The sequence below is a fragment of the Rhamphochromis sp. 'chilingali' genome, assembly GCF_963969265.1.
Source record: "Rhamphochromis sp. 'chilingali' genome assembly, chromosome: 17".
NCBI classification, from domain to species: Eukaryota; Metazoa; Chordata; class Actinopteri; order Cichliformes; family Cichlidae; genus Rhamphochromis; species Rhamphochromis sp. 'chilingali'.
The window spans coordinates 28852058-29135038 of NC_137944.1; the positions used below are offsets into that span (position 1 = coordinate 28852058).

Genomic DNA, 282981 nt, shown 5'->3' on the forward strand with positions numbered 1-282981 from the left:
CTGAGGAACGTCTGAGTGCAGGTTCAGTGGTTAGACACACACTGGCCTGCAATCAGCAACTAAACCATAACTGGCACAAAGCAAGTTTAAAGATTATACAGATCTAACTTGCTACAATATAATAAAATAACAATGTCCAGATATGAACAGTAAGAAAAGACAAATGTATATATCTGCAGTATAGCAGCATTAGGAATATGAATATATGGTATGTTATATATGAGTTGGATTGTAGGATTTTTGTGGTAGTTTAATGTACTTATGAGACAAACATCGAGGAAAAAAAACCTTCTTTGTATTCTTCTTCTACAGAGAAAAACTTAAAGTGGGTAACTTACACAGGAAATCTTATATGTATGTAGTCATGCAACGTAAGACAATAAGGGACAAAAACATTAACCTAAGTGTACTTCTTTTGTCCTTACGTCTATGAGAGAGAATGCAGATATGTGTGCAGGTTTTATTAGGTTTTAAAGTAAGTATGAGTGAAGGACAGAAAAGCAGCGTGAGAAGAGAGGAAAGAAAACACTGCACACACAAAGCCCATGATTATGAAATAATACGAATAATATAAATAACCAAAACAGTGAGGGAGAGCATTGGCAGACCGGGTGTTTAATTTAGTTTTAGTTAAAGAATGATGTGCTATTCTTCATATTTAGAAACACCTCGGCACATTGCAATTTAGGCTGCAGAGGCTCCGCATGTGATGCCAGACCGCATAAAGTTTACTTCTGTAGATGAAAGATGAGAGATGAAAGCGAGGCAATATTTCAAATCAAATCAATTGATCAAAGTTCCCTTTAATCCTGTTAATGAAAGCTATTAAAACTGAGCAAATCCATGACTTGAAGTGGAAGCTTGTAACTATGAAGTAGCCCCAGAAATTGTGCCGCTGCCTGCGGGCCGACCTCCAGAAATCTGCAGCTGACTGACGAGTTTATCAAGGCTCGATGAGTGAGCGACCTCAAGTAAACCTGCTTTATTAGACGAATGCACGCGTGGTGGGAGGTCCGTCTGACTTGGTGTTAATGCTCATAAAGGCTGACCTCTCTCATGCCATGTGCCTCCCAAATCCAGATATGAACAGTGGCTTACAGATGAAACCAGGCTTTCATCACAGCATGCACACAGAGAGAGGCTGATTTACAGGAGCTGGACGGCAGGAACTTAGAGCATCAAAGAAAAACAGACAAAAAGGCAAAAAACTTAATTAAATAATTGGATTTTGTGATTAAATCTAGTGTTGGATAATAATTATACTGGCGTGAACAAAATTAATAGTCTGTTTGACATTTGAAAAATGTACAAAGAAGGAAATTTGTGCTTATAATGTAACTAGCAGATTAGCGTAACAAGAATTTAAATCAACTTTTTATTATTGCTAAAGCTTATTAAAGTACATTCAAATGAATGGTCGACCGTGACTGTATATGTTTACAAATGGTCTGAATTTATTTCCCCAAAACTATAATAAAATACTAAAAATAAAAACATAAATTAAAACTTTCAGTATTTGTTTTTGTCAGCAAAAAACAAACAAACTGGAGAGAAAACATAAAGTACTCACAACTTTGGAAGAAAATTAAAAGAAAAAAATAGATACCTTATTTTTTAAAACGTAATTATTATTAATATATAAACAGAGCTTATTTCTAGCTTTAAATCTTATTGTATTACCAGTCAATAACATTTGTTTTAGAAAAAAAATCTTTATTTTTCAGTTTTGAAAATAGATGCTAAGCTCAAACGCTAATCTGAAACATATTTTTTCTAAACTTCGTGAGCAGCTTAATTTTTTTTTACTTATGAAAATCAACTGACTTTAAATATAATAATACAATTTAAATGTTGTAAGTTTTCACTGCAAAATGTGTAAAATAAAAGATTTAATTTAAATGATTAGTTATGTTTTATGAAGACTTTTGTTAGATTTTATTAGTTTTCTCACATTTGTCCAATTTATGAAGGTCAAATAAACGCATCTTCTACACTTCTGCATTTAAGATGAAGCGACACTCAAAACTAAAAATTCTTTTACACAGATGCTCTTTAACTTTTACTACCATCCATCAAATCTGCAGTTTATAGAGAATAAGCCACAAACTCCAGGTGATGATTCCAGTGTTTCAACCAATAAAATGCACATGTAACAGTCTGGAAGTGAAACCAGGAGTTACTTTTTTCTGATAAAGTACGGCTCGGTGCGTCTGAACAAAATGATGGTTATCGCCCTCACCGACACGGGATCAGAGCGCTCCGGTGGCAGTGACCCCGGCTCCCCTCTTTCACCTTTAGGTGTTGATTGCTTTGAGAGCCCTCCGTCTAGATCGAGGGCTTTTCCCATGGAGATTAGACGATCTGGTTTAAAGCTGTTTCAACAGGTCGCTTGTGAGGGGTCAGAGGTCAATTACAAAGTAGTGCCTAATGGTAGAAAATAACGTCAATCACCTTAAACGGACGGGTGGCGAGGCTTGTGCCTGACTTTGGGTTGGAATGTGGGGAATCCAGGGGTTAAGCCTGTGGCACGCACACACACACACACACACACACACACACACACACACATATTTGAAGCTTCTACTTGAAGCTGGTCCAGCTCGCTCACCATCACCTACCATGCCATGCTATCAATCTTAGATTGAACAAAAGAAGAAAAATTAAGAATGAGCAGAAAGAAATACTTTACAACGCCTTCTGCTGGTTTTTATCACATATAACTACAAATTAAGTATTTTATGGTGAAAAAAATGCTTTGTAAGTGCAAACAAATTGGCAAATTGACAAATTCGTGACAGTGTCGGAAAGAAACAGGTATATTTTATCATTCTACCTCCTTCCATATGCCTGCACTTAATCTACCTCCTCACACAAATCTTAGAAGTTCAAGTTCACCTAAAATTCATTTTTACTGTTATTGCATTTTCATGTATTATATTTTAGACACTGCCACATGATTGGTTGATTTAATATTTACATTAAAAAGCAGATACCCAGTGAGTGTAAATCCGTCCTCCTTGAGAAACAGTAAAAGCCACCATAATTAACATAATAAAACATTATCATAAGAGCAGCTAACGTTATTCAAGACAGAGAGTGAACTTTCTGAGTTCACACCTTAAAAGTGACATTTTTAAAGAAACAGAAATAAAGGAGACATTTTTCAAATTAAAATATTTCAGTCACTGTACAGTTAAAAATAAACGCTCTGCTTCCATCCACTTCCTTCTCTTCATTCTTCTCTTGTTTTTCCCTTCGTTGCAGCTGAGGTGAAACATTCATCCTCTGCATTAAGTCCTCTGAATGAAAGCTTTGTTGGCACCAAAGTCTGCAATTCACATTGACCCACATGATTTGTTGAGGCCATCCCAAAATGGCTCTGTAATTAACGACCTGGCCAGGGGCAGACAAACAAATGACGATGCTGTGTAACCGTGACAACGGAGATGACTCATACCCACAGCGAGCCCTCACCTGGCCTGATGTGCTGGTTTTCCTCTGCATTCATTTAGGAAACAGTGCCAGGAAGACACAGGTCTGTGAGCTCATAGTGTTTGATTTTATACAGTCTGCATTATAATGTCATTTCCTGTTGTGGTCACACACTCATCGTGGAAGTCACTGTTGTGGTCATTTTGGCCTTTTAATTATTTTTTAAACTGTTGTTTTCCAGCTTGAGCAAACACCTTTATGAATTTGAAGGAAATATTTGAATTGTAATCTTGAGTTTTCATTTCAGCATTTTTCTCTAAATACGTTTTCAACTTTAAATTAAGATTAAAGTCATAACTTGAAATTATCTTAAAATTTCAACTATATACTCAAAATGAACAATGATAATAAAAAAACGTCCTTCTGTTATCTCTTTGTTTTCTTAATGTGTTGTATTAATTAATATGGGACCTCTTGATGGAGGTAGATGCGAAGCTTGAGAAAATTATTCAGGCTACACTGAAGTAAACAAACAGTGGTGTTAGGACTGCTGAGTACGATGCGGCTCAACTTTTAACTCTGAAATTTGCAAAAATGTTTTTGTTTTGCTGTTCTGCACTAAGAATCAGTTTTAATGTGATGTTTTGCGAGTGTTTTGGTATTATTAATATTTCATGCATCTCTAAAGTGTGCATCAAAGCAAGAGACAACAGACCTCCACATCCAAGCCAACAATTTCCTCGTGAAATAAACGAGGAAATAAACCTCAAAGTTCAGCCGTCCTTATTCCAATCTTTGATGTTATTTCTTCAAAATAACATATATTTGTACAAGAATGTATTTTCAGTTTACATTCAAAGTTAGAAAATACTTGTATTACAATTGATCCACCACACCACATCCTCTGAGCAAGGGCATCACAGGGAGATGCTCCCACCTCCCCCCTGGCTCAAATCTGGCAGGTCTTAGAAAATAAACTGAAACCAAACCAGGTGTGCCTCCCAACTTTATTCGTGTTATCAGATGCAGCTGCTCCAAATGTCGATAAATGTGCCAGTTTCCAGCTCAAATTACCCAAATTAATGTAGCCAAATCTGGCAGCCAGTACAGGCTAGAAAATACCCCAGTCTTCCAAAAGTCACTGGACCCACGACTGGTTCAATTCAGCCTGCTTCCAAAGAATAAAGATTAAAAAAACAGAATGAAGGAGTGCAAAATAAGTAGAGGTGTACATGTGCAAGACTGATATCAAAAGATAACACAAAGAAAAGTCTAGAAAATCTTCCCCTTGTAGCGCAATACAAGAAAACAAACACTGAGATCAGAGTATCACGATTACCAAAACTCACCTGCCAGGACACTTGATCCTCTCACAACACACAAATATTCAGATTAGTCTATCCAGGACTCTCCAGTCAGTGCTAATGTTATGAAGCACAGCAGGTTGGTACATTTACAGCACAAGGCTGCTGCAAAAGTAAAAACACGTATTACTTCTCAGCTGAGCAACAATCTGAAGTTTAAACAGCTGCTTTACGTCCACTTGATCTGACATTTTCCTGATCCAGCCGTAACGCTGGAGGGATTTTGACTTTAGCCATGATTTCATCCTGTAACAAATGACATCAGCTCATTGTTTCTGAGCAATGTATCAAACTGCTTTGTTAAAACTTTTTACTCACCTTGTTAATTAGCGAGTGGTGATGTGAAGTACAACCTGCAAAGCCTCAGTGAGAGCCCAGCCTAAACTCTGCGTTTGGAGAGCAGAGTTGCAATTCTTGTTTGGTGTGTTTTTAACCTTTCTGGGAGCCACACGGGGGAATCCTTTTAATCGTGAACGGCTATTAATCTTTGTCAACATCCAGGACAAACTCTTTGCAAAGTTTCCGAAAATTGTAACCATGTCAATGTTTTCTTTCTCTCTGAAACGCAGTGAACGGCGAGTCCTTTATTAATGCATTTCTATGTTTACCAATCACATCAAAAACACTACAATCAGCCTATAAAGTATTTACCAGGTGTTTGTTTTGAATTCAGCTTCTAAAATCCCCTAAAAAACTACAAAGGACATGACCTCAGTGTCCTCTGAGAGTACTTCAAGTGTGCTTAATGTTTCTGTTTTCTCTCATTATTCTCTAATTTTATCCATCTGTGAACTTTCTGAGAACGTTTTGTTTCGTAATGCATCCCAAATTATTACGGGGACGTTTTGATTGACAGGAATAATAAATAGAGGAATCACTTCTGGCGAAAGCGCATACAGTATGCCATCTTAGGACGTGGCACAGTGCACAGGTCCCACACACGTTGTTTGTATCTGCAGGGTTTTGTTTCCATTCCTCCCTTGGACTGAAAACTCTTCCGCTGGGAACAGCACACTGCAATCAGGCCCTGTTTATGGCAGCCAGTCTGCCATTCACTGAAGACCAAAGATTGATGACGCCTGTCCTGACTGACTGGTAATCAGAGCACGAGTTTCACTGTCTGACATGCACCGCACGCTCATAAAACTCGGTCCATCTGGATGGAGACAAACATGGAAATGTGTCCATAAATTCTCTGTTGCTTGAGAAATTTGCTGTTTGACAAATAAAGAGGAGAGGAATCAGTCTGATGAAGCTGGCCGGGTTCCTCCCAGCCAGCTGTAAACTACTGCGCCTCCTCATTTTCTTTAGTCACGTTGCCCTTTTGACCCACTGACCAGACTACTTACATTAACTAGACACAATGTATTCCCCAATGAATGCAACGTTAACCGTCACAGGCTCCCACTGACACTCAAGCGGAAGTATTTTTACAGCCTCTAAGCTCCACTGAACAAGTTTAAAGCAGCTTAATTGCAGCGTTGACCTGACTGGCAGCTATACGAATGTGTTTTGTGGGGAAGAGGCTGCCGCGAGGTGCTGGGAAGAAAAAAGGGTTAATGAGTGAAACGCTGCACCGCCAGGCCGGCTTTCAAGTTGGGATTCATTTCTGGATACAGACCCATAAATATGTCTCATGAGAAGGATACGGTGGCTGCGAGGCGCAAAGTCCATCATCTGAAGCACAAAGAGAAAACAAAAAACAATAAAAGTGTCTTGGGTTTTTAAACATTAAGTCCAATTTCAGGTCTTAGTTACAGGTTTCAAAATAGCAATTTCCCATCCTGGGTGCACCACGATGTAAGAAAGTTTACAGAAAATAAACACAGTGGCCTAGTGAGTAAATTGAGTCAAAGCAAACATCTATGGTGCTCTCCAATCAAGAATGATCAACCAAAAGCATTACAACCTGTCATAACCTCTTTAAAAAAGTCATGTGGTGCCTTTATGGTGGAAATCCACACAAATCGCCAGAAAGCAGTGAAGCAGCCAGTCCAAATAATAATTAGTTCACTGACGTTTCCCTGTCTTTAATTAAGAACGAAATTGAACGATTTAGCTGTTCAAAAACAGGATTTTCCATGGTTTATTGTGGTTGGACTCCCAGCTGTCCCAGTGGGATTTCAATGCCTTATTTGTGACAAAGTGGAGACGCAGTTGTAATTCTCTCCATTTGTCCCATAGGTGTTTACCTTTTTTTTTGCACATTGTACACATTATTCTGTTTCTATGTATTTGCTATGATTTGCTATTTGTCAAGTAACATTGCTTCACTCACTATCCCGGGTTTGTTTGTGTAAGCGTTTTGTTGCCGGCAAATCAAACATTCTGCAAATTAAGACAAATACTAAGTTATGTTTCTTTATACTTTATTATGTTACAGATTAAGTTCATTTGTTCATACTTACTCTGTTTGTCTTTTCAGTCATCATGAGTGTCAGGTGTGGGGAAACGCCCGCTTGGCATTTCCTCATTTTAAAGTCCTGATCATGTCACACATGACATCATCAGGTCAAACCATGTGGAGGGGTTTCTTTTTCCAGAGAGATGCTTCCTTTTGTTTGTGTTAATGTTTAAAGGGATTTGTTGAATGTTTTTCCTTTTGTTAACACTGCCATTTAGTTGTGTAAATGTGCATATTAGAAGTGTGTAGAGGTTTTGTGTTTTTAGATAACCTGAGTAGAGTTTTAGATCCCTCAGTTGAGTGAGTGGTACTGGCTGGGCAATTGGAGGGAAATTGATGGCCCTATTTAAAGCCAGTCTCTACCAGATGCAGGAGAGAGGAGAGGTGAGCTGTGTCACCAGAGCCATGTTATGTTGAGTTTTGTTAAATGAATTGATTTGGGGAAAGTTTTGTTAAGTTATACATTAAATTAAGTTCACTGCAAATAAATTGCTCACCTTGGAAACCCAAAATGTCTGCATAGTCTGCTTCCCTACCACCTTCCTTGACGTTCGAGTGTGACTACTTCACATTATTAAGTCATTTTTTTTCACTCAAATGAAATATTTTAACTTACTCTAATTTTTCCTCTATTCGTGCCACCCAGTGCAGCACATCGATTCTCCTCATTGCATAGACTTTGAATTTGAGTGTTTGCGTTTGAACACGCCATTAAAGTGCAAAATATATAATCAATCAGGGGGCAATAATAATCATAATTATCTGTAACACACCAAGCCTACCTTTTTTTTTCTAAATAATCATTTTTCTTCCTTTCTATCATGAGGGTTAGATCTCAAAGAGATGAATATGTTGTGATATCTTTGTGAGATGAAGTCTTTGAGTGTATTTTCCACATCTGCAAGTCTGTTGAGGTCTTCTTTGGTCTGAGTGGCATAAATTTCATCATGACACAGTGAGCATGAGGGTCCATGTGAAAGTCCACTGGCCTGCCTGTTTTTTGTGATTGCGTGGCTTTGTCCACTACACTTGCGCCCCAGGCGGCGGCCTTCAAAGAGATATAAGAGGAATGACTAATCGGCTGCCATGTCTCTAGATGTCCGTGTTCGTGTCCGCTGCAGAGTCTAATCAAGGCTTTAAAGATTTGCACGATTATTAAACAGCATCAGTTTCACTGCAGATGTTGTCGGTCTGCTTCCATGTAAAATCAGTTTCATCACAGCTTTACTAGCAAACCTGCATGGGCGGGTCCACAGTGGGTAGCTGCAGGTGAACTGTGGGGCTGTATAGGCAAAGCAAACCCACAAGGGCCCTAAGTGGGTGTGCTCACAAAGGGCCACAGCAGTAATTCCCTTAGAGTACCCCATATGTTCCCAAACATCCACTAAAAGGGCCATTTTAATTAAACTATCTTAAGTAAAGACGCGATTTACTACATAGTAACTGTGTACCTCCACACAAGCGTATCTACATCCATATGTGTCCAGACTTGACCTTTGACCTTCTGGATATAAAACTTTGTCGTTTTTTTTTATGCCATTGGGTGTTTCTGTAAAATCCTGTCATAATTACCTCATTGATTATTGAGTTATGGACAAAATATGAGTCATGAGGTCACAGTGACTCTCACCTTTGTCCATGAAAATGTATCCACACGTTGTATTTGTTCTTTGAGACGTTCCTGAGCAGGTTGCTGAGTAGTTTGCATTTTGAGAATCAAAATAAAATAGTTTATGACAGCTGGGATAGGCTCCAGCGCCCCCCGCGACCCTGAAAAGGATAAGCGGAAGCGAATGGATGGATGGATGGATGATGAAGTGACAGTTTCAGAAAATGGAATTCAGGACTTCAGCTGTTCTGTTTTAAAAACATTTGCTGACCAGTTTCATTAGCTTAATGCTGATGTCTGACGACGCTGTTGGGTACTTCACAGGATTTGTTTAGTTTTATATTAACAATTTAGTTCAATTTAATTTTAACAACACATTATATTAAGGTAAAGGTATCAAAGAAAAAAAACAATGTTCAGACGATCCCCTATGAGCAACACTTAGTGACAGTGGAGAGAAAGAGCTCCTTTTTAACAGGAAGAAACCTCCAACAGGGCCAGAATCATGGAGCAGCAGTTTTATTCTGCTGCACTGGTTTTGTATTATTATTAGTAGTAGTAGTAGTAGTAGTAGTATTATCACTGTTCTCTCACACCAAGAAGGTCCTGAGTTTGAATCCTGCTTAGGGTCTTTCTTTGTGTTCTCCTCATATCTGTGTGGATCCTCTCCGGTTACTTTGACGCTTCCTCCCTTAGTCCAATGACATGCATGGGGTGAGGTTAATTGATTATTGTGAATAGACTGTGTGAATCTGGGTGATTTTCTGTCTCTCTCCAGGATGTAGCTTTCCTCATGCCTTATGACAGCTGGGAAAGGCTCCAGCCCAATGTGACCCTAAACTGGGTAAGTGGAAGGAGATGATGGATTTATTATTATTATGAAAAGAGGTGAGTGGGGAAGAAATGCTCATTGCATCATGGGAAGTCCGCCAGCAGCCTGAACCCATTCCAGCATAACTACAGGACAGTTCAGGACCACCTGACCTAGTCCTAACTATGTGCTTCACCAAAAAGGAGACTTTTAAGTCTAATCTTAAAACCAGAGAGGATGTTTGTCTCCTGACCCCAAACTGGGTGCTGGTTCCACAGGAGAGGCGCACAATAGCCTAAGGTTCTTCCCATTTTACTTTTAGAAAATTTAGGAACCATAAGTATGCCTGCAATGTGAGAGCAAAGAGCTCTGTAAAGGTAATATGGTACTGTGAGGTCTTTAAGTTATGATGGGCCCTGAAAACTTCATGACTTTGTATGTGTGAAGGATTTCTGAGTTCTCTTGCATGTGAAATATAATTATGACAAACATCTGGTTACTCGTGTGCCATTGTTTGCCAGTCATCAACAAAAATACATAAAATATTTTTAATAAACCCCAGTTATGAAGTTTTTTTTTTCAGTTTGAAATGCACTCTCTTGCACCACAGGGCCACCACAGACACACGCAGTCTGATTCTCACATTTGTCCTTCAACAAAGTCATAAATTCAACAAGTTTTTTCATTTAAACTTTTAATAGACCCTCAGTCACAAACAAACTTTACACAACCGAAGCAGGACACTCAGATGTTTGCCTGGTACAGTGGTAACAGGAAATGAGGTAATGAGGGCCTCTCTCTGAGAGTGCACACCATGGAGAGCGATGCACTGACCCGTGGCAACCCAGACAGCTCCACTGAACTTTAAAGGTGAATTGGATCAGGGCTCCTGCTCAGCTTCTCAGCCAAAAACCTCCTGATGAGGGCTTAGCGGCGGCAGTGAAAGCAACCTAATGAGTGACGAGTAATCAACACTATTACCCGGCCTCTCCAGCGCACCCAAGCTTCAGCCCAGCAGGCTGTAATGCCGTTTACTAAAGGCTTCATTCGCTGTGAGGGGCACTAATCAAGAGAGGGGAATATTGGTGAATTTAATGGCTTAAGTATAAATCTCTCCCATTGCTCGGCCAAAGGAAAAACAGGCTTTGATTAATGAGCTGAAGTGGATTTTTAGCCCAGGTCTCTAACCATCTGGGGCTCTATCTAAACGAATGACCTCACTGCATTTCACTGGCTGCAGTCCATCCTGCAACATATCCCTGGCAAACAAAGAGCAGTGCCAACACAAAGGCCAAGGCAAGAACAAAATCCACAAGGTCACAGTGAAGTAAGACACTGCCTGATGTGTTAGAGTTCGTGTTTTTATTATTGTTCCAGTGGAACATGAAACGGTGCCGAGGAATGTTCCAGGGATTGAAAATGTAGTGACCCTTCAGTTATTCGTGAATGCGTTGCTTTTAAAGTCCAGGGAGAAAACAAAAATACAAGCTGCTCCGTCTCACTGTTTATATTGTGTCTGTGGCTGGAAATTGTCATTTTTGTACTGGTATCTATTGTTTTCACCCAGTGTTGAGGTCATATTTCTTGACTTTTTTAGGGTGTTGAGTTAGTGTTATGAAGTTTGAGAAAGCTGTGACGGCTAAAGCAGAACAGCTGAGATTTAAGAGGTAAACTCTACTGTTATATATACATGCTATGACATGAAAACTTGCTGTTTATTTGTAATGCTTGCAGGCAAAAACAAAAGGGGCCACCACTGGTCCACAGGCCAACCTTGAGAACCCGTCAGCTGGATGCTCCACTTTATTCATCAGCTTTTCATTAAATTAGTTTCACAAGTTTTTCCTGAAAACAGCTGTCTGCTAAAATTAAAGCTCATAAGACTCACCACCGTTAAATATAACATATGAAGTTAAGAGAAGATGAGCTCTATAGAGTTAGAGGTACTGCACATTTGATATGAAATTATTCAAAATCTAAGGTTTGGTTGAGCGGCGGGGTAAGGTCGTACTGCTTTCTTGAGTGTTTGGGCAGCTAGCTTATTCCTTACACGCCCCACGCTGTCAAACAGACAATGATTTCTTCAAGTGCTCCTGAGCCCATGTTGTGATTTCCATGACAGAATCGTCACTGGTTTTTAATGCAGTGCCATTTGACAGCTCGTACACAGACATTCAACCTTCTACCTGAAAATTTCTCCAGACTCCCTGAATCTTTTGACATTATACACTGTAAATGACGAGGAATTCAAAGACTTCAGAATTTGTTTGTTGAGGAACATTATTCTAGAATTGTTGACATGGTTACCCACTCCTGTTACTGACCTCCTGCTGATTAACCCAGCTGAAAATTGTCTCTCCAGCTGTTTGTTTTTAGTGTCACTAACTTTTCCAGCTTCGAGAAGTGTCGGTACCATCAAATTCAAAATAAGCGATTAAAAAAAATACTAATAATAATATGTAGTAAACCACATGTAGTTTCCTCATACTGCTTCTGAAAATCATGTTTCATCCTTTCAGATGACCTCCTATGACTGAGCTGACACATGGAGACAGAGCTCCCCTGGGTTCAAAGTGTTAATGACTTGAGTGCCAATTTAAGGGGTCAACATGACTTTGAGGGGCCTCAAAGGAGAAAAATCCATCATGTAGAAAAACTTCTGGCTGGTGCAAATAGTCTCTTTACTTGATGTTGGTGGTTTGTCGTTATCATTTTTGTGGTTTATAGTCTTTAAAGTGGTAGTGAAGAAAAACAGCTGTTTTTGTTCAAACTGGGAAAGTTTAGTCTCGTAGTCTCGTTCTCCACTGCTGTGCCTGAACATAACATACCTCAACACACTGAAGGGAGGTAAAATGTTACCAGGGGCTACCGCTGGCCCGCAGGCCCCACTTTGAGAACCCTGGCTGTCCTGTAAACGAAGGACATCACTGCAAGACTTTAGCAGCTTCACTAACAGGCTTCTGAGTTCGCTGTGATGATACTGAAAGTTACATTTAGCCACAGCTTCATAATTTGTGTGTGAGGTATTTACTTACATATTTTATGTTACAGAATGTATGACTAAAGCTATTTTTAAGTACAGTACTTATTTGAAGCATCTAATCAAAAACCCATTTAAAACACTAAACTAACTGAAACTGGAAGTACAAAATGCTAATTTCTGGGTCTTAGGATTCACTCCTTTAGCACTCTATGACTGAAAGCCACGGCTAATCTGAAAAACTACTTAAATATTAATAGGATTGCTAATAGCTTTAAGTGTCATTTCCCCCATTTAAAAGCCCCTAAAATCTCCTGAGCCAGGCTTTTTTTTATTCTTCTAATCTTCGTATAAAATTTTACTGGAGGACAACAAACATTCAAAACCACCTCAAACACAAGCTGCAGCGGTAATTTCATGCATGCTCTCGATATCGTTTGCAGCCAGGTACTGTCTCAGGTCGTCTGCAGGCCTGAAGCACCAACCAGAGTTCAAAAGTTTAAACTCGGGCAGGATCTGCAGTCGGGACACTTTAAGCAACTTAGAGACGTATGGAGCCGTAATCCTTTGTGTGTAACTGATTTAATGAACAAAGTAAAAACAGAGGGTTGATCTTCTAATCCCTGCAAATGCTACAAGCTACTTGAAATACTAGTGAACTACTTTTCTTTCCCTTGATGTTAATCAGGACTGTAAATCCTCAGATTTTCAGATTCTGGCTTATCAATCTTTCAGAGCTGAATAAAACAAAAGCAAAGCGCTTAAGGAGGATCTGTGATATATCAGGCTGCATAGTTTTACATGGAATCCGTGTTGAGTGGTGTGTGGGTTGGTGTGTGCGCTCAATTCTCTGGCATGTGAAACAGATTGAGTTTCATAAGGAGATCTGGTCGTTAATTCGCCTGCTTATCTCCACGCGAGGCTCTGGACTAAATTTGAGTGCAATATATGATTCTTCCAGACACTTTTTATCTTTGCCGACTTCTCCGTCCACCTCCTCCTTTTCTCCTCATCATCCCTCCTCCCCACACCCTAATACACACACGCACACACACACAAGCTCGCCCTCCTCCTATTTGCCAAATACCTTCCAGTTGAAAAACACCCCATTTCTGCTGTTATCAGTCGAATGCATCACACCTCCCACTTCTCACGTTAGCCGATCCATGTTTATCCCTGTATTCAACACCGTCACCCCCCTATTAAAACTTTACTGTGCTGTGAGGCAGTTTGTCATATTAACGTTCTTCAAAACAAGACATAACTTTGATTCAGGGCATCACAGGAAGCGTTGATGCTCTGCAGCTGCAGCAGTTATAATCAACCACAACCCCCAAAAAACAAGCCTTCCAGGTCTGGTTTCAAATCACGCTGATAGTTTACGTTGGCCCCATCAGGAGCCAGAGTTCCCCCTATCTCCCTCAAAGAGCACCAATAGATGTTTGTCAGGTTTTTGTCACAAAGAGCAGCAGCCTGGACGTTTTTGATTTAGAAAACATTTTATACTTTAATACGTTTTTTAAGTAATTTACAGGACAAGACATTAATTAAACAAGTTACTTACAAGCCTGTAGTGCCACCTTGTGGTTGATCTTAATATTGAATACACTGTTTACATAGAAGATGAGTGGCAAACAATAGCACGTGAGTAGCCAAAAGTATGTGGACAGACAAAAGCTTGTGACCCTTTAATGTAAGAAATTGTACTGCAGCTTTGTGGGAGTTCAGTTAAGCTTTTTCCTGTTTCAGAGTGATTCATGTTTTCAGTTAGATGTGGAATAGCTTATCTAGCTGTAACCCCTAACCCTCACACACCGGGATAAACAGAATTAGTGCCACATAAATATTATTTCCTTGCTTTATGGCCCAGCTTTAGTGGCTAACCTACTGAGATTGCTTTGGTTGAAACAAGCTGCCATACTTCTTCTGATTGGCTGCCTCCAGCAAACAGAAGCGTCAAACTGCTGGACCTGTTCGCCTGAATTGACCATATCAGTAATATCCATTGTCACTGACATTGTGCAGATCCAAGAAGAGGAAAAACTGAAAATAAGCATTTTGTTCTAAAGGCTCACTTGTGCATAGAGTATTTAACTATATTTAATATCCTCCTCCACCTTGTATCAGTGTATATAGCACAAAATAAGGAAACCCATGATAGGTCCACATTAAGGTCTGTGGTCTAAGGAGCTTGGAAAGAAAAGCGTCTGGACTTCTTTAAGTTGCTTGAAGACGTTTCACCTCTCATCCGAGAAGCTTCTTCAAGTCCAGACGCTTTTCTTTCCAAGCTCCTTAGACTACGATGAACTGGATGACTGAGAACCTTCACAGACATTAAGGTTTGTGGTTTTTTTACAAGAAAATTATTTGGGTAATGTTTGGATGTCCACATATTTTTGGCTATGTTGTGCTCATAACAGTTGTTGAAATTATGCTGGTGCTCAGAAGATTTTCGTGTCTACATCCAAAGAAATAAATGTGCCAAACATGTATTAACTTAATACATTGTAATATTACAAATCTTTTAATAAACAACACAAAACAGACACAGACAGGTGACAATTTCAAAGAAAACCCAGAGTAAAGTGTCTCAGTGTGGTGTTGTGCTGCTGTAGGAGGGCTTTATTTTATTTTATTTTTTAAATCTAATATGGCTTTTTAATTATTTTAAAGGCAATGTCTAACATGTCAAACCATAATCTGCCATAGGAGTTCAACAGGGATGAGATCATGCTCATAGGTCACAGGGAGAGACCATTACAACTGGTATGGATATGGTTAACTGTAGGATAAGTGTGCCGCGTCATCTGTTTCTATATTACAGTTCCTTCTGCTACATTCACAGAACACATGTTCATTTTGTGCCTTCCAGACTTCCAGCCTTTGCTTTGCATTTGTGTACAAAAATAAAACTCGCTTTAAAAAGCTAATCAATCACATTGAACATCCCAGCATTGATCGCTGTAAGCGTCTTACATTTTCTTGATCTTACAGGATGTCTTTCCTTTACGAAAACGACTTCTTCTTCTCACACTTTCCCACACCCTCAGTTTGCTGTGCAGTCATCCTCAGACACAGAGTTTCAGTCGGGGCTCACAGGCGAGTAGAGTTCGTCGTCATCTGATCATCAAACATTCAGAGAGATTAGTAAATGTTTTACATTTTATTCCTCCACAGCTGCACGTCTGTTTATTGAGATTTACCTGAATTCTGCATGTTTGAGGTTTGTCCAGAGTGAAGAGGACCATATGAGAATTTTGAAGCATCAGAAGGACCAACAAACGACTCCAATGGTAGAGGATCTGAAACGGCAAAAGCTTTTCAGTTTTAATTGAATAAAAAAGTATTTCAGACAGTCTGAGATGGACTTACATCTTTTATTTATTTACCCTCGACAAACTGAAACGTGACTATCAGCCTTTCTTCTTCTTTCTTGAATTTTATATCACACAACAATATTTTTTTTATTTTTTTTAAAGCTAGAATAATCCCAGGACTTTTTTTTATTTTTATAACATGTAAACTACAACACTTTCCCTAAGTATCTCAAAAACTGAATTAAAAAAAACATGGAGTCTATCTGGAAGAGGGAAGGAGAAAAGTTGAGAAAATAAGCTGACCTACAGGCATGACCACGTTCATCCTCATCCAGCACCCAACAAGGAAACAAATAAGCATATTCCACAATATTTATTTGGTAGAAAAAAGGACTGAGGGGAGTGAAGCGAACTCACCAGGCGTCACGTTGACGTAATCTTTGGGCAAGTTTTCATAGCATTCCCCGGAGGAGGTGCTGGACGACTCAAAGGAGTCCACTGAGATCTTTGACACTCTGGCGTACTGAGGATATGTCGAGGCACCGTTACAGCTTGGAAAGGCTCCTGTCATTGTATTTGAGGGCTGCGGACCTTAAAAAATAAAACACAAAATGGAGAAATTTTGTAGCACAGCTGGGACACAAACAAGAATTGTCTGTACGTGTGATTTCTTATTGGGGTTTTTTCTAAGGAACACATAAAAAAAGATGTCCTGCATTTACATCCATTTAGAAACAAGATATTTAATTTAGTCCTAACAGAGTTATATGTGGATGACCTCGTGCTGTTATGATTTGCTCGCTTTAAACTGTGAAATAATAACCTCCTCTGTAATTGGGTCAAATATCTTGCGCAACTTATGACAGAACAAATGATGGTGATGATATTTATAGATAATGCACGCTGATCTATGCACAAGCAAACATCCTGTTACGCATGACTGTACAGTTTGCATCTTTAGGGTACACTGTTCATCCGCTGTATACGGCACACTGGATGAACTACAGAAAAGCAGAAACTTCACGTAACTTTTAATGACCCTACAAGGTTATCACTGAAGAAACCAGGTTGTCTCAGGGTAAATGTGATGTTTGTAGCCTCTAATGTCAATACAGGTCAATTTTTAGAAAGAAATCTTGTGTATAGATTTCTTTGGATAATTGCATCGTTGTGGACCTTTAAGTTTTCAGGACACTTGTATAACTGTCATGTGGGAATCTGATTTGTGGGAATGTGTATTTTATCTTTTTATTTTGTTTCTTGTGTTTTATGTGATTTGATTTTTTTATAGACCATGAGTCTGAAATAAAGATTTATCATGATGATGATTATTTTGTACCTATTGTTTGTTCTTTATGTTTTCTGTGTCTTGTTTTTGGTTAAAAGTGAAAGTCAGTGTTCCTCTTCCATTTACAGATTGTTGTCACAGCAGTAGTTTCTAATGGGAATGATGCAGTTTGCTTGAGTTTTGCAAAGTGTTACAACTTTGCAAACGAACTGTGACTCACCTTCTTCACAAAGGCTCTCAAGACCTGAAGGCCTCATCAAAGGATTAACGTCTGTTCTGTATCGCTGAGAATCTGGATTTTAAAAAAAAGTGACACGATGCACACAATGCAATATTTTACAGAGCATCCTGCAAACATTCAGTGCAAAACAGCATGATCTGCTCACACACACACACACACAAACATGCAGATAGACAGAGCAGCTTCAACCGCAAAATGCAGAAACAGTGTGAGACAAAGAAGCAACGGCTGAGAAACGACACATAAATGCAGAGGAAAAATAAAAGAACGTGGCTCACTCCGAAAGGTGGATAAACTGACAGACGGGTCAATGCTTGGGTCATACTGCTCATAGTCTGTATCTACTGACGTGCTGTCAGCACTACTAAGCTGGGTCCAAAGAAGCCTGGGATTGGAGGGGACTTTTTGAGACAAACACACAAAAAAGATTAAACGATTTGATGAGATGAAATCTGCAACTTCCTCACTACCGTGCATGTCTATTAAATAGATAAATCGACAGATAGATATGCCTGCGGGGTTAAAGAAAGAAAAAAGCTGTGTTAGTGTTCGACATGTTGAATTGTTCGACCACTGACCATCAGTCTCCGCCGGGTTGGCGGTGACTTTGATGAGATTAACAGCCTCGTGATAGTTGTTGCTTTGACCAGATGGAGCTCGTGGGCTGCTGCGCGTCTGCTGGAGTAAGAAAGCTGTGCACATGTAAAACAAGACGTGGGTCATTAGCGTATGACATTTAGAGGCCCCGCAACGCAACTTAATAAAACAGATTAAATAGTTCAAACTTTAATGTATTGAAATATTTAGATTTTCTTTAACATTTTGCTGTATAATGTCAGAGTACTAATTTCTGTATTCTGCACTTTTATAACGCAGCATCTTAAAATTATAAAAATTTCAGATTTTAGGAAGCCCATGAATGTTTCTTATCTTAAGGCCTTACTTTTTGAGCGATTTACAGTGAGTGTATGGCTTTAAAGTGCCTTGGATTTGCAGTAGAAAATGGTTAGAAATGTTGATAATGAAATCCAAAATAATATATGCTACCTTCTTAGTGTTCTACTAATGTCATCTCCTCGTGTTAGGAAGAAGCTGGGTAAAACATATTTTTAAATGTGTGCTTTCTTCATCCTACTAACTTCAGATTAATTTCTTTCAAAGTCAAGGTAAGCCTGCAGCTCTTTCACAATCTAGTACATTAAATTAATTTGTACCTCTTTTAGGAATTTGACCTCTCCCATTACTTCCTAAATGTTGTGGACAAGCTGGGTGTCATGAAAATATTCTAGATGTTGTTGTTTTTTTGAACATATCTTATTATGGGGGTTTAATTTTAAATTAAGGTTATTTTTTGGCAGTATAATGCGTCATCTTTTATCTGTTTATATCCACCTGTTTCCTGTCTGTACTAAAACAGATTCTAACTAAAAAAAACATTACACTGTTAGAATAAATAGGAGCTGTGCAGCATGTTTCACCCTTATTGATTTCATAAAGTGAAATATAAAATGTTAAACATCTACCTATGAAAATAAAAACATTTCTATAAAGTAATATGATTTGTTTGGGAAAATAAGCATATTTTTAAAAACTGATGGAAGAGATTTTTAATGAAAACTGTCAAAATAAACTGAATGTTAGTATTTCCATCATTACAGACAATATAACCTAAAATAATCACTAAAATTACTTAAAATAAAAAAAGGACAATAAAATATAATCTATTTATCTAATAAAATCTGAACAAACCGTGTTTTCTCCTGTAATGGCAGCAGAGCACCGTGTTTGTGATGACAATCACGAGGAGCAGGATGGACAGAGAGATGGTGGAGAGAAGCGGCAGAGACGCAAAAGGCAAATCTGCAGCAGCAACAGCGGCTGTGGTTCCATTGGCTGGATGCACAGAGAAGAAACAAATACTTCACTTTCTGATTATTGATCAAGACTAACCGCGACGTTTAAGAAACTGGTACTGAGAATAATACTTCAAAGAATAATTTAAGTACTTTTTCATAAAATAAAACTGTAAATATTTACCAGTTGTCCATTGAGGTGTTACAGTTGGATTAACCGTGGTAGCGTTAGGAAACCCCAGAGAACCTGCAGAACAAAAATATAATCTGTTCAACAAAACGGAGAAATCTGGTCACCTGGTTTCACCTGGATGTGAATTTTATTTATGCTACGACGACATTTTATGTGATTCCGTAACTATTGAACAGAAACTCCTCAGAGGACGACTCACTGCAATCAACAACTGTTAAATGAATAAATAAATGTGTAGGCACACGAATAAAAGCACTTCAAACACGTAATTATTTAAGTCACAGACAGAAATACGTTGGTTAATTACAATAAAATTTCAATTCAATTTTATTTATATAGCGCCAAATCATAGCAACTGTCAGGTCAAAGTGCATTATATTGTTTGATAAAGACCCAACAGAGAAAATTCTGACAATCACCCCTGAAGTTTCTTTCCTGACAGTGGGAAGGAAACTTCTGACAGAACCAGGCTCAAAAGGCGGCAGCCATCTGCTGCAACCAGGTGGGGTGGGGAAATGTATTTTTAAAAAATTTGAGTGTCTTAACAAAATTCCACCTTAAAATGTATTAAACATTTAATCCAGATGTTTGTTTTTATCCTGAATATCTGATCCCTTTAATATGTGCAAAGAAGTCCTTTTCAAAGAGTTGCTAATGAATAAATAAATTAATAAAATTCGCACTCATTGATTCCTCCTGTTTTGTTTGAGTGTTGTTTGTTTAACAAGTATATAACAAATAAAAACACCAAACTGTTTCCCTTACCTTCACAAATGACACCAGAAGCTTTTGAGTCTTTACACAGGAACCGATGATTTATGTATTCCTTGCACTCCCACAGACTCTGATCTTGTGATTTGCATTCATAGTAAAACAGCGTGCCGTTGTTGTGGGTGAGAGGAGGATTAAACTGGGTGTACTTTTCCACCTTATCGCCACAGCCCAGCATGGAGCACACAATGGAAGCCATCATCTCATTCCAGCAGTTATTACACACGAACCACCAGCTGCCGTTACGATGCACCTCCAGTTTACCAGAGCAGCGGTCCATACCTCCAGTCAGTCTGAGGCCTCGCATCTCTGCAGAGACACAGATGTCACAAGGAGTAAAACTACTGGAGCAAAATGGCATAAAACATTCCCCAAAAAATAATGCAAGTAAATCAGCTGGTGATAAACCAGCGCTAAGGATAATGACTTTGATTTTTTTTTTAACATATGACATACATAATTAACCTCATTCTCAAAAATGCATGAACAGAGATGTTTCTCCTGAGTTATGTTTGTTTGCTACACATCACTCATTCAATATTTCTGTATTTTTGCTGATCATTTTTTTAGTAGTGAAGATCACATTTCATGGAAACATAAATTTGAAGTTTAGTTATATGTAACTTTTAGAAGAAACAACGAAAATCTTTAAGATGTTTTTTTAACCAGTGCAGAAAGCAAGTTAAGCCCCAAGAATAAATGTTCACATTCAGAGTTGTTTTGTTAATAACATTAAAATTTACATTTTCTGATTTCTGCATGTATAAATAAACTTTTTTGAACTAGACCTGAACACATGACACCAGCGTCTTCTTTGTGTCCACAGTCTTGATCCTCCTCCTGTGTAGCCGGGCAGCTCCACAGGTTCTCCTCGTTGCCCGTACAGTTCAGATCGTCCAGGTAGATGGGTCCTTTCCCCGGGGGAAATAAGCCGGCCTGGCCCGTCACATTGAGAGCGTAACCGCAGCCGAGCTGGGCACACACCACATGAGCATCATTCAGGTCCCAGTGGTCGTCACACACGGTGCCCCACTGCCCATTTTTCCATACTTCCACTCGTCCACCACAGCGGTCTGTCCCTCCTGCCAGTCGCACAAGCTGGTGTGCTGAGGATGACACCCTGTCATTATTATTGTGCATTACTCATCATTAATACTCGTGCAAATAATTAACCTAACAGCACAGTCTGGTGATCAAGATGTAAATCTTGTGACCTGATAGTGTTAACTGAAATTATTACAGTCAGATCTGACAGTCACCAATCAAATACTTAGAAATCTCTTCCACTATGAATTCTCATTGCTTAAAAATCACAGCTCTTTATGATTTTTTTGTTTCTTAAATCCTTACATCTAAAGGTTAGTGCTCAGTTATTTTTGCCTGAGGCTAATTCAGAGTCACTGTCAGGGAAACACACAAGGTTGCATATTTTTGCTTCTTAAATTTTGGATAATAAACAAGCAGGCAATCACTTAACCAATTAACATGAGGTTAATTAGTTAAACCCACTGAGTGACTGTGGGTCAGTAACAGGGGTATGATAAGGATCAATTTCTGTCCTTTTGATTCAGTTATAGACAGTCTAAGGGACTGAAAGACATCCTGGAAGTGTGTTAAACCTGCATTATTTTTAACATCCAGCAGGGGGCAAATCTCCTGGGTTGCCTTCCTCTGTGACCTCAGTTAACCCTTTTCAGATTGCTTTACAGGCTCAATGACTTGTTTTGTGTTGGAGTCATTTTTTAACTTATAATTAGAAGGGAGGAATAACCAGGGTGTAGAGATTTCACAGTGAGGTCGCTCATCACATTCAGTCTGAAAACATGATACTTGAGGCTTCATAGCAGGATTTCACTAAGCAACAGGTCACTTCATGTTTGCTAAAAACATTTTTTATTTTTTTGTTTTTCAATAAAACACTCTGCTGTTCCAAGTTAGATGGAGACTGAGAGTTAAAATATATTTCTAGATCTCAGCTATATGTTATAAATTATAAAAGTAAAATATTGTAGTTGCTCAGTTCCAAAAACTCTACATGTAAAGGTTTAGTACTTTGGTAGAGCCACTGTGATCTGTAATATTAACACATAATGTTTCCCTACCAGCTTCCACACCTCAAACATGATTAACCAGTGTTTGCTTAAAGACGATGACGGACAGAGCAGATAAAAACTTAGGCCTGCTGCTGCATATTGGGAAAGGTTTCAGTGAGAATTAGTGATGGCTTCACGACTTCTGTACAGACAAGAGGAGGTGAGAATAAACCAGCGCGTAGGGCAGGAAGTCATTTATAGACAGGAAAGGGCATGTATGACATGCGGTCACACTCCTCAAATTCAGATAAACACAACAATAGTCCTCAGTTATTTTTAAGATATCTCAGACTGTTCATCGCCTGTTTTTGAATTGATGGTCCATAAAATGTGTGTGTGTGTGTGTGTGTGTGTGTGTGTGTGTGTGTGTGTGTGTGTGTGTGTGTGTGTGTGTGTGTGTGTGTGTGTGTGTGTGTGTATTATATTAAAATACATGACAATTCCCTTTCTTTTAAAAAAAATATTGATAAAAAAATTGATAAAATATTCCTTCCATTTTTAGATTTTGAGGTTTTCCTGTTTATGTGTTTAGGTTAAATGAAAAGCATTTCATACGTTCCGAGGAGTTTCGTTCTATGTCGGTTTTGGAAATTTGGCGTGTGAGAAAAAAACCTTCTGGTTTCAAACCTCACCTAATCTTTGTTTTTCTTCAGGTGCTCTAGTTTCCTCCCACAGATCTGTTAGGGTACAATGGCAGGTTACTGCCCCAGGGACAGGTCATGGTGCCCCCAGAAATCATGAATGTAAATATTTTTCCGAGAATGACAGTTTTGTTCGTCGGTAGTGTTCAACATCAAAGTCAGAGTTATGACAAAGAAGTTCAGTTCTTTCTAAACGCTCAGATTTATATCTGACATGATGCTCAGAATTCTTGATGTTATCTCAAAAACAACCAAACTGATATCTCACAGCAGCAAGAGCAAATTCCTCAACAAATGCAAAAAGTCCTGCTTGTCTGAAATATTTAACAGCAAAATATCTTTAATCCTCCTACTGCAAATCCAGCCTTGCAGTAACACAGTACACTTCTATGCAATTCCAGTTATCAAGCTTCTTGCTATGTAGACCGCATTGTCTACATAGTAATATTTGTTGCTAATAATAATAATAACTGTGTCTCAGTGTTTGTATTAGTTAGTATTTATTCAGTGGCATAACAAGATAATATTTCAGTAAGTAGAAGAAAAGTAGAAAAAATGACTGGAGAGCTCCGTTTGTCTCCTCATGCTCCGAAGAAACATGTGCCTCCACGTGAAATCAACCAAAAAAAATCCAGTTTTCTTCTTATAGTTACTGTGATAGTCTAATATACACAGTTGTGGTCAGACTCTCACATGCATCCATCATGAATATGAATTTTATGGTAATTTGAGTCTTTTAATGATTATTTTGAACTGTTCTTTATGACTTTAAAAAACAAGTTTGAGTTTATTTTGGATTTTCTTTAATCCACACAAAAACTTCAGATTCCAAGATCATCAGTTCAAACAATTGTAGGTCTGTCCAAGTTATTTGTTTATGTCACCGTTTTGCCACAATCTGGAAGAAGAACCAAACTCTTACCCTCAGAGGCTAATTAGTTCAGGTTCAGGATTAAATTTGTAGATAATCCTAAACACACAACTGGTTTTTATAAATAGATTAAGCAGGCTAACATGAAGCTTCTCCAGCAGCCTTGCAAAAGCCCTGACCTCAACCCTTTTAAAAATTATGGACTATGTTTGAAAGTATGCCCAGAAAACCAACCAATTTAAATTAACTCTACCATTTCTGCCGAGAAGAGTGGTCAAATATCCAGCCACAGTTATACCAGAGGCTTGCTAATGGCTACAAAGGCACCTATTTGAGGTGTCCATGGTAACAAACATCTGACCTCAACTGTATCTAGTTTCCTTGATATTTAGTTACATAAGTTTTAGTCTGAACACTCCGTTCGCTGTCAGATGAAACGAAAGTCCAGATGGTGTGTGAAATCTGTGTGAATATGTTAGCATCCTGATTGGCTACATCCATCTTGAATGCAGAACAATTTAATATTCGCTGATTGATGCTTTACAACTGTGAAGGTTGAGTCAATGAGGACAGAACCGGAAATTTCATGTAAACTAAAACAGCGTCTATATATATTAAAATTTATATAACTGATTAGATTTTTCTGATTGCTGACATTAAAGAAAAGTCTTACCACAAACCACTTCATGGATCACACTGCAGGAACTTCCAACACTCAGTGAACAGTTCTCCAAACGTCCGTGTTGGTATGAACAGTTTTGAAAGCAGGTGATGTTGCCTGGTGAGCTGGTTTTATTAATAGAATGGACGCTGCCGCATTTAAGATCCTGACAGATCTGTTCAGACAACCCATTCACAGAGTCATTTGTGAGCGCCATTATGTCACTGCTCCTGTTCCTAGGCAACCTGAGTGTCCACTTGCATTTTCTACCAAGAGAGTAGACATAAGGGTCATCTGAGGACACACAGAAATAAGAATTAGAGCAATTTTTTTGTAATTTCATTAAAACAACCATGATAGCACACTGCAAAAAAACACATTTTTTCTTCAGGTTGTCTGTGTCTGACAATTATTTAATTTGAGTTAACACAGATGAAAAGGGACAAAGATCACACAGATTACTCCACATCTGAAACAAGGTGTTTTAGCTTCAAGCCAAGTTTCTTCTTATTGGCTCTACCATTAGTAATAAAATGTTGGAACAGGGAGTGAGAGAGGCTGATGTATCTAAGTGATCATATTAACACTATTTGTTCTCTCTGACATCACATAGAAGACCTGGCCTTGTCTCGCATGTAAACCTGCTGACCTCATTATTCAAAACCCTGTTTAATATGACTATCCACCATTAACAGCATACATATAACAGAAAATAGCAAGAGGGACAACAGGTCCAATTTAGTCTACAGTACATTTAACCTGCCACAGAATCTGTTTAAAAAATAAATAAATAAAACAACATTACTTCAGTTTATGGCAAAGTATGAGACCAAAGGAAAAGACCTTCTAAAATATCAAAACAAAAACTCTATATTAGTTATTTTTCCACATTTTTTGGCTTTGCTGTTTTTAGTGCTCTTTGTCCTAGCTAAAGTGACCATGATATAACATGTTACTTATAACATCACAACAGACACATCTAACCACTCACTAATCGAGTGGTTACTTGAGCAAGAACTGAGGTTTTTTCTGGGACACGTTGGTGTGGTTGACACATGAACGCGATCATTTCGACAACATTAAAAGCCACTAAACTGAATCTTGCATCTCTTTAAAACTAACATCTCGCTTTTACTTTTTGTCTTTTTGAAATGTGACATCTCGTATGGTCTTCATCTAAATGTGTCCTTTGTGACAAACATTTTTAACAACCTTCACAATATCTGATCGACTTTGCCAGTTTTACACTATGACTTTACAGAGAATGCTTCCACTGGGGCTATTTTTCTTTAGCTGTCAATTTTTTTAATTGTAGATTTAAGTGCCACATTTCCCTTGAGAAAAGAACTCAAGCGTGTTCCTCCTTTTATCTCTGTGCAGGATTGTGGTTGTGCATACATCTTTGCAATCTTTACACGTTGGCGCCGCACACCAACTATCAAAGTGCTGAGATTAACCTCACAACCTTTAGCTATGCTAACACGCTGTATTTCTGGCCACCAGAGACCCTTCTTTTAAGATGCACCCTGGTGCATCTTGGAAGTCCCTGGCCACACATTTCCTGCGTGTATGTGTTCTGTCTACAGTACAAGCAATACGAAAATCCCTTAAAAATAGTCCTGTTTATATATTTTACCATTTTACTTTTAACATGGTTTATATGTTTATTAATTTTTAATCCCTATTTTTTCATCAGACATTCCAGTATTTTTTAGCACCATTACAGCTTCTACTTTTGTTTTGAATCCTTGTGAATGTAAATTGTATGCACTAAAGTATTTTTGGGGCAAAAATGTGTTTTTCAGGATGCAGCTGAACTAAAAGCCACACACAGACACAAAACAGCAAGAAACTGTGCTTGCAAGGCAAAGCCGAGTTAGCGTGGGAGTGTGTGTTCTCAGCTCACTGTTTGATTTGCACCTGCAAAATTCACCAAGATGGGTTTTACAAGCAGGTCACCCCCACTTCCTGTGCTGATGAAACATTTATACTGCCTCTGAGTAGAGTGCTTATCCTGATTCTGGACAAAAAATTCTGGTATAACGGTGTTTTTGTACAAAAGTGAACTATGCGGAAAACAGAAAGGGAAGATCCCACTTACTGCTGATTTTTGTGTTATTTCCCTTTCCACTCACACGGATATCAGACGGGTCGTTTTCAGTGGTTGCATTTTTCAAAGCTGAAATCAAGAAAGGAAAAAAACTCTTTAGGAATCAGAAACAGAGTGAGCATCTAGTTGGAAAGCTAATCAAACTATGCTTTTAAACCACATGTACTGCAAAGAGTAACAGCTAAACGATGTGTCACCGTTTTCTGAGCAATCATACTGAAGTGTTTGATAGGAAACTACAACTAATCTCTCCTCCACATTTTTCACTTACTTTTCTAAGAGACTTCAGTTCTGATTTTCATTTAATGTTTCCTGCCCAAGCACCTAAATTGAAGGTTTAAAATAGCGTGGCGTGCTCGTTGCACTAAAGTACATGTGGAAAGTTTAAATAAAGGCTAAATAATACGGTACAAAAATTGGAAATATGTACAAAAAACGAAAATATACATGAAATATCGAGATTTGCTTTTCATCTTCATACCGATCATGTTATTTTCAGTCTATTTTTCCAAGGAAAGGTTCTCTACAAAGACAAATTTAGGATCTGACATGTTCTGACATAAATAAGCTAAAGTATTTATCAATAAACTGTCAAGTTAACAACAGTTTTATAACAACAGCAACAAAATAGCAAACAGGGTCTATATCGTTTTACTTTACCAACAGCACTGACTTCATGTCTTTTACGTAACATTTGAGATAACAGTGTGTATGTACATGAGACCAGTTAATATATATTTTAAATAACACAAGGATAGATAATAGTATCATTTCATTTTACGCTGATTTCACAAAAGTTCTACTCTGTTTGTGAGAACAAAGCATTAAATAAATAAAAAGCTGTAAACAGTACCTTGACAAAAAAAGTTCACGTGGATGATTAAGATGAATTTCAGCAGCTTCATTCTGTTGAGAGAGAGAGAGAGAAATACCTTCTACACTGTACAGCTCAAAGTCGAACCCCGGAGCTACTCAGACGTCTAGCTCAAATAGAGTAAGTCTGTCAATGTGGTTTCCTCTGTTGATCCCGTGGTGGTACCCTGCAAAACTTCCTAGTTGCTGCTTCGCAGAGGGAAGTGAAGCCTTTGTGGTACTTCAGCTTTTGTACAAACAGCTGTACAAACTTTTGTCAGATTATATATATGTGTATATATATGTATATCTAATATTTATTTTTAAAATATTTTTATTGTTATTTTACATTTTTAATTGTTTGAATAGATGGATGGACTCTAATTGGGTTTTTTTCTTTTTTATTGTAGGTATTGAGGAAATTCGTGGGTTCGTTTCCTATAATAACGGTAATTAATTTAACAGTTTAATGCAGAGATTGCAGTTCTGTGCGTTTTACAAGGCTTAAGAGCAGGAAGAGAGCTGGACCTTTCTGTGTTAAACATGTAAACATGTCAGTGATTTCTTAGTAATACGTCTATGATGTATGAATTTTCTCTCGACAGAAAATAAATATATTTATATTTGCATGTTTCTGCAGTTAAGTTTAGTTTTATATGTTGGATGAAAACAACATAATTCAGTTCAATGTAGTACGGTTGGTGTAATGGTGTGGTGGATTTTTTTTCATGGCAGACTTGGACCCCAAATGATGTGTTTAACACAGCCTACCCAAATCTCTGTGAAATGTTTCCAGCACCTTGTAAAATCGAAGTCTTGAAAACTTAAGGCGAACAAATAAACTCTACCTAATGAATAGAATAGAATAGAATAGAATAGAATAGAATAGAATAGAATTCAACTTTATTGTCATTGCACATGCACAGGTACAGGGCAACGAAATGCAGCCTCCCGTAAGTGCATGTGATACTTTCTAGCAGTGTTGTTTTTTTTTTTGTTGTTGTTGTTGGTGGGGGTTTTTTGCCTGTCCCATTTGGTTCTTTAGCCGTCAGAATTGTTGTCTGAAGACCAACAAGGATACCCAGTGGATTTACTTTGCTAAATTAATCATCATGGCCTTGCCGTATCTGCGAATTTGATCCTTTGTTGTTATTATTTATTTTATTATATTTTCAGTTGTTACAGACGGGACAGACATGACTGAGGGATAGGAAAGGGAGAAAGAAAGATGAAGGAAAAGAAAAACAGAAGGGAAGAGGGACCGTGAGAAAGGGTACTTAAAAAGAGAAAGAAGAGGAAAAAAGAAAAAAAATCTCCTGGATCACCTGTTGAGAGAAAAAGAAGAGAAAACAAGCAACAAAAAAAACAGAGCAACATACTAAACACAACACCATCACATTAATCTAGCTAAGTGTAAACAGCAGTAAATACGAAATGTTGAATGTTGTTGTGTAGCAAGCAGGACCGACAGCGCACGTTGTGCTTGGAAATAGCAGCCAATAAAGGTATAGTTTATGTCTATGAACAGTGGACACCCGTGTGCACACCTGTGCGGATCAGCGCGCTTGTATTCAAAAGGTTTCCCCATGTAATGGTCTGCTAGAGGATGTAGAGAGCCATAGCCCCCTCCCCCAAGGCATGAAGCAGGCATGGAGGAGATCCAGGCTCCAGACATCCAGAGGCCCCAGAGTGCGAGAGCCCAAGGAGGACCACCGGAGGGGCATCCGTGCCACCCTCCTGGGAAGAGCTGAGGAGAGCCCCAGATGAGGGGTCACCCAGTAGCCACGGAACAGAAGCCAGAGGGGGCTGCAGTGGCGTGCCCGCCGGCTCTGCTGGCAGCCAGCTGTGCCAGAGTGAACCAAGGCGCAGGCCGAGAGGCCGGAGGCCCGAGGGCCCCCTTTGCCCCGGAAGAGGCCTGACCGAGCAACAGGCACCAGGCCCCGCCAAGTAGTCACCGGGAGTGAGCTGGTACATACCTGAGCGCCCAGCCCCGGACACCAAGAACCACCAACGCACTGACCCCTGAGGGCATCAGTTACCGGCAGGGAGTGTGGTGAGGGGAGATAGGCCTTTGGAGGGCCTGGGAGTTCCCAGAGAGGTGGAGTGTAAGACCCGACCTGACATATAAACACAAACATGCATTCCCACCCTCATGCACACATATACAAATACTCAGCACTCACCCAACGTAGGGATAGACATACACTGTACACACAATCACACTCCCCAAACAAACTCTATACCCCAGGTCCAGGTTCCCTCGCCCCTGGAGGGAGAAGCGGCACCTAGACCCAGGAGATGTTACCCTTTCCCCCGGGGTGGAGGCAAGCGGTCGTCCAAGGCTCCGCAGCAGCAAGGAGGCCCCTCATCCCAGATCCCAATCAGACGGCCAACACCGCTATTGTTGAATGTATTAATGTAATGTTTTCTGACTTACTTGACCCCCTTTTAGTTAACTTTTACTTACCATATACTTAATGCTGTGGCGTTAATAAAGTTTTGAAGAAAAAAAAATGTTTACATCCCCCCTACAGGAGCACGCGCTCAACTCAACTCTTTCTCCTATTGGCTGTTCTGATATGTAGCTCCACCCACCGCCATACATACATTTAACTCATAAAAAAAGAGAAAAGAAACCAGTTTGATGCTGGCGGGGTTTTTTTTCACGTTTTTCTGAAACAGTAAAGTCTGAACTGTGTTTAACTGTAATGCAGAAAAATTCTCACTTATATCGTAATGCTTTATATATTTTATTTTATTATTTTATTCAGTAGTTTATTCTCCTTCCAGTGGTTAGGCGTTTGACGCTAAAGCAGTGTGAATTTAAACGTAAGGTAAACAGTTGCAAGTAGTCAACTTTGTTTTAAATGTTTTAATTAAAAAACATGATTGCTCCGATTGGGAGTATTTATAGGCATGCGCAACATGCACGTGTCGTAAACGTACGCGCAATGGCATCAGAGGCAAGTGACGAGACGACGGTAAGTTTGCAGCTGTCACTTTAAAGGGTAAAAGTAGTTCCGCTCTCTGCGGTTCACTTACACCGCTCACTCGTTTCTGTAGGCTTCGCACGCCGCGGTAGAGCCAAAGGACATACTTAAAGTAACTCGTTATTGTTATTTTTATTTAACTTTTTTTTAAGCAGGTGATTTGGCTATTCTCACCCTTGCTTGTCGACCCACAAAGCTCACTTTGGTTGAGTGACGTTTAAAAACAAGTGAGCAAAGTTTGCATCCTTGAATTTTAAATGGCAGCTTTCGATGAAGTGCACACTGATTAGATTAATGTCATGAAGCACAACAGATAAATTAACACCTGTACATGGGATAGTGTGGTTTAGGGTTCAATTCAAAGCACCTGGTCAATTATCCTGTGTAAAACCCTTAAGCCCCCCTCATTTCTTTATATTTTTTAACAATGTTTTGCAAATATGCATGGTAATACAGTGTATGCACAAGGAAAACACTTCTGGCCAGTTTGAAAGTTAATACTTGGAAGTCTTCATTCTTCAAGACAGCCTGAATTCACTTGAGCAAGTTTTATTTTAAGTTCTTCAAGTAGTCTTCAGGGATAGTTCTGCAGGCTTCCTGAAGAACATTCAAAGCGCTTCTTTGGATGCCAGCTTCTTTTTGTTCTCTTCTCTATCAAGATGTTTTCCGATCACTGTCATGCTGAAAAGTCATTCGACTTGCATATGATATTGAACGGTGGATAAAAATCTGATTCCTTTAATTTTGCCAAGATCCCAAAAACCAAAGTCTGAAATTCAGCCCCAAGCCATGATGGAGTTTTAAGGATGGCTGTAGATGCACTGTTGCCACTGATGTTAACTCTATGGATCAGCTAAAAGTAAAGCTGCATCTGTCAGGTTTTTGCTGGATTTTTTTTTTTTTTTTTTTTTTTTTTTCCCCCACCTCATTTTATTTAGGCCTGCCGCTTTATTTGTCCTCCACTTGGACACACTTGCTGTATGGGAAGCTGTGGTTTAATAGGCATTCCACTGAAAATGGTCAGGAACTAGAATGAAAATGAGAAATGCCCAGTTTCCAAGGAAAACCCTCGAACTATTGCTCAAGACAAGTTGAGCAAGACAGAAAATCAGAAGACTGAGTCATTGGAAGCATAATGCAAAGAAAAGGCTGGCTCGAGGCTTTTAAACCGTGCTCTGTTATAGATACAATGTTACTGCTGAGGCTTTCTGTTGCTGCATGATAGTACATTTCTGGATGTTTCCTTTGTTCAACATCCTGTGGTCAGAAATGAAACAACCTATAAGCTGCAAGTCTGGAGCCTGCTGGAGTATGGTCCATGATTTAATGCTGATGATATATGTATTTAACTTCAAAAAATAAAAGCATTGTTCTGTAGTGTAAGGCAGGTGCAGCCTCTTGTTGACAATATCTGCCATTTTACCTCTGTAAGGTCAACTACCTTTGTTTGCCATTGACACTGACATTTTTTTAATCTCTTCTTCAGATGACACTGGAAGAATCCATGGCACGACGGTATGACTACTTTTGAGGATTTGCGTTATTATTGTATTTTGAGGTGTGATTGGACTGTCGGACTGTACGGAGTTCAGTTTTGTGTCTTTGCAGTCGTCGCCTAAAGAGAAGAGAGAGGGAGACTTCATGGCTGGGACGAAAAGTAAGAGACAAATCATTTGAAAGCATGGTTGTGACTTTAAGTCGCATAAAACGGTTCTCTACAGCCACTTCTGTACAGTTTATAACTTTGTTTTTTAATCCTGCAGTACAGAAAAAGTGAGAACACACTGCATCAAAGGGTATGTCACCTTCTTGAAGTACGAGTCAACAAATGGCAGATCATTGATAAAATGTGAGTGGATTTTCTTTTTAATTTCAGCTCAGAAAGCTTATTACGATCACTCCGAGGTCACCTCTCCAGGATGCAGTCCAGCCAGCATCGATTCCCTTAGTTGCCTCAAGCCGGCTGTTCTCGCTGCACCCTTACCTTGGGTATTTTCTTTTTTTTCTTATCCTGACATCTTCTGCTGTTGATGCTTTTCTGTTAGACTGATTAGTTATTTTTAAACATGACAAAATAATCCATGGAAACTTTTATTATTCAGATAATTCCATTGAAACCAGTGATGAGTCGTTGGCAGAAGACAGGCAGCTCAAAGTGCCTGTCTAAGCACACATCAAAGCTAACTCCATTATCAAGTTGATAAAACTACACTGTAAAGATTTTGTTTGTTTTTTATATTCTGTAAAATATAACCTTTTAACAAAATTGCAGTTTTATTACCCCTCAGCTATAAAAGGCTGATGGTGTGCTTTGGTCACTAGGGATGGTAATTGGAAAATTCCAAGGACTTGGAGTACTGGGAACTTGATGGATACATTGCTTGCATCACCTTGCCAGGCGGGTAGTTTGTGAATGCAATAACTAGAACAGGGTTTTGGCATAGGATTTTCAAACGGATACCTTAGGTGTATCTACTAGTGGGCTGATGGGTAGCACTGGCAGCCTCCAGAGGTTGCTGCTTGACCGTGCGAGGTAACGTTAAAGAACTTCAAAAGCAGCAAAGTCTCGCATCAACTTTATGCTTTTTTTTTTTTTTTTTTTTTTTTTTTTTTTTTTTTCCCCCCATTAACCTTTAAAGGATTTACATTTTCTCTTCACTTACTGCTGTAACTTTAATTGACTGTATATTACAGATGTGAGTCTTCCGATGAGGAGTGGGTGAAGATGATCGGCACGCCGAGGAACATCAGACGCAGCAGCGTGAGCTTCAGGGAGAGGCAGCCCCTGTTAACACCCAGAATGAGATCGATCATCCTCTACTGGTTAATGAAGGTTGTTGTTGTTGTTGTTGTTGTTGTTGTTGTTTTGAAATTAGAATTTTCAGTAATATCAAAGCAGCATTGAATGTTATTTTTAGTGTTTGTAGCTAAAAATGATTTACTTGGAATACAGTCGTGAGTAGTGCAAATCAATCCAAATTAGAATGTGTAGATTAGCTGTCTCATCTAAATGACACATTAATAGGACTTTCATGATTGTTCCTGCAGGTGTGTGAGGCATACGCTGTTCACAGGGAGACTTTCTACCTGGCACAGGACTACTTTGACCGTTTTCTGTTGGTTGAGAGAAATCTTAAGTTGGGTGTGCTGCAGCTCATTGTGCTCACATGTCTTCTTATAGCATCAAAGATGGAGGTAAAATTACTGTTTAGTAGTTTCTTTTCTTTTTTTCTTTTTGTGTTAAATCTAAAATACAAATTCTTATTACTTATTCCAATGTTTTTATTTGCACTGTGGGTTTCTTGATGGTGCGAACAGGGATTAAAGTGTCACAAAGTGCATTTAAGTGGGAACCAGTGGTGACTCTCTTGCTTGTGCGTGGCAGACCTGAACTGTTGTTGTAATTCGGCTTTACTGCGCTTCGACTGCATTCTTCATACGTATGTGGCTTCTTTCCACCCATTAGCCATAGCCTGCTGTCAAATACAGCAGAGTGAAAGGAAAGGGTAACATCAGATTAAAAATTTTAAATGTAGGATTGAAATTTGACTTTCTTGACTTTGTGTGAAACTACTAACTGGGTTGATTTAAAGGTACTAGAAAGGTGTTCCTGCCCACTTTAACCCCTGGTTGATTAAAGGTGTTTTATTTATTTTATAGGAATCTAAACCTTTAAAGATCTTGCATCTGTCACGTGTGGCTCATGGGATCTACCATGTAGAAGAATTCCGTCATATGGAGTTGGTCATTTTGAGGGTAATACTTTTAACTCACTATTCATCATATGCACCTGTTCCATTGTGCATTTTATAAATCCATATGCTTTTGTATGCTCTGCAGACATTGCGCTGGTACACTCGTCCGGAAACGGCTTTGACCTGGCTGAAGTTCCTCCTGCAGGTGATCTTCAGGAAAGAAAAAGCAAACCTGCTTGAGCAGCCGTTTCCAAAAGATACTTACATGAGAAGTGCAAATGTAGGTGTTTGAGTTCACTTATATTTAAGTCAACAGTTCTATAATACATCTACAAATAAGACTGTACTGCAAGAGAAGTGAAATATCCTTGCTAACCTTGTGTGTAGTTGCTCAAGGTGTTTTTGTTTTAGCTTTTAGATCTGTGCATCCTTGACGTGAACTCGATGGACATACCTTATCACGGATTGGCTGCCTCAGTCCTGTGTTATTTCGTGGACCAGGGACTGGTAGAAAAAGTTGCATGTAAGAGTTGGAGACTTAAAAAACAGAAGTAAAATAACTAAAAAATGTGGGAAAACGTGTTACACCTGACACACAGGAAGAACGAAGTTAATGTTTAAAATGAGAAGGCTCAACTCTTGAACATGTCAGGTTATTCAGTCTGTATGTTTGGTTTCTCTGTTTAGGTCTGCCCAGAGAACACCTCCAGCCATGTGTTGACTGGCTGGCCCCCTTTATGGATGCACTGGAAGACTTTGGCACAGTCACACAGAAAGTGTTTCCCACAGTAAGAAGAGAAGACCAATACAACATCCAGGCAAACTTGGACTACATGTCCATTTTGGTTAGTCTTTTTTTTTTTTTTTCTTTTTTTTTTTTCTCTCTTCCCCCTCTGGTCTTCCTTATAATTTAAGGTTGAAGTCAGACTAGAAAATGCAGTCGGGAAAATGATTGTTTACCCATACAAAAGCAAACTCCTAAGACTTGAAATGTTTGTAGAAGCTATATAGAGCTTACAGATGGAAGCTGGTTTAATGCAGTTTGTGATGGCGGCAACCTGTGTTGCATCTGGCATACTAAGAGCTATAAATAAAGGGACTGGCATTGGATAACTCCTCTTCTGACACATGATCTATATTCGCTGACCACTTCAGTAGGTACATCTGCTCGACTGGTGGTCAACCTTGTACAATTGGTCAATCACATGGCAGAAACTCTGTGCATTTAGACATGGTCAAGAGGACCTACTGAAGTTGGAACTGAGCATCAGAATAAGGAAGAAGCTTTATTTTAAGTGACTTTGATCATGACGTGTTTGATGCCAGGTGGGCTGGTCTGAGTATTTCGAAAACCTTGATCTGCAGTATGACATTCATACTGCTTTGCCTTCTTGTTTGACACGCTGTCAGTTTTTTACAACCGTTCCAGAAACAAGAATGCAAAGTCAAAGCTAAGAGCAGTGGTATGAGACACCATACCTCTGCCAATGCTGAGGAATTTGAAATGATGAGGTTGACTTGAATCTGTGTGAGTAGTGTTGCCTATCATTCTATTTGGTTGCCCACTTCTGTGGACGGAAATTCAAATGGATCACTCGTTTACAGTACTGTGCTAGTATGAACCCATAATTCTGCAGCCTTTTAGTTATTGAATGATGTCGTCACTCCTTTGCCATTCTTAAACTTCATTGGGGGAGATGGCAGAGCTTTTGACATTAGCCATAAAAAAAAAAAAACAACAAACAAACCCTGGACCATGTTTCTGTATTGCAGAATGAAACCCTGAATGCACAATTTCACGTAAAAGCATTTCTTTGATTTTAAGAAAATATATTTAGTTTTGGTATAAAGTGAACATTTGAACAACTTATTTTTCCCAGCTGACACACGTGAAACTGCTCATTTGTAGAAGTCTTATTTTGCAGAAGGGAATGAAACTCTAAAGGTTTCTTTCCCCCCCCCCCCCCCCCCCCCGGCATATTTATTCTGTTTAAAATGAAATGTTTTTTTAATTTAAAAAAAAAAAAAGACTAAAAATGAAAGACTTGAATTCCAAGTTGTTACCCTTACAGTGTCGATAAATTGCTTCCGTTAATTTTTAGGATGTTGCTCACAAGGCAATAAAAGGCAATTCTCCTACAAATGATGTGGAACCGCTCGATGCCACCTCGTACAGAGGGAGGATCTACGTACCTGGGCAAGGACTTACGTCTTCAGAAGATGAAGTTTAACAGAGTCTGAAGGTGCTGATTGCAGTTCTATCTGAAACTTTCCTCAGATTTCCTGCAGAGATGGCTGCAAATGTCCAACTCAGACTGATCTGACAGAGTTGAATGCTGAATCAAAATAAATTGTGTCGTAGTCTTAGTATGCCATAGTGTGAGAATAGTTATTGTTAGTTTAGAGTTGAATAGTTGTCACCCCCACCCACCCCCGCATCTTCCCCTCACCACAAATAGTAGTTCTTGACGTATTCAATCCATTAAAAGACGATGTAGGAGATCTAAACTGTTAACTGATATTTGAAGGCCACTCTTCTTCTAGCCACTTTTTGTTTTCCCTCATTGTTGGCTTTTAAGGTTTTATGTCAGAAAAATGCAAAGTTCAAAAGTTTGTAACCTGAAGGTGAATTTTTAGAAAATTGTGGGATGCATTTTTTTTTTTCCCTCTTTTTAAATGAAGAAATGTTGTGTGCTGCTGTCCAGCAGCCAAAGTATAGTAAAATGAATGCTGTACTAGTGTGAATTTTTAAAAACCCCAAACAAAGCATTAACTGAACCAGGTCCTGATGTGATTAACTCAGGGCATTTTGATTTTATAAGTTTATTGCAAAAGATGAAAATAATACAAATTACCATGTACTTGTTACCACAAAATAAAATATTCATCCCCACCCTGTGAAATCTGACAGTGGTTCGTGTGTTTACTAAAAGTACAGTTTGGCCATCGCCTGCAGGAATCTCTTCTTCCTCTTCTGCGCAGCCAGCTGCAGCACTTCCTCTGGATTACTGGTGTTCAGTTCTGTCTGTCCAATCGCTTTTATCTGAAGGGTTGGGAGAAGACATCGGTTATGTTTTTGTTATGAGAATTCTTATGGAAATATACAAAATCCTACAGGTTCTACACTTCCAAACATTTTATATAAATTCTTTATTGCAGTCCATACACCTGAACGTTTAAGGTTACTCAGTGTGTTTAAGTCTCTCTCCCACAGCCTAATAAAAGCATGTGGAAATCTCTTTAGTTTATATAAATTTGAATATTAATTGATGAACCTCCTTGAAACGTTACAGATCAACTTTCTAATCTGTTTCATTTGGCTGCAGTTCCAACAGTGTAAAATAGACGTGGCAGCAGATTAGGACTCTAAAAACCTCTGTACACCTTTCACCAGCTGAATGCAAAGTCCACTGAGGATGTGACTGAGCTGCACTGCTCTAATTGCAGATAATTATATTTCACTTGTATACTGTGAAATTGATGCTTCCAGATTTCAAAACCATAACTCTGAATATAACCTGCTACAGACTAGGTGGCACATTCAGCTTAAGTTACCATAGAGATCTGGGCAGGTAAAGAGTTGAGCTCTAACTTTAAGCTCAACATTGCTCAGTAACTCTTGTTTCACAATGCATGTCAGATTAAATTTGACCTTTTATGCCTCACAAGTATTTTATTTTTATTAGACATTAACCAGTCTGCTTATGTGGGTGGTCATTGACAAGCGTTAGCTGGTCGTCACTTTGTTGCCGGTCTCTTCCTGCATTATTCTTCTATGATTTTATTGCATAAAAGAGAAGTCATAAATCTATACGTATGAGATGCTTTTCAGGTCGCAGCCTTTCGTGGTATAAGCTGTAGGGTTATAAAGACTTACCGCTATTTGTCTCTTCTCAGTCTCTCCTCGTTTGTGGTGAATATCTGAGCAAAAAAAATCAGGAAGCTAAACAGACACTGGAGAGAATGTATTCCTTGAAAAGAAAAAGTAAGTTTTAGCCAACAGTGATTATTGTTACATGAAGGATACGTGTGAGATATTCCAGGATGGTGACGTCCCAGATGTAGTCGTAGAATGAGTCCATGGCGTCGTGACTGTAATGTGAGAGGATACTAGCTGTTATTAAGAATGGCTCTGTGGGTAATGTAATGTGTCCTCCAGGGCCGTACCTGTTCTGCTCCTGAAGCGCTTTGAACGCTGTCATGTAGTCGACTTCTCTCAGAAACTGGCACAGAACAGCAACCTGACGAGAATCAGAGATGTCACATTACTTCCAACTCGCTACATCTGTAAGACACCAGTCAGCACTGAGACACTTACAGTCGGCTTTATACTTTAGCAGAGGTGCACGGAATAATGAGGCAAACAATGGTATTGGTTGATTTGCCTTATTGACTCTCATCAGCAAATAAAGCTGATATATTTTCTCTCATCAGGGTCTATCATTATTATACTGTTATATTGATTTTGTTCTGCTAAATGTTCAAAGAAGGGACGAGGAGCTTTCTAGCTTTTATTCATGAAATTATACTGGGGAAAACAAAGTGGGCACTTGCATCAATCCAACAATATGTTCATTAATTCCTCAGCAGCTAACATTAGTTCACTTTCTCAAATAGGCAGTTTGACCTCTGACCTGTGTGTGGCAGTTCAGCATTGAACAGCATTTAATCATCCTCTTCAGAACCTAAAATAAAAACAGGTGTGTTACTGTTAGGCGAGTCAGTCGGCTCTCATATCTCTCAAACTGCAGAGGCTCACTATGTAGTGCACTCTGGTATTAGTCGGTGTTTTACCTGGTCAGTGTAGATGTCGGGGGGGACGGCTTTGGTGAAGAAGTCCGAGCACACAGCTCCAGCCTGCAGGTAAAGGTTCAGAGCTGCAGAGTACTGATTGGTCACTACATAGGGAGAAATGAAAGTTGTTATTCAAGCTGCAGGTGGCTGTGTCTGAAAATGCTTTCTTAAGGGAATGTTTCGCAATTGCTGTGAAATTTCTTTTAAGTCACTTCAATCTTATTTTTCCTTTCTGTCCAAACGTCAAGTACATTGGTGGAAAAACGTCAGCCTTTGTCTAAGGAATGACAACATTTCACTGATTCAGTGAAGAAAGTTCTCTGAGTTGATGAGATGTGGTGATTGTTCTTACCAAAGTAGATGTCGGCTTGTGTGATAAGCCATGATTGGTTATTGGGGTTTAGAGTGAGAGCATAGGAAACCAACTCCTTGACTGTCACAGCCACAGCTTCCACATCCACTGCCTGTATGCTGCTCAACACACAGATCGGAACATTTAGTTTTTCGTGCTGTGTACATGCTGTTAAAGGGGATGTTTTTCCTTATGTCCTCTCATATTAACAGTTACAGTCATAGTGCAGCTGCTTTTGATTGTTTATGATGTCAGAGAGAGATGATATCCCCTAATATCAAACTGTTTGTGAAGGCTAGCCAATCAGAAGAAAGTTGGCTTGACGACAAAGGAATGAAAACAGCTTGGTTCACACAGAGGATGAACTGAGGAGCATCAGTACAAGTCAAATAAGGATTATTCTGAACTGTGAGTCATGCAAAGCTGCTCTAGTAGAGTCTGAACTAAGAACGTAATAAACAGATCTGTAACTGCAGATAACCTGACAGCTTTTCATGCACAGTGTACTTCCTGTAACTTTTTCACAAGAAAAGTAACCTCTGCTTATAAGCTGTTAGTGTGAAGAGGCATCAACACAATGAATAAAGAGTAAAATGACAATGTACAAGCAGGGGTGCAGGAGTCAAACTAGTCCAAACCACACATATTCACTCAACTCAAAATTCTTATTTCTTATTTTTTCAGTAGCTCAAACAAGCTTTAAAAGATTTCTCTCAGCTTGTAGGAGTTGAGGACAGGAAAAGAGATCCCTGTGTGTCGGTCCTGTAACTAAGTCCGACCAGTGCAGTGTAGCAGAAACAGTTGGTGCAGCTAAAACAAACAGATGAGGTAAAATAGAAAAGTCGTTCCTACTTTGGAAGAGAAGATGGCCAGATGGAGAGATGTTCTGCAGTAACTTCATTTACAATGTCATCCTAAAGAAGAAGAAGAAAAAACAAGGGGCTGAAGATGCAGACAGAAACTACAGCACCACTGAAATCCCTCAATTTTTCCATTTTACTGTGTTCTATTTATGAATTCAGAGTCATACCCTGACTATACTGTGGAGTCTCACAAACAGTGAGATCAGAGTCGTCAGCACCAGTGGCTCCTGTAAGAATAAGACAAATCACAAGGTAAACAGCTAATTTATTCTTCCACAGTGTGTTTAAGTTGGTATGTGGTGATACTTACTCTAATTTTCTTGGTGAAAGTGATGAATTTGCTCCTGGAGGAGTCACATTAAGAAAACAGAATGAGTGTGACGCTACATGAATCTCAGACATGTTGTAATGTTTCTAAATCCTAAAATGACATCATACCTGTGCAAGATGCCCATGGAGGACTCTCTCTGTTTAATGAGGCCAATTCGGCCGTCGCTGTTCCTCTTGTGTTGGATGGAGATGCTGCAGATCTGAACCACCACATCCCAGAGCTCCTTGGCGGTGCGCCGACTTTCTTTAGGACCTGGAAGCTCCTTACACGTGGATGCCAGGAGCTGACCAAGCTATCGGGACAAAACAGGACAAATTTAATAAAGAAAAATGCAAAAATACTGGCGACCGCTAGACACACCTATGGTATCTGTTTCAAAATCCTACATCACCTTGTTCTCGAGACGTCGCATTGTAATTTATTGGAAATCCCACAGTACCTAAATATAACCAAATCAATCCTGAGAGAGAATACACTCTCTCAGACTTTCATGTGTCTTGGTGGAAAAATTTTAAGTGGATCTGGTACCACAACTTATTTTTAAATGAATTTAAACCAACTTATTAATTAGTTCATTATGTAATCACTCAAGATTTTTAGTTTTCTTATAGAGCTGTGACTTCTGAGTTGCAGAAGAGTGTCTCAGCTGCCTCAGCTGGGATTTAAATAGCCTTAAACCTTACAGACAGTCAGCTACTGTGTCGATAACTTTGCTATAATTTCATGTTGGTGAATATCAGAAATAGCATCACTGGAGCTGCTAGAAAGAGAAAATTTCATGAAAGTGTTAAAAAAAGAAGCACACAGACGTGTTACCTTGATGTACGGGTTGTTCATGACCAGAGACGGCGACACCTGCAGAGTCAGGTAGTCGTTCTCCCTCCAGTTCAACATGAAGGCGACACACTCCTCTCCCACCACCTGACGTAGAGGCAGATCTGGAAACAAAGACCAGGAAATCCTTCACTGCACCTCCAGAATTGGTGCTATATAACAAGGCCTAGAAGCTGTTTATTCTGCTTTATCGGTAACTGAAGTTTTTATGGATAGCAGACATACGTCTATTTTTACAGTGAGATACATGCTACTCTTGCAGAAGTATCCTAATAGTGCCTTTTTTTTTTTTTTAAACAAATGTTTCTAGCTGCAAGACCAGATCTGTAACTTCTTGTAAGTGACATTAGTTTAGAACATTTGTTTACTGGGGCCCTAGAAATAGATTTTATAGTAGTATATGAAGCCTGATCCACAATGATTTTCTCCCATCACAGACTTAACCTGAAGATGCTGACACTGGAGTGACTCCACTCGCTGCTGTTCACTCACCATGAATCCTCATCTCTAGGTAACCTCTGACCCTGCTGACCAAGTCAGGGGGCGGCCGCTCCTTGCTCCCCTCGGCCGCCATCGCCTCGTGTGCGCGGACCTCCAGCAGCAAGATCTCATTCAGCATCACCTGCCTCAGCTTTGGGGAAAACTCTGTGACGAGCTCCAGACAGGCTGAGAAAAGCTGCCGTGCATGGGCGAAGTCCTGAGGAAAACATGCTCCATGTATTAAGCAGTTAAAAGTGATGCTCTATGATTGGATAACAACGTTTAATTATTAAAATAACATTTATGCCCCACTGAGCGTTGATAATGGCTCAGACCTTTATTGAAATGCAGTGGAGTCCTTTGGCCATGAGGATATAAACCAGGTCCTTGGTCAGGTTGTCTTTAATGCCGAGGATCACATTAATGTAGTCTGGAGGAACCTCCCACTGTTCATATAAACAGGAAGTGGTAGGTTAATTCAGATCATCTTGGTTGGTTTCGTGTGTTAGAAGTAAGGATTGAAAATTATTCCAAATGTGTGTATATATGTGTATATGTGAGAAACTGTAGTCCAGCACAATCCAAGATATCTTAAATGCATTAATGTTGAGCTCATGTCTCTGACCTTGCTGTTGACCCTCCAGAAAGGTCGTTCAGCCAGGCCGTGGAGTTCAATGAGGATCTGTCTGATCCTGCGTGGCTCCAGTGAAAGGATGAGCTGCTGCTCCAGCTGGCCAATGTTCACACTCGCTGAAGCTGTGAAGAAGTGAACCAAACCTCAATATGTCTCATGGTTTTCATGTGGAGAAGCGGCAGTGTTATGTAGCAGAAGTGTACAAAAGGCCAGCCAGTTCGCAGAACTCACGAACGGAGCCACACCTGTGGAGTAAGATATCAGCATACTGTTGCTGTTTAGCCAATGAGCGGTGAGGCAACCCATTCTCTTCACCAATCAGAAGAGGGTTAGACTTCATCATTTCTTCACTACCAGACACACTGGACCCACTACAGTTCGCTTACCGTCCAAATCGTTCCACAGACAATGCCATCACTCACTCACTTGGACACTAGAAGGGGGAATTATGTTAAAATGCTCTTCATAGACTACAGCTCTGCATTTAATACCATAATTCCCTCCACACTCACCACCAAGCTGGAGCATCTGGGACTCAGCTCATCTATGTGTCAGTGGATCTCCAACTTCCTAACTGGCAGACCACAGGCAGTAAGGATGGGCGGACATGTCTCAGCCTCCACCACTCTCAGCACTGGAGCCCCCCAGGGGTGTGTTCTGAGCCCCCTGCTGTACTCTTTGTACACATATGACTGTGTGACCACTACCAGCTCCACCACCATCATCAAGTTTGCTGACGACACCGTCATGGTGGGCCTGATCTCTGATAACAACGAGACGGCCTACCTGAAGGAGATTAGGAATCTGGAGAACTGGTGCCAGAGGAACAACCTCCTTCTAAACGTCAGTAAGACAAAGGAGCTGATAGTGGACTTCAGCACTAAGCAGGAGAGGAACTACCAGACCCCTGTCATCAACGAGTGCCCAGTGGAGAGAGTGGACAGCTTCAAATGCCTCGGAGTTCACATCACGCAGGACCTGTCATGGTCCTGTCACATCAACACCGTGGTGAAAAAGGCCCGACAGCGTCTCTACCACCTCAGACGCTTGAGAGACTTCCAACTGCCCTCCAAGGTGCTCAGGAACTTTTACTCGTGCACCATAGTAGGGCTGCCACAATTAGTCGACTAGTCACGATTATGTCGACTATTAAAATCGTCGACGACTAATTTAATAGTCGACGCATCGTTTGAAGCTTTGTAAGATCACAAAGGACGCAGGAATGAGTAGTAGGATTTAAGAGTGTAATAACGGACTGAAACAGAAGATGGCAGCACTGCATGTCCAAGGATGCCAGCTGCCGTTAAACCCCGAAGAAGAAGAAGCTGTGTCCCAGAATTCATAGCGCAGCCCAGCGCAGTTGTCAACAATGGCGGCAGCTAGTTAGTTTTAACTTTACTCTTATTATTCTTTCTGGGTCACAAAATAAACGTTTAACATATTTTCAGGCGAGAATGTAGCTGTGTAAACCTCAAATATCTGCTCAGTTTATCAAGACACCACGTATTTTCAAAAGCGCTCCGACATTTTCGGAGACGTCTGTTACCCACTAGCTCGTTAGCTAGGCGGGGGCAAGGCTAACTAGAGCCGTGAGAACACCGGACTCCCGGCAAATCGTTTTCAAACCCACCGCCGTCTTTCGCTAGTCAGGTTAAACATATATATAAGTCACTTAGATAACTTAAAAATTTTATTGTTTGGCTTTCTTTAGTATTTTATTTGTTCCTGAGTAAATCGGTTTGGCTGAGATTAAAGTTATAGTTTTTGCACAGCTAAAACTGTCAAGCAGACAGCTGATTATCAGAAGTGTGAGATGCTGGAGAATATACTCCGGTGTCCTGTTATATTTTAGAAAGCAAGGAGTTTATTAAACTTCACCGAAACAATCTGCAAATTTCATTAAAAATTAATAAACTACCATCTTGTCTTTATTTTTAGTTAGCACAAACACTTCAAGCTGTAAGCTAATGATAGTTATATAAGAGCAGATGCTGCTGGTGCAATAAGCTGTACGCTGTACGTCCAATGGATGATGATCTGATTAGTCGACTAATCGCAAAAATAATCGGTGACTAGTCGACTATCAAAATAATCGTTTGTGGCAGCCCTACACCATAGAGAGCATCCTGACGGGAAACATCTTAACCTGGTTCGGGAACAGCACCATGCAGGACAGACAAGCTCTACAGAGGGTTGTGCGATCAGCTGAGCGCAATATTCGCTCTGAGCTCCCTGACCTGCACTCAATCTACAGCAGGCGGTGCTGGACCAAGGCCAGGAAGATCGTGAAGGACCTCAGCCATCCCAACAACAGACTGTTCTCTCTGTTGAGGTCAGGAAAGCGATTCCGCTCCCTGAAGACCAACACAGAGAGACTGAGGAGGAGCTTCTTCCCGCAGGCGATACGGTCTCTCAATCACACCACCACACAGTCCTGACCCACACATATAGTTCTTACACACACACTGGACATTCTGGACATTGTTTTCACTTCATCACTTAGATCACTTTGAGCATATTTGCACTGCACAAGACATAATGTGGATTGCACAACACTGGTCACTACATTCTTCATTTCCAGTTAATACTTCTACAGCTGCTGTTATTGTGTATATATTTATTTATTTATACTTCTTCATACATTCTTATATAGTTCTATACTGTGTATTGTGTATTTTGTTGTACAGTTATTTTATTTTCAACTTTAATTTATATTTTATTCCTTCCTAGTTAAATTTACCCTTTTTAATTTTTCATATTTATTTCCTATCTTATTCATAGCCTTTTCCTTTTTTTTTTTTTTTTTCCTTTAGGTCACGAGCAGTTGTCTAAGCATTTCACTGCATATCGTACTGTGTATGACTGTGTACGTGACAAATAAAAATTTAAATTTGAATTTTGAAGACACAATTCTACCTCATCATTACGCACACGTCGACGCACAGAGTTCGGTCGGAGCTGCAGGTGGGAAGAGTCAGCAGAGTTTTACTCACCATGTGGATTTTCGTTCCTTCTAATGCTGTTAGCGGTGTGCGTCCATGAGACTGTAAGTTTCTGTGTTCTATCGTGTTTGTTCTTTGCTGCGGCTATTATCCTCCCTAGTTTAATCCGTGGCGCACCCTTTGTTTACCGAATGTTACTGCAGTTTACTGCGAAGCAGCCTCTGCCGTGCGGTCATTAAGGGACCGTCACTAATTTCTCATGTTAGCTCTAATGTAAAGTGCCTAGTTAGGATTTATGTAAATAGTAAAATTAGCATTTGTTGACACTCCCTTATTTTGGTTGAATGTTCCACTATCCGTTATTGTTTGTATTGTTGTATTACACATTTAATTCACTCTGTTCACATAATTATGGAAGACTTATGTTCTTTCCAACAGAAACCACACCATCACTCACCACACGGCATATAGCATTTTACAGCCTGTTAAATCCCCTGACTCACATTATGGATGTGTGGTTCGGATTCTTGTTAAATAAATGAGTGAACGGCAGATACCTGAGTGGCAGTGGATTTTGTGGATACGCCATCTGTTCTTATCGGACAACCCTGTTGAGATTGTGGATTCATAGAGTCAGCACCTTATCATCTACATTATTCATAGTCAGGAGGTCAAGTCCATCCCTCTTAAAGTGACCTCCTCCATTACAAGAAGTCTCGGCCACGTACCTGGAATGTCGTAGAAGGAAGGCAGAGGTTTGGCACTGAGGTTGATTGTGGCCGACCGCTTCCTCATCTGCTCCACCAGGACCTTCCTCTCTTCCTCCTTCAGCAGCTCCATGAAGAGCTTATGGGATGACACCACAAACACCAGAGACAGGTCCTCCAAGCTTTCACACAGAGTCCTGCACCATAAGAGGTTTAGAAGGAAGACAAAGTCTTCATCATCATCATCAAGTATAGAATTTGAATAATGTATTGTTGCCCGACATCATCTCTGTAGCAGACCCTTGATAACCTCCTATATAATTGTCCAATGCATGGAAAACAGTGACTCTGACTCACTTCAGGAAATTAGCCATGTTTCTTCTGGACGCCTCAGATGGACGGTCTTTTTCCAGCGAGCGTGTGCACACCTGCAGGACAAACAAAGTCTGACTGTAATCTGCAGTGGCTTTAAACAACTTTTACTACATGAAAGAAAAACTGTTCTTAATATAATACTGAAGTAAAAACCACAGGTCACAATTTACTGAGGTACCTCTAAAATGAAGTCCACCACTTGTTTGCTAGGCTTAAGGAGCAGCTGCTGAAAACGCACGCTGAGGATCTCTCCTTCCAGAGTGTCGCGGACGGCGTTGCAGACACAGAGTTTGTGACACACCTCATCCAGGCCTGATTCCCTGCAGGGAGATGGGATGTTACACAAAAATATGAATGCATAAAATGCTTTTACAAGACTATTTTACAAAATTATTGACTATTTAATGGTATATATCAGCTTAATGTGTTAACCAATTCCAGCTGTTGGCTTAAAGGTGAAAATTTGTGGTCCACAAAGAAACCACAGAAACTGTATTTCCACAAGTAGAATGAGTGAAAGAACAGACCATAACAACTCTCTATGGATCAGTGACTGAAGTCTGTGCTAGCTGCAGTGCGTGCAGAGAGGTTTGATTTTGTTGTTTCCTCACCCTTGTTGGACTTTATACAAGAACTCCCGGAGAACAGACCGTCTGAAGTGGTTTGGCAAACTGCGCGATATGTTGTCTTTGATGAAGGCTTCAATGACGGCCTGCAGAGAATTAAAGTGGAGTTTACAAACCATTTTTTGCCCCCTATTTGTGATGTCAACCTACTTCTGCCTAAGCAACACAACACTCATAAGAATGCAGTACTCAAATCTCTCCAATGTGTTTGCTCTGACCGGGTAGTTGTGAGCCCGGATCAGGCTGTTAATCTGGTCGTAGGGTGTCGTCTGGGGGTCAGAGGGGTCACAGTCTCCGGTCAAAGCTCTACAGGCGTTCCAGTATCCAGCCAGGCGCTTCTCATCCAGGTGAACATGAACTGTTGAGTCTAGCTAAAAGGCGTAGAGAAAAAGGTAAACTGAACCACTGCTAAAGCTCCATGTCAGCAGCTTTTGTGAGAAAAGTTACATCTTGTGGCTCTCCTGAGAAAGTTAAATCATACTGTGTCACTGAAGCTGTGATAAAATATGATTACCTTCTTTAAAAGTTCCTTTGTCTGTCTGAAGTGATCCCGAGCCTTCTCATAGATTGGCAGGTCTGTGCAGCCTTGATGGAAGAAAATGCCTCCTAAATCATAATGCACCTGAAACACAAATCCTTCTATTACTCCAAAGAAAAATTCACTTTTTTTCCAGAAGGATTAGAGTTCTAGAAAGACAGCGCTGTGCACTCAGCCAACCTGGCAGTGCAGCTCATCGGCGCTGATGCGAAGCCCTGCGGTCGAAGACTCTGTCTCTCCGTTGGCAGCAGTGTCTGCGGCCAGCAGGTCCAGAGTCCTCATGGTGTGAACGTAGAAGTCTTTCTTCAGTCTCACAGCTCCTTCCAGCACACTGATGGAATCAGCCGCCTGCTCCTTTAGCTGAAGGAATGAAACATTTTAAAAATAGTATCAACTTCTGCTGTTAGTTTATCTGAAATTTAAATGACATGTCTAATAATATAATTAATAAGGTATAGTTTTATGTACTCACAGAGTATGTATGGATCATAAAAAAGGTGCTTACTCACCACAGTGAGGATGTTTTCAGTCATTTCTTTCTCCTGCTGTACAATATTCAACCTAAATCAGGGCACAACAGAAGCATTCAGTGGAATACATGATTTATTTTTCACTAAATTTGCAAAATTAAGCCTGGATGTTGGTATTTTTTACAAAGAATTAGATGAGCACAAGTACATTTTTTATTTATTGTGTATATTTACACAATAAAATATTTTAATTTTAAAATAAGATGAAAGTGATCTGTCTCAATGAGAATTTTAAATTAATATTTTGTGACTAATTAAAGCCAATCAGCAAATGAATGTGGGTAGAACAATGTCTCAATGTTTTCAGAAGTCTGAATGTCTGGCTGGCAACACAAAAACACAATCCCAGAGATTTAAAACTGAAACAGCGTCAGATGTGCTTCTAAAAGTCTTTGAGGGGCTAAAACTCCAGCACAGGAGCAGAGCGGTAGGCAGGTGGTAACATAGCATAACACAAATTTGAAAATAAAAACATGTAAGTGTGGATGCAATAAGTGATAAAGGGGAGGAAGAGGAAGGAGAAGGACTTACATGTTTATCTGGTGGGGTCCAGGTTTGGTTTGTTTCTCTGGAAAGCTGCTCAGCACAATTGTTCTGATGGCCCTTTAACAGACAAAATATAAATGAGACAAATGAGTGGTTAATTCTCTGCCACAATCTCTATTCATGCATCCTCTTTTAATCTACATTTACAGTCTTGGATACAAACATAAATAAACACTTCCATAGTCCATTTTACTAGTTTACCACTGAGCTCATGACAGCTGCTTTCGGAGAGAGTCATCTCACTCACCAGCGGTTGTAGATGATGACAGCCATGGCAGTGGTGGGAGGAAGAGTAGAGAGGTCCAGGTCCACATGTTTCACCCCTGGCGGCACTTTGCTCACACACAGGAGTTCATTCAGCAGCATGTTTAACACAGGAATGGTCAATCTGCCGAGCAGGTATTAGAGAATTGCATAATAGGAATTTTTGTTAAATTACACGCTGAGACATATTCCACTTGGCTTTTTCGTAAACACGCTCTGATAACAAAAGATGTCCATCTAAAACACTCTGACTCACCCTTTCTCAAGCACCTCAAGATCCCATTTCATGTGAGCAGCTACTTTCAGTGCAAGCAGCTTCAATGTGCGGTTCCGACGGTTGTCGGCTGGAGGCTGGACCTGATTCTGCTCATTCACTGATGGCTTCGACGCCTGCTCCAGGAACTGGATGATGAGCTGCACTGGTGCTGGGTCTGCAGAAAGAACAGTTATTAACAAGCCTTTACAAGTCCATGAGATGTCATTAAAAATAAACGATGGACTCACGAGTAAGGCTGAACAAACCTGGGTTTGATTTCTGCAGGTGTTTCTCCAGCAGGCTGTCGTCGAGGAGAAACTCAAACCAGGAAGTCTGAAGAGGCGTGCCAGGCCGACTGCTGGTCACAGCGGCCACACGGTCTGCTGCTTCTGCACTCATCCTCGTCTGCAGATATGCAGATATGAACATCAGCTTTATTTAGAATGGATCTTAAGGATAAATATAAAGTGTTTGGGGTTTTTAATGTAAGTTCTTTGTCAGTAAAAACCACATAATGTATTTATTTTTATTTCTATTATACTTATACACTAGATTAGTTCACTCATCTTAAGGAGAACTGGTGTATAAACAGGTGACTGTAAGGTTAACAGTACTACCTTCTCTTGGGAATTTTTGTCAGGAAAAATGAAATGATCATTTGTTCTTTTAACTTTAAACCAACCAGAACCAGGCAAAGATAATCTGCTCCACCAGGACCTTCCTCTCTTCCTCCTTCAGCAGCTCCATGAAGAGCATCAGAAAGTAATAAAAAAAAAAAATGGCATCAAGTTACTGCTGCTAAAGCTTCCAAACACTACTGAATCATATGTTGCACTTAGTTTTTCTTTCTTTTCCACATGACTGTATTTGTAATATTGAACAGTTAGGGCCTTTTGATGTACATTAAACCTTTGATACTTAATTAAAAACTCTGTAATTACGTTTCACTCTTTGAAATTAAGTATATTTACAATCATGTAATGTTACTTTCACTCGTTAAAAATCTTGGAGATGGTAAATATATATAAAATTTCATATTTTGTGAACAAAAATATTTATAGTTTCAAAATAATTGTAACTATTATTAGATATTTACTTCCATAATAGGTTAGATAGCTTCACCTGTCAGAGCAGCTAACACTAAAATTTTCAGTAGTTGTTTAGAGAGCTCTAATCATTTTCACGGGGCGTCCTAACTGGGCGGGGGCATCAGATTTACCCATTGAACCTACAAGAATGCACGCTTACAGATGATGTTTCGGGCTGCCACTGTAAACAAACCAAACGCACGCCACCTTCCTATTCTGTGTTATGTTTGGAGCCAGGAGTCTTTTGGCTAATATTCCGGCTAGCCGTCTAGATTTTGGCGGTTGTTCCGCGCATGTAGGGACCAACTGTCTTACCTTAACGGGGCACAGTGATCGTTCAGAAGACAGGAGGGCAAAATGTGCACCAAAATGTCAAAATTAGGAGCTGGACCAGCTACACTAACTGATTCTCTCATAATTCATTGTGCCCTGCGCCATATCTCCTTCGTAATTCCGGTTCCGCTTCGTCGCCAAGGACACACAAAAATGCGCCATGATTGCGCATACTTATGCCGCGTTCAGGTCCCATTGGTTCAATTCGTATAAAACTTTAGGGTCGGACGAGTTATTTGCACGGACGTTAAAACGTCTGACAGTGAATTTAGAAATGGAAAAGAAAAATAAGACCTATACTATAAACTTAACTCAATCATTTAAAATGTTTGTCGGGATTTACTTTCACTTGTAAACCAAACTATAAACACATAATGCGAAAATTTGCTCATTTAGGCAGTTTATAGTGAAACTATGAGATTGCGTAAGACGTTAACCATAGCCAACCTTAAGGTAACCTTAGATAAATGTGAAATAAAAAGCGAGCAAGAGCACAAAATAAAGCAGAATGCGCTCAATCGTCTTGTTTTCCATTCTACCGATAGGCCATGAATGCAGCATTATGCTTACTGCAATTTTGGCAGTTAATGACAATGAAAATAAAAGACTGAAATTACTACAAATTGCTTTTTATAATGTAAAAATTGCCTGCAGTTATTATCTTGCATTCATGAGTCTTCTCTGTGGTCTCCTGCTTGACAGCTCCATCTCCAAAATCCTTCATCTCATAAATCCACTATCCTTCATATGCACCAAACCATCTCGGGCTTGCCTCTAACTTTGTTTCCAAACCACTCAAGCTGAGCTGTTCCTCTGGAATACTCTCTTCTAATGTTCTCCATTCTAGTTGTTTTTATTAAATTTAATAACTGAATTGACGTTATTGACAGCTTATATATGCAATAATGTTTATTCAAGTTAAAAACGTACATTTTTGGAGCTGTAGTAGATTAAACATACAGTACACAGTTGTTGAGCCACCTTTCATGGTTTTATATTCCGTTTTATTAAATAATGCACAAACATACATTAAAAAGTTTATAAAGCAAAAACAGAGTTTGTAAAAATCTTAAAAGTCATTATTTGGTATGACCACCTTTACAGACATACCACCTTTACTCTTCTATGCATTCTGAACTCTTTTGGGAAAGCTTTCTTGTAATTTTTACAAATATTTCTAAGGAATAGTTCTTTAGGCTTCTTGAAGAACATTCAAAGCTCATCTTTGGATGTTGGCTGCCTTTTTTTCTGTTCTTTGTCAAGGTGATCCCTCACTCTGTCAGTAAGAGGTCTGGGCTCTGAGGAGGCCAATCCATGACTGATAGTGCTCTACAGTGTTTTTCTATGCAGGCTCTTGTGTAATTTGGCATGCCTCAGCCACATCATCTTTAAGAACAGCGTCTTGATACAAACTCTTGCACTAAGACCATTTCTGATGAGGCTAATGATAATGTTAAAAGAACCACACAAGAAGAGCTCAGTGTTATATTTATTCACCTCACACACTCACCACACGGCCACCTTGTTATCTGTATGACAGCACCAAGAGGAATTCATCACCAAAACCCTAAGGTAACAGCTCGGGGATAGGAAATTATCAGTCATGCCTGGAAGTGATGAATACAGACATGGCAGCCATGTCTTTACATAAGGCATCCAGGACCAGCCTCCACCACCTTAAAATGCCGAAAAAGCTCAGTTTAGAAGATTGCAGAAGGTTGTGCAAGTCCTGGATAGTTCAGTCAACCCTTTTTATATAGGCCATGAATACAACCATCTCATGTCAAAGAAATAAAAAAAAGCAGAGCACAATAGGAGCAACCAGTGAGTTCAGACATATAAATGTGTGTGTAAAGACATGCCTACTTCAGATAACAGTTATTTTCAGTAGATTTCAGGCAGCAGTAACAAATAAAAACTGATAACACTTTTCTGGACAGTCTTCTTCCACTTCCCTTTAACAGATCAGAGCACACAACAAGCAGCAAACAGTACAGAGAGACGCCTTTCCCACGAAAGCCGACCAAAGCAGCAACAACCCTTCAAAGAACAGCGCGTACACATGCACTGCATGAGTATTTCATGAGCAAACAAAGGCAGAGCGTGACAGAAAGCAAGAGCATGTATGCTTGTCACTATTTGGTTTTTTGGTAACCTTAAAATTACATAATCAAGCGAAAAACTATTCTGACTAATCTTACGTGTTATCCTGTTATAAAGCACTTTCATTTTGAAATTCTTGATTGCCGATTATGATTATTAGCTCAGTGTTTCAGTCTAATTATTTCCTTTAAATCAAGACAAAAATGATCCAACTATGCTAGTATAATACATGAAATTCATAATTTAGACAGAAGACACCCATTTCTCTTTAAGTAGACAACAGTAGCGTGATTATAACACATGAACAGAACAGAAAAGCAAAACATTTAAGACAAAAATCAAATTAAATGCATAAAGATTTATTCCCCCCCCCCAAAAAAAGGGTCAAGAGCCACACTGGAGTGTCTGTGGAGCTCTGGTTTGAGCTAAATGCTAATGCCATAATTTTTTAATCAGCACCCTAACTGATGTTGATTCAAAGGTCTATAGTTTTGCAGGTGTTTAAAAAAATAAACTTGATAAAAGTGATTGAAAATAAAGGAAAGGAACATAATTATGCATCCTATCCAATCACTGTCAGCACAAAAGGACCAATCAGTGAACAGGATTAAACCTCTGGCTGCTTCATTTCATGGCAAACACTTTCCCCTTCTCAGCCTACACTGATCTCTGCGACTCACACCTTCATTAAAACCATTCATAGTAACATTAACAGTAACACATGGCTTATAAAACTACAGTACAGTGATTAATAATATGGCCGTCCATACATGTTGTTTGGCCGGTGCAGTGTGCTCAGCTGAGCCTCACTGTTTGAATGTGCAGCTTCCCCACTGACACCATGATAATCAGAGTTTTTTCGCCCCGGTGTGCCGATCTGTGGATACGATCAGGAACACCTGAGGAGGGGCAGAGCCACGCTTGGCCGTCAGTACTGAAAGGAGATGACAGAGTTCACTTTGTAGACGTGGTACGAGCGGTTCCAGAAAACCCGTGTGAAGTAGTTTGTGTAGGGCGAGTAGTTCATCTTTATCTCGTGGCAGAATCGTCCATATTTGGAGAAGGAGTATATCTCACCTTTGTCATAGACGATCTGCAAGAGACAAACATACAGATCATGAGTGAAAGTATAAAAGACTCGAATTCTGTAGAGTTTGCAAAATATTCTGCAACTAATGTCTTGATTATAGCTAGATGATTGGATAAGTATTATTAATAACAAAGTAGTAGCAGAAAATGATTTATTCTTGGACTCCGCTAGAGTAGCTATGCGTGATTTAAAGTTAAAAATAATCTTCATTGATCATATTCTGGGTTCTTAGTGTAGCCACTGTCTGAAACATGCTATTTTAGCTCCTTTTCCTTTAAGGTCAACCATCTTCAAAAGATCTAATCAGAGGACCATATTATTGATATCCACTCAAAATTGTTCAATCTGTAAGAAATCTATAACGGAGGAAAGGGTTTAAACTCACATGTCCGTTGGAGATGTCGAGCAGGTCTTTGATCCTACAGCCCTTATTAATAGTGAGCTCACTACAAATCGACTCTTCGATGATCACGTAGTTCGTTTTTTGGGCGGTCAGGAGCTTGTAGATGTCCTCTGCAGATCTCATTGCGTACACCTGGTACGTCTGGGAAAGGAAAGATTACCTCCTTTTATTTTCTGTTAAACTTCAGTTAATTTAATTTCAATATTATTTGTGTTGCGCCAAATCACAAAAACAGCCAGTTTAAGGTGCTTTACATTTTAAAGACCCAACAATAAAACTAATAATTTACTTTGAAACATGTGGAACATCAGTCTCTGTTTGGACTAAAATTCACATTCAGCACTTTAACCAATATGACTAACAGGCATTTTTTATAGCTGATTATAAGACACAAGTATCTTCTTGACAGCAGCACTGTTAAGGTAACAGATATGTTGTCAATGAAAACTCACATCTTCAGTCCTCTTCAGCAGGTTGATGTCTGAATAAAGAGGTAAACTAGTTACAGCTGAACCCGAACACAACTTCACTGCTCCCAGCAGCTGTGGACTGCCTGCGAACACAGCTGCCACCGGAGCCTGTGACCTACATGAGGAGGAAAGACGATGGTTGATGCCATGATAAAATACTTTACAAATATCTTTATAAATACAGGAAGTTCTAAAGACCCACTTGATCCAGCTCATCAGCTCCACTGTGTCTCCATCGTAGAACCCCTGCAGTTCTGATAACTCTGCTAAGACGCGAGGGGAGAACTGCAGAATGGGAGAGAAAGAGCGTTACGCAGGAGATATAAAGTGTGTCTAACATAAAGAGCTCCCACGTAAAAGGGGCTGAACGCCTCACCTCTCTCCACAAACTGAAGCAAATGATTGTGGGAACAGCTGTGCTCAGAATCAAGGACTGGAGGGTAAAAAGAAAAGAAAACACGGTTAGCAACTGTGTCGATACTTACTCCTTTCTCTTCATGAGGGGAAAAACATTTTTTTAAATTTAGCTTTAATGTATTTATTGAACTGTTTTGTAATATATTCAGATTTTTGTAAACGTATTTTTACTTCTACTGCCTCCTTTTACTTACTGAATGTCTTTATGTTATCTTCTTTATTTAAGTGAACTTCTTTCTGTGTAATTTTTACTTTATTGAGAGATCTATTTTGTCATATTGTATTATAATACACTATTCCTCTTCATTTAAGCTGCTTATACCAAAACGATTATAATAAAGTTCATCTTTAACTTTGATGTTTCAGTATCTTCTTTTAGCTTCTTCTTTAAGTTCTTACTTCATGTTATAAGCTAAAAAAAAACGATTTAAAGATAATGATAAAGATAAGTAAAAAGTGAAAACAAATACAATACAGAATAATGAGGCTTTCAACAATAAGAAAACGCATGGTAAATGTGTTTTATTTTCTGGACTTATATAGCGCTTTTTACAACATGCCTCATTCACCTATTCACACAAACACCTTCTGAAGTGCTTTCTATCTAGCACTCACACACTTTCACACTCCAATGGATGCACTGGAGAGCAACTTGGGGTTATCATCTTGCCCAATGATAAGTGGCAAGAAGAGTGGAGCAGCTAGGGATCGAACCACCAACCTTCCAATCATTAGACTACTTGCTCTACCTATACTTCGTGTGCTACAGCCAGGAATACAAAATAAGGACAACAACCACCATAAGCTGGTTAAAAAAGGACAGAGTTTAGATGGGGATGGGGTATGAGCCTAGACTTAAAAAGAGAAATGTAGGGTGCTATTTTTATGTCAAGGTGTAACCGATTCCACAATTGTGGAGCAGTGACTGTAAAGGCTCTGTAACTTTGTTGTTTGAGGCGCAACCTTGGGACATGTAACATTTAGAGATCATGACTTGTAATATAAGCCAGGGCTTTCCCATTAAGGGCCTTAAAACAATCAGTAAAATCTTAAACTGAATTCTAAAATAAACAGGAAGCCAGTGCAGTGAGGCTACGACTGGGCTGATGGGCTCATATTTGGTAGTGCCAGTCAGCATTCTTACTGTGCAACCATCTGCAAAAAAACAGAGGGAGATCTAGGTATAGTGAGGTACAATAATCCAGATGTGAAATAATAAAAGCACGGATGACTTTTTCCAGAACACGCAAAGACAGGAAAGATTTGAGTTTGGCATTGACTCTTAACTTGCTTGTCAAAGCAAAACTTTGAGTCAAAAATAACATCCAGGTCTAATTTGATACAGTCTGTTGGCCAGAACCCTGAGTTACCCAGATGAATCAAATGGAGTTAGAGTCTGGGTGCAAAAATTAGACAATAGAATTAGGTATAGAAAAAAAATCACTTGTCTGAATGTGTGTAATTGGGGTAAGTGATGTTTGAAATAAAACGTGCTTTGAATGCTCAGTTAGAGGGAATAAGTACTCCACAGGTATCAGTCCATTTACCATAAATATGGGATGAGATTATCTAAAATATTGGCAAAAGAACTAGATTTGAATGGACCAAAGATTTGTCACTGTTTAGTCATCTAACCTTTAATTTCTTCAAGATAGTAAGAAATCCTGAGATTTTCTACTGTCTTCATCAGCATAGAAATGAAATGAAATAATATGGCTGCTAATACTACCAATAGAAGCTGATATGAACAGAAGAGGACTGGGCCCAGGATAGAGCCCTGAGGGACCCCACAAGACAAATGGGCAAGGAGTAATACACACAATAGGCATACAGAAAGTCCTATCCACAAGACAGCATCTGAACAAGTGAAGAGGTCCAACAAAATCAGTACTGCATTATCACCTGAATCTAATGGGAGTAACAGATCATCGGTCAGTTTCAACAAAGCTGTTTCAGTGCTGTGAACAGCTCTGAAGCCCAAATAAAACAGTTCAAATATCTCATTTGAGTTCAGGAATGACAAACTGTGACAGGATCCATTCATTCCTTTGGATATTACCGGCAATTTATAGATAATATACTATTTGTTTGGAAACTTAGCATAAAGGTAAGTTAAAGAGACGGTATATACCTAAACCTCCCCTTCTGTGCAGACTGTATTAAAAGAAACCTGTTTACTTTAAGACATTTGGTTTTGTTTCTCATCCACTATAAACAAACATCCATACCAATACTACAGGGTGGATGGACTTCAGTTTGAGCCACTTAAACACTGTCATCCAGAGGTCAGGAGAACAAACCCCAAATGCTGTAAACATGCAGACGTATGGTGTCCATAAATACTTCATCCTGCAAGACAGAAGAACATAGGCGATGAAAAGCTGTGCTGAATAACATATGGTGAACAAACCTCAATTATTAAAAAAAAAAAAAAAACCCAACGTACCCATCGAAGAGCAGAGCGAGACCCCCAAACAGCATGGTGTGGAAAACATGATAGACGACCTCTGGCTTCTCTCCTATTCCTCCATTTTCAAGGCTATAGGTTTTGCACAATGGCTGACCGCTGTGAGGGGAAATTACATTAAGATTTTAGCCAAAAGTATAAATATAATGACTGCTTAAAAACAACAACAACACAAGAGTCACCAGCATATGTCACTGTGTTATTGGGCAAACACATTTTGCTAACATAGTATCAACTACCAGTTAATTATTAATCTACTAGACACATGAAGACTGCATTTGTTATCAATTTGCATATTCAGTTCAATTCAATAGTTTGGTACAAACATTTAATTTCATTCAATTTCCCACAATATCAGCTCATCTGTTGGAAAGCTGGTTATCATTGTTGATCAACATCTGAACTTTGAATTTCATATCTCTAAGTTCATCCAGTCTTGTTTCCTTCATAAAAGAGAAACTGCAAAAATCCTGTACTGTCATTTATTCATTTTGAACTTTTAGTGCACACTTTAATTTTCACCTGCCTTGAGTATTGTAACTCTATTTTTATTTGCATCTCTCAAATCTTACTAATCCAACTTCAACTGGTCCAGAATGCAGGCTGCTAATGAGAACTAGCAGGCGTTTGCACATCATTTTCATCCTTGCTTCCCTTCACTGGCTTCCAATGAAATTCAGAATTCACTTCAAAATTCAGATACAACTCATCAAGTGCTACACGGCCAGGCTACTGCTAACACAGCAGAGCTACTGAAACCTTATAAGAGGAGTCTCAACAGCTTCTTAGATCATCCTCTCTCATTGAAAAATCAGAAGTAACCATGCTTTTGAGATTATAGGGTCTGAACGTTGGAACAGCCATCGGGAGAGTCTGTGCTTTCAACAACATCTGAAAAATTATTTTTAAACGTTAGCCTTTTATTAATACTTCTCCGATTAATTTTGGCCATACTCTCCATCTAATGAATGTATAGAAGTGTGCATGCTGGAATAAATGAATGACTGTATGTTGATTATGTGTTTGTATTAAACGTGTCACTTTTATTCAAACTGTGAAGCACTTTGTAACTGTGCTTTTTAAAAAGTGCTGCACAAATAAATGTATTATTATGAGTAACAACTATAAAGGAGCTTTTTACGACTTACGTAGTTAGCCTGTCCAAAGGTTTTGTTAAGTTAGTGGTTTGGTAACTTAGTGACAGGTGTGCCAATTCAGCTGCTGCAATTGGTCTAGCAACGTGGATCAGGTTCACCTTATCTCCACTTCTTTACCATGTTTATGCTGTTGGCAACTTGAGCAACTAGGCAACTTGAGGCTTTAAAACAAGACTTCAGAAACCAGCTGATGACAGCATGATGCTGTCTGTTGTTAGACCAGAAAGATTTTGCACCACGAGTGTTTCACCTGAGCCTTCTGTAGATTGCCTGTAAGGCTGAAAGCAGGCAGACGGCGAGCACGAGGAAGTAGAAGGGGAGGACCGAGGCCTGCGTCAGACGTAGAAATAAGTCCTGACCGGGCGTTTGGAAACTCTCCTGGCACAAGAGGAAGTTGGGGACAAAGTCGCTGAAGAGAAGAAAAAAGAAGATTATTATGTTAGATTACATCAGATTAGTTCTCACTAATAAGGTTACTGCTCTAAGTCAATAACAAAAAACACGACTCACGTTGTTGTGTTGAGTCCAAATTTTACTTCAAGGAACTTCAATATGAAGTCACTCTCATTTGCAGCAATTAGCTTCTGTAAATAAAAAAACAAAACACTGCATTCAACCCAAAAACTGAAACTGAGTATCAGCCACTGAATGCTACACAGATGCCCTGCTCCCATATGACTTACCTTGACCAAATAACTGTAGGTGATCCCAGAGGTGAAGACCAGGTAAAAATGTAGGAAGAGCTTCATCACTCTTGCCACAAGAGGACCCACCTTCATCCTTTGCTAGAAAAAAAGTGCAAATGTTAATGGAGCTACTCCCATTTGAAAAGCTCCAAGCTGAAAACAATTTTCACTTTAAAGAGTTTATCTAATGTCATGACTGAGCTGCGAGGGGGAAGCTAACTCTACCTGGAAGTACCTCGCAAGAACCGAGCCAATGAGGAGGCTGAGCAGAGGCGAGCTGAGCAGGGCTGTGTTCTGAAACTGGAACATGTAGGCCAGGAACAAGGAGCTGAGGTACACCTTGTGGATGTCAGCCATCTGTTCATCCCAGAAATGGAGAGATGAAGAAGAAAAAGACAGCCAATCAGAGAAGAGAAAATAAAACACAGTTTTATTTAAACAGTCGGCAGGATTTTCCCTGTTTTAAACCCACAAGTTGCATTAAAAAAACATCATAAATGCAAAATTGTTAGTTTAAAGTAATATAGAGTAAGAACCTGCTGCAATTTCTGAAGAAAACTGTATGAAATTTCAGAAGTTCAAGCTACGACTGTGTTACCTTACGTGGTGGCACCAGGTCAAAAGAATCAAGTAGAAAAAGACAGAAGCCTTGGATGAAGAGCACGTAGTGACTGTGTTCCCAGACCAGGAGGAAGGTGAAGGTGGTGGCACTCATGGTAAGATAGCAGAACATCTACAGAGGATGAGACTCAATCATTAGTGCAATGTTCTAGCTCACATTACTTCTTTTTTTGTGTGTGTTAATGAGGCTCATGAGGGGCTCACCTCAGTTGAAGAGCCGATTTTGTTTCTCAGGAATCCAGTCAAAGCTGTGACCTGCCAGGAGAAGTAAGGCAGAGCCCAGTTGTCCCGCAGAGGAATAGCATGATCCACTTTGGTTGTATCTGCTCTGTGGGAGAAAAGAAACAGAATTAAATACAACTTTATTAATCATTTTAATAGAGGAGGATGTTTGTAGCATTAGTCACCAGAAAGGTTTTACTGGAATGAGAAAACATGAACAGACAGGCAAAGAAACTTCATGCTTAAGGAAACGTTTGTTCACCTTACCTGTTGATCACATACCAGGCCACGGCCAACATGCCAGCCACCCAGGTGCCACTCATCACCCAGCTGCACACAAAGAGGGCAGTGACGTAGACCGCCTGCAGGCCCAAAACTGCTCCAATGTAGAAGTAAATCGGTTCCACGAAATCCTGTTTTATCAAGGGAAGCAGTGGAAAAAGACAAAGACGGTGATCCTTAAAAAGTGTCTGTGGTCAAACCTTAAAGTGGCAGAATGAAGCCACTTTTAATTGTGATTTTTCACTCCTAATCACTTCATTATAATAATGTCCATAGCTAGCAGTACTAATGCAGCAACATTTACTCCTGCAGAAGCCTAGAGGCAGATGCTTAATGCCAAAAACACTGATGAAAACAGCTCAGCTGACGTAGGTAAGCCGGGTTAATCAGCTGTGACAGTAAAACAGGGTCTGCTTTGTTTGGGCAGCCTTATTGCTCCAAGACTTATCAAAGCATAAATTATACTGAAGTTTGACCAGTTTGAGTTTTAGGACTTGTACTAACATATTCCCACACTCTCTTTGCTTTTTCCATGTACGGTGCGTTTAACACGGGTATGTACGGCCTCTGTACCACTAGTTTCTATTTGGATTTCCATTCTCTGCTGTAAGCCAGACTTTTGTTATGCAGTCAAACCATTTATGTTTTAAACCACTCCAAAGCAATTGTATTTTATGTGCAAAATTGCACACACTTTAAACGTAATACTTGATTCTCTTTGCTGCTGCACATGACACACAAATGCAAACTAAATATGGAAATGTTCTGCTCTCTCTCATATCCCTGCTCTAACATACTCAGGATACTTGCATTTGTACAGCTGTTATAGTTAGGACTTTAACGCCTTTCATTTTAAACTATTTTTATGTAATTTATACGTACAAAAAGGGAAAAATATCTATATCTATCAGTTTCAAATGAACAGAAATGGTGAGTTAAAGCATTGTCTTATGCACTCCTTTAATATTAAAAAGCGCAAACCACTAAAACAGTGCACTGAAGCACTAACATCAGAACTATATCTTAAATATCCCACCTTAAGTATTTTTGTTTGACAGATTAAAGCCAAAAAAGCCCAAATATCTGAATACGAGGAGCACAACCTGACAGAAACAGACTTATCTGAACTGGAAATGCATAGAAACATTGCCAACATTCAGACCTTGCAGCTGAATACCAAACATTATAGTTAGCTAAATGCTCCTACACCATTAAAGTCAAATAAATGGAAATAAAAAAGCAGCATTGCTCAGTTTGGCAAAGGAACTTTTGTCCCACTCTTCTCCCTTTTCTGCTGCCATTAACCCAACCCCCCAGTATTTCTAATGCCTCACGAAAATGACTACAAAAACAAACACTGGAGGTCACATTACATCTTCAGCTCTGCATTTTGAGTCAACTGAACTATTCTGGCTATTTCCAGACAAAAGTGAATGGAGAAAGCAAAGAGAACTAATGGGTTGTTTCCCCTGAAGATGAAAGAACCTTCTGTCCAGACAGAAGGTTCTTTTATGAATTTAAAGACTCAGTCCTTTTAAGGACCCAAATCAACATTTTACTATTTATGGACCCAGGGACAAACCTTGCTTATTGAAAGAGAAGGCACTCAGCCTCCAAGAATGAGAGTGGACGTCACAGTGGTTTTTATGCTTCATTTTGCTTTGAGATACACACACAAAGAAGACAACCCAGGAAATGTAAAATCTGATTAAATAAATCCTCACCTGGCTGCCTGTGACTCTGTATATGAAGCTTGTGATGAGCTCCGGATAAAGAGACAAACGCTCGACTGCGTTAATGGTCTGACCTGAAACGGTCCTGTTATCTACCACCAGCTCATAAAACCCTGTAAAACACAAAACAACAGAGCTGAGTCATAAGGAAAGCAGAACATTAAAGTCATTATCTGTGCCATCTGTGGACTATTTTAAACTCTGAATCATATAAATCTACTCTATAATAGAGTCCAAGAATAAAAATATGGAAAAAATATTGAAAATTCGCTAAGCCTTTCATGAAGCAGGCAGTGTGCTCGTACCTCGCTCAAAGGATGGTGCTGCGATCAAACGCTTGTAGTAGTAATAATAGACCCCACTGCCTCCCTGGAAAGTGATTTCACGTTCCAGCTCCTTAGAAATATACAAAGTAAATTTTAGAGCTCGTACGATTGGGCAGCAAAGTAAAGATAAAAAAGGAAAAGAAAAAAAAGTCACCCACCTGTCGAGTTGAAAACCAGAACTTCCTGTCATGATATGTGGACAGATACACTGCATACAGCATGCCACAGGCAACAGATGCCAGACATCCAAAGAACACCCGGACTAGCCGCTGTAAGAAAACAGCTGAGGAGAAGAAGCATTAACAGTAAAAAACAACATCATCAACAAAAAAAGCTTCTGTAGGTCTTAAATGTGAGAGGAAAGATTTTTGACTCACACACTTTAAATAACCATTTTCTACCACACACTATTTCTCTTTGTAGCTGCAAACTGAGCTGAACAGAGAGATCAATATCATATACTACTATGACAAAAATAACACACAAAAAATAACATTACACCTGCCACCAAAGTACAGCCAGAGACATTTTATATTTAGTCTCCTACACATTGCAACACGTGCAAAAAAAACAAAACTTCTTCAGAGATGTCTAAAAATCTTACAGTACATACAAATTTGGTGACGTATGTACAAAAACTCTGCGAGATGGAAAAATACACTTAACTGCAATTTCAGTGTTTACTGGAAGCCACAGATGCAATATTTCATGACTCATGAAGTCGAGACATATGTTTTAGTACATTTGATCCAACACCACTGCAGGACAGTCGACTTCTGTTACTTCACCGAGTCACCATGGCATGTGTTTCAGCACCTGGTTGTACTTTTGATACCTCTCTTATCTGTATTTGAAGCATTTTCAATTACTCTCCTACAGTGTCTAACATTTACTAAGCTTTCTAAGGGTGTGCTCACAGTAGGCTCGGTTGCCTTTTACCATGTTTGAGCACAGAGCCCCCTTCCTCCTCACACTTCCCTTAATGTTTCGGGCCCCAGCGCTTCAGTTTGTCTCAGCATCTCAACTGTTCACTCTTTCATTCTCTCACTATTTTTGAACGGCACAAGCATTCCTGAAAAGCTTGCTTGCAGAGCAAAATTAGGTTAAAGATTTTATGTATTTTGTGGATTCGTTATGTGGCGCTGTCTTCACTGATTTGTTATTTACCTAACCAGCTAACTTTCATAGCTGGAACTCGATTAGTGTACTTTGCCCAAAAAGAACTTGCTCAACCTTGCCCTGGCTACTTCCTTAACTCGCCCATGGCACATTTGCCGAACTGTGTCTCTGCACATCAAACAGCTCTATTAATGAGAAGGTCAGCACTCACAAGTATGTAAAGAATATTTTTAATTTTGCATGACAGTAAAAATTAAGAGATGTGTTTCATCCAATGGCTTTCTTCAGTGTTTCTGATATGCAATAAAAGCACATAAAGGATAATAATAATAATAATAATAATAATAATAATAATAATAATGGAGGTAGAAAAATTACAATCGGTCATTTCATGTCTTTAATCATACATACCAACATAATAACACATAAATAAGCTAAGGCATCGAGTCTTTACACTCAATGCTATTCCTTCTGAAATTGCAAACCACTACACTATGGAGCCACCAAAATATGACATACATAAACATGCATTTATGTAGCTTTTTTTTTTTTTTACTTAATTTGAAAGTACAACTACTAAACTACAAGGCTTTGCATGATTCACATTTTCTCCTCCCCCTGACTGGCTGAACCTTGCAAAGGGGGGGGTTTGAACAGCAGGTGGGTGGAGCTTCCACGCCTGAGATGTTCTTACTGACATCATTCAGAGCTACAAATGCAGAAAAACTGTCTGAAACAGAGCATCTACAGCAGACTAAAGCTTTTGTCTCACGGGGATCACTTCATGGAAGCATAATAGGTCCCCATTAATGTACAGCATGAACCTGACCATCAAATTGTTTGTTTTTTAAACGCCACTGAGCAGCGTATGAAGTGGGCTGGTATGTAAGAAATGGACTTACATGCAGATAAGCCCTTGGCTTTGACACATGACTGGGCTCTGCTTGATTCTTCCTGTTCATGCTGACCGCCTTTAACTTCACCTTCATCTTTCTGCTGCGAGCCATCAGCCGCTGCAGTGCTGGACCCATTCACCTGTTCAACATCTGGTGCTAGAGCAGAGAGAGACTGGCTGTCACAGCATCGACACAGAAATGTGCTCTGACAAACTGTTTCTCCACTGGAAGCTACACAGCTCATGTTCAGTTAGCAAACTGCTAAGTTAGCTCAACTTACGTTTGGTCTCCAGCTCCGACTCCTTTTGTTTCTCTTCCTCTTCATTATCTCCTTCCAAAGTTTCTGATTTCCGGCATCTTAATTCAGTCATGACTAAATCAAATTAAGCCAAGAGGATCTGTCTGGTGTGTTGAGGCAGCAGCATGCTAACTAAAAAGCAGTTAGCTAATCTAAGATCAAATCGATAAGATAAGCTCTTTAAGGTAAACTCAGCAGATGACAGGCTCCAAACGTTACTTTACTCAAGAGATTTTATCCTTCACGAACTTGTAGAACGACAGCGGCACAGCTGCAGAGTTTAGTTTAGTGGTGCCTGTGTGGAGGACTGAAGTTAGCGCTACTGCTGGGCGGAAGTTGCAGATGACAACAGAAAGCAGCGAAGAAGAATCCAGACCAAACTCAATGGAATATTTGTCTAATTTAAGACAAATAAACGCCAGCAAAACGCAAAATAAATAAATACAAATAAAAGAACTTTGATTATAAATAACATTTACCTTTCTAAAGTATTCAGACCACGTTTTAACACTGCCATTAACGTGTTCTTTTTCGCATTATTTCTTAAAGCAAATTTCCATTAAATTGATACCTGACATTTAAAAAAAATCTATTTATGTATTTTTAAAGTACTGTATTGGTATTTCTTTGCATTTTCATTACTTTTACTTTCTTAAAAATGTATATTAGAAGTGCTTCTTGTCAGTTATTATAATCTTATACAAGGACATGTTTATATTTAATAGTGTTTCCTTTGGCAAATACTCTGTACCTTGGATGTTGTTTTTGTTTTGTTTTGAGTAAACCTTTACTTAATGAAAACTGGGAAATTTAATACTTTTATTGAAAATAATATTTAAGCACAAAACGGACTAAACACATGAATAGTACAAAAAGAAAATATAATCATTTGCAAATACAGCCAAAACATTTTAACAAATCAGTTACAATATTTTAAAAACAAACAAACATATAAATAGAGCAATAGGCTTTTTCCGATAACCATAATTGTAAAATATGTATGTTTTTTACATATTCCCAAAATATTTAATTTTCATTTCCTTCATTATCAGATCAAATTTTACTTTCCTGATAACCTGAACACACTAATAAAATTAAAAAAGGTGAGCACATGTTTTAATATCTGAATCATAGAATAAGTTATTTTTTTATCTGTTGTCTTAAGAATTCGTTGCAAGGACAGATATAAATTTGAGATGCTTTTCTCAAACTACCTTCTTGAACAACTTTCAAGTTGCCATTTGTACAATCGATGAAAGTATGTAAACACATATTGTTTAAGTAAAAACTAGTGATTTTTTTTCTACAGATTTTCATATGACACCAGCGTAACATTAATTTTTTGTGTAATTTTCAAGTTTATTGACTAGTTAGCAACTCTTTATGGTACAGAAGTTATTTCCTTTATTATTTTGTTTATTTATGTGTATTACTTAAATGCTCCACTTTTCTTCAAAATGTTTTTTAACATGCCTTATTTATTTGTGTTTGGGTGTTTATTAATAAAGATTTTTACAATTTTTTTAAATAATATGCCATTTTAAATTTAAATGATAAATAAATAACAAAGGGAAAAGGTCGTGTAAAAAAATCAAACAAAAATATCACCTTTATAAGTTAGTCAAAAGAAATCAGACAATTATTTGGAGATTTTAAAAGTCTAATAGTAGTTTTTCATTGTGTTTTGTTTTGGGGTTTGTTTGGGGCTTTTTTCTTTTACAAATGGCAAGAAATGATCTAATTGCACCTTTTAAAATGTGAAGAAATTATGTACAAGCAATTTGACCATTTATTTATTATTTTAGGAAATTTTATAAAATCTTTTTCAGTGTTTATTATTCATTTTTTTGTTATAAAGACATTTTAAATTAATAATAAAGCTAACTAGTTGCAGACCCTATAACAGTCTTATGGAAAAAGAAAATTGTGTAACTGTAGTAACCCTTTTTTTTTTAAACCAGGTTTTCAAAAGTATTCAAAACACTGAAACAAACACTAAAAACAAAACACTAATTACTTAGTTGCAGCTCTACTTTTTGAAGGTAGCACATTCTAACAGGACAAGTTAGCCAAGAAAATACAATTAAAAAAGGTTAATGAATAATGCCAGCTCTATATGTAAGACCTATACAGAAAGCTGTATTGGGTGACCTCATTAGGACAAATTGAAATGTAGAATCACTAAGAAAAAAGTGGTGTTTTTGTAATTACCATGCATACAAATCAATGTCTGTGATGGACAAATCTAAAGGCGTCCTTTGTGATTTGGGTTATTAGCATGACAAACAATGACAAAAAAAGAATCACTGAAAGCTGAACAAATGTGACTTACTCTTATGTGAATTTCTTTGTGAAAGGACTTTAATTCCAACACAACGAATTTTATAGCTGCATGCTGAGGGTGTACTTAAAAAGCTAAAATGCCTGAAAGGTGAAATGTAACTTACAGCAATGAGAGCTACACTGTTTTCTTCTTTTTTAAATTAAACTCATAGGAATCAAAAATTGCAAACAATTGGCACGTAACATTAAAAAACAAAGCATCAAAGACAGTGCATAAAATCTTTAAGGAACCCACAAAATTTGGTCCCACACCTAAAATCTGGAGTAAAAATGTAATGGGCATAAATTAACAAATAGTGAGCTAAAGCACAGTGAAGAAGTTTACATGAACACTAACTGTGACCGTTATGTTTCACAACGCTTTGAGAAATTTGTTTCATTTACTTATTCTTCTTCTGAAGATTCTTCTGAACCGGCCGAATCCTCCTCCTCCTCTGGTTTTTCAGCAACATGTTTTTCTCCTTTCATGAATAAGAAAACTGTGTTATTTACTTTCATTTTACTGTAGCATTAGTAATGAGTTGGTATGCAGTTTATACCTTTGCTGGCTTTCTTTAGGCTTCCTGCTGCCCCAGCGTGTCCAGCATCACACCTCTCTAGTAGGATTGTCAGGGTTTTGGTCACTTGTGGATGCTTAGCTGCCTTCAATGGCTTGTCATCTGCACTGTTACCTGATGAATCAGAAGCAATATTAATTTAAAGTCAACATGAATACATGAGAGAAGCAGCATTCATAGACAAGTGTCATTTGAAGTTGTGTGAAAAACAAACATAATTAATTCAATTTCTGATGGGATTGTGCTCGCTGCTAAAACGCTGGTAGGTTGACGGGTTAACTAGAAAGCATTTCCTGTGAAAACACATCAGAATTATCCACCAATCAGAGGCACAGCAGAGAGGGAAGACATTAAAATACACCGAATGGCTAATGCTTACACTTGTGTCAGTTACCATGGCTAAGACTTTAGCACATTCCTAGGTGTGGTCTACTTGTGTAATTTATGTAGTAGACTCCAGACAGTCTCTAGACGGCTTTGAGAAAATTAATATTCAAAGTTGACAAATTGTCCTCCTTGTTTATTGATAAACTGATGCCTGTAGAGTGAAAAATGTGAGCTCAAAATCAAATATTCAGCCGATTAAGGAAGCCAATTAAACAATTGTGACAAATTGTTTAATATTTCAGAAGCTTGTAAGACATATGTTTGTTACTACACCAAACGGATCAACAAAGCCTTTTGTTGATCTACATATTTTATATATTTTTTTACATTATTTACATTTGATCTTTTACATTGTATATAATGTCTATTGATTTTATTGTTTATTTTAATATTTTAATATTTGTGCACAGCGCTTTGTGATTACCTGTCTGTGAAAAGCGCTTAATAAATAAAGTTTACTTACTTACTTACTTACAGTATGGAAGTTTGTTTCTACCGCTAAAAATATATTAAAAAAAACAATAAATTAATTTTGCATGGCAGAGTCTCTGAATGCACTGTCTCAGCTGAACTCTGGACACGCACACACATACATATACACTGATATGCACACACTCATCCCCCCTCCCTTTCCAAACGCCTTCGAGGCTTATTCCCTTCCGATGCTGACGGTGGATCAAGGAGACCAGCGCACGCAGGCCTGGATGTACTGTCTAAATCGGCTGTCTCTCACCCTTTACCCACCCCTGTTGCTTGTCATGTGTTTCTTTGGTGTATTAAGAGGTTTTTTTTTCATGTGCTATGTGCAGAGGTGTTTTTTTCTGTTCTCAAACTGATCTCCCTGTTGGAGCTCAGTCTGAGGGGAGTTATTTTTTTCTCCTTATCTTTCCTCATGTGGTGCATTTTCCATTGTTATACCTCTCTGACCGTCTTCCCCATGTGATGTTTTGCGTCATGTATGTATGGTCGGAGGGTAAGATGGCGCCGCCATTGCGGCAGCCTTATGAAATTTCCCCTTGTGGGACTAATAAAGGTACAGTATATCAAATCAAAAGCTGAAGATTTCAACGTAATGACTCAAACTTCTAAGTTATAAATGTGACATCTCAGAGTGGTGTGGTCAGTCTTTACCTGGCTTCTTTCTTGGACTCCTAGAAGGAGTGCTCTTCTTCTTCGGAGTGGGAGCCTTTGTTTTGGGTTTTTTGATAGCACGAGGTTTTTTCACAAGATTAATCAACGGTTCTTCATCTGAGCTATCATCACTGACTTCTGCTAAAACAAAGATTGAAAATGTTTTAAACTTTTCTTTGTTTTGTTCAAGTCATCAGTGCTGTGAGAGTACCTTTTCTCTTGTTTGATGCTCGCCCTCGTGTTACGGTGCTCTTCTTTGGGCTTTTCTTCACTGGCCTCCTTTTCTTGGCAACGAGGTCCACAAGGGGCACATCATCATCTGAGCTGCTGTCTGCAAAAGAAGCGCTGTTTTAAAATTTAAGAGGCTAAAAACGAAACTACCTATAGTTAAAACCTGCTTAAAATCAATCCTTGCGCTCAGCCTACTGAAGACTTTGCCTACCTCTATGTTTCGATGACTTCCTCTTTATCGCCGCCAGTGGCTCATCATCTGAGCTGTCAGTGGACGTCTCAGTATATTTAACTAAACGAAACAGCAACAAGTTATTTGAACTCAATAAAGGTCTTGTGGGATTTTTTCATTTTAGTTGAGCTCAAACTTTCAAACCAACCCTTTTTCTTTGCAGCATTTCTTTTGGATTTGGTAACCGGGTTTGCTTTTTCAGCAGCTGCTCTTCTCTCGTGCCGTGACCGAGGTTTCTCGGCAACTTGACTCAAAGGCTCATCATCGGAGCTGTCGTCCTTGCCCAGTGACTCTGTGTGAGAAAAGGAATCCCAAAGTAAGTATCTGATATAGCAGATGTCTGACGATACCCCAGTCCACTGGAGAGAAAGTCATCTCACCTTTCTTCTTTCTACCAGCAGCTTTTTTGGTTGGAACTGAGGGAGGTTTTTTCACAGCTTTCAAGGAAATTTTGGCAATTTTTATCAAAGGCTCATTGTCAGAGTCTTCGTCTGTATTTAAACACAGAAAGCAAAAATGTGAAGCCATTCACTCTATACACAAGTCAGAAGAACAAACAATGAAAAAAGCATGGGGTCACCTGTGTTCTTGTTATTTGTGCTGTTAGATTTGGGTGGTGTGTTTTCCTTTTTCTCTTGTTTCTTAGGTGGTGCAAGGCTTGTCTTCATCTTTACTAGCGGCTCATCATCCGAGGAGCCATCTGAACCTGTGAGAGAAGATATAAACATGCAAAATTTAATCAAATAATTGGTTGGAGAAATATTTAGTGTAAACACTTTTACTGATAAAACAGCTGGTATTATCATCACCTTTGTCCTTTTTTGATTTATTGTTGGAGTTGGAGGATAAGCTGCGGGTATTGTCGCATGACTCCTTCTCATCACTCTGTTGCCTCATCAGCAGCTTTGATAGAGGCACTAAGTCCTCATCACTGCTGGAGCTCCCATCTGATTAGTCAGACACACAGTCGGATAAATAACTGTAAATATCAGTATTTTTGATACAGCAAATGTAATAATGTAGTTAATGTTACTTTAGAAAAAAGGATAAGCTACTTAATATGAAATCTTTTCAAAAATCAAATCATATTTGTGATTTAATAAAAAAAACAGCATTCATATGATGATTTCTTATTGCATTCACCTTCATTTGACAGACTGATTATTATTACGATTAATTCCTTTATTTGAACAGGTCATCTCAGATCAAGATCTTTTTTTCAACAAAGACAAAAAAATACAAGACTTTAGACAGACAGAGAAGAACGCAATATACATGTTCATAAATAAAACAGGATGTTCAAAGATAGTTGCAAAAAACCCAGCGCACAATAATACCAAGGCTCAAGAGGCTTCAAATTGGATGCAGAATCATTCATATAAACAATGTCACAATAAAAATAAAATATAAATCTGCAGACTGCTACGATGCTACACCCAGTGGATGAGAAAAAGCGTTTCTTTCTATACAAAAATCCAATGTTGATCTTTAACTTTCTTGATTGGTGCCACAGTTGCACCATATCATACTGTATGTCATATGGTGCAGTATGATTGTGAAATGACAACTTATTTAGCAATATCCATTTATCATGCATTGGCTCAGTACATCCCTTTCTTATCATACGCTGAGTACATCATCATTTTCTTCTTCTAGCTGCTCCCTTTTGAGGGTCATCACAGCAGATCATCTACCTCAATCTCAACCTTTTCTTAGCAATCTCCTCTGTCATACCAACTCCTCCAATATATCCATCCACATATATCCCTCTGCACATGTCCAAACCATCTCAGCCTTGTCTCTCTAACGTTGCCTCCAAACAGCTCAACCTGAGCTGCCCCTCTGATGTACTCATTTCTAATCTTATCCATTCTGGTTAGTCCCCATTACAATCTTAATATTGTCAGCTCAGTCCCCAATGTAATCATACCTCCACCCATTACACTACTATCTCACTGTACTCACCATGACCATCATCATGTCCTGCACCTCCATCAAACCTTCTATATTCTTCTCCATCAACACTCTCAAAACATCACGTTTGTAGTATTATTTTTCAGAAAGAAATCGCACAGCTCCTCACAGATCGTCACCTCATAACTTCTCTTCTCAGCCTAGCTTCAACAATGACTCATCAACTCTATCCCTCTGTAGTTACTACAGCACTGAACATTTCCCTTATTCTTGAAAATCAGTACCAGTCTGTCTTTTCCATCCCTCAGGCATCCTCTTACTCTCCAAGTAGTCACGGGAGCACGTTCAGTGAGAGACTGAGATTACCAAAAAGCACCACTGAACAACACAGGAAATCATTCCTGTCGTGGCCATCTCCCTGTACAACTCCTCCACCTAATACACTGTAAACACTGCAATAATAGTTACCCTTTTTTGCACACGCTCTACAGTAAAATAGCAAATTACAAAATTCACAGATTCACAGAGTTAAATGTGAATCATATATATTCCACCTCTGTAAAATTCTTTGTCAATATTCTTGATGTTTATAATCACCTCTGTAAAATCGGTGATGTGTATGTGATGTGATGGGCGCAATTTGTATATATTAGCGCTACTTCATAAGTTCGTAAACTCTGTAACATATTGTATTATTTAAATAGTTTAGTCTGTTACTGTCTTGGAGCAACTGTAACCCACATAATTTCCTTGGGGATTAATAAAGTATACTGATTCCAAAGACATTCTCTCCTAGACTTCTCCATACTTCCATAGGTATGTCATGTCTTCATCTCTCCCCACCCTTCATTCTCTTCATAGATGCCCTCAGTTACTCCTTACTACTCACCCCGGCCTATTTTCTCCATCCGTAGTGTCGAGTTGCATACAAAACTCACTTTGAGCTTTCCCATGCCATCTTTTTCTGATGCCTAGCATCTCTAGTATTCTGTCCTTTCTTTCCCTTTGAATACATTCCTGATAATAACCTATGAATATACAGCCACTCAATGATGTATCTGGTCCACACTGAGCTAATCTTAGCTAGACTTATCATTGATCAAATATTGGGGATTTAATTATGTATTACTATAAAGGAACATATTTTCTTATATGAATTTAAAATCTCCAAAGTCAAAAGCAAAACGTACACGTGAATGTGGTCTAGTTACACGTGCAATAACTATAGTATGAGGAGAAGAGTGTAGTGTTTAGCTAAGTTTCCATTATCCATCACAGTTTTATCATTAATACCAGAAGTACGTCTTGTGTGCAAAAGTGATGTTTTGCAAAAATCTCTGATCAAACCATACACACCGTTAAAAACATAATTACTGAATTAAATCAGGTTAAACTTTTCCATGATTAACGCTTTTAAATCAAGCTATCAGCAGTGGCGTGGGTGCATTACCGCGAAGTTATAAGCTAAGTTAGCAGTTAGCTGCGCAGTTCAATAACATGTTTGCCTCTTCAGATAAAATTAAGAACAGCATCCGGCTACCTGCAGAGTCGTGTGCCACGTTAGCGTGCAGGTCAGCGGTGCTACAGTCCATTATGTTGGTCAGTGTAAGCAAATATTGCTCTTCATCCGCAGTAAAAACGCGCCAACTTGATTTTACTGTTACTCGATTTTCGCTGTGGGTTGAAGGTGGCGGTTCGTTTCAGCTGCCTCTAGGATGTATTTATGAGCCGATATTAACAGAACCGACCCGCAATCTAAAGCTACAGTTTAACAAGCAGATTTTGCAATAACGGGTGTAATACGGTCCCAGTTCATGTTTGATTTGTTTACTTCCGCTTTAGTTTTGGGAGGGAATGCACTTGGGCTCGCATTGATGACGCTTATTAACGTCATTGGTCTACTGGCTCCACGGTTTCCTCGCAACAAAACCTAGCAACTAATCTAAACCAGAGTCAGACATGGCGCAGAAGGAATTCTGGATTTGAAATAAAAAGAAAACATCTGTGAGAGAAATTCAGTCTTCATTCCGTCATTTTTTATTTTTTACTATTAATAAAATATTATTTATTTATTTAATATTACTTACTTTTTTGGGACATAGTCGACTAACCTTTTAAGGAGCAGTAAGACTACTCGATGTTTGCTCAAAATAAACGTAGTTATTTTTTATTAATGTAAAATTAATATGAAGAATAATTCATAATTGTTCAGATTATTTAGTGGTTCAATAAACAAAACATTCCTCTGAAAATGGACAAATATAGGGACTGAAAAAAGTGAAACAAGCAGCCAATGCCCAAAGAAAAAATTTTTAAAGCCTGGAGAACTACTACTCAACACCTTTAAAAGTTTGGAAGAAAGTCTGTCTCCTTGGAAGCAAAATATAAAGCAATGAGGAGGAACCCAAAACATTTGTGTAGTTTCTGTACGATTCTGATCTTAGTATGACTTAAGCAGGAAAAAAAATTATCCACGAGTAAACGTGATTACTGTGGCAGTTGGTAGCTCAGTTTATTACACACATACAAGATAAATACTAGAGCACTATAATGACAAACAGGACATGACCACATGCTGTAAATGTGCTGATCTAGACAATCATATGAACCTAATGACAAATCAGTCAATATTAATCAAAAAAAAGTGAGAAGAGTCTGTGCTGCTCAACAATCCTCAGGAAATTAACTGTTCAAGAATAAATACAAGAGCAGTGTGGAGTTTTAATACTTTGGTTAGTTGCGGTTTTTCTTCACAAAAACTGCCTTTAAAACTGTCAGTTCTTATAATTTTACTCTATGACTCATTAGGTTTAGTTTGATGGGTGAAAAGTGTCCTGAACGCATCCCTGAGAAAATATGGGGACAACCAGGTGATCAACCTTAGCTCAAAGGGTCATTCAATTTTTCACAGGTGATTTTTTTCATTTTGCTGCTGTTGATTTAAATAAAGAGCTACTGTAGAGGTACTTGTATTACATATATATATCCTTTCATCCATTCAACTTCACCATTTATAGCAACACGTGACTCACAAATAGAACGAGTCAAATCACTACAGTTGTAGAAAACATTGGTAATTCTCAAAGAAGACATGTTACATATATATCCTATAATCACTTAAAACCTGATGATTGGAGGTTAAATTATATTCGGTTAAGTTTATGATCAGATCACTCAGATTTTCCAATGTTTCATGCATTGCTAAAAACAAATATCATTAAAACAAAATACCATCCTCCTTTCCAGCACAGCAGAGTTAGGCAGAGCTACTTAGGGGCTATGGAGACTTCCTCATAATTTTGTTTTTCTTTTTTTGCATCTTGTCACCAACATGTTACCTGTTGGATTTTGATATAAATAAAAAGCACTTGTTAGATATGTCGAACCAGGCCCTGGCTAACCCCACTACTGAAAAATCATTCACGACACTTTGCTGATCAGATACATTACAGTACAGCAAAACAGTGTTTCAAGTGGAGCAAGTGAGACAACACAGTCCAACTTTATTAATGGTCTGTTGTTCGGTGCAACCCGTGAGTCCGTGCTGGTGTTTATGAGTGCTCTGGGAGTGACAGGTTACATAGCGGCCATCTTGCTGGCCTCTCTGACGCCACTGAGGTAGGCTCCCGTCACAGTCTGAGGAAAGTGTCTGTTGGTTGCCTGATATAAGGGACAAAATGCATTAAAAGCACATTTCACAGACACATAGAGCTAGTTTAAAAATACCCATATACACTCATGGCCACTTTGTTAGCTACATCTTCTTAATACTGTGTTGGACCTCCTTTTGGTCTTCAGAGAGGTTAGATAGGCTATAGAATATAAATAATAATCAGGAGGTCCAGGAAACACCCGTACCTTCTTATACCAGCAGCTTGTACCTGTGATACAAAGCAGAATGGATCCATGCTTTCATGTTATCGATCGCAAATTCTGACCCTTCCATCCAAGTGTCACAGCAGAAATAGAGACTTATCAGACCAGACAACACAATTCCAACTTTTTGTTGTCTAGTTTTGGTGAGCCTATGAGAATTGTAGCTTCAGTTTCCTGTTCCTGTGTGGTCTTCTGCTGCTGTAGCCCATCTGCTTCAAGGTTTTGCATGTTTTGCATTCAAAGATGCTCTTCTGCTTAGCTTCAGTACAATTGGGTGGTTATTTGAATTACTGTTACCTTAGTATCAGCTCAAAGCAGTCTGGCCATTTTCCTCTGACCTCAATACATGGTTGTGTGGGAAAATATCAGTAGCTATGAAAATACTCAGACCATCCTGTGACACCAACAACCATGCTACAGTCAAATTCTCTCAAATCTTCTTCTTTCCCATTCTGATCCTCAGCTCGAGCTTCAGCAGGTCATCTTGCCCATCTCTACTTTCCAAAACGCACTGAGCTGCTTCCATGTGTTTTGCCGATTAGATATTTGCATTAATAAGCATTTGAAAAGGTGTACCTAACACAGTGGCCTTAAGTGTATAGGGACCATTTCCACAGCAGGAGACATTTTAATTTGTCAGAGCAGGAAAACAACAGGAGAGAAGGATGCAAGGCCTGACTGCTGCTCCAGAATCATTCTTATTGAGCAGAGCAGCTTACTGGAAGACTTTGATAAAATTTGATAGACCTGTTACAGGGGAAAGACATCAAAGCACTGACCAAATGAATTTAGATTCTCTAAGTGACAAAACATAAGCAAATTCATCCTTATCCACTTAGGTCTGTTTTAGTGTTAAACAGCTCTAGAACATCAGAAAAGTTATCTTTGAATAGAAATCTTTGTTGGACATCATCTACAGAAGACTCGAATATCATTTAATTTTCGCCCCCTCAACCTGCTGGATTGAAAAAAAGATGCCAGAGATAGTGTGATTAAATGTAGAATGTCTGTGGCTCACATAACTTTTGCACTCTTGCCTTTGTAGAAGAGATTTAGGGAAACAAGCAGTAACTTGTTTCCCTAAATCTCGTTTCCCTAAATCTGAACGTTGACTTCTGTCAACGTTCAGTCAGACTCTAAAACGAATATTTAAAATGATTCCTGTAAAAATAACTGAAACATGAGGCGGCTCACTATTACAGGCCTTGTGCGACTCAATTTCTACAACAAAGATTAAGAATGCAAAGTTAGTGTGATACATACAGCCACAGCAGGATCGTGTTAATGCAAAACACATTTATGTAAAATAGAAATGAAATAAATGCCTCAGTAGCACTTCATAAAACCTGACGTTTCTGGACTCATTTGGTAAAAATTAGAAAAATATTACCTCGCCAGCAAAGAACACCTTTCCCTGCACGTCTTCAGCGAGAACGTCGTAGGCCTCTCCGCTGCCCCCTGTCTTCACAAAGCTGTAGGACATCTGGGACCAGATGTCTTTGCTCCAATGAGTGATGAAGAAATTCATTGGCTCAGGAACCTCCTAAATACATGCATATATAAATTTGAACTTAAATGAGAGCATTGGGAACTAAAAAAATAAATACAATAAAAAAATGAAAAAACAGGAATCCAGGGGAAAATAATACACCTCTGATTAGGAGATATACAAAATTTCAAGTCAGCATTGTCCAAAATATATTTTAATGGCTGTAGGTAGAGCCATTAAAATATATTTTTTTAAATTCCTGTATCTTAAAAAAAATAAAAAGAATAAATATCAAAAGGTAAGTTGTTCAGTTGTTTTGTGTAAATATCTGACACAATGAGTCTATGAATATTGATTGATGGATGTTTGGAGTCCTTAAATATTTTAATCTCTGACAGAGGATCTTACTTCAATGTGATATTTCCCCAGGTATAACACATTGAATCCAAATTAACTTTCTTGGAAGGTTTCTGGTAATATCATATAACAAATTTCAGACTGAGTTCTCTCTCATTTCAAAAATATGATTTTTGGTTGGTTTTTTTTGTTGTTGTTTTTTTAAATACTCCTATTATTTCTTTATTATTCTCAAACTTCTAAGTATAACTCCTGAAAGATTTTAGGAGAAGTAGGAGGATTACCTGCTCTTTGAAAAGTTCCCGCAGTACCCTCATGCACTCATCGACCACCTCTTTGTCCTCCATGTCCCGCACAGAAGAAACGGCGTCACCACTGATAATAGACATCAGCACAGCCTGCTTCCTCTACACAAACACACATTTAAACCATTAGATTCTGTATTAATCTCCTCCATCTTTTTCTACAACATTTGCCAATTTAAATATAAATACAATTTTGCAGCCTAACACCAGCGGCTCTAACTTTGGGCCACGTGGATAAACTTCTTATTCGTTTGGCTGTTTCTCTGATTTGTCGATCATCTGCCACCATCTTACCCCATTTCTAGCATCCTCTTCTATTGCGCCTACGCTTTGCATGTCCTCCTTCACTGCATACACGAACCATTTCTTTACTCTTCATCCTTTTCTCCTGCCTGTCATCTCCATCTTCACCATCTTTATCCAATACATTCACTCTCCTTCATCTGCACATGTCCAAACCACCTTAGCTTTGCCTCTCTAACCTTGTCTCCAAACCGCTCAACACAAGAACAAAAACACACCTGTGGATCCAGGTCATAGAAGACACTGAACATGCCTCTCTTTTCAAGACCTGGTGGGATGTGACCGAAGTAGTCTGCTCCTTGGATTTTTTTGTCCCAGAATCTGTACGGGAACTGAAGCGAGATCTGCACACAGAACAAAGAGTAAATATGAGCAACTACCGGGAAGCAACTTCATCATCCTTTTTATTCTACTGCAGCACAGGTTAGTTGAACTTTAATGACCTTTTCTATTATACCCGCCCCCAGACTGTGGATCGCCTTCAATTTCCTTTCAGGAAGTGGAGGGTTGAATTGAATCAGGTTCCTCTGAAGCAAAGTCAAAGGAACTGTAACAAGGACCTGAAAGATGACATTAGGCTGTTAGAGTAACTAAAAGATTAACTGAGATCATAAGATTCTGTATTTAGATAACAGAAACTGTACAGTATCACAGCAAAGATGTTTTTACCTTCTGTGCTGTCCACTGCGACCCATCAGAGGAGGTAACTTTGACAACGTCACCTGAGTAATCAATGGCCTGAACCTACAATTTTTAAAAAGTAAACTTTTATCTAATAAGCATAAGACTTCAAGAATGTAATACAGGTGGATTCAAGGTAAACTATAGAGTTTAAAAAACTGGAATACAGACCGGACACTTTGTGTGGATGTCGAGGCCCTCGGCCAGTTTGTAGAGTAAAACAGAGTAGCCCTTGGTAAGTAAAGTGTGGTCTCCTGAGAATTGGGCAAAAAATTCATTGTGGTCCCAGGATCTTGCCGATACCTACAGAAACAGCCAGAAAAAAATTCACTTTCAGTCCCAGTGCTATAATCTAATACAATTTACATAAATCCTCACAAATAAAAAACACAATATGTTTGACTACATTCACCTTAAAATGTCTTTCTTAAGGGATCAGAAACACTGAAAGACTTTCCACTAAAAATAAAAAACAAACCTCACACCTCAAACAGACTAATTCGTATTAGTCATCTCAGAGCGTGAATAATTTCCGATGCGGGAAGTTACAGTTTTCATCATAATAAACCCCCAGCCTGACCTTTCTGTTAAACTCATAAAAAATTACAACAAAATAAATCTGAAAAGCTCTTTTTAAGTTTAGTTTCCAGACCTGGTCTAATGTGCTTCCACAGGCAAACTCCAGGTTGCTGAGGTGAAACTGAAGCACCTTCTCCTCCAGCTCACTGAATTGCATCCCAGACTCCTGGAGAAAGTTCTTCTTAACTTCTTGGACTTTTTCTGTAACGAGAAAATGCCACAGACACAAATATTTCCTGTTTCTGTACAGGAGCTTTGCTGAGGAGCACTCCTCCAGAATATGAAAGATCATCTGAAACATGAACTCTGTATATTTTATATATATTTTTTTATTATTATTATTATTATTATTATTATTATTTTATTTTTTTACTATTTAATTTGTAAAAATGTGTATACACACACACACACACACACACACACACACACACACACACACACACACACACACGTAGGAAAATATTTAGTATACACATCCAGAAATGCATACACTATTATATATTGTACATATATTTATTAGTTTCAGGTTGGCCATTCTTGTATTTTGCTCGTTTGTGTTGTTGTGTTTGCACATCTCTGTTGCTTGTGGGGCTCGCACACAAGAATTTCACTCGCATGTGCTGTGCCAGTGTGCCTGCACATGTGATGTGACAATAAAAAGTGATTTGATTTGATTTGATTTGATTTGAAGCCAATGTGAAAGTTAACCATGCATTGTATTGGCCAGCAGGGGGCGACTCATTTAGTTTAAAAAAAGGACTTGCACAGAAGAAGTCTTAGGAAATATGATCCTACAAGTCAGTTGATCTGTGATCTTAGCAAACACTTCTCTGATGATTTTCTGATCTTATTTGCTAGTTTCTAGGCTTATTTAACACAATATTCATTTAATAAATTATGGTTCCTATTAAAATCAAACTGACAAAAAAAAGCAGGGTGTGTTTTAGGGTGAGCAGCTGGACCTCACTCACAAGTGTCATAGTGGTTATGGCCATCTTTTATAAACAGTCTATGATTTTAGAACTACTTCTTAATAAAACAGCCATGACATCAGTATTTTATACACAGAGTTCAAAGTCCTGACTGCAGCGTAATTATTGGCTGATAAGTGCAAACACTAAGAAATATTTTCTAAGATTATGACCCAAACGTGATGAGGGAAGAGTAGCTTTGTGAGACTTTTCTTCTCTCATTGGGAATTCTCATCAAAAAGAATTAAGCAAAAGGAGCTTCAGTGAAACACATGATGACAGCACCTCCCAGTGCTGTGTCCTGGTTCTGCGACTTGTCCTTCCTCCATTCTGACACCACATCCAGGATGGCATTAAAGTGGAAGTCCATGCGCTTGTCAATGGCAGGGTCAGTGACCTGCCCTCCCTCCTGAAAGAGGTCACATCGCTCTCCGAGCTTGTGCATCTTGATGCCCAACTACAGGAGAGAAGTCACAAAAGGGTACCTAATAGTAGTGTTTTTTTATTTATCAAATTTAATATGCATTTAAAAAAAAATAAAAACAATGCATGTCTATGTACTGTGAGCATGGACAAGTCTGTAAAAAGGACTTCCAGGTAAACTTAAATATATACAACAAAACAAACAAAACTATGATCAGCATATCTCAACCCTAGGTTCACCATGGCAGGTAAAGAAGACTGAACACAGGTGGCACAGTCTCAAAATATTAACTTCTAAGAGTATGAACTTGGAGAGTCCCAAAGTGTCCTGTAACCTGTCCTTTCAACAATGCAACACTGAAGCTGCATTTCTGTATTCATTACAAAAAGGAATAGGGGTTTAAAAATATTTTGGCATTAAAACTGAAACTTTTGCAAAGCTCTGACTTAAGATTTATCAGAAATAGGTGAATTTCAGCACATTCATTCTTACCTGTTCACACATCAGGGCAATGGGGTTGTTTACACAGCCATTAACGATTTGAGCTCCTCGACCCGCAGTGACACCCAGAGAGGCATCATCCCACACCCGACCACCTATTCTGTCTCTCGCCTCGAGCACCACCACCTGTAAGCCCAAACAAACGAAGAGTATGTAAAACTCATCAGGGTGAAATACGCTCACAGAACAATTCATTAGGTACACCTGTTCAACTGCTTATTGATGCAAATATCTACTCAGCCAATCACATGGTAAAACCCAATGCAATTAAGCATGTAGACATGATCAAGACGACCTGCTGAAGTTTAAACCAAGGATCAGAATGGATAAGAAAGGTGATTTAAGGGACTTTGAACGTGGCATGGCTGTTGGTGTCTGATGGGCTAGTCTGTGTTTTTCAGTCTACTGGGATTTTCCCCACACAACCGGGCCCGAAAAAGAAAATATGCAGTGAGCAGGATTTCTCTGAGCAGAGGACATTTTCTTGGCACACTACGCCAAGTGTGCATAATACCCTCAGTTAGTAAGAACTGAGCATTTGTAAACAGTAAAACACCCCATATCTCATTCCCCATACGTTGTGAATACAAACAATGGTAGTAAACATAGTTTTAGATAGCTCTATATAACTTGTTTATCACTTTGACGTTCAGATCTATTGACTGACATTGAAGGAGAGGTCAAAGGTCAGATGTGACATGATATTTTAAATCTTTATATGGTACTTTCTATGTTGACAATACGCACCACGCTTACAAAAACCATCATTTGTAAGTTACAAGGCTTTGGTGAAAGTAGGTTGAATTTTAATGGATTGCTAACATAACTCCACTCTACGCCCTTATAAAGAATTCATTAAAAACTTTTAGAGCTATCATGTTTACAGAGTGAATGATGTGCACAGAAATACTACCAAAAACACAACCTTCTTGGCCGACAGCAGAGAAATGAAATGTTTTCATGGTCCTCATACAAACAGGAAACTTCCTATGCAAAATTAACTATTTGATCACAATCAGGGGAGATGGAACGAGACTCCAGGCGAGATGAGGATCTTTACCTGAGTGCCAAAGTTTTGCAGCTGGCGTGCAGCAGCCAGTCCTGAAGCCCCGGCACCAATGATGATAACATTTTTCTGCATAAAATCATAAAATGTACAAGGTGCTAAAAAACATAAGAAAATAAGTAGTAGCAAAAACAATAAAAACTTCACATGACATTACAGATGTGTAATAATCTTGTGTAGATGAGGACGCTCACAGAGCAGTATGTTTCTGGGAGCAGAGGCTGTTTTGCTGCCAGCACACCGGTGTTGATGAGACCCTTCCTGGTCATGAAATGGAGCACTCGGTCCAACTCCTGCACGCAGCGCACACGCACCAACCCACGAACAATGATGTGCTGGGCACATTTCTCTGAAGTCAGCACCTCCTTCAAAAACAGGAAGGAAAACAGGAAGAAAATCTAATTGTTTTATTTGTTTGTTGTTCTTTTGGAGATTTCTGTTCCTTTTTTGTAGGAAAAGGTGAAAAGAACGCATGCGCATTATATATTGCCTAGTTTAAACATATTAAACTGGTTGAGTTTTATTATTTGTACAAAGACAAATCCCATGACACCTCTGAATTTAAAATATTTTTCTACACTAAAATAAAATTTAATTAAAAAAAACATTGGTGATTCTGAGTGATCTTTTTCACCCTTATTTGAGATTTTAAATGACCCCAGTGGTCACTTTTGGCTTTGTTGTACCTTACAGTTCTTGTGCCAGGAGGCCAGGATAAGGTTACGCAGAGCCAGATACATGGTGGGATCGCGGGAAAACTCTGGAAACTCATAAAGCTCATCTAGCTCCATCATATCAGGCCGCACACACAGAGCCTTTCCGCACTCATTTGGCTGGTAGAAGGGCTGGAAGTATGGACACAAGCCTGGAACTGAGGGACATAATAATGATCAGGATCTCCAATGGGGACACAAAACAGTAATTATGTGTAAAAAAAAAAATAGCATGGTGAATAGTAGGTGCTTAAATATGGCATTTCTTCTGAACTCAGACTTACTTTGAGGCTGAGCAGCTCTGCAGTGATCCGCCCTCAGCTCGCCCAGAGACATGTTGCTAGAAGAACCTGATGGACTCATCCCCACACAGTCGGGGTAGTACGCAGTGAGGAAAGGGCTGGCTGGGCTGTCTTTAAACAGTGGCGGCAAAATGAGCATTGAATGCCACCAGCTGTCCGTCACCTCTGCCACTCTCTTCAGGAATAAAACAGCTCAGCATTAAACAAATGCAGTAACTTGTAAAGTTTACACACTGTCCTCAAACAGATTCTAGCAAACACAACTAGCTTACCAAGTCCTCTGGTTGGGAGCACTGGTCGGGTTCCTCGCTCTGTAGGCAAATGAGCAAGATTTTTATCAGAAAAATAGATTTTTGTCTTGATGGGGATCGATGATTATATCTTTCCCTCTTTACCTTAATGTTGTTGAACTTCATCCCACAGCGGTATGCTGCTGCTAAGGAGGCAGTGAGCTGGATCTCCTTGGTCAGCTGGCGCCACTTCCTGCAGTCGGGTTTGGTGCATTGAACCTGAAAGAAATGAACATGAGAGTATTTATGACACGTAGCTACATGTGTGAACAGTTAATACATGTATCTAGAACCAGATACATGTATTAACTGTTCACACATGTAGCTACGTGTCATATGTGTGAACAGTTAATACATGTATCTAGAACCAGAAAAGCTTCTTATACATACCCAGTATGGCAGCTGCTGATCTGCCATGAAAGCTTTAAGACTGGGCTCACTTTTCCCATTACTAGTCCACACTTTCTTCCACAAAGCAAAGGTCTCAAAGCCGTCTTTGTGACTGAAGTGAAGGAGCAAAAAAAAAAAGTTATTCTAATTATTTTGACAAGTAACTCACAGCTTCACAGTTTGGTAGTGCAGAAACAATGTAAATAGGTCTGAGGAACATGTGACAAGATTATTTCAAAAGTAATGTCACTGAACCCACGGCTGTTTCAGGTTTGCGTGTATACAGCGATACATGCTTATAATTTAATGACTCAAAGCAAGTGGCAAAAATCAAACAGCACTGATATGGGGAAAGAAAAAAAAACTCAGATTAAATGTTATACACTGGTTTCCTCCCTTCTAGAAAGAACATTGAAGGGAAAAAAAGATAGAATAATATCAATCCATCCAATTATCCTTTCAGCAGCAGTTTCATTGACGTCTAGATTTCCCTCAACTAGGCCACCTCTTCTAGTTCTTCTGAGGGGACACAAAGGAATTCCCAAACCAGCCATAGGGCATACTTTTTCCAGCATGTCCTAAATTTTTCCTGGGATCTCCTCCCAGTCTGATAAGCGTGAAACAGATCCTAGATGTGCCAATCAGATGCTGAACCACATCATATGGCTCCTTTCAATGTGGAGGGGTTCCTGCTCTAGTCTTGACTTGCTCCTGAATGATTAAACTGCTCACCCTGTCTCTAAGGGAGAGCCCAGATACTCTTCAGAAGACACTCATTTCCATTGCTTGTATCCATATCGGTTTCTTCTCTTTGCTTGCATTAATTAGAGAGAGTAGGAATGTAGATCCACTGGTACATTAAGAGGTTTATTTTTTTCACTCAGCACTGCAGCCAATCAGTACAACATCTGTAACACATTACATGATGCATTAATCTGACTGTCAGTGGATTGATGTGAAATTCTGAGCTTTTTAAACCACGTGTCAGTCAGAACAGTTGTTTGTTGAGGGTTCTGCAGTTTCTTTTCTTTTACACCTTTTAAATATCGTTAGCTTCATAGCATAATTGCCTAAGTCATTTGACTAAGTCAATGACTTAGGCACTTATGCTATGAAGCTAACGATATGCTTCTTTTTGCAGGGAGCAGTTTGCTGTTATAAATGTTGTCTGTATGTAACTGTAATTGTGTGCCTTCCTGGTATGTTAACATTTATTTTTAAATAGATTGCTGCAAACGAGAGAGGGAAGCGTGCCACTAAATTTCTGAGATGATGGAAACCATAAAATATCCATCTTCTCAACTTAATGTAGCAGAAATCACTGTAAACAACTTAGAGGTGTTTTAAGCAGTGCTACAGAAACACTGTTGATATCTTTAGCCTGCATTTGTCTCACCTTCTGTAGTAGTGATCAAAACACTCATTGCAAAAATGCTCCCCACATGACAGATGATACCACCGTGACGTGTACCCATTTTTAGCACATCTGAAAAGAGACAAGAAGTGCTGTTTGAGAACTGTAAAAAGTGATATAAGTAACTATCTGATTTACCTGACATCTGATGTTACCTTTCAGATGCGCTTGCAAAACAAACAGGGTACATGGCAGAACACCCGGCCTTCTCACATTTTCTGTACTTCTTCTCAGACTGGTCATCTTCTTCCTCTGTGTCTGTGGCTTTTCTTTTGCTCTGTAATCCAAAGAGAAAAATGAAATATCATGAGACTCACATTCATTCCTATGTCCAATTCACAATCACAATTTAACGTAACATACACTCCAAGACAACCACATGCAGGCCAACATACAAACACTACATGGAAAAGCCGTAGCCTAGCTTCAACCCTAGGATCTTGTTGCTTTGACTGGACAGTTCTAACTAGCCTTGGTTTTTAAAGTAATTTCTTTGAGACAGACTTCAGGAACACATAATATATATAGAAATACATATTCTGACTATGGGCATAAATTGAATTTGAACAATGTGGTGCACATATTATATAGGGGGCTTAGGAATCTCCCTGTAAATTATGGGATTTGGTTAAAGTTAGCAGGAGAAGACTAGAAATAATGAAGGATTTCAAGTACCTTGGTCCTGTCATACTGTATCAAATGAAAGCTCAAAATCTAAGGTTTTGGCAAGGATAACACAGCTGTCATAGCAAGCGTTACGGGAATCTAGAGACAAAAACATCTCTCCGATCCAAAGTCTACCTGCTGTGCTCCGTTGTCTTTTGAGTATCAGTAGTGTCTTCTTACGGCAAAACCGTAAGAAGAATCGTAGCATAAATTGAGATGCTACAGGAAGATCTCATGCCCAAAACCTGTGACAGGTATAAAAGGTCTGCATAATTGCTTTGCAACTTGAGATGGTATAGAGAGTGTCTCTGGTTTTTCAGGCCTTGTGAAAATCATACTGCAAGGAGCAGTTAAGTGAATGCAGAGACAAAACAGACAGATTAAGATTATGGGTGGATAAGATCTGTGAACAGGTAGGCATGAACCCGACAGAGACCCAGAGAGTGGTGGCCCAACAACCTCAATAGAGGTCAAGGGGCAAATCCTCATAACTTCATGAGGTGTGTTGGTGGTATGTTGACTAAGACTTCTACGTCTACATCACTGCCAGTCAACTGGCTTTAAAAAGTGCTTTGTTGATGAATTGCTTAAACACTGCCCCCTGAAAAGTAACCTTCTAGTATAATAATAAAAGCAACATTTACCTAAAACTGCACACCTGGAAACATTAAAAACCAAACTGAAACCTTTGTGTGACCCTACTTTGCATGAATGCGAACTGAAACTTAACCGAGATATAGTCATTATATTAACTCATTGTGTACCTTACCTGACCAGGTGGAGGGTTGTTGGTGCGCTTCACCCGGACGTTGACCTGCCTTCCTGAGGAGCGCAGTATCTGTCCGTCCCCTGGTGACTCCCCGGAGCTCCTCTTCTTGGCTCTCCGTGCACCAGAAGCATTACCGGGATAGTCTTAACACCAATGACAACAATATAATAGTGACTGTGTAGTGCAGCTCGGGCCTGTATTAACGTCGACAAAATATTTATGACATAGAACACGTGTGCAAAAACATAGAATTCACTCAGGTTATAAATAGCTGAAAAAAGCGACCGAAACACGAGGCCAATTGGTATGTAAACATAGCAAAGACGCGCACATTAGCCAGCTCTTTAAATCTGCCCAACAACGTCAGCTGTCACTTTAGCACCTAGCAAGCAGCAGCGGCGCCTCTTTAGCACTGACCTGCGTCCGACAGCATGGCTGCCCGCGGGGTTTCTTTCAAGCCCTCGACGTCCAAGTGAAATTCTGAGACGCCTTTTTGCTTTTAATCGTTGTTTTGTCTCTATTTTATTGTTGTGGGGACGAAAATCAATGCGCTGTCGTTTCCAGAATACCACTTCCGGTTTTGAAGAGGAAATGGGCGTGTCGCTCTGATTTTTGAACTCTGCCGCTCTCCGTACTGCCAGGGTAACCATAGCAACGGCAGTACGCTGTCAGACTGGCAACATAAACGGAGAGAAGAAGAGGAGAGGTGATTGTTAAAAAGCTACATAAGTTCAGGCTGAGCATCGTTAGCACGTTTGTTCGAAAACAAAAACAGCAGGTATTAAAAAAGGAGAATGTTTATTTTTTTAAAATTTTAGCCTTTAAAAACTGAAGCTAGAAAGCGGTTCTAAATTTACAAATGGATTCGGGAAAAGTTGTGCACAGAAGAAAGCCGGGGATCCCTGTAATTGGTTTGAAAGCATCCCAGAAGAGCCACCGCCATCAGGAGGTGAGCAGTTTGGAAATGTCTCCACCGGGAAAGTAAATGACATTGTTAGAGTGTGATAACGCCTGATTTACAGGTATTTAAAGCATCAACAGCTGAACACAATAGTGTTGCTGTTAAATTGTTTCTAACTTTTCTGAGCATTTCAGAAATTGCAAATTATATCCCAGCCTAAACTATAACCTAAATTCCTCTCCAGGTTAATGCTAAAAGTCTCGATCTCAGTAAGGTGATTTGTCTTCTTGAAGATCCTTTGACAGTAAGTTAAAAACCTGAATGCCAGTCCTCTTTTTTCTGCTATTGTATTACACATATAGTGCATTTAATCCCCCTATTTTTACTAAAGACTAACTTGAAGGAAAGGCACCTTTTTGTTCTGAAGAAACTACTGAAGAAAAGCCAAATTGGCTTTGTATCCTTTCGGTTTTTTTCTCATATTGTAGACTGTCTTTCTAAGAAATCCCTCTCATGCGTCACACAGCGCAGCAGATTGTCAAATTTTCCTCATTATGGTCCCCTGCTGCAGTGATGGAAATAGATCTGCTCTCATACCATGTAAACACAAAACCAAACATTGGTCCCAAGGCTCTAATTTATCACAGCATCACTCTTTCTGTCAGCATTTTCTGTGTTCAGAAATAGGCTCAGTTATCACAATGACCCATCACCTCCCCTCCCTTATCGGGATTTAGCTCTGCATGAGTGAACAATCTGCCAAAAACTTCTTTAACTGTCTGAAGCTTTTAAAAGAACTGACAGCCATCGCAAAAATACTCAACATCTGCGCAGAGAAGGTGACAGATCACCCCGAATATGTGTCCATTCTGTGTGAAGCTCTTACAATTTGTAGGTAAGAAACCCTTTCAAGCAAACAGCTCATATTTTATCTCACAAGATGATCTGATCATCAGAGTGCTGCTGTCTTTCGTCTCAGGCTTCCCTTTCTGAAGGAGAAGACATCTGACGAGCTGCACTACGCTCAGGATGTCACAGAGTTTCTCTCTCATATGGGTAATAAAGGGCTCGCAGATTGGCCAGTCACTGCTGCTTTAAATACATATATATACAGGTGCAAATTATGTTGTTGGGTTTTTTTTAAAACAAAAAGACAGAAAGTAACATTATTTGATCGTAGAGTGTTAAAAATTCAAAACAGGAACAAAATTGTGAAACATTTCATAATTGCAGCTTCTAATTTTGAAACATTTTTATTATTTTAGTTGGTTTTTAATGGTCTTGTTTGCAATACATGATCACATTTTTACAAACCTAATGATCGAAAGATTTCTGCTATGGCATGTTAACCTTACATGCTGCATGACATTCAAAACAAGCTAGCTCCCTCTAAAGATGTGAATTTTTAAAAACAACTCAGAAATATAGATTATTAAATTTTAAGAAATGTTTAATCATTTGAAGTTTTTGTTCTTCAGATGAGAATGACGACATGGAGCGCTTCTGAGTTGTGTTTCTCTTGGCAGGGTGTCTGATGAGAGTGTCTGATGCCGAAGTGAGGCAGCTCATATTTGAATGCGTGAAATCATTCTACAGCTCTGTGGCTCCCAAACAGATGCTCGATGGTACGGATGGTACCACACGAAAGCCTCGGACTTTCCCTTCTAACAACCGATTTTCTAGACTTTCACTAAGTGAGGCTCTGTCATGGCGTCTGTGGTGGCATGCTTGTGCTTTTCTTTGTCCTTTGTGTTTCTTCTCTTTTCTTTTCATTTGTTTTCTTCATGTTTTCTTTATTAGAATTGGTTAGATTTCATATAGATATGTACATGAGCTTACAGCCGTACCCAGTGTCCTATGAGGCTGTTCAGGATTAAGAGATAAAGTTTTTGAACACATTATAGCACAAGTTGAATAGATCATAAAATCTGTCAAATATGAGGCTGAAATAAGGATTGGTAAGTTATTTTTCTGATAATTTAAAAGAGTGTTTTGGGTAGACTTTCAAGAGGCATATCGCCAGTGTGAAGTAGGTGGCTGGTCAGTACAAGGGCTCATTTTTACTTATATATTTTGTTGTTAGTTTAGTCTTTATTAAAGTAATTGACCATCATTTGTTCCAGAAACTCATGTTTAGTGCGACTCTAATTTTTATTTTCATCTGAATCTAATTTGTGGGGGTTTTTTTCTGACCATGGCATGACTTTTTTAATGTTGATTCCTCTTTAGTTATTAGTGTAATTGTCTTGTTCCTTAAAGTGGACAATTTAATTTCTTAATTTCTGTTTTATGCACACTTTTAGAATTTTTAATGATTTTTTTTTTTTAATATTTTTTATTACTTTTGCAACAACATACAAAGGTAGTTTCCAATAATATGCTGTTGTAATAGAAACCCTTTTCCCCCACCCTCACCTCCCACTCTGCTCTCTTCCGAACAAAGAAAAAAGAACAAGCTCACATGAAATATATATACAATTGTACAATATGTGGCATTTATACATAATTCAAGGGGAAAAAAAGAAGAAAATATAATCAATAAGAATATTTAATGATTATTTTTAACATTTCAAAGTTTTGGGTAATGAGGAGATTGTATGAAAAATTAATCCATGTTTGACAAAAGCCTTTTTTTCATCTCCTGGCTCTGTAAAGGCTGATAACTCTAATATGTTCATCTAAGTTGCACAACTCTGCATATAAGCATAGAAGCACCACCTGCTTCTGTTTGTGAGGGTCAGCCAATCAGGATGAGGTTGGGGTAAGAGGAAAAGGGCTAAAATTACTTGTTTTAAACAGAAGCTGATGTGAGGGATTGCGCTATGGCTGAAATCACCTTAATAAATCCACTTTAAATGGCTTATAATGATCTCTTAGCTTGTTTCTTCCCTGATGTTGAACCTGGCATTTAAACATTTATAGTTGTATTTAATAATGTTTCTGCTCTGTTTCCTCAGGCCTCCAGCCGACCTCTCCAGGCTACAGGCTGCAGCTGCTGGAGCGCAGTGAGCTGGCTCAGACACTTCTCCTCTCCATGGCCACTCTCGAAAACCAGCCCACCATCAAACTGCAACTCCTTCACATCCTTCAGATCCTCTCCAGCTGCTCTGGTCAGTCATTTATTTCAATGCAGAGCCAGTGAGGGAGGGAAGGGGAGGAGCAGATGACCTCCTTCATTGGAGAACGTAGCCAGCTCTCAAGAACATAAATCAGACTTTCGGACAATGATGATTTTAAGTGTCCTTAAAATAACTGGGTTATTTACTGGGTTACACACGTCTATGTTTCACTTTACAACCACAGATATGAACTGTTCGTCAATACTCCACGCACGAGGAGCAGAGACGGTATGTCTCCACATGAACGACCACGATCCGTCCGGCCAGGTCCTGTTCCGTTCTTCCGAAATCCTCTGGAACCTGCTGGAGAGGGGCAACAAGGAGGTGGTCACCGCTCAGCTCGGCACCCTGGAGTGTGTCCTGTACGCGTGTCCTCCTCATTTAAGATGCTTTTAAATGTGCACGATGTGCCTGATGGATGTAGAATCTTTTAAATGAGGCAGCATAAGGGAAAATTCCTTGGAGTTTACTTCACAAAAATTTCAAGATTTTAAGTACAATGTTTTTCTAATCTATTAAATGCCTCGAACAATCAACACACCTTTAAAAGACTAGGGAAGAAATACAGAACTACAATGAAATAAACATAACAAATACATCATTCTTTTGTTGTGTGTAATGATTTTACATAATTGAAATGCCTGCAGCTCTGATTTTAGCCAAACCATCATTTTTAATGGAAAAGTTTAATTATTTGTAATTCATCTGATTTCTGTTGGTTGTGTGTTCCTTATGTGGCAGGCCTTTGTGCTGTCATTTATCCTTTGATAGCTGACTTTTGGCTTTATTTGTTCCTCAGCTCTCTGAAAGAAGCATTTTTTCACCTGCTGAACACCGGCTCTGGACATTCAGACCTCCAACTCAGAAACGATCTGCTCGTGATCACAACTCTCATTGCAGAAAGTCCAGGCTCACAGCTTATTGTGAGTACAGGACAGTTTAATGAATAGTAATTTGTTACTTTTTTTCACCCACCGGGTGTTTTTATGAATTTCTTTAATAATTTGAGGTGTTTCTAATTTTCAGGAGAGTTCATTTGCCAAACAGCTTGTGGTTTTCAGCACATTTCCAGAGCGTGAGGGCACTCGATCCTTTAAATGTTACACTTTTTTACAAATGACTTCATTATTCATGAATACAGTAGCATCTTTTATGAAAATAAAACTGCTTATTTTATTTATGTTTTAGTGAAAAGTCACAACCCTTTGATCCGCAACCTGAAGCTCAGCTATAGTAACGAAGACTTGAAAATGAAGAAGTTGCTGTTGAATCTGCTGGTTGTTATGTCGAGGGACTTGGCTGCCCTGCAGGTCAGTCACACGCTCACCCAGTTATTGTTTAAGTTTGGATAACCTGTGTGATGACTCAGTTTTCTTCTCTCAGCTTTATAAAGAAGAACGTGTTGTTCTGGCTCTGCTGGCGCTCATGAAGCCGCCTGTCGCCTCCTCGTCTGAGTGTCAGTCGGGGTCACGACACTGGTCCGCTGCGCAAAAGGAGGAGCTCCAGCTGCAGGCGCTGGCCACCCTCGCCACCATCGGGCCGCTCATGTTGGAGGAGTACATTTCCTGTGAGGGGAGTACCTGTCTGCTACTCCTGCTGGACTGGTGTGTTGGGCCAGGTTAGGAAACACAAGAAAAACAAGACCAAGCAGAATCTGTACTGTATCTGAAAGGTTAAAGGTCAAGGGAATTGCAGTGTCCTATCAGAGTGTATTTGAGCCAAACACAAAGTCACTTATACACTTACTTTTTGTCATGACCATGATTTGCTACGCAACAGACATTTAAACAGCTTTTATCTCTTACACTTTATCATACTCTTCTTTTGTCTCTTAAAGGTTATTTTTTAATGCAACTGATAGTTTAACTAGTTTCACAGCTTACAAAATACCTCATAATCACACCCCCAAATCTAACCAAAAATAGCTCTTAAATAATACACATTTCAACTCCTCTCACATGCTTTTGACTTTTAATGAAGTATGTAATCCATGTAATACACACCTCATTAAATAAAGTCCAATGAAACATTTTCATTTGAATTTTTAATCAGGTTTTCTTTATCTGTATTTAGGAAATGGGTAAAACACTTGTTATATTTTAGATAATATCTATGCAGAAATATTCAAAGGAGCTTGCAAAGAAAATATATGCAGAAATATACAAAATCTTAAAGGGTTCGCAAACTTTTTCACAAACTGAACAATCAGTCAGTAACTATATTCTCTCCTTTATTTCAGATTCTTACTTTGGCCAGGGTCACAGCTTCCACGCCACCGGAGGCAGAGGCGGTAAGAAGGCACAGACGCGGCACTGTATCAGAGTGCTGAGATCGGTGACTTCTCTGGGTGAAGAGTCTGTAAACCAGGACCTCTGTGATCAGGGAATCATCAACCAGCTTCTGGGTGACTGGACTGGACACATGACACATGCTCAATATCAACCTTTACTGTTGATGAATTCAGTAGAGTCAAAGCTGTCGTGTTTCCTCAGGGATTCTCATGCAGATAGACGCGGGTCCTGATGAAGATGATGTCGTCGCTCTGGAGATAAAGTCGGATATTCAGGTGATCCTTTCAACGCTGTGTGAGACCGACATGCACAGAAAGGTAAAGCTCATATTGCTAACTTAATAAAAGCGCTTAGAACTGGCTAGTTGGATATCTGGTGAGTCTGTGTTTGTTTGCTGCCTGTTCTGTTTCATAGGAACTGTTTGGCTCAGAGGGAGTTGAGATGGCGGTTCATTTTCTGAAAAAAGGCTCCGACAAGTTTTACAGCGGCCTCGGACACAACAAGCTCGTGCTCTCCACAGTGGACTGTGTGTGGTCAGTGAACTGCAGCACACTTTAATAGATTAACTGCTGTATTTATTCATACTTGTACAGTCATTTACATTTGCCAGATCCAGGCTAGAGTAATATGAGAAACCAGAAGTGTAACTCTGTTAGCCAGATGTATGATGATGTCTTTGTTAGGCATAATTTAATTGTATAATATAGTTTCTGTATTGGAGCAGATGAAAAACTCACTTCGATTTAATGGCATAACTGCCTTAGCGGACAAATGGGACTTGCTCAGTTTACATAATATGAATGCAGTTCAGCTCAGAGGCATTTAACCTCTTATATCTGGGGCCTTTTGCTGATAAGTATTTTATTTTCAATTTTATTTTCGTTTTTCTGAAGGTTTATGCAGTAAACTAGTCATAATGAACATTAATCAGTACGACTTACAGTGAGCTTGGGAGTAGAGCAGGGCGATATGGCCAAAAATATTTATCACGATATATATTTGAAAATTTGCGATAACGATATAACCAACGATATAATTGATGCGAGACAAAATACAACTCCACAACATTACTAGCGCAAAAAAACAATCTTCCATTTATTTTCACTTAAACAAGAAGCTGGTTTTTATGTACATTAAAGCTTTATAAAAATGTAACAGTGCAAATGCAAATTCCTTGCTGAAAGTTTAACCAAAAGGCATTTCCAGTAGAAATGGGCTGACACATCCTGAGCATAACCATGTATAATATCCACTGAAGTTAAAAAGAGGTGCTTTGCAACATTAAACTGCAGTGTGCAGTACGTATTTTTCGGACCATAAGGTGCACAGGATTATAAGGCACATTAAGCGAAACAAAGCAGTCAGATAAATCAAACTTTATTAAACTCATTCTTCTTGCTTCCTCCACTTCTGTACCATTGATTCATTAATGGTGAATTCTCTGGCAGCTGCTCTATTCCCATGTTGTTGCAGTATATTAATGACTAACCTCGTATTGTGGATGGATTATCTCAGTTGTTCTCCTGACTGAAGTTTGGTCCGTTTACAGCATCCTGCCATGCGATTGCATTTGTCTCTAACTATCAGGAACTTTAACGTTAACTTTTATAAGTGGAAAAGTGTTAGTGTTCGTCCTCCAGCTTCACTGTTTATGTTATGCTAACATAGCTGTGTCGCTAGCGATCACGTAGCACATCATTATATACCAGCTAGCCCAACTTCAGTAACCCTACAAACGTCACTGCTGTTTAGTTTCCTGTCTTCATTTATGTTGGAAGTGATAGCAGAGCTGTACGTTTGATTTTTTTCAGAAATCTCTCAGTCAGAACATGCAATATCATGCTTAGGTAACTAGCGAAACTAGCGAGCTAACTTCCGCTAGCTTCCTGCTAACTTCTAACTCCGTTAAATGTAATAACTTTTGTTTTCATGGATGCCTGGAAGTTAAACTTTATAGTTACACCTGGTAAAGCAGCAATGCTGATCGTTTTATTAAAGATGAAAGAATTTATACAGTTTTTAACTCTAAGTGATGCTGCAGTGTTGTTTGACCTGAAGCATACGGAGTTTAGGACCCAGATTACTCCCAGATTTAAGAGCATCTTAGTCCGACAAATATGACAATAACAACGGCCGCTTGCATGTTCTGCAAAAAAATGTGCTTTGTTGTGTATCTGACGGACAAACACCAAACCAGTTCCACATCACGGAAGTTGCACCATTTTTACAAACCAATTCTGGTTCATCTGTTTCACTCAACAATCGGCCATGTGCGTATGAAAACAAAGGCACTGCGCATGCGCGTTTTACTCCCATTCTATCGCGATATTTCATTTTCCTATCGTTGCCTAACATTATACCGGTATTACCGTGAACGGTATAATATGGCCCAGCCCTACTTGGGAGTGGCTGCAATCACGGCACTGTAAGAAGGTGACAGATGTACTATGGTTGTTCGCCTTCCTTGACTCCTCACTCTAACCAGTGTTGCTCCCTGCCCAGGATGTGCACTTCCTCATAAATGAAAGATTGGCCACTGGCCTGCAGGTTCAATAGACTGCAGAGTCCCACCCCAAGGAAGCATGTCTTCTGTGTGTTTAGCGAGAGGTTGTTTGGTTTCCCTGATGCATGATAAACAGCAGTCCTCCTGGCACTTAATGACGTACACTATATTATTCTGTTTACTCCGAGAGACCTGGGGTCCTTGGAGTGGACCATTTTTTGGCGAAAGTGACAGAGATGCTGTGTTTTTCAAAAAGCCTGTCTCAGCTGTTCACATAAGGCAGGGGTATCCAACTCCAGGCCTTAAGGGCCGGTGTCCTGCAGGTTTTAGATCTCACTCTGGGTTAACACACCTGAATCAAATGATTATTTCATTACCAGGCCTCTGGAGAACTTCAAGACATGTTGAGGAGGTAATTTTGTCATTTAAATCAGCTGTGTTGGATCAAACACATCTAAAACCTGCAGGACACCGGCCCTCGAGGCCTGGAGTTGGACACCCCTGACATGAGGGATCACCAACAGTTTTTATGCAGGCAGTGATTAACCTTCTGGATCCTGGAGGATCCTGGAGGGGGGGGACTGTGCTCTGAGGAGATGGTGCTGTAGCGTTCTAATAATACCCAATTTGTGCTCCAGAGACTGGTGAGAGTTATACCTTAAATACTGGGCTGTAAGCATTGGTTTATGGTACACATGAACTTTCAAAAGTCTCTCTATTACTCACAGTAATTTGTCGTTTTACTGTCCTATTTCATATCCTCCCTGGTGAACTCGATGTGTTTGTCCACAGAACGTGAGTGAATTGTGGTCCATATGAACAGAATCAACTTTCTGGGAAACATTATTTACTACTTTCTACAATATTACCTACATTTAATCATAGTTTTATCCATAGGCTATGGTGTAGTAACAGATATGACCATCAGCATGAAGAGGGTCAGTGAATTTTAACCTAATCTGGAGAAATATTTGATGTCTACCCCATTAGAAATAAAAGTACAGAATCTCGAGATCTGTTATAATGACCTCGAGTTCAGGTCATCATAACACTTGTTATACGGGTCTGATCTTGATTTTTCAGTTCTGTTATGGACCTGCGAGCAGCTCAACAAGCACATTTTTTGTTGCAATTACAAGCCAACTATCAGGGGTCTATTTTTTGTCTCCTACAGCTGAGAAAGTTTCTGTCTGTGCGCCTTTTCTCCCATCAGGTCGTGTGTCGTAGGCTGCTACACCACAGAAGATTACTTTCTGGTTAAAGACGGGGTGTTTCTTCTCCTCAACTTACTCAGTGTGAGTAAAAGTTTCCTGAATTTACTGTCGAGGCTATAAAAGTTTCCTTTTTTCTTCCTGTATTTTGTGATTAAAAATAGGATCTCAGCTGCTCTGTGTTAAAGCTAGTTCATACAAGGCAGCGTTCACAGGTAATATAAACGTCCTTTTCTCCTGCAGACAAGCCCCAGGTGTGTGCACGGTGTCGTCCTCGCCACCCTGTTAGAGTTATGTGACAACCCGAACACGGTGCCGTACATTCTGACGTGGAGGGACGGCAACGGACAGACGGCTCCGAGACTCCTGCTGCAGCTGTGGAGAGAGGAAGAGGAGGAGCTAGGAGTTCCTCGAAATCAACACGGAAGCATCGCAGGTCGGTCTGCGATGCTTCCATGTTGATTCAGATCATCGCACTGAGAACAGATTTCACCTTTTTCTTTCAATTAGATATCAAATCGAAATAAAGAACTTTATGTTTTTTAGATTTCTGCTGCACTAACAGGTAAATGTTTCTACTAAACTGCTGATGCAATTTTTTTTTTTTTTAAAGTATCCTGTTAGTCTGTAATGTTGTTTTGGGGTCTTTTACGGGCGCCTCTGCTTTGTCCTCCACTGTCTGTGTTGGACTTCGACACACACAGCATTATTTCTTTTCCCAACCTGGATTTTATAAACATCTGATTTTTATCTGACATTTTTATGTAACGATAACGTTCTGTACCACTGAGCCAACCAGATGCAGGGAATGGTTAAATATAACTGGAAACAATGTAAATGAAAATACTTTTTTGTATGTTTTTGCATAGCTGATGGATTTTGTTTTTTCATCTCTCCGTCTCAGACAGAAGGTTTTTAAAGTTTTACATTTTGCCAGCAGGTAAAAATCAGATTTTAGGTCCTTTTGGCTCTGTAATCTCATATAGTTCTCTTTGTTATTTCTTTTATCTTGAAGATCCTCAGAGGCCCATCCACAGTCTTTTCCAGCTGGATGAAGCTCAGCTTTCATTTCCTGCTAATGTGCCGAGTGCTGCAGTATTGGAGATGTCAGAGAACCTGCGATCGAAGATTTACTCCGTCTTCTGCAAAATTGGTAACCAAACAAATTATTCAGTTTCATACTAAATGTAAAGTATTTATTAAGAAGATTTTGTAATTAGATTATTTGATTAGCCCAATTTCTTTGTGGCTCCTCCTATAGACCAGTTATACATATTTATTTATTTAGTATTTATTTTTATTAATAAAAAAATACCATTAAAACAAAATCCAGAAGGTTGTAAAACAAAAGGCTATTTTTACATGTTTCTTTTTGTAGTCTTTCAAATCATATTCAGTCTCAATTTGGCTTTTTTAAATGAAATTTATCACTTATTGATTGAAGATATTTTGAAGTTTTGAAATATCAGAGTAATAAAATGATATCATGATGTTCTGTTCAAAACATTCAGTTGTTGGGCACAGCTAATATTGTTATATTAAAAAGCAAACGGGAGTATTTGTGACTTTTTCCTTTTTCAGGGTTTCAGGATCTTCCTGGATTGTTGGGAAAAGATTATGTGACTCTGACCATCATCAGGAGATATCTAGACTTTAAGGTAAAAGTGAAGAGGAAATACTGTTGATGCTTCATATAATAGTTGCTCAGACTTACAATCTGTTCAAAGTTTGTTCAAACCTGAAATTAATATGAAGCTTTAGCTGTGAGTAGAGTAGAGATATTCAAAGTGAAAGTACAAAAGTCCTCGTTCAACAAAATACAGAGAGCGAGAACTCTGAGGGACCAACTTATTTTGTCTTACTGTGGCTGAACCAGCAGCTTAAGTTTTGGATACTCAGGCAGTGAAAGTCTGTCAGGAAAACAATCTATAAATAACCGTTAGTCACAGGGAGTAAAGACTTAAAGGAGTCTGGAGCTCTCTTAAAGGTTTCAGATGCAGAGGACATAAACCGAGATAAACATCAACATGTCTGTCTCTTGTGGTGCTGCAGGTCGGTGAGGTGTGGGATGAGATCAGCCGGGAACTGAGTCTGGAAGGCGGTAGGCCGATCAGCCCCGACCAGGAGGCTCTGAGCACCATCTGCAAGATCGCAGAGGACACGGCGAAGAGGATCGTGGAGGAACAAAACAGCATCCTGGAGCACTATCAGAAGGAGGACATCAGAGAAGAGAAACTCACATACACAGAGGTACGGAGTAAAGGAGTGGAAATAGCTTACATGAAAGTCAGCTTAAAATGTTTTTCTTTAACAAAAAACCCCAAAAAGACAAATTATATTACACAGATTGTTTTTTTTTTTCTTCCTGAGCTACTATACAAATAATCAGATTTATTTTCACATGCATAATCAAACAAATTCACTCTTTTTTTTTCTTTCTTTTTTTGTATGTCTAGTAAAACGTTTTCATTGTATGTTTGACTAGAAGCAGAGATCCTCTGGGACAATTTGTTTTAGTTGGAGGAGATCAGGCTTTTGCTGTGACTGCTCCGAAACTGCCTTTACATATCAGGACCTCTCCAACACTGGATACATTTAAAACTCGTTTAAAGTCCCATTTTTACTCTTTGGCTTTTAATAATGCTTATTAAAAGCCAAAGAGTAAAAATGTCATTATTTTGTCATTATTTTATTATTAATGATAAAATTCTTATTTTATTCTTATTTTTTTCTTATCTTTTATTTTACGTTCCTTTTAAATTTTATCTGATTATTTTATTGTTATTTTCTGGTCAACAGTTGTTGTTTTTAAAAGTGCTATATAAATAAAATTGATTTGATAGTAAAATGAATTCTGACTTTTTTCTGTCTTTATCGCAGATGAAGTCTCGCTGGAAGCAAAAGGAGTTCATGGCGAAGTCATGGGAGGATTATGTTTCCAGAACTTCAAACTATGAAGCCCTGAAGGTTTAAAGATTTTTAACTATAAATTCTATCCTAATAATAATAATAATAACAATAATAATATCTAGATTCTCAGTATAAGTAGTAAGTGTATATTTTTGTTATGCGCTTTGTATACAGGAAGTAAAAGCACAGAGGGAGAAGTACGCCGAATCATCCAGACCTAAACCAAAGCACGAGGACGCTGCTATCCGCCCTGCTGAGGTCTTTACACTTAACCTTTCGTGACTTTTACAGGTCACCCACTTAATTGATTAAAATACTTAAATCTCATATCTTATTTTCACAAAATGGAGCAAAGAAAAAAGTCTGTTTCAGGTATAGCTCATTTTCTGGTTCTGAGAATGAGCATTTTTAATGCATGTAATGAATTTCAGCTTAATTTGGAGTTTGTGGCTTAGAAAGCATCTCTGAAATTAGTTTTAATAGTAGATAAATCCTGACATTCAGGGGCCCAATAACATAAATGAAGAAGATGAATGAAAATATATAAGATGAGATTAGACGTACTTTATGTTACGGTTTGGAGGAGGACTCAAGCGCAGGACTCCAGTTCTGATGCTCACAAGAAGGATTTATTTACAATTCACCAGGTGTATATACAAGAAGGTGCGGGGGGTGCTATATACAGCTGAGTGAGGGAAGAAGGGGTCTCCAGGGAAGTCCAGGGGGAAAGCACGCGTTCTTCAAATCATCCACACACACGATCACAGGCTTACACTCCGACACTGCCACACGGGAATCACACGGGGGAAAATCCAGGAAGCTCTGTAGACAGGGAGACAGGGTTAAGTACGACGCACAAAGGAAAATACTCTTAACTAGACTTGCTGTAGCTTGACTTCACTAATTAATAACTTCAGTAGATCTTAACTCTGCACTAATAATGCACAAAGCACAAAATGATCATGAAGTCAGCTTAAATACGCAGGGGGTAAGAACAAATGGTGGTGAGGAATTGGTGTACCGGTAGTTATTATGCAAACTTTTAATATTTTAAGGTGATAACCAAATATAAATCTGAAGTTTTGGTGAAATGTGATGCCCTTCAGAATATGCTCTGTAAAGAGTTGTTAGATACAAAAGAGTTTCTTTATCTTTAATTCAGTTCTTTTCCTGTTATTTGTGAACAATGATCAAAATTTTAAAAATTGAGGAGCAACTCGCTGTAGTCTTGACGTTCTGTTTCGGTGTGTTTCAGCATTTCATCGGACACGTCGTTGGAGTGGAGAGCACGGACGCTCAGGGTCCGGCAGGAGTGAAGGTGACGCTGGTAAGAACGCCGGTCAGAGCCCCAAGTCAGGACAAAGGAGAACCAACAACACCAAACCCAGACTACTTCAGCACAGCGTCTTCTGCAGACTGACGTTACCGAAGTCACTCTTAATACAAGGCATTCACATTGTCATGTCACAGCATTTATTGTGCTGTATGCTCATAAAATTAAACTGCATTAATGTAAAGACTGCATTAAGGTGTTTTACAGGAATTGTCAAGATACATGAGTAGAGCAGAGGGGTCAGAAAGTTCATTACAACTTAAAGTGAACTTTACTAGTTTAAAGCAGTCCAAAATAACTGAGTCCAATCGGCAAGAAGATACATACGGGGTTTTTTTTAAACGGGGGGAAAAAAGGGCAGTGAAGGAGTGACTCAGTGCAAACAACCCACACTAAAAAAATAATATTATAATACTCAAAAATGCAGACTTTAAGTAAGTTAATTATGCAAGGTTTTTTTTGTAATTTTGTTACAAAGTGAAATGTTAAACATTAAACTTAATGGTTAAATGAAATTTACTTAATTGGTGTGCATTCAGTTTATACCAAGCATGTTTACCTTATTGATTAATAATTTGAATAATTTGCATTTTACTCACAGTTATTGCTTCATATTTATGAGGACAAGTACTATTGTTTTGAGTGCAAGGTGTAATTCTAGACAGAGTGATGATTAGGGATTAGACACAGGTGGAGACTCAAAACTCCAGAGCAAAACAGAAGGAAAATGAAGAGAAAACAACCTAAAGGTATGGAAGTTTGTATCCACCATCTAAAAAACACAATTTGGGGTTGCTAACTTAAAAAGAAAATAGCTTAAAATTGTACCTTTGCTCTGCCTGGCAAAATGTTTTTTTCTTTTTCTGTTGCAGAAACAAGCTTGCATAAAAAAGACACGTACTAAACACAGAGACAAGAAAACTCACACTAAACATGAACCCAACAGCATTAACACAGAGACGAGAACAGATTGGGACAATCTAAACTCAAAATAGGAACCGAAGCAAAATACAGACCAAGATCTAAAAACTAAGGCTAGAACAAGAAAACCAACTTGTCAGGAAGAGAAAACAAGAAAGATAAAAGAAAAATAATTCAAGAAAGCTGCTTATAGTGTTTACATTTCTGGTTCCTGTGGCTCTCGAGGGATGCAGCAGATGCAGACGTGAGGTCACTCCATGTGTACAATCAACACCTTGTAGTCTAGCCCACCACCCCAGCCCTTTATACACACACAGTCTCTGTCCTTTCAGACAATGTTACACTGGCTTACTTTAATTTCCTGAAGACTTATCTGAGCCATAACCAGACTATTATATTTTTATTTATTTACATATTTTTCAAGTCCTCTCAGTGTGACTGTGAGAAGCAGTAACTTGGCTTTCCTTTGGAGCTAACATGACTTATTTCGGTGCACAGAGCATTCATGTACAATCTGTTTTAAATTCAAATTGTACTTTTTTTCCAAATAATTATGGTTTTTGCATCAAAACTAATAAAGTAATTAGATTTATTAACAATAATCTTTAAATCGTTAAAAATAAAATTCTAATGTTTTGGTATGTTTTCATCCTGCATTTATGTAACCACTCCTGCACCACGAACAAAGAGAGCCTGAACAATCAATGTGGCCTCATAGACTCCGCTGCATTATGTAACATCACTTTACCTTTAAACATAATAAGCCCACAGTGTAATTACATCCACTCGAGGTTAACGCTCTCATTAAATGCTGCAGTTTTTTTGGCTGTAAAAATTAAACTTTTTACTGCTGGGTTGTTAAAAAGTATTTTCTCTTTTATGGGTTACATAAGTGACTGCAGTGCATTAACACACATGTTCCTTCAAGCGTGCAACATGCTGCACAGAGCGACCTCTTCTTCTTCTCCTCCTCTCTCCGCTCTCACCCGTTTCACTGGCTGGATGGCCAAATCACCCCTGACAGGCCGGAGCTTTTCATGCGGCGCTGCGAGTGTTTGTGTGGCACACTGTACAAAAGAGCAGGGACACACAGGACCCTCTTCAGCACGTCAGGCTGCCCCCTGTTTGCTCAGACTGCCGAGGGGCTTCACGGGGCCGGAGGTCCGTCTGCCGTCGATGAAGGCACGTCTGGATCCCAACTGGATGCTCATCAACTCCACGAGGACCTCCTAACTTCAAACTGTGAGGCTGATATGTTTTACCTGAAGGCTGATGACGCTGTGGAGACACAACAATAAATGGCTTATAACACATTATAATGAAGCTGTTAAAGTGATAAAGTAAAAGTTTATATAATTACAGCTTTTACTGTCATCAGTTAGCTTCTGCTTAAGGCAAATACGTCCAAAAACATTTTAAAATGTGTTATAAACTGTTTATTAAAGGGTCACACAGTGTAAGCCTTAGAAATACTAAACAAGAAGACTTAAAATAAGGTATTGATATTAATAAAAAATTAATATCCTCAAACATTTCCTTGCTTTAGTGGCTTTGAAACTGAGATGTGACAAAACTTATGTCAGGCTGTGATATCAGTTTGAATTACCTCAATATGACTAAACTAGTTGGGTTAAAGACAGTTTTATGTTGTCTGCAACGTATTAGGTTTGTTACAATGAATAGCTCAAAATAAAATTTAAGTGTTCATTTCTCCACAGAGATTTACTTCTCTTGAGTATGGTTTAAATATGTATCTATTAAAAACATCCTCAAATAAACCAGGCAGTTCAAAGTGAGGCAGAAATCTGTTTTTAAAGTCACTGATTTCCATCAAGAAGATTAAGTTCTCCTTGAGATAAATTGGAGGGTGTCACAGCAGGATAAATGAGATGTGGAAGAAAAATGTGTCTTTTCCCTTTATTTTTCTGTGAAATGCATCTAATTATATCTTTTTGGGCTTTTCCCGTCAAACAGTGAAGGCGTCCAAAGCAACCATAATATATTCAGCCAGTTTGCCAGACACTGAGTGAGCCTAGTCCTAAATTAAAAGAAAATTTCACGGAAGATCACCTCTGAAAATTGTTTTAAATCTAAGTCCATGTCTGGGAAACTGAGCCATACTGTCTGCATAAATCTCATCTAACAATGCTCACTTAATGAAAACAGTAAGAGGGATGGGAGTTTTCCTCTCCTGCAGGAAGCTCCTCTCCCGTCGGAGAAACTGAGGCAGCAGGAATGATGATCAGACTGGGAAGACTGACACCGGGATACTTCCGCCTCCTCCAGGTTTGTGACTCTTAATTCCTGATTACATCCATGTTTCATCATTAAGTGGTTCTTCATCAGTAAACGTGTGTGCACAGAAAAGTCTTCTAGCTGTTGTTATCATAAAGCAAATCTGAGTCTGAATGAATAATTTATGGTTTCTATACATTTTTAATAGCGATACTTTAGACTATGACAAACAGCAGCAGTGGACAGGATGTTCAGAAAGCTCCATCTCTGGAGGGTTTATGTTATATAAGCTGTTCAGACTCCAGCAACAGAAAAATAACTGATGCTGTCGTCCTGCTCAGTTCTCAAAAGTACCAAAAATGGTGGTGAGGTAGGTGAGTAGATTTAATGTTTACCTTCATAAAAAATGAGTGACTTCTTCTTTAGCCTTTACTTTATATCAATTTGATCTTTAATCGCTCACAGATCAAAGACACATCAGTGGTTTTAGGAAAAGTTTTCCCTCCATTGGCCCATCGGGCGATTAAATCACACTTTTTGTGTCTAATTTAATTCCTTCATATACTGTTAATTTAAGCTATATTAAAGTAGTTGAAAAAAACTGCAGTGAAGCAGGTTGTGTCTGGTGGTAAGGAGGTAGGTCTGTCACGCCTAAAGGGTGGAGTTATGCGGACTCCTGGGCGTGTCCAACAGATGCACAGATGACAGGTTATGATGTTTGCTACTGTAGTGAAGTTGGAAAGGGTTTAAAACTTGTTACTTTAACAATGATTAGATTTTATTAATCCACTCTGAAAATAAAAAAATGGAAAACTAACTGAAGACATGCAGAAGAGACAGTGAGGCAAAGGACTGCGGGGTGAGACGGCGCTGTGTATACACAGAAATGCAATCGGGGATGTGAACACAGCAGTGAAAAACAAGAAGTAGGTGCAGACAATCAGCACAATCACAGGGGAGGACGTAAAATGTATTACGAGTCACGGAAGATGACTTATAAAGTAGAACAGGAAGTAAGCAATCATAACCAAATAGTGAAACACAAACGTAAACTTAATATGAGGAAAAAATCTGAGCAAACTAATAAACTCTGATATATACAGTAACTCGAAGAAAGACCTCAAGACTGAAAAGACTAAAGAAATACAGAATGACAATGTAAAGAAACAAACTAAGATCCAGTTAGAGGGTATTTATTAATAATAAACGAGAAATAGTGCTGGTCCACGGGGAGATGGAGTCGGTTATGGAGGGTGCGTGAGGACTGATTCGAGATCACGATTTGGTCATTTGTGTTGGTTATTTTTACATTAGTGAAATGTTACCAGGAAAATAAAGGGATCAGGATTCATTTGTGTTCTTTATGCCCACACATTTTTATTACCGTTATTAGTGCTGTTTTGTCAAAGCAAGCATTTGTGCCCTGACACACGTTGATGAGATGAATCTGTCACTTCCAACTCATCATCATCAGTGGTAAAAGGGTTAATTTTACCCCAAACCATGACCTTTCCTAAACCCAACCAAAGAAGTTATATATGATGTAAGCATCACATTTATCGTCCCGGTTATCAGTCTCATTTAAGGTGTGGAAATTAAAGCACCTTCTGGGGCCTTTCCTTTGTTTTATTGAATTTAACTTTATTGGACAACCTGAACATTTAAAGCTGTCATCAGCCAGATGAATTATTACCCAAGTGGAGCATTCACTGAAAGCTTTAGTGTCTCACTATAGCAGTCCCTAGGTGACTGAAAGGAAAACACTCAGTGAGGAGTAAGAATATTTTAACAGCCTTTCTTCACCTGTGTGTCCACCTCGTCCACAGAGGCAGATGTCGGGTGAGGTCCAGATTCAGCCGCAGAGCAGCCTCATCGATCCTATCGCCATGACGATGGCCGCGGTGGGGATGGGAGTGTCTCTGTACAGCGCCAGGCGGATGTCAGAGAGAGTCCAGCTGAAGCGGCCAAACGCCTGAGAGATCTCACCTGTTCACCGGTTCAGTTTCTGCGGTTCATGCGACATGTGTTTGTGAACGTCAGAGAAAGTCAGCGGAGGAGGAGTGTGTTTATGTGTGTGGGTGTGTCTGTGTGGTGCTAGAAGGAAAATCTAAGTGTCCCCGAAGGAAAATGTGAGTCGTCATCAGCATGTCGCATGTGTGAAGCTGTAGTTTGATAACCCTACGTGTTGTGTGCAGGATGTCTTTAAAAGGAGTGCGTATTAAATCAGAGATTTGTACTTTAATTCAGTTAATCATCAATTAACAAACAGCATTAGAGTTTAGTTTTAATTTAAAAATGTGTATAATACAGATGTAATTCAATTAAATTTTATTTATATAGAACCAAATCACAACAAGTCGCCTCAAGGTGCTTTTTATTGTCAGCTAAAAATCCTACAATAATACAAGGAAAACAGAGAAAAGCCCAACAATGATTAGACCCCCTATGTGCAAGTGCTTTGGTGACAGTGGGAAGGAAAAACTCCTTTTTAACAGGAAGAAACATCCAGCAAAACTAATGTAAGTTGAAAATCTTACAAAGTTATTTTATTCATTAATATTAGTCACAAACACACCCTTCCAGGCATTTCTGATAGTTTTTATATAAATTATTAAGCAGCATCACATCTGAGTATTTCTTCACTAATCACACTAAGCATCTTCGAAGCATCTTCGAACGACTTACTGAAGAAAATGTCTGTAAATGTAAGATGCTAACTCAGAGATATCTACACTTCTTTGTGCGTCTAATAAAAATGTTCACATTTTCTGAGCTCTGTGTGCAGACTAATGTTTTCAAACAGCAGACTGCAGTCCATTCAGGTGCTTCTCGGCTCAAGGACAACAAGCCTTTAAAGCTTAACAGGATCGCACCATTCTGTCCTGTAAAAGCAGACAGGACAGACACATCAGTCAGAATGTTTTCAAAGCGCTCTCTGGTTCTCAGGCTTCATCCATGTGGAAACGGTCTGAGGGGAAACGGATGCTGTCAGGCGACTGCACAGTCTGTATGGGGTGATTAATGTGACTGAAGCTCCAGCAGAGGAAGTGATTTTACTGCAAGGCGTGAATCGTGACATGAGTTTATTTTCAAATCGACTGATTCTTCGGTCTCACATGAGTTTGTCAAATGGTCCGGGATGTTGGGATGAACAGACTCCCTTTTCCGGTTCTCGCTTTGGGTGACGCTTTGAATCGGTTCTTTCCAATCAGGCCTGGGAGTGACTCAGAGCTGTAAAGGATGATACCCAGTAATAAATAGGGGAATTACAATATCACTGCTGATCTAGATGACCGAGCCCTCCTGTGGGTCACTGCATGGGACTTGTTTCTGTATCATATCAGCACATCTGCCTCCAGATGGACACCGAATAACACCCTGTCCTTTTCTGTGTCTCATTCCTGAACATAAAGACATACAAAACCATAAAATTGATGCTTCTAATATAGATCGAGATTATATTGAAAGAGCTTCTAGGAAATTTAGTTAGTGCCTGTTAACTGCATGGTGATCATGTTCATCTTAGAATTGACATTTCAACATCTCTGGTGTTCATAATTTTATTGTTTGACTTTCATTTGTGAGCACAGAGTGTAAATAAAAGTTGGATCTTTAGCCACCGAGGCTGTTTGTTTGTGAGGACAGAGTTGTGAACTGAGGAAGATAAAACACAACTCTTGTGGTGTGAATCACAGAGCAGCTGTGCCCTGTTGTTTCCTTCTGATTGACTCTAATGGGACGACAATTTACAGAATGAACCACATGCTGTACTCAATAAGATAACTGAAGAGCAAACTGAGACCATGATCTCTTTATATTAACTGTGGTCATAAATCTTATGTTTGTTTGTGAGCAGGGCAAACGTCTGAGTCTGCAGACCCGCAGAATCTAAAATAATTAGGATGATATGTGTAGCCTTCACTCAGATTAAAAGATTCCTGTTTATTTACCTGTTCCCTCACTGACTTTACCTCGCTCTTGTCCTCCTTTACTCATCGTTGATTCTCTCATCTTCTTATTTTGAGTTAGTTTAACTTTATTTAGTTTAACTTTATTGATCCTAAAATAAGTGGGAAATGTAATCACTTATATTAATAGTCATAATTAATAATCCAGGTCCTGAAAGGTGTACGTAAGATGTGCATACTAACAATTTCCCTGTGCTACATCTCTCTGAAACTACTCGCCTTGCAGTGCCAGTGCAAGTCTCTGGGTGTTGCCACAGCTTAATTGCCAATTGTTTACACCTGTTGTGGTGTGGAAAAAGGCATGCCTGAGGTCAGCCACCCCACCTGGATTGTTGGGAATGCATGATGATATTTTGCCTCACCTGTGTAAGAACTGCCTAAAACTGATACGTGAGTATGAGCAAATGTCACTGGAGATGGCAGACTACAGGAACTACCCGAGTTTCAGCTTCAGATGCAGACAAACAAACGCAATCGATGTGTTTAAATCTAAAGCAGAACGGATTCAATGATTCAATGCAGATTCTGATGAGGAAGGTTTTCAACAGGTGATTGAATTCACTGAGAAGGCTCATCCAGCACATCATGAAGTCATAGCCTCCAGGGAGAAGTTTGATGTACTTCAACATACTATAAACCAGGACCTCGGCTGCAGGCAGAGCAATGTATGCCAGACTCGCACTGAGGATGTGGATGAGTGGATGAAGAGTTTGTCTAATAACCAACTAAAACAGAGAAGAATAATTCTTGTGAAAGGTAGGTGTACAGTTTTATTAAACCCGACTGATGAGAAAATTATTCTGAAATAAGCCCTGAAAATAAGGTCCAGGTGGTGGCTGCAGGAAAAGGGTGGCACGATCTGAAGCAGATGGAGCAGGACGCTGCTACTGACTGGACCTCATGCAACAGATTATACCCAGGGAAGCTACAGCTATGGCTTACCACAAATCCACAAACTAGGGGTGACTTTAAATACCTTCTCCAGGAACAAAAGGCAGTACACAGCTGTTTCACACCTTAAGGTTCAAACTCCCTTGCTACCTACCAGAGTCCTCAAAGAGACAAAAGACTCTTCCTGTGGAGTTGCCTGCTTCCCCCAACTTCCTTACTAGACCCCCACCATTTGTCTTACTGTATGAGTGTGAGACATGTTAAAATCCAGTGGCACCAAGGTATCATACAATAAAATAATGTGATTAATACATAAGTAAAAGAAATTCCTATACATGCCCCTTCCTGATTTCTTATGTTTTAACATGTTTGTTACACTTACATGTTTACAATTTCAAACGTTAACACAGATGTTCAGAGTAAATACAGATTGTAGTTTTTTAAATGATGATTTCATTTAGTTTGGGGAAACAGCTCTCCAACTTTACCTCATGTAGAAAAAGTCATTTCCTTCTAAACCTAATAAGTGGTTTTGTCATCTAGCAAGAACTGCAATCAAGCATTTGCAATAACTAATAAAAAAAGCACTTGGGACAATTGTGTTGGTGACAGCTTTTGTTATAATATCAATATTTATATGAATATGGGATACTGTTACATGTTTGCACAGACTTTTGTGAAATATGGAGACACTCCTGGCATTATATGAGCAAAGTGAGACTCATTTTTTAGGGTTGGTGGAGATGAGTGTGAAGATCCAAACAATCCCTGTCAGTGATGGAAAAGCTTTGATGAAAATATTTGGTAAAAAGTTCACCAGCATGAAGGAAATGAAGTTTCACACTTTCCTTAGGAGGAGCCCAGCACGCCTGCTTAAAGAAAAGGAAGTGTGCCGATGTGGATGCTTGCAGCGACTGCTGTATAGAGGCCATCCTGCTACACATGAAACACATCAGAGTCACAATTGTTATTTTAGTCACGTGTTTGTTTATTATCCTTATTGTTTTATCTGGGACTGTTTGCAGACATCTCAGAGAGAGGAGACACCAGTATCTGAACAGAGACTCAAACCAGCAACCTGCAGCTCCCTGCTTGGCTGCTCCAGTTTTCTCCTCACTCATGTTGCCCACCAGTGATTTCTAGCTGCCCACCCACACAGCAGAAACTTTATTAATCCTTAAGGAAATTATGTGGGTTACAGTTGCGCCAGAGGGAGTGTTTGCCCATGGCGCCAAACAGGCTAGGACCACCACTGCTTGGCACTGTCTTCAATCTCCATATTTCATATCCAAAGACCAGCAATGCATGAAGAGAGGTTTGATCCTGGAGCAGCACCTGGCCAGTGGTTCAGGTATGTGGATGACACCTGGGAGAAAATGTTTACCTGGTCCAGATGAACAGAATAAACTTTCTAGCACATTAAGTCTTTTGCTTCCTTTTCAGAGTGGACAGCCTGTTAATTTGAACTGCATTCATTTAAAGTTGAACCTAAACATGGAAAGGGAGTGTTCATATTTGAATGTGGATTAATTCTTTAGCCTTCTGATCAAGTGCCCAAAACAAATCCTTTTCTCTGGAACCCGTACTTAATAAATCCATTTGTCTTCATCTCTCTGCAGCTAACAGCTCTGAGACTGATTAACAGCAAACAGCCTGCAGGCAGCTGCTTCCATCCGCCAGAAGAGGAAAGCTGGCACAGTGGGAACAGGCCGTGTTTGAAAATAAATGGTGTGTCTAATGAGTTTGGATGTTGGTTTTTACTCATTCTTCTGTGCTGGTGACAGATGGAGACACAGATGTGTGAGCCAGTTTAATTCTGATTTAATTTATGTTTAAATTAATAAACCTAAGAAGGTGTTTGAGCTCATTTGATTTCACAATCGCAGATCTCTGGATCCCCAGGAACGGTTTGAGCAAATAAAACCGCAAATGAGTCACGACTAAAGAGCAGATTGACTTCTTATTCTGGCTGCTGACTGATGCAGACGCATCCTCTGTGGTAACAGGAAGCTGTGATTTATCACACTGCTTTCTCCCTCAGTTTAAGCTGGCATTATGTGATACTGAGCCAGTGCTGTTTAAATCACATGAGAAGTGGGTACATAATCTCAGTGCAACACTGCGTAACTATCACATGTTAAAAATGTGAAATTATAATACAGAACTGTGCAAATGTTTTGAGCTGCCCCCTCGCCATTTTAATTTTTGTTGTACAAACTGTTTTCCCTTGTATACAGTGTTTACAGCCATTTCTTTGTTTTTCCTAGCAAGGTGCAAAGAAATGAGAGGTATGCCAAAACTTGTAGGCAGTACTGTGTTCCTCTGCTGATGGTAGAATACAAGTTTTAGCAACAAGGAACCACGTGGGATTCATTTTGATCCTATGCCTATGCAATGTTTAGTTTACAGGTTGTTAAATTTCTTCAAAGAATATAAATGAACACTGCTGACACACAAACTGAATCTCAAAAGGAACAAAGCCTTTACTTTCGTTTTGCAAGTAGGGAACAGCTAAAAGACCCTCTGATGGGCTGCTTCTGAGCCCTGTACTGCATGTGTAACACCCCTAATTTACCTATTATTAAAATTATATACCTTATTTAATTTGGAACCTAATCTAAGAAGTAAAACTACAGAACAAAAAGTCAGAAGTGCAATGTAATATTGTACTCTTCCTGGTGGCCGGTTTTGGTCTTCCACTCCAGCAGGTGGCACTTCGCTTCGAGCAGCCCGTGAAGGAAGAGAGGAGCGGGTGTGATCAAGATAGAAATCCATGTGATGAATTTAACTTCTTAGAGTTGCACTAAAAGGGGAGGAAAGAAAATCGAGATCAACTAAAGACTCAGGTGGGTTTAAACCACCTGTAAAACCTCCAGCTGATGGCAAGAAGACAGCGTTATGCGTGATTTTAACATGCCTGGAGAGTTTGTGCGTAAACGTGCGCGCTTCTCCGTGCCTCCCCAAGCTCTCTTCCCATCCTATCCTCACCCTCATCTTCCTCGGATCTGAGCAGCAGCAACAGCAGCCGCGGCGGTCCATCCTTCAGACCAGCTGAAAATGGATCCAATCCGGAGGAGCTCCACTCTGCGACTGACGGGGTTATTGTGCCTTTTATTTCTCGTTTTCTTCTCTCGTGGCTTCGCGAGTCATGATGTTGTTTCAGAAAAATCATCCGGAACGATACAAGAGGATTCCCGTAGCCAAGCAAACTCCACGGCTCATAAAAAGACTTTCCCCGTCCTCTCCTTCAACTATGAACATGTTAGGACGCCCTTTGAGATCTCTCTGTGGATCCTCCTGGCCCTGTTCATGAAACTTGGTGAGTGTCGCGCTAATGAAGCAACGCAACATGAATAAATACGTCCTTCTAAGCTGACTTCTCAGGCAGCTTTCAGAAATTATTTAAAGTCCAAGTTTATTTTGTTGTTTACTTATGCAAGTTCTATTGAAGATGCGATTATAAAGGTGCAGAATGCTCCGATACAAACAAGCTGACCGATTTCCAAAGCAAGAAGCCTCAGAGCTGCAGGTCTGCACCAATGAAGACGAGCATCACCTTTTATGGTTCCACTGTCTTCACATTCTTTAAAGTTTCAGTCATCTATTTACATTCTTTTTATCTGTTTATTTTCTTTATCTTTGTGTTGAAAGCGATTCAAGAAGTTTGTCCTTGATGATGTTGTGTGTCCTTTTCCTGACCCGAGTGCTGTAAATGTCCTGTAGTGGTGGGAGGGGTACTCAACAGATGAGTTGTGCTGGAGAGCCTTCCTGTCCTGAGTGGTGTCGTTTCCATACCACACTGCGATGGAGTTTGTCAGGATACTCTCCACTGTGCATATGTAAAACTTGCTGAGAAGTTTGGAGGTTAATCCAAATTTTCTCAGCCTCCTTAGGAAAAAGAGTCGTTGTTGAGCCTTCTTCATCATCTGCCATGTGTTATGGGTCCAGGTGAGATCCTCACTAATGTGGGTGCTGATGAATTTGATGGTCTTCACCCTCTCCACCTGAATCCCGTTGATGTATAGTGGGGCGTGCTGGTCTCTCCTCATCCTCAGGTCAATAGTAGGTCATATCTGGCCTTTTTGTAGCCCTCTGCGTCACCAGAGGTAAATGCAATGGAGCGTGCATGTAGCATGGAACGTACCTCACAGTTCAACCATGGCTTCTGATTTGGATATGTTTTATAGCACTTGGTGGGGACAATATTGTCAATGCATGTGCTGATGTAGCTGGTGACCACTGATGCTTATTCCTCTAAATCCACAGAACTGTCCTCTCTCATTGGAGCAGTCTTAAACACACCCCAGTTTGTAGCACCAAAGCAGTCCTGAAGCGCCGAATTAGTCTCTTCACTCCAAACTTTAGTAATTTTACTTACTCACGGGGCTCGTTTGAGGAGCTGCCTGTATGCTGGATAGAGAAACACAGAAATGTGGTCGGACTGTCCAAAATGTGGGCGAGGCACTGCCTTGTATGCGCCGCTTACATTGCTGTAGACGTGGTCCAGGATGTTGTTATTCCTTGTCGGAAAGCTCACGTATTGATGGAAAACACAGAAAACACGCAGTAAGCTCGTGTTAATCCATCATAAACAACTGCAAAGCGAAAAACTGTTTCAGTATAAATGACAGCTGCTTTCGTTAAAGAGGACATTCTACTCATCATCTTCTATATAATTTTATTATTGGACTCTATTAGAGTAGCTTTGCATGATTCACGGGTCAAAACAAGCCGTGTCTCCCTTCATGCTCAGTTTAAACCAGCTTCTTCTGATTTCTCTCTCTCTGAGGAAGGGTTTGGACACCAGGTGGGTTTGGCTGACCTCATCACTTGAACCTTAATATGAGCATCCACCACAGGGTCAGTGTATATATATGATGGAATAATGCAGAAAAACACAAGTCAGCTTTACTGTCTGGTAGTTGCACCAAATAAAGCTTAAAAATGCTTTGCATTTAACATTATTTTATTTAATCACTGAATCTTTTAATTATTTTTAATATTTAAATGCTAATTCTTTGCAAGTTAAACATAATAAAATGTTTGTTATTGTCTTTGTAACAGTGAAAATCTAAAAACTGTTGAGTTTGCTGTTACAGAAGCTTAAAAAAACTTAAAAATGCTCATATGTGAAGCTACTAACAAAGAATTTCCTCCCACCAAGAAAAGACTTAAATGACTCATTGCTTATCTAAACTGTTAGCAGCTGTGTATTTGTCTTTGGAGTTTTTGTTGTTTGTAGCCGGCACTTTGTAGCAAGCAGAGATTTCAGGAACCTGACAGTTGTTACTTTTGAAATTCATCGCCAGAAATAACAAAACAATCAAATGAGCTAAAAGAAGCTTTGACATTCAGTCTCCCCGACATGTGACCGCGGTCCAGGCTGCTGTAAAGAACGTTTATGCAGTCACTGGTTTTGCTTGAAGCCTCCCTCGCCCCCACATCCCCTCCCTGACTCTGCACACTGAGATCTTTGTTATCAAGCAGTGCATTAGGACAGGAAGACGGACAGGCCCTCGGTCACAACAGCTGGACAAACAGATAAGACGCTAAAGAACCTCGCTGTCCCCGCTCAGCCAATGGAAACCCACAGGAGAGACTGAGAAAGCCAATCAGAGTCGCCGCAAAACACCACATGTTTTAGACATTTAACACGGTGGATAATATAGCACCAAAAGAGTCAGAATGGATCTTTTTCTGTGTTGAAAATGTCCTAAGAAAGAGCTACAGTAGTTGTAGGGAGGCCTGCAGCTTCACCGAGCAGAAGAACAATTTGTACACTTACTGCTTGTGTTCAGCTTTGTTTTTTTGAAATTTTAAAGTAGAAAACTTACAGGTTTTATAAATCAAAAGCAGACACAAACAGAAACTGATACACATTTTATGGTATTAAATGGATTTATTTATTTATTTATGCTTTAAAAAGCCAACAAAATATACTAAAATGGTAACAACAGAGTCACTGGGTTGCCAGATTGTGAGAAAATCATCCACCGGGATTATTATTTTGTCTTGTTTTCTTCTTAGTTATCTGCGTCTGGACCATTAGCTGCAACAGCGCAACATCTGTCTTTAATAAATGTCTAAAATATCCCCATAATAATAATAATAATAATAATAATAATAATAATAATAATAATATTAAATAACTTAATTCTCCAATAAAATTCAACATAGTCTCCCGCATTAAAATTTGCAGCAATTTAGAGCTAAACTGACATGAATGATATAATTAGTAAAATAGGGAGTCCAAAGTAGGAGGGGTCCAGCTGTGTCAAACCTGAAGGCTATTTGAAGAGTTTGAGTACTACAAATCTCCACAGAGATCCCTTTCATAGGTCTGAATCCAGCGTTTGCTTTGGAAACAGGAAATAGATGTTCTGTCCAGCTTTGTCCTAAAATAACTGAAGCACTCTGTGTATAATTGTGTGCAGTGGGAATATCCTTTACTATCATGTTCTCACAGAGACATTTCTAAGCTCGACTGACTCTGAACTCTGACATCATGACGGCATTTTTAACCAGAGATCTGCCGCTCACTGGATATCTTCTCTTTTTCTGTCCGTTCTCTGTAAACCCTGGAGATCACAGCGTCACGTAAACCTCCTTTCCTCCCCTTTCCAGTGCTTCAGTGTATTTAGCCATCTCCACATGCATAAATACATTGAGTTGCTACCATGTGATTGGCTGAATGAATCAGTGGGCTGATTGTATTATTGAGAAGCTGAATCTAATAAACTGGCCAGTGAGTGCAGGTCCCATTTAATCCTAATGATACTTTCTTCCATGATCCTTCAGGGAGAAAGTCAAATTTTTAATTCAGATTGGTAATCGGTTCAGTTTGATCTCTCATGCTCTCCAAGGTGCTTTCTATCCAAGTTTCTTCTAAGCCAGCATTTATGAGCCATATATAATGTTTTGATAAATGGTTTATTCATATATTTGTCAACCATTATGAAACCCTATAAGTGGAGGCCGGTGCATGAAACTATAAATTTGTTCTTCGGGAAACTGTGCTTTCAAATGTGTTCACCTGACATGTTTAAAAGGTGCAACACTTGGAGACAAGTGCATGTCTGCTCTAAAGTTTTTAGCTAAAATGTGATTTACATGTTTTCATGCACAAAAAAATCTAAAAATTAAAAGGAGGGGGGTGAGTGCGTGTCTGTTTCAGTGTACATGAGATTTGCGTGTGTGTGTGTGTATCCTGTGTTCAACTTGAGAGAGAGAGTGTTCTTTCGCCCGGTTAATCAAAAGTCAACAGTCTTCCAGCTGATGCACGTGACCTTGAAGGATGGGAGCAGATAGTCAAAGCACAGTCCTCCTATCAAGGAGAATTCTCTGGCCAGTCTTGGCTTTGGGTAGCCGCATGAAGGAGATGGTTGTTTGGGTTCAAACGAACAACTGCATTACAATTTCGCAGTTGGTCTAAATGTCCGTCACTGGTCATCAGGTCTCTCAGTTCCCATTCTTATCAATATTGCATTCAATAAACAGTCTGAGTACTCACGGCTTGCCCGTCGTCAATCATGTCGGCCAGCCTTGTGGGGTTTTGAACAGCTGTAACCACTTTCTTTGTTCTTCGATAAGCCAGGTCCAAGCCAGGTCCAGTCAGCCAGAACTCTGTTATCATTGTTCCGAATAGGCAAATCTCGTTCAATGCCCTCCATCAACAGTTGCGAATGACCATCGAGTATCCGGCAGCAAACGTCTCTGCAGGACAATCGGGCTCTACTGAGCCCAGGCTTCTCATTTAGAATAGGGTGTCATGTTTTTTAGGGACCAGTTGATCAAATCCATAATTCTTTAGGTTTTAGAGAACAAGACTGAGAGACTTTCTGATGGTGAGAGTTAGATGATAGTTATCCACAGTGGATTTTAAATCAAACAATAAATGAAAAATTTCAACTTTAATTCAAGGTGTTTAACATACTCAGTCCTCTATTTCAAAGGCTCAGAATTTGCCTTGTGCCATGTGCCAAATTACACATGTGTACAAAAATGTTGGTACCCTTTGGTCAATGAAAGGAAAAACTCACAATGGTCACACAAATAACTTTAATCTGACAAAAGTAAAATTAAATAAAAATTCTATGAATGTTAACCGGTGAAAGTCAGACATTGCTTTTCAACCATGCTTTAACGGAATTATTTTAAAAAAAATAAACTCATGGCACAGGCCTAGACTAAAATGATGGTACCCCAAGAAAAGACTGAAAATAATGTGACCAAAGGGACATGTTAATCCAAGGTGTATTCACTATTTGGCTATTGTACATGGTAATAGCCCCATGCAGTCCACTTTGGCTCAAACAACTGTCCTGTGGACAGATGAGACAAAAACTGAACTTTTTGCCAAGGCACATCAGCTCTGTGTTCACAGACGGAAAAATGAAGCTTATCAAGAAAGGAACGCTGTCCCTGCTGTAAAACATGGAGGAGGCTCGGTCATGTTCTGGGGCTGCTTTGCTGCATCTGGCACAGGGTGTCTTAATTCTGTGCAGGGTACAATGAAATCTCAAGACTATCAAGCGATTATAGAGAGAAATGTGCTGGCCAGTGTCAGAAAGCAGGTCATGGGTCTTACGACAGGACAATGAGCCAAAACACACAGCTAACAACACCCAAGAATGGCTAAGAGGAAAACATTGGACTATTTTAAAGTGGCGTTCTATGAGCCCTGACCTCAATCCTATTGAGCATCTTTGGAAGGAAGCATGCAGTCTGGAAAAGGCGCCCTTCAAACCGGAAACAACTGGAGCAGTTTGCTCATGAGGAGTGGGCCATAAATCCTGCAGAAGTCTCATTAACAGGAATCGTTTGATTGCAGTGATTGCCTCAAAAGGTTGTGCAACAAAATATTAAGTTGTGGGTCCATCATTTTTGTCCAGGCCTGTTTCATGCATTTTTTTTTTTAAAATAATTCAGTTGAAGCATGGTTGAAAAGCAATGTCTGACTTTCACTGGTTAGCATTCATAGAATTTTTTGTTTATTGTTACTTTTGTCAGATTAAAGTTATTTCTGTGACCATTGTGTACCAACAGTTTTGTCCACGTGTGTAAGTAGATCAAAGTTCTGGAGTTGATCCCAAGTGTTAAATTTAAATTTGGATCTCTTAATGTGAGGATCTCTTAATGTGAGGTCCAGACAGATGTCAATGCAAGTGAAGAAAATAAAACCTATCAGAGAGATAGCAAACATCTTAGAAAAGGACATGTCAACATTGTGGTACATTGTTAAAATTAATGAATGCACTGACCAACTCAGGAAGTTGCTTTTGAGATGGCTTAAATACAAAACTGAAGACAGAAACAAGCCTTGATTGATTGATTGATAATACTTTATTTATCCCAAGGGAAAGCATCAACTGAAAGTGATGTCCATGGGCTCTAGACTTCATGCAGGCATTGACTGCTAATTATTTTCAGTATTAAGAACATTCGACATATTGAAAAGTAATTTATTAGTGTCAAAAATCATATTTTAACAACAAAACACAGAAGAGTGGACAACTCCACATTTCAAACGTTCAGTTCGAGGAGTTTTTGGCATTTTTTCTTAATGATTGTATTAAATTTGATTATGGTGTGTCTGCAGGATTTCACATCATCCCCACTGTGTCTCACATTGTGCCGGAGAGTTGTCTGCTAATCTTTGTTGGCCTGCTGGTTGGTGGCATCATCAAAGCGACTGGAGAACAACCCCCCATCCTTGACTCCAATCTGTTCTTCCTGTACCTGCTGCCTCCTATCATCCTGGATGCGGGCTACTTCCTGCCCATGCGCCCCTTCACCGAGAACATTGGCACCATCCTGATGTTTGCAATGGTGGGGACACTGTGGAACGTCTTTTTCATCGGTGGGATGATGTACGCTGTCTGTCAGATTGATGCGGCCAAGCTGGCTCACGTGGACCTGCTGTCCTGCCTGCTGTTTGGCTCCATCATCTCGGCCGTGGACCCCGTGTCCGTCCTGGCCGTGTTCGAGGAGATCCACATTAATGAGCTGCTGCACATCCTCGTGTTCGGGGAGTCGCTCCTCAATGATGCCGTCACTGTGGTGAGCAACGTTCGCATTCTCAAATAGTAAATATATTATAATTAAACTCATTCTTTTTAATGTGAATTAATTACTTTTCTATAAAATGTTAAAATATAGTAAAAAACAAATAAACTTTGAGGTGTTGTTATATCCAGTTAACACTAAAAATAGATACAGAAAAGTAGTGAAAGAAAAATAAAGACTAAGCAGGAAATCTCTCAATTTAGGAGGAAAGGAATTTTTTTCTCATGTATAAATTTTCACTTGAGAAAGTTTCTGAACTATAAATTTTCTGCTGATCAGGTAATCAACCCATTAAATAATGAAATTATCAAGATAAAATCAATTTTTTAGGTCCGTGAAACAATCATGAACAAAAGCAAAAGCAAACACAAACACCGCTGTTTCTGCTCCAGGTCCTGTATCACCTGTTTAAGGAATTTGCTCACGAGCAGGCGATTACCGTGACCGGCGCCGTCCTCGGTGTCATCTCTTTCTTCGTGGTTTCCCTGGGAGGTGTCATGGTGGGCGTCATCTACGGCATCGTGGGAGCTTTTACGTCCCGCTTCACCTCATACTCGCGCGTCATCGAGCCGCTGTTCGTCTTCCTCTACAGCTACATGGCTTACCTCTCAGCGGAGATCTTTCACCTGTCAGGGATCATGTCGTAAGTAGACGAGCGCTCGGTCTCTGAGCTTTATGATAAAAAGGTTTGAAGTCTCAAACTCACAAACACTCTGTATCAGATATAATACACTAGTGTTAATATTTCCTAATGAGAAAGTGAAAACATTTTTGCAAATTTATTAAAAATGTAACTAAATTAAATGTATCTTAATTAAAATCTCTCTCCTTTGTCATATTGTAAACTTGATAAAACATTAATTATCAAACTAATTTTTTATATTTATTTAACAAATATCAGTTAGCAGTTAGGTAAAAATGTCATTTTTATTCATTACAAAACATACCAGCCATTAACAGCATAGTCACATATTTGCACTAATAACTGTGAATTTACCCACAAACCAGGGGCTGCTGGGAAGTGGTGTTAACCTTAGACTGTGTATAAAGAAGGATAATATAACAGTTCCCCTGGATTTAAGTCGAATTATTTCATCTGTGGGTTACAGCCCTGTTGTTCTGCTGCTGCAGAAATCAAATTTGCCCACTGGTGGCACCGTGGGTGGATATTTGATACTGTCGCCTAAACTGTTCTTGACACTAAGCCAACAGAACCACCCAGCTATCTGTTTTCTTGACTACATGTGCAGCTTAAAGACGGTGGCCCTTTTACTCCTCTACGTCTGGTGGCTTTGATGCGAAAGGAAAAGAAGACGCTTTATCCTTCTTTATATACAGTTTGTGTCGATAAAACCACGACAGACTCTAGGTTTTTGTCTTGGTTACAGCTGAAATCATACATTAAATAATCCAATAACCCTAACTTTAGAGAAACTTCTATCAAACCTCATTACGTTGACTGCTTCTCCTCCTTCTTTTCCTTGCCAAACAGTTTGATTGCTTGTGGCGTGATTATGCGGCCATATGTTGAGGCCAACATCTCCCACAAGTCTTACACCACCGTCAAATACTTCCTGAAGATGTGGAGCAGTGTGAGCGACACACTCATCTTCATTTTCCTCGGGGTTTCCACAGTGGCTGGTCCTCACACCTGGAACTGGATCTTTGTCATCTTCACGGTGATCTTCTGTCTGGTCTCTAGAGTGCTGGGTCAGTACAATAAAACACAATAAACCAGGAAGTTCTCTGTTTCTTGCCTATTAGCAACACAATAAACATTGTATAGTAATATATGCTAATCTGAGAGTGCAGCGAAAGCGGAGCTAGGAGCAGCTTGTCTAGCACGCTGGACACAACCCAAAGGCTCCCATGTAATTGAAATGCAGTACAGATTACAGCGTGATCAAAACCAAGCAAGGTCAGTTCTGCTTCATGACAGAGCGCTGTTAGAGATGCAGGGAAAGAGGTCAAGCACTGCCTGCCTTGCTTACCCTGACCTGGTTTAATCAGGTCTACAGTCATGAGCAAAGGGTTTTGGCAGTGGTCCTAATGTTTATTTTTTATTTAAATTATATGTTTTTTATGATATAGTGGAGAACAATCACAAGCATTTCATAAGTTCCAAACTTTTTTATAGGCAAGTAAAGTTTAGTTTTGGCAGTGCTTCCACAGCCTTTGGCCATGACTGTAAAACTTCACCCTTTCATTCAAGTAGGGTCCCTTCTGGCTCGAAAGAAATAACATGAAGAGACCAAAACACTAACTTTGAGGCTTTAACACTCAAATCAGTGGGTGGTGGCTTTGATCGCTACTGTTTTTTAGCCATTGGCATTGCTGCCTGAGCAAAACAGAATCTTGCTCCTCTACTTGGGGACTCATGGGGAAAATCCAGTGGTGAAATTCAATAACCAGTTAAGTGTAGAGACCCAATAAAGGGAAACTGATGATCATATTGATAATGAATTAATCAATTCTTTTTTTTCTGTGTTTCAGGAGTCATCGGGCTTACAGCCTTCATCAATAAATTCCGTATTGTGAAGCTGACCAAAAAGGACCAGTTCATTATTGCCTACGGTGGCCTGCGAGGTGCCATAGCCTTCTCACTGGGGTTCCTGCTGAACAATAATGAAATCAAGAACTTGTTCCTCACTGCCATCATCACTGTCATCTTCTTCACTGTCTTCGTGCAGGTGGGAATAACACGAGTACTTGGGATTTAGGTGTATGACAAAAACAACATGGCAAAGGAAAAAGGCTTGCATGTGAGGCTGGACATAAAGAAAAGAGACGTGTATCAGTTGTCTCTTTTATGTTTAATGTTTTTCCCGCACACATTTTTTCCTCTTGACTGGCCTCTAGTTGTAAGTTGCTGTGGCTTCCACCCGTCTGTGTCAACATCAGTAATTATAGTAATCAGTATTTCTATTGGGTATTGTTATGTGAGTGTGTTTATATGTCTAAAATAAATGTGCAGTATGTTTTGTTAAAACTTAATTTCTCTTTTTTTCTTCAGGGGATGACGATCAGGCCCCTGGTGGAGCTCCTAGCTGTGAAGAAAAAGAAAGAGAGCAAAGAATCAATTAATGAGGAGATCCACACACAGGTGACAATTTCATTCACTTCATGTATAAGAAAACACATCAGTCCTTGTTAATATATGAGAGGGATGGGGCTACAGATCAAACAGTGTATAAGATGTATAAATAACACCCTCTGTAAACTAATTTTGCCATCAGTTCCTGGATCATCTCCTCACAGGAATTGAAGACATCTGTGGTCATTATGGGCATCATCACTGGAAGGACAAGTATGTATTTTCTTTCTTAATGTATCCTCTCTATCACCTCCATCTTTGTAGTTCAGAAGAAGCCCTCAAGTTGTTATGCAGCCATGTGAAAAAGAAAATTTTCACTGGTCTTTGTGCAGTCCTGTAAAAAACATGAAGATGACTCAGTAGATTGTAGATCAACAAGTAACTCTAACTGCCAAAACCTCTGCTTTGATAGAAGTGCTTAAACTTCAAGCACATCTGATTAACAGCACCTGGTTGCTACTTATCCTCTTAAGTCCTGGAAGCAGTAAGGGTGCACTCAGTTTTTCACAGGACTGCAAAGTCAGATTACTGTATCCCCCTTTTATAAAACAGAAAAAATAACTTTTTCTTCTGTATACAGGCTGAATCGCTTCAATAAGACCTATGTGAAGAGATGGCTGATCGCAGGAGAACGCTCCACCGAGCCTCAGCTCATCTCCTTCTACAATAAGATGGAGCTGAAACAGGCGATGATGATGGTGGAGAGCGGGAGCGCCGCCAAGCTGCCCACGATTGTGTCGACCGTCTCCATCCGGTAAATGTCAGAAGCAAGTCCTGCAAGAACTGCTTTCTGTGCATGAGATATTCCCCAAAAACAGTATTGAAGTGAATTACTGAGTAACCCGGACATACCTGTATTTTTTGGGTGAACTAACCCTTAATCCAAATTGATTTTGTGGAGGATGGAGGTCTTTTTGTTCCCCAGCATAAAGCTAAGGTTAAAAACACATCTCAGGAAGTTTTTTTATTATAAGTAAAGCCAGATGCCACCAAAAACACTGATGCTGCTGATCCTCTACATAACAAGTTATCAATTCTCCCCCTCAGCGGATACACTTTGTGCTTGTTTTCTGTGTTAGGCACATTAAAATCTAACTGAATGGCTTTAAAAAGTATAAGCTGTGAGTAATATCACACTAATGCAGGTTCTGGACTTTAAATTTGTTCACTGTTTCCAAACAGAAACGTTCAGGCCAAAGGGTCGCCCAAACCGAGCCGAGCCATCTCAAAGAGTCGTGAGGAGGAGATCAGAAGAGTCCTGCGAGCCAACCTGCAGAATACCCGACAAAGGGTGAGGAAGACATCGACGGCTTGTTCAAAATGGATTGGACTAATCTGAATGTTTGCATGCATGTTCATGAGTTGCAAACAAGGTCCATCCTTTTTAAAATAAATGTGCATTTAATACTTTCTTCCTCCTCTGCAGCTTCGCTCGTACAGCAGATATGAGCTGCTAAACGACGCGCTCGAGGACGATATAAGCGAGGCTCGCTTCAGGAAGCAGAAGGAGATGGAGAGAAGGGTGAGTTTAAACAACTCTAAACTCTAAAGCTGTCGACTTAAACAAATTAGAAACATTAGAACATTTCAGATCTGTCCAACTTTTTGTGCATCTAGTTTGAAGCTTTATTTTTTTGTTCCCTGACTACCACGTTTTTAATGTCAAAGAGTTAAAATCAGAGAACTCGCAGAGTTAAAAGGGTAATTTGGGCTAATAAAAAATGCAGATTCACAGAAATGTGTAAAGATTTTTGGCACTAAAAGTAAAATGAGGATACTTTCAGATACATTTATTTTTTATCAGATAGAGTACCAGATACAAGCTTTCCTTTAAAGATACTCGAAGGATGTCTTGATGCATTCTAAGTAATACAGATAATGAAATCTCAGGAAGCTGATTCTGTTCATCTGGACGCAGAGTTTTAGGAAGGAGAAATGTTTCAGACTGAAGTCCCTGATATGAGTGACAAATATGTCTTCCTCCTAGAACTCTGCATCCAGATGAACAGAATCAAGTACAAGATACAAGTTGTTACAAAGAAACAACATTAAATATGAAGGAGAAGTGTAAAAACTCCTCAGCAGGCAGAGCTGAAGGCAGAGAGGAGACACAGAGACAGCCAGTGGGGGAAAAACTATTTTTGTCAATGTCAGTTTTATTTTACAGCACATTTAAAACAATAAGGGGGGTTTTAACCAGCTACAAAGGAAAGCTCGGCAGTGACCAAACATTATCCAAATAGAATTTTTTATCTTTTCCAGCCAATTTTGTAAATTGTGGTTTTATTTAATCATAACTGGTACTTTTATTTTTTTTAAATCAAATGCTCAAATGCATAGCCAAACCCTGCAGAAAGGGATCTTTGCATTGAGAGAAACTTCAGAGAGCTTATTTAATATGTCCTGGTGCTGAGTTTAAAAGTGATTGAACCTCTTGAAAGTGTAACAAAGGGGTTTAACAGACGGTCAGAGGACTCTCCATCCAGCACCAGAATCATTTCAGGACCCATTAGATCCCTCCATCCTTGTGTTTTGCTGTGGATAAGAATCAATACTAAAGTGCTTTGTTCCGTTGTTGGGTGTGACTTCCTGCAAAGTCCTTCTTTAAACTCTGTTATGCTTCTCTTACAGATGAGCCACTACCTCACGGTCCCTGCAAACCGCCAGGAGACGCCCCCTGTGAGAAAAGTATTTTTTCAACAAGGTCAGTCTAAGAGCCAGTTTAAAGCACGATTTTATGAGAATGAAAATTATGTTCCGGCTTTAAAGTCACTCATTGTTTTGAGTTTTGTGCTGCTGGATTCTTTTGGAGCATTTGAGCAGCTGTGTCCTGCTGTCGGATGCAGACCTGGAAGTCTGTGCATCAATACAATACTTTTCTTTTCCACACGGGATATGTCCTGTACAATGATGCAAATATTTTGCATTAAACAGAATGAGTCTTATGGGGATCGATAAAAGGATACCTTTTGTCTTCCACTGTGTCTGCCCTGGATCTTTTCTAATCATATTATCCTGTGTTGGGTATCATATTTAGCTACAAGACTGGCTTAGGATTTTAAAATGGAATAACCAGATTATTATAAACATTTACACCCAGAGGAAAATTAGATTAAGTGGATGAGGTTGCACATTTTAATAACTGTACAAATGTGCGATATTTACCTGTGATTTCTGTTTAATTCTGTTTAATAATGAGGTTATTTTTCCAAAATTAATTTAAATAATATTTCCACCCACATCAGTAAAAGCCTAAAAATAAATAATATTTTAACATTTTCATTAATAGTAAAGATTAATAAGTGCTTATAAATAGAAGCAAAGGATGATATAAACTATTAAAAGTAAAAATCTGTTTAATTTATTTATTTTTTGGTTATTTTCACTGCAATAATTTTTCTTTTGAATCCTTTCCTATCCTAAAACAATAATTTCTATGTGTAAGTGAATATGCATGCTCTAAATTATTTTAAAATATAACTGGTGCTGGTGTTCCTAATTAACCAAATCTAAAGGTGTTTGTAAAAGGTGTTAAACTGTTAATGAGCCCCTGCCTTTATTCTCCAGAGCACAAAGTGTACACCTACGATGACAGCGAGAGTCCCCGAGGGCGGGCTTCTCCCAGCTGTGCTGATGATGTCAGCGAGCTGAAGGAGACCCCTGAGAAGCCCGATCAGAGCAGCACGCCGAGGGCCAACAGGGACGCCGAGCTGAAGCCAAAAGAGCAGGACGACCAGGGGGATCAGCTGAAAGTATCACGCTGCCTCAGTGACCCCGGTCCAAACCCGGAGGATGATGAGGACAGCACCTTCCTGCCATGAGTGAAGCACATTTTACAGGAGAGGCCTGAAGACAAGAGAGCTTTAGCAAAGCTTGATATTTATCATTTAAATTGTTGTAGGTTTGTGATGTAGGATTGTGCAATCTTCGTTCCATACGTTCATAACATGTTTTTTTATCATGCAACATGCAGAATTGCCAAAGCGTGCTGCAGGGGACATTTCTTATTTGAAGTTTTTATACCCGCCTGAAGTTTCAGCATTTTGAATTTTAACATGCGCCTCAAGCCAAAGCATTTGTTTCAATGAGCTTGAAGCACCAGACGGGTGGAGTCTCCTGCCCTGAAAGCACAGATAAGAAACATAATGAGGTAAAGCCCGGCTGATAAACGCCGTTGGCTGCCAGTGTTTGTCTGTCTGGGGTATTTATCACAGACTGAAACATCTAAACAACCTTTAGTTGGGTTGCCATGACGTTTTGTTCATCTATAGTGCCCAGAGGATGAATCCTCACAACTTAAAGCCGTCATGGATTACCATGAAGTAATGACAGGGGAACTAGAGCTCACATTTTTCCTATATCGACTTCCCTTCATGGGCTCCCTGTTGAATCCAGAACTGGATTTAAAATATTTCTCTTCACATACAGTTCCCAAAATAAGACCTCATAGTATCATATTATCTTGTCAGAGCTCATTGCTCTCAAACTGCAGGGTTACTTGTGGTTTCTAAAAGTAGAATCAGAAGCTTAGATTGGATTAGACTCAACTTTCCTGATAGAGCTTATAGTTTGGGCTGGATCAGGTGAGGCTGAACCATCTCTTAGATATGCTGCTATAGAGTCAGGCTGCTGGGGGTCTTCCCATGATGCACTGAGCACTTCTTTTTCACTCACCTCATGTCACTCCACATGTGTTTAGAAGCCATTGTTGCATGTCATTTTCTCTTCCACAGTTTGTGTTTTGTCCAGTCTCACCGTGCAGATAGCTGCTCCTCCCTGAACCTGGTTCACGTGGAGTTTCTCCTCCGGACTGCTGGTCAGTTGTGAGAGCAGCACTTATTATAAAAACAAGCTATATCCAAACATGAGACTGAAGTAAAACATCCAAAACTAATGTTTTCATGACTTACTCAGTATTTTCAGTGTACATTCAAACTCAGACATATAGACTGTTTTGATTTCAATCAAACAGGACGATTAAACATACTCCATAATAGTCTCTATAAAGACCCACATTCACCTCTCTTTAAGTCTAAAGGAAGTATTCTGAAAATGTTTAGCTGAGCTATAGCTTTGAGTTTTAATAAGCCTAAGCCAAAAGTCCAAAAAAAGATACCCCTCGTGATCACTTTGCTAAAACATAATTGCCAGGCTACAGAGGTTGAAAACTGCACAGTCAGCCAGATCTGTTCTGCTTTACATGCATCAACCTAAGCGCTATAATCAGGTTTATTATGTGGCACAGTGTGTGGCCTTAAAAGTTCCGCTTTGACATATCTTAGCCAAATTTCTCTAATTGAGAAAAACTGCTATCAAAACAGATTATTTTGCTTTAAAAAAACCAATCTGTATTGTTCCCGAGTCACACTCACATCAGCCTTTACAAAATTCCGGCATCAGATGCATAAATGTTGTATTGTAAATATGTTCGCGCTGCTTGAAGTTTCATGTTGGTAACGAAAAGACCGATCTGATGATCAGAGGCCATTGACGAGCTTAAAATTAAAAAACGAGCTGCAGATATTTGTGGACAAGCTTAGCACTGTGTTTATCTCCACAGCTGTCGCTGCATGTCTGATCAGTGTTTTCTCAGGGAATTCAACAGACGGTGTGTTTGTATGACTAATACGTGCTCCACAGTTTATAATGTGCCTGTTTTTGTACGCTAAAGTGTTTTCAGCTCTTGTCAAACCGAACAAGGTGTTGGTGATGTTTCCACGTTTTGTAAACAAAGCTCTTTTTGTGTGTGTGTGTGTGTGTTCCTGTTAACTGAGCATGCTCCAAGACCTGTCAGTGTTTAAGAGACTGGACTGCCTGAGCTTTTGCTGCCTGCACACATTTGCCTTATAAGTGTTTTTGCTTTTTATGCTTTTACCAGTTGTAATGTTCTTTATATTACATATTGTTATATGTTTATTTTGCAAAAATAAAAAAATTGTTGAAATCATAAGGGAAAGCTTTAATTCCTGTCTTAAAAAAAGTTTCTTACTGCTGATTTTGTTTGATTCAAACTGTGCAGGTAGTAGAAGGAGTCAAAAAAAGGTGGAGCAGACTCTACCTGTGTCGCTGCCTGGCTGCGAGAATACTTTAAAGATGTCAGGATTAAAAAGGACATACTGTTATAAGGACTAATGGATGAGTTCAGGCTACTGAGGCCCCTCAGTGGAAAGACAATTAAAGAAATAACAGGGAGTTTGAAATCCCCAGCGTGCCAACCAGCAGCGTGTGATGAGACTGTGACAACATCCTCTGCAGCAAACATGAACTTCAACGGCACCTGGAAAGTTTATTCTGAGGAAAACCTTGAGGAGTTTCTCAAATCCATAGGTAAGATATTTTAAAAACTAAAGGATTATTTATTTCCTGAATATATTAAATGTTTTTTTTGTATTTATACTTTCCAGGTGCACCTCAAATGATTATTAAAATGCGTAAGGAAGTGAAACCGGTGATCATCATAGAGCAGAACGGCAAAGACTTCACCTGCACCGTGAAGACTCCAGCCTGCACCAAAGTCCACTCGTTCAGCCTGGGAAAAGAGTCAGAAATAACAACTGTGGATGGAAGGAAGTTTAAGGTAGTTCAGGGACCTCATGCTCAACACATTTGAGTTTTTAGAGTTTTGTGAATTTTAAATTAATATTGGAAGGAGCAGTGCAGAAATGAATGATGTGATTTATGCAGGCACAGTAAGCAGGAGACGTATCTCTGCTATTTATTTACCTTTTAATATTTAATTGTTATTGACTACAACAATGATTTTGTTCCTGGTTAGTGCATTGTCAGAGAGGAGAACGGGAAGCTGATAGCTGAAAATGACAAGTTTACCTCAGTCAGAGAGATTCAAGGGGATGAAATGATTGAGGTGGGTGGCTCTAATTCTTCTTAAAACTGCTATGAATGTGAATCATCCACGTTCTCCTAATGTGTCTGCTTACTGTTTATATCTAGACTATCACTGCTGGCTCTATAACCTTCACCAGCAGGAGCAAACGTGTCTGACCGGCCAGCTCATGGATCCCTCTCAGAATTCCTCATCTGAAGATGAACGGAGTTAACTTATAACTAAATAAATAAAGCTGAAGTTAATAAAATAAAATGTGCAAACACTATAAAACTCGTATCGTTATTTACTGTAAGGCAGTATTCTGATTGTAGAGGGCGCTGTGGGGATTTTTAAGTGCACGCTTTCGTGTAAACGAAGAAGAAGCAGGAAGGCGCCTTTTGAGTGCGCATGCGTTGCTAATTTTCCCCCCTTCGCAGCCTTTCGTTTTCCCTCTAAAAGAAAACATCCTTCTGCTACGTGAGTGTAACTTTATGGCCAGATACATGAGGCCTCCAAACACGTCTTTGTTTGTCAGGAACATCTCTGATGAGTCCAGGTGAGTCCTCGTAAAGAAGCCGCTACGAGTTAACTCGTGTTAATTGTAGCTAGTTAAGTTAGCCTGATAGGCAAGGTAGGCCTCAACGTGCAAACTGAAAGGGTAACGCTGACCGGGAGCAGCGCCGCATTTCAAATCTACGTTACGTTATTTTGGCCATATATGTCTTTGTTGTGGTTTTATAAACATTATTAACGTCTGTGTTGCTCTTTAGACGCGAACTTTTTCATGTTTACAGTCAAGCTATCAAAGCTAACTGGCTAACGAAAGCTGGTAAACAGCTCCGTGAAACTTTGAAAGATTTTAAAGGAGGCAAGAAACCCTACAATGTGGATTTAATATGAAGGGGCAAAAATTAATGGCCTCGGCTAACGTTAACCTAATGTTTGTTGGCCGTTATCAATTTTAAACACGCGTGGTTAATTGATTAGTTACAATCTGAGGTCTGTTTGCTGATTTAAGTTTGTATATTTAAATGTGATTAGCACAGAAATTCTCATTTAAACTGGCAAAATACTGACCTCAGAATACACGATCGCAAATGAAAGCTCGTTTTAATTTTGTATGTGTAGCTTGTGAATTAATCTGTACCTGTAATGATTTCCTCATGTATTTGTTATTATCATATTTCATTGTTGTTGTTATATCTAGGTTTAGTCTCAGTGTTAATCTAATCTGACCACACAGGGTTGGTTTAACTTGGTTTTAAAAATACTAAACTTGCTAGATGTGTTAATAACTAGTTAAAGTTTTGCACTAGTATTTAAAAGCAGAGTGAAATGGGTAAATCGATCAGAAATCATCAACATTTTGTTCTCAATCATCTTAGAATTGCCCAAAAAATGTATGGTCCAAAGTTTGGGCATATGCAATGATTGCTGTGATGTTTTAACGCATATATTGAAAATTAAAGGTCAGTCCAACCACTTTCAGGCTTTTTAAACACATTGCAATCTGAGGCAATATTTAAACATGAACATCTCCAAAACTATTAACAACACAAACCAAAATAAGTATCACTGACCTCTTTCACAACTGATTAACTCTGTTTGACATGGATGTTGAAGCTGATTTTAATCTCACTGACACTGTGACCTGAACTTAATTTCCTTAATTTCTTCAATTTTACATTTGCATCTGTGGACGGCCTTGTAACTGTTTATAATGTGTCAGTGCTACACCAATGACATTAACATGAATTGCATGTTAATATTAAAAAGTGTGGATATTTTAAAGGGATAGTTCACCTGAAGAGTGTGGCAAACTGTGAGGAGCTTTTTTGCCCCTATTTTCTAAACATTTCCCAGATTATTTTACTAAAGAAAAAAACAATGGACTACTAGGCAATGAAACTTCTAAAAATTACAATACCCGTGAGCCTTGGTGGCTTTTGCCTTGGAGAAAAGACCAGTCGACTAAAAATGCTTTACATACAAGGACAAAATCTTATCTGGACACAAAATAAAAGATTGTTTCTTAACCAAATTAACATTTTTAAGCTTTATGTGCACAAGTTGAGTGTTTTTCATTTTTGCAATGACTGTGCACATATATAGGCCACAAGAAGAGAAAACCAGTTTCCTGTTAATTTAGGTCACTTGATAAAACAGAGGGTATTTTGTACTTGAGTAAATTACATCCACAACATGGTTCAAATGCTTTATATTTTAATGACAGTTTTGGTATATTTTTCTTTCTTTGAAGGTGAGAAGCTCTCTGAGTGACATTAAAAGCATTTGTATGAAGGGAAAACCCTGAAGTTGTATTTGATATATGATCAGGAAGTCTTATATTCAAAGGGGATGGATGGAAAATGGGCTGATTATGTGACCACAATTGAATCATGAGCAAAAAATACAGGCTGTTGATTTCACTGCTCTCTGATATCGGAACTTAATGTACTGTGGGGCAGGTTAGTTACCATCAGCTGGGTTAACGTGAGACACCTTCGTAATACGGAAGTTACCCAAATCCTGCTTTGTCATCCAGGCCTCTCGTTTCTTGGTTGATTAATAAATAAATAAATTTTAAAAATGCCCAAAAGAGCTCCTCAGTGTTTGCCACCTGCTCTGTTTAAAAACAGTCCTGCTGGGATACAAATTGTCTTTGAGCTCTTTTAACAGGTGGATCACCCTCCAGGTAAGAGGAAACAAAATGTACTCTGAGGTGAACTGTCCCTTTATTCAGCAGCTGCTCTTCCAGCTGTTGCCACTGGTTGATGATGTAGGTAGAGATGCCCGTGATGGTCAGTTGAGTTATACTTGTATTTACGGTGTTCAGGCCTGAGGATTTGCGGCGTGAGTTTGGCCGCTATGGGCCGATAGTAGATGTCTACATCCCACTTGACTTCTATACACGTCAGCCAAGAGGATTTGCATACATTCAATATCCTTTCCCAATGACTTTTAACTGTGTATGCTGCTGCTAACAAATTATTTAAATTTCCTTTCGGCAGAGAAGATTTTTATTAATTTATTTTTTGTGATGCATTTTCTTTTTGCACATAATCTGATTGAATATCTAACACGCATATTTCTCTGTTATTGCTTCAGAAAATGTAAACGCGTCCAGTTGTGGAAACCGGCCACAAAGAGTTACAAAGACCCATATAGAGTAGCTGTAAAGACACACAGACCTGCAGGATCAGAGGGAGGGAAAAGGTTGAAAAGAGAAAGTAAAGCATGAAGAGGAAAAAGGGAACGGAGACAAAGCTTGGATTTGGATATGGCGGCAAAGAATGGGGAAAAGAAAAAGAGGTTTAAGAGGAGAAAGCAAGCAGGAAACCCCCGAGTCTCTGTGGGAGTCGGTTAAAGAGTGTAAAGATCAAGATGAAGTTCAAAGTCAAGCATGGGCAAAGGTAACAAGTCTGAATTATTTTGTATCCTCCCATCCACAAATTTGACATGACACCAAAATCAGCTTTCCCTGTGACACTGATGAAACGATTTAATCCAGTCTTATTGTGTTTGATTTTTATTTTTTTATATATAGTCACTGTCGTGATCCCTCAGACAGTTAGATGATATGTTTGAAAAGAGCTTGCTTCATCTTTTATCCCTTAAAAAAAAAAAAAGCAGTCAGCTGAGCGTGTTTGTGTTGTTTTCTCACCTGTCTTACAGTAATGTAAACGGTGTCTTTTTATAAATGTTTTTACATGGTAAACTGGGCCTCACAAATTTAACTAAAGTAAACGTTTATGAAGTGCATGGTTCTTTTTCTTGAGAAGCCTTTTATTTGTTTAGGAGAAAAAAAAACATTTCTTTAAATTTGTGAGGCCTTAAAAAAAGAGAAAGAAACAGAAACCTTAACCACTCAGCATATTTGAGGACGTGCGTGATGCCGAAGATGCTCTTCACAGCCTGGACAGGAAGTGGGTCTGTGGTCGCCAGATTGAAATCCAGTTTGCACAGGGCGACAGGAAGAGTAAGTGTCTGGTTTTTGTGTCTGAATTAGATTCAAACACTTTGAAATATTTTTGCTGTTGGTTTAAATATTAATCTGTGACTTCCAATGATAGAAAAATGTGTGACCAGCTCGGTTTTATCTCTTTAAAAGGAACCCTGATTATTTATTATTTATTAATATTTAGCTGGTGGTCTCCTCCCCATGAAACATGGCGTTTAAAATTAGACCCATTTCCAACAACATGCCGGTACTCTGTTTTCAACATCTGCAGACACTGAATTTATCTGACACCAGTTTAGTATTAGGAAGCTTTCCTCAGTGTGAAGAACAACTGGAAATTATCCTTTTATTTATAAGGAGACATCAGAATCGACTCTAACATTGTCCTGTTAACTTTTCAAAATATAGAAAACAAGCAGATTTACTGAGTAAATTGGTGAGAATGCATAAGTGTTATTCATGCAATTTATCTGCACTGGTCTCATTTCAGCTCAGTTACGCTGCTTTGGTTGTTGCATGAGCCAACGGTTACATCAGCACACTGGCTTAAGCTGCTGAGGTGTGCTGCAGTCTCATCTGGAATGATACATGTCGCCACTCAGGCAAAAACAAATAACCTGCATCAGTTCTGTGGCTCCACACATTTATTTAACATGCAAAAGATTAACGGTTTGATGCCAGGAGGAGACAGAAATCCATTTGTGGTCGCATCAGGACAAACGGTATAAAATCTGCTGAATTAAATATGTGGAGCTACCCACTGTGGCGAGTCAGTGTAGTAAAAGCTTCCCAATGAGCCTTACATTAGTACACTCTTGTTCAAGCTGTTAGGCATCATTACCCAGACTGCACTGTGACATAAACAACAGTCACGAACTGAGACTGAAAGGATTCCCCCTTCCCCCTCAACGTTTTAACAACCAAGAAATCTGCAGTATGCGTCGTCATAGTCGGGGTTCCTTTTAAATCACGTTTTCAGATTTGTTAAGTGTTTAAAATTAAGCATCAACCATCATGGTTTTAATTGTTTTCTGCTTTAACCACTTCTTCCTCCTCTTCTTTTTCACCAGCACCAAATCAGATGAAATCAAAGGAGCGGCGTTCCCCAGGAAGATCCTCCCGGTATGACGACTACGATCGAGACAGCCGGCGCCGGCGGTCACGCAGCCGCAGTTACGAAAGATACAGGTCGCGCAGCCCGTCTTACGATCGCCGCCGCAGACGTTCGGAGAGTCCTCGAGAGTGAGTTAATCTCTCAGAAGAGAGTCGGTCGGTCCCAAGTGTTCTTTGTGAGAAGGAAAATAACGTTTTCATTTTTCCTTAGGTCTCGTGGACGGGTGTATGGAAGAGGAAGAAGCAGGAGCCGCGAGGATGACAGGTACAACTTCTCTTCTAGACTAAGACCACATTTACACAGATGTAGCCTGTCTGTTGTTTTGCTTCCTAAAATCCATCTTTGTAATGTGCTACTGCAACCAGAAGGTGGAAGTAATGTAGATTTTCTTTGCCAACAACCATTAAATGACAAATAGGATAACGTGAGACTAAATGCCCTGGAATACCCACGTCACAATACAATACAACACTTGTGTCCTCAGTTCAGCTGCAGCGGTACAACACACCAGGTTGGAAAAATCGAGAGGTGCAGAAACAGCAGCTTGTTAATTTGACGTCAGCTTTGTCATACAGCGGCAAAGGCGACTCCAGATGGTAGAAGGACTCGAAGGAAAGAAATGAAATGAGTTCAATGAAGAAAGTGTTTCTCTGCAGTTGACAGCTGCTCATTTCCATAATCGCAGTTAACACGAGTCCTTTATTTACTTATTTTTTCATCGACTGCCATTTGTTTTAGAGACAGCTACTGAATGAAGACTGTCGTGTCCAGATGAACTGAAAGATGCAGGTTGGGTGTAAAGCAAGGTGTGGCGCGTTTATTTATTTAAAATACAGAAGGAACCAGGTGGTCCAGCCATCGTGGCTCTATGTTGTGTGTGTCAGCATCAAATTGTTGGACAGTGTCAGTCTTAAACCATTTGGCGCACACAGCAGCACAGCTGGGTGAAAACTGGTAGCTTCATGAACTGGTTTTTAAGCTCTTTTGTACTGATGTGGTGATATTATTGAACCCCACAGTCTTTTCCTCCTTTACATACATTACTGTTCATGTTATCCATGTTCTACCAGTTATTGTTAGATCTAATATGCGTCATTTCATCTGTAACGGTGCCCACAAGTTAGAAATTCATGGGATATCATCAGATTTGACTCTTGGGGAGTAACCCTAATGATCCTTATGCTCCGAGGAGGAAATTCCACATTTAACACTCATCAGTTTTCAGTTTTAATGAGAGAAGAGGCGGAAAAAATAAGGACCAGACAGTCAATCACGTCACCCCACAGCCAGTTGAAAGTAAAATCTGATCTGCACTGCATCTAAAAGTGTGACGTATCACTCTTTTACTTTGTGTGCCTTCAGATACAAGCAGAGACCCCGGAGAGTCTCCAGAGAGCGATCCCGCTCCAGATCCGCATCTCCACGAGAGAACGTCAAACCGCCGTCCACCTCCCGCTACGTTGAGGAAGAAGTCCGACAGACGCATTCCCCGTCCCGCTCCAGGTCCCAGTCTGCGTCGAGATCACACTCTCGCTCACGTTCTCGGTCCCGGTCCTGGGCCGGGCGCAAGACAGGAGGACGCTAAAGCAGAACCCACTCCCCACCCCGTTCCCCCGGTTCTGTCAGACAGAGCAGAGCTGGTCGTTTTGTTAAGTAAAGGTGTTTGTTTGCCATGAATGTAACGTCCATTTGTAGAAAGCTCGTTTTCGCTATTCCATTTTAAGAACAGCGCTGCAGCTCCTCGGCTTGGTTTTATAAAGTTGTTCGGTGATATTTCTCTTTAGGAGCAAGATTCAGCGGTTTCTGCGCTCAGCCTGACGGGAAGAATATCCAGTCTTTTTTATATATACAACCAGTTACTGATGATTTTTGTTTTCTAAACCCTATGCACCCACTTTTGCTAAACAATCCCTGACATTCAGTATTCTAAGGAAGTATTGAGTCTGTTGGTGAACCAAATGCATCTTTGTGTGTTTTATAACTAATCATGTACTAGGTACTTTACTGTCAGCCAGTTTCACCGCTGTTTTTTAAATTTACATTTGTTCGACAGCGATAAACCATCACCATGAGATAAATGTGTTCAAGGTTTTTTTTAAAGATGTGTTTTATGGAAGAAACCGAGAACTTCTTGAAAGAAAAGGAATTAAAGCTGATGGTGTGCGTCTGCAGTTTAGTCAAGTACATGAGCACGGGTGCTAAAACGCACAGAGGTGATGCTGGGGTCCCTAAAGTGTTAAAGACGTCAACAGCAAGCTGACCTATACGGTCATTTGTTTTCTTTGTGGTGTTTTCTGTAAGAGTTAAACCCTTTTTTTTTTTTCTGTTTTCCCCCCAAGTTGTTGTTTCTTTGAGGAGAAGCAGGTTTACTTGACGGTGTTTTTCAGAACAACTCGTGTCGCTGCATGTTTTATTCTTATCTTCTATCTTTAGTAGGGGAAAAAACTGTTATTTTGATTAATAAATGGTTAACTTTCGGTTAAAGAAAACATTGCGTGGCTTGTTTTTGTACTTGCTTGACCAAAGTTCATTATTGAACACAATTCAGAGTTTTCTCCTCCTCGGAGACCTCGGTGTCCTGTGGATCCCCAGCGTCTGCCTGGAAAACGGAGCAGGACAGTCTGTGAGCACGGCCCCGTCCATCGATTTCCTTTTAATGGAACAACTGAAATTAGATTCTCAGCAAAGAGGCAGCCATGGATGAAATCGGACGTGTCTCATTGATCGCTGTACTGGAAAAATGCATCAGTCAGATGAATAAAGCTGCAGATGGTGGAAGTCCTTATCAACCATGCAGTCACCAGTATGAGCATAATCACAAAAACAAGAGGCTGCACCACGATGATGCTGTAATCAGACGGGTTTCTGGGTTTCTCTCAGTCCCTGCCACTCCTGGTTAGTTTAATCCAGCTGTACTCCACCCTGTAAAGATTGTAGTGTCACATCTATGATGTCAGTTATCCTTAAACCCCTAAAACTCCTGTTTGGACTTTTTGTACCTGCCACCTTCTAAAAAACACACACACAAAATGTACAGAGATGAGCTGTAACGGCTGAAGATCGAGCTTCATTTATAGTTTCTACTGCTTTTCTATCTGAGCAGAACTGAACAGCTACATCACCAGTATCATTTAAGGTGAACTATGAGGGGGGTTCAATACTCAAGATCAGGTTTATTTTCAGTATAAGGCTGAAGATTTGGTAAACAGACTGATTCCTATAACACATTTCTATTTGAATACTTTAAACATGTCTCAATCACACAAGCACTTTCTCTGTTTACACTGCAGTGAATAGGTTGGGAGCATAAACACATACTCGGGGTTCAGTGTCTTGCCCAAGGATACTTTGACATGCAGACTAGAGCAGCTGGGTTCAAACCACCAGCCTTCCGATTCAAAGATGACCTGAGCCACGGCCATCTATGTTTAATAATTAATGTGTTAAGAAATTAGTTGTGAGGCGGGGCTCCTGGAAGAGCTTAAAAAGTTCTGTGTGAATGTAGGGGAAAATATTCCAGCCTGCAGGGTTGGAACCGTAGATGATCATTACCAGGACATGACCCCAGGCTCACATTGTTGTGATTTACACCACCACCAACCTGCCTATTCAGTGTACTGTTTCACTGGTTAAATATAACAGCCTGATGTTTGAACACCCTTATTTTTATAAGAATTATTTGCTTGTTGTAGCAGAAATAGGAAACAAAGATAAACCAGACAAACACTGGTTGTACATTTTACTCTACATAAATCAAATAAATCTTTTTTTCTGGTTGATTGATAGATAAGCACCATAGACAGTTTATGATTGGCAGGTTGACAGATGAGGTCAGGCAGGAGTCTGTTCGCAGACGACGTTGTGATCTTCAGAGGTGTTAGAGAACCTGGAGAGTTGGAGGTATGAGCAGTCAGTAGAAGCAAGACTTGCCAGATGGCAGCAAGACCTGTTGTGAGGAGGAGGAGAAGATTCATGAGTGTGGTGGAGGAGGGTTGGAGTGACAGAGGACGATACTAGGGATAGGGTGAGAGGGAGGCAGGGACTGTGGGGTCCCATAAAGGGAGCAGATGAAATCCATTATGCAAGAAAAACTCTGCAAATTACAAAGTTCCTTCATGGAGGAAAACAAAATGAATAGATATGCATCTATGAAGGTGCATTAAGAAAAAAATAGGATTTTTCTTTGAATTCCTCATTAATTTGTGCAATTTTAAAAACATATTCTGGTAAATAGTCAAACAAATATTCATGAAAACAATTAGCCTGAAAAAACAAACATGGAGGCGCATGTAGTAAAGCTCTCTATTGTCTATTGTGACATCTGTTGTTGGAATAAAGTAGAATTGAGGTTCTGTAAAATTAATATCTCTAGTTTTGGGAGTACCGGTCTTCAATTCGTTTGTTTGTTTGTTTGTTTTGTCCTCGGATAAGATCCAAAAATATCCTACTGTTTAGAAAATGAGAGCGCCGTCTCAGAACCCATATTCCCACCAAGGCCCAGCCCAGTTCACCCAGTTCTGTGCTGCTTTCATCTAAATTTAGAGGATCAAACCAGTCCAGGATCCTCTGGGTTCAACCAGAAATAGGCGACAGACAACCAAATATTTTGGAGCACATTTCACCCCTGATGACTCGCAGGAACTGGCAGGTCGTCCATTCATACTGCTGCGAGGTAAATGGCAGCAGACCATTGCCACGGAATTGATTGATGGTGTTTCACACTCTATAAGTCGAGAAGAGTTAGTGCCAGCTCGCCTCATTTGTTTTTGCCCAGTTCGTGACCAACAACAGGGAGTTAAATGTCTACCAGTGGGAAGATTTTACCTTTGATAAGAGATGAAAAATAAAGAAAAAATGCTTTCATAGGTCAGAAATCGGCAGCGTTACATCAAAAAGGCTTTTATGGTTACATTTTTATATGGAAGATAAAAGGTGAGTTAATGCTAAGTTATTGATTTGTATTTAAAATGATCGGTTGTGTCTGGTTTTACTCATTTATCTGGAAGTTTTTATAATGATGACACAAAATAGTGGTGAATAGACTCCTGTCTCAAATGGTGTCTGCTGGGCTGTGGTTTAGTTGTAACTCAGTAAGCTGGGGCTTTTATTCTGCAGGAATGATGATTACATTTAAAAGCATCAGCAGTGAAATGTAACCTAACAGTGTTGTATTTTTTCTTAAATCACACTATAAAATAATTACTGCTGTATCAGCATGTAACAAGCATTTTAAAGCCATTTTTCTTATGTTTCAGCTCATTTTGAAAACTAGCTTTGCCGTGTAAATTTTGAATATTTAAAAAAATAAGCAATTGAAGCTCTTCTCTGGGATTAGGTTATTCTCAGATATTACCTGGTATATGCTCCTTTGCATCCTTTTTTTTTTAACTTGTTCGCTAATTAACAACTACACAAAAAAATGTAAATACATCACACATTAAAAAGATGATAAGTGAAATTTTTCTAACCTTAAAGAAAGTGACTTATTTTCATGCTCAAAATGAAAAGCAGCAGACAAATGTTCAGGTTCACACTGAAATAAAGATCTAACTGATGTGAATGAATTTTTATACCTTCTAAATTACACTGTGCTGTTCTGTTCCTTTGATATAATATAAAATATCAATAAACCATTTTAAAGATAGTCTTAGTCAGTAGTCTTCGTCTCTATCCATAAAAACATGCAAAACCTTTAAATACACCCGCGTTCCCCTTCACAGTTTTCTCCTTTTGTTCTATGAAAATCCTGTTCTGACCACTGGCACATGTGCATCTGTGATTTCACCACACGTGAAAAGCAAACATCAGCTTCTGTTTCCAATGGGCTACATGGACTTGTACTTTTCAGGATTGTAACGCTGCATCCTGTTGCATGTGAGGGCAATCTTCAAACTTGTTAATGGATTAGCTGCAGCTCAGGAGGTAAAGCAGGTCACCTACTGATCGGAAGGTTAGTGGTTCGATTAGTAGTAGTCCCTGGCTCCTCCAATCTGCATGTCAAGTATCCTTGGGCAAGATACTAACCCCAAATTGCTCTCCGATGCATCCGTCGGAGTGTGAATGTGTGTGAATGTAGTTATAAAGCACTCAGTTTAGAGGGAGTGCTTGTGAGAATGGGTGAATGTGGCATGTTGTATAGAGTGCTTTGAGTACTCCGGGAGAGTAGAAAAGCACTATATAAGAACCCATCCATTTACCATTTTTTCATATACAGCGCTTTCCTACTATACCTGAGTACCGGAGCTTTATACAACATGCCCTTCACTCATTCATTCATTCAGCTATTAATCCAAGCATGTTCGCACACATACAGACTCTGATATTTACTTGGGGTTCAGTATCTTGCCGAAGGATATTTGACCTCCATCTACCTCCTAAGCTGCAGCCGCCCCATATGTGGTGTGTGTCTCGTTTTAACTGTGGCTTACTACCCACCTTAAATGACAAGTAGCCAGACTTATTGCAATTATTTTAAAGTGGTCTTGGGCAGTAATTCTCCAGACTTTCTGAAGAGCTTTCAAAGTTTATCTTTGTCACTTATCAACAGAGAGCTACAACAGTGAAGATCTACTGGCATCTGTAAAATACGGTGGGGGCTGTCAATGCATGGGGCTTAATTTCAGCTGGTGTTGTTAAGGATCTGCTGAAAAGTACCTTCACATTTTGATCTATCATGCAACACCATCTGGGATGAATCTGATTGGCTTCCTTTTTTGTTTCACTGCCAATGCAGTAAAAGCATCCCTAGACAGTGGAACATTACTGAAGCAGTGTGGGATCATGTTTATGGAGTACATAAAAAAAGCAGCCAAGATCCAAAGAAGAGCTTTGAATGTCCTTTAGGAAGGTTGAAAGGTTCTCATTCTGACAGAGAGAAGGTGAGATCACAGGTGCACAGTGCAAGTGGTTAGAAGAAACACTGAACTCCTAGTATATAAATGAGTTTTTCTCTCTTTTTTTGTTACAGAGCTGCTAAAGTAGAAAATGGGAGACTGGAACTTCCTTGGTGGGATCTTGGAGGAGGTGCATATCCACTCCACCATGGTTGGCAAGATCTGGCTGACCATCCTGTTCATATTCCGAATGCTGGTCCTGGGCGTCGCCGCAGAAGACGTTTGGAATGACGAGCAGTCCGACTTCATCTGCAACACCGAGCAGCCGGGGTGCCGGAATGTATGCTATGACCAGGCCTTCCCTATTTCCCTCATCCGCTACTGGGTGCTCCAGGTGATATTTGTGTCCTCGCCCTCCCTGGTGTACATGGGTCATGCCATCTACCAGCTGCGGGCTCTGGAGAAGGAACGCCACTGCAAGAAAGTGGCTCTCCGGCGGGAGCTGGAGGCGGTGGATGCAGAGCTGACAGAGGTGAAGAAGAGGATTGAAAAGGAGATGAGGCAGCTGGAGCAGGGGAAGCTCAACAAAGCACCACTGAGGGGCTCTCTGCTGTGCACCTACGTGGCCCACATTGTTACGCGCTCAGTGGTGGAGGTCAGCTTTATGACGGTTCAATACATCCTGTATGGAAACCGCCTGAGCACCATTTACAAGTGCGAGAGGGAGCCGTGTCCTAACGTGGTGGACTGCTTCGTCTCGAGACCAACAGAGAAAACTGTTTTCATGATGTTCATGCAAGCTATCGCCTGCATCTCTCTCTTCCTCAGTCTGCTGGAGATCATGCACCTTGGCTTCAAGAGGATTAAGAAGGGCATTCTGGACTACTACCCACACCTGAAGGATGACCTGGACGATTATTATGTCAGCAAGTCGAAAAAGGACTCAGTGATGCATCAGGTTTGCATGGGAACAACTGTGGAACGCAAGAGTACGATTCCCACAGCACCAAGCGGGTACACGTTACTGCTGGAGAAACAGGGCAACGGACCCAACTACCCTCTCCTCAACGCCTCCTCCGCCTTCGTCCCAATTCAAGGGGACCCTGGTGGAAAGCCGGACAGTCAAAAGGAGGGCAAGGAAGGAGTCCCGAGTCCCACGGAGCACAACAACAACTCCAACAATACCAGCAGTGAGACGCGGTCCCCTCCTTCAGACAAACAGGAGCAACGAGAAGATCAATCCCCACCACATCACGAGGACCTGGAGCGTGCAAGATCTGAGTATCCCACCCTGCCTGTTTCAGATGCCTCCTGCAGCACAGCGCTGTCAGGCTTCACGAGGAAGACACGAAGGATCACCCCACCGTGGAACTGCTCCACAGTCGTGGAGGGAAATGGCTCAGACAGCGGAGACTCCTACAACGGGAACAACAGCATGAAGCTACGAAGCGGCGGCGGCCCCAGAGCAAGGATCCTCTCCAAGTCAGACATTAAGAGACAGAGCAGACCCCAGAGCCCGGACTCTGCAGGGGAGCTGAGCTCTATATCTCGACACAGCCGGGAGAGCAATAGTCCCGCCGCCTCCCCACCAAACCGGCGAGTGTCAGCTGCCAGCAGCGCCAGCAGCAGACGAGCCCCGACTGATTTACAGATATGAGGACTGCTTAGAAGAAGCCATTAAAACATGATTACTGCACCTTTTTCACAGTTTAGACTTCTTTAAAAGACAATCACAAAAAGCCTGCAGAGATTATGCTTGTGCCAGACATTCTCCAGTCTTAGAAAGAGCATATGACAAACAAGCAGTCTAACATCTACTCTTCCTTTTAGAGGGATTCATACTAGGATGCACAGCCTTGTTTTCTCAGATTTCCAGGTCAGTTTCAGGCTATCAGAATGAGCTTCAACCCTCAAACAATCAAGCTATAAAGCTATGTTAGCAGCTGACATGACTGAGTGGGGCCTCATGATGTTTGATGATAAGTCGATTTATGAGTTATTCTGAAATGTTTTAATGGTCAAATGAAGGCTGAAGGGTCACACACGCTGAACTGTTTAACTGAAACATGCACCTAGCACTGAATTATTGCTAAACTTAGCTATCACAGATAAGAATGGGTCCTTGTCTCAGAAACCAACTTAAGAAAATGCCGACTTTTATGTTTGTGTGGTGCACTGTGCGCTAAACACATCTGCTCAAATGCTTTATTAACCTTTCATTTTTTCATATTTACAATTAAAATAAAGGCTTGCAGGTAATTCACAGACAGTATAAAAGATGGGCAGGGAACTGTAGCATCCTCAGTGGCTAACAAGCTATCAAGTGGTAAGCCAATGAGCATTTCCTGGATAATCCTTCTTCCTTAGAATATCCATTTACTTCCTGTTTTTTGACTTAATGTTTTAATAATATGACCCAAACGGAGTGACTTAACCCATAAACTATTTGAGAAAGTGTTTGCAGAGCTCAGGGCAGAGGACTGCTTCCCCATTGACTTCTTTGAGACCCAGGTTGTTTTTGAAATCACAGGAATCACCCCCTGGTGGACATTAGTAAGAATGCAGGTTTAAAGCGTTTCTGCATTGGCTTCACTTTTCAGACCTCGAACCTGCGCCTATGTTTTATACTGTCTGAGAGTTCATAGCAAGTGTTGTTTTCTCTCTTTTGACCTCGACTTAAATAACAGTACTGACTAGGATCATTTACCTCATTAACATAATGCCTTTTATAGATTTCTTTCTTTTCTTTTGACAAGGGGGGATTTTAGTTTGCCTTTTAACTTGTCAGGGGTGAGACTGAGCGGGCCCACTGGCTGGTGGAGACTGATTTTGCACCTCTGCATCATAATTATGATTTCAATCATTTTTATGCAACAAAGGAGTCAACTTGAGTCATCTGTTTTCTTTGTTACGTTTGACATGAAATATCTTCAAGACTTTTCCAGCAGTAAATTTCACTTGCAGCAAAACATGAGTGGTTAGAAAATAACATGCATATAAGCCACAATGATGTTTCCATGACTGTTGCCACACAAGTGAGCCAATTCCTGCCAACAAGTGAGTAAATCTGTAGGATTTACAGAGAATGGTCTGAAAAACAGAAAATACCCAATGAGCAGCTGTTCTCTGGGTAATATTTGTTGACTGGGAGCAGCCAGACTTCCCTGAGATTAAATGACAACAGTAATTGAAATAACAAATCATTACAACAAAGAGCATCTCTGAACGCACCAAAGCTTGAAGCAAATGTGCTACAGCAGCAGAAGACTACATCGCGTGCCGCTCCTGTCCACGAAGAGCAGGAAACTGAAGGTACAGTTCACACTTACTCACCAAAATCAGACAACTGAATACGGGAACAAACCTGCCTGGTCTGATAAGTAAAAATTACTGCAATGCCATTTGGATGGTAGGGTTAGAATTTGGTGTAGAAAAACAGAAAAGGATGGATCCAACATGCCTCAAGTCATGGTTCAGACTGGGAGTGGTGGTGTAGATCACAGTGTGATTTTCTTGCCACACTTTAGGCCTGTTATTAGCAAGTATATGTACCTAAGAAATAACCAGAGTGCACACATGTTCTGGTAACTACTTCCTGCAGGATCCTTTGTAGCCAGACACTTCAGTCAGTCGCAGCATCTGAATTCATCCATGATGAAGCTTTAATAACAAATGAAGAATTTCCATCAGCAAAATCAAGGACCTTCAGGACAGAGAAAGGCTGATGCTGAAATGTCATTTTTAATTTAGAAAGCTTCTTGTTATACAACAAAAAAAATAAAATAAAATAACAGTGATTTTGCATTCACTGTACAGCCATTGTTTAATAAACATTTACATACAAACAAGGCTTTAGTAACATTTTTCTTTTTATTCCTCCACAAAAGCAAAGAAAACCTCTACTCTGCTGCTTCCCCATCAGGCGATGGTTCATACTGCATCAGCTGGAAGATGAGGAGGAAAACGAGAAGGTTAAAGGTCACAGAATCCAGACCAAATATAGACATGTGATTATCTGTAAACGCTCACCCTGCTCCTCAGCTCTTTGTTCTCCTCCATGAGCTCGCTGCACTTCTGTTGTAGGTCAGCCAGCTCCGTACGAAGAGCCTCTGTGTCTGCTGGCTCTGGACCAGCTGCCCCGAGATGAAGCTTTATGAAACTGTTGCCATGGTTAAGGTTAACGAGTGCATGGACATTTTACCCATCAATACTATCTAATTTTATTAGAGCAGAACAAGGTCCAACTCGGTTCTGCATGTTAATTCAGGAGAATGATGATCCAGTTTGTAGGTTGGAGAGACTGGTGCAGGAGAATGACTCCTTAGCTTAAGAACTGTTGGCCTGTGACAGACTCACCCACTGCAAGTATCCTGCAGTATTTAAACATGTGAAGAACACAGAATAAATCAAACCCCATGAACAGATTACAAAAAACCCCTTAGATTTTAAATCTGCTGCCATAAAAAGAAACTGGCTTTTCCACAATAAAACAGCCGAGTGATTACCGTAATTGTCGGGCTATAAGCCGCTACTTTTTGCACAAGCTTTGAACCCTGCGGCTTTTAGTCAGGTGCGGCTTTTCTATGGATTGTCCATGAGCGGATTTGTTTTGTTTGTTCCGCTGTTGTACGGCACTACGTTGCCTGGCGGAAGGATCGGAGTTCAAGAGTGGTATGTTAGTCACATGTCCATCCGCCAGGCAACGTAGTGCCGTACGAAGTAGCGCGAAAAACAAACTTCAAAGTAGCACTACGCGTTCAGCTGGAGGCAAAAAGCAAGTTATGCCCAACTCCACCACTGGATTCTGACAGCGTGGGAAAGTGTGAAAACATCCACGATCACCAACGGATTTCGAAGGGCTGGACTGCTGCCTGATGGAGAGGAGGCTCTTCAGAAGGTGTTCGACTCTGAGGATTTCTTTGGTTTTGAAAGTGACAACGAAAGAAAGGAGCTGAGAGTAGATGATGAAGCCACCCTGAGCCTGTTCGTTTCCGACACTGGAGGAGAGGACTTTGGTGGTTTTAGTGCGCAGGAAGAAGAGAAAGATGGTGGTGAATGACTGACTTTTCTTCTTGTTAAAGCCGTGTCACTGCACCTGAGCCTAAAAGGTAGTCTGAATCTATTTTTCTGGTGTGCTGTAGGTTATTGTTATGTACTACATTTGTTACTCATTTATGAAGCACAGTACATGTTTTGTACTTGTAATTACCACTACTTGTACACATACCCTAAAAGGTTATGCAAATATGTACCCATAACTTGTTTTTCAAAATATTAATAAAAGTGGTGTGTCTCCAAACAGCCATCTCTTTCCTGACAATTCGATTTGTGCATATTCTCTTACATATGATAAGTCAACATTGAAACACCTGCGGCTTTTAGTCAGGTGCGGCTAATGTATGTACAAAACAGGATTTTCCCCTGCTTTTAGCTTGTGCGGCTAATATTCAGGTGCGCTCTGTAGTCCGGGAAATACGGTATTTGGTCTAGCCTACATCCTTGCAGTATACCGAGATGCACAGAACATCAACATATTGATGAATTTTGATGCAGTTGATTTCCCCTTTCTACATAGCTGAAGAATTGGAGATGTTAAGATTTTTATTGTGAATTAAAACTCAAAGTCTTAAAGGCTGCCATTCATCTCTAAATGGACCAGGAGTCACCTCATTGCCCATCTGAAGGTTTCAGGGGACAACGGTGCATTTAAATAATCGATTTGACTGCAATCGTAACATTTTAAGACTGATAATACCATAAATAAAAAATAATAAACTATTTTATTTTAAATGCAGTGGTTTAAGCTCTAAACCTGTTTATACTGAGTGACATTTTGTGAAAAAGTATTGCCAACTTCCAGATCTTATTTTTACATATTTGCTGCATTTAAATATTCCACATGATCAAACAAATATTGGACAAAAATAACCTGACTGTCCACTTCCTAATGACTCAATAATGAAAGTTTTGGAAGGCTTTATCTAGTCAAAGTTTGGACTTAAACTGGCTAATCGAGCTAATAAACAATAAACATAACAATAAAAAAATAAAGTGTGGCTGAAGTAAACCAGTTTTGCAAAGAAGAGCGAGCCAAAATTCCTCCATAGTGATGTGAAAGACTTGTTACTAGTTATACCAAAGAGTTGCAGTTCTTGCTGGTGGCAAAACCAGTTATTAGGTTTAGGGGGAATCACTTTTTCCACATAAGGCCTGGTAATTCTGGATAACTTTTTCCCCTCAATAAATGAAATAATAATTTAAAACCTGCATTTCCAATATTAAAACCCAGTAGATCTGAAACATACAAGTGTGACATATCTTTTTTGCTTTGAAGATAGAGCCACATCAGAAACTAATTGTTACCACCTGAGGTTGTAGTAAGGCTGCAAAAATGAGAAAAGGATACTCCAGTGCATTGTTAGGTTTCTCAGGCTCCTCATAAAGAGCAACTAAAACTGCAAGAAAGAGGGGGAGCACGGATATCAGTAAAAACAAATTAAAAGACTGTTTCACAGAATGCATTATCGTTAATGTCACCAGGCTGAACGGGGGGGGGGGGGGGTCCATTTACCGCTTGTTAAGGTGTCGAGGACTCCAGATTTTTCGAGGTACCTTCTAAATTGCTCCCGCTTCGACTCAGAGGCCTGAAAAAGACAAATAGTTGGATGACACACAAGTTGGGAGCCCATTCATACACCGACATAAAGAGCGCTATAAAAACTGTTTTCAGCCCATGGTGCCTTCACTGCCTTCCACCGTGTTGGCGAGCAGGGGTCACGTTGTTATGACGCTAGCTAGCTAGTTTTACAAACTTTAAATGTACCACGTAAAACATAACAGCTACAGAAAGTAAGGCCAAAAATACTTACTCTATATTGAGCCATGACTTCAATAATAGCCGTGTAACTCCGGGTCGTCTACAATGTGCGAAACGGAAAATAACTCGGGACTAGCTGCAGCTGTTTGAATGCTACGCAGGAGGTGACTCTGTTGCCATAACAACACATCAAATCATGCGGAAATGAAGTTCTTCCGATAAACAATCAGCTTGTAAAAGGAGAAGAAAGACTACAGAGTAGCTGTTAAAATAAGATACATTTAAACAACAAAGAAACGTAAGTTGTTCCGTTTGCGAGTAAACAACTGAAACGCCTCAGACATCGAAACGAGACGATGAAGCTGTGTTGCCAGATTTGCGTCACGGGCATGCAGAACCTACCTACCATATTATGATTTTTCGTCAGTTAAGCAACAACCCATTATAATTGGGAAATAAAGCAAGCCGAATTTTGTGTTAGGAGCTCCTGTTTGCCATGTACTACTGGGTGCTCTAAAATCGAGTAATGGATTGCTCTGATACCGAAGGTATCGTAAAAATGTCATAATTCACTGTCGAAGTCTTTTTTCCCGGGTTTCTACACTGGCATATTCACGGTGCTCTTGAGAGATATTGTCACCCTCAGGAAGAAAAAGTCAAATTAAACTAACAAATAAATACGTGCAACTTCTCTGCTTTTTTGTGTGTAATTTAGTTTCTATATTTAAATGGCTTGGCCTCGCTGCTGCCACCCCTATCTGGCAACACAGAAAGGCGAACGCAAGCCTTCACGGAAGCGCGCTACCAGCGCAACGTCCGATTTATAAAACATATGAGCTGCAGTCATTGGATAGTCTAAAACTAGGCGAGGTTTTTCCATCGATCGGCCCCTTCCCGGGGCTCACATGACTTGGGTGTAAAAACATCAGCACGGAAAGGAGTTTCTATTGTTTCGCCGGCTTCAAGATGACAAGTGTCAAGTGTTAAGCCTCCTGTGCTTCTACCTCCAATAAACCCTATGGAATAAGAGTTTATAATAACAAGGTAAGCTGATATAACAAGGTAAGCTGCTTTTGATCGATATCCGGTTAATCAGTGACACATTGTAGCTGAGCTGTTAACAAACATTTCCTGGCTAGGGCATTTAACAGCTAGTTCTAGCTTTAATTGGAAACGTTTAAGTATATTAACACTTATTTAATGTGTCTGAATGTTGATATAGAGTTACAGTTACGTTATTTAGACATATTACACCATGCTGTGGTGTGTCTCAGTGTGGGAAAGATGAGTTGATTTAGCTCCGTTTCCTAAAATATTTAATGATATTCATGTTACATTTACTGAAGGATGAACAGATGCTGTTTCTAAATATTATTTAGTTGGATTTATATTGAGTTATATATAAATAAAATAAAAAAAACTCGTTAAAACGACAACAAGTTCTGTAGTAGGCGGTCCCCAAAAGTTTATGTAAATGCTTTAAGAGGTTTTATCTTTCTCTACCAGTGCTGATAATAAGACTTATTCAGCATCACGTTGGACTACACAGTCCATCACACAATAACATAAAAACAAACTTAAACTTCCAGTTATGGATGGGAAGCTGGTGGAATATAATCTGCCAAACCTCGAAGCTGTGTGGATTTACATAAAGTTATGCATATGAACATTTGAGATCTGGTTATCCGTCTTTACCTTTTCAAACCCAGTTCCCTCTAAACTAAGCAGCAGAAAAAGTCAGTGTAATAATATGTTTACTATTCCTGAAGAGGTGACATGTGCTCTGAGGATCATGATAGACTCTCACACACACACATTTGCACACACGCTCACTCGGAGTGCACGAATCACATGGTAAAGGCAATAATCTAAGTTTTGTCATACAAAACTCTTAAATGGATTAACAGAATACACATTGTGGGAGCCATCTGAGGATAACTGATAATAATCAGATTAAAGTACCTGTTTAAAGGTCATATTAATTGTGGATATTTTCTAATATTCTTATCCTGATTGGGCTCACTTTCTCTCAGGGTTATTTTTTTTATTTTGTTTTAGTTCTTTTTCTGTGTGTGTGGTAACCATAAGTTTGAAAATACAAATCTGGAAAGTTCACGGTGCATTACAACAAAAAGGTGAGCCTATAAAAAAGTACAGACTTTAAGTGTCATTACTCAGTGAGAGTCTCAGGTGTTTTTCCACACAGCTGGCTATTCAAGTTCGCATACTTCTCAGAGTGACATGGCAAATTTAAAGTAAATCAAAGAGGAAAAAACTTCTTACATTTAAAAAATATTAAACTCTTTGCAGATTTAATGACTGATTATTTGCATAAATTATTGTTATTAAAGAAACATGTCAGGCTGTAGCTGGATCCAAAGTGGAAGTGGAAAACAGGGGGGGCAAAGATTAATCCAAAAACACCCACAAGGTGCTGGGGAAACACAGGAGGACGAGGAAATCACAGCACACATGACAGCAAACACCAGAGCAAAACAGAAGAGAAAACCTGACACTATCAAAGTAAAACAGGAAACAACTGAAAGGCAGAAACAAAGCAGAGAGATGAGCAGACTCACACTGGATGTAGAGACAGTGGAAACAATGTGAGAGACTAAAATAAAACTGAAATAGAACCCAAAAAGTAATGACATTTCACCAGGACGTTCACAAAAAATGGGAACAGGATGCTCGAAGTCAAATGACCATGACATCAGAACCAAAACTGTAGGCAACAATAAATACTTTTTATTTTTTCACTGTACCTTTTTGCACCATAAACTGTAGATCTATTTTCAAAACACTGAGGGGATGACCTCAAGTTAAGGACAAATTAATGGCGATGTCTCCCTTTTTTTTTTTACCCAAAAAGTGGATAATCAAAAAACAACCTGGAGAAAGTAACCACTGATGGAAAACCTCTCACAAACTTATACTCTGTTAAAGTCCAGTCCAGCGTCTTTGAAGCTTTGAAATCTAGGACATGTTCATCTGAGTCACAGTTTGGGACTAAAACACACAGACTGACTGACCAGGTGAACTCCTAATCATCTCAGCCAAGTGTGCCAGACAGCAGCTGTGGTTCAAAGGCTTATTCACAGTGATTACAAGCGTTCATTGATGAGATAAGAGAGGCCACTGTCATGACACCAAGTTTCACTTCTTATGTGAGAACATCTTGACCTCTTTGTCTTATAAAACTCTGTAGTTAGCTTAACTACAGGGTTTCGATTGGGTCGTGTGGGTGTTTAAACACATTTAAAGTTCAGTCTCATGTGTCTAAAGGCTGCTGGATGAGCATCAGAGTCACAAAATATATGAACTTGACTCTACTGAGATGCAGAGATGATTAACTAAACTCATAATAAATGGCTCTTATTGCAGTCTACCAGACTTTCACTCTTCTACTCTGGATATTAAAAGTTTTAAGAAATCCCCCACCAAAACTCCAACAGTCTAAAATTCAAGTAAATTAAGATTTACTATGATGTGTCACATAAATAATTAAAGTCATGATATTTAGGAAGCCGTTCCCCAGAAAGAGGATGTGAGGAAGTAACAGGAATTGTTTTGGAGTTTCACTGATAGAGATAAACTTTTATTTGTAACAAAAACAGTGAGAAGGAAAACAGCTAAATCTGTGTGTTGGTCAAAAGAAAGAAAAGCAAATGCTTCATCTGTTGATCGGCTAATTGGCACAGCTCCACAATCTTCTGCAGTTTTCCTCTTATTTTGAAACGTTTTCATCATTTGTCCCGATTTTATATTTTACCTCTTCATTATGTCTTTAAACTTAACAGACAGAAACAAAATGACTTCGAAAGAGATGACGGTTTTATAAAAACGTCATCTTTTCTGCAGAGCCTTTTAAAAACTTGCTGTAAGGAGCAGGATCGAAATGCAGGAACTAAGCAGGAACTAAAAGTCACTTCAGGTCATCTTCTCTCATAACAAACATACACCAGCAAATAGATTTACCTTACCACAAAGTCAACTGTCAGTGTTTTCCATTCTGCTTTAGATCTAATCTTTATAGTCTCATTTTGCAGCTTTTCTGTGTTGTATTATCCACGATGATCCACATTTATTTCATGTTTATTTCAGACAGACTGAACATTGATTATTATTAAAATTATTATATTTATCCATGGGTCCGGATTTTTCCAGCGCATTTGAAGGATTCTTGATTAGATTGGCATCGTTAAAGTTCTTCAGCAGTTTTTGCAGCGTTGAATTACGAATTTTCCTCTCCCGTCCAACACGGTGTTTGGAACAATATTGCAATGTCAAAGAAACCTCTGCATCTGTATTTCCCAGCAGAATATTATTGTATTTAAAAACTGTCGATCTATCACTTCAACCTATTGGTGTTTTTAATGTTTTGGCTAATAGCTGTTGTGTTAATTTTCAGACATACACTGACTTTGGTAACCACGATTTAATGAAATCAATCAAACTTTATTTGTGGTTCAATTCAAAGTGCGTCACCGATGATGGACCAGCTGATAATTTAATAATATTTGTTTTGTAAAAGAGGAAGCTACAGAGAAATTAAATACAATTATAAAGAAATAAAAACAACATTTAAAAGGGTGTATAAGCACAATCGGAAGATTTAGGAAAAAAATGAAATACAATAAGAAAAATGAATTTGGAAAAAAATAAACAAATAAAATTTAACATAAATATAAAATTAAATAGATATTTAAAATTTTTTAAAAAACTTATGAACAATTTGAAAATAATTAAGGAACAAATATAAAATGATATATTATATTACATTAGAATAACTCCCTCCATTACATCCAACTAATATCAATTAAAGATAATTGATATTAATTATTAATTGTCTCTCTTAATATGTCTGTATTTTCTAACTCTTAATCTGATCTTTGGTCACACAAAACCTGTTTAAAACCACGTTTGTACCTGTGAAAACAGATGTGTGTCAGCCTGAGGTTGTGGGTTGTGTTCTCAGTTCCCAAAAAGCTTAAATTTATAACAAAGAGCAGCTGAAATAACAGCAACAATAACTGCTGTGTTAGTGTGAACGCTCTCTGAGCTTCATCGTCAGCATCATCATCTCCATCAGAGCCAATTCGGGCATCAGTAACTTAATAAGTTCAGACATGTGGAAGTATTTTGGAAGTGGAAGAGCCACTCTGTGTGTGTTTGTGTGTGTGTGTGCGAGCGTGTGTGGGTCAGCATGTTACAGTGTCCAAACCTGCTGCCTGTCAGCACGCCATGGCATTTGTCATGTGTTTGTCCCACATCCTCTTTGTTGTGGTTTAATAAGTTGATCTTGCCTTTGCAGACGTCCCGGGCACCATGGTTCACTGACATCGACACAGTCTGAATATTTTCCTGGATCCAGCCGCCTGCCATGCCGCCACCCGATGGCTGCTCCATCAACTCAGCCGCTTCCGATGAGAGTGAGGACACCGAACCTCTCATCGGGAGTGATGAAAGTGAGGAAAACATTTTTTTACATGTTAATCTTTACCAGAAATATTGAATCTGCTTTGAAAAAATAAGCTGAACATGCAGCAGGTTGAGCTTTTGGTATCACTGAAGTGTTTGGATCTAATTTTGAACATGACTACAAAAGTGAAGCTGTTACTTTTGTTGTTTTGTAGCGATGGTTTTCAGTTCTTCAGTGCACACATCAGCATTAAAGATCACCTGTCATATAAGACCTCAATGAGGCAGCAGACATGGAATCACATGCCGCTGTAAAGATATAAACGATCTTGGTGATGCTTAGAGGCCAGGTTTTTTGGCTTGTTACGGGAAAAATCTGCAATGTTTAAAGAGAAATGTTTGTTATAAGGTCAAGAAAATTATTTATCTATTCAGCTTATTTACAAAGCCTTCAAAGTTTACCCAAAATGCTCTTTGTGGATTTTTTTGTTATGTTTTTTTTCTCCAGTGAATGATCAAAAAACAGAAACTCCAGGGTACTAGTACTGATGACTGGAAGCAATATCATGCTTTCACATTGTGGTGTGAGTATGGAAGCAGCTCTTCTAGGGCGGTATCTGAAAGTAGTGCCTGTATTTGAAGCGGCTCAAACGTGCGTGGGAAAATTACCTAAAAGAGGCGATCTGCCAAATTTAAGGCTCTTTAAAAAAAATACACTATTTATTTCTCTGTGTGTGATCAGTTCCTCCTCGGTGCTGCTCGGCCCGCTTCAACCTCGCCTTCCTGATGTTCCTCGGCTTCACTGTGGTCTACGGTCTCCGTGTCAACCTCAGCGTCGCCATGGTAGCCATGGTGAACAGCACCGACCCAGATCCAGACGGAAACCACTCCGTCACCAACGCCTGTCCACCACCATCAGGAAGCGAGAACACTAGCAATAATTTCCAGCAGCCTGCCGGGGTAACGCCGCAAGAGCATTGAAAGAGCCGCCATCAAGATCTCTCCTCGCGCTTTATTTTCTGTGACGCCTCCTCTCTGTGACCTCTTTCCCCAGGTCCCTCACTACAACTGGGACTCTAAGACTCAGGGCTGGCTGCTCGGGGCTTTCTTCTTCGGCTACCTGTGCACGCAGATCCCGGGCGGCTACCTGGCCGGTCACTACGGGGGGAAGTTTTTCCTGGGTTTGGGTGTGCTGGGCACGGCTGCCCTCACTCTGCTCACCCCTCTCGCTGCCAAATGGGGGTCGTACTGGCTGTTTGCACTGCGAGCTCTGGAGGGCTTCGGAGAGGTACGACAGGGGGGAGACCAGACATGTTTTTCTTTATTTCTTTGACAGGTTCGTTTAAGCTCTGAACACCCATCTGTGGTAACCGTATTTATACTAAGATGGATTGATTAAATAAATAAATTATTACTTGAACAAAAATCTTTGAAAGGTAAGAAAATAATAGGAAAACTCAAGATCTCAGAGAATAAAAATCCAAATGAGGGGTTTAATAAGTTGTGGTATGAGGAGTCCTGCGTCTGCTCCTATCGGTGATACAGGCCTCGCTCTGCCAGCGTGATCAGCTGTGAATGACTGCCAAAAATGTAATGAGAAGAAAAACCATTGGTACACTTTTTGGTTTAACCTTTTTACACCTACATCAAGAATGACTCCAGGTGCTTGTAGTTGCCAACGTAAAAAGCTTCTATAACAGTGGTCAGATTATTTTCTTTACATTGTCTCTGTGTGCATCTCTAGGGTGTGACGTACCCGGCTATGATGGCGATATGGGCTAGGTGGGCTCCTCCTCTGGAGCGCTCTCGCCTGATAGCCATGTCGGCATCTGGGGGCAGCTTTGGCGCCTTTGTGGCCCTGCCGCTCACTGGCTACATCTGCCAGATGCTGGGCTGGCCCACTGTCTTCTACATCTGTGGTGAGGGGAACACACACTGGTGCCACCACAAGCCATTTTTTTACTACATCTGAACAACAAAAAACTGTTTAGAGCAATTTGTGTATTATTGAGGCTACACAGAAGTCTTGTTTTAATGTACAGTGATGCCAGTCTATCTTTGGTACACACAATTTTACATTTTAGCTTATTCCTCTTTGGTTTATGACAACAGTAACATTACTTTTCCTCTGACTTGGCCTTGAAGACAATCACTGTTTAGCTCTTTGCTTTCACTGCCAAATCTGCTGATTCTTTCAATCATTCACTTCCTCTTCCAGGCGGTGCTGGTTGCCTCTGGGCAGTCTTTTGGTTTATCTTTGTGTCAGATGACCCTCGCAACCATCGCCGAATCAGCAAAGAGGAGCGAGATTACATCATTAAAACCGTGGGACCACAGGTACGAGTGAAACATTAACAGATATTTATTTACATTGATCCTCGTGTGTGTCTCTGTCAGGGAACCCTGTTATAATCTGACCAAGCAAATCCTTCGTATCTTTTATACTCCTTATATTTATCTGGAGCTATTTGTGTAAATCTATTTTATACATAAAGTTTCAGACTCCATGCGACTGTTGTTTTTGTTTGTTTTGTTGGTCCTCATCTGCTTTTTTATTATTTTGTGCTCTATATAGGGTCCTTGCTTTGAGAAGCACTGCTCTGTGACCCCGTATAAGGAAACTCCTGCAGATTCACAGGCAACACATGACCTCAGTCCTGCCTTTTAGTTGTTAGATTAACTGGGCATCTTTAGTAAATACCAACAGCAGTTTTTTTTTTTTAACCCCAAAAAGAGATTTGAAAACATTTGCAAATGTTTTTTGTGGTAGTGTATATACAAATGACATTGCTTTCCGTTGCTGTTCAAAATTGTCCCTCACCTGCTCCTATGTTGTGTATTCTTTTCTACCTGCAGTGAAGAGTGACTCATCACTTCCTTTATCTGACTTCCTGTTTCCATTTCTCTTACTGCTCTGCCTTTTCTTACTCTCTCTTCCCCGCAGCTGACCTTTTGTCTCAGTTGGTTTTATATCCAAATATATTTTCGATCCAAATATATTATAGTTTGATCTTCTTCAATAGGTTTCGTTTCAGTTTAGATTTTATTGTTTGAAAAGGTTTCGGAGGAGGGGGAGGGGGAATCGCACTGATGGACAAGTATTGTGGTAAACTTGGTTTTAAGGGCTTAACAAGTTCAGATTTGGTTTTAAAGTACAAACAACTGCAGACAAACCGTCACATAGACATTCAGGTGTTGGTGAAAAATAAATCCCTCTCAGCTCAGTTTGACCAAACTAATAAATATAGATTAAACTAATAAAGATTGAAATCAAAGACATTTTCTGCATATTTTTATGCTGTTTTGTACAGTTTTTGAGGGGGTGGTTTGGTTTTTTACCCCTCAGCCATAAAAGGCTCATGGAGTATGGTCATCATTGTCCACGGACAGGTGACGTGGACACCCAAGTCTCCATGGGTGTATCTGCTAAGAATGTAGACCTCAAGGTTTGAGGTCAGAGGTCAGGTTATCTGAAAATCATCTGTATGTGATAATTCTAGAAGGAAGTCACCTAGGATTTTGAAATTGATGACATAAGTCTATCTACTAGGAGGCTGAGGGGGACCACTATCTCACCAGTATGTCACTAGTTGTTTTTTTTTACCTATAATAACTTAAAACAGAAAATCCTTCTTAACCCTACAGATGTTCTGTCTATGATTATGTTTTTATTGCTGCAGAGTAGAATCCAGCATTAGTTATTTTGGCAGATGATAAATGAAAATGAAAAAGTAAGCAGAAACACTCTTCAGGCATGTTATGAGTGTTGATGTTGCATGGTTTGTCCACCAGAAGACACCCATTTGCAACAATGGGAACATCATAAATGCAGCCAGCTGATCCAACCTGAGCGTAAACAAGTAAATAAACTTCTGCTCAAACTTCGGGTAAATCTGTTTGTGTTTCATATGTCTGAAATGAAAAAGTATTGGCTGACATACTGGCTTTTAAATCGTCAAATATCTGCATCAGTATCGGTCTGAAAAACCCTATATCAGTCAGATTCTACTGCAAAGTTCTTAAATTGTATTATTTCAGTACATTGTTATGATTTTTCTCTAACCTGAACCGATGCTTCAGGGTACAGGTCATAGCTGGTCCTTGCCTTTGCTGCACATGGCGCTGTCTGTCCAACTGTGGGCCATCATCGTCACCCAGATGTGCTCGAACTGGGCCTACTACACCCTGCTCACATCCCTGCCCACCTACATGGACGTCATCCTGCATTTCGACCTGCAGTCGGTGAGATTTCCCTTCACTTGTTTCATGTTTACCGAAGCGCTTCAGATGTTTGAGATCAGAGTAGAGACACATGAGACTCACCCAAGTAAAACTTGGATGTGAAATTTCAGTTTTAATGTTATGATAGATTACAAGGACTTTGTTCTATCTTTGACCTCTGCTTCTTTTTTCTCTTAATTGTAAAAAAAAAAAGTAAAAAATAGAAGAATTGAAACACTGTTGGATAGTAAACGTGTAGCTTTATCCAAAAATGTGGAGATGTCAGAGAGGAAATCAAGTGAAAGTCCCAAAATCTGAAACTACAGCATCAGCTCTACACTTTCCTGATGTCAGTGTTTATATTTCTGTATTTTTGTGTTGGGACAAAGTCTGAACATCTGTCTGTGTGTCTGTATCAGAACGGCTTCCTGTCCTCTCTGCCGTACCTGGGCAGCTGGTTGATGGCGTGGCTGTCTGGAGTCATGGCGGACGCCCTCATCGAGCGGCGAGTGTTCAGCGTCACTGTCGTTCGCAAAATCTTCACGTTTGTAGGTAAATAAAACTTGAGTGCTCATTTCATCTGTGTGCAGGCTTACATACATATAGGTGTTTGCATACTCAGAAGGTAAAGCAGGAAGTTAGTCTCTCAGGTTAAAGTCTTGACTTTTAAGAGAGTGTTACATCCACTTGTAAAGAATTGTGTGAATTTTCTGGCCCCGCCTGGTTAGAAAGGAGTCAGGATTCCTGCACTGCTGGTTTAACCTTGATATGAAAACACTGTCACAAAAGGTTGTCCTCTGTCTTCATGCTGGATTCCTGCTATGATGACTCATGAAATCCTCCTAGAATGTAGGATGCAGCTGAATTCACAAAGAGCAGAAAGCCTTAGAGTCAGCAGCAGCAGTCAGCTGATTTGGGAGTTATTTTGAGACTAATAAGTTTGCTGGATCTTAGTGTTCCTCTGCCAGCAAAATCCCACTTTAAGCCAAGGCATTGGAATTACAAACATCCAGAAAGAATGAAAAACACGGCACAAACTAAACTCTGCTCATTTGCAACACTTCGACAAATATTTTACTACAGAGATCATTTTATGTGATTCGTCTCTGGGTCCCTCCCCGAGATGAAAAACTGTGTTCATCAAAGCTTCGTCTGCAGTTTTTACATGTGACACAGGAACAGTTGCTGTTCAACACAAACAAATGCAGATTAAAGTTTGAGTGACTTAATGAAGCAACGCTGCCCCCGTGTGGTTTAGTTTGCATTTGTTGTTGTGAAGCGATAGTATGAGGCCTGCAGGACTCCAGGTGACTGTGATTATAATGTACTTGTTTTTTAATGCGTGTGTGTATGCTGTGGTTTTACTGGTCTGGGATGAATATGGCCCATGCACTGAAGTGAATTTCCTCCCAGTAAAACCAACACTTCACTCAGAATTTGGACATGAGTAGATCAGATTCTCCCATATAGAGAGAAACTGACCCGGTGCTGTTTTATTTTTTTCCTGTTCCAACGGCTGTCTCTTCTCTCCGCAGGTCTGTTTCTGCCCTCGGTTTTCCTCGTGGCTGTGGTTTACGCCGGCTGCGACCACATCCTCATCGTCACCTTCCTCACACTGTCAATGACAACGGGAGGGTTCAGTGCCGCCGGAGTCTTCATCAACCAGATAGACATCGCTCCTCGGTGGGTGTCGTCGTCCAAACAGCTGATTAAGTTTTTACTGCTTAACAGTTTAAACCCCGAAAACGTGAAACACATAAAAGCTGCAAATCACTTAAGTGAACTATACATTGATAATCGGAGTCCACAGATCTAATGAAGACTTGGATAAATGAAACTGTGACAAACAGGTACTTTGTTTCCTGCTCCTGCAGGTATGCAGGATTCCTGCTGGGAATCACCAACACCTTCGGGACTATCCCGGGGGTCGTGGCGCCGATCGTAACGGGATACTTTACTGAAGATGTGAGTATAAAGGCTAAATTCATCATCTCACCAGAGCACAAAGTCTTCTTAAGTAGGGTTAAGCTATTTTGTGTCTTCCTAACGTGAGGAAACCTTTCATAGCAGAAGCTGATATGCCAAAGTAAAAAAAATAAAACCCAACCCTAACCTGTTTTGACCTGTGCCCTGAACTACAAAGCGAGGTCACTATACGGAGGACTTATTTATGCTATCTGGATTCATTTATCCTAACTATGGCAATCAGGATAAACAAAGGTGGTTATCATCTCGCTAAACCCAGGGTTTATCAACCTAGCTATGAAAAAATTCACATTAAAGGGTTGACGTTGGCGGCATCTGACCAATCACAAACATGGACAGTGATAATTTTACAAATAAGGATAAAACTTTATTACAGAACATGAAGGAGTTAAACATGTAAAACAGACTTGCATCACTAAAACGGATGCAGACATATCAGCAAAGTATTAAAAGTACAATATGAATCTCTGTGCAATACTGTATTAATAAAGTTCAGGGAAAGCTGGCAAAAATGCAGACTCTGTGAGGTAACATATCGAGCAGTATCACAGCTCTTTCTCAGACTGTTAACACCTGGTGGTGTAAACGTTCTGAGAGCAGTGAGTAAATACAAAAGCATAGACTTCTTACAAATTAATATAAAGTCCAAATTTACAAATAGTTGCCCTTTTTATCTATCATATATAATATAAAAAAATAAAATTGTTATGAAGTTTAAAACCAATACACAGAGCTGTTTTCTAAGGACTGGTTGATCTTTTTGTCTCAAACATAACCTGCTCCAGGTCTACAGCATAAAAATCATGTACCTCTGTGTGACTAAAAACCCAGGTTTAATCATGAAGTTATCGAGATAAGCCTATAATCCTGCTTTAGTGCTCTGGTGGATGTTAGGAGGGTTAAAGTCGGGCTGATGTTGCTGGACGTTTGAGTTCTCAGGTTAATGGCTGCAGTGTACGTGTGAAAACAACAGAAATAGGAATGATAATAAAATCATATCTTCATATTTTTATTTCTTCAAGGTGGAAAATACACAGAAGGCATCATAAAATAGTTGAAAGCAGCAATAATTCACTGTCAGATTCACAGTGTTTAACATTCATCGTCCTCTCCTCTGGTTGGCAGCGCACTCTGGCCGGCTGGGCAAAAGTCTTCTGGGTTGCCGCTGGGATCAACGCGGGCGGTGCCGTCATTTACACGTTTCTTGGCAGCGGCAAGCTCCAACCATGGGCCCTCACTGAGGAGGAGCGAGCTGAAGCTGAGAGGAAGAGGAACAGGTCCATCTCACATTAAAGCAGAAATATGCATCAGCAGCAGAGCCTTTACTCAGGCTTTAAAGACACATATACGGTTAGCTAGTTTTACACAGTTTTCCGATTTTAGAGGAATGTGTCTGGAGGTTTAATCTGTAAATTCAGGTATAAATTAAGGGACTTCATGCAGTATTCACACTTCATGAACCAATAATGACTTCAGAGCTACAATATGCTCTTCTTGTTTACGAGGTGAGCTGATAGACTTATTTTTACGGTAATTCCAGCAACTATATTACAGCTTATGGAGCATTTAAAATTTCCTGTTAGGCACATTTTTAACCCTTTAAATTCGCTGGGAGGTGAAATTTCAAGGGTTAGAATGTTATCACTACTTTTAAGAAAAGATTAGTTTTGGTGCAGATGACATATTCGAACACGTGCTGCCTTTTAATAATCAGGAAACACGTTTACTCTTGTTGATAAAGTTTTAATCGTTTGTATGTGAGTTTTGTTTAAAATTTTCCGGGTGATTTTGTTTCTTTGCACCTGTTTGATACTTACGACACTTCAGGTGAGACCAAAACATATCACTTTTTTTTAAAGTTATTTTGGTTTTTCTTTTAATTTTACCTTGAACAAGGTACAGTTTGGAACAAAATGCATATTTTGCACAACAGGAGGGTCACTCCACATAAAATATACATATCTGGGGGGAAAAAACCACCATCAGGTGATTTTTCTTTAAAGTAAAATAACTTTTATACATTTAATGAAGCTTTGAATCTTCATGCTGTGAATATTTTCTGGGTTACAGGCCATCAGAGTACACAGGGATGTGTTAAAATTTTGGGCTACTTTTTAAGTCACTTAATTTTTTTTTCCAGCATTTTTTAGCCTTTTTAACCTACATACAGGATATATCCACATTTTTCAGGATCGGTGTCATGGGTTATATCATAGCTCAATAGGAAACAACAATTTAATATCTTTGATGTAGAGGAACAAGAATGATCACTGGATGTTTGACCTGTTTTCTTATAATTCAATGGAGATATCTGCATTTTGGGTATACTTTCAAGCACCATATGACCATGTTTTACGGGAGGCTGATCTAAACAAATTATATTTCATGAAAGTTCTTATTTTTTCCCACATTTTGATACCAGCATCATCTTCTAGCTCAGATTTCTTCTGTGTTAAAAGAGAGAAACAACGTCTTGCTCTTTGTAGTTGTTTTGACATGCGCAAGTTTGGGTCCTGAAGAATGTTTTTAAAGGTAAAACTGAAAGCTTTGCCTCCAGCTCAGCTCTTTCTTCACCACAACAGTCATGTTCAAAGTCCATCTCACCAATCTGTCAGCCCACCTAACCCTCCACCGTCCCATCACTCATGGATAAAATCCTCCCTCGCCTGGGGACTCCTCTCTCCTCCCACTCAGAGTTAAAGATCCTCCGTTTTCAAGCAGGGAACCACAGCCTCAAACTCTCATCCTGGTTATTTCACCTTTCCTGTTCAGTTTCTGTCAGTTTCCTTTGGGATGAGACTGCTTCAGACAGGAACATCGAGCTGCTGTGAAGCTGCCTTCAGTGCGGCTTCCTCGTCATCTCAAAATTATCCAAATCTTAACCCACCCTGTGTACTTTGGGAGCCTGTAACTCAAAAAATACTCACAGTATTATAATAAAATTTTGCATGGTTTCATTAAAGATATGAAAGTTATTGGACATAAAAATCAGCTGATTTTGAGGGGCTCAGGTGGGAGACACTGACTGATTTTTCATGAAGTGATCCTCTTATTAGTTTGTCGCACAGCTTCGTCTTTGACTGCTTTGTTTGCAGTTTTCTGACCACTTCTACAGACTGTTTATTAGGACCAACAGAAGCACTTTTCAATGACATGAATACTCAGGATGTTTTATTCTGATAAGAGTGCCAAAGACACGTGAAACCTTACATTTTAGATTGGAGTTTCTTCACTTGTTTTTAAGACTTAAAGCACCTTTGGGTGCTAGCATTTGCAGTGTTTGTAATCATATGGGTTTGCTTCAACAGTAAGAAGCTTCCTTTTATAAACTACAGTAATTATTGTTTCTATATGATCTAGGAAATACCATCATGCAGTTTTTCAAAGAGCACTGTGATTGTAAAGATGTGATGATTTATTCACCTCCTCTGTGCTTTAAAAATGTGTGATGTCATGAAAATGTGTGCTTTTATTTTGAAAATAATTTTGTTTTTACTTGGATTACCTGAAAATTAAAGTGAGTGGCATGTAACCCTCGTAATGTCCTCCCATACTCCTTCTGTCCTCTGATTTGACTGTTATGTAAAACATATGGTATAAATTGTCAATCAGTTCTGTGTTACAACTTTAGTCTTCGGTCCAGTGCATTACAACAAAATTTTCTCTTCATTTTGGAATTTAGGGCCTAATTTCCATAAACGTATATATCATATTTTTGAGTGAAATTTAAATAAAACATTGAATTATTTTGACTATTTAAATTATCACAGAGTAGTATATATCAAAATTGAGTGAGGATGCTGTTTTTGAATCATTTGATAATCACACCTGTTGTCCTCTGGGGTCAAAATTTATCGTGTCTGGTTTGATTGTTACGAAAAGAATATAAAGTGGATACGTCATTCAATTCTGTTACACTTCCAATTACAGCTTCATTCAAACACATTAACACAATTTCTTTATTCCATTTGAAGCTCAAGGCCAATAAGACCTCATTCACCATACTGCTTTCAAACATCTTTGATCTTGGATCATTGATGTGTGGGGTCAAACAATGGTCATAACAACAACAATAAAACAGGCAGCACAATGAGGAGGCAGGGGTTCTACATTCAATTCAATTTTGTTTATAAAGCACCAAATCACAACAACAGTCACCTCAAGGCGCTTTATATTGTAAGGTAGACCCTACAATAATACATACAGAGAAAGTATGGTGGCTAATTTTTTTTTTACCATATTGTGCAAAGATATCACCAGTAAAACAATGCATATATTGTCCTCCAATATAATGAGGAGGAAGAATCAAAGGAGGATCCAGGGTTAGAAGATAAGAAAATATTGCCAATATTTAGACCACATGCTACTTCTTTCTCTGAAGAAGCCCCCACATCTCCCACCTGTAGAAGTGGAAGACGAGTATGAAGTGAAGGAAAGTGATGAAGATGATGATTAGGAAGAATTTACTCCATGGCTTTTAAATCAGAATGAGTTTGTATTACTTTTATTTATCTTACTTCTTACTCAAATCTTCTAATTTTATGATTCTTTTTCTTAACTTTTATCATGTCTCCCTATGTTTTTATTTCTTTTGATTATCTTAATTGTACAGCACCTTGATCAACATTTTCTGTTTTAAATGTGCTATATAAATAAATTTGACTTTGACTTTGAATCTGAAATATGTTCAAGTAGGTTCTCAGGCATCCAGGACATGGTAGTCTAAGGAGATTGGAAAGAAAGTGACAGGGCTTCTTGAAGTTTCTTGAATTTCCAGAATGTGAAACTGAAATAGAAGATACACATCTTTCATTTCAATCATGATGAAGGCAAAAATCAAGCAAGAAGGAAGAGTCAGCTGACACATAGGAATATTTGCAGTAATGTGAAGAAAAACTGATCTGGTCTTCTATCCTTCCCAGTGACAGACGATGCATGACTATCTGTCAATGCACTTTACCCTACCGCCTACTGGTGTTGGCCAGAGGGGCCGATGGCGCGATATGGTAGCCTCGCTTCTGTCAGTCTACCCCAGGGCAGCTGTGGCTACAACCGTACCTGCCTCCACCAGTGTGTGAATGCGAGAGTGAATGAATAGTGGCATTGTAAAGCGCTTTGGGTGCCTTGAAAAGCGCTATATAAATCCAATCCATTATTATCATTATAATGTACCAGTACAGAGGAATAAACATGAGCTTCCTCCTGCCTTTGTTCTCGTGAAAGTTTGCCTTCACTAATACCCATGCCTTGGTGTCAGTCCTACCATGCCAAAACATAGAAAAATGTCAGGTAGTAAGTTGGAAAAAAGTTGAATAAAATTGTTGACCCCAGAGGACAAAAGGAGAAGGGAAATTGGGAGGAAATTACAAGGCTTAAGCACTATATGGTCGAAAATAACATTAGCTTATTTCAATAAAAAACACTCACATATGCAGAACTAGGGTGGCAAAAGATTATTTCAGTGGCACATGGAAACACATGCCAGCATATCTCGGCATGTGCTGGCATGTGCCACTGAAATAATTGTTCAATTTTTTTTTTCTCCAAATGTCCTGTCTGACACTGTAGCAATCACAATTATTTTCTGAAGGCAAAGAAAAATGCCCAACAAACTTATTTTCCCAAGTAGACCATTACAGCTTTTGCTGTAATGATCCCAGTCCATCCATGTCCTGATGGACTGGTCCACGCTTTGTGTTTATGTCTTTGTGTGAAATCTGTTTACCTGCCATTTGCTGTTTTAGCTGTTTCGTGGTTGTTGAAATGAAAGCTTTAACCTGAGATACTGGCGTTTATATTTAAAAATCTATTCAGGATTTAATGAATTGATACCACGTTATTCAAGCTAAAATCTCTTTTAACACTAGGAGTCCCAGGCTTCTACCTTTCTACCTTTAAAACCCACCACCAGCCAAATGGCTGGTAGGCTTTTAGCTAGGCTTTAGCTTCAGCCAAGTGGAAGCTAAATTGGCTAGTCATTCATATGTAAATTAGGTTGTTAGCTGGGAATTCTGGAGGGAGGGGAGTGGGGGTGTGTGGATGAGGGGGTGGGGGAGCTGCTAAAAGCTGTGAACTTCCTTTTGTGTTTCATCTTGATGCATTCTCAATCATCCAGGGAAATAAATCTCCAAAAGTCACCAACTTGGAGTGTTTCAGTTTGCCATCTTAGGGAGAAATCAACACACATGGGTGTAGGTCCTTTGTTGCTGAGATTTATTGATAAAAACAGTACAAAAAACCAACCATTTGTACACATATTTACAAATAATAATAAAAAGTGAGTGAGTACATTTCAACATTTTCAGCAATCACTCACAATCCTGGCACTGCCATGGTATCTGTAGTCTGCATTTACCACATGTGTATCTGTAGCAGTGAACACATCGCACAGTGGTATGATTGTTCTTGCATTTGTGTTTGACCTGACACATGGCTCTTTTTCCAGGACTAGGTGTGGAGGGTTGTGTCCAACTGTTCTTTTCTTGCCTTCTTCTCAGCTACATGAGAGTGAGCCAACTCTCTTGCAAGCTCCACCACATTTACATATGAATGACTAGCCAATCCACTAGTGGATTGAGGAATTTCCCTGCGAATCTTGTTGACTGTGCCGAGGATGGTGGTTTTCAGTCTAAGAAGTTTTTGCGCAAGTGAAAGCGATGTGAAAAAATTGTCCGTGGTAACATTTCTGCCCTTGTCTAGGAATGGTTCCATCAGCCTCATTACTACATTTTCAGAAAGTCTCTCCCCAGTGGGACGATTGGGGTCCTTGCCAAGATATGGGAAGACATTGCAAATGTACTTGGATTTTAGGTCGCAAGCCACCCAAAACTTGATCCCAAACTTGTCAGGTTTACTTGCAATATACTGCAGGAAACAGCACCGAGTCTTTGATGGGAAAAGCTGTTCATCAACGGTGATATGTAGACCAGGGTTGTAGCACGTGATGCAGTTGGTGACCAATGATCCCCACACACTGGAAATGTGTGGGATATTTTCCTGATATGATTCCTGACGTCAATCAGGTTGCCTCCCATTCAGTATAAAACCTCTACAACCGGCCCCAGTCTTCCTCTTTCTGTTACCTAGCTTAAGGACAGCAGCTTTGGCCGTGAAAACCCATAAACACCGGTGAGTTTAGCTCCCATTCTTCACATAGAGGGACCCATCTGGCCTTATCTTCTTCTTTATTTGATTTTTAGGTTTACTGGATGCTGTTTTTAAACTTTTAATGAAAGATTTTTTACGAGGGAGGAGAAAATGTAGAGTGGTTAACGCGAACGAAGGAGGGCTGCCAGACCGGAGATCCGAAGATGCTTGAATGGCATTTCTTCTCTCTCCTTATTGAAACAATTTAACCGTATTTATCCGAAGCAAAAAGTACTTGAAGTCCGGACATGAAAGCTTCTGAATATTTGGCGATCTTTGTAACTTTATCCGACGTGGCCCAGTGGAGTAACACGCGTCTCGGCTGGCTTGTGGCCGAGTGAGGCCTAGCAGTAGCAGCCGCCTACTAGCGGCTAAGGCCTAGCGCCTGAGTAGCCATGAAGTTGAATTTCAGTTTTTAACTCCGTATAAATTAAAAAGACAATATGTTTTAATATGTTTTCATTTTTTATGTACTTTCATTATGCCTACATGCCGGGATGGTTTCCTAATGTAGCCGGGCTCAAGATGCGATAGCTTAGTTGTACATGCATGTCTGTTAACGAAGCCTAACGGGTACTTAATAGTAAGCCTAACGCAATTTTTATTTTTATTTAATCTTGCCCACAGAAACTAAAACAATGGGAAAGGAAAAGACCCACATTAACATCGTGGTCATTGGCCATGTCGACTCCGGCAAGTCCACCTCCACCGGTCACTTGATCTACAAGTGCGGAGGAATCGACAAGAGAACCATTGAGAAGTTTGAGAAGGAAGCCGCTGAGGTAAGAGCTTGTGTATTTAGTCAAGTCAAGTCAAGTCAAGTCAAGTTGGCTTTATTGTCACTTCAACCATATACAGTTTAACAGTACACAGGGAGGCGAAACAACGTTCCTCCAGGAACCAAGGTGCTACATACAACATAAATTTACAACATAATTTAACAGAAAAACTCTAAACTAGCTAACTAAGAGGCCTAGTTAGCTGGCTAGCAGAGACAAGACAGACTGACCTAACATAAATTACAACATAAAAGAGAGATACTCCCATACAGCTTGTGACAAAATTTGATTCGATTTGATTGATGACCCTAGCCTTGACCTTTTGACCTCCCCCCTCCCCCTCCCCCCTTTCCCCTCCCCCACCGGAAGTGTGTAATTTGATCCCCTAAGCGTGACGAATTGCATCCGGAGAAGGGAGGGGGAAACCCCCCGGAAGTGTGTAATTTGATCCCTAAGCGCGCCACCTGTTGCGCCACCTGTTGTTGGAAAAAAAGAAAAAAAGGTTTTTAGAGGGAGGGAGGGGTCTGCGGCGGGGAGGAGAATAAAAGCAGAGAGGAGGCCGTCACAATTTCTAGGCACAGACGCAAGATGGATCCTTTCATTCTGCAGCCCAGCGTTCCTGTGTACTTGGACGGCGAAGAGATCTGCTCTCCCGAGGCCGCTAGAGAGACAGAGCGGTAGTTAGTTTTCCACAAACTCATAGTCTGAATTCTGTTTCAATATTATGACAATTTTCTCTGTATTTCTTTTTTTTTTTTTTTTTTTTTTTACAATAGCGGATGTAATTTTACTTTCTTAAGCTGCACCGGCGCTTGTAATGGGAAAAAAGAGTGACTTCCTATTGCCTGTAGAGAACCGTTTCTTTCAATAGTATTTTATTTTCCTATAATACAGACGCAGTAAAAAACCTTTAAGATGATCAGCCTAGCAACAAATTGCATTTTTAGGCTACACCATAGCTTGTGATGAAAAGAAGAACTTTCTATCCACTTGTAACCTACAGGCTGCCTACCCCGTATGTGTAAAAATGAATAAATATCCCTTAGTGAATACTTTTCTTTGAATACTACTTTTCCTTTTGAGAGTCCCTTTTACAAGGGACTGAAAAACAAACCATAAAAGATAATTGCCGTGACAGGCGATCTTGTTTCACACACACACACACACACACACTGCGGGTCAAGGAGGAGTGAGACAGCAGATATCAGTTTTTTCTCAATGCTTATAACCTATAACGCGCCCCCCAAAAAATATTATTATTATTAAAACATCTATATGAGGTAGGTTTTGCGCAGCCTGCTCCTTGTCAGACCAAAGTAGAGAGTTTTTTTTCTTCATTACTTTTACAATGGGTTTTCTCAATAGACAGAAAATGAAAATGATGACACTGAGGAGTCAACAGCCGATATTATCATTGCTTGTAACCCGGTAAATAATTTCGTACATCTCCCCATAAAATAAGCCTTAGTGGAAAAAAGCTCATATTCGAATAAGTTTATTAAAGCACCCCCCTCTGTGGGAAAGAGTTTTTTTTCTCAGAGTCAAGTTTAAACCATGAGGCGAGTTTTGTCAACAGGAGGCGAGTTTTGTCACGAGCAAGAACAAGGGCAGACAACTGTTGCCCATAAAGTAAAACAAATATCCGCCTCTAAGTCGTATTTTACCTTTTTACCTGCCTAGATCACTGTAATAACTTACAGATTCTCTGCCAGGGAAATATAATTTTTGCAAGTGGTAATGCTGTACTTTACTAAAACCACTGAATAAAGCGCAAACTGTCCATCATATTGTTACAGGAATACCTGTGTATTGATTTGCTGATGCATAAAATGTATAAATGTTACCAGTAGATTAAAGTATCGCTTGCACTGCTGGAATTGCAGCGATTAGAACACAGAACTCTCATGAAGAGTACCTATTCAAGCAGTAAAATTGATTTCACTTTTTTATCTGCCAACAAATTAAAGTGATTCCCATTTTCCTTTATTAGATATTAGACAGGAGATGTGAATGTTTAAATGTTTCGGAGCTCTAATGTGCAGCTGTCACCTTAGAACAGCGGCACTCTGCAATAAAAATAATTAACTTGAACTAAAATGTAGTGTTAACCTCTTTATTTGTGTAAGTGTTGCATTTCACTGTTCTGTTTTGGGGTTTGTTTGTTTTTTTATGTTCTTGTGAAGATATGACCTGAGTCACACCGTGCCACTTGGTGAAGAGTGCTGTAAAAATAAAATAGGGGAGACATGATGGAATTAATGAAGGCCAGCTGATATCCAGCCTCCCCTAGCACTGCCCTCTGAACCCACTGCTCCACCCCTCCCTTGCAGCTGAGCCTGCCACTGTTCTTTATAGAGTTTTAATTACCATTTTATCACCATCCTTATCATCTGTCTGTGACTGGAGTAGGTGGCACTCATAGGGATCACTTTTGTGGGAAAGAAGTCATATGACCTGTGAAATGCCCTTTTTTAACTTTGAAGTGAACATGCATAAAGCATAAGGCAGGAAGCTGGCCTTAGTGGAGAAAGCTGACAACCACCAATGTAATAGCTGTTATTTCTAACTGGGGTTTTTAAGTCAGGCCAGCTAATGCAAAGAAAGCCTGGCTGTGTAAGTGTGCAGTCAACCCCTCAGGCCACTAGTGTTTATTGATAATATTACCTCTGATGGAAGTAGTCACATCATGCATGGGGCTGTACTCTGCTTGAATTCAGCCATATGCTGCAAAACTCTTTGACCCTTCACAGTGCAAATGGATAATTAAGCATTCTACCAAAGCAACCCAGGAGTTTCTCAAGGTAAAGAAAATGGATAGTCTTCAGTGGCCAAGTTAGTCACCTGATCTCAGTGTAGTAGAGCAGCCTTTCTGTTACTGAAGGCAAAATTGAATACAGAAATACAAATAAACAAGCAGAAACTGAAGACAACTGCAGTAGCCTGGAAGAGCATCTCAAGAGAGGAAACACAGCATTTCATGAACTACAGGCGTTCTAGCCTTATGGCAGTCATTGACTGCAAGATTTTACATACAAGTAAAAATATAAGTAAAATATTTTAAAAAGTCATAATATTTAAAATGATGTTAGCTTGTTGAATTACTTCCAAGTCTCTGAAAATGAAGACATAAGTATCAAAATGGTTGTAAGCACTTAACAATGTATGTAATAATTTAGTTTTGAATAATAGATGAAAGCCTGCGCTTCAATCACATCTTTTTTTTGTTCATTTAAGTTCTGCTGTGGTGGTGCACAAAGTCAAAATCACAAAAAAAAGTCATTGTCCAAACATTAATGGACCCAATTAAGGTGGTGACACCATTTCAAAATTGGCACCCAAAACCCCCCACAGTACCTACAAATTAGTTTTGTTTTCAAGCTTGCTGTAAAAATTAAATCAAATTAGCTTTTTAAAATTAAGTCACTATTAGTCAAGTTTCAGATTGTGTTAATTAAAGAAACAAATTCCCAATGTATGATGATTATTTAAAAGTGCATTCTTATATTTTCAGGCAAGAAATACTTTACTTTTATCTTCAGTCAACATGAACTTTATTGTTTAAGGACCATACTTTTGTCTCCATATTTTCATCAGTCATAAATTTGGCTGGAAAAGCATCACACCATTTGCTCTAGTAAAAAGACTCTTGTGTGCCTGAGTAATTTCTGATTTATTCTGGTTATTTTTTACCACAGCATCACTAGATGTTCTTAGATGAGGAACATGTGCTTTGTCTGACTCATTTTTCTTTCTGCCTTTAATCATTTATCTTGTAAAAGTCTACAGCTGAGAATGTGGTACTCGACCCTCTTGGACATTTCTTTTTCTTTCTCAGTGCAGATGAATCAGTGATTTCTGTGCATTAGATATTACACTGCTCCTGTACGTTAATGCTCCTTTGTGTGACAAGACCTGAAAATTACACTGATTGCTTTTCAAATGTGAACATGAGATTGCATGTAAATATAACTGCGGGCAATTTCCAAGGTTGAAATGTTAATGCAGTCAAGTTGAAATTCACTGAATCACACCAAGAGAGTTGTGATATTGTGCAGAGAGAATACCCTTAGATGACACATGTATATGTAAAAGTAGGTGTAATTGTCCACATCGCATAATAACACTGGGAATGACTAAAAAATTCAAATTTAATTAAAATCATTGCTAGTATAAAATTATTCAGGCTAAAAAACCCCAAAACAAAACGCATTACTGAAAAAAAAAATCTTTTTTTTTTGAGTTCAGATAATGTATTTTCTAGACTTCTGTATATGGACTATGTATCTTTTTTTCTTTTCCTTCAGCTTTCAGCTCCAAGTATTAAGAAATAATATTATAGTATAAAGAAATGTAGTAAAACTAAGAGGATGCATTTTTTTTTATTAGGAACTTGTAGGCTTGATAGGCTAAACACAACATTTATTTGATAGTTGGAGTAACTTTGCAGGCTTTGTTTAACACTGTGACATGAAAAAGACTCAGGCCACACTGTGGCAGCAAAGATAATTTGCTGTAAGGAAGGGTTGGGTGTTCTCCAGATTTCAAATACAATGATCGGGCACAACATTGTGGCTGCTGACAGGTGAAGTGAATAACACTCATTATGTCACGGTTCTGGGTCCGTTGGACCCAGTATTTTGAGTTTATTGTGTTTTGATTTAAGTTTGCATCAGGGATTGTGTTCTTGTTCTCTTGTCGTGTTATGGTGATGATTATGATTTCTATTATTAGAGTTCCATGTTTCTGTTTATCTGGGTTTACGATGTGGGTTTAGTTTCATATGTCATTTCCTGTCTGTCTCTCAGTGTCAGGTCTGCGTCTTGGTGTGGTGTTCTCATTTCCTGTTTTATTGTGAAGGTCTGGGTCTCATGTGAGTGTGTTCAGTTTTACCTTTGTCTCGTCTTGTTGATTATTCCCAGCTGTGTCCACCACCTGTGTGTAATTCCCCTGTGGTTCTCTGTGTATTTAAGTCATGTCTTCCGTCATTGTTGTTGCTGGTCCGTCTGTGTATTCCACCCTGCCTCATCTGCGTTTCTACCGTGTCTCACCCGTGTGTTCTCCCTGCTGTCCTTCATCATTCTCCTCTGGTCGTTCTCATTAAGGTTTGTGCTCTGTAGTTTAGTTTATCCCAGTATAGTTTAGTTCTAGCTCCATTTGCCGTTTGTATTTACTTTCATGTTCAATAAACCACCTTTACACCTTCACGACTGCCTGCATTTGGATCCTCCTTCATTTCCTCCACACGGCTCCTCTCACTCGCCGTGACACATTATCTCTTCATCATGATAGCTGTTAGTGGGTGAGATATATTAGGGAGCTAGTGAATGTTTTCTCCTCAAAGTTGATGTGTTAGAAACAAGAAAAATGGGCAAGTGTAAGCATTTGTGCGAGCCCGAGAAGGGCCAAATTGTGATTGTTAGACTAACTGAGTCAGAGATTCTCTAAAACTGCAGCTCTTATGGGGTTTTCCCAGTCTGCAGTGGTCAAAATGCAAGAAAAGTGATCCAAGAACGAAACTGTGGTGAACCAATGATAGGGTCATGGGTGGCCAAGGCTCACTCACACATGGGGAGCAAAGGCTGGCACATGTGATCCAATCCAAAAGATGAACTACTGTATCTTAATGCTTGCTCAATCATCCAGGTAAGGAAATCCCAAAAAGTTGATTACATTCATCTGAATGTAACGTTTTCAGTGGAAGAAACATTTCGTCACTCATCCAAGTCACTTCTTCAGTCTCAGCTGACGCTTTTAAAAGGTCCGCAGTCTAACCAAACTAATATTTATCCAAAGCCTGCAAAGTTACTCCAACTATCAAATAAATGTTGTTTAGCCTATCAAGCCTACAAGTTCCTAATAAAAAAAAATGCATCCTCTTAGTTTTACTACATTTCTTTATACTATAATATTATTTCTTAATACTTGGAGCTGAAAGCTGAAGGAAAAGAAAAAAAGATACATAGTCCATATACAGAAGTCTAGAAAATACATTATCTGAACTCAAAAAAAAAAGATTTTTTTTTTCAGTAATGCGTTTTGTTTTGGGGTTTTTTAGCCTGAATAATTTTATACTAGCAATGATTTTAATTAAATTTGAATTTCTTAGTCATTCCCAGTGTTATTATGCGATGTGGACAATTACACCTACTTTTACATATACATGTGTCATCTAAGGGTATTCTCTCTGCACAATATCACAACTCTCTTGGTGTGATTCAGTGAATTTCAACTTGACTGCATTAACATTTCAACCTTGGAAATTGCCCGCAGTTATATTTACATGCAATCTCATGTTCACATTTGAAAAGCAATCAGTGTAATTTTCAGGTCTTGTCACACAAAGGAGCATTAACGTACAGGAGCAGTGTAATATCTAATGCACAGAAATCACTGATTCATCTGCACTGAGAAAGAAAAAGAAATGTCCAAGAGGGTCGAGTACCACATTCTCAGCTGTAGACTTTTACAAGATAAATGATTAAAGGCAGAAAGAAAAATGAGTCAGACAAAGCACATGTTCCTCATCTAAGAACATCTAGTGATGCTGTGGTAAAAAATAACCAGAATAAATCAGAAATTACTCAGGCACACAAGAGTCTTTTTACTAGAGCAAATGGTGTGATGCTTTTCCAGCCAAATTTATGACTGATGAAAATATGGAGACAAAAGTATGGTCCTTAAACAATAAAGTTCATGTTGACTGAAGATAAAAGTAAAGTATTTCTTGCCTGAAAATATAAGAATGCACTTTTAAATAATCATCATACATTGGGAATTTGTTTCTTTAATTAACACAATCTGAAACTTGACTAATAGTGACTTAATTTTAAAAAGCTAATTTGATTTAATTTTTACAGCAAGCTTGAAAACAAAACTAATTTGTAGGTACTGTGGGGGGTTTTTGGGTGCCAATTTTGAAATGGTGTCACCACCTTAATTGGGTCCATTAATGTTTGGACAATGACTTTTTTTTGTGATTTTGACTTTGTGCACCACCACAGCAGAACTTAAATGAACAAAAAAAAGATGTGATTGAAGCGCAGGCTTTCATCTATTATTCAAAACTAAATTATTACATACATTGTTAAGTGCTTACAACCATTTTGATACTTATGTCTTCATTTTCAGAGACTTGGAAGTAATTCAACAAGCTAACATCATTTTAAATATTATGACTTTTTAAAATATTTTACTTATATTTTTACTTGTATGTAAAATCTTGCAGTCAATGACTGCCATAAGGCTAGAACGCCTGTAGTTCATGAAATGCTGTGTTTCCTCTCTTGAGATGCTCTTCCAGGCTACTGCAGCTGTCTTCAGTTTCTGCTTGTTTATTTGTATTTCTGTATTCAATTTTGCCTTCAGTAACAGAAAGGCTGCTCTACTACACTGAGATCAGGTGACTAACTTGGCCACTGAAGACTATCCATTTTCTTTACCTTGAGAAACTCCTGGGTTGCTTTGGTAGAATGCTTAATTATCCATTTGCACTGTGAAGGGTCAAAGAGTTTTGCAGCATATGGCTGAATTCAAGCAGAGTACAGCCCCATGCATGATGTGACTACTTCCATCAGAGGTAATATTATCAATAAACACTAGTGGCCTGAGGGGTTGACTGCACACTTACACAGCCAGGCTTTCTTTGCATTAGCTGGCCTGACTTAAAAACCCCAGTTAGAAATAACAGCTATTACATTGGTGGTTGTCAGCTTTCTCCACTAAGGCCAGCTTCCTGCCTTATGCTTTATGCATGTTCACTTCAAAGTTAAAAAAGGGCATTTCACAGGTCATATGACTTCTTTCCCACAAAAGTGATCCCTATGAGTGCCACCTACTCCAGTCACAGACAGATGATAAGGATGGTGATAAAATGGTAATTAAAACTCTATAAAGAACAGTGGCAGGCTCAGCTGCAAGGGAGGGGTGGAGCAGTGGGTTCAGAGGGCAGTGCTAGGGGAGGCTGGATATCAGCTGGCCTTCATTAATTCCATCATGTCTCCCGTATTTTATTTTTACAGCACTCTTCACCAAGTGGCACGGTGTGACTCAGGTCATATCTTCACAAGAACATAAAAAAACAAACAAACCCCAAAACAGAACAGTGAAATGCAACACTTACACAAATAAAGAGGTTAACACTACATTTTAGTTCAAGTTAATTATTTTTATTGCAGAGTGCCGCTGTTCTAAGGTGACAGCTGCACATTAGAGCTCCGAAACATTTAAACATTCACATCTCCTGTCTAATATCTAATAAAGGAAAATGGGAATCACTTTAATTTGTTGGCAGATAAAAAAGTGAAATCAATTTTACTGCTTGAATAGGTACTCTTCATGAGAGTTCTGTGTTCTAATCGCTGCAATTCCAGCAGTGCAAGCGATACTTTAATCTACTGGTAACATTTATACATTTTATGCATCAGCAAATCAATACACAGGTATTCCTGTAACAATATGATGGACAGTTTGCGCTTTATTCAGTGGTTTTAGTAAAGTACAGCATTACCACTTGCAAAAATTATATTTCCCTGGCAGAGAATCTGTAAGTTATTACAGTGATCTAGGCAGGTAAAAAGGTAAAATACGACTTAGAGGCGGATATTTGTTTTACTTTATGGGCAACAGTTGTTCTTGCTCGTGACAAAACTCGCCTCCTGTTGACAAAACTCGCCTCATGGTTTAAACTTGACTCTGAGAAAAAAACCTCTTTCCCACAGAGGGGGGTGCTTTAATAAACTTATTCGAATATGAGCTTTTTTCCACTAAGGCTTATTTTATGGGGAGATGTACGAAATTATTTACCGGGTTACAAGCAATGATAATATCGGCTGTTGACTCCTCAGTGTCATCATTTTCATTTTCTGTCTATTGAGAAAACCCATTGTAAAAGTAATGAAGAAAAAAAACTCTCTACTTTGGTCTGACAAGGAGCAGGCTGCGCAAAACCTACCTCATATAGATGTTTTAATAATAATAATATTTTTTGGGGGGCGCGTTATAGGTTATAAGCATTGAGAAAAAACTGATATCTGCTGTCTCACTCCTCCTTGACCCGCAGTGTGTGTGTGTGTGTGTGAAACAAGATCGCCTGTCACGGCAATTATCTTTTATGGTTTGTTTTTCAGTCCCTTGTAAAAGGGACTCTCAAAAGGAAAAGTAGTATTCAAAGAAAAGTATTCACTAAGGGATATTTATTCATTTTTACACATACGGGGTAGGCAGCCTGTAGGTTACAAGTGGATAGAAAGTTCTTCTTTTCATCACAAGCTATGGTGTAGCCTAAAAATGCAATTTGTTGCTAGGCTGATCATCTTAAAGGTTTTTTACTGCGTCTGTATTATAGGAAAATAAAATACTATTGAAAGAAACGGTTCTCTACAGGCAATAGGAAGTCACTCTTTTTTCCCATTACAAGCGCCGGTGCAGCTTAAGAAAGTAAAATTACATCCGCTATTGTAAAAAAAAAAAAAAAAAAAAAAAGAAATACAGAGAAAATTGTCATAATATTGAAACAGAATTCAGACTATGAGTTTGTGGAAAACTAACTACCGCTCTGTCTCTCTAGCGGCCTCGGGAGAGCAGATCTCTTCGCCGTCCAAGTACACAGGAACGCTGGGCTGCAGAATGAAAGGATCCATCTTGCGTCTGTGCCTAGAAATTGTGACGGCCTCCTCTCTGCTTTTATTCTCCTCCCCGCCGCAGACCCCTCCCTCCCTCTAAAAACTTTTTTTTACTTTTTTTCCAACAACAGGTGGCGCAACAGGTGGCGCGCTTAGGGATCAAATTACACACTTCCGGGGGGTTTCCCCCTCCCTTCTCCGGATGCAATTCGTCACGCTTAGGGGATCAAATTACACACTTCCGGTGGGGGAGGGGAAAGGGGGGAGGGGGAGGGGGGAGGTCAAAAGGTCAAGGCTAGGGTCATCAATCAAATCGAATCAAATTTTGTCACAAGCTGTATGTATCTCATAAATTAACAAAAAACTATCTAACTATCTAAGGATGACTTTTTTTTTGTTATCAGACAGCAGACAACAAAGTGCACGTGCAAATGTGCAAACAAGAGCAGCAAGTGACAGTGCGACCAAAAAAAACAACAACAAAAAATACAACGTAACATAATAAGGTTTTGTGATGATGAGTTGAGGTAGTGCAGGAACAGTAAACATTCCTTAGTGTAGCAGCAAAAATTAGGAAGTGCAGAAGTTAGTGCAAAAAGTCCAGTAATAATATTGTGCAAAAGAGCATTTACAGGTTGGTGTGTACGATGGTTTGGTGGTGTAGGACAGTGTGTTTGCGCTTGTGTTGATTAGTCAGTCCAGTCTCAATGTTTTGAGGTAGTTGAGTTAAGCTGAGTGATAATGTTAGTGTGTGTGTATGTGTGTGTGTGCGTGTTTATCAGTCAGTCCCTTTTTGCTGAGGAGACGGATGGCTTGTGGAAAAAAGCTGTTGCACAGTCTGGATGTGTGTGCCCGAATGCTTCGGTACCTTTTTCCAGATGGCAGGAGTGTGAAGAGTGTGTGAGAGGGGTGTGTCCGATCAGCCACAATGCTGGTGGCTTTGCGAATGCATCGTGTGGTGTAGATGTCCTCAATAGAGGGGAGAGAGACCCCGATGATCTTCTCTGCTGCTCCCACTATCCGCTGTAGGGTCTTGCTGTCTGATATGGCACAGTTCCCAAACCAGACAGTGATGCAGCCGCTCAGGATGCTCTCGATAGTTCCTCTATAGAAGGTGGTCAGGATCGGTGGTGGAAGCCGAGCCTTTCTCAGTCTTCTCAGAAAGAAGAGACGCTGTTGGGTTTTCTTGTGCAGGGAGCTGGTGTTGAGGGACCAGCCGAGGTCCTTCTCCAGGTGCACGCCCAGGAATTTGGTGCTGTCGACGATCTCCACAGAGGAGCCGTTGATGCTCAGCGGTGAGTGGTCGCCTCGTGTCCTCCTAAAGTCAACAACCATCTCTTTTGTCTTGTCAACATTCAGAGACAGGTTGTTGTCTTTACACCAGTCCGTTAGTCTCTGCACTTCCTCTCTGTACGCTGACTCATCGTTCTTGCTAATGAGACCCACCACGGTCGTGTCATCAGCGAACTTAATGATGTGATTTGAACTGTGTGTTGCTACACAGTCATGAGTCAGCAGTGTGAACAGCAGAGGACTGAGCACACAGCCTTGTGGGGCCCCAGTGCTCAGTGTGGTGGTGCTGGAGGTGCAGTTCCCGATCCGTACTGACTGAGGCCTTCCGGGCAGAAAGTCCAGGATCCAGTTGCAGAGGGAGGTGTTCAGGCCCAACAGGCTCAGCTTTCCGATCAGTTGTTGGGGGATGATCGTGTTGAATGCTGAGCTGAAATCTATGTACAGCATTTGGATGTGTGAGTCCTTCTTGTCCAAGTGTGTCAAGGCAAGATGGAGTGCAGTGGAGATGGCGTCGTCCGTTGAGCGGTTATGGCGGTATGCAAATTGCAGTGGGTCCAGTGAGGGGGGCAGCAGGGTCTTGATGTGTCTCATGACGAGCCGTTCGAAGCACTTCATGATGGTGGGTGTAAGTGCAACAGGACGGTAGTCGTTGAGACAGGACACAGAAGACTTCTTGGGCACGGGGACGATGGTGTTGGCCTTGAGGCACGTGGGAACGACGGCACTGCTCAGAGAGATGTTGAAGATGTCGGTGAGAACATCTGCCAGCTGATTTAGATACATTTTATCCATTTTATCTTGAAAACAGTTTCTGTTAAAAAGTCCATGATGGCGGCGTTGGCATGCCTTCCTCTGACCTCAACTTCCCGGAACGAGGGTGTAACAGCCGTGTGCGCATGTGGGGTGGGGCTTAACGCGCGCAGAGGGCTGGTGGTGAATGTGCACTTTGTCTGACGGTCTGAGGCCTCCAGTGAACAGAGAATAAATTCGTAAAACAATCCAGCCTGTGGGCTTTGTTTGTGTATAAAACAAAGCCCACAGGCTGGATCACGGGCTTTGTTTTATATTCAAACCTCTGAATATGACTTGCATACAATATGATTTAGAATTTTTTTTTAATAATTTTGGAAAATCTATTAAACCTAATAGATTGATTAAATGTCCCTTTTTTGGCTCCTGTTAATTTGAACACTTGGTGTACTTAAATTTGGTGTCTTAGGATCCATATTGAAATTTCCCATGTAGATATTTGGACTGTGATCCAGTTTGACTTAAATTTCACCAATTTCTTCTCCCCCCCCCCCCCCCGACGGGTAAGGGCTCCTTCAAGTACGCCTGGGTGCTGGACAAACTGAAGGCCGAGTGTGAGCGTGGTATCACCATCGATATCGCTCTGTGGAAGTTTGAGGCCAGCAAGTACTACGTGACCATCATTGATGCCCCTGGACACAGAGACAGCGATGATGAAATGGAAATAGATATAGGAGAGAAAGACAGTGATGACGAGATGGATATCGATGGCTAATCAGTACTGATGGCTAAATGAAGGGTTCATTATTAAATCTACAACTTAAAATGAACTGCTTCCTGTTTGTGTGTTCTCCTTTTGCTTGTGACTTCTTAAATGTTTTTTACTAATAAAAAACAATTACACAAAAAAATTACACAATATAAAAAAAAATAATGTACAGTGCAAGGTTAGGAGTATGCTTGTGTTGTGAGGTCCCTGCCTCAACTTGATTATGTAATTAACCAGTAGAGGTGGGAATCACCATACATCCCACGATACGATATTATCACAATACTTAATGCATGATACGATATTGTTGCAATTTTTAAAAATATTTTTGCGATATTCAGAGTCTGTACATAAAGGTAAACTTTATCAATATTCATTTAATCTAATAACAAAGTCTCACACTCAGTCTTTCTCTCATTTCAGTCAGTTTTATTGTTGACAAACTGAACGGCTTGTATTACAGTCTAGTCCAACTTACCATCTGGTACAATTATAGCTATTCTGAACTATGAAATTTGTGAAAACTATGCAGCCCCTTCAGCAACTGAAGAATTTGAAAGTAAATTAAAACAAAATATAATTTTACATTAAATAAAAAAGTTTTAAACTTAATTAAAATAAAACATGTCTTAAATGAAAATAAGTAAACTGTCATGTTTATTGCTGCCATAAAAAAGTTAAACACATTTGGACAGTGAAGGAATGTCAGGATTCTTGCTCTGAAAAAGGAGCTGATCAACATGCTCTGAAGTCAGAGCATGTTCCAGTTCACAAAAACTTTTTTTGCAACAAAATATCGATTTCTGCTGTCCCTGTATCGATACATTATTAGCAAACAAAATATCACGATACTACACAGTATCGAACTTTTCCCCCACCCCTATTCACCAGCGGACAGGTACGTTTATATAACGTCTATCATTATAACTATATGTGTTAGAGGAAAAATGATTCTATGTTTCTTTACCTTCTTTTAAATGTGCAAAGATACCCTTTGTCTGTGTTTAGATTAGTTTAGAAGTGTCTTTTAGACTTTCCCAGCAAAGACATATTGTTTCTGGGACATACTGTTTTAGATTGTTTTATCTTTCCTAGCTCTCTGCTGACGAGACTAGCACCATATATGGAGTTGTTTTATTTTATCTGTTTATTATTTTCTTATCCTGTTCTCACTGTCTCTGTGCTCTGTGCCTATAAAAATTGCCAAGCCACTGTGCATGGTGTGAGTTGTTCTTCGCAGCTCACCCGTGTACACGTTTGCAAAGAAAGTAACTTTGTCTCATTGTGTCTTTATTCCTCCTGGGTTTTTTGCAGAGTTTTCTCCCAACAATATGTATAGTGCATTTCTTATGTACATTAAGGACCTGGGAGCAGAATTGCTGATGAACTAATTTGAACTGGTCCTGTCTTCCTGGCTCCTTGACTCTAATTATGTCGCACACTGGTTCGCTATCTCTTGCACAAAATCATCACCTAAACACGGCACAAATCCCGCCAATTATTCAATTCCTTTTATAAACCACTGAATCAGGTACTGACGCAGTGACGTGTCGAATGAAGCCTCGTCATGTCCAAATTGTTCCTGCAGTGTTTCCCAGCTGTCTCTGCTGCCCTAATCTTCTCCTTGTGCACATATTTTTAGTGATATTCAGCACTGAAAAACAGTCACCATTCACAACCTGTCTACGTTTTCATATTATTCCATTTGTGGGTGTATTACTGACATTATTTAGCCATAAAGTCATCACAACCTCTGTAAGATTAAAGTCAACTTTTCAATGCCGTACAGTTTAAAGTAAAGCCTTTCAAAGCAAGTGGAGCCGCATTAAGTACTAACTTAATGCGGTTGTCAGGGTCACGGTTATGGACAACAGCAAGTTGTTCATTACCGCCACCAACTGGCAAGGAGTGTGGACCTGAATGTCACTTAAGGATTAGAGCCTATAGCCTGATAACTTTTACTTCTTGAGTTATTTCTAAGTAAATCAGTTAAATCTAGTTCAGTTTAATTATATTTAGGTTTTGAATCAGTTGAATCAGAAACAGCAAATAAGATGCATTGCGTTTGACATGTGATGTGCATTCTATATTAGTGACCATCGCAAAAGTTTTTCTATCTCGGGAGTGAGTTCATGTGAGAAAATGGCTCAAGGCTATTGTGTGTTTATTTCTCCGCAATTATCCTTGGTGCAGTCTGGCTATTCACGTTAGAAATTCCTGCGCATTTTCAATCTCTCCTTCATTTTCTGTTTTAGTAGATTTTTTTTATTTCTGTTTTACTAAAGCTGACCATTGGCCTGGTCTACTAGATATCTAGAGCACTTCGCTCTCAGACTGCAGGTTTACTTGTTGTCACTGTAAAATCTGATTAGTTCCCAGAACTAAAAAAAACTAAGGAAACTCGTTGCCTCAAAGAAATTGAGTAAAGCTTAGCTAAAAATGACTAAATTAGGACAACTTATTTATTTTGAGTACTCTGTACAAGTTCATTTGTTCCCAGAACTCAAAAAAATTGGATCAAGTTTACTTAAGATGACCAAGTTAGGGCAACTTATTCATTTTGAGTACAGTGTACAACCTCATTAGTTCCTAGAACTCAAAAAAACTAAGGAAACTCGTTGCCTCAAAAAACTAAGTAAAGCTTACTTAAGATGACTGTTAGGAACTCTTATACATTGCAAGTCTGCAGTATTAAGAATAACTTGATATTTCTGACTGTACAATACTAATTGTTTACCTACGGACAAACATTTCAAGTTCAACTAAATTAAAATCAATTTGTGGTACCATGAATATGATTAAAAATAATTAACAACACTTTTTGTAATGATGTTAAAATCAGCCCAACTTTTATTTTCAAATGCAAAAAAGTATAACAGCCAACATACTGGACACTGTTCTCTTGAACAACAAACAATTATATTGCCTTCACTGTTATAATCTTACAATGAAACAAAGTCGCAGATGTAATTAAGTTTAGGCCTACCTCAAGTTTGTTTTGTACTTACATTACTTATATGATCAAAATAAAATATATTTGTTGTTCTGTCACAAATGCAGTCTCTGATTTAAACAACACATTTGTTTTTCATTCCAACACATGAGCTGGAATGTTGTATTATTTTAAGGATGGCTTGTTTCCAGTCCAGGCATTAGTGCCTGAATGACTGTCATGGATCGAAGTGATCCAAATGTAAGTGCAGAAGAAAGTCTTTAACTTCCCTTAAGCACAGTGGCAGTGGATGTGGGTTGGAGATGGAATGAGCTTGAACCTGCAGGCGACCATCTTCACTGACCACACCATCTGTGACGGAGGACTCATCTCTCCTGTTGTCCTGCAAGCAAACAATCATATTTTTTTGGAACATGAACTTAATTGCTTTCTTAAAACATTTTTTTCTGCATTTGGTATAGAACAGACTCCAATTTAGACAATCTCAGGCCCCCTCCCCAACGGAGAGGTGACATTCAATGTCCCAATTGTCAGTCTGGATTAGGGATGGGTATTGATAAGATTTTCACGATTCCGATTCCATTTTCGATTCTGTTTAACAATTCGATTCTTTATCGATTCTCTTATCGATTCTTTTTTAAAAAGGAGAACACTAAGGTCGATTAGCTTAGAACTTTGTTTTATATCTTCTCTTTGAACAAGATAGAAATTTAGGAGTAACATGGCCTTACAAACCCAGCAGTGAGATCTTAAGACATCCAGCCTACGGCTCTTCAATGGGGTGTCACAGGGTCCCCAGGAAAAAAAATTGTAAATGTAAAATAATAAAATAAATATTCTTCTGTAGCAATAACAAAGTATAACATAAATTATTCAGTAGCAATTACACAAGAATATCCAGTAATGTCCCTGCCTGCAATTAAACACATTCACTTACTGAAAATCGGGGCATCTGCTGTGGCAAATGGGTGCAAACCTTTTACCATAAACGTAGTCACTGCTCGGTAACATTCGTCTATCCTGGCCTGAAAGGAGACGCTACCGGTAGACTGCAGTGAGAACTGCCAGCATCTGAGCCAGCCAGACTCTGTCTGTCTCTCTCATCATGGTCACCTAAATGCACAGTAATGGCAGGTTTTGTAATAAGGCAGATCGCGCAAACATAATATGCACTGTTAGTTGATTATTTACCTGCCGCATTAACGGGAGAGGACGTGCAAACGTTACCGCTGCTGCTGGGTTGAGATTCATGAGTCCGGAGCGGAATTAAAAACACGACATTCATTTAAGGTCATCGTGTGTTTTGTGAGCAAATGCTTTTGCATATTCATAGTGTTTCCTCCCTTAAATGATATATCTACTTTGCAAGTATTGCAAGATGCCCTGTTGTCATCCGTTCTCGTAAAGTATAATCAAACTTTTGAGCGTTTGAGCCGCTTAGGTACCATGTTTCCTGCCAGGTAAATGACGCTCCGCAACGTGGTGACGTCATTCGGGGCGACTGGAATCGATAAGGGAATCGTTTGCAAAAATGGCAAACAATTCCAGCCAGCAGGCCACAGCCAGGCTCCACCATCAGCCAGTAGGCCACAGCCAGGCTCCACCATCAGCCAGCAGGCCACAGCCAGCAGACCCAGCCAGGCTCCACCATCAGCCAGCAGGCCACAGCCAGGCTCCACCATCAGCCAGCAGGCCTAGCCAGGCGCCATCATCAGAAATTCCGCTTCCGGGTCCCTCGTGGTGGCCGCCTCGTGCTCTCGCTTCAGTATGCCACCCAAGAAAGGCCCAACACCAGAGGAGGTTGAGGACATTAAAACCTCCCTCGGAGCGCTGTGCGGAGACGTGGCCGCAGTCAGGGCACAGCAGGAGCTGCTTCTGGGGCTTCTGGAGGAGGTAAAACAGCTACGCCTCCAAAATGCCGAGAAGGACAGACGGATCATGGATCTCGAGCGGCGGGTGGATGAGCTGGAGCAGTACACCCGTACGAACGACGTGGTCATCAGCGGTATTAAAATCAAGCCGCGCTCGTACGCGCGCGCGGTGGCCGGGAACGTCGGGGAGCCCAGCGACGAGGAGACCCGCTCGGTAGAGCAACAGGTGGCGTCCTTCCTCCAAAGCAAGGGGATAGAGATGGACCTGGAGCACATAGAAGCATGTCACTCACTGCCCAGGAGGAGTGACAGACTGCCGGCCATCATTATGAGATTTGTCAATCGGAAGAACAAGGTCGCACTGCTGAAACAAGGACGCAAACTGAAAGGCACGGACGTTTTCATTAATGAGCATCTGACACGAAAAAACGCAGACATCGCGAGGAAGGCAAGGCAACTGAAGAAGAACGGTAAAATACAACATACATGGGTAACAAACTGTAAGATTTTCATTAAGCTAAACGGGACACCAGAAGAGGCAAAAGTACTGATAGTGAGGAACATGGAGGATCTGGACAAGTATAACTGACACCAATGTATCAATTACACCAGGAAATGACATGGACACGTTGAAATTAGTTCTTCAACAGAAAGTAATTGATCTAGATTGTGAATATAAGGAGCATAATATAATAGATCCAGAAATGGATTCTGAAAGTAACTTTCTCTCTTCTTTTGTTAAAAATTGTAATTATTTCACTCAGGAACAATATGAAAAAGAAATTAACCTAGACGGGAAGCTCTCATTAATTCACTTTAACAGCAGAAGTATGTACTCTAATTTTGATTTCATTAAGGACTATTTGCAACAATTTTCTCGCCCCTTTAGTATTATAGCCATCACTGAAACTTGGTTCAATGTCGATAAAGGAATAGATTTTTGTTTGAATGGATATGATTTAAAATACATGAATAGATTAAATAAGGCGGGCGGCGGGGTTGCTATATATGTTCATAACTCTATAAAATATAATGTTGTAACAACTATGTCTATGGCTATTGTTACGAACTTGTATGTCCGTGTGTTTGTTTGTGCAGGTGCTGTGTTTTTGTCTATGTTAATTCAGCTCTGCCAGGGCCCTGTTCCGATTGGTGCGTGGACTTACTGCCCCGGCGTGATTGGATCCAGCTGGAGGACCCGCCCAATAAAAGGAGGCTGGAGTGCTACAGCGGGAGAGGTCCTCGCATTTCTCCTCATCACCCAGCAGTAGTCCTGTGGTAGCCGCTGGCTGCAGTATACGTGCGAAAATTGTGGAAGTGGAGTGGGTAGGGGTGAGCTGCCGTTTATTTTGATCACCCGTTTTCTCCTGTTTTTGAGTTGGTTAAGGAGGTCAGACTCTGTCTTTATTTTGACTTTATTTTGGTGAGGTCAGGGGTGCGGGATTTGTGTAGGTTTGTTTTGTTTATTGTTTTGGCCTTGGCTCACCCTGAAGTGTTGACACTCCCGTTTTGGTTCTCTTTATTCACCTTGTAAATAAATCACTTCACATCTAACGGATTTGTTGCGTGTGACTGCTTGGGTCTTGGGGGGGGGGGGGAAGCGAGTGCCTCGCTCATGTTATGGCCTGGCCCTAGACGGGTCGTAACATGAATTGGGGGCTCGTCCTCTGCCTTTTTCTGTGGTTTTTTTGCGTGTGTTTGGTCTGTTGGCGGTTTTCTTGGGTGTGGGGGTGGTAGGTGTGTGGAATTATGGAGTTTTCTTTGGATGATTTTGTTACTTCGCCTTCGTGGGATAGAATTGTGAAGTGCAGGAAAGCGGATTTGCTTATCATTGCTAGTTGTTATGATGTTCAAGTGTCCTATGGTGCCCGCAAAGCGGTGGTTAGGGACGCTTTGTGTGCAGAGTTGGTGGAGCGAGGCGTTCTTCCTGCCCCGCAGGCAGCTGTAGAGCAGCCTGATGGCGGGGGTGTGAAGGTGGCTCCGGAGGCTGAGCCGGGGTCGGATGCCAAAGGGCCTGTTAACGTGCTACCAGCCGAGGCGGACTCTGATGCGGCTGAGGCGGGCTCTGACACAGCCGAGGTGGACCCTGATGCTGCTGGGGCGAAGCCTGAAGCAGCTGAGTCTGGTACGGCCGGGGAACCCCTGGCGGGGCGGTCTACGGAAGATCTCCGTTTGACCCTCCGTATTAGGGAGGTGGAAGCCCGTGCTAAAGAGCTTGAGGTACAAGCAATGCACCTCCGTGTCAGAGCTTTGGAGCTGGAGCGAAAGCCCTCCACATCTGCCTCTAGTCATCCTAGTACGTCCACCGCGGTCCCGACAGGTTTTGACATCACCAAACACGTTAAACTGGTTCCCCCGTTTCGTGAGGCCGAAGTGGATTCCTATTTTAACGCTTTTGAGCGTATAGCGGCCGCGTTAAGTTGGCCGAAGGAATTTTGGCCGCTGCTGTTACAATGCAAATTGGTTGGCAAAGCCCAGGAGGTGTGTACCAGTTTATCAATTGAAGATAGCCTGGATTATGACGTCATGAAGAAGACTGTGTTGCAGGCATATGAGCTCGTCCCAGAAGCCTACCGTCAAAAATTTAGGAAGTGTGAAAAAACCGCCAATCAGACATTTGTGGAGTTTGCCCGTGAAAAAAGTCGCCTGTTTGAACGATGGTTGCAGGCCAGTAAAGCACAGGATTTCGAGGGGCTGAAAGAGCTTCTTTTGTTAGAGGAATTCAAAAAATGTTTGCCGGACCAAGTAGTCATTTATCTGAATGAGCAAAAGGTGCCCTCACTTGCTAAAGCGGCAGTGATGGCTGATGAGTTTACTCTCACCCACAAAACTATATTTTCAGCCGCTGTCTCACAGAATATTAGGGTGGGACAGGAAAGGAAGATAAAGTCACCAAAGATAGGACTGAAAGATAGACAGGAGGATGGTGTTAATCGCGACTGTTTTTATTGTCGCGGACCCGGACATCTAATCGCTGTCTGTCCTGCGCTCCGGAGGAAAGAGCATCGCAAAGGCTCTAAAAACCCAGCGGGCGTAGGTCTCATCAAAGTTGTCCCTTTGCCTAAATCGCATTCCACTCTCACCCGTGATTTGCACCATGTGGATGCAGAAATAGAGCCACGTTTTAAACCGTTCATCACGAAAGGCTTTGTTTCTGTGACGGGAGAAGAGGGGGACAAAGTGCCTGTTACTATTCTTCGGGACACAGGTGCGCATCAGTCGTTTATGTTGGATAGTGTACTACCATTGTCAGATAAAACTGCTTGTGATTCGGATGTGTTGGTTTGGGGAATTAAGATGAGCGTTCTTCGGGCGCCGTTACACAAAGTCCATTTACATTCGCCCGTGAAAACGGGGCATGTCAAAGTTGCGGTGAGTTCCCAGTTGCCGATTAAAGGGGTTTCGTTTATTTTAGGAAATGACTTGGCTGGTGGGACAGTTTTCCCACCGCCTGAAGTGGTGGAAACGCCTATTTCTTCTGTCACTGAGGTTGCCGCCCCTTTGTCAAATGTGTTTCCTGTTTGTGCAATCACTCGTGCGCAGTCACGCAAATTTGATGACGTTATGGATGTTGCTGACACGTTTATGGCTACGCCAGACGGGAGAATATCTCCCAGCCGTGAGAGTGACAGAACAAAAAGCGATGTGATGAAACTGATGCCAGAGCTGGATGAGAAATTGAATAGGGATGCATTGATAACCGCTCAGCAGAATGACTCATCACTGGCTCCCTGTTTTCTATCTGCAGCTAAGAGTGCAGGAAGTGAATCACCCACTTCTTATTTTTTGCGAGATGGAGTTCTTATGAGGAGGTGGTCCCCTGACCGGTGTGGTTTGCCTGGTGCTACGCAGGTGGTGGTGCCGAAGCCACATCGAGGGCAGGTGCTTAGCTTAGCGCATGATGCCAGCATGGCTGGACATCTTGGGGTGAACAAAACATATCATCGGGTGTTGCGCAACTTCTTTTGGCCAGGGTTGAAAGCTGATGTGGTGGCATATTGCCGTACCTGTACCACATGTCAGATGGCGGGGAAACCTAACAGACCCATTCCACCTGCTCCGTTACATCCTATTCCAGTAATAGGTGAGCCGTTTGAAAAAGTAATATTGGATTGTGTGGGTCCCCTGCCAAAAACCAAATCCGGACACCAATACATACTTACAATAATGTGTTCAGCAACAAGGTACCCAGAGGCAATTCCACTACGCACGCTGAAAGCAAAACCGGTGCTAAAAGCACTACTTAAATTCTTCTCTACTTTCGGGCTTCCAAAGGTTGTTCAAACAGACCAAGGAACGAATTTCACCTCAAAAATGTTTGCACAGGTCGTGGAGGAGTTGCACATAAAACATGTAAAATCCAGTCCATACCACCCGGAAAGTCAAGGTGCTCTGGAGAGATTCCATCAAACCCTCAAAGCTATGCTGCGCAAGTTCTGCGCGGGGTCGGATAGAGAATGGGATGAGGGTCTGCCGTTATTGTTGTTTGCAGTCAGAGAAACCACTCAGGAATCCTTGGGATTCAGTCCGATGGATCTGGTGTTTGGACACGTGGTCCGCGGTCCCCTCCGCCTTCTGAAGGAGAGGTGGTTGTCAGAAACTTCTGAAACTCAGCATAATGTTCTGGATTATGTTAGCGGACTTCGGGAAAAGCTTCACCTTGCATGTCAGTTAGCTCGAGAGAATCTGTCACATACGCAAGCTAAAATGAAAACTCGCTATGATAAAAAGGCTGTTTGCAGAAGTTTTCAGCCGGGAGAGAAAGTGTTGGTGTTGTTGCCTGTGGTAGGGTCCAGCTTATCAGCTCAGTTCGCTGGCCCATATGTGGTGGAACAAAAACTCAGTGACAACAACTATGTGATCCAGACCCCAGACCGCCGGAGAAAGTCTAGGGTTTGTCATATTAATCTGTTAAAATCGTTTCACTCGAGGAGTCCTTCGGGTGCGCCGTCTCCAGTGTGCGCCGCTAGTACTGTTTCTCCCTATGAACCCTCTGATGACGGGCTACTCCAGAAAAGTGAAGCGCTGGGTAGCGGCCGGTTGAAAAATTCGGAGATCTTAAATGATTTAGACACATATTTAGTCCACCTGTCTGAACCCGCTCGAGCTGACATCACTGATCTGATAGAAAACAACTTATCACTTTTTTCTGATCACCCTCGTCAAACTGCGGTCCTGTGCCACGATATTGATGTGGAAGGACATAAACCGATTAAGCAACATGCTTACCGAGTGAACCCAGTGAAAAGGGCGATAATGCAGAAGGAAGTTGACTATCTCTTAGAACACGGTTTAGCCTTTCCGAGCGCCAGCGCATGGAGTTCGCCGTGTGTGCTAGTACCAAAATCCGACAACACTCCTCGGTTTTGTAATGATTACAGGAAAGTTAACGCTGTTACCAAACCTGATTCATTTCCTCTTCCTAGAATGGAGGATTGTATTGATAGAGTGGGATCGGCATCGTTTGTAACCAAACTTGATTTGTTAAAAGGTTACTGGCAAGTACCTTTAACTCCCCGAGCCTCTGAAATATCTGCTTTTGTTACACCGGACCATTTTCTCCAGTATACGGTTATGCCGTTTGGGTTGCGTAATGCACCCGCTACTTTCCAGCGCCTTATGGCCAAAGTACTGGCGGGCGTGAATAACTGCGATGCCTACCTGGATGATGTTGTCATTTACTCATCCACCTGGTCTGACCACTTACAAACACTCTCTCTCGTTTTCAGCCGTTTTCAGGAGGCCTCGCTTACGTTGAACCTAGCCAAATGTGAATTTGGCAGAGCCACCATCACATATCTGGGAAAACAGGTGGGTCAGGGACAGATACTGCCGGTGACCGCGAAAATACAGGCGATCGTTGAGTTTCCAGTCCCACAAACGAGAAGGGCGCTGCGCCGATCTCTGGGAATGTGTGGTTATTATAGAGGGTTTTGTAATAACTTTGCCACTGTCGTCGTTCCTCTCACCGATTTGATCAGTCCGATGAAGCCTTTTGTGTGGACGCCTGTTTGTCAGACTGCTTTCGAGTCTGCGAAAGCATTACTGTGCAGTTCCCCTGTTCTTACGGCCCCGAATTTCATGTCCCCTTTCAAGCTCGAGGTTGACGCTAGTGCGGTTGGTGCAGGAGCTGTCCTTATGCAGGAAGACCATTGCGGCGTGGATCGCCCAATTTGTTACTTCTCAAAAAAATTCAACAAACATCAGATGAACTACAGTACCATTGAAAAGGAAGCCCTTGCCTTGTTGTTAGCCCTACAGCATTTCGAGGTGTATATCGGATCCAGCTCTATCCCTGTTCAAGTGTTCACTGACCATAACCCATTGGTTTTTCTCTCCCAGATGCAGAACTCAAATCAGAGACTTATGCGTTGGTCCCTTCTCTTGCAAGACTTCAACCTGCAGATCAGGCATAAGAAAGGGACGGAGAATGTCATCGCGGACGCCCTGTCGAGAGCAATTTTGTAGTCTAGGATTAAACACTAGACGGATTGTTTAATTCTTATGGAAGGGGGTGTTACGAACTTGTATGTCCGTGTGTTTGTTTGTGCAGGTGCTGTGTTTTTGTCTATGTTAATTCAGCTCTGCCAGGGCCCTGTTCCGATTGGTGCGTGGACTTACTGCCCCGGCGTGATTGGATCCAGCTGGAGGACCCGCCCAATAAAAGGAGGCTGGAGTGCTACAGCGGGAGAGGTCCTCGCATTTCTCCTCATCACCCAGCAGTAGTCCTGTGGTAGCCGCTGGCTGCAGTATACGTGCGAAAATTGTGGAAGTGGAGTGGGTAGGGGTGAGCTGCCGTTTATTTTGATCACCCGTTTTCTCCTGTTTTTGAGTTGGTTAAGGAGGTCAGACTCTGTCTTTATTTTGACTTTATTTTGGTGAGGTCAGGGGTGCGGGATTTGTGTAGGTTTGTTTTGTTTATTGTTTTGGCCTTGGCTCACCCTGAAGTGTTGACACTCCCGTTTTGGTTCTCTTTATTCACCTTGTAAATAAATCACTTCACATCTAACGGATTTGTTGCGTGTGACTGCTTGGGTCTTGGGGGGGGGGGGGGGGAAAGCGAGTGCCTCGCTCATGTTATGGCCTGGCCCTAGACGGGTCGTAACACTATTGATGGAATTTTGGAATGTTTGACTATTGAGATTATGAATGAAAAAAAGAGAAATGTTATAATAAGTTGTATATATCGGACACCCAGTTCAAGTATTGACACTTTTAATGAATGGATAGAAAAAACGTTTGCTTCGGTGAACCAAAAATTACTATTTATCTGTGGTGATTTTAACATTGATTTGCTAAATCCAACAAGGTTAAAAGCCATTGATGACTTTACTGACACAATGTACAGCTTATCACTATATCCAACAATAACAAAGCCAAGCAGAATAACTTCACATAGCGCCACTATTATTGACAACATTTTTACTAATGTCATGGATTTCCAAATTAATAGTGGCCTGCTTGTCTGTGATATAACTGACCACTTACCAGTTTTTACTTTGTGTGACTGTGATTTTAAAAAAAAAATAGATACCAAGATCATGATAGCAAAGCGAACAATAAATGAAGAAGCAATTCATGCCTTCAATTTCGATTTAGCACAACAAGATTGGAGTTCGGTGTATGAAGAGTCAGATGTGGACAAGGCTTATGATAATTTTCTAGATATTTTTACTATGTGGTACAATAAACATTGTCCTGTAAACGAACACATGACAAAGAAAAAAAAGATAAAAAGTCCTTGGCTCACAAAAGGAATTATTAATGCTTGCAAAAAGAAAAACAATCTGTATAAACAGTTTATCAAAGTAAAAACAAAAGAAGTGGAACAAAGATATAAAGCATATAGAAATAAATTGACTGATATTATAAGAATGAGCAAACAACTTTATTATAGAAGAAGATTATATGAAAATAAAAACAATATAAAAGGAACTTGGGATGTGTTAAACAACTTAATTAAACAAGGATCTTCTGGAACATCATATCCTGAATATTTTACTGATGCAAATGGTGAAAATCACAACATGAGTAATATTGTCGATGGGTTCAATAAATTCTTCATAAATGTTGGCCCTGAACTAGCAGCGGACATCCCGTGTCATAAAAATGAAAATATCAGTAATATAAAATCAAATCCCTTTTCACTGTTCCTCTCAGCTACAAATGAGCAAGAAGTAATAAATATCACATTAAAATGTAAAAGTAAGTCTTCAATGGATTATCATGACATAAATATGTCTGTAGTTAAACAGGTTATTCTGAATATTGCTAGTCCCTTAACATATATCTGTAATTTATCATTTCAGTCCGGTTGTTTTCCAAAAAAAATGAAAATTGCGAAAGTAATACCACTATATAAAAGTAATGACAAACACAGTTTTACCAATTATAGGCCTATTTCTCTACTGCCTCAATTCTCAAAAATTCTAGAAAAACTTTTTAATTCAAGATTAGAAAAATTCCTTGAAAAACATCAAATAATAAATGTTGGTCAGTATGGTTTCAGAACACAAAGAACCACTTCAATGGCGATAATTGAGGCAGTAGAAGAAATTACTGATACACTGGATAAAAATAAATATGCAGTTGGTATTTTTGTTGACCTCAAAAAGGCCTTCGACACAATCAATCACTCAATTTTACTGGATAAATTGGAAAGATATGGTATTCGAGGGAAAGCTGGTAACTGGTTAAAAAGTTACCTAACAGGTCGGGAACAATATGTTAGCATAGGGCATTACCATTCAGAGAAACTTGGTATTACATGTGGTGTTCCCCAAGGGTCAGTGTTGGGACCAAAACTTTTCAATGTATACATAAATGATATTTTTGATGTTTCTCAAGTACTTAAACTCATACTGTTCGCAGATGACACCAACATATTTTTCAGTAGCGATGATTATACTGATCTTGTAATGACTGTAAACAGGGAGCTAAAATTAATAAAAAAAATGGATGGACATAAATAAATTATCATTAAATATAAATAAAACTAAAGCAATGTTTTTTGGTAATTTAAAATATAATATAGAATTACCAATTATCATTGAAGGTGTACCAATTGATAATGTGAGTGAAAACAAATTTTTGGGAGTTATAATTGATAACAAAATTTCATGGAAACCCCACGTCAGACACATAAAAACCAAAATTTCCAGAAGCCTCGCAGTTTTGAACAAAGTGAAACAATTCCTTGATAAAGATGCACTTCGTACTCTGTACTGTACCCTGGTTCTTCCATATCTTACATATTGTGTGGAAGTGTGGGGAAATACATATAAAAATACAACTAATCCATTAGTCACAGTACAGAAACGAGCACTGCGTATTATTCACAAGGCTGGTTATCTAGATCATACTCACAAATTCTTTCTTCAGGCAAAGTTACTTAAATTCCAGGATCTGGTTAATTACAATACATCCATAATTTTGTATAAAGCTTTTACTAAACTTTTACCGGCAAATTTACAAACTAGATTTGAAATTCAAGAAAAGGTTTATAATGTGAGAGGCTTTGGAGAATTCAAATTACCCAGAACTCAAACAACCCGTAAAGGCTTTTGTGTGTCTGTATGTGGTGTGAAAATCTGCAACAGTCTGAGTTTACAATTGAAACAATGCAAAAATATTCATAGATTTAAATTTCTCTACAAACAGTTGGTCTGGTCACAGTATACTCAATGATGGGTTTTAGTGTGCTCTGTAATGTCTGTCCTCTTACCATTGCTGGTATGGATTCCAAAATAAAAAAAAATAAAATAAAGTGTGCGTATGTATGTACATATATGTACTTGTGTGTGTAGATATATATGTATGTATATGTATGTGTGTTTGTTACTTGTAGTTATTACTGCCTGTTACCTGTGGTAATGCAATTTATAATTTATATATTCTGTATTCAGTTATGAAGGCTCTAATTGTTGGTTGCGAGCTGCCGCTTAGATGCTTGTATCTGCCCGGGGCTGTTGATGGGTCTGTATGCAATGATGGGCGTAGCTGCGGGAAGTTTATTATTTTTTTTCGTTGATGAGTGAGTATAGGGGTTTTCTTCGTCCCACTCCTTTTTCAGGCAAGTTTTGTTTTTTGTTTTGTGTATTTTATGTTCAATATAGGTATTTGTTGTGCCTGAAAATGAATAAATAAATGAAATGAATGAAATGAAATGAAATGAAGGAATTGAAACAGTGGGAACCGGTTCTTAACAAGAACCGGTTTTCGATACCCATCCCTAGTCTGGATAGCCCTGACCACCACCTAACATATAATAATGTCATGAAAGCATCATTTTAAAAAGGGCTATGCAAACATGGCCAATAACTTTCATTCTAATGATGTGCAAAATGATTTGGGCACAAAACAAATTTTGCTGTTAGAAAACTTGCAGACTTCACTAAATACAGTGTAGACCCTCTAAATTAAGTTTGGGGGATGTGATCTTTCAAGAAATGCAGACCAAACTGTTGTTGTTTGTGTACTTACACAGCATGTCTTGTAGAATTAACTGGAGTCAACAGCAACAGCATAGTGCAGTCATATCTCAAATCTAATAACAGAAGACAGGAAAAGATCAGTGAAGAAACAACTTCCCCAAACCAAAGCACAAATAAAACAATAAGTGAAACAGGCTGATCTAAAGTATGATTAAGTTCAGCCTGATTAATATAAATGTCACTGAAAATTGCTAATATATTGGAAAACCATAATACTTACCACTGAGTTGATGTCTTTCTGTCCAATAGCAGGAGTGCTGGTCCTGAGCCTCAAAGACAGTAAGAAGCAAGCAGAGGGAGAAAAAACAGAAAAAAATGAAACTGATTTGATCCTTAATGGCTGTGCAATCATTGTAACATATAGTTTGCTTATGTTGTTAAATAAAGTCTAGATTTGACATTAGATATAGATGCCACAGATGTTCAAAAGCTGCCACAAAGCATGAAAAAATGGACGTCTCCGGAAATGTCGGAGCATTTTTGCAAATATGTGACATGCCATGATGGCACCGGTTCTGACATAAACGGTAGTAACCAGACCGAAAATCAGCGCACATTTCGGTGCTTTATTTCGGTGCTTTTTTTTTCCTGAGATTTCATACACTTTGGATTCTAGCCAATCATTTTACCTTTCCGAGGATAGTAGGCGGGCCCAAGTACGTACGTTCTTTTAGAGCAGAGCTACAGATTAAAAATGCCCAAGGCGAAGCGGTCAAAGTCTGGCTGTACTTCACAGCAAAAGATGCAAACTCAGCAGCCTGCAACAAGTGCTTTAAGGTGATACTGTGCAAAGGAGGTAACTTCTCAAATCTGAGGAAACACCTGGCGACATATAGCATTTTGTTAAAAGCCGAGAAATGCGCCGTATTTTATAGCTTGCTGCGAGACCTCACACCGAGCACATCTACTGCGGGTGGGTTGCCTGTTATCAGACCCGGAGTTAGCAGCATCCCCCCAAAAACCCAGAGAGTAGAGTCCTGCCAGTGTAGCAGAAATGATGACGGATGATGATGGCAGCAGCAGCCATTCTTCTCTGCGTGAGTAGCTTAATGTTGTTCGTGTGTAAGCTAACCACGTTATTAAATTAATGCATGTAAGGTGAACTAGCAAACACTGTCGTAGTTACATGCGGCTGTCTTCTTGTTTGATGGCAGATACTCCCTTCACCCTGGCCAAAAGGTTAAAATGACCAAAGAAAAAGTGGAAAACAGTTAAACATGAGAGGTTTTTGGACAAAGTTTGTGTTTTTTCCATTGATTAAGCACTGCTTCCAGCCAAGAGTGATACCATAAATCCCCTATAGCTGCAGAAAAGGCTAACATTGTTATCTTTTTACAAAAAACAGCTGAACATGAGAGGTTTTTGGACCAATTTTGTGTTCTCCATATTGACCGGCCCTTGGTACTTGGTACTGGTATCGGATAAAACCTAAATGATACCCATCCCTACAAATGCGATCCTCCTTTTCCCCAGACTACCCTTTCTGGGTCACAAAATAACCTTTTAAGATATATATTTAAGAATATCTACTTAATTCATCAAAATATCACATATTTGCAAAAGTGCTCCCACATTTTCGGAGAGCTCTGTTATCCACCAGCGCGATAGCTGACCGGGAGGTCAAGGCTTCTGCGAGCACAGGTAACTGCTGGCGTATCGTTTTCAACCCCCCTGCGGACTTTTGCTACTCAGGTTAAACATGATGCATATAGTTAGATATATATATAGTAAGATTTGGGGAAACCTGCAGTCAGCTGAGACTGAAGAAGTCACTTGGATGAGTGACGAAACGTTTCTCCCACAAAACGCTACGTCCAGATGAACAGAATCAACTTTTGGAGATATAGTTAGTTAGTTAGGGCTATGGATTGAAAATACACCCCACCCCCAGCGGCTGCACCTCCCGAAGAATTTTGTCTGGGCTCACTTTTTTTATTTAAAAAAAAATCAACAGAAAATTTCACAAACAACACATTTGTACCTTTCAATTGTGTCTGTTTGTGCGTCATGCAAATAAACCTTTGAAATGAATGAAATGACACTAATATTTCACTAGTGTTGTAACATCACATGTCGTTAGTGTAGTCTGCCTGTGTCTTTTCTCTGCGAACAAACATTTTAGAGTTGGTTGTTATATACAGTCTGTATAAGTGTGGTTAATCTAACGAACATTTGTAAGGAGATGGCAGTTACTGTGAATGTACAGCAGGTGATCAGTAATAAACAGTCAGATAATGACTCTGACAATCTCATTCAATCTTGTAGACTGAATGCACCTTCTGTGGAAAGTGGTACCACACAGTGTGTGTGGACTTCCCCTGTGCAGAAGGCGACTACAAATGTTGTGGGTGCTAAATAAACAGAAAAAAGTGATCCCTGTTGTCTTTGCTTACTGATTGTTTTTAGTGTTGACAATCCACATTGCTGGGATTGCATCTTTCAACATATTTGTGGGTAGATTTGGATGTACCAGGGGTAAGTGCAGCCACTCAGCCTCTACTCAATGTCATCATAGCAGCAGGTGCAGATGTGTCACAAGTTAATCTAGTAGTAGGCTATGGTACTTGGCCACAGGTGGCAGCAGTGGACTGACCTCCATTGGAGACTGCTCCAGCTGCTGTGTGATAGTGGATCTGCTACAAATTGAAGATCATATGCAAGTTTTGGAAATGAACCCTTGTATTATGTTGAAGAACAAAAAAATGACATTGATTTTGTTGCGGGTCATTTTGACCCGTACTGTGTAAATCCACTCAGAATTGTCAAAAAACTGCAATAAAACAATAGCACCTTTATTTTCGATTAGATAAACATGTAGAACACAGACATACAACAGTTAGACTTTCCATAACTATTTTAGGAACAATTTGGTTTTTCGTTCTTACAAACACATTTCTTTTGAACTTGCCCAACGTTCTCAGTTTTTCAATGCTCAACATTTTCTATTTTGTCCACATGATGGACAGAATGTAACTGTGTGCTTTCTGCAGATGTACTTCTTGCATTTCTCACAAAAAGTGCTTGTTTTCAAACAGGAACCTTCCTAACTAAGATTTAAAACAAAAGATTTCTGCGTCTCCTCCAGTCTCACAAACAGATGACAAACCAAGTGACACACCTGAGTCACTGACTTTCTTAAATCCACTCACTCTCACTGGCTCTGTTTATTACTAATCACTGTGTAACTGCTGTGAATTCACAGTAACTGCCGTCTCCTTACAAATGTTCATTAGATTAACCACACTTATACAGACTGTATATAACTACCAACTCTCCAGCCATGTTGATGGATTGCCTATATTGGCTGGAAATATTAATTTCCAGGGAAAAGACACAGGCAGACGATGCTTACAGGATGTGATGTGACAACACTAATGAAATATTGATGTGTCATATTTGTCCAAGGTGTATTTCATTGTTATGGGAAAAGAGAATATTAAAATCATGATGACCAATTGGAGTGGTGATTTCTATGACTTTGTGTATATAATTTGGAATTTTGTACAAATGTAGGCCAATATACGGTGGCCCTGAGAGGCCAAACGGACTGCAACTTCAGAAAACACTTGCAAAAAGGAAAACGCTGCAAAAAGAAAAACGCTGCACTGCAAAAAGAAAAATGCTACAAAAAGAAAGACGCTGCAAAAAGAAAAGCGCTGCAAAAGCACACAAAGCACAACGGAAATAGGAAAAAAGACAACGGAAATGTTCCTGGGGAGACAATAACCCGACGGACCAGTTGCACGAACCAAAACATGCTAACCAGTGCGCTCGGACTGGGACACACTTCAAAGAAGTGGAGGAGAGGTAAATGTGTTGTAATCTCATGATTCTAATAATACTACAGATATCTGGAATGTACATTCAAAGATAATTCTAACAAAGATAATGTTTAATGTAGCCTTAGAAATGAAGCTTTTTTAAACTCGAGAACAAATACTAATAAGTCAAAGTCATTAAGGAATATTGCAGTTAATGTGTTCAGGTTTTAATTTGGCATTGTGTCTTCATCAGGCAATGTATTGTCCATATTGTGGAATCCAGCTAGTGGGGCAAATTGGAGTTTTTTGTGGGTCCTGTGGAACTAACATTCAAGTTTTAGCACCTTTTATAGAGAATGGTAAGCACTTCACTTTCCTAAGTTCTAGTATTTATTGCTCACCTTTTAATTGCTTCATAATGACTTATATACACCACAGTAGCTTCAGTAGTGAATGTTAAACTTTTTTTTTTTTGGGGGGGGGGGGGGATTATTATTCATATGCCATTCCAAAGTACTATATTCATTTCCTTATTCTAAGGTTTTTGTATTGATAAAGACTCTGTATGCCAAGATAAATCAGAATTCCAAAAACGCAAAGGCATGAACTGCTAGGTACTAAGAACTGTATTCTGGTTTAAGCCTGCCACCGGTTCTACAGCATAATTTTAAAAACTAGTTTATGACTTAATAGGGCATATGTACACAGTGACGAAATTCTTCTAACTTCTCTAATTTTGCTCATTTTGAGTTGTCAGCATAGAGGTCTTAATGAGAGTGATAAGTCCTGAATCCTGGTCCATGTTCTTTGAGCTTTTGCTGGCCTTTATTTAAGCACACATCAAGAAGATTAAATACTTGAGTCATGTTTATTGAGACTTGTTTCAGATGTGGTATTTTTAAAAAAAAAACACTTATTAAGTGCATTTGTGGATTCCTGCGGTCGTAATTATCTTTTCATGTTTTCTCTTCAACATTAGGCCCAGTCTCAGTCACAGACATCATCACTAAGTATTTCTCTGAGGGCCATACATATGAAGTGATCCTGGATTTTCTTGAAAACAAGCATAATATTTGTATGAGTCTGAGAACATTAAAGAGGAGGCTAAAAGATGCTGGAATGACTAGAAGGACTGACTTTACTCCCACTGACATTGACATTTCCACTGTTACACAAGAACTGAGAGGCTCAGGTCAGCTTCTGGGTTACAGATCCATGTGTCAGACACTGCGACAAAAGTATAATCTGAAAGTTAAAAGAAATGATGTAATGCACATACTCTCAAGACTAGATCCATATGGTGTTAAGCGTCGCTGTAAACACAGGTTTGTTCGAAGAGGATATTTTTCAGAAGGACTAAATCAAGTGTGGCATGTGGATGGTTATGATAAGCTGAAGCCCTTTGGTGTTGCTATTAGTGCATGTGTCGATGGATTTTCAAGGAAAGTTATGTGGCTCAGCTGTGGCAGCTCAAATAATGACCCAGGTATCATTGCAAAATATTATATGGAGTGCTTGTCACGGTTTGGTCAACTTCCAGCATGCCTTCGTACAGACTGTGGCACAGAAAATGGCACAATGGCAGCCATTCACTGTGCTTTAAGATCAGACCATGGAGATGAACTTGCAGGAGCCCACAGTCATATGTATGGTACCTCAACTACAAATCAACGGATTGAAAGTTGGTGGTCTTCGTTCAGAAAGCAAAGGTACATGGCTTTTAAAATATATTCTGAAACTAAAATTGAATGGTTCTGAAGGTGTTTCGTGGTCAGCGATATACTTTTTTTTTTGTGGGTGGGGCTTTATACTCAAATATTAAATTACAGTCACAAACAAACAAAGAAAAACATAGTCACCTACACATTTTTCTCATGTGATGCACAACTGCTTCAAAAAATATAATAAATGGTTTGGTATACCAGTGACATTTGTTTGTATTAAAACAACACACTCAAAAGGAAAATCCTACTCAGACATTCCACAAAGTCCTAAAAAGGAACTATAAAAAACAACAAACAAACTGACATTCAACATTTTAATAAATTTTTATAAATCCTAGAGGCAATGGCATCAGTAAAGATTGATGTATTTAAAATTGAGTAAAATTTATTCAAATTTGTGTGCCTACGTAGTACCAAACTAACATCTAGATCAAATAGTTTACCTGTAGGGAGTCATATAAATAAAAGAACAAGGGATTCTTCAAATTTGAGAACTGTAATATGAGTAATATAAGAACATTGATCCAACATGACAGAAATTTGTTAGAGGAGGTCATTCGTTTCAGACATTTCTTCGACTTTGTGTGCCAAAAAAAAAATACTGATGTTTTCACTAGTTTTTGGATTTCTGTGTGGTATCTAACAAGTGATAACAGCTTCAGTGTTCATGTAGAAACAAAATAGTACATTTATATGGACAGATCTGTATATTACAACTTTTCTTAAGTTCAACCGCCAAATGCAGGAATAACAGAAGGATTAATCATTTTGTTAAATTTTGTTATTTGTGTGAAGTTGCTTTTGTTTTCCTGCAGTGCATTGATGAAACACTTCAAAACATGTGAATAAGCTTTTCTTTGAACGAAATTGCGCACATTTCAATATTCTTAAGATTACGACTTTTGTTTAAAGAGGACAATTACATTGAATCACTTGTGTTATTAAATTTTATATGCCTTGTCATTCCACCATTAGAACTCAGTTCTGGATTGAACTCTTCAGTGACCTGAGGGAGAGGCATCTTTTCAACGGCAGTCATGAACATAAATGCCTTCTACGATATGTCTTCCTCAATGTCTTGCAAAAAGACAATCTTGTTGTCCATCTGGTAAACCAGAAGCCATGTATCACCTGCCTCATAGGTATGTATTTAGTCCATGGATTTTATTTCAGTTTTACTAAAATTTTTCTTCCTCAGTATAGTGTATTGTATGTGCAGGATACCTGTCCAGCTTGCTGTTATTAAACCTTTTGTTCATTTATAAAATGGTTCAGGAACAGTCCATCCCTTATGTGCACTCTTTTCTTTCTTGACCTAACCACTTGAGTTAAGTAAGCAGTATGTCATTTAGGTTTAACAATTTGCCCTAACTGTTACTCACAGCAGGTATTACACACACTTTAGCAATTGAATAGTGTGTTTTGTTGTTTTCACCTTTTTGCTGAATAGAAATTAAAGCTGCCACTTGTGTTTTGCCATTAGTTCTGTTCTCTGACTTCATGCACTTACGTTTTATTTTTATATTTTTTTCCAAAAAAAAAAATGTTAGACAATCATATTTTAACTTTGGATCACATCTTGGCTAAAAATGACAAATGTAGATATATGTATAATTAAGATTCTTTAAAATCACAATTTCCAGAACTGACTTTTAATTATAAGATTGACTTTGCGCTTTTGCTGTAACCTTGAAAGATAGTACCTGGAGAAGTGACTGAATTTGTTCATTTTTCTGACTGACCTAAGGTATGGTGGAAGAGAGTGTGGATTCCAAGTGCCTCAAGAAATCCTGCACCAGTTTGATGACATTCTACCTGCTCAGTACAGTCTATGTGGGGACGACAATCTCCAGGTTCATTTCACAAGCTTGGAAAGACAGAGTGAGCTCCCTCGACCAGTCAACTGGACTACTGCAGTTGAAAATTATATAACACTCAAAAATATGACTGGACTTTAGAAGTCAATGTAAAATCATCTGCTAGATGTGAGTACAATTACCACTGACACTAATTCTCACAAACCAACTTTAATGAGTATTGAAAAAAATAGTACCATAGTTTTTATATAAATAGTTTCACTACCGTCAACTTTTCAGTGTGTACGCTTTCTACCTGAAGAAATCAAAAGACCATACTGTACAAAATAACTTGTTCCTTTTAATTAGGTGTTGTAACAAACACATTGATTAATTTGGAGATCTGTTTTACAAACAAAGGTTTACAAAAGCATTCAGCGAGACCTGTATTTATGTGGGTTTTTCTTTTTCTAACTCCAAGAACAACTTGCATATCTTACAAAAAAATGTAATCAAACACAGAAGTGTTTGATTAAATAAAGCCTTTTAACTGAATTTATCAGATTTTTTTCCCTGTGTTATTATACTAGCGTGTCTCAGTACATTAGAATACTTCAGAAATGTTTTATTTTGTTACATTGGCAATTTCTTAACACAGTGAAATATGTCTAACTTGTTCAATTGCCCCACTATGATACTATGCTTTTGAAATTCCAAAACCTGATTGAACTTTCTGCGATGCATTAAACTTTATGTGATTTACAGAAATTATTAGAAACAAAATTTTCAGATTTTAAAATCACAAACTTCAAATGTTTGCTAAAACCATAAATGTGGCTTAAAAGCAAAAGGACTTGGACCTTAGGGAAGCCCAAACCCAGGAGAGTTCTGGATGCCATAATCCATGGCTTCTTGGAAGTCCTCATAACTGTGTAACACTGGGATTTTGATAGTATTTGCACAGACATCTGCTACAGGGAAGCGTGAAGTGGTCTGGAAAAGAAGTTGTGGCTTTGGCTGAATTGCTGCAGGAGGAATTTCTCCCAGTCCAGTTGCAAACATAAGGATGTCTTCAAGAGACAGACTTCCATTTCTCTCTGAAAATGTAAAGAGAATAAAAGTTATTTCTAATGATAATAAACAGGAAAAAGGGGCCATTACACTTTGCTGACATAAATGTACTCATTTCAACATTTTCAACCAAATTTAATACCTTCTACAGAAAGCAGATAGTCTTGCCAGTAGCTTAGTACTCTTGTCTCCTCTTGACGCCTAGAGCTGCCAGGTGGACCAAATTGCACATGGAAGATGTTCTCAAGAAGATCAGCTGTCAGCCTGGTCTCAGTGTAGCACATGAATGAGAAGAAGAGTGAAGGATGCTGTTCCAGGGCGTTTAGAAAATCCAGTGTTGCTAGACCCTTTCTGAAACTAGAAAACAGTCTAATTTTTAATAAAATGTTTAATGTTATTTGTGCAAGAAAGCAAAACTTCACATCGGAAACTACTGTGTTAAGAAAGTAACCAACATTCTTATCTAGCTAAGACACTCATCCTGCTACAAAAAAAAAGTCCTCCTGAAAAAGGTCTTGCATTTAGAATATGTTTTTTCCATCCTTTAAATTTTACAGGAATAAAAAAAAGTAACAATTTATTCTTCTGAAAAGATTTCGTTAAATGGGCACATAATAGTCTGAATTCTATACCTTTGGATGGAAAGATGGTTTCGGTAGATGAAGTACCACTGAATGTAATCCGCTACTACCTTCTTCTTATCCTCCAGTGTCCTCATGAATCGACAGCATCCTGCTGTCTGGAGCATGCTTGAGTGTTTTTCTGAGATTACTCGGCGCTCACTTAGAGATGTTGCATTCTTTATCTAAAGAGAAAAATATATATTACACACACATACACATGCACAAGTGACATCCTTCGCATGCTGTCTATTAATGTGCGATGTAACAGTCTTGGATTACACAATCCGTAATCATTTCAGGCATCAGTTAGTTACCAAGATTATGTTAAGTGGATAACTAAAACTAAAAATTTGCATTTATTGGTGTTTGTCATAATCATAACATCATAAATTTACCTCTAGTAGAGCCTTCTTGATTTCTTCATCTGGTATATCATCAATTGGTGCCTCGAATGTCTTGTCTTTTCCAACAAGGTACATAAAGAAGTTTGGAGATAAACAACATGGCCCTGGACCACCATGAACAATGGAAACTGCAATCATTCTTCCAACGTAGAAATATTCATTTTCATCTGCAGCTAAAGATAAAGACGATTCATTATAATAAAGTAATTTTGACCATGGAAAAAAATGTGAAAAAAATAGATACAGGCACTGTTTTTGCTGCAGTGGTTATTATTATATTTACATGCTTCCATCTCCCTTTTCTGCTAGGTGAGAACTCGTACTTTTCCACTTTCCTTTTCCTCACTCCCTGGCTCACAGAAACTTCACGTGTATGGCAGTCCATTCTCCCTGCAGCACGGACTACATGAGGGCACATCCTTTATCGCTATGCCTGTAATACTCTGCCTATTGCCTTCATATTAAATAATTTTTTGAACAATAATTATTGAAAATATTTTGAAAACATTATACTGCCGCAAGTAGAGGTGGCATGGGGTGCGAAACTGAGACACAGGCATTAGAGCCTCTTAATGCTTGTTTTGTTTGGGTTTCCACCAGAGTGGAATTAACAAAAAATAGAGAGGGCATAGCCTAACATACGAAATAGGAAAATAATGATGTGTAATCTATTTATTTCAACAAAAAAACTGTATTCTGAATACCACCTATTTATCTGTAGTATTATTAGAATCATGAGATTACAACACATTTACCTCTCCTCCACTTCTTTGAAGTGTATCCCAGTCCGAGCGCACTGGTTAGCATGTTTTGGTTCGTGCAACTGGTCCGTCGGGTTATTGTCTCCCCAGGAACATTTCCGTTATCTTTTTTCCTATTTCCGTTGTGCTTTGTGTGCTTTTGCAGCGCTTTTCTTTTTGCAACGTTTTTCTTTTTGCAGTGCAGCGTTTTTCTTGAAGTTGCAGTGCAGCGTCTTTCTTTTTGCAGCGTTTTCCTTTTTGCAGCATTTTTCTTTTTGCAAGTGTTTTCTGAAGTTGCAGTCCGTTTGGCCTCTCAGGGCCACCGTACCAATAAGGAATATATGATATCATTTCATTCTTTTCAAAGGTTTATTTGCATGACGCACAAACAGACACAATTGAAAGGTACAAATGTGTTGTGCATGAAACGAATTCAGACGTGCTGCAGATGTGTGTCACAGGTTGATCTGGCTGTAGGCTGTGGCACTTGGCCAGAGGTGGCGCTGGTTGACTCGAGTCCATGTTAGTGCACAAAGTAAACTGCTCGCTGTACTTGTGGAGCAAAAACGCTGAAACCGGAGAAATAAAACGTGCGAGGGGAACGATAACGACGACAAGAGTCTCCTGATCGTTTACTCTTGCTGTCGCGTGAACAACATCGGCGTGGTGTTAATTGTTTGCTGTTTTCGCGATCGCGTCGCGCGTGAGGATATCACGCAGGTAAACTCGCCACATTTTTAAACATTTTGTTGTTCAACAGCATCAAGACTGACGGAGTGTGTTTGAGACAACCTCACAAGTGTCACAGGTGACACATTTGGCGTTTTTTTGCTGGTTTGTCGGTAGCAGCTCCTGAAACGCAAGACTGCCACACATCTGTTCGACCAACGCCAGTTGATCTAAACGCCAGTAGATCTGGAACACCGGCGGCAGCAACGCTAGGCTAACACTAACTAGCTAGCAAGACTATAAACCTGGTGCTAAACTAAGAGAAGCCACAAAATCAGTTTGAATAAGAGTAAACATTTACTCACCAAGTCAGTGTATCACGTAAAGATCCACAGCAATGACAACAATAATATCTTGAGCTGACGCTTCTCCAGGTTTGCTAAACATATTCCATAACAAATGCTGGCACCATGAACATGTGGACTGATCCGCGAGGGAGGAGGACGGTAGTGACGTGGCATTTTCAAAACACATCTTTCATCCTTCCGCACTAAGAAGCAAAACTTCCAGCTTACTTAGTTTTTCTATGTTAAGACAACTCAAATAAATTGAGTTTATCAGCGTTTTTGCATAAAAAGTACTGGTAACTTATTTAAATCGAGTTCTAATAACAATTTGATAAAAATTGAGTTCAGCCTATTTAATATTTTTAATTAAGCACAATATTTAAAAGTAGAATGAGAAGCAGAACCGCTTTTAGGCCCCTCTTCAGTGGAACCAGCTTCCACTTTGGATTCAGGAGACAGACACTATCTCTACTTTTAAGATTAGGCTTAAAACTTTCCTTTTTGCTGAAGCATATAGTTAGGGCTGGACCAGGTGACCCTGAATCCTCCTTTAGTTATGTTGCAATAGGTGTAGGGTTTTAGTCTAAAGTACCACTCAGTAGTGAGCAGCATAACCTCTGAGGAATTTAAACCGGCAATTCAAAGTTTTATTTATATTGTACCAAGTTACAACAACAGTTGCTCATATTGCTTTATAATGTAAGGTAAAGACTCTACATAATATAGAGAAAACCCCAACAACATATCTGATATAAAGATATTATTTTTTAATGGTTTTAAGTTACAATATGACAGAGGCTATATGACAAAGAAACTTAAAGTAAAGAAAAAATCTTTTTTAAATTAAAAAATAAAAACTATTTAAAAATTAAAATCAGTAATAACTGTTTCTAAAGCTACATCTACAGGCGTTATTATGTAAACATATGTTTTCAGTGAGATCTGAATCTCTTTTTTGAAAGAGACCTGTGTACAAATCCCCAAACAAAATAGATTACAGTCACTTTTTTCTTTTGTTTTTTTATATAAGGAGACATTTATATATTCACATGATTTTACAGTAAGCAGTAAATGCCCTCTGCACAGTCAGCTTTGCTGCACACAGTTCGTCTTTACACCCACTAGATGGCACAAGAAAATACATTTAACGTTTGTGTCAGTTTTTTCCTTTTTGCTTTCGCTCTCTATATATTTACATAACAAAATATATTTTGTTGGGTTGATATATCACAGCCTTGCATGTTATGCAGTAAGTTGCGTTTTGGTGTTAGCATTTATCAGAAAAGAAAAGAAACAAGTTAAGAAGTCTTTTCTTAACTAAAATAAACCAATTAAAACCAATTTTGAAAAAAAAAAACTTTTAGTTGACTGAAATAAATGTTAAAACTAACAACACTGGAAATGTGCTTGGTTTTGTAATTTTTGCGAATTTGGTTTAAACTACACAACCTAAGAAGGCTTTGACGTATTTTATTACTGAGACATTTTATTGATACTGAGATAGGGTTTTCTACATTACTGGTTCATCAGTAATAAAACACTTTTTTATGCTATCTCTGTATCCTCGGGCTGCTGTTGGAGCTCCGTGTGTGTGTGTGTTTTAGAGGGTGTGCCGCTGGTTTCAGCGCTCCGTTGGAACTTGCATCAGACAGACCGGGAATGACCCGGATGTTAATGGTGGAGTCGGTGGAGAAGGGAGTCGGTGTGTCGTTGGTGTAACGGGAGTCATATTCGTGTACACACGTCCTCTTGCCGTCCTTTGATATTTAACGGTTATTGATTCTAGAAAAACGTTTCTCTTTCTCGGTATTTAATACAGGATGGTTACTGCTTTTTACGTGTAATCGTGTTTGTTGTACTGACCTTGATTTACGAACAAAAGAATATCTGGCGCTAGCTTGCAAGCTAACACAATTTTTAGTAAAAGGTCGTCTGTCTGGGCTTACACTGGCTCATTAAAACGTTTTATTTTGTGTATGTGTCGGTATTCACCTTATCGCTCTTTCACAACTATCGAACAAACCAATCCACCTGCATGTACAGGGAGTGCAGAATTATTAGGCAACGTCCTTTCCTTTGGCAAAATGGGTCAAAAGAAGGACTTGACAGGCTCAGAAAAGTCAAAAATAGTGAGATATCTTGCAGAGGGATGCAGCAGTCTCAAAATTGCAAAGCTTCTGAAGCGTGATCATCGAACAATCAAGCGTTTCGTTCAAAATAGTCAACAGAGTCGCAAGAAGCGTGTGGAAAAACCAAGGCGCAAAATAACTGCCCATGAACTGAGAAAAGTCAAGCGTGCAGCTGCCAAGATGCCACTTGCCACCAGTTTGGCCATATTTCAGAGCTGCAACATCACTGGAGTGCCCAAAAGCACAAGGTGTGCAATACTCAGAGACATGGCCAAGGTATGAAAGGCTGAAAGACGACCACCACTGAACAAGACACACAAGCTGAAACGTCAAGACTGGGCCAAGAAATATCTCAAGACTGGTTTTTCTAAGGTTTTATGGACTGATGAAATGAGAGTGAGTCTTGATGGGCCAGATGGATGGGCCCGTGGCTGGATTGGTAAAGGGCAGAGAGCTCCAGTCCGACTCAGACGCCAGCAAGGTGGAGGTGGAGTACTGGTTTGGGCTGGTATCATCAAAGATGAGCTTGTGGGGCCTTTTCGGGTTGAGGATGGAGTCAAGCTCAACTCCCAGTCCTACTGCCAGTTTCTGGAAGACACCTTCTTCAAGCAGTGGTACAGAAAGAAGTCTGCATCCTTCAAGAAAAACATGATTTTCATGCAGGACAATGCTCCATCACACGCGTCCAAGTACTCCACAGCGTGGCTGGCAAGAAAGGGTATAAAAGAAGAAAAACTAATGACATGGCCTCCTTGTTCACCTGATCTGAACCCCATTGAGAACCTGTGGTCCATCATCAAATGTGAGATTTACAAGGAGGGAAAACAGTACACCTCTCTGAACAGTTTCTGGGAGGCTGTGGTTGCTGCTGCACGCAATGTTGATGGTGAACAGATCAAAACACTGACAGAATCCATGGATGGCAGGCTTTTGAGTGTCCTTGCAAAGAAAGGTGGCTATATTGGTCACTGATTTGTTTTTGTTTTGTTTTTGAATGTCAGAAATGTATATTTGTGAATGTGGAGATGTTATATTGGTGTCACTGGTAAAAATAAATAATTGAAATGGGTATATATTTGTTTTTTGTTAAGTTGCCTAATAATTATGCACAGTAATAGTCACCTGCACACACAGATATCCCCCTAAAATAGCTAAAACTAAAAACAAACTAAAAACTACTTCCAAAAACATTCAGCTTTGATATTAATGAGTTTTTTGGGTTCATTGAGAACATGGTTGTTGTTCAATAATAAAATTATTCCTCAAAAATACAACTTTCCTAATAATTCTGCACTCCTTGTATTTATTCTTGGTGTAATTTAGCTTAGCAGTTAGCATTTTGCAGCTAATGTGACCTAATTGATATTTTTGGGTATAATGTAGTTAGCAGGTATTCTCACCCCTTTGGCGTAGATTAATAAAGCACAAAGACACGCCTGCAGGAGATGACATCTATCCTGTTCATATATAATCAGTCTGTATTTTTGTGTTAACTATTCCTTCTTTTAAAATCCAGATTCACATTAAACATTTCAGTTTGCTCACTCACACAGCCCTGAAGTCAGAAATGCATATAGATGTGACGCATTGCTGCAACTAACTGACTGAAATTGTTTCATGCTGATTATTTGGGAAACACTGGTTATATTTAATGATTTCGGGAATCATTTCACCTTTATACCTGAACCTAAATGAAGATGAACTAATGAGATCATACTAATATTAATTGATAAAAATCACACATTTTATTAGTGTTGAATGCTTTATTGAACATATTCAAAATACTACATTTGCAATCAGGAAAACACATTTTATTAGTGAGAGAAATAATGTTTATTTGTATTTTCTAATACAATATTTTAACTGGGTTACAAATCAAAGAGTGGCATATGGGTCAGGAGATATCAAAGAGGCATTTCAATAAGATGAATTGAGGCTGCAATGAAACAAAGTAGCAAAGGCCAGACGTTATTTTACCCTGCAGACTGTTAAATGCATGCAGTCTTCTTAACACTTGGAGTGTGAAAGAAATGCAGATGAGAGCCAGGAAGCCTAAAGGGAATACTCTGAAAGCGTGAACGTGAGTGAGTGGAGGGTAGCAGCCAAAAGCAAATGTGGGCCCAGCAATGTGTTGCAAATGTGCTTTATTTGCATTAACTGTCCCCATTCCTGCAGCTCATTCAGGGTGTATTTGCATACACTGTCTGTGCTGACATTGCAGTTCAGATTGAGTTACCTTAAACTCTGCCTGTATGCACATGAATGCCAATGACGTGGGATTTTCTGAATGTTAGCAGTGATTTTTTTTTTTACCCTGCACCCACTCAGACACACCAGTTATGTTTCTTAAAAACTGGCTCACAAAGAAAACTCTGATGTACCAGGACTGAGTGGATGCTGCTGCCGCCCACTTTTAAATCAGCATCAGCATCTTTTCTGTGTGAGATCTTTGCTACACTCTATACCCAAGAGTATGTGGGCATGTTTGTTCTGGAGGCTACAACGCACAGTACGACATTAGATTAATACAAGGGTGCCAATTGTGTTGAAATGATATTTTTTCAATTCAATTTCATTCATTGCTCTTCCTGGTGGGGTGATGCTCGATCTATGTAAGGTTTTTTTAAGGTTTCATCCACTTTTTTCTTAAGATCTATTTTGCAAATAGTTGGTTTTTGAATACTGACACCATGCCAGATGTGTTTCTTTCTTATAATAAATGCATAAGTCAGCAAATATAATCTAAATACTGAATTACTGCCCAAAGATACTCCTGAAACTACCACCATAAGACTATTAATACACCACAAAGCTTAAACATGTAGCTGCCATCTTGCTGAACAAACATATACAGCCATCTCTCTTCTCTCATATCGTGACGCCCCAGATGAACAGAGACAGACTGTGAGCGATACCAGAAACTGACTTCACCGTGAAACTCTTGTTAGTGAGAATAGTTATTTTCACAATTCAGTTCAAGTATATTTATTTATGTATCCAGCATCTTCTACAACAATCCAGAGGAAAAAAATTAACTCTATAAAGCTTTGGCTAATGGTGACATATTAAAAAAAATGTTATATGTCATATTATGACATTTAACATCAGCTATAACACATTTATGAAGTAGAATCTGTATAAAATACAATGATAAAGGAAAAACAAAAAATAAAGGAGAACAGTAAAATTGAGTTCAGAAAACAAACGTCAAAGTAAAATACAATATACTACTATAAAATAAAAATATATAACACTCTGACTCTACTATAAAGTGGCTCCGAGAAGTAGAATAGGTCAGCAAAATTATAGACATTTATTTTAAACTATTACAATTAACTATTTTAGTCAAATGTTTAATGGTCTAACCTGCATAAATGCAAAGTTTAGATTTTTTTTATTGTGAAGTGTCATTTACTCACCATATACAAGCTACTGGTTTAAGAAAACAATCAGTCTAATTGGACCTAAGCATGTAGATAAGAAGAACAGAGGCTACTTTCAGTTTTAATACTTTATTTAAAATACTAGCGACCATTTACAAAGCCTTCATTTAAAAAAACAGATAATGTGCTGACAAAATGACCTTTTTATTTATTTATTTTTACAATAATGTTACCCAAGTCTGCACTCATAAAATTGTCATTCATTTCTCTCCAAATAAATAAAGTTGATCCCATATTGTTATTTTTCTAAACCCAGACTGGACTTTACCAGATATGTTAATGCCTTTAACTGCTTTTTAATACGTTTTTAGTGTTTTGAAAGGGTCCATCTTTGATGAAAAGCAGCCATAAATCCGGTAAATCTAAAAATTCCATAGTTACTTTTAGTTCAATATGGGAGCCAGTCTCATGGTGATCCTTTTGTCCACCACAACTTTACCATAAGTGGCCTTTGTCTCTTCTTTGACTGCAACTAAAACATCCCAATAATGGTAAACACTTACACCAGATACACAAGCGCTTTGAAACTGAATACTTCCTTTGTAAATATTACCAGTTATTGGAGGGTAAATGTGAAATAAACAAACATAATTCACATTAAAATGAATTTTTAAAATGTGATTTCAAGTAAGATAAGAACAGGATGTTTTTCAAATGACATTGTGTTTACTGTGGGAGGTAAAATTATTCAAATAAAAATGCGTTTTATAAAACATTGATTGAGATGTATCCTAATATTAAATCAAACTGATTTCTTTGAATAATTAAAAAAAATCCTAGTGTCATATCAGCAGTTAAATGTCCGAAGTTATGAAAATCAATCTGTGTAGATGTAATATTTGAGTGTCCAAATAATTTTGGAACACCAGAGCCTTTTCAAACCTATGTTGAGGATTTTGTTACTTGAGGCATTTGAATTTGGATATAACACAAGAGAAGGAGAGAAAAGCATGCATATCTAATTGCAGTCAGGGTTTTTCCACTCAAATTCAGACGTTTGGGGGTGGCGGGGGGTGGTGACTACAGACGTCAGCACAATTGGCCACACATTTAGTTAAGTCACTGAGTCTGTGATAACAAAAGCAGCTGAGCATATATCTGTCAATTCTGGCTCTTTAACCCTCAGATGACTGCCTAAAGTCATAGACGGCCCCAGCTGTAAATCTATTAGTGCCGTTTATTTGTAAAAATATTTAACATCACATTTGTTGACCTACTTCTTCTACTTTTTTTGAAATGAGACACTAATACTGTAGGTTGTATGGCGTAACATTATCAGGTTTTATTTTATTGTAACGTCCCACTTCTAATCAATTTGTGATGTTTTGCAGTGACCTGTGGCTAACAGGTGTTGAGTAGATACTTGAGGTTTGTATTTAATGCTTGAGGTGACAATGAAAACACAGATACTTTGGATTAAAAATTACTGAAACTTATAATTAATCAGAACTTTTTATATTATCTCTTATAAATAAAAATAGTATTGATATGATGTACACAAGCAGAGCCATTTCCTGTGTAAAATATTATAGCTAGGTAGTCTTAAATAACCCACTTGGTCATATTGGGAGCTTAATCAATAGAGGGTTTATAAATAAAATGTATTATAGTTTAGAATAGCCATTTATTGTCATTGTACATGTACAATGGCACTATGGAAAATTATATTTGAAATTAAATGCTTGACTACATGGTTATAAGTAGTTAAAATGTATATTTATTGCAATTCTGATATGTGTCTATCTATCCTCCTCACTAACAAACATGTTTTCCCACGTCAGTAGTGAAATGTTCAGATCTGCCGTTGTCATGACCACCGCTCATACCTGATGAGTCATCACTGACGTGCTGCCAGGGACTGACTGCCGGTCGGTCGGCCTGTTGAATCACATTCTCCTTTTCACTCACACAAACACACACACAGAAAGAGTCATACTTCTTCCTCTCTGCCGCCCTGTTCTAGCTGGTCCCTGAAATAAGAGCACAGCCGTTGTACTTCACTCTCTTCACTCGTCCTATCATTAACAGACTAAATCTTTATGAGCTGGAAGAAGAGCACCCACGCACTGCTAGTAAGTTGGACTTCTAATTAATGTGGCACAAATATCCATGGTACCCAGAAAATGAGTCCAGTGAGACAGCTGATCCCCTCACTTTTGATTTAGTGCCACAGTGAAGCTAAAATTTATGGTTTTGAGTATATACTGTTTGACTTGGCTGCAAAACTGTAACTACTGCGAGTTTAATCTCACTTGGTAGCAAGTGTTAGGAACTTAGATTTGGACACTATAAGCATCAGATGGGCTCATCAGTTACCATTACTCACACCATATATGTGCTCCTAAGGCTACGTCCACACTAATACGTTTTCATTTGAAAACACATCGTTTTCTCTACGCTTTGGCCTCCCATCCACACTGAGACGGCGCTTTTGCTGAAGGAAAACGAAGCGTTTTGAAAACGCTCTCAAAAATATTTGAAAACGGTGCTTTCGCGTCGCGTTGTGGACAGCGAAAACGGAGACTTTCTAAAACGATGACGCATTTTAGTCATGTGATGCAGTCAAGTAACCAATTAAACTAAGATAGCGGAGGGCAATAAACAGCAGTTGTTTTGTTTGCTCTCAATTTTGACAGCCCTATTAAAGATTAATATCAGTTTGTACATGCTCCAGTTAGATTTTCTTCAAATTCTTTAATTCTCACTCGCTTTTCCAACTTTGTACTTTTGTGTTACTCGCAACAACAACTGCACCTCATTGTTAGTCTATTTAAAAAACTCGGTGCAAAGAGCTGGAAAGTAAATAAACTGCAGACAGAAATGAGGCAGACCGAATCGTCTTGCGTTTCACGCATGCCCAGTACTGGAACGTAAGCGTTTTCGTCCGTTTCAATGTGGATGCACAACTCTGTGGAAATGACTGAAAACGATAGTGTGGACGCGGAGCGTTTTCAGACGAAAACGTATTTTCAAATGTATCCAGTCTAGTGTGGACGTAGCCTAACAGAATAAAATGTGGCACATTTCAACAGAGCCCACTCTCATCCCTGGGGCGTCAATGCTAAAGTATAGTTGTGGTCAAGTTCCCTGTGTGATGTCATGCACACACTGCTTGAGAGCTGCTAGCATATTTGGATGATGTGAACACCAGTACATAACCCAATACTAGTAACCGACTGGTTGCTAGCACCAAAAACCTCCATGTGATTGCTTTGGTCACAAGCAAATTGCAGTAGTTGCTTGTTTGTCTGTAGGATGCTGACTTGGGCCTGAGTGCTGCAACCAACACAAAAGGTGAACTTTTTACCTTGAAGATGAGCAATCTCTGTTTTCGGTTTGTGTTTCACGGTTTCACTGTCACTCAGAGATTAGCTAGCAAGTGTTTACAGACGAGATGGTACTTTCCGTAGAAACTACAGCTGACTACGACAATCTGTTAGTGCCAATCACTGCAATCACAAGGAGGTTTTTGGCAACTGGTCAGGGAATACATGTTTTTCCTGGTGACCAGAGGGTCTCTGACTCCCTCTATGCCTGTGTGACTAGGGCTTTAGTAATCAATTTCCCTGCAACTGCCAGCAACCTTCAGCAATCACTCACATGGTGAGTGATTACATGACTGCAAAACCTCAATATTGCCCAAAGCTAACCAAGTTGTTGTTAGTGCCTTGTAAAAATGAAACTGCTATCTGTAACTGGCTGACACAGCCTCGAGCCCTAATGCTAAAGGATAACGATATGTAACAGGGGCAAACAGGAAGCATACATTGCATTGTGATGAGAACAGGTTGATTCATGTTATCCCAAAAATAGATCCCGCTGATATTGGTGATCCCAGTTTTTCCCTTTAGCACCACAGTGAGACTAAAATTTCTGCTTTGGAAGGAACAAATAAATGAATGAATGAAATGAATGAATGAATTGGTTCAATAAATAATTTGGATCATTTACTAATGCCCTAACTAGGATGCTTTGAGAATTAGTTTTCATGCTCAGTACTTTATGGCTGTATAGCTGCAAAACTGTAAACACTTTGTGTTTACTACAACATTTATGTTGAATATAGTGAATATCAAACCTATTAATCAAGTGCCGCTGCTCTCAAATCTCTCTAACTAATAAGCAAATAAAAGAACAAGAATGCTGAATGTCTTTTTAATGTGCATCAAATAACTGAGCACTGCTTGAAACTAGTGTAATTTGTTTAAACAGTTTTGCTGGTATTCACGATCTCTACAGTTTTTTTTAAATGTCTGGTCATTTTATAAAATAACTACTGAAAAGCCAAAAAGTGAAATGAGGACCGAGGTGGGACTTGCTTTCAGAAGGACTTTGCTCAGCTTTATGTTTACAACTGAGGTCATTATTGGAGGAAATATAGAGTGATATAATATGATGCAGATGATCAGAAGCCCAGTGGATTTTTCAAATGAGCGCAGTATTACCACAGAAAGATCTGTTATCTAAAATATGGGTGCAAAGGTCGTGAGATCTTGATGTGCCAAGTGGTGACCGGCGACCATGAAAGTGAATGCAGCTGGGTGGTGTGTTTGCCTGCCAAAGACGCAGCTAAAGCCACTTTCCTGGGAGAACAGGTCAGGTGCCTACGTGTCTAAATCACCTTGAATGCTGAATTCACCCCTGGATCTCTGCCATGTTTCTTCACTCCACCTTTCAAAGACTGGAAAACTGACTTTCTAAATTTCAGGTCCTTCCTGACTCCTTATTGACTCATCAGTGACAACCTCATAAATTAGGGAGAAAGGTTAAATAGTCCCTATTTTATCACACTTATCCTTTTTCTACGAAGACATTTTTACAGCTGTCAATCAGGCTCCAGGTCAGAGGCAACACCTCAACGGTACAAACTAACTGCCTGGCAGAAGACGCCTGTCCACATTTTTGTGCGCTCACAAGTCAAAACCAGTCACCTCGTTTGAAGACCGCAGACAAATTGTAATTAATAGGTACAGTTATGGATTTGGGTCCTGTGTTTGGAAAATCATTGTTTTATCTTGTGATGGAAACTAAATATCCAAATAAGCTGTGTGTTACTATATGTGTCATATTTTAATATACTTCTCTTTTTTTTTAAGTATATTTCCCCAAAATATAAACCAGTCCTAGAGATCAAGCAATTGATCATTTATCATCAAAGTCAAGAAAAACTGCATCATTTCTGGTTCACAATGGCTGATTGTCAGGAGGTATGGTTTTATCCTCAAGCTGGGTCTCTGAGGTGCGACTATGCACATAACCACCACTAGTCCCCATGAAAGAATCTGTATTAACTTACTTCCCTGAAGTCAAAGCATATTCCTGTTATTTTTGGCCATTTAAATCAATGAACATGCATAAATTGCAAACGAAGCTGACAAGAAGTCGCTGTTGTCATACTTTTGAAGGAGTAAATTTAAAAATTAGCAGACATGTGGATGTCCTCACAGGTCCTGGAGATCCCATTTGATTATAACATTTATATGAAATTTATGAGAGCGGATCCTTGGATGCTCGCAGATGGGGAAATGATAACATAACAGTAGCATTTACCTTCTTTAGACATAAATAATGATGATCTATGTTAGTTTGGACCTCAAGTGATTTTACTTTCTCAAAGATTAAAAGAAAGATTTTAAAAGAAACCTATACTCTATTTAAGGAAACAGGTTGAAACCTTGAGCACCTTTGTGGCTTTGTTTGGTAGAAGGGCTGCACATAGTAGTTTTGTACTCTCAAAGAAAAACTGCAAGTGTGTATAATCTGAACTTGTTCATTTGTATTTTATTGCAATGCAAAAAAGTTTGAGTGTACCTACACAGAGGCACATTTTTTCTGTTAATACTGCTAGTGCAACCTTTCGGCGCTAGAGCATTTATTTATTTTTGATTCATTTATGGTTGACTGAAAGTTCATTGTTTATTTTTCCAGGTACACTGCCACCTACTGTGACAGCACAAAAGAGAAGTGCAGCCTGACTAATTCACAGAAACAATGTGAAAAACTCCGTAATGATGGTGAGATAGTCCAAATTTGATGAATTCACAGGGTGTTTCCTGGCTACACTCTCAGAAATAGGGGTACCAAAGTGTACCAAAAAGGGTACAAATGCTTGTCGCTGGGGGTGTTCCTTTTTGAAGGACATTTCTGTACCCTTTAGGCTTGGTACATTTTTGTACCTTATGAAGTTGTACCATCTGAGGTACAATAATGTACTTTCCTAAGACATAAATGTACCTTGAAACTATAGTACAGAAATGTTCTCTTGAAAAGGGTACAATAGGGTACCTATGAGGGTACCCCCCCAGCGACAACCTATTTCGTACCTAAAGAGACAAAAATGTACCCCAATAGTCCAAAATATTTGGTTATTTAACCATTTATTTTCGATAATAGAATCACATCAAAGCATTTAAACAACCACAGGAATACATCCTTGATTACATTCGTATATTGCCATAGGACATGTCAAGAAAAATACATTCATTTAAAAAAAAAAAAAAAAAAAAAAAAAAAGTAAACAATCACATAAAGACATTAAACACCTGAACACAATGTTTTGACGGATCACAGAGATGGCATGTATTTAAAAAACTGTCCACACAAATGTTTTGCTCTACTTCAACAAGCACGCACATACATACATACATACATACGCGCGCGCACACACACACACATACACACACACACACACACACAAAAATGTTCTTGCAATCACGTCACACAGAATACCTCAAGGACACAAACAGCCTATCATCAACTAAATAGGTGTCTAGAGCTTGAAAGTCTAATTCATTTCCTGGATTGAACAGGATCGAGTCATTGTCAACTGCCACTTGGTAAGCATGGAAATGACATTCATAAGTGCAAGGAAGTAACAGTTTCCCACACAATACCCAACAAGTATCAACATTCAAAATATACTTGATTTTAAAGAATTGAGGTATGGCTTCAGTGTGTACATGGCCAACTACAAAAACATCCTCAAGTTCATATTTGACACTGCTGACAGATATAGCAGACACACGCTGAAGCACTTTATCCTGAAAATGCACAGCTGTAAAACTTTTGTTCATTTCCAGAGCATTCTGTAAGTCACCTGGCAGAGATGAAAATGGCACACTGACACTTGTGCTGAGTGAATGTTCAAAGTCAACAAGCAACTTATCTGAAGAAAACTCCCAGCACTGTTTCATTTGATGACGATTGCTAAGAGTTGCAGTGATGTTTACAAAGTTTTTGCATTTACTCGCTAGATTTTTGAAATATTGATGCTTGCTTTCATATCTCATACACCACAAAGGGCGAAGAGGACCATACATCAAAATCAGCCTTGGGTAGTCAATAAGGTAGTGACACTTGGGTGGGGGCGTATTTAATAGAGTTGGTTAAGTACCCTGGTGACACTTACTGGCAGGGGTTTGTCTCCCTGGTCTCCTATGTTGACAATGCAGTTCTGAAGAAAGACAAGTGTTTTCTTGAAGTATGCAGGGTAGGTCATGTTGAACACGAAGAAGGTGGAGAATGCTGAGATGTAGGCCTCATCCAGCGAGCGGCACGAGCAAACATCCACTCCTTCAACTGTCACAACACGGCGACACTGTCTTAAGAGGGCAGTTGTCCAACTCTTATCCTTCATTCGAATGGTTGGGTATGGACTCGTGGGAGTATTCTGCAGAAGAGGAAGAAAAACATTAGTATACAGTATGTTTAAGCAATATGTGCCAAGTGGATTTTCAACAGATTCCTCAAATTACCTTCTTTATTTGCTGCAAAACAAAACTGTCTATTCTGATAACCTGTAAACATGGCCCCTACTCCAAACAAAAAGCTTCTTGACCAATGACTGTTGTGGTAGTGTTTGATAAGCTGCTAAAGTTTGACATAATATTCAAGGGCAAAAGCAATCACCCCTGACAGTGACAGTACCTGTGAAGAATTTCCCTAAGGGGACAATAAAGGTCTATCTATCTATATAAACACCAGACAAAACCCAAGAGCACAGCAGCACTGTGGATTAACAGCAGTGTTTCCCCTACATTAGCTTAGCTGTGATGCTGAACCGCAGCTGAATTCAGCTCCATGCCAACAAAACACCGAGAATGAAACTTGTGGCCAAAGGCTATGCATTGCATCATGCATTTACCTCTCCAAGGATGATGAAATCTTCTATCTTCTCCTTGAAGATGGATGTCAAGAGAAGTGCCCCCTTGAAGTCAATTCCTAGGTCATACAGATGCAAATGCACTTCATTAGATTTTGATAGCATGCAAATTCCCATTAACATGCTCTTCACATGACACTATGGTACATCAATTATCTTTGGAAGAGAGAGCAAATGAATTGTCACAAAATTTACTATTTGTATGAGGTCAAATTAGCACCTGTAATGTCTTCAGCCAGTGCATTCTCTCTTGCCTCCATGTAGACCTTCTTCAGTGGCAAATCCTTGGTCATTTGAAGAACAGCAGTGAAGTTTTCGCTAAAGCGGCGACAGATGTTGTCTTGGCAGGGATGCATTAAATCAACCTCATCACACAACTGGAAATGAAAAGAGCAGAATAGACAAAAGAATGACATTTTACATTGAGGATTTAAACTTTTGACATGTTTAAAGACACAGACTGGAGATAAATGTAAAGTGCTTTAACCCTTGAACAAAAATTCTAAAGCTAATAAACAGATTGATTAATCAGTTAGTACAGAAAATAATAATAATCAGATTTAGAGACAAAAAAAATCATTAGCCGTTTCCCCAATCATCTTAACAATTCTTGGGTTGCAGACAGTGTCCCTGCGCAGAGCTTACAGCTCTCATATTCGAAAATCCCAAATCCCACTAAGTAGGTGGAATGGTACAAATGTGTACCTTCCATTGTTTAAAATCCCTTTGAGCGGGAAACACGTTAGATGGGATGAATTTTGCTTAGAGAACGATTTTGTTAATACCTATATTTACATACTAGCATGTTTTGAGAAATTGATTTTTTTTACATTGTTGTACACGGTTAGTGACTATTTATTGATAAAACACTGGAATACGGCGGGCAGACAGACGTTGAATATTCCACCAACAGTCTAAATAGTCCACATTTGTACCTTTCTTTGTTTAAAACTTAGCTAACTGCTAGCATTCACCCATGTTAAAGCTAGCTCTTCGGACTTTTGCTAACTCTACTGTAAAATTACACGTTGTAATTTTTATAAAAACACAAAATCACACCCGACTTACCTCTAAACCTTTGCGCCTCGTCGTCTGACACATCAATGCCTTCTTCCATCAACTTTTTAAGGAGCTCCTCCGTTGATAACCCCCTGAGAGTCATTTTCTGCGTCAACGCTAGTTGGCTGGCTTTTCAGCCTTTGGGATTAATGCGCGTTGCGAACTTGATACATGGAAATACAACATTGTGGTATTAATGCGCAGTTGTTTAGAAACCGTTATGCTGTCTTGGCGAACTATATTTGTAACTTACAAAATGTAGTCACCGTAACATAAAAATCTGCTTGACATTTTAACTTCCAAAGAACCTCGGTTTAACTTGATGTTGCAAATTCCATAAAAACCTCCCAATTAATGAACAATTCTAGGATGTAGTAAAAGCGAAAAAGTAAATGGCCAAACATAACAGTAATATGATTTCACGTTTTTGAAGGCTACAACCAAGATTTAAAACATTAAAAATTATAACTGGAACTTAATAAAATGGAAATGGACCAGTTTTTTTTTAACATCATTTGGTTGTGCCTGCATGTCATTGTGTGTGTTTTTTTTTAATATAATTTAACATACTTACACAAAGGTAGGTTAGAGATATTCTTTGCATCATAGGATAATTTACGTACAGAGGAGAGGACCGACAGATTTGATTATAACATGCAGCTTTTATGAGCACACTCACATCTCATATGAATTTTACAATTAACCAGGCCCATCCAGATTTTCCCATGCTGACCCATTACCACATTCTGCCACTGTCACTGCAGTACAGGTCAAAATGGTACAGATTTGTACTTTATTTCAAATTGTACCTTTAAAGGGGCATTTCTGGACTTTTAAAGACCAGTATTGTACTTTTAAGGGAACATTTTAAAAAAATGTACCTATAGGTACAAAAATGTTCTTCTCTCGTACCTCTATTTCTGAGAGTGTATAGTTAAGGCAATGACCCTGTGTTACCTTACTTAACTGAAATTCTTGGCCATTTAATAAACAAAAATGTATTTCATGCTCATGTAGCCCCTTTTATGTGCAGGGAAAACACAGATTTATGATGAAAGGGGTTCACAGAATCACATCCACATGTGGTGTGTTTGGTTACCAGTTACCTGCAAGCTTGTTGAGGCTCACATTTTTACACCCTTCCTGGAGAATGGCAGTTATCCACCCTGTGAATACATTTAAATCTCTCATTGTGTTATTGGCGTGGCTCCTCATCTGTAGCTCGTCTGACGGGTTATATTTAAAGATGTAAAACACAGCAGAACTGGTTTATAGTCAAACATTAAGAGCAATTCACATGCATGCATAAGCAGTGCATTTACTGGTGTTTTGCGTATAAAAAGACCTACACTTTAAAAGGTGTCTGCCAAGATGAGCTCTTTAACAACTGTAAATGTCCTGCTGCTCCACACCACGCTCTTTCTGCTCTTATCTCCTCCGTGCTCTCTTCTTATCTCCCTACCCACCTCTCAGGCTTTTCACTCTGTCCCCCACCCCCCTCGCCATCGCTGTGCTTGGTGCTGAGTGAAGGCAGCAGCTGCCAAGTCGAAGTGCCTGCTACCTGAACTGCAAAGAGAAAGCCGAGCCAGTATTTAGTGTGTATGTATGTGAGAGAGTACCAGGGGAAGCCAGCTGCCTCTGTGCTGGGCAACATGCCAGAGTGACGAGGAAGAGGCAGAATCTGACCTCCTGACCTCCAAGCAGCATCCTCTGACCGAGTTCTCAGCCTTATTCCACCTTTATTTTATTTGTTTTAATTATTCACAATGTACAGATTTACCAGGGAGGTGCACAGAGAAAATGTGGCCACATTAGCTGTAAATATTCTTAAGATTTAGATATATATTTTTGGATTTCCCACCATGCTTTGGTTTGCAGTTGTAAACAAGCCCCCACTTTTAATTCAATCAAACATGTTCACACCCAGCTGCCAGGAATGTAGATGTGTGGCTGATAGGGTGTCTTGAAAACAGTGGGGTTTCATCTTTCCCCCCACCCTGGGTGCTCTTTGAATCTCATTGGATTTAAATAATCTTATCAGACTGATGAGACGACCCAGTGTTAACAGTAGTTGGAAGTGGGGAGTGTCCTCAGGGACTTTGGATTGAGGTTTGAAACTTCTAAAACATAAATTGTGATTAAAATAATCAAAATTCTGTTACCTGTGTGTGACGTTTCTGCTCGGATGTCCCTGAAAAACATAAAATCAGTGAATTATCATGAATATTTAAAACATTTTTTAAAAATAAAGCACAGATGCAATCCCCTTTTCCCATTATTTTCTGAAGGGTTTGACTGCAGTGCTAATTATAAGCCTGAATTATTATAAATAAGAATCAGGGTTTTTCCTGGCATAAAGAGACCTTTTGGGAGACTGGAAGCTTGACTGTTATGGACACGAGTCTTTTTTCCCTTAACAGAGGTTTATGCATCTTCCAGTCATTTCTTGGCCACCTAATATATAAACGTGTATACGTAGCTTTAGTAAAGTACATTCTACTAGTTAATTTTTTCCTTGACTTGAGTGCTGCTAATGTTTTCTTTCTAAAAGCTCTATGGGTGCTGCCAAATTACATCATTTATACCTAAGAAAAAAACCCTAAAATATAATAAAAGTACTCTTTAATGTACAACAATACTACACATATTTCACTTAAATAGCATTAAAGTAGATTATTATTATTTTCCCTCAGCATCCTAGCATTTTGTGTTCTGATGTCTGGAAAATGTAAAAGTGTGCACCTTTTCATAATAAAAGTGGAGGAATTTGTGTGAAATCTAACTTTAAAGATGTGTTTTTCTGTATCTTTTAAGTCACCCTCGTTTCTCCCCTGGAGATTTTTTTTTATTTTATTAATTAATTATTATTATTATGTTTTTTGATTTTATTCATATCACTGATGAGACATGATGCATGTTGCAGGGCTTCATTCGGCGGCGTGCTGACGTTTTTTGCAGGAATGTGTGTGATTTGCGGGGTTTTGCGCCGGGGAGCGTGACGGGAAATGAGGCCGCCTCCCATTGAGTATAAAACCTCCCAGTCCGGCCCCACTCTTCCTCTTTCTGTTACCTGGCTTAGGGGCAGCAGCTTTGGCCGTGAAAACCCAGAAACACCGGTGAGTTTAGCTCCCATTCTTCACATAGAGAGGGACCCGGCCTCGGGCCTTTAACGGTTGTAGTTAAACGTGATTTGTTTAGGCGTTAGCATCTTCTTTGTGCTTCTTTCGTTTAATCCCAAACTTTGCTTTTTCGGTTACGTAACTTGACACTAACCTGTGGATTTAATTTTCGAGGGAATTAATCCTAAAAAATGGTAAAGGTCGTTCTCGCCTGATTGTATTTAACATGATAGTTTTTTGTGAGGTTTGTGCGTTAGTGGGTTTACTGGATGCTGTTTTTAAACTTTTGACGAAAGATTTTTTACGAGGGAGGCGAAAATGTAGAGTGGGCAACGGGAACAAAGGAGGGCTGCAAGACCGGAGATCCGAAGATGCTTGAATGGCATTTCTTCTCTCTCCTCACTGAAACAACTGCCCGTATTTATCCGGCAACAGGTGCTTGAAGTCCGGACGAGAGAGCTTCTGAATATTTGGCGATCTTTGTAACTTTATCCGACGTGGCCCAGTGGAGTAACACGTGTCTCGGCTGGCTTGTGGCCGAGTGAGGCCTAGCAGTAGCAGCCGCCTGCTAGCGGCTAAAGCCTAGCGCCCGAGTAGCCATGGAGTTGAATTTCAGTTTTTAACTCCGTATAAATTAAAAAGACAATACGTTTCAGTAGGCTTTGTTTTTTTTTCACCGCCTTTCATTATGCCTACATGCCGGGATGGTTTCCTAATGTAGCCGGGCTCAAGATGCGATAGCTTAGTTGTACATGCATGTCTGTTAACGAAGCCTAACGGGTACTTAATAGTAAGCCTAACGCAATTTTTTATTTTTATTTAATCTTGCCCACAGAAACTAAAACAATGGGAAAGGAAAAGACCCACATTAACATCGTGGTCATTGGCCATGTCGACTCCGGCAAGTCCACCTCCACCGGTCACTTGATCTACAAGTGCGGAGGAATCGACAAGAGAACCATCGAGAAGTTTGAGAAGGAAGCCGCTGAGGTAAGAGCTTGTGTATTTAGTTACATTTTATCCATTTTGTCTTGAAAACAGTTTCTGTTAAAAAGTCCAAGATGGCGGCGTCGGCATGCCTTCCTCTGAGCTCAACTGCCCGGCATGAGGGTGTAACAGCCGTGTGCGCGCATGCGGGGTGGGGCTTATCGCGCGCAGAGCACTGGTGGTGAATGTGCACTTTGTCTGACAGTCTGAGGCCTCCAGTGAAAAGAAATCCTTAAAATTTATACACAAAACAAAGTACAACCTGTTTGAATATGACTTGCATACACTAAGATTTAGAAATACTTTTAATGCTTTTGGAAAATTGTGGGTTTTATGTTTGTACCTATCATAGGTGATTTAATGTCCCTTTTTGAGGAGGGGGGCTCCTGGTAATTTGAATACTGAATGCACTTAAAATTTATATCTTAGGATCCACATTGAAATTTTCCATGTAGATATTTGGATTGTGACCTTAAATTTCATTAATTTCTTCCCGTTCAGATGGGAAAGGGCTCCTTCAAGTATGCCTGGGTGCTGGACAAACTGAAGGCCGAGCGTGAGCGTGGTATCACCATCGATATCGCTCTGTGGAAGTTCGAGACCAGCAAGTACTACGTGACCATCATTGATGCCCCTGGACACAGAGACTTCATCAAGAACATGATCACTGGTACCTCCCAGGTAAAAACAATAAGCTCCAACATGAGGATTTGACTCCTGCAAACTTCGCCTTGCAGCAGACTTGGATCTAATCTGCATCCTGGTGTTCATTTTCAGGCTGACTGCGCTGTGCTGATCGTTGCTGCTGGTGTTGGTGAGTTCGAGGCTGGTATCTCCAAGAACGGCCAGACCCGTGAGCACGCCCTGCTGGCCTTCACCCTGGGTGTAAAGCAGCTCATCGTTGGAGTCAACAAGATGGACTCCACCGAGCCCCCCTACAGCCAGGCTCGTTTTGAGGAAATCACCAAGGAAGTGAGCGCCTACATCAAGAAGATCGGCTACAACCCCGCCGCCGTTGCCTTCGTCCCCATCTCTGGATGGCACGGAGACAACATGCTGGAGACCAGTGACAAGGTGAGGACTGCTAGCCATTCCACACATCTCAATTTGCTAATCTGACTGAACATGGACTAAACAATCAATGACTTTTGTCTGTAGATGAGCTGGTTCAAGGGATGGAAGATCGAGCGCAAGGACGGCAATGCCTCTGGAACCACCCTGCTGGAGGCTCTGGATGCCATCCTGCCACCTTCCCGCCCCACTGACAAGCCCCTCCGTCTGCCCCTGCAGGACGTCTACAAGATTGGCGGTGAGAACTGTCATAGTACTACAAGGCTAGTATTGCACTACACCCATGTTTTTCTGTGCTTTAACAATGTTTTAATTTCTCAGGTATTGGAACTGTACCCGTCGGCCGTGTTGAAACTGGTATCATCAAGCCCGGCACCGTCGTCACCTTCGCCCCTGTCAACCTGACCACTGAGGTGAAGTCCGTGGAGATGCACCACGAGTCTCTGCCCGAGGCTGTGCCCGGTGACAACGTTGGCTTCAACGTCAAGAACGTCTCCGTCAAGGAAATCCGTCGTGGATACGTTGCTGGCGACAGCAAGAACGACCCACCCAAGGGTGCTGAGAGCTTCAACGCTCAGGTTGGTGTGGCGACAATGGTGCTGGGAGTCTTCAGGGTTGGGTTGTATTATGGAATTTGCTAACTTTTAGCGTGTCCACAGGTCATCATCCTGAACCACCCCGGTCAGATCGCTGCAGGCTATGCCCCTGTGCTGGATTGCCACACTGCCCACATTGCTTGCAAGTTCAGCGAGCTGGTTGAGAAGATCGACCGTCGTTCTGGCAAGAAGCTTGAGGACAGCCCCAAGTTCGTCAAGTCCGGAGATGCCGCCATTGTCAAACTGATCCCACAGAAGCCCATGGTTGTGGAGTCCTTCTCCAACTACCCTCCCCTCGGTAAGTTTGCTTCCCAGAAGCCCTACTTGATTTGACTAGGCATAATGTACAGCAGCTAACCCCACCTTTCCCCTGCTCCTATTTCAGGTCGTTTCGCCGTGCGTGACATGAGGCAGACAGTGGCTGTCGGTGTCATCAAGTCTGTTATCCCCAAGGAAGTGTCCGGAAAGACAACCAAGGCTGCAGAGAAGGCTCAGAAGGGCAAGAAATGAATGGCCGTTCAGGGAATCCATCAACAAGACGTGTGCTGGCAGCAGCGGGCAACATCTTCCCTTACATCTTCCTCCCACCCTGGATCATCCTCGCTGAGGCACAGCTCTATACTCAAGGACTGGCTTATGCTGATTAAAACCCATCGCAAGAGTTTTCGCAGGAAAAAGAACTCTATGGCATTGTCACTTACCTGAATCACATGACAGTGCCTCTTCTCAGTTGAGTTTAAGTTGGAAATGGTTTAGAACTGTATCTCAATGTTAAAATGCCACATTTGATTGGAAAGAAGCTGCTGGTAACTAATAAAATATTGTCTCTGAAAAAATTGAAATTGGCTTGTCTGTATCCTTCACAGTTGCAGTTGGTATGACAGGCGAGCCTCTGTCATGTGCTGCAGCTGTTTTTTATCCATGCTATTTGTATCCAGTGATGCACTTGTCATCCAATCGCCTCCATAGGAGATATGCCACCCCAGCCAATAGCACCCCTTATTTTAGTCTGACACACAGCAAGAGCAATGCACATCCCTCCCTCTCCTCTAGTTCGGTATATAAACACCGGAGAGATCACGCTCTGTCCTTTTTTTGCCTCTGCTCGAAATCTCTGGACATCTTGGTAGTTGCTGGACACAGGTTGGTGAATTTAATTTAAAATGCAGCTGTTGGAGCTAAATTTTTAGCATTGATGCATTTCCACAAAAGCTGGGGTAGTACAGGGCTTAAATCCTTTAAATCAACTGATGGCTAGAGCCAGAAACCTTAGTAATCCATTCAGTGAAACGTAGCATTAAGAATTCTCATTGAAAGGTTTAAAACGTGCCAGCTCACCTTATTTGCTTCTCCTGGCTCGTTTTAGCCTGTCTGGCTCACTTGTAAGGGTCCACATCAGGATTTTTAGGCAGGCGCTAGGGACAGATGTCAAAAACGAGTTGCCAGGTTGTTTCTGCCAGTCATGGTAGCCCTGTTCTTTCCACCTGCGTGAACGCGCGCATTGACTCTCAATGCTGTATGTTCGGGTGCGCGCTTGCATCAGTTGACAACATGGCGGCTCCGCGCTCCCGACGGGTGCAACATGGAGGAGAGGAGCCGGTTTTCATCCAGCACGCACATGGCGTGTGACTCATCAGCGTCCCACCTCGGTGTCCTTAATGTTTATAGATGGTGTCCTTTATTTCAAAAGGAAAAAAAAGCACCCCCTCCCCAATAGTCTCTTATGTTCAAAACGTATATTAGCATACTGCAGCCATTTACAATTCATACGACTTTGCGTATTTTTTGTTGCGCAAGGACCGCCTAGCTAACAGTACTTAACCTCTAATGCCGCAGTTACAGCAAAGTGGAAAGAAACAGTTTATTACTACATTTTGACAAGTTAATTTTCAATTTAATTGGCTTCATAAAACTCCTGGGGAATGACCAAGAACAAGGCCTGTGAGATAAATTGGAGCCTGAATTATTTCATTTTATTAAACACGAATCCCCCATTAATTTAATAACTCTGCAGAAAAACAGGGATCCTTAACGTTCGGTGAAGGCAATGAGCCACAATGGCGTTCACTGGGCTCACACCATTTTGGGGACAACTACTATTATATATGGCACATTATGTATTTGAAAAGTGGAAATGACTGCTCCTCATGTTGTTTAAAAACAGTAAATCGAAATGGGAAAGGAAAAGACCCACATTAACATCGTGGTCATCGGACATGTCGACTCCGGCAAGTCCACCACCACCGGTCACCTGATCTACAAGTGCGGAGGAATCGACAAGAGAACCATCGAGAAGTTTGAGAAGGAAGCCGCTGAGGTGGGTGACTGCGGCCTAATCTTAGGCTTTTTACCGCATAAACACTGTATGGGATATAACAGTGAGACTCTGAGGTAAAATGCCGTAACAGTAGACGGTGGGGTGTGGTGGAATAACTGTTCAATGATATTATTTGGGTAAAACCGCCATCTACTGTTAAAAAATACACACTGCCCTCAAGCGCAAAATACGCATAAAGATTTAAATGTTAGGTTAATTTATGTCGTGCAAAATAAGAGTTAAAATCTTGCTTGTATATAATTATATATTTAAGATTACGCAACATTTTAGGGGAAACTGAATTAATTAAACATTGAAAGTGAAATTTATTAAACATTCAATTCATTTTTTAATATAGCGACAAATCACTGCTTTCCCCTTAAGGTGGTTTATAATCTAATGTAAAGACCATACAATATAATATAATCATTATACATGATATATATCATGAAAATTATATGTTATAATTTTTTACTTGTATATTATAACATGAAATGTTCCAATAACCAATGTTTTTGGATACATTCTGTATTCTACGATAGGACTAGGATGAATACAGGATATTAGCACTGAAACCTAGGGCTCAGTAAGGCACAGACATTGAAGGATGCCAAAGAATGCTTAGCAGACCTTGAACACAAGAATTTAACAAAGACAAACACAAGGCAGAAAAATGCAGCATTTTCATAAGAAAACCTGTTTTAATCAATTCACAAAACATACAAAAACATACAGAAACTATTCTGGTTGACTGTATAAGGTACAAAAAAATGTTGTTTTACATAATTTTTCTCACCTAGCCTGTAAATTTTTTGGTGCTATTAGGCTGAACAGAGGTTCATTTTTTAAAAGTATGCTCTCCTGAAAAAATTATTTAAAAATAAGACTTATTTATGAGGTACTGAATTAACCAAACCGAGTTTTCCCTGCTCATTAAAGTTTTTGTTGCGCGGCAAAACATGTTTTGGCCTTACATCACAAAAGATTTTAACCATTTTTTAGTAGGGTTTACTTTACTTAAGAATAAGTTAATTATATATTTTTTGTTTGCTTATGAAATGGGTAAAAAAACAGTAAAATGCATATACCTCTGAAAACGCTGCAACCAGATTAACAGAATCAACCTTTCAGAATGTACCTCTGTTAAACAAGCTAACTCAGATTGTCTGCCTAGCATAGTTGCATAATCACCCCTTAAAAAGCTCATTATGAGCCAGTTAAAAGGTGATTTTACCTTTTCAGATTAAGGGATTAACTGGAGTTTAGTATTTGTATTTTGTCAAAGGTTCAAGGTCATGAACACTGGTGAAGGATGCTTGTATTTCTATAAGATTAACAATAAATTAAAATAGTAAAGTAAAATTCTCTAAATTCAGTTCTGATAAGGCTGGACTTTTCTCAGATCTATGAATAAAACCGATTAAATAAAATCTCTTCTGTTAAACCTTTCTGACTGATTCTTCCCTCTACTTTGCTTTTTGTGGTTCAGATGGGAAAGGGCTCCTTCAAGTACGCCTGGGTGCTGGACAAACTGAAGGCCGAGCGTGAGCGTGGTATCACCATCGATATCGCTCTGTGGAAGTTCGAGACCAGCAAGTACTACGTGACCATCATTGATGCCCCTGGACACAGAGACTTCATCAAGAACATGATCACTGGTACCTCCCAGGTAAAAACAATAAGCTCCAACATGAGGATTTGACTCCTGCAAACTTCGCCTTGCAGCAGACTTGGATCTAATCTGCATCCTGGTGTTCATTTTCAGGCTGACTGCGCTGTGCTGATCGTTGCTGCTGGTGTTGGTGAGTTCGAGGCTGGTATCTCCAAGAACGGCCAGACCCGTGAGCACGCCCTGCTGGCCTACACCCTGGGTGTAAAGCAGCTCATCGTTGGAGTCAACAAGATGGACTCCACCGAGCCCCCCTACAGCCAGAAGCGTTTTGAGGAAATCACCAAGGAAGTGAGCGCCTACATCAAAAAGATCGGCTACAACCCCGCCACGGTTGCCTTCGTCCCCATCTCTGGATGGCACGGAGACAACATGCTGGAGCCCAGTGACAAGGTGAGGGATTCAAACACACCCCAGTGTAGACGTCTGCTCGAAGAGTCTTTCTCTTCACTTCCTCTCATTTTCTACACTTTAGATGGCCTGGTTCAAGGGCTGGAAGATCGAGCGCAAGGAAGGCGGAGCCACAGGCACCACCCTGCTGGAGGCTCTGGACTCCATCATGCCACCTTCCCGCCCCACCGACAAACCTCTGCGTCTGCCCCTGCAGGACGTCTACAAGATTGGCGGTAAGTAAAGCCACACAGCACCCTGTAAAACCAGTAAGTCATCACGCATCTCAAGGAAAAAGTAAAACCTGTGTCTCTTCCCACTCGTGGCTGGCTCCAAAAGCGAGTCAGTGCCCACAAACTCCCATTTTTAAATGCCTACAGTAAAAAACTACCTCTAAAGGTAGTTTTTAAAAAGTAATTTATTTGGATTTGGTTAAGGTTTAAAGTTAAGAGGTGTGATTGCTGAGATTGACACAGATTTATTGTTGACTTCCTGACCTCACTTCCACTAATCGGTGTCTGGACTGGACCTTCAGACCCTGTTTGTGCTTTTTGTGCCTTCTGGAACATTTTTAATGCAATAATTTGAATAATGATACGACTTGCTGTGTGGTAAAAACCATCCAAGTTTATGCTTTTAATTAGTTTATTATTCTTTTATTATATACAGATTTGCATCTGTGCAGTGCACCTGCAGAGTTTATGGATAACTTTTAGTGGTTTTTGGACCCTCAAAACTAATATAGCTGCAAACAAAACACAAATAGTCTTACTCCGACAACCGCTGTGTTCCTCTACTCTGAAATCACCAGCAACAAGCTTATTAATTTCCCTCATTGCCGTTTCAGAGCTGTAGCATCAGCATCGTTCTCCTCAGTAGTATCTGAGCACCAGCAGGAAATAATGAAAATACTTAAACAATCTAAAGGTCGACCTTGCTGTCATTATGTTTGCTGACCCCAGCTGCAGGATTGCGTGAGTGTAATGTAGAGCTGAATGTTATGAGAGTCAAAGATGGACAGAAGCAGTACAAATATTTCAGGGGTTTTCTATTTTATGTTTTTTGTTTTGTCACAACAGAAATAACAAAGAAATACCTTATAACAGGATCTGATTGCTGATTTGATGATTGTAAAAGTAACTAAATCACTGGCAAATCACTCGTTGTGTTCATTTTTACGACAAAAAAAGTAATCTAAATACTTTGCAGTGTTGCTTTGTATTGTGTTACATCCAGTGCTTTTAAGAGTGATTAATAAGAAAACTGTAAAACCTCCTTCATAAACATCTTGGGTAGTTTGAAATAATATATCAGGAAAAGCAAAGAGGATATTTAATTATGAAAATCTTGTCACCTCAGTTTAGTTGATAACATTAAAGCCACATTAGATTCCAGAATCAAAACACCTTACTTTTATTGTTTTAAGTTGTTTGAGCTTTATTTAGCTTTAACTATTAAAATGTATTTCTTTGTTTGTATGTTTTTGGACCATTTTATTTCTTTACTGCTGCTATTATTTTAAATTCTATGAAGCTTCTTCTACCCTGGTTTTACAGGACTTACAAATGTAATTTTATTATTAATACTAAAAACAGTACACAATAAAAACCCAGCTGCCTCTTCCTCACTGTTTTAAGTGTTTAACCAATCAGATCAGTCTTTATTTACAAAAGCAGAAAAGCTTGAATACTAAAAAAAAGACAAGTCAGATATGGAGGAGCGCTGACTTCTCTCCCTCCTGTCAGGTATCGGAACCGTTCCCGTCGGCCGTGTTGAGACCGGTATCCTGAAGCCCGGCATGGTCGTCACTTTCGCTCCCCCCAACCTGACCACAGAGGTGAAGTCCGTGGAGATGCACCACGAGTCTCTGTCTGAAGCTCTGCCCGGTGACAACGTCGGCTTCAACGTCAAGAACGTCTCCGTCAAGGAAATCCGCCGTGGAAACGTGGCCGGCGACAGCAAGAACGACCCACCCCAGGCTGCGGAGAACTTCACCGCCCAGGTAAGCATAAAGAAAAGATTAAACATGTGATAATAAACATGCACACAGTTATTTTTGTAGATTATACATGAAGCAGGTACACAGCAACACTTCAGTATAATGCTTTACGCTGCTTAAATCCAAACTAATCTCAGGGCCACCCATAAATACATACATTTAAAATGAAATAGTTTCTTCTTATTAATTCACTGATTCCTTTCAGTCTTCCGATGGTTTCCATGTTAAGAGTGATTCCCCATTTATTTATTTATTTATCAGGAAAGACTCTGGCCAAGAAGGCACATCATTACTTTACCTCTGCCTCCTGACAGCCCCTACTTCAGTCTAAGTTCTTTAGAAGTAATTTCATTCTTTAATGTCGATATTTGTTGATAATTGTGAACTAATTCACAAAACTGAAAATGAAGCCTTTCTGTTAACAGGTTAATGATAAATGACTTCTCGTGGCTTACCTGCAGCATCTGCAGGCCCCACCAGTGTACCAAAGCCCTGATTTCGGGAATCAGCTCACCCAGTTTGTAAATCAATCATGATTTATTAGTTACACATTTTAACCACTGAGCATTAAAGGGGATCTTTATCAGTTCAGTGTAAAGAGCACTTTGTTTTCTTTAGAGCTGTCAAAGGTTTGAGAAACATCTTTTGTTTTGCTGTTTTAAGGTTTGTCTTGTGCTTTATTTGTCCTGTTTCCCATATCTGCATATGGAAAAAACAAACTGACCACTAAATAATGGCTGACAAACAAATAAAAGCAAAAACAAAATACAGGTGGACCCCTGCTGGATTGTGAAGGTACTGCAGGCAAGAGGTCCTTCACAAATAAATAAATAGCTTTTGTTTGAAAAGTTTTAAACCAAGTAAATCATATAGTATCTATTACCTATTTTGACACCTTTTAATTAAAATGTAATTTTTTAATTACTCATTTATCTGATTTTTTTTAAATCTGAAAACTATGGTATGCCTCATCACTGTTTATGTCTACATTTATTCAGGTAAAAAATGACAGAATTACATGACTGTCTATCCTATTCTGAGGCGAAGTCTCCCGATAGTAGAGAAAAAAATCAGCAAGTGGAGTTCTTATTTAATGTAGTCTAAGTATTTCCACTTAGGCCTCTTAGCTGTGATTAAACCAAGCATGAGTACGAGAATTTAAACCAGTTTGTTTAAAAGCACATCTTCATCGACAGACATCCCCCTAAGAAAAGCTGCACAGAAAACTAAAAATGTTAAAGTTGAAGGAAATGTTTTTGGAGCTTAATCCAGAAAGGAATACAATCCTGGATAGCCCCCCCCCCCCTCCTCATTTCGGTTATTTCTGTCACAAATAGAAGTCCAGTAATAAACTGAGGAAGGATATTGATCTCTAAGTACAACACTTCCCTCATTTCTCCCTTCATAGGTCATCATCCTGAACCACCCCGGCCAGATCGCCCAGGGTTACGCCCCCGTGCTGGACTGCCACACCGCTCACATCGCCTGCAAATTCAGTGAGCTCAAAGAGAAGATTGACCGTCGTTCTGGCAAGAAGCTTGAGGACAACCCCAAGGCTCTGAAGTCAGGAGATGCCGCCATCATCACCATGGTGCCTGGAAAACCCATGTGTGTCGAGAGCTTCTCCCAGTACCCTCCCCTTGGTGAGTAAAAACGCTGTTTGTCTCGAAGATAATTATGTGTCAGCCTTTCCTTTAAAGCTGCAGTAACAGTGCAGTCGTGGTTAAGATTACTGTGTGCTTGGAATGTTACATCAGGTCGGTTTGTGAGTGTTTCCGTGAATTATTTTGGGTTTTATGGTAATTTTATTATCGAGTGAAATTAATTGAAGCTTCATCATGACAAAGTTTGTGTTTTTGGGGTGCTCATTGTGGCCCAAAAAAAATATTTCAGCACCCTGGGCCTTTAAAGGGATCACATCCAGCTCCATATTTGAAAGTGTGGTCAGGTTTAACAATATATCTGTGACTTGAGATCATTTAACCTCATGTGATCTGTCATGATTAATAGAATAGAATAGATCTTTATTGTCACTGTTACAAGAACAGTGAAACACAGTTTGGTATCTCTCCGTTAGCAGCATATAGAAATTTAACATTAAAATTCCTTCAGAATAAGAGAAAAAAAAACAAAAAGAAAAAAAAGAGAAACAAAAAAAATGGACTTGAAGTTTAAGAGGTGCCTACACAGTGAATGTATGTAACAACGTAAGTGTCTACACAGAAATGTACAAGGTATATACAAGTTATATATGCTATATAAAAGAGCAGGTGCAATATAGGGTGCAATGTGATGGCAGTGAACTTTGAGTAAGAGCTAGGACTAGAGGTAGGAATGCTGGTTGCATTATACTACAATAAATGCAGTTTATAAATACAGTGAAAATGTCCATAAATGTTAACAGCACAGTTAACCGTTAACCTTCAATCAGGGTGGAGGTAGGGCATGTTTCTATTGAGCCTGTTTGTCTTTGACCTGATTGACCTGTAGCGTTTATAAAAGGCCCGGGGGGGTGTCCAGGTGCGACAGGTCCTTGATGATGATACTGCTTCTCTGCTGAAGTCCGCCAGTATAAATGTCTCTGAAGGGGGTTAGTGAAGTGCCAATTGCCCGCACTGCTGCCCTCTCCACCCGCTGCAGTTTTCTCTTGTCCTCCACGGTACAGCAGTTAAACCGGAGTGTACAGCGGTAGGTCAGAAGGTGGTGGAGCGGTAGAAGTTGATTAGCAGTCAGTTTTGGTCTAATTGGGCCCTGATGCAGCTTCCTGACAAAGTACATTCTTTGTTGTGGTTTTCCTACCTGATGGAAAATGTTTGTGGAGCAGGTAATGTTGGCCGAGATATGGACCCCAGGGAACCTAAAGCTTTCTACCCTTTCTATCCCTTCCCATCAATGTAGAGGGCGGAGTGCTCAGATTGCTTTGTTCGTCTGAAGTCGATTACTCCTTGGCCTTGGCTGTGTTCACATGTAGGTTGTTGTTGTCACCTATTAAATGTTACAGCAAATATTTCTGGCACAGAAGAGGATGAAAAAGTCACAAAGAGGAATGATCTAACCAGCCCTGTTGCAAGACACTTCAATGATAAACATCCAGATTCACCTCTATTCTTTCTAGGCATTGAAGCCATTAAACTAAACCAAAGAGGTGGTAATATTAATTTTATCCCGAAAAAACAGAGAAGCATTTTGGATATTCGGTTTTAAGAGTCTGCACCCTAGAGGCATGAATGAGGATTTTTCTATCAATGAGTTTTTGTGAACTGTACCCTTTTTTAAATTCTTTTTTACCAGTTACTTTGCTCTGTCAATCATTCTCGCATGGGTAATGTTTATCTATTTATTTATTTATTCATATTTATTTTTTCAATAAAAGAAGGAGTAGCATTCTAGATGTCTAGCATTCTGTCTTTCTACAAATGTTTTTCCATGTGATGATGTCCTCTTTTTTTTATCTAACTGCTGCACTGACTTCTTTTTGAATAAATTTTTTTTCTTTTTAATCGTTTTTTGTATATTTGTAATATTCTTATTATGTATTTCATGCATGTATTTTAAGACAGGTGGGGATTATGTCTCCTCACCCCCGTCTTCATCATTAATGACTTAGTCCAGTAGCCGACCTAGTCCACAAGCCGAAACTTGTTGGTCAGGCAATAAAGTTGTTCCTCTTCCCTTCAAGCGTTGCTGGAGTTCCTGTATTGTGACCTATTAAATGTTGCACAATATTCTTTAGTCTAAGGAGCTTGGAAAGAAAAGCGTCTGGACTTCTTTAAGTTGCTTGAAGACGTTTCACCTCGTCTTAATGGGCCCCCTAATGATCCTCTACCTAATCATCGAGCCAGGTGTGAAAACGGGTGTAGGTCACCATCAGCCAAGGTTTCGGGTGAGCTCATTGTGAAACCTAGCCCCACCCTATCATGTGATTTCCTGAGGTCAAATGGCCCAAGATATGAGTGGGCGTTAAGGCGTCTGGGAAGGGATCTCAAAACTGGATTATAGATGGCAGACAGTTTTTTGTTGTAAGCCACCGCCTCTGTTCAAAGATGGTCGCTCACAGTGGACACAAATGGCTTCTTTCACTCCTCTTTCAAACCATCTGTCTTTTCTGTCCAAAATGGGAACATTTGTGTCCTTGAAAGAGTGACCTTTGACCTTTAGATGCAGATGGACAGCCGAGTCTTGTCCCGTGGAGGTGGCTCTTCTATGTTGTGCCATACGAACCTTCACAGACATATTCTTTAATGTAGTTATAACCTGTTATAACTGTTGTTATAACCCATTATGAGACTTAACCAAGCTGTCTTTTGAATTGTGAAGTTCAAACTTAAAAACTTTTTAAGGTTTTGTTTCAAGCCTCTCATTGACTCCTCTCTCCATTTCCTCTCAGGCCGCTTTGCCGTGCGTGACATGAGGCAGACCGTTGCCGTTGGCGTCATCAAGTCCGTCGAGAAGAAGGTTGCCAGCGGTGGAAAGGTCACCAAGTCCGCACAGAAAGCCGACAAAAAGAAATGAATCCTCGTGCAGGAGGTCCACCGACAAGTCGCGTCTCAGCAGCAGCGGGCCGCCCCATCCTCCCTTCCCCCCTTCCATCCAGCGCCGTCTTCTCTGAGGCAGAGCTCTCTACTCAAGGACTGGCTTATGCTGATTAAAACCCATCGGAAGAGTTTCCGTAGGAAAGGAAGGTTCGTGCCTTCAAGGGAAAACTACCATCATGATTACATTTAAACCAAAACAATAAAAATCTCAAACATTGCCAAATGAAAACGCCTCTTTTGTGTTTATTGACTGCAGACAGTGGCAGCACTGGTTCTTTTATGCACTTTTCTGCTCTACCTGAGCACTCAAACACTTCATACATGCCTCATTCACCCATTCATACCAGCATTTTGCTCTATGCTTCAGTGCTTTCTAGCTACCATTTCATATCTTGCCAAAAGGATATTTGGCATACAGCACCGAGCAGAGGGCATCGGGTCAAACAGGTGGTGGGCGGGGTGCAAGGGGTCACCTGTGATGGCCCTGGTTTTCCAGACACAGGAGGATTTGGCGATGGCATCCAGGGGTGACTTAGGCCTCTCAATGATTTCTTGGGTGGTTTTAATTACTCTCAGTGGCAGCAAAAATACAGACATTCTGTACTTAAGTAGCAGTACAAATGCTACTCATAAAAATACTCCAGTAAAACTTATAGTACTGATTTATCTCAAGTAAAGGTAAAGAAGTACAGGCTCTGAAATGTACTCAAAGTAAGAAATAAAAGTAGCTCTTTGTAGGACGTTTCTATTTTTGTGCAAACTAACTGAACCTTGTGTTATAATTATGATAAAATAATATCAGCAGATGGGAACACAGACTTCAGTCTAACTTTCGTTTATTCTAATTATACTCAGCTTGAATCTGAAGAAGATGAAGGAAACTAAAAACTATGTCTCTATTTTCTGTTCCCTGCTTTGTTTTTGCCTCTAAACAGGAAAATGTGTACAGTCTCAGCAGGTGGGTGAAGCCTAAAATTAGTTGTGATGGCTCTGTGTTGGCAAAAGAATCAGAACTCACAATTTCTATTGAGAAATATTCTTAATGTACAGGCTGTGATCAGCTGACCTGATACTCTTTGTGGATGTACACAACTGAATTCGAACAGATGTCAGCAGATGTGTCATGAGTTGTCCTGGCTGATTTCCATCCTCTGCACTGACAGTACGCTGTTTATGCTGGAATTCAGTCAATCAATCTCAGCATCATCAGGTAAAATTCACATGAATCTCTGCTACACTGGGTGTAACCTAACTCTGACTGATGAACCACAGCCACTGTGCACCAGTCGCACCCTCATCTTTACTTTTCGAAGTACAGCAAACTAACCTGTTCAACCTGTACTAAATGTAAAGAATTTTCATGTAACTTTAAATAACACAGCTATACCTCGCCTAACCTCTCGTCTTCCTCTCCTCTCCTGTCCTGTCTTTCTTATCTTCATCTCTGAGTGAAGTTAACTCTCTTTCTTTTCTCTCCCTGTGAAATACAGCAGCTGGACCTTCAGCTAGCAACACATTGTGAGACCAACTGGACACAGTTTAGCCGCTTTTGGGCTTTCTTTCTTTACCAGGGCGTTGGTGTTGTGGGTCCAGGTGAGAATGACAAAAATGTGGGTGCCCAGAAACCTCGCGTGGAGACAGATTCCACCCATTCTCCATTTATAATGAGAGGGGAGTGGACCTGTCTGTGTCTTCTGAAGTTCATGATAAGCTTCAGTTTGTTTTCTAAGCACCAGCAGGACAAGTTCTCTGCTCTCTCATCTCCATCAGAGTATGCAGAGAACAAGAATAAGGATTATTTATGCCCTCATTTATTTCTGCAGTAGAATCAAAGGTGACACAGCCTTCGCATTTTCTTGAAAATGAAACCAAAAAAATCAGAGGATATTTCCAGATTGTGCAAGATTACTTGGAACAGTGTTTGGTTGAATGTATGACACATTCTTTCCACTTAAGTGATCCTGACCTAACACGAGCAGGTAAGAGATAAAAGCCACAAAAACACAAGTAAAGCATTAAACCTCACACTTGATTCATAGAGCCTAAATGCTTCCTGATGTAGTGGTGTCTTTGTGGGAATTCATTGTTGGGCACACTTGAACGTAAAAGGTGTGTGAGCACATACCCCAGCTCATTGCGCAACATTTTCCCATCAGGGGTGATGAAGCTCAAAACAGGATCCCAGGTAGGAGGAGGAGGAAGAGGGCTTCATCCCTAGATTCTGCTTCATGATAACTGAAAGAGAAAGTAATCCTAGAGTAGGAAGTAAAACACAACAGTCAGGGCTTCATCTCCATTTGCAGAGGACGCTGCTCAGGTGAGTCAAACCGCTGTCGGATTGTTTCATTTGCTTCTTTTCACATCACAAATCACTCGCTTCGGTGTTTTACGGCAGAGGTCACAGAGCCGCGGCTCTTTCGCCCCTCAGCTGTGGTTTTTGAAAGCCAAAATGATCGGATCCGGGATCCGTGAAGCCGAACTTAATATAATGTGCGTAAATGATCAGTATTTATTCAGTTTTGGACGTACACGTTTATAAAAGTGTTATACCTGTGGTCGGATCGCTTCGTATTTCTGTGTGGATTGGAGCACGCGCGTAGGAGTCCTTAAACATTACACAGAAATCACTGGTACGCGTGTAACGCTTAGTTTACGCTCGTGGGTCACATTGTACGCATATGCAACCCTTTTCAGTCAAATTTACCTCCATATTTCTTTGGATCTTTGGATCCACTTACGCAATCAGGTTTTCTTAAACATTAACTACACGAACTCCTTCTTAACACTGCTGGCCTGCAGGGATATTAAAGGGACCTCGTACAGCCCTGATGGGGAGGAGCAGTGATGTTCATAAACACAAACAACGCTAACCGGCCCACTGCTACATTTTGTTTATTTGAAAGTTGGGTATTTACCATCTACTAGTATAAATTATCATAGAGCTCATTTAATTTCATGAGACACATACAGCCAAGTTTGATCCAAAGCGTGGCAGACGACTAAAAGTATTGCTCAATAACCTATAAAACATCTCACCTGAGTTTTTTACTGTAAAGAAAATCAAGGTACACGATAAATTAAATAACACATCCTTTAATCAAACGATGCTTTATCAAATTTGATGAACAGCCTGAGATGTAAATCCGTAAAATTACAGAAAAAGCAAAAAGGACTGAGATTGTCCTCTAACTGAAAAGATGACATTTTCTGTTCATTCACAGAAAATCACATTCATTTGACTAATCTGAATAAATGGCCACAGACCCACAGCAAACAAAACAAAGCAAAACTGTAATGAAATAGTGGAATAGTGAAAAAAGAGAAACTTTTCGGTAATGAATTGTCACCCTGACAAAAAACAAAACAAAACAAAACACACCTTAAATTGTATAGTTTAATATTTCTTTCTTTTACTTAGTTTATTTTATTATGCAAGGCCATGGGCTTTATCTTAGTCAGGAGTTGAATATTTCCCTGCTTCTGCAATTTTCTCATCCATTTATTGCTCCAGAGAAGTCTAGAAGTTCATTTTACTCATAAACTTTAAAACAAACCGGCCATGACTGACCGGCCTTTGTTTTTTTACACCCTGTACATTATAAATGTTTTGCTCCCTGCTGACAGCTGAGCTGCTGACATTACATTTCAGCTGGCTTCTGTTTGAATTTTGCTGTACTTTGTTTGGAGGAAGTCTTCTGATATCTGTTAAGTTTTTCACTGTCTCAATGAGAAATTCCTGCTTTTTTGCAGTGGGTAATAAGAAAGTGAATGACGTGTGTATGAATGAAGTGTATGAGAACAGAGCATTGGTAACTTGATTTCAACCAACAGTACAGCACTTTGGTGCAGCTTTTACAGTCAGGTGGTGTTAATGAAAGTCCAGCTGACACAAACTCTGGACTCCAGTGAGTCTGACATGTTCATACCAACTGGGCCCAAAGGGCTCAACTGTCCTGTCAGTTTGTTTAACCAAAGCGTGGAAGGGAGCTGTGAATGTGCAGGATAGCAGCAATGCAGGGTGTGGCCGGATGACTGAAGTGTATGTAGGATGTTGGTCAGGGCTGCAAAAACAACACAACCTTACCATACTGTAATATCATATGGAATACATCAAAGCCAGCAAAGACTAAGCAAACACTTTTTTTTTAGAAACACACAGTCCTAAACTTCAATAATTAAAGACATAAAATCTAACTGTATGATATCTGTTGTAATTTATATAGAATGTATAAATGTTTACCACGTGTTAATAAACCTCTACAATTAGATCAGCAATGTCCAAAGTGTGGGCTGTGGCCCCCTGCTGGGCATTTAAGATGGTGCAGTTGGTCTGCAGAAAAAAACAAAACACAACCATGTAATTTACTATTGTGTAATTAAGATTTACAATTTGAAATGAGTGAGTTAATAAAAAGCTTCGTGTTACTTTTTCTGTTCTGACAGATATTTGGTCCTGAACTTGTCTCGGGAAAAACAAGTGTAGCAGCGGTTAGCAGCTGCTGCAGGTAAAGCGTTTAAAGTGTTACTGTCAGCTCCAAAAAAAGAAAATTGTCAGAAGATCAAAATGAATCAATGATAACACGAAGAAATAAATGAACAGAGCAGTGGTTAAAGGTTAAAGGTTGGATAGGTTGCAGAAAATTTGCAGATTTTAGAATGGGCAAAGTCAGTGGTGTGTTTCTAATATTTTTTTTTACATCTCCCATATTTACGTTTCATAGATTTAATTAAACAGCAGGTTATTTTATCTGTGTTAAAGGCTGAAATAAACGAGTTATGGAGTTAAAGGACAAACAACAACAATCCCCACGTGAGGCACGGGTGGGAGACAGAGTAAAGCCTGTCGCCAGACCAAAAGAGAAGATTCAGCAGCAGCAGTCAGGTGACACTGCCATAATTTTGGGGGCTTTACGTGAATCTTTAACGCTCACCTCTCTGCTTTGCCTAAAAAAATATTATCTTTGTCACTTTGCAGAGGAGGGGGAGGTGGCTGAGGAGTCCGCCATCCCCACAGATCTGGAGACCTGGATCAAAAATAATGCCGAAGACCTGAAGATCCGGCTGACAGACCGTCGCTGGGCTGCTGAGGTGGTCAACGATTTTCGTGAGAATCTGCTGAAATTCCTTAACAATGAACCTTTATTCAAGTCAGCAGAGTGCCTCAACGCCGGCAGCTACTTTGAGAAAGTTAAGGTGAGATCACAGCTTCTGAATTTTAATTCAGACGTGACTATTTTAATGTTTATGTTTTTTAATCCAGTTTTAAGTATTCGTATGTCCTGCCTTTGTTCTTATTAAGTTCACCTGTTCATCTGATCTTCTGACTGCCTGAAAAACATCAAATCACGTCATCAAATAACTCTTGATGCACGAGTATCACTTCAGTAGTTTCTAAAACATCTCATAGCACCTTAGTGATTAATATATAATGAAAGCCTTCCTGCACATCCCTTCCCAGTCTCTGCTCCTCCTGATTGATGTGATCTGATCTGACTTTTAATTCATCCTCTGCTCCCAGATCCACATGCCTGATGAGTTTGACATGATGCTGACGTTTCCAGGCAGCCCAAACCTACGCCTCAACCCGATGAAGCTCGACGGGGGTCTCTTCTACCGGCTCGATCTCACCCGGCCCGCTCGACAACCCATTAAGGCTTTTCTTCTGGAGAACAACCTCACCCTCTCGTCGAGCAAGGTCCTGAATGAGATGCATCGCCTGGTCCGCAAATTCCTCAAGACCTACAAAGGTTTTCTGCCTCACCTCTAATCTTATACTTCTGTTTCTCCTGCTGGTCTTCTGGCTTTTCCACCTTTTAATGGCTCAAAACTGTTTAGAGAATTTCCTAAAGTTGTCTTGTCAACAGGTCTTAATTGGGTGGGATCTGATCATGGTTTCATGGGATGTAAAACAGACAATCATATTGGGCTAAATTTGGATCAACTTTTACTAAGCAGAGCCCAGTTTTCACGATTATGAGGCTAAATAAAGGCCAGTCAAACAGGCACAAGAAATGATGTTGTTCGATGCTTGTTAGGATCATTTAAAATCAATACCTAGACTGAAAAAAGAACTTGTTAACTCATTTGTGCATTACAGAGACATTTTTTAATTAACACTATCCTGATATTTTTTAAACACAGCTGTATCTTAGTCCCCATCAGAGTTATTATAGTGTCACGTTTTCCATTATTTTCATTTTAGTTCAGTTTAGATGCACAGCAGCAAAACTGTGGTTTTATCATTAACAGCAAAAGAATGTAACAGTGCAAGCACTGCACAGACAAAACTATCCCAGAGTTTATGTGCATATCCATCAAACTCTCTACAGTCAAACTGAACCAAATAAACAAAAAGAGACTAAAGTTGTTATTTTTGCTGATTTTGTAAGTATGCACTATCGTTTCTGTTAGCTTTGCAGTTTTGATTTTGATGTTCGTTAACAAAAAGGTTCATCAACACCAACCCCGAGTCTCCATCACTAGATTAATAAAGTGAGATTAGAAATAATTGATTTTTTTTTATTCTTTATTCCCAAAATATCTGCAGTGAATAACAATTTTATAACGAGTAGTCAGTAAACTCTGATGTTACTGAACCACAAGTGTTGAGAAGTGAAGCCCAACATGTTCAGATGCATTTTAATCACAGTGGTACCGGCCTCTTAATGTGCACTCTTCAGAGTGGGATCCTTACACAAACAAAAACAGAGTTTTTAACATTTAACCTGTGCCTGTTTTCAGTGCCCGATGAATGCTATCGCTGGGAGGTGAACAGGAAGCGCGTGCACTCTCCGGCTGTCACTTTGTCTCTCTTCAAAACTGACAAGAACAGCGAGGAGCTGATCTCCGTGGACGTGGTTCCTGCGCTCGAGGTAATCACTGAATCTGCTCTGTGGTCATAAATAAGATTACTGACCGCTTTATGTGTGCTGCTCAAAATCACAATTAAAGGTATGAAGCCTGGAGGACCTGTAGTTTTGTCTGAATGGTGCATGATTCACCTTCAGCACTTTTGTAACAATGCTCAGTTTGTTTAACTTGGACATAAGAGAAATCATCACTGGCTTCTTTCTCCTCCCCCCAAAATTACTCATACCCCTTTAAAGTGACGCCGGAAACTATTGGCAAAATAAAACCACACATCTGCATGTATTGTCTGTACTTTAAGGGCTCTGGAAACACTGGGCTCTCCCAGTCTTGTGTTTCTAATGTTTCCCTCTCAGTAACGTAAAATTTTTAAGTCTTTTGTCAAACCTATCTTGTGCATCAACTTGTAACTTTTTTTGGTTTGACAGTTTGAGGCTTGTTTTTTTGACTAGTGTCAGTTTCAAAGTTTGCTTATAAAGTGAGACACAGAGCAGTGAGTTTAAGGTGTTTATTCACTTGCAAGGGAAGAAATGCCATACATATTTATTCTGGGAGCAGATAAGCTTCAAAGAAATCAGTTTAGTTACCACAAGGAAAAACTACAGGAATATTTACTCCTTACCAGACAGCAACAGCACATAACACACCTCAAAATGGATTACAATAATAAACATAGCCCCCAGTATGCACCTACATTTTTTTCCCACTATACACAAAGGTCACAAAACTAATTTTGAGGAGATAGAATCACTTGGAAATCTAGCAATGACATCTCCCAAAGGGCAAAACAAAACAGGCATCCCAAAAAAGGCTTGACAGAGGAATAACAACATCAGGATGCCATTGAAACCCACCAAAAAATAAATATTAAACAGTGAACCGGGACAGTTACGTGACACGTGGCAAAAGAGTTAACTGTGTTTTGCACCTGCTGCGAGGTAATGTTCCTCCTCGTGTCTGTTTGTAGGTTCAAAGTTGGCCGGCTGCGGTTCGTAATGGCCTGGATGTATCCAACTGGCTGGGAAAGAAAGCTCTTCAAGACATCCGAAGATTGCCGTGTTATTTTGTACCAAAGAGGCAGAAAGGACGAAACCTCAGCGAGGACGCCAAAGGTGAGAGGAAGCTGACTCCTCTCCAGACCCCAAACTCAGAGAGGAGTTTCTGTGTGGTTTGTTTTAAAAAAGACTGGCAATGCAAAGCACATTCATTTCAGTTCAATTCATTTTCAGTTATATAGAGAAAACAGAGAAAACCAGAACAATCACATGACCCCCTATGAGCAAGATCTTCAACGACAGTGGGAAAGAAAAACTCCCTTTTAACAGGAAGAAACCTCCAGCATAACAGCCTGAGCGTTTGGCTCATGGTGATATAGTGATATAGTGATACATACTCTGATTTATCATTATGAAACCTTGTCCGTCTTTAACATAAGGTGAAACAGTGACTGAAAAAAGTATTATCCACCATTCATCCTTTCATTTTCTTAACTGCTTAACCCACAGGTGTCAAATTCCAGGCCTCGAGGGCCGGTGTCCTGCAGGTTTTAGATGGATTCTTGATCCATCACAGCTGATTTAAATAGCTAAATTACCTCCTCAACATGTCTTCAAGTTCTCCAGAGGCCTGGTAATGAACTAATCATTTGATTTGAGTGTGTGTACCCAGGGTGATATCTAGAACCTGCAGGACACCGGCCCTCGAGGCCTGGAGTTCGACACCCCTGACTTAACTGGACAGTTCAGCTAACGGTAGCTATATGACAGAAAATAAGGAAAAGCCTGATAGATTCACTTCAACAACAGCCAGAAAGTTTAAAAAAGTATTATTTTTCTGTAAGATGATACAAATGTTTTGTTTAGGATAAAGGTCGGGGTGTTTCTCAGTGTTTTTCCAGCATCAGCTTTAAAGATTCCCATTATGTTGGAAGCTTCTTGAGCTAGGTCCTTCAGTGTTTTGGGGCAAATATCTGGTGCTATGCTTCAGTGACTCTCAGGGGTGGAGCTCATGTTAACAAAGTGACGGATTCTTGAAGTCACTAAAATATTTGGATGTCCAATTTATGACAGCAGGTTTGTATATGTGTAGAAATCCCAGTTTTGCAGGTAGACGACTGTTTTATTTACATCTTCTCATGGACAAGACATATAATAATATTTAAAACAGTCCAAATCGTGTGAATGGTTTCAGAGATATCGAAGTTTGAGTACTGGGGAAAAACAATCAATACATTTTGATCCATCTTCAGTGTACAGGTATGACACCATGACCGAAGTCCAAAATAATAACAACAACTAAGAGCAAAGACAAAATATAAAATAAGACAAACTATGACAGGTCATAGATAGGTTTGAATCTCTGAAGCTTTATTGCACAATAGACAGTGCTCGGTTTTGTTGTATGCTGTCCGAATACGTGGTGATATTATGTTTTGCCTTCCCTCATCAGAGAGCTGGAGGATCTCTTTCTCTCACATTGAGAAGAAAATCATCATGTCTCATGGCAACAAGAAAACCTGCTGTGAGAGTCGTGACACCAAATGCTGCCGGTGAGACATCTTCTCACACAAGATCTGATCATCTTGGAATCACAGGCCGGAGTAAAGCACTTAAGTGTCGAGTGTCATTTAGACAGAATCTTAATTGATAGATTTAATTGGTTTGACCACAGTATTCAGAGTTGATGATGTCGCTGTGTAAAATGACACAAGTGCAATTACAGATCTTGTGCCATCCTGTGCAGTTCTGTTTTAGAGCTACACTTATTATGCTTGTAGAGCATTTTCAATAAGATAATAAACAAATAATTGAGTAATGTAGAGCTGGGATCAGCTCCAGCCTGCCTGTGAGCCTAGACTGTCTAATTGGCTAATGAAGTGGATGACAAATGTCACAGATTTTAAACTTTTGGATTGTGCCTTTCTGCCATATGTTTTTTTTTTTTTTTTTTTTTGCAGAAAGCGGTGCTTAATGCTCCTCAAATCTCTGATTGAGGGTCTAAAACAACGTTTTCCCAAAGAGCTGAATGACCTCTGTTCGTACCATGGGAAGACCACCTTCCTGCACACCCTGTCCACCAGGTATTCCTCAAAACTCTCGTTACAGGGGTAGGCTAAAGGTAGAGCTAACGATGGTTGGCTTGAAGTCCTGATTTCTCCTGACGTATGTGTGGGTGATAAATTCATGTAAAAAAGAAATGTGATGTACTGGCGGCTTCCAACTCACTTGCTGTTATGTTTTCCTTTTTGTTCTTATATGTTTATATATATACATATATATATATATATATATATATATATATATATATATATATATATATATATATATATATATATATATAGATAGATAGATAGATAGATAGATAGATAGATAGATAGATAGATAGATAGATAGATAGATAGATAGATATCTCAACCTTGTTTGAAATTGCATTGTTCAAACATAAATGACTTTACTAATCTCTAAATAAATTAAAGAACTACAAAGTGAATTCCTAAATGAATTTGCTAATGCATATTTTCTTGCACAAGTCATTGTTGAGGCACAAAATCAGCATCTGCAACAGATTATGTTCCCAGCTGTGAGAAGCTCCACCCACCTCCTGTTTAAACCTTCTGTTAGTAAGGGACAGCCAATCAAAAGAAGGTCTAATGCAGTGGTTCCCAAACTGTGCAGTGGCCCCTCTAGTGGCACACGAAGCCACTGCCAATGGGTTGCAGACATACATGCCCATAATGGAAAGAAGTTGAATACAATAATAACATTTTTATTTATTTATTTATTTTTGGGGAACATAAGTAAAGTAGAGTATTTGATGTTAGTGCATTGATCTTTATTTAACTAAAGTTCAGCTTGGTCCCTGGTTTTGTTGTGAAAAACAAAATAAAAGACAAAATTGTTGCATGTGGAGAATTAATCGTGGCTCAGGGTCCAAAGCTACCCTATTAGACTCCAAGAATAAAAAATATGTAAAGATTAGCACAATCGTTTCCTTTCAGTTGAATAACAAGCAAAACATTTCCTATTTAAATCTCTGCAAAATATTACAAGTAAATATAACAAAGTATATTTATGCTTATTACTAATTATAATGATAAGAATGAGTGACCTGTAATCTGCCCACAAATTGATATGACTCTTAACTTACATACGTGATTTTTCTGATGTTTTCCTCCCTGCATCCTGTCTTTCAGGTATGACGATGCCAAATGGAACCCTCAGGACCTTCCTGTCTGCTTCCTGTATCTTGTCCGGGCGCTGGAGGACTATGCGAGCAGAGGCAACCTCCCTCACTTCTTTGCTCCCGAATGCAACCTCTTCTCGCCGTCCTCCTTCTCTCGTAAAGCTCTGGCTTTCCTCGTCAGTGCCCTGAAGGAGCAGAGGAGGGAGGGCCTGCCCCTACTGAAGCCTCCAGCTCTGGTGCCACCTCTGATGCCCAGGGAAGATTTAGATGAAACCTGCAATGAGACGTTTGAGGAAAGGTCCTTCGTACTGGTTCACTTTGTGGACGCAGCACTGATGAATAAACTGGGTGTAGCATTTACTGTCCTGGTGGGTTATGCCTTCTATATCCTGTTATCCTGTTAAGTAATGAGAAATGTGAAGTATGATGCTGATTAAGTGAAACCCTGTGACCAAAAACTGATTTCAGACATTTCAGGTGAAATCAAATTAACGTCATTGTACATTGTTTGATGTTATGAAGTAGTTATAAAAAAAACATTTTACATCCTGATATTTTCTTTACTTAATAATAGCATTAAACTTCCAGGTGGACCTATAGTGCATGTCGTAGAGCTATTCCATGGCAGCCTTTCGAGCCATGAAATAGTTCATTGATGTCATTAAAGGTTAGGTTGTGTTCACATTATTTACCTTTATTATTATTGTTGTTGTTGTTGTTGTTGTTGTTGTTGTTGTTATTTCCCGTTCCCTCACTTTTTCTATCTATGTAGAATTTTAGATCTTTTTGAATTATTGTGTTTTTGTGAAAATCGGATTTAATGTGACTTCCTTGCAACCTAAAAAAACAAAATTAATGAATCTATTTTATAGAGAGGTATTTAAAGTGTAATAAAGGCAAATAATAATAATAATAAAATACAAAAACATTAGTTTGAGTTTTTTGTGTGCGTGTGGCTCAATTCACCATTTTAAATGTTGTGTTTTTGAAAAAATTAAGTGTAATATGACTCAGCTTCATAAACAAAAATATTAATAGATCAAAAAGGGAAACTCATCCAACAGCTTTTCCATTAGGTGTAATTATTGCTTAATTAAATAGCAATATATAGAAAAGATAATACATTGGATGATAATTATTGTAATTTTTTAATTGTCTTGCTTTCACAAATAATTATAAAAGAAATGAGGACGGCTTGCTTCGTCTTGAAATTGTTTTGTCTGGTAAAAACTCTGAAGACAAAAATATATTTAATCAACATATATTTAATTAATTAATCCTGTAAACAGATATTTACAGGATGGTAGTGAGACCTGCTAGTGTTTGTTTGGAAAGGGTGGCTCTAAAAAAAGACAGGAGGCCAAGCAGGAAGGCACAGAGTAGAAGATGTTAATATTTCACTGGGAATGACCTGAATGGACAACATAAGAACTGAGTGCATCAGCAAGACAGCTCAGGTTGAGCGGTTAGAGAAGCGAGGCTGAGGTGGTCTGGACATGTGCAGAGGAAGGATAGTGGATATACTGGACAGAAGATGTTGAATATGGAGCTGCCAGGCAGGAAGGAAAGAGGAAGAGGAGGTTCGTGGATGCAGCGAGGAAGGTGGTCGAGAGGGTTAGTGTGACAGAAGAGGATGTTAGAGGCAGGGTGAGATGGAGGCTGATGATCTGCTTTGGTAACCCCTAAAGGAAATAGATTGAAAAGACATAGTAGTTAACAGTGATACAGAAGAAATACACATGAGCATCTTTCAATAGACTTGAAGCACCTGGCAGCCAGCATAAATGCCTCCTCCTGCCTATTAGCGCAGTTATGTTGAATTTTGAAGCGTTGCTTAAATTATAGTGGGAAACAGGGCAAAAAAAGCACTGTGTTAATTTATCAGTCAAAACTGCTGATTTTACCTTCAAAAGAAAAAAGTTTAAAACTTTCTTTTATGACGTCTAATATTTTAGCTCTATTGTCATTTTAACTTTATGATATATTTTTAACTTTATTTATTTTTGTTGTTGTTGTTGATGTTTTTAGCTGTTATTATTATTTCACGTTACACGGAACCTTGGCTCTCTCATCGATGTTTCCTCAAGCCGCGTTTCGGTGAACCCACGACTATAAATATACGTCGCCGGAAACGAAACGCCCTCTTTTAGTGATCCAACATGGCGGTGAGTATCGTCTCACGTCGTACTGTGGCGATGAAATGTGAAGTTACGGTTAAAATCTGCAGTCATCGGAGCAGCAGGCTCATCCTGATGGCTGATCCGTCAACAGAGCCATAGACCTCACTGTGGTTGATCACACTGGGGTCGTATTTGTACATAAAAGTTGGAGAAAAGTGATTAAAAGTAGGAAAGCGAGTAATGCTAACCAGCTAGCCGCTAACAGACTCTGTGAACCCGTGCGCTTCCGCTATTAAAGTTCAGATTGCAGAGACGTTCAGGCCGCTTTTTGAGCGTGTCGTTATTTAATCGAGGTGTTTTTAGGCAGTTTAACGGGGTTGCCAAAAATCAGGACGTGTATGATTCTTGTGTCAGTGCTAACAGTAGCATTAGCAGCGGGGATATGTACGGACATGTTCTCCGGCCGGCATGTGTTGATCTCAGGCTGAAGTAGATCAGATCATTGACAGGACGTAAGAGACTGAAGGAATAAACTGAAGCTCGAGTAAGGCTGGTTTTTTAGCGGAACAGGAGCAGCTAAGATGGTGTGAGGACTTTGGATGATGGTGGTTTTGTCATGTTTTATATTTTTGAGTTGCTGATCCTATGTGTTGTTCCCTTTCAGGACCAGGGTGAGAAGAAGGAGAACCCCATGCGAGAGGTCCGCATTCGCAAGCTCTGCTTGAACATCTGCGTGGGAGAGAGCGGAGACAGACTGACCAGAGCTGCCAAGGTGCTGGAGCAGCTCACGGGGCAGACCCCCGTCTTCTCCAAGGGTAGGTGTCTGTCTCACTTTAGCAAAAAACACAACTTTGTCACAGTTACACAGTACAACCAGGTTCAAAGGTAAAGTCCCTGTGTATATGATAAAGGACAGTACAAATATACAACACAAGAGTGCCATATGGACAGGTGAGGGTAAGACCAAACAGAATCTAAGCTATTGGGATGAAATGGTCTCTGAGGCCTGAGTTGTGAGTATTGAAGACTCTTGTGTTGCCATTATTTGTATTTTACTTTGAAAACTCACTTGCCAATGGCCTCTCTTGGACTTGCGTACCTCCTGACAGGAGATGGTGACTGTAGTCCTCGTTTGGCACACCGGTACATTAGTGATATTGTTGCCTGTTGCAGGTTCTAGTCGGGTCCTCCTGCATAGAAAAACAAAGTTTTCACTTTCTAGCTGTGGTTTAGTCTTAGTTATTAGTTGTACTGTAATAAAATATGCATAATTCACTTAACTGACTTCTACAACTGGTGCTGATGAGTGAGGGCAACAAGCCAGCAAATCTGTGGTAACGGCTCCGGGTTATGTTTCTGTTCTCGGTTGAGTTTAAGCCTGTTTCTTAAAGTCAAGAAAACTTCTTTGAAAAGTCTATTTTACTGTTAAAAAACAAAAATGATCACCAGACTTTTTCAAATCCTAAAGTCAAATGTAAGCAGCTGAACAGAGGTTATGATTAACCGCGGCACACATCCCGCCTTGTGTTTGATGGGCCAGTAGTAGCTCAACTTTTTAAACTACTTCCTGTAGCCCCTTGCTATGTGTCTAATCTTAAATGTGTACCTCCTTGAGGAGGAATGGACTGCATTTTGGAAATATTTCACTCCGCTTCGTGCTGTTATGGGGACTTAAAGGTTGTTTTTGTTTCCTCCTCCTGCAGCCCGCTACACTGTGAGATCCTTTGGTATTCGCAGAAATGAAAAGATTGCTGTCCACTGCACCGTCCGTGGAGCCAAAGCAGAGGAGATTCTGGAGAAGGGACTCAAGGTCTGTGTCTCCATGTCATGTTTTACCTGCATCCATGTGATCTTTTTCCACTTTTCAGCCCTTGGTGTCGCTTACCCAGACTGATAAATGTTAAGGTTTTATATTGTAGTGTTTAAAATTAGAGTAAAATTTAAAATCATAGAAAACTTTTCAATAAAAAATTCATCGTTCTTCACAAAAAAAATTTGTATTAATGTAGAGTTATTCAAATTGACATGAATATTCAGATTTGTTGTCGTGTTTTGGGGGAATTTTCTTGTGCTGTTGCTGTAAATCGGTTCTCCTCTGCTGCTTCCAGGTGCGTGAGTACGAGTTGAGAAAGAACAACTTCTCCGACACCGGAAACTTTGGCTTCGGCATCCAGGAGCACATCGATCTGGGCATCAAGTACGACCCCAGCATCGGCATCTACGGTCTGGACTTCTATGTGGTGAGGAAGACTCAAATGCCTTTAAGAGTAGATAATTGTAGCGCTTATTTGGTGGGTCAGTAACGGCTACTTGTCTCCTTTTGCTTTGATTGTTCGTGTGTGGGTGCTTGATGTTGTTTGGACCTGTCATTCAAGGTTTTTGAGGGTTTTATGGTTTTAGATGACAGTAAGACAACAAATCATAATAAATACGATGTAACGGGGATTTATTTGACTCATTTAATCCTCGGAGCAGCTTCCTGCAGTAGGTTTGTCTCAAGTGCTTATGTTTAGCAGTGTTTTATATTCATGTCAGTTTATTTGATGCCATCATTGTAGTGTGGCCTTTGCAGTGAGGCACAGAGACTTTGTTCTGATGTTGTCCTTCCATTTTTTATTTTTTATTTATTTATTTATTTTGCTCATTTTATAACCACAAAAAAATATTTTAAGCTTGACTAAATTAAATCAGTGAGGGGGAACAAAAGTTCTTTACCTTTTAAAACCGAAACCTAAAAAAAAAAAATTAGCGTGAAAAAATAGCATACAGCTTGACAGGTTTTGCTGTATAATAAAATAAATGAGAATTTGTCTTCAGGGCTGCGATACGCAGATTTTCAGCCTTTTTTTTTTCTTAGTACTTTTAATGTAAATCCAATTTTCCAAAAATACCAGGAAACTTGACTGAGGAAGGTGATTCTTTTGAAATCCCAAATCAGGAAATCGACAGGACTTCAGTATGAATTTATACACAGTGTAACAAACAGCACAGTCACACAAATATAAGTGCTGGAAATGGTGTAGACTTCATCGTACTCTCTACACAGAACACGCTAATTTAAATTGAGCTTTAGACCTCCCACCAGAGGAGGTGAGCAAAGACACGAAGAGAAAGTTAATTTTTAACAAAACAGCCTAGTTTAATTTTAATGTGGTGACAGCTGAATGTGAAGTGCGGTGCAGCTGCATAGACTGTCATTATAAACCCACTCACAGATGCATGCTGTTTACTCGGATGTGACGTCTGATTTAGAAATCACACACAAAGCTGATCGTCTTTAACTGAAGCAGTACATAAAAAGTTAAGCTCTGCTTTAATGGAGTTTACTTTCTCCTATTGAAGTCGTGCACTGTGCAGCCAATATTTGCTAATGTTTTTGTAACATTCATAAGTATTTAATGATTGTTTTTATTTCATAAGCGAATCAAGTTTTGAAAACTGTTTTGGGGGCTGTACTGAGGTCAAAGCTTTGGCTTCACAGACGCGCATCCATGCTGCTCGGAGCCTTTTCTGAAGCGCTCTCCCCTGTTTGTTGCGTTCAGGTTCTGGGCAGACCCGGCTTCAGCATCGCCGACAAGAAGCGGAAAAGGGGCCGCATCGGTTTCAAGCACCGCATCCGCAAAGAGGAGTCCATGCGCTGGTTCCAGCAGAAAGTGAGTACACAGATCCTGATTGCTGCCAGATTACGTGTCCTTTATGGAAGAATTACCCTCTGTAGGGCAACACTTTCACCACCAGGGGGAAGAGTTTCCCACTGGGTGTGCAGCTCATTTCCTGTAGAGGCTTGACCTTTTTATAAGACCACTGTTAAGAACGAGAATGTGCTGTTAGTGACCTGCATGAGTGAAGGTTGGGTTGATTTGGTCATAGCAGGTGCTTCTTTACATTTTTTTTTTTAATAGCTGACGTTAATTTTTGAAGTTTTTAAACAGTTTCGAAAGAAAGAAATTTAGAAAACGCTCCTTTAAAAGCGACAAAGAGGAGGAACAGGATGTTTGACTCAGTTTGAGTGTCATAAACCTTTCAAAGCTCAAATGTTGACCAAATGTTAAACCTTTATTTTGAAGGGGAAACCCTGATATTTGTTGAACTTCTAATTCAAGTTAAATGCTGAACATGTATCATAAGATTTGGTGGATAATTTGCTGAAAAGTAGCACCTTTGAATCAGAGGAGGCTGATTGTATTATTATTTTTGAATTATTGAAAAGGGTAATTAAACTATTTTTAAAAGTTTTGCAGCTTTTTAAAAATTCACGTCCTTTTTGAGTGAAACGGTTCTTCTGAAAATTCAAATTCCTTCATGTGTAACCTCTCATTCTCGTCTCCTCTCTTTCAGTACGATGGCATCATCCTCCCCGGCAAGTAAAGGACCACCTTTTGATCTTGTTTGTAACAAAGTAATAAAATGGGAAAAAATAAGTTTTTGTCTCGTGTTTTTTATTTCTCAGATCTTTTAATTGATTGTGGGAGGGGAAAAAAACTGACATGCAGAAATGTTGTGCCGATTATGAGGGAAAAATTTAAGTGTTAATTTCTGAAATGCAGCAGCATTAATTTTACTTGCGTACAGTAGTACTTTAATGTGCTCACTTTAAATGCAAACATGTTTAAAACTGGAATAAAATTCTGATAAAAGTACTAACATCCTTCAGTTTATCAACATTCGAGGTATTCTGATTTCCGAGTTGCAGTTTCATTATTTTGCTAATAGTTTTTATTATTATTTAAGCTTTATTTATGCAGGTAGTCCCATTGAGACTCAGTGTCTCATTTACAAGACATTAAAATTGAACAATAAAATGAGTTCTGCTTAACATTCTCACAGCAGTAGAAGAACATGAAACTGCTTAAAGGCAACTTCTTTAAAATACTAGAGGAGTTACAGTTTAAATGTACCCCTGCTGTGACACCAGCAATAATTCACGTCATGCAATAGACACATTAATAAAGAAATAAACATAATGCGTGTTCTGCAAAATGAGTCTTTATGATAAATCACATGCTAAAGAAAACGATCCTCACTGTGTAACAGGAAGTGTTGAGGTGGTTGAGAAGCAGAAACCATGGCAACAAAGGACAACCCTTCACTTTGCAGAGCTCAGCTAGCGCTCTTCCTGTTTCTCCAAGCACAGAGGAGCAGGTACAACTCCTGCTGGATTAGTGTGTGGATCCACGAAGGTTTATGCTTCATAACTGATCGTGATCAAAGACACTTGACTTCAGTAGGATTGTGATTTATCCTTAAGGCTTTAAATGCCTGCAAAATACTCAGTACGATTTCCAGGCTCCTGCACAGTGCCATGTTGCATGTGATAAACCTGTGTTTTTGCACATGATAAATATATATTTATGCCCAAAATGCTGACTTATTTGATTGTGTAAATTCTTCATGTAACTCTGTTACACAAGGGTGATGTAAAATGTAAATTAAAAAGGAATCTGGTCAAATAAAATTTAATTTTTTTTATACCAAGCGCATACATCTATATAAAGCAAATACATTTTTAATTTTATATTTTTGTTGCATTTTACTCAAAACTATTGTTTCATGTTTACGAGGGACAAGGATAATGAATTTTTTAGGTTTTATTGAAATCGTGCAGTCATGTTTCCTGCACTGATTTTCTGCCCTGAAAAGCAGTAAGTCGTTCGTGTCTCCACTTCTAACGTGACGTCTAAAAAAGAGAGTGTCCACAATAAACAACAGGCAGAGTCGACTTGTTTTGATCAGATTGTCTTTATTCAGTGAAACTCCACAGAAACCACCCAAACACATCTTCAGCCAATCAGATAAAGTGCAGGATGCAGAGTATTTATCTGTGAAAGTGCTCCACAGCTGCTGGAGTCTCACTGGTTCTGCACTTTGTCTTAGTTTCAGTTAAAACAGGTGAGCCGTGACACCACTTAATTCTTTATTTGTATATTTTTATCCTTTTATTCAGGTTTTTATGCTTTTTTTTTATGTTTTGGGGAAACTTAATTATTTAGTGTTGAAGCCAAGTTGCTTAACCTTTTTTATTTTTTTTATATATTTTTCCAGGCACTGCATCTGCATATTTTTTGTCTTTTTTGTTACGTTTAAGCTACACTACTTAAAATTAAATATTAAATAAATAAATCCTTGACTACATAATCGTTTGTTGCTGGTTTTCTTGAGTTGATCTTGAGTATTTCAAGTTTCCTGATGATAAATCGTCATATTTTTTGCAGTTTTTGTCAGTTTTTTTTCTCTCGCTGTAGCAGACACACACTCCTGCCATCACTCTCTCACACTCACACACACATTCACACTTGTTTTGACAGCCACGCGCTGGCTTAGAAACATCTTGGTGCACAACCTGCGGATTCACAGCGACGTTTGATCAAACCACCCCAGACACAGATAACCTTTTTTCCATCTATCCGTCCTTCATCATCCACCTGTCGCCTCTCTTCCTCCACCGGCTCCACCTTCCCATCCATCCGTTACCTTTTCTGTTTCCAATCCACCTTAAACCTCCTTTGGACCATGCAGTCTCCTATTTATTCTTTTTAAAACAGCTCGGGTGCTGTGGTTGTTTGCATCATCAGTAAGGCTCAGATTCTAACTTCATAAAAATGGAGGACACACGCACGTGGACAGAAATGTGTCTTTGAAGACGTTAAATTGGACAAATACAAGACTGGAACTTTGAACCTGAGTTTCAAATCAATCAGCTTACAATTTTTAAAACAATAAAATAGATTATAGCGTCTGAGCCCGTGATCTTATCTTTTGTTGTGTTTTGTTTGTATTTCACTACTTTTTGGATAAATAAAGTATTTCATCTTCTTATTCTTACATACATGCCCTGTCACTTGTACTGGATATTGCATGTTTTCATGTTAGCTGCCTATAATTGCAAGTTTAAATGTTTAAATCTTCAGTCAGATTGTCGATTTGAACGAAGTGAAACACTCTGGAGCCCATTTCTTACTGAACGTCCATCACAGGAAACGCTGACGTCGGTGCAGAGACACTTTTAGTTCACCTTAATCAGATCAGATATAAGTTGACATGCAGATGAATGGTGATGGCTCAAACTGTGGGAGCACCAGTGTGTGAACATGGGGAAGATGTGCGACTGTCGATCAGACGTCATTATATAAAAAACAAAAAAACAAAGACACGTGTATTTAACTCCTCGACGGTCTGTGGCCTCTGTCGTACCTGAAAGCAATGTCACCATAGCTGTTTTAATAATGTTTGCTGAGTATGCTCACTTCTGTTAATATGAACTTAATATGCATGATAAGTGTGACTTTACCATGTCTACATTCACATTTGAGTGTTTGAGTAAATGTTTTCTCAGATGTTTACATTTATTTTGTCATTTACTCAGCACTTGCGGCAGTTTAAAGGTATTTTTTGTAATTACCCTTTAATTAAACCTGTCACCAGCAGGGGGCAGCACTCTACTGATGTTTGTTGAGATTTTAATTGAGATGTTTTACTTTTGATCTTTCTTTTGATCTACCCCTATTTCCTCGACAGGCTTTGCCTTTTTCCTGACAGCCACAGTAAATACCTTTAAATTTATTAAATTAGTGGCTGGTTAAGCTACGCTGACTTGCTGCAGCACATCGTGTTATTACACAAAAATCTGGCCCGGCCCTAGTTTGCCTCTTACACACAGAACACAGATGCTTTGGACATAAAGTCATAGCAGCTTTTCAGAACTTTAGATCGTTTTTCAAAAAGGTTTGGAACTTTTTTAAAATGTAGAAATTTACAACATGTACCTTTAAGTTTATCTGTTTTGTTCTTAAATTGTGACGTTTACTAAACTTTTCAGAAAAGACATCAGACATGATCCAGATGTTGTCCTGAGGTTGACCCCCTCTGCTCTCCTCTGGTCTCTCTCCTCCTCGGTGTTCCTATGCGGTGGTGCTCTGTGATGAAGACATGCTGCTCTCTCTACTTCGGTTCTTGGCGACCTGCTGCTGGTCTTCGTTGCCCGGGGTGTTGCGGTGCTGCCGGCGCGGTGTTTGGCGATGCGGGAGCGTCAGGGTGCAACAGGAGACTCCAACCGTGGGCTCGGGAAGATCCTCGGCCATAGACCAGCTGTCTGTGGCCGGGTCGTATTTCTGCACGGCAGCCTTGTAGCGTTTCTCCGCTTCATTCCAGCCGCCCAGCAGGTACAGCTTTTCTGCCAGCGAGGACAGACCTGCAGTGCTCACACCAAGAGGCAGCGGGGCGGCCCGGCTCCATGATCCACTCTCAGGAGAGTAGACCTCCATTGACAGCACATCCACCCGCTCTCCACCGGGCCCCAGCTGGCTTCCTCCCACCACGTACACCTTCCCTCCAACGGTGGCGGAGCAGTGCCAGCCGCGGGGCGTCTCCATGGGAGGCTTCTCGGACCAGGTGTCGGTCTCCACGTTGTAGCACGCCACAGAGCGGGAGTAGGCGCAGTTGATGTAGCCACCGGTCACCAGGATGTCTCCGGAGGGCAGAGTGGCGCTGGCGTGGCAGCAGCGGGGCATCTCCATGGGGGCACGCATCTGCCAGGTGTTGGAGGAGGGCAGGTAGCTCTCGCTGGTGGCCAGGAGACCTTCCACGTTGCGCCCGCCAATGGCGAACAGTCGACCGCCGCTGGCAGCCAGGGAGAAGTGTGTGCGGCGCTGACGCATGCTGGCCAGGTGGAGCCAGGTGTTGAAGCGAGGGTCATATCTGATGTAGGGAAATGGATGAGGAGAGAGTCAGTTAAAGGCTCGTTCAGGGAAAAGTGGGGCTCTAATATATCTGATTAGGTAAAACCAAAGTAGCAGGGACGGGTTACTGATCTCAAGGTCCTGTTGATGTATTGGTTATAAATGTTTTTCCAGATGTTCTGCAGTAATATTCTTTTTATTGCTTTAATATTTTCTGAGACGTGATCTTCTATCAAAGTCACCATGATATAATCAAAGAGCAGCATTAACCCCCTTGTGAGCTTCACTACAGTCAGATATCTGAGAGCGTCCTGCTGGTTGTTCCTGCTCCCACCTGCTGAGGGTGCTGACGGCGTGTTTCGCCTGGTTTCGGGCGTCGTTCTGGTCCTCTCCTCCCGCCACATACAGAAAACCATCCATCACAGCCACGCACTGGTTGAAGCTCTTTGCTGGCAGCTGGGTGAGGTGACGCCAGGTGGCTCCTCCGTCACGAGGGTCCCTCCACAGCACCTAAATGCCAAGGTCAAAGGTCAGTTTGGCATTTTATTAGTTTTAACTGAATATAAAGAGTACAAAACTAGCAAATAAGTCCATCTCAGCCCCAGGATCAAACTACATGTCCTCTCACTCATATTTCCCCATTGAGGGACAATAAAGGATATTTCTGTTCTATTTCTATTCAGTATAGTCACACATTTTTAGCACCGACCTCTCGGCTCAGAGCTCTCTCGGTGAGAGACGGACGCCCTCCGACGATGAGCAGAGTCTGATGCCCGGCGCGGACCCGCGTGCGTCGGGACTGCAGGGTGTTTTGCTGGTAGGGCAGGAGGTGGTAGTTCATGGCGTCCACCAGCAGGCGGTGACACTGGGGGTCCTGCATCATGCGCGGCACAGGCTGGATCTGGCTCACCAGCTCGCTGGCCGGGATGGTCTCAAAGCGAACTTGCGACAGAAGCTCTCCGGCGTGAACCTGACGGGAGGCGTCAAAGTCGAGCCACTTCATGGCGAGCTGGAGGAGGAGATGACATCACTGGATATGAGAGATTTAAAGATTTAGCATAAACTCTCTCATTTTCCAGTCCTGCGGCGGCCATAGTTTTTCAGGAAACCCACATCTCCTGATTTCTGTTTGTCATGAAAAAGTTTTAAAATGTCTTGTTTTGGCACTTATGATTTAGGTTTAATTAATATGATTTGTGATAATAACTCACCGTTTGGATTCAGTATGTGTAATTTGTTGTGCTACTAAACCAGTCCGGAGATGGTACCAGTTTAATGTATCTACTGAGATATTCACAGACTCACATATGGTCCAGTTTATAAATAAAATCACTTCTTCTCAGCTGTTTGTCTATTTAAGTTTGTAATGCGGCTGAATATTAATAAACAGGCAAGGAGTTATACTTGGGGCCTTATGCTCACAGCCGACCTGCAGCTGACTGGTTTGGATTGATGGGTCTGTGCTGGGTTCTCAACAGCTGGTCTGGGGCCTGTTTTTAGTCCTGGATGAAAATAGAAGGAAGTCCCAGAGGGTCAGCATGTTAACACTGCAAGTGTCAGGAGTCGCCTCCTAGAAGAGCCGGCACTACTTCTCACCTGAGAAGTTGATATTATGTTCCCCCAAATTCACAGTAAGAAGCATTTTAGTAGAATTTGGATTAAAATAAATTTAAGATTAAACCGCAGCTGTGATTAATTCAGCCGGAGGTGCTGGAACAATGTTATATTAACAAATAAACACGATGTTTGACCTCTGACCTTGAAGGCGGTGACCTCTGAAGGCAGCAGCAGTGAGTCGTCCTGCAGGAAGGCCGAGATCTGCTCCAGGGTCAGCTGGTTGAAGAGCGGTGTCTCTGCAAACTGCACAAAGTTCTCCAGCACAAAGCGGCGGGCGGCGTCGCACACAGGCAGGAGGGCGTAGGCGGCGGCGATGTTCCAGATGTAGACACAGGTCTGCACGTTGAGCTCGGCCAGCAGGAAGTCCACGCACATCTTGAGGAGCTGCGGGATCTGCAGGGTGGCGGCGGCGGACACGGTGCAGCTGATGGTGTACAGGGACATGTGGACGCGACCCAGGTAGGCGAAGGTGATGACATTGGCCAGACCTGCAGATGGGGAGTCACCACATAAACTGAAGAACTTAAGAAAGTTGTTTAGATAAGGAGTGTCATGCATCGGTAGGAGCAATGGATAACTGTTTTATTTAACTGTTTTATTTTAACATTTTATTGCCATTTATACTTGAAAAAACTGATTTTTTTCTGCTTCATAGGATGTAAATCCAATCCAATTTTATTTATAAAGCACTTTAAAATACCCAGCACAGGAACAAAGTGCTGTACAGAAAATAAGTTAAAACAATAGAATAACAGAAAACAGAAAAATAACTAAATAAAACACATAAAACATAAAATTAAAACATAAAATTAAAACAGCCCTATGTTAAAACAAAAACAAGATAAAACAGCATCGAATCACCTAAAAACAACTAAAATAAAAAACCAACATCTCACGTGGTGTCAAAGGCCAGGGTAAAGAGGTGGGTTTTCAAGAGTGACTTAAAAACAGGTAAAGAACTGGCCTGTCTAATCTCTAAAGGAAGCTTGTTCCACAGTTTGGGAGCTGCTACAGCAAAAGCACGATCTCCTCTAAGTTTACGCCCAGTCCTGGGTATCTTCAGGAGCAGCTGATCAGCTGACCTGAGAGAGCGGGTGGGTGTATGAGGCTGTAGCAGCTCAGAGAGATAAGATGGAGCTAGGCCATGGAGAGCTTTAAAAGTAAATAAAAGAATTTTAAAATGAATCCTAAAAGAAATGGGCAGCCAGTGAAGTGAAGCTAAAACAGGGGAAATGTGCTCAAACTTTCGAGTGCCTGTTAAAAGACGAGCTGCGGCATTTTGCACCCTCTGTAGATGACTAATATATAATGCACTGACCCCAATATAAAGTGCATTACAGTAATCCAGCCGAGTGCTAACAAAGGCGTGGATCACTGTCTCAAAGTGCTGCCGTGAAAGAATTGGCTTTATTTTTGCCAGCTGCCTGAGGTGAAAGAAGCTAGATTTTACCACTGCCTTAATTTGATTATCAAACTTCAGATCACAGTCCACTTTGACCCCCAGGTTTGTGACAGTTGGCTCAACATACTGTGCCAGGGAATCTACATACACATTGGGGGTCTCAGTGGAGCTACCAAAAACCATCACCTCTGTCTTTTTATCATTGAATTTTAAAAAGTTAACAGACATCCAAGCCTTAATGTCATCGAGACACTGAAGTAATGGCTGTGTAAGGTATCTGCCTAAATAGTCTGCAGCACGACATGATTCAACAAAAACATCTAAAAGACAGAAAACTATTAACACGCACTCTCTTTTTTTAAGATGTTATTGCTGTAGCATCGGTATAAGAGATGCTGTGATTGGCCATTGTAACAAACTTGGAGGAAGAAGCTGTACATTTGGCCTGGTAACCGTCATGAGGTGCATGAAGTCTGTGGCCAAAGGAGTTTGACTTATGTTGTAAGCTTTATTTGAAGGTTACATGTAAGAATCTAAGCTTTGTCTTAACATGAATTGAACCTACCAAGAGGCGAAAGGGAGGGGAGCTCGAGGCGCTTCATGCTGGGGTCTTTGGCCAGAATCTCCCTGAAGTACTGACTGACTGAGGAGATCACCAGTTTGTGGACATCAAAGGCTTTTGTCTTACAAGCCAACTCCAGATCAGTCAGGAACCTGGGAGGAACAAAGAAGAAGAAAGCTCTAATAAAACTCTAAACTGGTCATTTTCCCAGGTTGTATCGTTCCATAACTGAATTACTGATGTGTTTAATTGAAAGATTCATTAAATGTGTGGGTTTTGCAATGCACTCAATCATAGCTGTAGCCTAAGAAGGTTATATTGTATCATGCTGTTTTGGCGCGTACTGTAAAGTGCCAATAAAAGTTTTTCAGTTCCTTGAAATTTTATTGATGAAATTCTGCCTGAATCTTGAAATTACCCTTGTGTGCCTCAGCAGCCTGTAAACTTAAATTATTGCACAAAAACATATATTACTCTATCACTAACTGAAAGTGTTTTACAGTGTGATGCAGCAGTCAGCATCAAACTAACTTCTCCTGGCGCATCTTGCTGAGCTCCTCCAGCAGGGCGTTGCCGTGCAGGGGTCGCGTGAGCTCGCTGCCCAGGCCGAGGCCTCTCTCTCCGGGCTTGATGACGGGCGGCGGCAGGGGTAGGTTGAGGCTGTTCAGCTGAGCGATGTCCAGAGCTGCCATCTGCTCAATCTTCTTCACCCCGCTCTCCATCACCACAACACCGTCGCCACGGTTCTCCACTTTCAAGGTGGCTGAAACAGCCTCCATGGCGACCTGAGAGATGGTTTCCACGGCAGCCTTCTTCGGACGGGAGGCCTTCTTCTTGGGAGGCATCGTTGGACTGTGGGCGATGTGTTTTTTTTCTTTGTTTTAGTCGATCTTTACTTTAATGACTGAGTTTATTAAATTCACCCACTGAGTAACTTACTTTTACAATAAAATGTACAAACGAGTTGGTTTGATCTTCTTTAGGGGAAAATAAGTGTTCAGTGAAGCAGCCTTGGATCAGTGTTGATAGCTGGGTAGGTTGGTGGTTTCACTCTAACACAGCACACAGCACCTGGAAGAAAACAGAAGCAGAAATTTGGAGTTCACCAACTTGTCCAAGTACTTTGATGTTCAGCCTGGGGGAGCTGATGACCGACCCAACAACCGTCCAGTTGGTCAATGACCAACTTTGCCTCCTGGGCCACAGCTGACCACAGGTTTACAGGAGCTGCTCTTCCCAGGTGCTCTCAAATTCAAGTGCTGACCAGGCCTCAATTTGCTTAGCAAGGAAAACAGCCCTCAGGTCCCTCCCTCACTACCTCGGCAAACACTTTGCCGATCAGCTTTTGGATTATGGTCATTATCAGAGTCAGAATGGATGATCACCTGGGATACACTCATTCACTAACAACCAATCAAATCCACCCCTCAGTCTTCACATCTAGTTTTAAAATGGTGACTCAGCTTGAAGCTTCATGATGTGATTTCCCTCTCTGGTGTAAACAGTCCTGTTACATCATCCCAGTTTCCTTTATAGTTATTGTTATCTGGTATTTCCAGTATTTTATTCTCATACATTTTTTTCATTATTGCTGAAATTTTGTTTAACATCGCAGTTTTTATATTTTGTACATATTGACGAAGCACTTTGGATCCACTTCTTACATTTTCTGTTTACAGTATCACAAAATCCACGAGCTTTTCAAAAGTCTCTGTATTATGGTGACTTCAGAATCACTCCCCGCCTACTGACAGATGACCAGTACTCTGACACAACACAACAAACACCGACTGATCATCAGAACCTTTTCCAAATCCCGCAGAGGCTCGCCCGAGGACAAACTCCACGTCTGTAGCTGTGAATGACAGCTGCATGTGTCCTGAGGCTCGGCTCGGGGCGGTGTTTGCGGTTTATAGTGGCCCACTGTTGCACATCACACGCTCCGTATTTCACTCACAAAGCGACCGGGGAATCTTAGTCACGCTCGCAATGAGTCGAGCTCTACAAACTGCCAGAGCAGTGAGGTGACCGAGAGGAGGCGATACATGGATGTTAGAGGGTGTCTGAAATAAACAAAGAGTAGAAATGTTGCATAGGGGACGTCCTGCATATGCTGAAAGCATATAGGTTCAGTTGTGCATGAAGGATGGAGGGTGTCGTCTTGTCTTTTCAGCTGAAAACAGTAACATCTTGTATATTATATGCATAAATGTATTTGTGCAACTGGTCTGGGATATTGTTTACAAACAATTTTCACTGAAAGCTTTCGGATTCTACTTATTCTGGTTTGGTTGGTTATATATCTTAAATCAGGGATGACAAACTCATTTTACATCGTGGGCCGGACTCTCCCCTTTCTGTCAGTGTAAAGAAGTTTGACTGCACATTTAATCTCTGAGAATAATATAAGAATAAGAAGTGCAATATCAACAGCACATCTCAGTTTTTCTGCACGATAAAGAAAAGCTGCTCTGGTAAAACAAAAAATGTATCTGCACGGAGCTTTGGGCCAAAATTGTAAGAAATAAATGTGAAATGAGAACTGATTATTTCTACTGTAGATAGTAAAAAAAAACAACCAAAACCCAGGAACTTTTACATCATTTAATCATTTATCTATTACTTAATAACGTTGGTGTAGTATGAACATCCATTGGGAGAAAAAGCTATAAAAGAAAATATTAGCAATCTTTACTGCAAAGAATCTGTCTGTTTGTGTCTTTTGTCTTTGTGTGGCACTGTTTGGTTCACACTGACAAACACATCCTTCTCTGACGATGCAGGACAAACAACAAATTTCAAATCTTTTGATAAAAACTCCTCATCTGAAACTCGGCGTGTCTGCTTTGTGCTTTATATGCAGCTATTTTCTACATCAGCTGCTGCACTCGTGCGCGATGCAGTGAATGAGCGAAGGTCACGATGACACGGTTATAAATGTTAGTGACACAAACGCAGAGGCCTCCCTGCTCTGTTTGCAGAGTTTTAAAGTGTTGTGGACATGCAGCGATAAACAGAGACGGTGATCTTTGTTCTTGGCTCACAGTTTGTTGATAACGAGCTCTGCCAGTTATAAAACCACACAGCCTTGGAAATAGCAGCTTTGCCCTTGTTGTCATTCCAGAACATGTTCAGTAAGTCCGCATTTCCTTTGTTTAGTGAAGAACTGGGCACAAGTGTAGATTTCAGGAGGGATAAACCATTAAAGCATTAAGAAGCAGAATTTGTCATTTTTGGTGTAACTGTTGCTCTCTTAGCAAAATAATCTGCAAAACTTATGAACGTGTGCTTGCACAACGACTGGACGTAGTAAGGTTTAATATGTTAAAATATATGAGCTTATTTCTAACATGTTATTAATGTGATTTAAGCTTTTTTAGATGGTGTAAATTAATGATGTTGTCTCTCTGCCTCCGTTATGTTTCTCATGCTTCCTTTGCTGCAGAATGTGGCTGATCTAAATCGTTAACAACATCCTCTGATGCGACCACCAGTGTTACTGTATCTGTAATCTGATGCTGTCAAACCTCTCAGCTCATCAAAAAGACGGCTCGGTTAACTTCTAGCCTCATGGAAAAAGTATTCCTACACCCACAACTCAAACATAACTGCAGTGAAACCACCGAGACCACAGACGTGATTCACCGCTCTTTCCACCCTCCTCCCTTAAATAGCGCCTTTGGGCTCCACATAAGGACGGGCAATGGTGGGAGATGGGATAGTACAGGACGGAGCAGCAGCTGTTGTTGGTGTCATATGAAGAGGAGGAGCTCAGAGTTACAAATGGTCACTTGGAGTGTTGCAATCCCTCCTGAAACAGTTGAAACAGTAGCGTTTAGCCGACTGCTAAGCTGCTGTATAACCTCATACATCAGAAGAAGAAGAGTGAAATCACTCCACAGACTTTCGGATCTGTGAGTCTATACAGGGTTTCTGTGACTGTGACCTTGGCCGCTCCCCTTCAGTTTGATGGTAACAGCAACGCAGAGCCATTAAAACATGAAGCATCAGCAGAGATATGAAGACAAAACCAAACGTAAATGTAGAAAATTGAAAATTTACAGCCTGATCTTAAAAGATATGCAAACTTTTACTTATAGAAATTTCAAATAAAGTAAGAATTTCTTTTTCAGTCCCATAAAAATCGCATAAACATGGCACAGAGGCCCCAAGGGGTGCACGATGAAGTGAGATTAGTGGCTCAGCGGGCTATTTCAAGCTTAAAGTCAGAGTTTTCAGTGTCTTTGTGCCTGGCTAAATCACAGCAGTAACATATGCTGAACACAGAACCTGGTCAAGAGCAGGTTATGTTCACAGTTTAAAATTGTCTGACAGACCCAGGTATTCACTAATTCTTTTATTTAAAGCATGATGTAAGTGCAATACAGATTCTTCAAGCTGGTAATCGGAATATTGATTAAACCCAAACTGAGTGCGAGTCTCTGTCACACTGCTGCAGCTGCCAGAGCACAGAACACACACCAGGAATACCTACTTCTGTATCTGCTGGCAAACTAAAGCGATTTCCACGTCTCCTTATCAGAGCTCTAAGTCTCAGATATAAACAGCAGCACTGAGGGTGCACTCTGCCATAACATAAATAAACAATAAAATGTTTATTTTACCGCTCAGTGCGATAAATCACCAGATTTAACCATTTTCTGTGACTTAATCTCTTTTTGCAACGACTATGCATTTTAATGATTTTTATCACCATTTTATTATTATGATCATGTGATAATGGAAGCCTAACAGGGAGAGCTGATAAGCACCGTCATACCTGTTAACTCCAGCTGGGATTTCAGGTTTTGTCAGTTAACACAAGGAAAGTCTGTCTTATAGCATACCATGGTTCATTAATTCTAATTAGCAAAGGTGACAATGCAACAGCTGGTTACTGGTCCCAACAGCTGTCAGTGAAGGTGGCCACGCCCCTCAGAGAGAAACTATCCACAGAAAACTGTAAGCAGGTTTATTCCTGCTGTGAAGCTGGATGTTTTAACCTGGAGGTTTATGGGGACTCAGTTTAGGAGCAAGCCTCAAGTGGCCGTAAGAGGAACTGCAGTTTTTTTTTTATCACATTCAGGCTAATCAACGCCTGCTATTTAGCTAAATCTGATTAAGCACCTTTTTCTTGGTTTACACAATTTTATGCTCATGGTTGAACACCGGACAGTTTTTGTTCTTCCTCATAAGACAAAGCCTACATCCTAAATCCTAAAGGGAAAAAACGTCCACCGGTATTTTAACCTAACTAGTTTAGAAGAGTAGCTTCAGTCTCTGCAGGCTACTGAATTTCATTCCCTTTCAAAAGTTAAACACAGTGTAGTTATTTATACATTTGTCTACCATATGAAAGATTCCCACTTCAGTCCATGGAGGATACACAAATCCCTTTGAGGTTGAATCAGGAAGGGAAAATCAGCCAAATCCTCTGTGGTGACTCCATTGAAAGAGGAAGCAGCTGAAAGTAGCCTAGCTTAAATGTTGAAGCATTACTTAAATGCATGTTTTACAAGTGTAATTTACTAAATGTGGCCTGTCACAAATATTAATAAGCCCATTCTCTTTCATATAAATGCATCTGGAATTAAAAAAAAGCCACTAGCTGACGCTGTGCTCTCGTAGTTTAAACATAAATAAATCCATCTATCATTTCCTTTAACATGTAACATCTTTAAAATCAAGATTTCAGACAAACTTGCTAACGAAGTGATTCAGTGCTGTGAAAATAATCTTTGCTCTGTGTGGGTCAGCTGTCACAAATATCTGGGACCAAGGTTAGAGGTGTGAGCAGCTGCTCCGTCATCCACCGTACTGGGAACCAGACCTCCACCCCCAGCTCCAACCACCAACAACAACAAATATACCTCTTTCAAAACAACAAGATTGAGCATTAATCAGTTTGAGTTCAGGTGTTATCACAAAAACTGTGAGAAGATCCTGCCTCCTGTGGTTAAATAAAAGCTCTGGACTAAAGCGGATCAGCCCATATGTGTAATAGATTACTCTGAAAGTTATTAATGTAAACATGCAGCCGAACACAAATAGAGTTCAGTTTGAATCGCTGCCAGTGATCACATGATCCATCTGTGGGCTGATTATTTTCTTATTTACAAACATAAACATTTTTAACATTGTTGCCCATTTCAGCTTCAGCTCTGCTTTTCTTTGAATTTGATTATTGAAGTTATGGAGCTGTAATGAGCCTCACAGTTTCTTCTCTGCAGTCTAATAGATGTTTGTTTGTGTCTGGTGGAAAAGAAAAATACATCTTAAATGATGTTGAAAACACTTTTTAACTGTATTAATTTGCTGTTGCCACACGTGCTTTTTCACCTGAAGAAATAGGAACTATTTTACTGTGAAATACAAGGAGGAGGCTGGTAATCTAAGCACTGGAGGTCCAGCTTCAGCTCTGAAATTTTATTTTTAAACCTTGAGCTCTGTGCTCCTGTGAAGCTGCTCTGAGTGTGTCGCACTTCTCAAAGAAGCACAAATTTTGTCCAATAATTGTCACTCTGCAGAAAACGAGCAGCGTCTTTTCAGTTAAACGTGTAAGAGCTGCACAACACAAGCGCAGTCTACAGATTCTGATTTTCCGAGTGTGTTTATTGTTCCTTTTTGTTGTTTTTAAACTTGATTAGAGATGTGTTTTCAATCAGCAGTGATTCAGGAGTGAAAAACTACTTATGAGAGGAAAAAAAACTCTAATGTGCCAATTTAAAAAAAACAACAACTATGTATTAAGTGTGAATTTATCTGCTGCCCTTTGTGACTGGATCACAGTGTGGGAGGTTTAGGAGACGGAGAGCACCTGTCGATGAGGAGGAGCAGCAGCACTCCTCACATCCACAGTGAACACACACAATTATTCTCTCTGGCATAAAGAGCAGCTTAAGTCAGCAAACTTTCATTTATTAAAGTATAATTTTGAATTAATAACTTATATAATTCATATATAAATGCTCTGATTATTTGCTGTTTGATGCTCAGCAGGAAGTGACTGATTTTAGAGCAATTTCACCGATCAGCTGCTTGCTATAGTCTGAAACATCGGCGTTATTTACAGAGTTAAAACTGGTCGTTGATATTGTTTCCACGGACAGAAATAGAAAGCCATCTGATTCATACCTGAATTGTTTGGGAACAACCGTCACACACAGTCTTCTCCATAGTGTGCGTGGAGAGGATATCCCTAATCTGGATTACACATAAACAACACCTTTATACAGACATCTACAGTGTCTGTGTGTAAATTCTGCCTCATTTGTTGCCGGGTAAACCTATTTATCTGGTCTCTCACAGCCTTCAGCTCTCATGTGCGAATTATAAATATTGATGTGAGAATTTCACACGTTTGTTCTTCTTCTTACAAGCTAGAATCTTCTGTTTGTTTCACTTTGTTTGAAATCTTGATCACAAATTTGCCCGTGCTGGAAAATCCAATCAAACTTTTTAAACCAAGAGTCTCAAGAAAAGGCGATCAGCTCAATGTAGAAATGGTTGCATTTATAACATTCATCGTTAAATAAAGAAATTAGTCAATAGAGAAAAGATTCAAAGCTGCTGAGGTCTTACCTGAGCTACAGAGACAGGTGGGCTCATGCTGTTTTCATGCTTGGGCTCCACAACCAACTACAGGCTCACATACTGTGACAGTAATAATAACCCATAATAACTGTGTGCTATACTTTGTGATACTTATGTCACCTGTACCTGTGCAGCATAAATCCACACGACACAACAGCAGCTCCCGGCTTCTATCACCTTTCACATGTGGCTGCATTCCTCTGCTTATCTCATACGGGTATTTATAGAAGCTGACCAGCACTACAGGCGTGTGTGTGTGTGTGCTCTAACACCCCCTGCGGTACAGTAATATTCCAGCAGCAGCTTCTTCACATTGTTTCCACTCAACAGTTAAATATAAAGATTAGAATAAATTCTAGTTTTTATGATAATAGCATAATTTCATATTGAGATAATTTCATATGTGTTTTGTTTTTATTTCACTTTAATAAAATCTCCTCAACATGCTGTTAAGCATTGAAATTAAATGTATTTTACCTCTTTCTCTGGCCTCGCTCTTGCTCTTCTTCTCTTCCTTTTCGTCTTCTTTCACCGTCTTTCTTTGTTCTGGGTGGTTGTTCACTCACAGGTTCCTCTTAGCTCCGTCCCTCTGTCCTCTGTCCATCTGCAGCAGTGCTGTGTGTGTGTGTATGTGACTGTTTGTGTGTCAGTATCAGGGTCCCCAACAAAGCTGTAACGTATGATTCAACCCCCCCTCAGACCCTCCTCTTTCATTTCCCTTCTCCAGCATCCACCTCCATTTCCAAATACAGGCACCCCCTCATCACCCCTCCCCTCCTAGAATAGAATCCATAACAGGCCTGCTCTCTTCTCACCACCCTCCCTCCTTTGGGACCTCAGGGTGTCAGGTGTTAAACTTGGCTTCTCTCTTGTGTGTCTGTTTTCTTTGTTAGTTTGTTGCTCAGCTTTTTCACACCAGCAAACAGGGTTAGCATGGCTCAATAGTTATTTTATGATTACTGCAAACATTAAGTTGTCTAGTGTTTAGTGGATAGTAATAAATGTGCCTGGAATTTAAATGCAACAAAAACTGACAACTGGAGTCATGCACAGAATTGACATCATATAAAAATATCACCTGTGTTGTCTCACGTAAACATGCACTCAATAAATATCAGCAATTCAAATCCAAACAAACCAGACAGCTACAGGTTTGTGATTCCTGATGAGATGCTTGGATAATGCAGTGGTTCACATATCACATAGCAAGCAAATGACTCCTGGTTTGATCCCAAGAAAAGACACATATCCTCTTGGCGTATGTCAGGAGGGCAACTGGTGTAAAAAAAAAAAAAAAAATCTGCCAAATCAAACATGTGAAGCTAACTGCTGTGGTGACCCTTTGTGAATAAGGAGGTAGCTGAAAGTAGCTTTCCTTTGTATAAAAGAATAAATTAACTGTAAGTCAACCAACACTCTAGTTTTAGGAATGAATCTTATGACATAACTCTGAGGAAAACATCCAGCTCCAAGTTATCGCATAGTCAGTGATACCAATACATTTAACGTGGAAGACATTTGTGACTTTTTACACAAGCTCCTGGAGACGCTACAGTATATGCAAGTGCATTCAGAAATGTTGAAGCTGGTCCCCTGGAAACAATTGTTGATAGAGGAATTCAATGAATGGGTGTTCTTGTTTTAAAGTGACCCTTCCAGTCAGTCTGTGGTTGACAGCATCTCTGCTTTGTCTGTGCTTATGAACATTTTTTATGTTACTTTAGTGAAGCTTAATCTGTTTGGGGGTATGGTAGCCAAACTGAATAAGATGGGGTGAGTTTACGCCATAAGCTTAGTTTTTTATGTTCATTTTTTTTTTGTGGAAAACAAACTAATACTTTTATAGTAAGTTCACTTTATTGTGTTTATTTTGCTTTCAGATTGTTTTTAAATCATTAAGGGGTAAAAAAAATAAATAAATAATTCTACATCTTAAATGAATGTACGTGTTGAATTACGTTTGACTTATGTTTTGTTTTTGTTTTGTTTTTTTCTTCCTGGCACTGGGCTTTTATTTTTTAAACTCCGTCGTCCCAGGTACCGGAAGTCGCCTCGTTTCTTCCCTTTCTCTGATCGGTCTGGATCAAACCGTTTCCGGGCGACAGGGTACCAGCAGTAAACATGGCGGAGGAACTGCTGGAAACAGTGGAGAGACTTCAGTCCCGGCTCCAGGAGAACCAGGAGCCCCGAAAGGTAACGGCCCAGCAGGTCGACACGGACACATTTGGTGGTCAGCACCGATCGTTCCGCGAAACGTGACCGACAGACGTGAGGAAGCCGCGGTCACGGCGACGGCTCCCAGAAAGTCGTAACGTTTTTTAAATGCTGCGTTCACGGCTCGCTCTCCGACTCTGTCTTCTCACATTTCTCGGTTCAGACTGTGATGATGAAGCATCAGCAGTTTCCTGAAGTGGCAGCTTTATTTGCAACACAATGCTAATCTAATTCATTTGCAGAGTATTAAATTAGCATTGGGATAACTGTATGATAAAGAAAGTATTTAAAAAAGACATTAGGAGAATAAGATCAACAGTTCACATTTCTAATACTTCTCATCATTTCTACATGTTGAAATCATAATATAAACCATAGTTGTACTGTAAATATCTCCACTGTCTGTTGCTGTGTACAACAGATGTTTGGGATTATGATTTGGGTGTAATTTATTATAGGGATAATGAAAGTATACACCAGGGAAATCATACCTGCCACTAATCTGACACTGATTCTAGGCATTGATGTGTTTGGTATATAAACAGTTACTCTTGCCTCCTTAAACCAATATAGCTAATAGGATTTCCATTTCTCACTCATGTGTGAGGCTGCAGCTTCAGCTGTTAACTAGGCCACTGAGGAAGACTCACTCTATAGGTCCCTATAATGACAGTCCTCTGTAGATATTGGGGCAGGTGTCTGTCAGTCAGGAAATTCAACATGTTTTAACACTACAATGCTTATGACAGTTCGTCACTCATTCAAGTGAGTTCTTCAGTCACTCAGTGAAGCAGAGACTGAAAAAGTCACTTGAATGACAAAACATTTCTCCCACTGAAAACGCCACATCCAGATTAACAGAGTCAACTTTCAGGGATTTTATTACCTGGAAGATTGAGCATGCATCAGGTCATTTACTTGTTAACAGAAGCTGCATCTGTGCCAGTCGTACACATTTTCACATTTCTAAAATGCAACTTATTGAGTAATAGATTAACAAAAGCTTTTGGCATGGTGTCGTTCATATTTGTGATTTTTTTTTACTGTGTCATGCAGAAAACACCAAATTCCCTAAACAGCTCTGCATTTTTAAATCTTACCTCATCACAGTAAGAACAATTCACACAGCCTGTCGTCTCCCTGGATGTTTTAAAATCTGAATCTTTTTTTTTTTCAACCATTTATTTTCAGTTATAGCAAGTAATTGTAATATATTTATATATTGTAATATATATTGTAATATAATTAAACTTATTTAAATTAGTCATACACATTGATTATATAAACTGAAAATGTCATGACCCTCTGTAGCCCACAGAATTGTGGGATTTATTTCAGAGATAGGATACATTCAATTTAAAGTGTGAGTGATACCAATATCTGATTAGATAAAAATACAATATTCTTTTATATATCTAGATATTTCTAATCTTTAAAACACACAAAACATAAAGAAATTTCCCTGACATCAGCCACGTTTGATTATTTATTTACTTGTTTGTTGTATTTGTCTCCTGTTGCCAGCAGGGAAGCTGCAGAGCGCCCTCTGGTGGACAAACTATGGAACATCACAACTAATAATATGGTTGAATGGTGTTTCTCCCATCTCTTTACTTTCTTAACTTTCATTTATTGACCATTGTAAATTCAGACACCGATTCAAACACTGCAAATAGCTGATATTGGCTAAGGGATCGGCCAGGCTCTAGTTAAAATATATTAAAAATAAAAAGCTGATCATTTAGTAAATCATAATTATGTAGCAGTGTTTAAATTGATATTTCAGGGACCTTTAGGGACTTTAAATGAAATGCAAATGATTGAATAAAATGTAAATGCATGTTATTTGGCTGTTTAGCTGAATCGTTTGGCCAGTTTGGACAAGACAATATCTGGGTATTTCTTGCTAAATGACCATTATCTGTTATTGCATCAATTCAAATTGTAGAGAGGTATTTACCGTATTTATGTGATTTATTATTGTGTCTAACGTAATCTTCTTTTTTTTAAATTTATCTTAACAACAGTATTTCAGAAGGGCGTCACCACAAACACAGTCGTTTCTTAGTATCTCAGTGTGTTCCGACAGCCTGTGAAGGCACCGTGTGGGACGTCACAGTAATTAAGGGGTTTTAACTTGTTATAACGTAGTTGTTTAACCCTACATTTTCAGCTCAATGTAACGATTGTCAGCTCGTTGTTAGTACATATGGATTTATTATCTGCCTTTTATCGGAGCAGCTGCACCAAACACGACATATTTTACCCGAAAACCAAACTCGAAGCTAGAGCATTCGTTAGCCGTTCAGCTAGCTAACGTTAGAAAGTAGTGACAGCTCAGCGGCGACAGGCCTCTGAGATTTACCCGATTCTGGTTAACTGGAGCTGGGCTCCTACTCATGTCCAAACCCGGAGTCTATTGTTAAAGAAAACTGGAGATAAAAGCGTGTAAATGGTGACACACGGCCTCTTGGCTTCGCCTTTGTTTACTGCTGGTGTGTAACAAAGCAGCGTGGATGCGTGTGATGCGTTTGCTGAGCACAAACAAGCTGCACAAGTGAAGCTTTAACTGCAAAAGAAGACGCAAAAATCAGGAGGGAAAAGGTTTTCTAACAGCTCTGCCACGTTAGGCCACCTCATCCTTTAGCAGTGATGGCGCAGAGCTGAGCGCAGATAGTGTGAGTCAGGCAGCAGCTGCAAGTTTCATATGAAGCAGGTCCACGGAGCAGATGGAGCCTCTCTACCGAGAAAATCTCAGAGAGGAAATGCATGAAAATCTGCTTTAACGCCCTGTTTACTTTTCCAGTTTTAATATATAATGAATTGTGATGTACCAGTTGTTTAAGTGACTCGGACTTTGCAGGACAAACAAAAACACAAAGCCTTGCCACTGGGTCCCAAATAATGCAAACCTAATAATGCAATCATGTAATCAAGGCGCACTGAATCTTATCCCTGCCTTTATCTCATCATGCCTGACTGTAACAGACCGATTGCCTTTAAGACCCTCTGTAGTCGCCTTCAGCTACATCTCAGACTTTTTTTTGAACCGTTTGCAGCAGTACCTTGAAATCCTCGGGCAGAGGACTTATGTCTTCTCCAGAGGCTCGGTTGAAACCTCAGAATCTGTTACTGAACATGGAAAAGGTTGAAAATGGAGAGTTAGTTTATTTCAGACATGGAAAAGTAATATTTTAAGAGGTTACCGATCCAAATACAAAGACTCAAAAGCAGTCAGCTCGTTACAGTCTGACTGGTCAGGAACCAGGCAAACTAAAGACAACAGAAGAATAAATATTGATGGGCGACAAAATGTTTTAAAAATTGATACATTAGAAAAATTGAGAATAATTATTTGAAAATAGCTTAGAGTCTCATTGCATTTCATTTTAGATTCTTTTGAACTGATTCCTGTGTTTTCCTTTACATAAAGGAAAAGTCCTTTATGTAAAAAAAAAAAAAGGATTTTTCCTTTTTATTTTTCCTTCTAAACTGATCTTGGAAAAAGTGCAAATTGAGGCATGAAATGTAGGAAATTAATTGTTGAATGCTCAAAATTTCCTTGAGTTTACCCTAGCTTCCCCGGTTTATTGTTTTTTAATGTAATGTGTTTAATTTAAATGAAATGTTTTTGAGATGTTTTAGTTGGTTTTGCAGTCGTTGAATGGTTGTGTTCAGTGTTCAGACTGTTATTACAGCTGCCGTTCTATGGGATAACATCTTTGGGTTTCAGTAGGGATCCATCTGTAAATGTGTCGACCTTTATTTAAACTAGAAATAGTGCGGGACATTTTTAAGGCAAGCACAAAAGGGTAAATCATCTCGTGTTACTTGTGAAGACTCTGCAGACGTTAAAGAGAAAAGTTAAGAATAAATATTTCAAATTGGCACAGGAAATATACCCTGCTTCTTCATTTTATGTTTTTCTTATTCACTATGACAAAATAACAGGAAACCGCACAAATGTATGAATAAAAATTCATCACCCATGATTCTTTACTCATTATCCAGATGCACTCATTCCAGTGTATGTTATATTAAGGGTGACCGCATGTCCTACTTTTTACCTGGGCCTGTACAGCATATCAGCCCTCCACCCATCTAAGGTATTCAGACAGTGTCCCACATTTTAATTGGCTCTGCTGAGTCTCAAAAGGAGGTGTTGTGTGGATGCATCCCTGCTGAAACCTAAAGATGATTAGCATCTGAATCCTCTGTTTTTACTGGGAAATAAAATGAAAAGACAAAAGTGTACAAAGACAAAACCCCCACAAACTTTAGCTCTTGTATATGCTCATAAGAAATTCCTCACATGGTCAATGCCAAACCAGTGCCAAAGAATTTTAGACTGCTAGTAAATACATTATACATTAAAAAGCGACACAAGACGAGCAAATCTCTTCCAGTGTGGATGCAAATTTAGGCCTCTGAAGGTTCTTATCTGTATCATGCTACGATTACATTATGTTGCCTAGCAGTCACCTGTTAACAGGCCACAACAGTCCCAGCAAATTTACTGCTGTTGTTACAATTCCTTATAAGGATTGTTTTTATGAAACACTTGTGTATCTGTTTAAACCACAGGTGTCAGGCGGGCCACACTACAGCTCAATTTAATATCACGTGGGTCAGACCACTTATACAGCTGTATAAAAATCCGCCTTTATTTTAACGTAAAGAAGTTCTAAATACATTTAATTAGCTGTCTTATGTGTATTTTAGTACAAAATAATAAAGTTTGTGGTCTTTCCATTTTTAGTCCTCACACCTCACAGTGTTCACTGTCCAAAGCCATTCACTGGGCTAGTTGGGACCAGGTTAGTTGAGGATGAGCTCTCAAAGTTTTTGAAAATTTTAAAGCAGGTTTTATGTGTGAAAACAGTAACAGTGGGCTAATTAGAAGCTTTAGTAAAGTTAACAGTTGTAGCTGATAAACAGGCGCAGCGTGAGCTGGTGGAAATCCAGCCTGGGCTGCTGCTGTGTGTCATAGAAGCACCTCAGGTTCAAATGGATCTGCTGGACTTTTCCACTGCAAAGCATGAAGCACAGCAGCAGCCAAAGTCACAGCGATAATCATCATATCTTCACGTGTTCAGTATCAGGCTGAGCTCACGACCAGCAGAGCCCAACCCTCATGTAACGAGCACTAAATGCAGCATCAGGTTATTCCTTTAACTGTACAACACCAACACGCCAACTCTTCATGTGGATTAAAACAAAGGCAGGAATAATCTCCTCTGTCACCTTTCGGGGGCTCAACAGTAATATTTACCAAAACAGCAGCTTCAGTAACTGTTTTAGGAAAATAAATTTAAACAAACTCATTCTGCTTAATTTCAGCTCTATATTTTTATTGTTGGACTCAACCAGAGTAGCTTTTACACGGTTCTTGATTCAAAATAATTTATCTTACACTCTGTCTCCCTTAAGTCCAACTTTCTTGTGATTGACTGTATCTCACAAACAAAAGGTTTGAAGAACAGGTGGTCACGTCTGCAGTATTTGAGTCTTTGGCTTCGTCTAATATGAACAACCATCACTGTAACATAAAATAAGGAAAGGCTCTGTGGTGGAATCGGGACTCTTTCTCCAAATGATACATTTTTGTTTTTCCTTTCTTTTTATTTCAGCTGCTGAAGACTCTGAAAAGACTCGGGGAGCTTCCTATGACTGTGGACATATTGGTGGTAAGGATGTGTTGCTTCATCATCTCCAAACTGTCGATGCAAAAATCAGAGGGAAAATATTCTAGATAAATGAGTGGGACAGCAAGTTGACAGCTTCCCTCCTGAACTTGTTTCTGACCAGTTAAATCGCTTGCCTGGAGCTGCCAAAGCATGACTGTTAAATCTGGGAATTTCTCTCGTAGGAAACTGGAGTGGGAAAGGCTGTGAACTCCTTCAGGAAACACGAATTAGCTGGAGAGGTGGCAAAAAATCTCGTAGCCAAATGGAAGAAACTGGTTCCTCAGTCTGGAGACAGGTATCGGCTGCACACCTCTGCCTCGACATGCATGACTTTAGCTCTCATGTGTCTGTACGCTGTGTGCTCTCTTTCTGCAATGGTCGTATGTAACGATGACTTTTCAGGACAGAAGATCCAAACCTTCAAAATAAAACCCCAAAATTAAATGGCGTCATCTGCAAAAACTGAGTTCTGTCTCCATCTTTCTTCCTCAGACCCAACAGCCACAGCTCCAGATCTCACACACAGGCTCGAGGCCATGACGCGAGCGGCAGAGGAGACCATAAACGTCCCCGAGAGCCCTCGCCTGAGGAAGACCGCTCCTACGTAGAGGAGGAAGAGGAGGAAAGAGGTTACCACACCAACTATTCGCCCTCACCTCCTCAGCACGACCAGTACAGTCCCCCACAGCGAGGAGGGTATCACTCAGACGAATACGAAAGCCCTGAGCCCGAACCTGAACCCAGCCCGCCACCACCTCCTCCCCCTGTTTCCCGCAAAGACGTCCGCCACACCAAACCAAACAAGGAGCCGAGCAAGAACCACCACAGCGACCGAAACCGAGACGAGGAGCGGCGGCAACGCCACGCACAGACGAATAGCGATAGAGAAGGCGGAGGAAGTCAGGGGAAGAAGCGAAGCGGAGACCGAGAGAGACATCAGAGTCCGGTACAGAAGGCTGCCAAACACAGCAAGAAGTCAACCACGCATGACAGCAGGAAGGAGGAGAAGAAGAAAGGAGGAGATGAAGGTGAGTTCGATACTTGTTATTAATCTCGATCTCTCTTCCACAGCATGTCTTTTGTCCTGTCTTCCTACCGGTCGCAGCAGATGGCCGCCCCTCCCTGAGCTCGGTTCTCCTGGAGGGTTCTCTTCTGTTAAAAGGGAGTTTTTCCTTCCCCCTGTCATTAAAGTGTTTGCTCATAGGGGGTCATATGATTGTTGGCTTTTTCTCTGTATGTATTGTTGTAGGGTCCACCTTACAATATAAAGCGCCTTGAGGCGACTGTTTTTGTTATTTGGCGCTTTATTAATAAAATTCACAAGAGCTACAGCCCCTGCCTATGTAGGCAGCTGCCCCCAACCACTACAGGTAACAATAACCAGCTGCTCGAGTAACTGATAGCAGTGGTTAATCTAAAGATAACAGAAGAAAAAAACATCTGCAGAATTATGAGGACTTTAAAACAGTTTAAAATCAAAACATCTGCAGCTCGCTGAGACAACTTCCTGTTGCCTTGCTTGTGGGCGCATACAGGTGACTGCATCACTCGAGTCTCATTTGAATAACAAATTAACCTTTTAAAAGCAGTTGACCAGTCTTTTTAATCTTTAAAAGACTGCAGTCAAATATCAGGTTCACAGAAAAAAATTTTCATGTTCCACTCAAGATCCCAGTTTATCTAAAGATACCAAACATGTCAGAATTAATTTGTTACATGTAGCCTGAATAACAATTTAAACTATAACTACACCATCTTCTCCTCACTAAAAGCCCATAAATGTCTTACTGAAAGATAATCATCTTCTTGTTGTACTGTGTAATATTTTACTTTGCTATGAAGGAAATAAGCCGTGAGATTTAGGGGCACTTAAATAATCTTCTTTCTGTCATTTAACTCTTGATTTCTGGTACTTATACCACAGCCAAAACAATTACTATAGAAGGTTAAAGGCAATCATTGTGTGGTCATTTGTGCAGCTCTGTGCAACAGGAAGGTTGTGTGTGTTTTATCAGCTTGGATCAAGAAATATGGCCACAACACAGAGTGACTTCCTGTTCTGAGGAACTGAGCGATCATAGAAATAGCACGAGAAACTCCTCTGACAGGAAGTGACAAAGTGAAATTTTCAAACTGTTTTCTTGTTTGGTTCATTAACCACAGCATGCATGTGTGAATCAGAAGAGGAGTGTGTGTTGTTTGGTGATTGAGTAATTAGTTAGTCACTAGTAATTAGGAGTTAACAATTTTTATAATGTAATAATAATTAAAACTTCACTTATGAGGAGGCTGTAACGGTCCGTTGTGCTGGAGGGAACGGAGCGTGTCGATTTATTGGTCAGTCTGCATCCTCACCCTCACCTATAGTGATGATCGTTGATGCAATCAGCAGAAATGAGTTTCATCTAAAGGATGCCTGGGCTCTACGTTAGAGATCGGACAAGGAGACGCTGTTCCTCCACATCGACAGGAGCAAGATGAGGTGGTTTAGGCATCTGACTGGGACGCTTCCTGGACGCCTCTTAGGTGAGGTATTCAGGCGTGTCGGTGTTGGTGATGTCACTGTTGGTGCTCTTGCAAATGGCGGTGCGTACAAAAAATTATGGTTATGTCAGTTTGTCATGCACCTCTCAGTTTTTAGCTCATCTGGCCAATAAAATAGAAACGCTTATGCTGTGGCGAGGCACCCGTCTGTCTGTCCGTTCACAAGAATCACTCCTCCTCCTCAGGTTTGAATCTAGTTTACACAGAGTGGTCACCTAATGGGTCTTCACAGACCTTGTGCTCAAAGGTCCAGGTCATATTTGTTGTTTTGTGAGCAGTAACATGTGAATTGTGCTGCACCGTTAGCCAGATAGGCTACTACGTCGTTCCGATTGTGGCTTGAACCTCCAGACAAGATTTCTGATTTCTTTGCTTCCTGCCTTAAATTCTACTCTTATAAAAGTGCTGATGTCCATAAATCCAAAATAAAATCCTGGATTAAAGTCTTTGTTTTATATTTGTCATTTGTTGAATATTTTAAGAGAAATTAATGCAGTATAATAAATTATGATCTTCATCTTTTAGGGCGACCACGAGTGCCGAAGGACTCTCCACCTAAGGAGGAAGAAGAGGACTTCGAGGTGCCCACCATGTCCTTCGAGTCCTTCCTCACATACGACGCCCCGACGTCTGTGAAGAAGAAAAAGAAGACACCGTCAGCTTCATCTTCATCGCACAGTCGGCCGTCTCACTCCTCCTCGTCAACGTCGTCTTCCCATCGCACACGAACACCTCCACCTGCATCCTCCTCTTCGTCCTCTTCTTCTTCCAAAGCGCGCAAGGCAAACGGCGCTCAGAGTACCAAGAGGACGCATTCGGGGACAGCGGTGACGACGCCATCGAGAAGCAAGGAGGTACCGACTGTTTTTAAACATGTTATTTATCTTTTTATTTAACCAACATAGAAAATAAGCAAAATGGGGAAATCTGTCAGGTCTGTGCGATGCCATGATCTGTTCAGCTATTGGAAAGAAACTCCTGCTTAACACTGTGAAAAGGTAAAACTAGACCTCTAACAGGTGTTAAATCGTCCTTAAGGATTCAATTCAATTCAATTTTATTTATATAGCGCCAAATCACAACAAAAGTCGCCTCAAGGCGGATGACTTGGAGAGTAGAAGAAAATGACCCAGAGCAGATTTCTGATAGCATCGATGAGCATTTTTTTAATTTCAAGCATGAGTCAGTGTTTAAACCGATGACTCAGCTTTAGTTTTCAGGGTGTAAACGTACTTTTCTAACCTTGGAGTGAGCCGTAACTCAAGCTCCCTCTGTGAGCGTCTTCTGCAGCTGTCAGAGTTTTTTCAGTGAGGAAAACTGCAGCTGACATTTGTGTAGGGTTCCTTCTCTTTATTGATAAAGACCGACAGTGCAGAGGGTTCATCCACTCATTGTGACATTAAAGGCTCTGCAGTGATTGTAGAACTTGCTGCTTGCTGCCGTCGGTTTTGCAGTTAGAACTCTGATGGTGTCATGTTGGTGAAAACATCAGATCCGTGAGATGCCTTTAGCCTTTAGTTTTGCTTTTATCTTGTGGGATTTTGTTTCCTAGCAACAGTTGATAACTCCGGTGTCAAGGTGATGCAGAGAGAAGCAGAAAGTAGAAACACCAACCACAGATTGCAGATACAACATAGGTGTGGCCTCCGGGTCTGAAACGTGAGGCCTGCACAGGAGTGCTTTAAACCTGCATTGTTCATTATAACAGCCAGCAGGGTGCGACTCCTCTGGTTGCAAGAACATGTTTAACTTTGTAAAATTCT

General features: G+C 39.8%; 21 protein-coding genes and 1 long non-coding RNA gene across 28 annotated transcripts in view; 13 read left to right on the forward strand and 9 right to left on the reverse strand.

Annotated features, from left to right (window-relative positions):
• Positions 1-15066: 15066 nt before the first annotated feature.
• On the reverse strand, positions 15067-27677 carry LOC308384525 (T-cell differentiation antigen CD6-like). Its single transcript, XM_080863047.1, has 13 exons — positions 27493-27677; positions 26631-26708; positions 24542-24823; positions 21052-21369; positions 20258-20572; positions 19484-19546; positions 19196-19339; positions 18025-18138; positions 17725-17847; positions 17426-17497; positions 16335-16508; positions 15804-15902; positions 15067-15720 (listed from the first exon to the last, which is right to left on the reverse strand). Exons 1-13 carry the CDS (start codon positions 27542-27544, stop codon positions 15683-15685), a joined length of 1872 nt encoding a protein of 623 aa, XP_080719173.1. The 5' UTR covers positions 27545-27677; the 3' UTR covers positions 15067-15682.
• A 2684-nt stretch (positions 27678-30361) lies between these two features.
• LOC308385205 (G1/S-specific cyclin-E1-like) lies at positions 30362-36853 on the forward strand. The gene is made up of 12 exons (XM_080864010.1): positions 30362-30472; positions 31968-31996; positions 32090-32138; positions 32245-32277; positions 32358-32470; positions 33176-33314; positions 33530-33676; positions 34142-34237; positions 34322-34456; positions 34588-34699; positions 34864-35021; positions 36279-36853. Exons 1-12 carry the CDS (start codon positions 30377-30379, stop codon positions 36405-36407), a joined length of 1236 nt encoding a protein of 411 aa, XP_080720136.1. The 5' UTR covers positions 30362-30376; the 3' UTR covers positions 36408-36853.
• Positions 36854-36983: 130 nt separating this feature from the next.
• ints8 (integrator complex subunit 8) lies at positions 36984-50810 on the reverse strand. Its single transcript, XM_080864009.1, has 28 exons — positions 50652-50810; positions 49515-49653; positions 49249-49423; positions 48976-49116; positions 48714-48785; positions 48162-48213; positions 47833-48012; positions 47629-47736; positions 47333-47485; positions 47100-47200; positions 46667-46808; positions 46471-46541; positions 46135-46310; positions 42456-42586; positions 42166-42276; positions 41843-42047; positions 41333-41454; positions 40624-40808; positions 40496-40529; positions 40353-40412; positions 40175-40236; positions 39323-39441; positions 38971-39074; positions 38811-38861; positions 38344-38417; positions 38204-38268; positions 38054-38097; positions 36984-37219 (listed from the first exon to the last, which is right to left on the reverse strand). The coding sequence occupies exons 2-28, from the start codon at positions 49645-49647 to the stop codon at positions 37103-37105; spliced, it is 2988 nt and encodes a 995-aa protein (XP_080720135.1). The 5' UTR covers positions 49648-49653; positions 50652-50810; the 3' UTR covers positions 36984-37102.
• A 916-nt stretch (positions 50811-51726) lies between these two features.
• LOC308385274 (putative C-mannosyltransferase DPY19L4) lies at positions 51727-67149 on the reverse strand. Its single transcript, XM_080864111.1, has 19 exons — positions 64942-67149; positions 64668-64817; positions 62805-62929; positions 62626-62716; positions 62312-62433; positions 60573-60718; positions 60288-60411; positions 60061-60195; positions 59688-59819; positions 59460-59561; positions 59287-59360; positions 59027-59185; positions 57599-57718; positions 57381-57501; positions 55112-55168; positions 54938-55020; positions 54718-54850; positions 54248-54406; positions 51727-53865 (listed from the first exon to the last, which is right to left on the reverse strand). The coding sequence occupies exons 1-19, from the start codon at positions 65030-65032 to the stop codon at positions 53701-53703; spliced, it is 2289 nt and encodes a 762-aa protein (XP_080720237.1). The 5' UTR covers positions 65033-67149; the 3' UTR covers positions 51727-53700.
• Positions 67150-67293: 144 nt separating this feature from the next.
• LOC308385275 (uncharacterized protein) lies at positions 67294-73608 on the reverse strand. Of its 3 annotated transcripts, none has more exons than XM_080864113.1 (10): positions 73295-73608; positions 70650-70787; positions 70421-70546; positions 70221-70331; positions 69989-70132; positions 69820-69900; positions 69589-69708; positions 69378-69515; positions 67842-67973; positions 67294-67763 (listed from the first exon to the last, which is right to left on the reverse strand). In XM_080864113.1, exons 1-10 carry the CDS (start codon positions 73344-73346, stop codon positions 67687-67689), a joined length of 1119 nt encoding a protein of 372 aa, XP_080720239.1. In that variant the 5' UTR covers positions 73347-73608; the 3' UTR covers positions 67294-67686. The 3 variants fall into 3 exon arrangements, with proteins under 3 accessions (XP_080720239.1, XP_080720238.1, XP_080720240.1); XM_080864112.1 differs by having other exon boundaries at positions 69378-69518; XM_080864114.1 differs by lacking the exon at positions 73295-73608 and adding an exon at positions 70984-71048 and having other exon boundaries at positions 69378-69518.
• Positions 73609-74046: 438 nt separating this feature from the next.
• On the reverse strand, positions 74047-87433 carry kdm1b (lysine demethylase 1B). Its single transcript, XM_080862771.1, has 21 exons — positions 87268-87433; positions 86851-86993; positions 85571-85692; positions 85398-85487; positions 84002-84113; positions 83717-83830; positions 83594-83632; positions 83304-83496; positions 82993-83177; positions 82501-82671; positions 82301-82375; positions 81232-81366; positions 80601-80772; positions 79418-79545; positions 78937-79068; positions 78754-78828; positions 78528-78644; positions 78303-78428; positions 77761-77883; positions 77021-77173; positions 74047-75414 (listed from the first exon to the last, which is right to left on the reverse strand). The coding sequence occupies exons 1-21, from the start codon at positions 87281-87283 to the stop codon at positions 75331-75333; spliced, it is 2505 nt and encodes an 834-aa protein (XP_080718897.1). The 5' UTR covers positions 87284-87433; the 3' UTR covers positions 74047-75330.
• An 87-nt stretch (positions 87434-87520) lies between these two features.
• Positions 87521-104268, forward strand: cfap69 (cilia and flagella associated protein 69). Its single transcript, XM_080862770.1, has 23 exons — positions 87521-87799; positions 87996-88055; positions 88143-88208; positions 88537-88646; positions 88731-88807; positions 89278-89376; positions 90709-90861; positions 91055-91232; positions 91670-91793; positions 91897-91945; positions 92059-92180; positions 92254-92488; positions 93110-93274; positions 93363-93478; positions 93576-93694; positions 96878-96959; positions 97119-97311; positions 97891-98028; positions 98457-98533; positions 98928-99125; positions 99756-99842; positions 99960-100043; positions 101041-104268. Exons 1-23 carry the CDS (start codon positions 87710-87712, stop codon positions 101203-101205), a joined length of 2787 nt encoding a protein of 928 aa, XP_080718896.1. The 5' UTR covers positions 87521-87709; the 3' UTR covers positions 101206-104268.
• A 6849-nt stretch (positions 104269-111117) lies between these two features.
• On the forward strand, positions 111118-128242 carry slc9a1b (solute carrier family 9 member A1b). Its single transcript, XM_080862437.1, has 12 exons — positions 111118-112452; positions 118732-119192; positions 119591-119841; positions 120691-120908; positions 121692-121888; positions 122212-122301; positions 122435-122505; positions 122873-123046; positions 123475-123583; positions 123719-123814; positions 124924-124996; positions 125860-128242. The coding sequence occupies exons 1-12, from the start codon at positions 112191-112193 to the stop codon at positions 126111-126113; spliced, it is 2256 nt and encodes a 751-aa protein (XP_080718563.1). The 5' UTR covers positions 111118-112190; the 3' UTR covers positions 126114-128242.
• Positions 128243-128264: 22 nt separating this feature from the next.
• On the forward strand, positions 128265-129318 carry fabp10b (fatty acid binding protein 10b, liver basic). The gene is made up of 4 exons (XM_080862438.1): positions 128265-128619; positions 128697-128869; positions 129068-129157; positions 129244-129318. The coding sequence occupies exons 1-4, from the start codon at positions 128424-128426 to the stop codon at positions 129292-129294; spliced, it is 510 nt and encodes a 169-aa protein (XP_080718564.1). The 5' UTR covers positions 128265-128423; the 3' UTR covers positions 129295-129318.
• A 191-nt stretch (positions 129319-129509) lies between these two features.
• Positions 129510-136682, forward strand: srsf10b (serine and arginine rich splicing factor 10b). Its single transcript, XM_080863102.1, has 6 exons — positions 129510-129674; positions 131955-132059; positions 132994-133097; positions 134150-134321; positions 134404-134457; positions 135556-136682. Exons 1-6 carry the CDS (start codon positions 129610-129612, stop codon positions 135776-135778), a joined length of 723 nt encoding a protein of 240 aa, XP_080719228.1. The 5' UTR covers positions 129510-129609; the 3' UTR covers positions 135779-136682.
• A 4495-nt stretch (positions 136683-141177) lies between these two features.
• Positions 141178-142683, forward strand: gja9b (gap junction protein alpha 9b; the record flags this gene model as incomplete). Its single annotated transcript, XM_080863049.1, has 1 exon — positions 141178-142683. The coding sequence occupies one exon, from the start codon at positions 141178-141180 to the stop codon at positions 142681-142683; it is 1506 nt and encodes a 501-aa protein (XP_080719175.1).
• A 2065-nt stretch (positions 142684-144748) lies between these two features.
• Positions 144749-148191, reverse strand: mycbp (MYC binding protein). Its single transcript, XM_080863447.1, has 5 exons — positions 147896-148191; positions 147598-147670; positions 147433-147481; positions 145056-145185; positions 144749-144970 (listed from the first exon to the last, which is right to left on the reverse strand). Exons 1-5 carry the CDS (start codon positions 147908-147910, stop codon positions 144926-144928), a joined length of 312 nt encoding a protein of 103 aa, XP_080719573.1. The 5' UTR covers positions 147911-148191; the 3' UTR covers positions 144749-144925.
• Positions 148192-148390: 199 nt separating this feature from the next.
• LOC308384818 (sialin) lies at positions 148391-167355 on the forward strand. The gene is made up of 12 exons (XM_080863441.1): positions 148391-148887; positions 153158-153311; positions 154007-154224; positions 154319-154552; positions 155009-155183; positions 155483-155601; positions 157345-157506; positions 157905-158037; positions 159021-159168; positions 159360-159450; positions 160597-166599; positions 167245-167355. Exons 2-11 carry the CDS (start codon positions 153227-153229, stop codon positions 160762-160764), a joined length of 1533 nt encoding a protein of 510 aa, XP_080719567.1. The 5' UTR covers positions 148391-148887; positions 153158-153226; the 3' UTR covers positions 160765-166599; positions 167245-167355.
• A 28076-nt stretch (positions 167356-195431) lies between these two features.
• Positions 195432-201718, forward strand: LOC308384824. The gene is made up of 4 exons (XR_013969403.1): positions 195432-198952; positions 199160-199265; positions 199886-200615; positions 201606-201718. It is a non-coding gene; the product is annotated as an uncharacterized lncRNA (long non-coding RNA).
• A 1049-nt stretch (positions 201719-202767) lies between these two features.
• On the reverse strand, positions 202768-206525 carry LOC308384821 (G2/M phase-specific E3 ubiquitin-protein ligase-like). Of its 3 annotated transcripts, none has more exons than XM_080863445.1 (5): positions 206299-206525; positions 204516-204697; positions 204130-204302; positions 203640-203854; positions 202768-203523 (listed from the first exon to the last, which is right to left on the reverse strand). In XM_080863445.1, exons 2-5 carry the CDS (start codon positions 204660-204662, stop codon positions 203288-203290), a joined length of 771 nt encoding a protein of 256 aa, XP_080719571.1. In that variant the 5' UTR covers positions 204663-204697; positions 206299-206525; the 3' UTR covers positions 202768-203287. The 3 variants fall into 3 exon arrangements, with proteins under 3 accessions (XP_080719571.1, XP_080719572.1, XP_080719570.1); XM_080863446.1 differs by lacking the exon at positions 206299-206525 and adding an exon at positions 205280-206292 and having other exon boundaries at positions 203640-203761; XM_080863444.1 differs by lacking the exon at positions 206299-206525 and adding an exon at positions 205280-206292.
• Positions 206526-218225: 11700 nt separating this feature from the next.
• LOC308385224 (uncharacterized protein) lies at positions 218226-221732 on the reverse strand. Its single transcript, XM_080864035.1, has 4 exons — positions 221082-221732; positions 220234-220390; positions 219996-220072; positions 218226-219521 (listed from the first exon to the last, which is right to left on the reverse strand). The coding sequence occupies exons 1-4, from the start codon at positions 221112-221114 to the stop codon at positions 219225-219227; spliced, it is 564 nt and encodes a 187-aa protein (XP_080720161.1). The 5' UTR covers positions 221115-221732; the 3' UTR covers positions 218226-219224.
• Positions 221733-224037: 2305 nt separating this feature from the next.
• LOC308384819 (elongation factor 1-alpha) lies at positions 224038-227687 on the forward strand. Its single transcript, XM_080863442.1, has 8 exons — positions 224038-224188; positions 225027-225181; positions 225680-225859; positions 225956-226252; positions 226337-226487; positions 226571-226827; positions 226909-227143; positions 227231-227687. The coding sequence occupies exons 2-8, from the start codon at positions 225038-225040 to the stop codon at positions 227353-227355; spliced, it is 1389 nt and encodes a 462-aa protein (XP_080719568.1). The 5' UTR covers positions 224038-224188; positions 225027-225037; the 3' UTR covers positions 227356-227687.
• Positions 227688-229009: 1322 nt separating this feature from the next.
• LOC308384820 (elongation factor 1-alpha) lies at positions 229010-237984 on the forward strand. Its single transcript, XM_080863443.1, has 7 exons — positions 229010-229162; positions 230652-230831; positions 230928-231224; positions 231307-231457; positions 232967-233223; positions 234629-234863; positions 237608-237984. The coding sequence occupies exons 1-7, from the start codon at positions 229019-229021 to the stop codon at positions 237730-237732; spliced, it is 1389 nt and encodes a 462-aa protein (XP_080719569.1). The 5' UTR covers positions 229010-229018; the 3' UTR covers positions 237733-237984.
• Positions 237985-239939: 1955 nt separating this feature from the next.
• Positions 239940-249718, forward strand: LOC308384619 (cyclic GMP-AMP synthase). Its single transcript, XM_080863158.1, has 9 exons — positions 239940-240072; positions 242515-242637; positions 242731-242948; positions 243274-243502; positions 244497-244627; positions 245590-245734; positions 247071-247170; positions 247579-247701; positions 248815-249718. Exons 2-9 carry the CDS (start codon positions 242532-242534, stop codon positions 249206-249208), a joined length of 1446 nt encoding a protein of 481 aa, XP_080719284.1. The 5' UTR covers positions 239940-240072; positions 242515-242531; the 3' UTR covers positions 249209-249718.
• Positions 249719-250944: 1226 nt separating this feature from the next.
• rpl11 (ribosomal protein L11) lies at positions 250945-255345 on the forward strand. 2 transcript variants are annotated; one of them, XM_080862260.1, is made up of 6 exons: positions 250945-250969; positions 251589-251739; positions 252628-252734; positions 253033-253164; positions 254467-254577; positions 255263-255345. In XM_080862260.1, the coding sequence occupies exons 1-6, from the start codon at positions 250964-250966 to the stop codon at positions 255290-255292; spliced, it is 537 nt and encodes a 178-aa protein (XP_080718386.1). In that variant the 5' UTR covers positions 250945-250963; the 3' UTR covers positions 255293-255345. The 2 variants fall into 2 exon arrangements, with proteins under 2 accessions (XP_080718386.1, XP_080718387.1); XM_080862261.1 differs by lacking the exon at positions 250945-250969 and adding an exon at positions 251485-251508.
• Positions 255346-256644: 1299 nt separating this feature from the next.
• Positions 256645-271448, reverse strand: klhl43 (kelch-like family member 43). Of its 2 annotated transcripts, XM_080862258.1 has the most exons (8): positions 271251-271448; positions 264120-264251; positions 263712-264032; positions 263184-263332; positions 261358-261704; positions 260309-260608; positions 259934-260109; positions 256645-259618 (listed from the first exon to the last, which is right to left on the reverse strand). In XM_080862258.1, the coding sequence occupies exons 3-8, from the start codon at positions 264023-264025 to the stop codon at positions 258823-258825; spliced, it is 2082 nt and encodes a 693-aa protein (XP_080718384.1). In that variant the 5' UTR covers positions 264026-264032; positions 264120-264251; positions 271251-271448; the 3' UTR covers positions 256645-258822. The 2 variants fall into 2 exon arrangements, with proteins under 2 accessions (XP_080718384.1, XP_080718385.1); XM_080862259.1 differs by having other exon boundaries at positions 263712-264251.
• A 1401-nt stretch (positions 271449-272849) lies between these two features.
• The window catches only part of eloa (elongin A), a 14844-nt gene continuing 4712 nt past the window's right edge, over positions 272850-282981 (forward strand). Inside the window, exons 1-5 of the mRNA XM_080862772.1 lie at positions 272850-272966; positions 278618-278674; positions 278857-278969; positions 279167-279702; positions 281744-282072. Coding sequence (XP_080718898.1) covers positions 272895-272966; positions 278618-278674; positions 278857-278969; positions 279167-279702; positions 281744-282072 — 1107 coding nt within the window. The 5' untranslated portion in view covers positions 272850-272894. The remainder of the gene's footprint in view (positions 272967-278617; positions 278675-278856; positions 278970-279166; positions 279703-281743; positions 282073-282981) is intronic.

Excerpts from the sequence above, each read along its gene's own strand:
- LOC308384525 (XM_080863047.1), bottom strand. The coding sequence starts at position 27,544 with ATGAAGCTGCTGAAATTCATCTTAATCATCCACGTGAACTTTTTTTGT. Across the intron at positions 20,573-21,051 it reads CGCTGGTGTCATGTGTTCAG|AGATGCGAGGCCTCAGACTG; the intron begins GTCTAGTTCAAA and ends GTGTCTCTGCAG. Across the intron at positions 19,547-20,257 it reads TTCTGGTGTCATTTGTGAAG|GTTCTCTGGGGTTTCCTAAC; the intron begins GTAAGGGAAACA and ends TTTGTTCTGCAG.
- LOC308385205 (XM_080864010.1), top strand. The coding sequence starts at position 30,377 with ATGATTGCTCCGATTGGGAGTATTTATAGGCATGCGCAACATGCACGT. Across the intron at positions 33,315-33,529 it reads TCCTCTACTGGTTAATGAAG|GTGTGTGAGGCATACGCTGT; the intron begins GTTGTTGTTGTT and ends TTGTTCCTGCAG. Across the intron at positions 35,022-36,278 it reads TGGACTACATGTCCATTTTG|GATGTTGCTCACAAGGCAAT; the intron begins GTTAGTCTTTTT and ends GTTAATTTTTAG.
- ints8 (XM_080864009.1), bottom strand. The coding sequence starts at position 49,647 with ATGAGTGCAGAAGCAGCAGACCGTGTGGCCGCTGTGACCAGCAGTCGG. Across the intron at positions 46,809-47,099 it reads TTGTATAAAGTCCAACAAGG|GGAATCAGGCCTGGATGAGG; the intron begins GTGAGGAAACAA and ends ATCTCCCTGCAG. Across the intron at positions 38,418-38,810 it reads TGCTGAACTGCCACACACAG|GTTGCTGTTCTGTGCCAGTT; the intron begins GTCAGAGGTCAA and ends GATTCTCGTCAG.
- LOC308385274 (XM_080864111.1), bottom strand. The coding sequence starts at position 65,032 with ATGACTGAATTAAGATGCCGGAAATCAGAAACTTTGGAAGGAGATAAT. Across the intron at positions 54,851-54,937 it reads GAGCTGATGAGCTGGATCAA|GTCACAGGCTCCGGTGGCAG; the intron begins GTGGGTCTTTAG and ends CTCCTCATGTAG. Across the intron at positions 53,866-54,247 it reads TCGACATCTCCAACGGACAT|ATCGTCTATGACAAAGGTGA; the intron begins GTGAGTTTAAAC and ends TGTCTCTTGCAG.
- LOC308385275 (XM_080864112.1), bottom strand. The coding sequence starts at position 73,346 with ATGGACTGTAGCACCGCTGACCTGCACGCTAACGTGGCACACGACTCT. Across the intron at positions 69,709-69,819 it reads GAAGTCATCGAAACATAGAG|ACAGCAGCTCAGATGATGAT; the intron begins GTAGGCAAAGTC and ends CTTCTTTTGCAG. Across the intron at positions 69,519-69,588 it reads AGCATCAAACAAGAGAAAAG|CAGAAGTCAGTGATGATAGC; the intron begins GTACTCTCACAG and ends TCTTTGTTTTAG.
- kdm1b (XM_080862771.1), bottom strand. Across the intron at positions 82,672-82,992 it reads CCTGGCACAAGAACTGTAAG|GAGGTGCTGACTTCAGAGAA; the intron begins GTACAACAAAGC and ends CTGTTTTTGAAG. Across the intron at positions 79,069-79,417 it reads GTGGAAGCACATTAGACCAG|GTATCGGCAAGATCCTGGGA; the intron begins GTCTGGAAACTA and ends CTGTTTCTGTAG.
- cfap69 (XM_080862770.1), top strand. The coding sequence starts at position 87,710 with ATGGATTCGGGAAAAGTTGTGCACAGAAGAAAGCCGGGGATCCCTGTA. Across the intron at positions 90,862-91,054 it reads GATCCTCTCCAGCTGCTCTG|ATATGAACTGTTCGTCAATA; the intron begins GTCAGTCATTTA and ends TTACAACCACAG. Across the intron at positions 91,794-91,896 it reads GTCCAGGCTCACAGCTTATT|GAGAGTTCATTTGCCAAACA; the intron begins GTGAGTACAGGA and ends TCTAATTTTCAG.
- slc9a1b (XM_080862437.1), top strand. The coding sequence starts at position 112,191 with ATGGATCCAATCCGGAGGAGCTCCACTCTGCGACTGACGGGGTTATTG. Across the intron at positions 120,909-121,691 it reads TCTGGTCTCTAGAGTGCTGG|GAGTCATCGGGCTTACAGCC; the intron begins GTCAGTACAATA and ends TCTGTGTTTCAG. Across the intron at positions 122,302-122,434 it reads ATGAGGAGATCCACACACAG|TTCCTGGATCATCTCCTCAC; the intron begins GTGACAATTTCA and ends TTTTGCCATCAG.
- fabp10b (XM_080862438.1), top strand. The coding sequence starts at position 128,424 with ATGGATGAGTTCAGGCTACTGAGGCCCCTCAGTGGAAAGACAATTAAA. Across the intron at positions 128,620-128,696 it reads GGAGTTTCTCAAATCCATAG|GTGCACCTCAAATGATTATT; the intron begins GTAAGATATTTT and ends TATACTTTCCAG. Across the intron at positions 129,158-129,243 it reads AAGGGGATGAAATGATTGAG|ACTATCACTGCTGGCTCTAT; the intron begins GTGGGTGGCTCT and ends GTTTATATCTAG.
- srsf10b (XM_080863102.1), top strand. The coding sequence starts at position 129,610 with ATGGCCAGATACATGAGGCCTCCAAACACGTCTTTGTTTGTCAGGAAC. Across the intron at positions 129,675-131,954 it reads AACATCTCTGATGAGTCCAG|GCCTGAGGATTTGCGGCGTG; the intron begins GTGAGTCCTCGT and ends TACGGTGTTCAG. Across the intron at positions 132,060-132,993 it reads AGAGGATTTGCATACATTCA|ATTTGAGGACGTGCGTGATG; the intron begins ATATCCTTTCCC and ends ACCACTCAGCAT.
- mycbp (XM_080863447.1), bottom strand. Across the intron at positions 145,186-147,432 it reads AAACCTAACAATGCACTGGA|TTTCATAAAGCTTCATCTCG; the intron begins GTATCCTTTTCT and ends CCATGGCAACAG. Across the intron at positions 144,971-145,055 it reads ACAAAGAGCTGAGGAGCAGG|CTGATGCAGTATGAACCATC; the intron begins GTGAGCGTTTAC and ends CTCATCTTCCAG.
- LOC308384818 (XM_080863441.1), top strand. The coding sequence starts at position 153,227 with ATGCCGCCACCCGATGGCTGCTCCATCAACTCAGCCGCTTCCGATGAG. Across the intron at positions 154,225-154,318 it reads ATTTCCAGCAGCCTGCCGGG|GTCCCTCACTACAACTGGGA; the intron begins GTAACGCCGCAA and ends CTCTTTCCCCAG. Across the intron at positions 154,553-155,008 it reads CTCTGGAGGGCTTCGGAGAG|GGTGTGACGTACCCGGCTAT; the intron begins GTACGACAGGGG and ends GTGCATCTCTAG.
- LOC308384821 (XM_080863444.1), bottom strand. The coding sequence starts at position 205,331 with ATGCTAACCAGTGCGCTCGGACTGGGATACACTTCAAAGAAGTGGAGG. Across the intron at positions 204,303-204,515 it reads TCAAGAAGGCTCTACTAGAG|ATAAAGAATGCAACATCTCT; the intron begins GTAAATTTATGA and ends TTTTCTCTTTAG. Across the intron at positions 203,524-203,639 it reads CTATCTGCTTTCTGTAGAAG|AGAGAAATGGAAGTCTGTCT; the intron begins GTATTAAATTTG and ends TTACATTTTCAG.
- LOC308385224 (XM_080864035.1), bottom strand. The coding sequence starts at position 221,114 with ATGTGTCAGACGACGAGGCGCAAAGGTTTAGAG. Across the intron at positions 220,391-221,081 it reads CGAGGCGCAAAGGTTTAGAG|TTGTGTGATGAGGTTGATTT; the intron begins GTAAGTCGGGTG and ends TTTCATTTCCAG. Across the intron at positions 220,073-220,233 it reads ACTGGCTGAAGACATTACAG|GAATTGACTTCAAGGGGGCA; the intron begins GTGCTAATTTGA and ends TGTATGACCTAG.
- LOC308384819 (XM_080863442.1), top strand. The coding sequence starts at position 225,038 with ATGGGAAAGGAAAAGACCCACATTAACATCGTGGTCATTGGCCATGTC. Across the intron at positions 226,253-226,336 it reads TGCTGGAGACCAGTGACAAG|ATGAGCTGGTTCAAGGGATG; the intron begins GTGAGGACTGCT and ends TTTTGTCTGTAG. Across the intron at positions 227,144-227,230 it reads CTCCAACTACCCTCCCCTCG|GTCGTTTCGCCGTGCGTGAC; the intron begins GTAAGTTTGCTT and ends CTCCTATTTCAG.
- LOC308384820 (XM_080863443.1), top strand. The coding sequence starts at position 229,019 with ATGGGAAAGGAAAAGACCCACATTAACATCGTGGTCATCGGACATGTC. Across the intron at positions 230,832-230,927 it reads TGATCACTGGTACCTCCCAG|GCTGACTGCGCTGTGCTGAT; the intron begins GTAAAAACAATA and ends GTTCATTTTCAG. Across the intron at positions 233,224-234,628 it reads CGGAGAACTTCACCGCCCAG|GTCATCATCCTGAACCACCC; the intron begins GTAAGCATAAAG and ends CTCCCTTCATAG.
- LOC308384619 (XM_080863158.1), top strand. The coding sequence starts at position 242,532 with ATGGAGTTAAAGGACAAACAACAACAATCCCCACGTGAGGCACGGGTG. Across the intron at positions 242,638-242,730 it reads GATTCAGCAGCAGCAGTCAG|AGGAGGGGGAGGTGGCTGAG; the intron begins GTGACACTGCCA and ends GTCACTTTGCAG. Across the intron at positions 245,735-247,070 it reads CCTCAGCGAGGACGCCAAAG|AGAGCTGGAGGATCTCTTTC; the intron begins GTGAGAGGAAGC and ends TTCCCTCATCAG.
- rpl11 (XM_080862260.1), top strand. Across the intron at positions 252,735-253,032 it reads TTCTGGAGAAGGGACTCAAG|GTGCGTGAGTACGAGTTGAG; the intron begins GTCTGTGTCTCC and ends TGCTGCTTCCAG. Across the intron at positions 254,578-255,262 it reads TGCGCTGGTTCCAGCAGAAA|TACGATGGCATCATCCTCCC; the intron begins GTGAGTACACAG and ends CCTCTCTTTCAG.
- klhl43 (XM_080862258.1), bottom strand. The coding sequence starts at position 264,025 with ATGCCTCCCAAGAAGAAGGCCTCCCGTCCGAAGAAGGCTGCCGTGGAA. Across the intron at positions 260,110-260,308 it reads AGAGAGCTCTGAGCCGAGAG|GTGCTGTGGAGGGACCCTCG; the intron begins GTCGGTGCTAAA and ends CTTGGCATTTAG. Across the intron at positions 259,619-259,933 it reads GCCGTCAGCACCCTCAGCAG|ATATGACCCTCGCTTCAACA; the intron begins GTGGGAGCAGGA and ends TCCCTACATCAG.